At 41.2% G+C, this 246,213-nt stretch overlaps 6 protein-coding genes and 1 long non-coding RNA gene across 17 annotated transcripts; 4 read left to right on the plus strand and 3 right to left on the minus strand.

Moving 5' to 3' along the window:
• Window positions 1–12,377: 12,377 nt before the first annotated feature.
• On the plus strand, window positions 12,378–15,966 carry smim11a.L (small integral membrane protein 11A L homeolog). 3 transcript variants are annotated; one of them, XM_018245925.2, is made up of 3 exons: window positions 12,378–12,533; window positions 14,785–15,022; window positions 15,808–15,966. In XM_018245925.2, exons 1-2 carry the CDS (start codon window positions 12,513–12,515, stop codon window positions 15,019–15,021), a joined length of 258 nt encoding a protein of 85 aa, XP_018101414.1. In that variant the 5' UTR covers window positions 12,378–12,512; the 3' UTR covers window position 15,022; window positions 15,808–15,966. The 3 variants fall into 3 exon arrangements, with proteins under 3 accessions (XP_018101414.1, XP_041437494.1, XP_041437493.1); XM_041581560.1 differs by having other exon boundaries at window positions 12,433–12,551; window positions 14,785–15,024; window positions 15,811–15,966; XM_041581559.1 differs by having other exon boundaries at window positions 12,437–12,551.
• Window positions 15,967–18,687: 2,721 nt separating this feature from the next.
• LOC108707871 lies at window positions 18,688–22,795 on the minus strand. Its single transcript, XR_001934342.2, has 3 exons — window positions 22,559–22,795; window positions 21,719–21,784; window positions 18,688–19,423 (listed from the first exon to the last, which is right to left on the minus strand). It is a non-coding gene; the product is annotated as an uncharacterized LOC108707871 (long non-coding RNA).
• A 13,558-nt stretch (window positions 22,796–36,353) lies between these two features.
• On the plus strand, window positions 36,354–42,168 carry atp5po.L (ATP synthase peripheral stalk subunit OSCP L homeolog). The gene is made up of 7 exons (XM_018245926.2): window positions 36,354–36,505; window positions 38,035–38,085; window positions 38,523–38,633; window positions 39,242–39,371; window positions 40,920–41,032; window positions 41,128–41,214; window positions 41,996–42,168. The coding sequence occupies exons 1-7, from the start codon at window positions 36,476–36,478 to the stop codon at window positions 42,107–42,109; spliced, it is 636 nt and encodes a 211-aa protein (XP_018101415.1). The 5' UTR covers window positions 36,354–36,475; the 3' UTR covers window positions 42,110–42,168.
• Window positions 42,169–47,058: 4,890 nt separating this feature from the next.
• Window positions 47,059–147,836, minus strand: itsn1.L (intersectin 1 L homeolog). 7 transcript variants are annotated; one of them, XM_018244841.2, is made up of 39 exons: window positions 147,607–147,836; window positions 124,643–124,702; window positions 121,755–121,847; window positions 119,879–119,942; window positions 115,608–115,774; window positions 113,267–113,440; window positions 109,054–109,147; window positions 107,161–107,261; window positions 105,390–105,453; window positions 103,247–103,384; window positions 101,305–101,414; window positions 100,393–100,655; window positions 100,008–100,157; window positions 98,387–98,527; window positions 97,239–97,326; window positions 95,263–95,402; window positions 94,243–94,370; window positions 93,092–93,306; window positions 91,273–91,391; window positions 88,806–89,044; window positions 87,736–87,895; window positions 86,646–86,851; window positions 84,701–84,783; window positions 82,875–83,041; window positions 82,228–82,273; window positions 81,901–82,022; window positions 79,556–79,673; window positions 77,074–77,265; window positions 65,368–65,489; window positions 64,074–64,180; window positions 63,007–63,190; window positions 62,141–62,239; window positions 61,259–61,426; window positions 59,529–59,741; window positions 58,192–58,313; window positions 56,994–57,076; window positions 55,448–55,531; window positions 54,659–54,832; window positions 47,059–48,198 (listed from the first exon to the last, which is right to left on the minus strand). In XM_018244841.2, the coding sequence occupies exons 2-39, from the start codon at window positions 124,668–124,670 to the stop codon at window positions 48,050–48,052; spliced, it is 5,115 nt and encodes a 1,704-aa protein (XP_018100330.1). In that variant the 5' UTR covers window positions 124,671–124,702; window positions 147,607–147,836; the 3' UTR covers window positions 47,059–48,049.
• Window positions 147,837–147,937: 101 nt separating this feature from the next.
• On the plus strand, window positions 147,938–167,609 carry cryzl1.L (crystallin zeta like 1 L homeolog). Of its 2 annotated transcripts, none has more exons than XM_018245019.2 (14): window positions 147,938–148,099; window positions 151,210–151,299; window positions 153,058–153,129; window positions 154,162–154,239; window positions 155,220–155,292; window positions 157,883–157,927; window positions 158,844–158,912; window positions 159,658–159,791; window positions 160,219–160,330; window positions 160,970–161,068; window positions 162,600–162,718; window positions 163,617–163,722; window positions 166,434–166,479; window positions 167,185–167,609. In XM_018245019.2, the coding sequence occupies exons 3-14, from the start codon at window positions 153,064–153,066 to the stop codon at window positions 167,282–167,284; spliced, it is 1,047 nt and encodes a 348-aa protein (XP_018100508.1). In that variant the 5' UTR covers window positions 147,938–148,099; window positions 151,210–151,299; window positions 153,058–153,063; the 3' UTR covers window positions 167,285–167,609.
• A 5,948-nt stretch (window positions 167,610–173,557) lies between these two features.
• On the plus strand, window positions 173,558–186,435 carry donson.L (downstream neighbor of SON L homeolog). Of its 2 annotated transcripts, XM_041581070.1 has the most exons (11): window positions 173,558–174,025; window positions 175,978–176,049; window positions 176,960–177,160; window positions 177,247–177,425; window positions 177,808–177,986; window positions 178,446–178,566; window positions 180,174–180,272; window positions 181,328–181,526; window positions 182,410–182,616; window positions 185,404–185,519; window positions 185,626–186,435. In XM_041581070.1, the coding sequence occupies exons 1-11, from the start codon at window positions 173,675–173,677 to the stop codon at window positions 185,639–185,641; spliced, it is 1,740 nt and encodes a 579-aa protein (XP_041437004.1). In that variant the 5' UTR covers window positions 173,558–173,674; the 3' UTR covers window positions 185,642–186,435.
• Window positions 186,436–196,033: 9,598 nt separating this feature from the next.
• On the minus strand, window positions 196,034–243,545 carry LOC108707872. Its single transcript, XM_018245927.2, has 7 exons — window positions 243,342–243,545; window positions 226,481–226,620; window positions 207,824–221,836; window positions 205,443–205,609; window positions 203,169–203,312; window positions 200,651–200,830; window positions 196,034–199,549 (listed from the first exon to the last, which is right to left on the minus strand). The coding sequence occupies exons 1-7, from the start codon at window positions 243,419–243,421 to the stop codon at window positions 199,544–199,546; spliced, it is 14,730 nt and encodes a 4,909-aa protein (XP_018101416.2). The 5' UTR covers window positions 243,422–243,545; the 3' UTR covers window positions 196,034–199,543.
• Window positions 243,546–246,213: the final 2,668 nt, after the last annotated feature.

The raw sequence follows: 246,213 nt of genomic DNA on the forward strand, positions 1-246,213 counted from the left end.
TAATTTTTTTTTTACAGAAAAGGTGTCATCCATAAAGCTAGGTAAGCACCCATAGGACCCCATTGGCATGACTGGAACTAGAGGGAAGCAGAAGAGGCAGTTGCCTAGGGTGCATTTGTATGTGGGAACACATTTCCCTCCCCTACACTTCTTCCGCACTAGTTAAGTTCTTGAAAAGCCAAGCATGAGTTGCACATGGGTTGAGCGAGCAGAGGAACTAGGGTGGTGAGGGAGGGTCTTGGTGACCAGAAGTGTGGGCTGTTGTGGCTAGTGAGCAAGCAGCTGGTGGCAGGCAGATGAGTGACGTTAGTAGTGAGTGGGACAGGGGACACAAGTTCAACATTTCTACTCACAGAGGCTGTGGAGCCGCAAGTTCTAAATCTCTTCTCAGAGATGAAGGGGAGCCACAAGTTCTAAACCTCTTCTCACAGTTGCTGGGAACCCAAAGTTCTAAATCTCTTCTCAGAGTTGAAGGGGAGCCACAAGTTCTAAATCTCTTCTCAGAGTTGCTGGGGAACCCAAAGTTCTAAATCTCTTCTCAGAGTTGAAGTGGAGCCACAAGTTCTAAATCTCTTCTCAGAGTTGAAGGGGAACCCCAAGTTCTAAATCTCTTCTCAGAGTTGAAGGGGAGCCACAAGTTCTAAACCTCTTCTCACAGTTGCTGGGGAACCCAAAGTTCTAAATCTCTTCTCAGAGTTGCTGGGGAACCCAAAGTTCTAAATCTCTTCTCAGAGTTGAAGTGGAGCCACAAGTTCTAAATCTCTTCTCAGAGATGAAGGGGAACCCCAAGTTCTAAATCTCTTCTCAGAGTTGAAGGGGAGCCACAAGTTCTAAACCTCTTCTCACAGTTGCTGTGAAACCCTAAGTTCTAAATCTCTTCTCAGAGTTGAAGGGGAACCCCAAGTTCTAAACCTCTTCTCACAGTTGATGAGGAACCCTAAGTTCCAAATCTCTTCTCAGAGTTGAAGGGGAGCCACACGTTCAAAATCTCTTCTCAGAGTTGAAGGGGAGCCACAAGTTCTAAATATCTTTTCACAGTTGCTGTGGAGCCACAAGTTCTAAGTGCATCTCACAGTTGCTGGCGTGCCACAAGAACTGATTCTCTTCTTAGCACAAGGTCCACATCCTTTCTCCCAATAGCTGGGGAAACACAAATTCTATGTATCTCTGCAATAGCAATGGCTGCGAACATAAGTTATGCATCCCCATTTATTAACAGATGGATAGGCACAAGTTTAACGTATCTTCTCTCAATAGCTGTGGGACCACAAAGTATATGTCCCTACATACAATTGCTAGAAATCCAAATGTTTTTAATCCCTTCTCACAAAAGCCAAGGAAAGACTACGGGGACTGGGAAACCGCGAGGTCTACATCTTAACTCACAATAGCTGTCACAAGACCTATAAACATTTTCATTACTCATAGGGTGCTCCAGATTCTATGTCCCCTCTCTGCAACTGGAGGTGGCACTTCCAGATCCGTCCTCCTAATAGCCAGGAACCCAAAAGTTCCGTGATCCATTCTGTAACAGTTAGGGAGCTACCAAACTATTCACATACACTACAATACACTATAAATTTTCTTCATTTTTGTATATCTACATAGTTGATTCTTTCAGTCTGTGGAATGTTCTATAAAAATAAACTTGGGGATCTTTCTGAGACATATTTTTTTAACCACATTCATCTGAATGTTTTCTGTCGCCCATATCAGTGTTTTGCCATATGGTATAAATAAGTGCATCTTGTCTAGGTTTCTGTCTCTTGCTAATAAAAATATATCACTTGTAATGAAAATATCTAATATCTAGATCTCTGTCTCCTAAACCACAGTCTGTACAATTAATTGGCAAATGTTACTGCTGACTGCGTTTCAATAGGCCAATTATTGGTTAAATAATAATTCTAATTTTACAGGAAGAGATAGCTTGGGGTATAGCACTATAGAAGGCAGCTATGACCATATTTAAACGGTTTCCTATGTTATTTGAGTTGGTTTCAGTGTTCCTACGTGTTTTCTTACAAAAGCAATGCCTGGAGTTATCGAGATCACTATTTCTAGGTGTAAATGAGTTAAGTGGCTCAAGGTAACCTGGGTTTCTTCAGGGTATAAGCTCCATCTGCATTTTCCCTAGAACACAATGTTCTCTCTCCCTTGTAGTCCACTACATTGACGTGGAAAAGTTCAGAACTAGGATTCTCCCTCCATATATAGAAAACCTGGCCCCCACCAAGACAAAGATCCCCAACTCTTGACCCAAAGGCAGGCAGAATGTTCCCTCTGGTTTGAGGGTTCTAATAATTTGGTTACAAACGCATGTTCCCATTTGGGCACAAGTTTGGCACTGTTGCCTCTTAGTTTTTCTTAAACTTGTCTCCGTTTGTCCCTTTTCGATGGTGTTTAATCACTCCCTGCTGAATGTCTGTACAGAGAGCTGGAAAATTCCACTACTGCGTGGCTAATAAAAATCCCAAGAGAGAAGAGACTAAACAAAAGGTATTCTATGCGTTTGGCAGAGGGGGTGATTCATTGGTTAACTCATTACTCTCTTTTAACCGAAGTCATAAACGCACTGTTCCCTGGGCACCAAATTCTAGTTAAAAGAGCTGGAAACATGAATGTGCCTAAAAATATCCGTGAATTGATCACTAAAGATAAGATTATAATGATAATTACTGGGTGTGCTGTAGTAGTAAATAGCAATGTATTCCTGCCTGAAGAACTGCCGATTTATGGTTTCAGTTTAGATGGCTCTTGTAAATGCTACTGTTCCAGCCCAGAGACAATTTTCCCACTGTTACTATAGGCACCATCTCTCCCTACTATACCTGCTATCCCACAGTCACACTCCCTTCCCAGAGATTATTATCCCACTGTTACTATAGGCACCATCTCTCCCTACTATACCTGCTATCCCACAGTCACACTCCCTTTCCAGAGACTATTATCCCACTGTTACTATAGGCACCATCTCTCCCTACTATACCTGCTATCCCACAGTCTCACTCCCTTCCCAGAGACTATTATCCACTGTTACTATAGGCACCATCTCTCCCTACTATACCTGCTATCCCACAGTCACACTCCCTTCCCAGAGACTATTATCCCACTGTTACTATAGACACCATCTCTCCCTACTATACTTGCTATCCCACACTCACAATCCCTTCCCAGAGACTATTATCCACTGTTACTATAGGCACCATCTCTCCCTACTATACCTGCTATCCCACAGTCACACTCCCTTCCCAGAGACTATTATCCCACTGTTACTATAGGCACCATCTCTCCCTACTATACCTGCTATCCCACAGTCACACTCCTTTCCCAGAGACTATTATCCACTGTTACTATAGGCGCCATCTCTCCCTACTATACCTGCTATCCCACAGTCGCACTCCTTTCCCAGAGACTATTATCCCACTGTTACTATAGACACCATCTCTCCCTACTATACCTGCTATCCCACAGTCACACTCCCTTCCCAGAGACTATTATCCACTGTTAGTATAGGCACCATCTCTCCCTACTATACCTGCTATCCCACAGTCACATTCCCTTCCCAGAGACTATTATCCCACTGTTACTATAGGCATCTCTCCCTACTATACCTGCTATCTCACAGTCACACTCCCTTCCCAGAGACTATTATCCACTGTTACTATAGGCACCATCTCTCCCTACTATACCTGCTATCCCACAGTCACACTCCCTTCCCAGAGACTATTATCCCACTGTTACTATAGACACCATCTCTCCCTACTATACCTGCTATCCCACAGTCACACTCCCTTCCCAGAGACTATTATCCACTGTTACTATAGGCACCATCTCTCCCTACTATACCTGCTATCCCACAGTCACATTCCCTTCCCAGAGACTATTATCCCACTGTTACTATAGACACCATCTCTCCCTACTATACCTGCTATCCCACAGTCACACTCCCTTCCCAGAGACTATTATCCACTGTTACTATAGGCACCATCTCTCCCTACTATACCTGCTATCCCACAGTCACATTCCCTTCCCAGAGACTATTATCCCACTGTTACTATAGACACCATCTCTCCCTACTATACCTGCTATCCCACAGTCACATTCCCTTCCCAGAGACTATTATCCCACTGTTACTATAGGCATCTCTCCCTACTATACCTGCTATCTCACAGTCACACTCCCTTCCCAGAGACTATTATCCACTGTTACTATAGGCACCATCTCTCCCTACTATATCTGCTATCCCACAGTCACACACCCTTCCCAGAGACTATTATCCACTGTTACTATAGGCACCATCTCTCCCTACTATACCTGCTATCCCACAGTCACACTCCCTTCCCAGAGACTATTATCCACTGTTACTATAGACACCATCTCTCCCTACTATACCTGCTATCCCACAGTCACACTCCCTTCCCAGAGACTATTATCCCACTGTTACTATAGACACCATCTCTCCCTACTATACCTGATATCCCACAGTCACACTCCCTTCCCAGAGACTATTATCCACTGTTACTATAGGCACCATCTCTCCCTACTATACCTGCTATCCCACAATCACACTCCCTTCCCAGAGACTATTATCCCACTGTTACTATAGGCACCACCTCTCCCTACTATACCTGCTATCCCACAGCCACACTCCCTTCCCAGAGACTATTATCCCACTGTTACTATAGGCACCATCTCTCCCTACTATACCTGCTATCCCACAGTCACACTCCCTTCCCAGAGACTATTATCCACTGTTACTATAGGCACCATCTCTCCCTACAGTCTTTTTCTGTAAAATTGCTACATGATGGAAAGAACTATGCTTTTGAATAACTTTTGTATCCTAGTTTTAAAACAACACAGATCTAATTGTGACAGTACTTGTTATAAAAAAAATGATGGGTGTGCCTGTGTTCCTGGTATTTAAAATATGTTGAAGACACTACAAATTATTTCATTCTCCAGCATAACTGGGAAGGTTTTGTTTACAGAGAAAAAGCCAGAAGCCACTCATTTCCGTGTACACACCTACAGGATGAAATTATAGTAGGACAAATCACGTTACACAGCGAGAGGAAAAGGTGGAAGTACAAGTGAGTGTTTGGCAACATTCTGGAGAAAGGGATGTGTCAGAAGAACACAGGTGTAACACTAATTGCTTCCTACCACTTCCTTTGACTGACAGGGAGGTCAGAACTTGCAGTCGGCATTCAGCACAGGGAAGCAGTCATAAAGGAGTTAATGGGGGAAACGTTGGTCCCAACGTTAATATTAATTACTGTGTTAAAAGTTATGGGGACCCTCTAGGGCAGGGGTCCCCAACCTTTTTTACCCATGAGCAACATTCAATTGTAAAAAGCGTTGGGGAGCAACACAAGCATGAAAATAGTTCCTGGGGTGCCCAATAAGTGCTGTGATTGACTATTGGTAGCCTCTATGAGGACTGGCAGCCTACAGGAGACTCTGTTTGACAGTACACCTGGTTTTTATCCAAACAAAACTTGCCTCCAAGCCTGGAATTCTAAAATAATCACCTGCTTTGAGGCCACTAGGAATAACATCCAAGGGGTTGGTGAGCAACATTTTGCTCATGAGTTGGTGATCACTGATCTAAGGCCTTGATTCCTCACTAGCACAAGGCCTCAGAGTGTCAAAGTACTTCTCAAGGTGGCCAAGTGTGGCTGGACAGGAGGGGGTGTGAGATACTCTTGTGGTGACCTAGGGTTCAGCGTTGGATTGGAGGATCAGAGTCCCACCGGTGCTTCTGCCACAGCGCCCCCTCCAGGCCCCATACCCCAGCTGTAAACCCCCCTCTGTGCCCCCAAGCTGAAAACTCCTCCAGGCCCCTGCATGTACCTGGCCTCTAGTTGCAGCTGCGATGGGGGCCAGGGGGAGAGATCGGGGGCAGCGCAGGCCCATTCAGGCAGTAAATGGGTGCAGGTCTGGGTTAACCCCACAAGGGCCGGAGCCAGACGGTAATTAGAGTCAAGTGGCAGGGTACACAAAGAGATACTGACACCAGAAAATAACCTTTTTTCTATCTATCATAACATTGTCTTTGCATATTATTTATAATTTTGCCATAAAAGTATTTGCCAGACACTTTTACATTACCTTTCTTACCCCCATGTTCCTCTATGAGGGGGGCTGCCATATTTGTGCAGCAGGAGTCTGTTAGTATTAGAAACTCTGACAGGTTGAGAAGGGACAGTCACGTTGGAAAAACAATCAGGTTTAGGAACTTCAAGTAATAATTACTTACAAAAGCAGAACTATCAGTGAAAATGATCAACATGACTTATATGTAACTTTTAATGTAGATTAAAGGACAAGGAAAGGCAAAAAAATAAAATCCCATTTTTACTTTCTTTAATGAAAAAGAAACCTATCTCCAATATACTTTAATTAAAAAATTAAGAAACCTGACTGTATGCAGTGAAATTCTCCCTTCATTTACTGCTGTGGATAGGAATTGTCAGACGGTCCCTAACTGCTCTGCACGGAAACAATCATACTTATGAACAGCAGGGGGAGCCCCACCTTACTTACCAGCCATGCAGAATTCAAGCAGCTTTGTTTATGACGATCCCTAAGCAGCCCAGACCACACTGAGCATGTGCACAGTCTTAGTCTTGCAAAGATGTTTCACGTTTAACGTTACAAGATGACAGCCCCCTGTGGCCAACTTTGAAAGCATAAATTATTTGTTTGATTAGGCTTGTGGTGCAGTGAATTTATGCTTATGTTTAGTATACAAAATACAGCATTTCTAGCCTTATTCTATTTTAGACTTTCCTTGTCCTTTAATACTTTGAAAAGAAAAATGTTAGTGTCAGTATAGTTAGCAGCTTATTAAACAAAATAAATTATTGTTTCTAAAGAAAACATACCAGTTTTACCAGTGCAGGGCAATAGTACATTATATTTTCATCCATTTAAAACACTTTCATTTTTTCTTGTTACTGTTCCTTTAAGTACAGTGCACAGCCATTCAAATCATTGGGTCTCCTAATTTAAAGACAGAGCTGTTGAGGAGCTGGGAGTGTGACTGGGCTTGATCAGGGTGTAAAGGGTCCTGTGTCTCTGTCAAACCTCAGTCAATACAAACCTAAGGGAAGGCTTAGGTAAATATATTTTAATATAAGAGATAAACAAATACATCCCACTACATACAGAATGCATCATTTGTTTTATTCTGTTTCATTTCTTCTATATAGTTTACACAATTATCTTTCTCCAGATGCCGTGAAGCTGTGCTGTACATTCAGACACAATGACAGTCTTAAGATGATTCCTGAAATTAATTTCACACACAATCATTACATGTGAAAACACTATGAAATCTCAATCTCCCGCATTTCTCCTTGCGCCAGACTAAAAGGACAATCACATTAACAAAGAAATCAAAATGCCTCTTATCTTGAAAGAATTTCCATTTTTTATGATGGAGCGCCCTCTTCTGGTGGAAAGTCACTATGACACTGTCACTTCCCAAAAGGTTACTTTTTATTACACGTGTTGTCTTGCAAAGTCCTCTAGCTATAAATTAAAGGAGATAATCACTAAAGTAAGCTGGTCTTCTTATATTATTATCTTTCTTTATTGTCTTTTAGTAACATTAGCATCAAGCACCATTTTTAAAGGAGAACTAAACCCTAAAAATGAATGAGTGTATTGATGAATTGATAATAATGTCATATTTTACATACTGAACTTATTGCACGAGGCTAAAGTTTCAGCTTGTCAATAGCAGCAATGATCCAGGACTTCAAACTTGTCACAGGGGGTCACCATCTTGGAAAGTGTCTGTGACACTCACATGCTCAGTGGGCTCTGATTGGCTGTTGAGAAGCTAAGTTTAGGGCTCGTCACTAATTATCCAGCAGAAAATGAGCTTCCCCTGTAATATAAGCTGATGCTACAGGTTTGCTGATTATTAAATTCTGATGCTAATTGCACTGGTTTCTGTGCTGCCATGTAGTAATTATCTGTATTAATTACTAATCAGCCTTATATTGTGACATTTCTATTCTATGTGTACTGTATATTGTGAGTGGGTCCCTAAGCTCAGTAAGTGACAGCAGCACAGAGCATGTGCAGTGAAGAAAGAAGAAAAGAAGATGGGGAGCTACTGGGGCATCTTTGGAGACACAGATCTTTACTGCTAAAGGGCTGTGGTTGCCTTGGGCTGGTACAGAAGCACAAAACATCATGTACAAAATTTCTAACTACTTCTTTAGTTTAACTTTAGTTGTCGTTTAAAAGACAAGCTAGAACATACCAGCCAGGTGGCCACCCTAACCAGTGCCCCTGGAGCATTTGTAATGAGTGTTGTATTAGGCCTTGCAGCCCAGAGATGGGACTCCCTGCACCACAGATATGGGGGCTCCATGCAGCAAAGATAGGTGATCTCCCTGTAGCCCAGATGGGGGGTTCACTGCAGCCCAGACAGGGGAACTCACTACAGCACAGAGAGGAGCTCCCTGCAGCACAAAAAAGGGGCCTCCCTGCAGCACAGAGATGGGGACTCCATTCAACAAAGACAGGGGAACTCCCTGCAGCCCAGATGGGGTGATTCACTCCAGCACAGACTGGAGAAACCATTGTAGCACAGAGAGGGGGGGTTCCCTGCAGCACAGAGGGAATGCACAAGTGTCGCCTTTATCATGTTGCAAGCAGAAGGACTCATTGGACATTACCCCCCTGCAGGCTTGGGATGCCGGCACTCTATGGTGTGACACCTGTTTGGGGGTATTCCTGAACTGATTGTCAGACAGCTGTCTCATGAAAACTGATCTCAGACGTGTCACGGGGAGTGTCGGTGCCAACTGCTGTCACTAACTTGGTGAGGATCTCCCTATATATAAAGTGTAAAACACACAGGATGATTGACAGGTGTACTAACAGGTCTAAAAGGAAATCAGTACCAGATATCTATATCTATCTATCTATATCTATACACATATATATATATATATATATATATATATATATATATATATATATATATACAAAGTCACGTGGAGCCGGCACTCTCGATGAGATGCATTAAGTTGCCTGGGTGCACGATCACAAACATCTCCATACAAGAGGTCTCTGAGGAAGTGCGTAGCCACGAAACGCGTCAGACCTCAGACGCTAGATGTTTGATCAGATGAGAAAATAAAGTTATACCTTTTTAGCCATAACCTCGTGTGGGCGATTCCTTCGCGTGCCGGTGTGCGCTGCTACAAAACCTGTTGTGCTGTCAATACGTCTCCTCTGTGACGGACTCGGGGCGGCTGCACCCGGGTCACCACGTGGACAGAGTAAGACTCTGCAAATATTTATCTGCTAATAACTTGATGTTTTTGGATGGGGAGCCCGATGGGACGTACGTTTGTGTAGAACTTCAGTGCAGGGTCCGGGGCTATCAGCACCCGGGCCACTAGCCTTAAATGGTGAGCGACGCCAAGGGTGGTATAAGTTCCCCGAGAGTTAAAACCCCCGTGCCCTGTAATTGATTGACTAGACAAATCTTAATAGAAGCGCTGAATTGACGAATTGTTTGTCTCCCAGCAGAAAAGACTAAATTAAAAACAACACAATAATAGCAATATAACAAAATGTGTCCAAAATCTGGGACACAAATCAGGGAATGTTCCTATATGTTACTGCTTTTATCTGTTACATTTATACATTGTTTCATTACTAGATTACTCTCAAGGACACCATTTTCGTAAATGATATTGTTCATGTGAAAATCATTGAGTCTAACACAGCGATCTCTCGTTCCTTGTGGTGTACCAACATTTGGGGATACTAGTTGAAGACATATGATTACCCCGAGGTGGGTCGCTCCCTGTAGTGCTATAGAGTAAAAGGGTTAACAACAGAGAGCCAATATGTCAGTGCGACATTTCAAGTGAAAGTTTAACAGCCCAAAGGAAGGAGAGATTGTTGTGTTAGACTCAATGATTTTCACATGAACAATTTAATTTACGAAAATGGTGTCCTTGAGAGTAATCCAGTAATGAACCAATGTATAAATGTAACAGATAAAAGTAATAACCTATAGGAACATTCCCTGATTTGTGTGAAACATTTGGACACATTTTGTTATATTATTGTGTTTTTTATTTAGTCTTTTCTGCTAGGAGAGATGAATACAAACTGAAATATACCCAATCGATTTTTTAATTCGCTTTTAATCATGTGACTAAGCGGTAGCTGGTGGTTTCCCGCCAGTGTGTGGTTAAAAGACATGTTCAGTATTGACTTTGGCACTTTGAGAAAGGCTGAGGAGTCAGCTGAAACGTCAGTCGGCTGCTATTTTACTAAAAACATTCTGTTTCATTTTTAAGACCTGAGTAGTGCTGATCCCCTTTTTGCGATTATATATATATATATTTATATATATATATGTATATATTAGTGTAGGCTGTAGGAGGCTCAGTCCGATGGTGCTCATGGGCTGTTCTGTACTGCAAGATCAGAAACATACTCTGTGCTTGTGCATAAGCCCATTAGATTGCAAGCTCTACAGGACTAGGACTCGCTGGTGTTCATGTAAGAAAAAGTGAAATGTTTGCTCCAGGGCTAGCTTCTGATACCTGATGTTTCCTTTAATACAGGAAGTCTGTAAATGCTGCCTGGTGATTGGTTGCTATGGGTTACAAGAATTGGAGCTACTTATTTTACACTTTGTAGAAGCGGGACAAGTAGTGGCACCCAAGGCAATTCTAGCAGCGCCCACCCTGAAAACCCTGCTGCCACTCAGTGTGCACACGTCATGCTGCAGCCAAATAACCACAGCTCCACCCACACGGATTGCGCTCCACTTGTAACCGAGCCCCCAATAGCACCGGCGGCACGTGTCTCTTCTGCCAACACTAATTCCAGCCTGGTATAAATTAGGGATGCACCGAATGCACTATTTTGGATTCGGCCGAACCCCCGAATCCTTTGTGAAAGATTTGGCCGAATACCGAACTGAATCCAAACCCTAATTTGCATATGCAAATTAGGGGTGGGAAGGGGAAAACATTTTTACTTCCTTGTTTTGTAACACAAAGTCATGCGATTTCTCTCCCCACCCCATATGCAAATTAGGATTCAGTTCGCCGGGCAGAAGGATTTGGTTCGCCGGGCAGAAGGATTCGGCCGAATCCGAATCCTGCTGAAAAAGGCCGAATCCCGAACCGAATCCTGAATTCGGTGTATCCCTAATATAAACATAACCAAGTAACTAAGTGCAGAGTCACATATCTGCCTGGGACAGAACCAGACCCCACAACTGCTTAGTGGCCCCACAGCTATAGGAGCCCCAAAGGAACACTGACTGGTTAACTTACCCTTTAATACATGTTCCTGCTCAAAGTTGGGGGGGGGGGTGTGAGGCTAAAATGACTGTGCTGTGTGGGTCCTTTCTGCCACTGCCCTAAAGCCTTCCTACAATAGCAAATACTCTTTCCAGCTTTCAAATGGGGGTCACCGACCCCATCTAAAAACAAAAAGCTCTGTAAGGCTACACATTTATTGTTATTGCTACTTTTTATTACTCAGGCCTCTTCTATTCAAGTCAATGTATGGTTGCTAGGATGGGTGTCTGTAGAAGGGGGCAAGAGGCGGCAGTTGCCCCACCCTGATTTCCCCAGGTAGTTACAAGAATTTTTTTGTAAATTTAACTTCCAACACAAAGGGGCAGATTTATCAAGGGTCAAATTTGAAATAAAAAACCTTCGGAATAATAGGCCGTTTTTGGTTTAAAAAAAAAAAAAAACAACTTTGAAGTCCACCAATCTCCAAATAACTTATAGGAGGTCACCCATAGGCTAAAACAGCAATTCGGCAGGTTTTAGATGGAGAATGGTCAAAGTCGTATTTTTAAAGAGACAGTACATGATAAATTTCGATATTCTAATTTGTTTAATTCAAATTTTCACTTAGACCCTTGATAAATCTGCCCCATAATGTTTTTTTGAACTTCCCACCCAAATACAAGCCTAATTAATTAGGTTATATTCTACAGTGTCATGAATAGGTTCATATTGAGTGGGATGCTACCCTGATATAACCCCCCTCCCAGGACACCCATGGTTGCTAGGGTCATTTGGAGCCTAGCAACCAGTTAGCTAAAGTAGCAAACTTGAGCTGCTGAATAAAAACCACAAATAATAAAAAAATGAAAACCAATTGCAAATTGTCTCAGAATATCACTCTCTACATCGTATTAAAAGGTAATAACCCGTTTAATACACCGGCTCCTGGGTCCCCTCCTGTCTCCCATGGAGCCCGGGCAGCATCACCTGTTCCCTTCAGTCCCCTGGGCCTCGAAACTTCTGGAAAAATAATCCGCACTTCAAGACATATTTGTAAGCACCGCCCCGAAAGCCTGATTGGTTGATCAGAGGTCGAGTTCTTGCCCATTGGTAGAAATCTGTTCCGTCACCAAACTTTATCAGCGAAAGCCACGCCCCGCCTGTTTTACAGACCGACTCGGGGAGCTGCGGGGGAAGCGAGAGACGAGAATGCCGGAGATTAATTGGAAGGTGCGTAGGAAACGGGAAGTGAGTGTTGGTCACGTGGTGCCGCTGTATAATGTTCAGAGGGGCTTGGGGGAGCGATCCCAGTGCAACGCTCTGATAAAGAAGAGCTCGTCCCCAACATTGCTTATTACAGGGTACAACTCCCAGCTGCCCCCCGTATTGAGCAGAGAAGGAAAGGATTATGGGAGTTTGCAAAAGTAGCTCCATGTTCCTTATTGGCTGGTTTAGGGCGGGGCGGTAGGAGTATTTGCTATGGAACCCCCCCCCCAGCATCACACAGGGGGCCCTAAGCCTAAAATACAGATAAAATAGGAAGTGAAAATCAGACGGAAGAGTATTATATTGTTATGTAACCAACCTGCATAGCCAGGGCCCATCCTCTCTGACCCTGCTGGAAAGCACCAGTCAATGTATGAGTTAAATGGCAGCTTTTCTATCATTTCATTTAATCTGAGCATTGGGCAAAATCTGATTGATCCAATTGTTTAGGCCCTGGCCAGTAATTACTATTAGTCTAGAGCAGCATCAGTGACTTATAATGAGCCCAATGGCATTTATAAATACAGACTGATACGTCTGCCCCATATAAATACAGACCAGTGCGTCTGCCCCATATAAATACAGACCAGTGCGTCTGCCCCATATAAATACAGACGTGTGTGTGCCCCATATAAACACAGGCCAATGCGTCTGCCCCATATAAACACAGGCCAGTGTGTCTCCCCATATAAATACAGACCAATGCGTCTGCCCCATATAAACACAGGCCAATGCGTCTGCCCATATAAATACAGGCCAGTGTGTCTGCCCATATAAATACTAGTGAAACTAGTAAGTGAATTAGAGTCCTGCGATTGGGTCAGGTACCTGCAGAATTCCCTCAGAGTGGGGGGTTTCAGGTGGAAAGTTTGTATGGGTGGTCTGTGGGTACCATGTATATGTAGAGTACAGGCTTTATCCCCCACACCTTCCTTGGGACCCAGGGACTTTTAGGGGCAGGCAATTATGTGGTTGGAGGGGGCTGGCTTTGTTCTTTGAAGCAAGAGGAGGGGGTTACAGAGGAAGAGAATAGTATAGTGCCAGGAGGAAAAAGGGTAAGTAGCCACAGAATGGCAGAAATAAATGAGTGCAGGAAAGGCACTGGACTAGATGCACAAATGCAGAATATTACAATGAGAAACAATATGTATGTACAGGGGTAACTAAGAGTTTTACTGTTTATTTAGTATGAGGTGGAGCTTACAGTCTAAGGTCCCTAACACACACACACAGATGCATGTACACATTAGCCAGTAAATTCAATCACCAATGGGTCTATCTAGAAGCTGCATCCCCATCTTACCCTTTGTGTATAAAGACTCCTAGACTTGCACATGCAGAGTACAGTTATATACTGAGCATCCACAATTCTAACACAGGATCCCTGGAAAGGAAGGATGTTGCAATTGTTTCTGAAGAGGAGCACCTTTCTTATTTAATTCTTGGGAGAGTACTGAATAACTTGACACCCGGGGAAGGCCCATTTAGCCAAGGTTGAAACTTCTAATTCATGTGAATTTTGTTTTTACTCTAATAAATTCAAAAATGCTCACTATTCGACTGGGAGGTCATTTAAGAAAAAATTTGAATGTCTAATATTCGATCCAATAGTTCCGACCTGAAAATTCGAATCGTATTCAAATTGTATTTGAATCGTGTTTTCCCCAACGGAAAAAAAAAACTTGAATGTCAGGAAGGCTATTAACATCTCCAAATGGCTCAACAGAACTCGGCAGGTTTTAGGTGGTCAAGGGGTGATAAATCTCACATTTGAATTCACATTTGAATTGGGGGATTAAAATTCAAATGTGTGAATTGACACCAACCTTTTTTTTTTTAAAAAAAAAAAAAAATCGAATTCACTATTCGACCCTTAATAAATCTTCCCCGTAGTGTATTGGGTCCTATATGTTATTGGTTTGTGGGAAGAAAACCAACACAGAAATAGGGGGAACAGACAACTTCCAGTCCAGAATCAAACTCATGACCCCAGTAGTGCAAGACGGCATGGAGAGAATAGCTCAGCTGAGATAGGGAATGATATGAAGGAGAGAGCAGTGCACAGTAACACAATGTATAACCATTTCATTTTTTCCCTTTTGTGTTGCATTTTCATCCCCAACCCCATATGAGACCAGTGTGTAGGTTCCCCCATAAGGGAACAAGTCTCAGATTGGAGCGTAAGTAAATAATCATTTCATCTTTTTACTTGCAGGCTTTGGATAATTTTCCTCTGCTCTTATACATTCTAGCAGCAAAAACAATCCTGCTATGCCTGGCATTTGCTGGGGTTAAGATATACCAGAGTAAGAAGTTGGAAGCAACGTTAAAGCTGGAGCGAGAAGCCAGACTGAGAAGGGCAGCCGAGAAAGAGGAAATGACAGAGGAAGAGGAAATGAGAGAGGAAGAGGGAATGGCAGAAAAAGCGGAAATGGACAAGAAAGACGACTAAGGTATTGGCTACGGCTCTTATGTTTGGCCAATATCAGTACAGGTATGAGATCCCGTCTGGAAACCAGTTATCCAGAAAGCTCCGAATTACGGAAAGGTCATCTCCCATAGACTCCATTTTATCAAAATAATCAAATTTTTAAAAATGATTTCCTTTTTCTCTGTAATAATAAAACAGTAGCTTGTACTTGATCCCAACTAAGATAGAATGAATCCTTATTGGAGGCAAAGCCAGCCTATTGGGGTTATTTCATGTTTACATGATATTCTAGTAGACCTAAGGTATGGAGATCCAAATTACAGAAAGATCCGTTATCCGGAAAACCCCAGGTCCTGAGCATTCTGGATAAACGGTCCCCTACCTGTATCTGGCAGCCCAAGACATAACAGTCCCCACCAATGATCTCTCTTGGCTGTGTGCTTGTAAGACGGACTTTTTAAGGCCAGTGCATGTTCTGACAGAGGAGAACTGCTCAGTCAAAACTGAAATTAGAAGGAACATCTTCGGGGCCTACAAAGTGCAAACTGAATTCCAGTGCTCTGTAAGCATTGGGTTCTGTATTCTCAGAAATGCAGCGCTTTAGACAAAGTACACAGCTCAGGATATCTGGTCTAGGGAGTTGGCATTGCTGAATTATTTACAGATTTAATACCAAGATGTCTAGTACTTTAAGAAGTCTGATGCTCTAATTGGCTATGGATGCGTTCTAGTCCCGCCCACCTCAAAGTTTCTTACATACAGCAGAGCCAATAAAATGCGGTGCTCACAATCTCTCTTCCCTTCCAGGTTTTCCTCTACATACAAGGACGAGCCAAGTCGCTGGAAACGTGTTGCAACGGATCATGGATAAAAAGACAAGTTTTGATAGACTTTTAAATTATATGTTTATATCATTTTAATATTTTGTTTGCTTTGTACATAATAAACCTTGACGGCTTAAAGGTGCACTTCTCTGAATTTTGATCGTATCTCTGGTATTCACAGAAGGACACAGATGGAAGAAATCTGAAGAGTGCTGGAGGCTGTGATCATTTTCTATTTTATAGCAGCCAAAGGCTATAAGCTGAAGTCCAAGGTCTCTTTCATGTCTGCATTTCATTCATTGGATGCGAGGACTCACAGAAGTCCCATACACTGACTTGCATGGAAGTAAATGTGCTCAATGGATATCACTTGCCCTACAATTGGAGCAAACCACAGCTTTGGTGCAAGTACAAACTCACCCAATAACACTGCTATAATATGTGTGCATTCAGTGTATAGGAATTCTCTGTGCTCCTGCAAGACCTCACATATGGCTGAGCAGTCAGAACAAGTTTTATCAAGATCGACTTACACAGAGCAATGAAAGGTGGCCATACACGATAAGATCCCCTCGTTTGGCACGATCACAAAACGAGGAGATCTTCACCTGATATGCCCACCAAAGGCAGAGTGATATAGGGTTAATCCAATCGTTTGGCCCTAGGGCCAAACGATCGGATTAAATTAAGGAAATGGGCACCCACGGGACGAGGACCACTCTTTATAATGTCTGCACTATGTCAGTATAAATGTTTGATAAAGGGGGTCACCCCGAAACGTTGCACGTCTGCACAAGGAATAAAAAGCAAGGGGAAACCCTGCATTTCACTTGCCTCGAGTGCCAGAGTTTTTCTATTTCTACTATATATTGGGGGTTGCCGTACTCTCTACCCTGTGCACCAGGCGTTCTCTGTGAAGATAGCGTGTGCTCTGCTTCACCTTGTTCCTGCCACCCTTACACAGAGCAATAAAATACATTTGTTTAGAACTGGTCTCAGAATTTAAGACTCTTCCAACTGAATCTCCTTGATTGCTAAACACCACTAACTGTTTGGAGGAACTGAGGAAAACTTCAATGATAGAAATAGCAGGTAAATAAGACACATGTAATGTTTTTTTGCTTGAGAGTGCCATCTTGGCATTCACTGGGATGGTACAAAACAAATCTGTCCAAGTAAAACACTCTGTCCTCTCTAGCATCACCCACCAAACCTGCCTAATTGTTTCCCTCTGTAAATACATACACACTACACAGATACATACCAACATACATGCAGAATGAACTCTCAATGCTGGGAATCACAGAGTTCAGACGGGGGCTGAACATGCCCCTACACAGGCATTCGCCTCCTCTCGTGCCTGCACCTTGGCCGATTTTGGCAAAGAAGCAAAGTTTGCATTCTTGTATCAAAATCAGTTAAAGGGGTTGTTCACCTTTAAAAGAACTTTTAGTAGGATGTAGAGTGATATTGAGACCATTTGCAATTGTTTCCCATTTTCTATTATGTGTTTTTTGTAGGGATGCACCGAATCCACTATTTTGAATTCGGCCGAACCCCCGAATCCTTTGTGAAAAATCCGGCCAATTATCGAATTATGCAAATTCGGTTCGGCCAGGCAGAAGGATTCGGCTGAATCCTGCTGAAAAAGGCCGAATCCCGAACCGAATCCTGGATTCGGTGCATCCCTAGTTTTTTGAGTTATTTAGATTTTTATTCAGCAGCTCTCCAGTTTGCAATTTCCGCAGTCTGGTTGCTAGGTTCAAAATAATTCTAGCAACCATGCACTGATTTGAATAAGAGACTCGAATATGAATAGGAGAGGGGCTGAATAGAGAGATGAGTAATAAAAAGTAGCGATAACAAATGTGTAACCTTACAGAGCTTTTATTTTTAGATTGGGTCAGACCCCCCCCATTTGAAAGCTGGAAAGAGTCAGAAGCAGAAGGAAAATAATTCAAAAACTATAAAAAAAATAAAATAATGAAGACCAATTGAAAAGTTACTTAGAATTAGACATTCCATAACATACTAAAAGTTAACATAAAGGTGAACCCCCCCCCCCCCCCCCCCCTTTAAGTGTGCCTGCCCCAGAGCTGGCAGGAAGGTGAAGAGACCAATACCCCCTGTAGGGGATGATTTTCAGTGGCCCAATTTCAGCCCCTTGTCTATAATTAGCTTTAAAAGACAAGGAAAGTTAAACTAAAAAAAGTAAGATAGAAATGTTGCACATGATGTCTTGTGCTTCTGTACCAGCCCAAGGCAACCACAGCCCTTTAGCTGTAAAGATCTGTGTCTCCAAAGATGCCCCAGTAGCTCCCCATCTTCTTTTCTGCTGATTCACTGCACATGCTCTGTGCTGCTGTCACTTACTGAGCTTAGGGACCCACTCACAATGTACAGGACACATAGAATAGAAATGTCACAATATAAGGCTGATTAGTAATTAATACAGATAATTACTACATGGCAGCACAGAAACCAGTGCAATTAGCATCAGAATTTAATAATCAGCAAACCTGTAGCATCAGCTTATATTACAGGGGAAGCTCATTTTCTGCTGGATAATTAGTGACGACCCCTAAGCTTAGCTTCTCAACAGCTGCTCAGAGCCCACTGAGCATGTGAGTGTCACAGACACTTTCCAAGATGGTGACCCCCTGTGACAAGTTTGAAGTCCTGGATCATTGCTGCTATTGACAAGCTGAAAATGTAGGCTGGTGCAATAAGTTCACTATATAAAACATGATATTTTTAGCCATATTGATTTTTAGGGTTCAGTTCTCCTTTAACAAATTTGACTCAAGTCTCAAGAAAGAACCAATTCTCAATAACCAAGTGTCTATCAAATGAGTCCCACAAATCTCTTCTCATTGTTTATTTTAACAACTGATGTTAATTATTGTTACAGTGTGAATCTGTTTAGTGAGATGAACATACAGAACATAAAAGTGGTGATTCCTTAACAGTAACCAATATGTAGTGGTTCCAATAGAAAGAATACAGTGCGGCAACTCAAGTGTGACAACATCTCAATAACACAAATAAAATAACATTTTTAGTGGAAATCAGAGCGTTCTAGGCATGATCAAACCAGAGATTTAGTGCTGCCCTGGGGGCTAGAGAATGTACACCGGAATTCATTTTCCTGATCTCCTACAGCAAGATTAGAGGGAGGGAAGCATCTATTCCCACTAAAGAAAGTCAGCGAGGGTAAAAATGAGTTCCGTGCCTGAAACAAATGAGGTGAGTTGGGGGGTGTCATCAGAATACTCTCCTTCTGATCTAACACTGGATACTTGTTCTGATAATGAATCGTGGTGCTCGTGAATGTCTTGTGCTTTGGAAGGGTGTAGGAAACATCATTAGGCTTGTCTTCTACCATATTGATCATGGTCAGCAGTGACTTCAACAAAATTAGGATACCAATAAATCCAAAAACGTAGAGTCCATCTCCGATGGATATTTGCATCTCGTATGTCTCACTTGTCTCATTTTGGAAGCCGCTGGGGATTGGGGTTAAACAGTTCCTGGAAGCAGAATGTATTCTGGTTCTATTTAGCAAATCCAGTTTGTCGTATTCCATTTTTCAGGTGATCCTGTACATTGAAGAAATAATGTACAATAAGCTGTGCTAAAAATACACAAAGTATTCTCCAGGTGCAAAATACAGGAAGGAAAATGATCCCAAAGCAACAAATACAATGGGCCAGTTAAAGCCCTCAGTGGCTTAAAAGACATGTAAAGGCTAAAAAATAAAATCCCATTTTTACTTTCTTTAATGAAAAAGAAAGCCATCTCCAATATACTTTAATTTAAAAATGTGTACCGTTTTTATAAAAAACCTGACTGTATGCAGAGAAATTCTCCATTTACTGCTGTGGATAGGAATTGTCAGACAGTCCCCAACTGCTCTGCAGGGAAACAATCATACTTATGAACAGCAGGGGGAGCCCCCGTCTTACTTCCCAGCCATGCAGAACTCAAGCAGCTTTATTTGTTTCCCTGTAGAGCAGTTGGCGACTGTGTAGAGATTTGTTTTGGATTTTATTTTGCCTTTACATCCCCTTTACTGTTTCCAACTCCAGCTGCAGGGACAAAGATCATGGAGCCAGATTTAAACATATAAACTGGGATTCTATTTGGAAGATTATTTTGCTGCAGCCACTGGTTCTGCAGAGTTGAAGAAAGTTTGTATTAAACAATGCAAAAACTATAAAATCCACAATAGATTACATGACAACACAGGACCCAGTGCAGTCTGTATATTATGATTATTAATCAGTCTTGTTGTATTGGCTTCTGGCAGATATTATTTGACTTGTGCTGTTTTGATCATTTATGACAATCCCTAAGCAGCCCAGACCACACTGAGCATGTGCACAGTCTTGGTCTTGCAAAGATGTATAACAAAGTTACAAGATGGTGACCCCCTGTGGCCAACTTTGAAAGCATAAATCATTTGTTTTAGGCTTGTGGTGCAGTAAGTTTAGTATACAATATACAGCATTTCTACCCTTATTCTATTTTAGACTTCTCATTTAACTACCTACCAGCAGACCTTGCAACCATAGGTGGGCCCAGAAAGGACCCCCAGCACCCTTTCTCTTCTGCCTGGAACCATGCCATCAGATCCATTTGCTTGTGGGTGCAGGAGGGAGGGGGTCTCAGTAATGTGACATGAAGGGGGCACAGGAAAGGGAAGCTATGCCACTGAAAGCCCTAATACCATTTTAATTGAATAAGCTGTAGGATATGGGAAAATTAAGAATGGGCAAAAATAATTTCTGAACAGTTTGAAAAGCTGGCACATACACAAGACCACTTTGAGTAAACTTTGAGTACGATGTAGAGGGGGTGATATTCTGAGACAATTCTAAATTGGTTTTAATTTTTTATTATATGTGTTTTTTGAGTTATTTAGCTTTTTATTCAGCAGCTTTCTAGTTTACATTATAAACAATCTGGTTGCTAGGGTTCACATTAGCTTAGCAACCAGGCATATATTTGAAAAGAGACTAGAATATGAATAGGAGAGGTCTGAATAGAAAGATGAACAAAAAAAAGTAGCATTAACAATAAATCTGTAGCCTTACAAAGCCGTTTGTTTTTTTAAATGGGGTCAGTGACCCTGATTTCAAAGCTGGACAGAGTCAGAAAAAAGGCAAATAAATTATAAAATATAACAAAAAAAATAAGACAGACTAAAATGTTTCTTAGAATTTACCATTCTATAACCTTAACTTAAAGGTGAACCACCGTTTTGCCGCAAAGACATTAAAATATAGTAGTTGGCTGGGGGTCGGGTTATACATGCCAGTAAATCATATCCTTACTGAAATCCGGCAGTCCTGGCTTCCACATATGCAGCCATCGCACTAGGCAGGGAGGGGCAGTGCCATGCACAGACTAATGCTCCACAAATATGGCAGCCCCCTCATAGAGGAACATGGGAGATCATATAAGTAATGTAAAGCATCAGGCAAATATTTTTATGGCAAAATTATAAATAGCAATCAAAGACAATGTTATGATCATTGTAAAAAGGTTAATTCCTGGTGTCAGTATCTCTTTAATTAGGGCCTTACTTGGCCATCTACACTCCAAGCCCTCACCAGGTCCGGACTGGCAATCTGTGGGTTCTGGCACATGCCAGAGGGGCTGCTATAAGGTCCCATTGAAAGTCAGTATTTAGTGGGCTGATGGGGCTGTTTGGGCCTCTATGTGGGCTGAGTGGGCCTCTGTGTACCTGAAATGCCAGGGCCTAATTTAATTCTCAGTCCGGACCTGGCCCTCACCCCTGCAGAACTGCAGAGTCTATTTCTTCTGTAGTCAGGAATTAGTAGCCTAGGAAGCGACTGCCGTCATAGGAACTTGTCAGAAGTAACCATTACCTGGCTGGCACAGGAGTGCTGCCTACTGTCTCCAGAGCAACTTCTTGCTGGAAAACTGAACCAATTCTAGAAAAAAATGAAGTTTACATTTCAGTATCAAAAGGGTTTATGAACATCTACCTGCTAACGAGCTTCCAAATTCAGGCTAAATACAGGGCTTTTGAAGTAAACACAACACCCAGTTATTCCTTGCATCTGTCAGTTCCGGATGCCCTGATATGATTTCCAATTCCACATTGTTCTAAAGCCCTGTAATCAGTTGGGTCTCTATCACTCACCCAAGCCCACCAGCAATCTGCTCCATAAAAGGCTGAGGTCCGTATACAGCTAAAGCCAAATAATAAGAGACTGTCTGTATCGACTATTCACCCTTCATGCAATCTGCTTATGGGGACTGCGAAATCCACAGAAAACTGTCTTTATAAAGCCAATCTGTTTGGATGACGGGGGTTTACACAGTGAATAAAAGCATTTAGAGGCAGCTCCCAGCAATCTGCTCAAAGCATTTCTATCAGTACATTGGCCCTGGTGAAGAGATGGGAGTCTTTATCTGTACATTTGATAATGTACTTAAGTAGAAATGCAAATATTAGAGGAGATATCTGCAATTTTGTCTTTCCAAATAAATAAATGAAAACTATTTATGGAAAACTAAACAGCAGCAATGTGTAACTGAATCCTAGCCCCTAATGCTACACACCTGGGATACATAACTTGCACCAGCATATTCTCTTGCTAAAATCTGAGTGAGCAGGGCTGGCGTTAGGAAAATATTAGGCCCAGAAAGCAGAAAGTCTGTATCCCCAATGTTAGTGGGAAAGAAACAATATAAATCCATACCTGCAAACATCAAGCTCTTGTAAAACTACAACTCTCAAATTAAAACTGCTTCCCCCAGTCTCCTTTCAACTGTGGCTTCCAAACAAATATTTTCGTCGCTTTTGATCAGGAAGTATGGAGCGCAAACTAAAACTGTTCCCCAGGTCCAAGTACTTCCAAACAGATTACATTGGTTCCAAGAAAGCTTGGAGTGCAAATTGAAATTGCTCCTCCAGCCCATGGTTTCCCCAACCTCCTGACCAAGGTGTGCACATTTTAAATCAATTTTTTTTTCCACTTTAAAGTTTATTCATTTTGAACAATAATTCAACAGCTCTGCGTATGTAAAATAGAGACTAGAAAGCTGATAATCCATTGTAACTCAATGTTGATAAAGGGTGTATTTTTATTATTCGTATCTTTTTGTTTAAATAGCACGGGCATATTTCTGCACAGTTTAACTGAGTTTATTCATCACTCACGTCAGTTCCTGCACCAGAAGAGCTTACAATCTCAGACAATATTACATTTACACAAGCACTGTGGCCCCAGAATACTTTATTCATCACTCGCATCAATTCCTGTACCAGAAGAGTTTACAATCTCTATTACATTCACACCAGCACTGTGGGCCCAGAAGAGTTGAGAAACGGATGCAGATTCAGTGGATTACCCACTTTTAAACGTTGAAGAGACATCTGTTACTTTGGAGAGGGATTTCTACCACAGAAGGTAGTGGTCCTGGTCTTTCAATTTATATATTTAACAATGCTGAAAAGTAGTTAGGTGCCTCCCAAGTGGTCTCTCAATGGACCCCGGGTACGGCACCCTTAAACAGATGTGCCATTTGTTGTCCTTTCATCAAAGGCTCAATTAACTTTTCCCCTGAGAGGATCTCAAGGGAAAGAGCCGCAGGTTGGGAGTAGGAGTGGGTGGAGCTGTGGGAGTGGGTGGAGCTGTGGGAGTGGGTGGAGCCATGGGAGTGGGCTGGTGTTGGGGGAGGGGCAGAGTTATTCCATCAGGTCCAATTGCAGTGGGAAAAGAATAAAATAATTTATGTGACAGTTGCCTCCAGTGCTTTTTGACAATTTTCACCATTTTTTTATTTTTTTTCCTGGACTGATTCATCATCGCTAATCACTAACCATGAACCCTGGACTAGTGAGTCAGGTTTGTCCAATTCAGTCGCAGGAATTCCAGAAATAATCTCTGTATGTGTGTGCAGGGCCGCCATCAGGGAGGCACAGGGGGTACAAGTGAACCGGGCCTGGGCCTGAAGGGGGGCCCAGCAGTGCTGAAGAAGAGGCAGGACAGGTAGAGGCAGAAGTGGGAGCCGAGACCAGGGAACTTAGCTTGGGTTCTGGATATAGGGTGCCAAACATGACAAGAAGCAGGAAAGGGGTGATGATGAGGAGGAGGAGGAGGTTGATGAGAAAAATGATGATGATTAGTCACATGTTGCTGGACTGTGTATTTTTCTGTTCTGTAAAAAATTTTTGATAATTTTTGACTACAGTGTTATTTTTGTATTTTTATAGAGACAAGTTGCCCTTTGCTTCTCCCGGGGGAGAATAATCCATAATAAAACCAATTTCAGCAGAGAAACCCCATGTGATGTCTATGGAGCCCCCTCCCTGTATTGTGCTGCAAGTGGGGGTGCTGGGGGGCTGCAGTATTGCTGGGGACACTGGCACGACAGACAGACAACAGGGAGTAGTTACTGAAAGCCGTACAGGGTGCAAAGTGGAAAAACAAGACTGAAGCCATGTTGATTTGCACCCTTATGTGATGCCAGTGTTGATGGGAGGGGCCAGGGACTGGTGGGAGGGGCCAGTGGCTGATGGGAGTGACCAGGGACTGATGGGTGTTCAGGGGAACAGTATTTAGCCCAGTGATGCTGCTTGTGTTGCATCAGGGACCTGCACTGGATCCCACATTGTGACTATTGCTATTATACTGTGAGTGGTAGGACGCAGAGCTACAGGTGCCTGTAGGGGTTGCTGAAACTGCATTTGCTGGGGGTATAATATCTCTTTTCCTGTTCCTTTGCATGGCAGTGGTCACCAATGAGATTCATCCCCTGCCATGTGACCTAAATTAGCAACTGCCAGTGGGTTGGATTCACATTCCTCCAGAGAAAGTTGGTATCCTGCATGTGCTCAGTTCACAGCTTGATAGAGCATATCTGCTGTTTGTGCACTGTCCCTTTAAGGGAAGGGCTCCTAATGCAAAGAGAGGCTGGTGCTCACTAATTGCCTCCGGCATGCAAATGACTGTTGGATTATTCTGAACCTTTTGGAAGGTGCTGCAGGTGTATTTTGAAGTTGAAGTAGCAAATTTGCCAATGAAGGATCTTAAAGGGATACTGTCATGGGAAACAATTTTTTTTTCAAAATGAATCTGTTAATAGTGCTGCTCCAGCAGAATTGAGAAATGGATTTCAGTGCAGAAAAGAGCAAACAGATTTTTTTATATTCAATTTTGAAATCTGACATGGGGCTAGACATATTGTCAATTTCCCAGCTGCCCCAAGTCATGTGCTCTGATAAACCTCAATCACTCTTTACTGCTGTACTGCAAGTTAGAGTGATATCACCCCCTCCCTTTTTCCCCCCAGCAGCCAAACAAAAGAACAATGGGAAGGTAACCAGATAACAGCTCCCTAACACAAGATAACAGCTGCCTGGTAGATCTAAAGGGATACTGTCATGGGAAAAAACATTTTTTTCAAAATGAATCAGTTAATAGTGCTGCTCCAGCAGAATTCTGCACTGAAATCCATTTCTCAAAAGAGCAAACAGATTTTTTTATATTCAATTTTGAAATCTGACATGGGGCTAGACATATTGTCAATTTCCCAGCTGCCCCAAGTCATGTGACTTGTGCTCTGAGAAACTTCAATCACTCTTTACTGCTGTACTGCAATTTGGAGTGATATCACCCCCTCCCTCCCCCCCCCCAGCAGCCAAACAAAAGAACAATGGGAAGGTAACCAGATAACAGCTCCCTAACACAAGATAACAGCTGCCTGGTAGATCTAAGAACAACACTCAATAGTAAAAACCCATGTCTCACTGAGACACATTCAGTTACATTGAGAAGGAAAATCAGCAGCCTGCCAGAAAACATTTCTCTCCTAAAGTGCAGGGACAAGTCACATGACATGGGGCAGCTGGGAAATTGACAAAATGTCTAGCCCCATATCAGATTTCAAAATTGAATATAAAAAAAATCTGTTTGCTCTTTTGAGAAATGGATTTCAGGGCAGAATTCTGCTGGAGTATCACTATTAACTGATGCGTTTTGAAAAAAATGTTTTTTTTCCCTTTAATCTGCCCGATGTTACAATTCACTTAAACTGTAACAAACTGTGGCATTGACACGTGTCAAATAGCAGTTAATACGGGACTCTTATAAGGACTGAAACAATAACTGCTTTAATAAGCAATTCTGAACTAAAAACCAGAGCCCATATGCCTCCCTAAATCGCCAATTTTATTAAAAATATTTATGTATAGAAATACTGCTGCAAATAACCATAATGGATGAATTTAAATGAAATTGAAATAATGAATTAATGTTTGTTTATTAACTATATACATGAATTTTGATAAATTAATATTGCACATAAGTTTTTAATATCTCTGTATGATGATTAAAAAACCTCAATTCATTTACTCCAATAATTAATCATATAATAATATGAAGTAATTTACTGAGTGCGATAAAAGAGATTCCTAATTTATTGATTCTAGTAATTTAAAATAAGCTCACGCACTGCCTGAATAATAAGACTTGTTAAACTTTGATTTGCATTTAGTAGTGTGCGCTGCCACCTTGTCATGTATCAATTCTAGATGGGGCTGATCTCTCTAACAGCCGGGAGACCAGTTTCTCTGTTAGTGGTGGGGAGGAGAGCAGAGTCAGGCCTAAGCAGATTGTGGTTGTAGGGGATTCAATTATTAGGAAAGTGGATAGGGTAATCTGTCGTCCGGATCAATGTCACTTCCACATTGTCTTTCCCCACCCTCAGGGGCAGCCTCTCGCTGGGATTGGCCAGTTGGACAGGGATGACAGTTTTGACAGGCAATGACTAACATCACAGGGTGGCACTCTCATGTTCCATTGTTTGCCCAATGGTAAGAGAACCACCATAAAGTGTGAAGCACTGGGTTATGCTGTGTTCATCACGGGTGGCTGGTATGGAGTGGGGTTGTATGTAGATGAGGTTTTGTTATATCTCTTTTATAAGAAAACCACAGTGTTTTTTGGGCAGGAGAATATTGAGCATGGCGTCTTTCATCCACATTGTGTTTCATAGCAATCTGCATAACAGGTCCCACACCTGTACAAAGGTGGGATTCTTCCTTCTTCCATTTGAGGATGAACAGAATCCACTATTTGGGGATTTGTCCGAATCCTGAATCCTTCATGAAAGATTCACCCAAATCCTGAACTGAATCCAAACCCTAATTTGCATATGAATATTAGTGCCAGGAAAGGGGTAAAGAGAACGGCCCAAGCAGCATGCGGTTACAAATGTTTTCACTTCTTTGTTTATGTGATTAAATGTCACCAGTGTCGGACTGGGACACCAAGGGCCACCAAAAAACCTTATACCAGGGGCTACCAAAACATAACACCCACCAAAAAACTTTAGACTGAGGTCCCACCCTCAGTACTATTTTCTTCCTCTAGTCACTCAACCTATACTCTCCTAGTCTCTTTTCTTTACACACTATAACCTATTACTCCATCTATTTAGTCTCTTTGTTCTCATACAAATAAGGAATGGCCATGACATGGGCCAAATTAGCAGCATGAGGGCCCACCGGGAGATTTCCTGGTATCCTGGTGGGCCAGTCCAACACTGAATGTCACATGGTTTTAATGATTCAGTTCAGCCAGGAATTGGACTGGGCCAAATCCAAATCCTGCTAAAAATGACCAAATCCTGAAAGGAATCCTGATTTGGTGCATCCATACTTTATAGTAAAAGATTTGTAGGTTCAATAACTCCCAAGATTTCAAAACTGTATTTTTTACCATGACCATTTTGTGGCCACACCTCCTAAATACCATCTTAATTACAACATTTGACAGGTTATGATTTCTGGGTTTTAGGTGCATGTTTTATGTGTTATTGCAGTTCTGCTATTGAAGATGGAATTGCCCTGTGAGTCTCTCCCAAGAGACCTGCTTGATTTATTTGTTACAATTGTATCTCAGTGCAGCAACTAAGTATTCTGGGCTCCCCTGCGAAAAGCCTCTTATTTAATGACGTTTCAGAAACTCTTTTTAGTTGAAGTATGAACTGCGTCTGGGTGGGAACTTGCACACAGTCACACACAAACAGCTCTGATATGCCAAAATATAAAAGCTTCCAGTACCACATTTAAGTGATGCAAACATCCGACTCTTGATATCTGTTGAGGCTAACCCCACTCAAACTTGGGAAGGTTCCACATTTAACAGGACCCATGAAGCCCATTTTGTGGAAAAGTGCCAAGGGGTATAGCAGCTAAAGTATCAGGTTGTGGATAATGTACCCAGCATGCGACGTGGGGGTGACCAGACCAAAGGGCTTCTTAAGAAAGAGGCCATGTGGATTAGGAGATTAGAAACCCTCACTTCCCAGGGATTAAATAAGGAATACGATTTGCAAGCTATTTTACGGGTTTAACTATTTTTGTTTTTAAATCTTGTGTTTTGCAGATACCTTAGAGCTTTGGCTAGCTTTTAGTTATTCAGCCTTCTATGAGTTAATGGGATTTAAACGTGTGACATTATAACAAACCTGTTGAAGATTGTAACAAATGCGTAACAATTTTGGCAGTAGATGGCGCAATATGTTTCTCTATAAAAAGCTGTATTGTTTAGTGTCTGGTAAGCTTGAAATAAGTCTCTGTGTAGCCTGAAACTTCGCTTATCCAGGTCATGCCAGTGTTCCAAATAAAGGCATTTTTTATTCAAAGAAAAATTGTGGTGTTGGGACCCATAAGGTTAATATGCCTATATGGCTTTAAATCCCTACCCTTGCTCATTTCTCTAGTTTAACATTTACATATCCTAGCTATTGGCCAAGAGGTGTTATGACTACGGATGTAGCGAACGTCGGAAAAAAAGTTCGCGAACATATTCGCGAACTTGCGCAAAAATGCGAGCGGTTCGCGAACGGTTCGCGAACCCCATAGACTTCAATGGGAAGGCGAACTTTAACATCTAGAAAAGACATTTCTGGCCAGAAAAATGATTTTAAAGTTGTTTAAAGGGTGCAACGACCTGGACAGTGGCATGCCAGAGGGGGATCAAGGGCAAAAATGTATCTGAAAAATCTGCCTGTGTGTGCTTGGAAGAGATAGTGTAGGGGGAGAGCTGTTAGTGATTTCAGGGACAGATGATAGTAAGCTTGCTGGCTAGTAATCTGCTTGATACTGCTCTGTATTGGAGGGACAGAAGTCTGCAGGGATTTGAGGGACATTTTAGCTTAGGTAGCTTTGCTGGCTAGTAATCTACTGTTCTCTTTAAACAACTGCCATACGTTGACCTTGTAGGCATTGTTTGCCCAGTTTTTTTGGACGCAGCCACTGAAGCACAGTTGCCAGAAAAATTATGCCATATAAATGCTGAAAATATAAATTTTTTTGGTTGCAGCCACTGAAGCACAGAGGCCAGAAAAATTATGCCATATAAATGCAGAAAATATGCATTTTTTTGGTCGCAGCCACTGAAGCACAGTTGCCAGAAAAATTATGCCATATAAATGCTGAAAATATAAATTTTTTTGGTTGCAGCCACTGAAGCACAGAGGCCAGAAAAATTATGCCATATAAATGCAGAAAATATGCATTTTTTTGGTCGCAGCCACTGAAGCACAGTTGCCAGAAAAAATATGCCATATAAATGCTGAAAATAGTCATTTTTTGCCATATACATTGAGTCAACGTATGGCAAAAAATTACTATTTTCAGCATTTATATGGCATATTTTTTCTGGCCTCTGTGCTTCAGTGGCTGCGGCCAAAAAAACTGGGCAAACAATGCCTACAAGGTCAACGTCGTTGACCTTGTAGGCATTGTTTGCCCAGTTTTTTTGGCCGCAGCCACTGAAGCACAGAGGCCAGAAAAAATATGCCATATAAATGCTGAAAATAGTAATTTTTTTGGTCGCAGCCACTGAAGCACAGTTGCCAGAAAAATTATGCCATATAAATGCTGAAAATATAAATTTTTTTGGTTGCAGCCACTGAAGCACAGAGGCCAGAAAAATTATGCCATATAAATGCTGAAAATATAAATTTTTTTGGTTGCAGCCACTGAAGCACAGAGGCCAGAAAAATTATGCCATATAAATGCAGAAAATATGCATTTTTTTGGTCGCAGCCACTGAAGCACAGTTGCCAGAAAAATTATGCCATATAAATGCAGAAAATATGCATTTTTTTGGACGCAGCCACTGAAGCACAGTTGCCAGAAAAAATATGCCATATAAATGCTGAAAATAGTCATTTTTTTGCCATACGTTGACCTTGTAGACATTGTTTGCCCAGTTTTTTTGGTTGCAGCCACTGAAGCACAGAGGCCAGAAAAAATTAAACCAGTAGGGTTTGCACCCTAGTTTGTAACGGTGGCGGAGGGAGGAGGAGGACGCTAAAGGACAGCTGTGTGTGGAGTCATGAGGCTTGAAGAGAAGGACAGCTGCATAGAAGTCAGAACAAGTCTTCCGGCGTGCAGTAACCCTCCGAGATCCACCCCTCATTCATTTTAATAAAGGTCAGGTAATCGACACTTTTGTGACCTAGGCGAGTTCTCTTCTCAGTTACAATCCCTCCTGCTGCACTGAAGGTCCTTTCTGAGAGCACACTTGAGGCTGGGCAAGACAAGAGGTTCATGGCAAATTGTGACAGCTCTGGCCACAGATCAAGCCTGCGCACCCAGTAGTCCAGGGGTTCATCGCTCCTCAGAGTGTTGATATCTGCAGTTAATGCCAGGTAGTCCGCTACCTGCCGGTCGAGGCGTTCTTTGAGGGTGGATCCAGAAGGGTTGTGGCGCTGCCTTGGACAGAAAAACATTTGCATGTCTGACGTTACAGACTGGCCAAAGGGCTTTGTCCTTGCAGGTGTGCTCGTGGCAGGATTACTGGCACCTCTGCCCCTGGAATGTTGATGAGTTCCTGAAGTGACATCACCCTTAAAAGCATTGTACAACATGTTTTGCAGGCTGGTTTGTAAATGCCGCATCTTTTCGGACTTGTGGTATGTTGGTAACATTTCTGACACTTTATGCTTGTACCGAGGGTCTAGTAGCGTTGCGACCCAGTACAGGTCCTTCTCCTTAAGCCTCTTGATACGGGGGTCCTTCAACAGGCATGACAGCATGAAAGACCCCATTCTCACAAGGTTGGATGCAGAGCTATCCATCTCCGCTTCCTCATTATCAAGGACTGCATCATCCACGGTCTCCTCCCCCCAGCCACGTACAAGACCAGGGGTCCCCAAAAGGTCACCACTAGCCCCCTGGGAAGCCTGCTCCTGTTGGTCCTCCTCCTCCTCCTCCACAAAGCCACCTTCCTCCTCTGACTCCACTTCTGGCACCTCTCCCTGCGTTGCAGCAGGTGCCTGGGTTCGTTCTGGTGATTCCGACCAGAAATCGTGCGCTTCCAGCTCCTCGTCACGCTGGTCTACAGCCTCATCTGTCACTCGTCGCACGGCACGCTCCAGGAAGAAAGCGAAGGGTATTAGGTCGCTGATGGTGCCTTCGGTGCGACTGACCATATTTGTCACCTCTTCAAAAGGTCGCATGAGCCTGCAGGCATCGCGCATAAGCACCCAGTAACGGGGGAAAAAAATCCCCAGCTGTGCAGATCCAGTCCTACCACCCAGTTCAAAAAGGTACTCGTTGACGGCCCTTTGTTGTTGCAGCAGACGTTCCAACATAAGGAGCGTTGAATTCCAGCGAGTCTGGCTGTCAGAAATCAAACGCCTGACTGGCATGTTGTAGCGCTGCTGAATGTCAGCAAGGCGTGCCATGGCTGTGTAGGAACGTCTGAAATGGGCCGACACCTTTCTGGACTGGGTGAGAACGTCCTGGAATCCTGGGTACTTGGAGACAAAACGTTGGACTATTAAATTTAACACATGTGCCATGCAGGGCACATGTGTTAAATTGCCTAGTCTCAACGCTGCCAACAGATTGCTTCCATTGTCACACACCACTTTTCCGATCTGCAGTTGGTGTGGGGTCAGCCACCGATCGGCCTGTGACTGCAGAGATGACAGGAGTACAGATCCGGTATGGTTTTTGCTTTCCAGGCACGTCATCCCCAAGACAGCGTGACAACGGCGTACCTGGCACGTCGAATAGCCTAGGGGGAGCTGGGGGTGCACAGGTGTGGAGGAGGAGAAGGAGGACCCAGCAGCAGAGTAAGAAGAAGAAGAAGACGAGGTAGAGAGCGATGGAGGAGTAGAGGTGGTGGCAGAACCGCGTGCAATCCGTGGTGGTGACACCAACTCCACTGTTGTTGTTGAGCTACCCATTCCCTGCTTCCCAGCCATTACCAAGTTCACCCAGTGGGCAGCGTAGGTGACATACCTGCCCTGACCATGCTTGGAGGACCATGCGTCAGTAGTCATATGGACCTTTGGCCCAACACTAAGTGACAGAGATGCGGTAACTTGGCTCTGCACATGTTGGTACAGGTGTGGTATTCCCTTTTTAGAAAAAAAATTGCGGCTGGGTACCTTCCACTGCGGTGTCCCAATTGCTACAAATTTGCAGAAGGCCTCAGAGTCCACCAGCTGGTATGGTAAAAGCTGGCGGGCTAAGAGTGCAGACAAGCCAGCTGTCAGACGCCGGGCAAGGGGGTGACAGTCAGACATTGGCTTCTTACGCTCAAACATGGCCTTCACAGAAACTTGGCTGGTGGCAGATGACTGGGAATGGGAACAGGTGGTCAAGGTGGAAGGCGGAGTGGAGGGTGGTTCAGACGGGTCAAGGAGAGCAGAGGTAGAGCAGTAAGATGCTGGACCAGAAGGAGTGTGGCTTTTAGTTTGCCTGTTGCCTTTGAGGTGTTGCTCCCAAAGTGCTTTGTGCTTGCCGCTCATGTGCCTTCGCATAGAAGTTGTACCTATGTGGCTGTTGGGCTTACCAAGGCTCAGTTTCTGACTGCACTCATTGCAAATTACAATGCTTTTGTCAGAGGCACACACATTAAAAAAATCCCACACTGCTGACTTTTTGGAAGTGTGCGATCTGGCGGTAACAGTAGAAGTTGGCGGAGTTGGCGGTATTGGCGGCAATGGCGGGTGCGTTGGCCGGCTGAACACAGGTGCCGATACATGTTGTTGCCCTACTGATCCCTGCGGGCTGTCCTCCCTGCTTCTTCTAAGTCTTATTCTCCTACTGCCTCTCTGACTCTCCGTCTCTCCATCTGAACTACCCTCCTCTTGCTCTCTTCTACTAGGCACCCACAAAACATCAATCTCCTCATCATCATTCTCCTCAGATGCATCAATTTCTTCTGACACATCACAGAAGGAAGCAGCAGCAGGGACCTCCTCCTCATCACTCATTATGTCCATCTCTATCGTGTTCTCTGCCAGAATTAAATCTGGTGTAAGGTCCTCATCTCCTTCATCTTCTTCTGGCAATAATGGTTGCGCATTACTCAGTTCAAGAAACTCATGGGAAAATAACTCCTCTGACCCCAGTGAAGAAGGGGCACCGGTGGTGGAGGAAGTGTTACGTGGGGTGGCCATAGCAGTGGAGGATGAGGAGGATGTTGTGGTAAAGTTAGAAACGGTAGAGGATGGGGTGTGCTGTGTAAGCCAGTCAACTACCTCTTCAGCATTTTGGGAGTTCAGGGTCATTGGCTTTTTAAAACTGGGCAATTTGCTAGGGCCACAGGATTGCATAGCAGCACGGCCCCTAGCACGGCCTCTGCGTGGCGGCCTGCCTTTGCCTGGCATTATTTTTAAAACAACAACAAAAACTCAGTTGGTTTTTCTGGAAACGATAATACACACAGCTAGATGGCGGGTTGAAGAAAACAGTGTGCAAATAATGCCTACAAGGTCAACGTATACACTACTACAGCGGTGGATACGGATTACGTAAAATATATTATGGCTGCTTGAAAAAAGTCACTCCGGTGTTTTTTCTGGAGACGGTAATATTATGGATATTTAGACAGAATGTGAACAAGGTCACACAGCTAGATGGCGGGTTGAAGAAAACAGTGTGCAAATAATGCCTACAGGGCAAATAATGCCTAAAAGGTCAACTTATACACTACTACAGCGGTAGTAAAATAAAAAAAAGTAAAATAAAAAAAAATGAATATTAAAAAAAAAAAATTAAAGTTGGTGCTGCTGAACTACTAGGAGCAGCAGATTAGCACACCAGTCCCACTCCCCAACACTGCTAGACTAATAGCACTGGGCTCTTATAGTAGTAGTAGTAGTAGTAGTAAAACAACAAAAAAATAAATAAAAGCAGTCCTTACAAGGACTACTGTTATTGCAGCAGTCAGCAGATGAGATCAGAAGCAGGACAGCTGCCCACTGCAGCTACATACAGAGCACTGCAGTAGAAGGTAGATTACTAGCCAGCAAAGCTACCTAAGCTTAAATGTCCCTCAAACCCCTGCAGACTTCTGTCCCTCCAATAACAGAGCAGTATCAAAACGATTACTAGCCAGCAAACTTTCAACTGTCCCTGAAATCACTAACAGGCAGCAGCTCTCTCCCTACACTATCTCTTCAGCACACACAGGCAGAGTGAAAAAACGCTGCAGGGCTTCGGTTTTTATAGGGAAGGGGAGTGGTCCAGGGGAGAGCTTCCTGATTGGCTGCCATGTACCTGCTGGTCTGGGGTGAGAGGGCAAAAAAAAGCGCCAACAATGGCGAACCCAAAATGGCGAACGTCGCGCGACGTTCGCGAACTTCCGGCGAGCGCGAACACCCGATGTTCGCGCGAACAAGTTCGCCGGCGAACAGTTCGCGACATCTCTAGTTATGACCACTTCCTGACACACTTTAATATAGTGCTTGGAAAGGGGTGGGTCTTCCTCTTTGGCTCCTGGTGTCCTAACCATCTGGATGTTCCCACTGAGCCTGGGTACACCAAGGCCCAGTAAAGCCATTTTGCCCTTAAAGGGGTGGTTCACCTTTTAAAAATTAGTGGTGAGCACAACTTTCCCTTGTTTGTTATAGTTATACAGGAGCAGTGACCAGCTCCATGTTGTAGCTCCCACCCCCTCCCAGCTATAGTCAGGTGATCCCACTGGTGTCTAATAAAAGGGCAGCCAAGTTTGGGAGTTTTACTTTGAAAGCAGCAGGTAAGTTGCAGGTAAAACTTAGTCCCTTTGTAAAATGTATAATTTAGCAATAGAATTCTTAATGAATCAGATAAAATTGAGCATAGGACTAGGGTTGCCACCTTTTCTGGAAAAAAATACCGGCCTTCCTATATATTTATCATTTTTCCTATAAATAACATTGGGAACAGCCATCATTTTTACCAGCCAGGCCGGTAAAATACCGACAAGGTGGCAACCCTACATAGGACTGGCCAGATATGGGATGACTGTGACGTAGTTGTTCAGCTTAAATATATTGCAATATATGGACAAACAATCCCTGTTTTGTTTAAAGGGTAAGGCATTTATTAGTAGCAGTATGCACAAAATGTCTCTGTCTTAAATATATTGATAATGGGTTGAGTGCAGAGGACTCTTGTATTTGCCCATATTTTGTTAAGACAGTCCTGTTGTGTGTGTGCATGGGGGGGAGGGGTGGCAAAAAACTGCATTGAGAACTGCAGAGTAGCGCAGTAGCCAATCAGAGACTTGCGCAGTGCAAGCAAGAACCAGATGTGCTTAGGGTTGCCACCTTTTTAAAAAAAATTTACCGGCCAGTGATGGCGGGGCAGTAACGCCGTGATGTAAAAAGGGGAGGGCCACGGGTAAATGGGCGGGTTGTGTCGTAAAAAAGGGGGTAGCAGTGTGATGCAAAAGGGGGCGGGCCCCATCGCAAGAGGGGCAGAAGACGAAGGAGGGGTACGTTTCTTGCGGAGGGCCAAGGGATTTTGTTATAGGTATTACAAATTACCGGCAGCTACATTGCCGGTAAATTTGTAATACCGGCCCGGCAGGTATTTTACCGGTTAGTCCGGTAAAATACCAGCTGGGTGGCAACCCTAGATGTCATGTGCTACATATCGTTCCCACAGGGGGCACTATCATTCCTGATCCCAGTAGAGCTCACAGTAAAGGTGGGGAACCCACTCATATACAGCTACAGGGGAGGGGAGCATGATAAGAGGCAGAGCCTTGGATCATTATTAATAAATGATGTCCCAGTTACCCCACAAGGCACGAGATAGACACGGGGTGTTGCCTATAAAGCCATTATTCCTTTCACATGTCCCTGTTTAGCTATTTAATCCTCTCATTGGCTACAAAGTAACCAAATTCTCTTCACAAACAAACCATGTGTCTTGATGAATGGGAAGATTGTGTAATACTCAGTAGTCACACTGTATCTCAGCGCAGAAACAGAAACCAAAATTACCCAACATGCACTGGGAGACTTGGCCCATTAGGACAAGAAAAAACTTTGGTGGTTTCCAAAATACAAACCAGTCAAAGGGCCAAAAAGTAGCCAAATCCGTACCTTGACTTGTTTGTACTTTCAAAAACAGCCCGGGCTTTAAATAAGTAGCACAATTTGTCTGGAAAACCCGCCAACCTGGAGCGCATGCGCAATCAAACGCGCAGAGATCCTATTACCCAGAAGTCAGCGCGCGCGGTACAATTGGCGCATGCGTATTGAAAGCGGCTCTGGGTCATATCCACCAGCGCGCGGCGTAGCTGACGCAAAACGTGATCTGTAGAGTGGGAGGCGTTCGCTTTGACCTAGTGCAGCGGCCGGAGGAGAATATGGCAGCGGTAGGGAGCTTCTCAGTGAAGGTAAAAAGCTGTGCGGGGAATGAAAGTTGTGTCAGTGCATGTGAGCTTGTAAATATCCGGCACACTGGGGAGCAGCAGAGGGTGTTGGGTGTTTGTTCCGTATTAGGGGCTGGAGGTGCAGCCTGACAGAAACGTGGGTTACTGGGATATATCCGGGCCGGCTGTCACCCCTGACACTTACTGGTACCTTCCTATACACCGGCCGCCAGGGGGCACTGTGTTGAGAATGGGGACGCCGAGGGCAGTTTGACCGAGAGCCCTAAAAACGCTTATGCGATTATATGTCCGAATAGTGAGTTCTGTTCTTCCCATGAGCCTCCGGGGCAGTTCTGTTTTTCCCATGAGCCTCCGGGGCAGTTCTGTTTTTCCCATGAGCCTCCGGGGCAGTTCTGTTTTTCCCATGAGCCTCCGGGGCAGTTTGCCCTTACCGCACATGACTGTCATCTATTCCACCTGCCCTCAGAGTACAGAAAATCTCAGCCCATTGCTCCAACATAGCCATTTGTTTTCTCTTTTTAAAGTCCAGCCCTACAGGGTTTTGTGGACTGCTCCACCCCTGGAATTCTGGGAGTTGTAGTGTTGCTGCATAAAGTTGTCCCCTTATGTGCAGGTGTCTGTAAGTCTTGGTGGTATTCCTGTTTCATGAAGGGCATCTGCACAGTGACAGGGATGAAGGTCACATGCATTTGTCTGGGCCAACTACGTCAAAGTCATCCCATATCTGGCCAGTCCTACACTCAACTTTCATCTGATCCATTAAGAATTCAATTGCTTCATTATACATTTTACACAGGGGCTACTTTGTACCTGCAACTTACTGCTTTGAAGCTTAAAACTAACATGGTTGCCCTTTTATTGGCCACCACTACCTGGGAATGATGGGAGTTGCTGGCCTTTTCCTCCAGCAAAATTAACTTATCGAACTGAGCAAAGCCAGAAACTTCCATTATCGGCCCTCCACTATGTAGGCCGGAAAAAATTCGTCCCTCTGTATTACTGAAGTTGGACAGCACTGTTATATTATCAGACCAATCACATACATAGGATTAAATGTCTGGGTGAAGCTCTGTCTCTGGGTAACATGGAAGCGTGTACTTGCCTCTCTATCTTGTGTGTATGGAGGGGGTGGGAACTTTAGCCTGGACCCCAAACAGTAGCCAATGTGATATAAGCAGAGCAAGATCCAAAATAATACAGGAGACTGTGCTGCTGCCACTGCCTTTCATTCTCACTAGGAGAGAGAGAGAAGTATTAACGTCATATTCACCTTCACTATGTGCCTCTCCAGCTACTGCTGAACTACAAGTCCCAGCACCCCAGTAAAGTCCTCATTAAGGCTCAGCGTGTGGGAGATGACGGTGCAGTTCTTGATTATTCATAAACCTATAAATCTCCTAAAGCCAAGGGGCAATGACATATCTGTGCAGTTTGCTGTGTGAGACTCCTATTAGTGACTGGGCAGAAAAGTATTTTCATTCCTTTATACTTTGTCTCTTATTAACGATTTCCATTCTCTTCCTGGGTGTTAGGTACGTTCCTTCAGCACCAGTGCAGTCCGGCCAATTTCCAGGCTGGTCAAGGTTAGTCTTCTGGGGATGACGGGGGGGGGCTTTATATGAGCTGCAAATGCCTTGTATTACTGGTGTCTTGCATGGCATGTATAGAAACAATTGCAATTATCGGAGGGTACACTATAAGAACAACACATTCAGCATGAATTACATGGGGATTGGGGAAGTATAGATCTTATACACATGGCTCCTTTAATATAAATACAGCAAGTCTCCAGTTATTCGAGAAGGAAAGCTACAGAAGCAGTTTATTGCCAATAGATTAGCCACAATAGTGCAACACTATATCTATTCTGCAGAATGCTTTACCATACCTGAGTAACCCGCTCTAGAAGCTCTCTCTGTTTCTTAGATAGCAGCTGCCATATTAGCTTGGTGTGACATCACTTCCTGCCTGGAGCAATGCAGACAGATAATCACAGTGTTATTGTTGTGTCTCCCCTCAGCCTCCTATTCAGGTATATGGACTGGAAGGTCGTTATGCCACTGCACTTTATTCCGCTGCTTCAAAGGGGAAGAAGCTGGAGCAGGTGGAGAAGGAACTGAATAGAGTGTCGGTGAGTGAGACTGGGCTGGTCCCATGAGGCTTTCCACAAAAGGGGTTCAGTGTTACCTGTAATTAAAGGGGGTGTTCACCTTTCAATTAACTTTTAGTATAGTTGTTTAGCTTTTTATTCAGCTGCTCTTCAGTTTGCAGTTTCAGTAAGCTGATTGCTATGGTCCAAATTCCCCTACCAACCATACACTGATTTGAATAAGAGACTGGAATATGATTGGAGAGGCCTGAATAGAAAGATGAGTAATAAAAACAGTACATTAGTAGCTTACAGAGCATTTGCATTTTAGATGGGGTCAGTGACCCCCATCTTAAAGCTGAAAAGAGCCAGAACAAGAAGGCCAATAATTAAAAAACTAAATATTTAAGACCAATTGAAAAGTTGCTTAGAATTGGCCATTCTATAACATACTAAAAGTTAACTTAAAGGTGAACCCCTCCTTTAGAGTATACCCCACCCTGTGCAGTCTTTCCTCTGTCGTTCAGACAAATCCAGAGCATTAAACAAATCTGTTGCTTATGCTAAATAATAGGTTTTTTTTGTAATTGAGAAATGTTAAAAGCATAATTGTGATTGTAGAACCCATTTTATTTTGTTTAACATTTCAGACCCTTTTCAAGGATCCCAAATTGTCCGGCATCGTCACAAACCCACACATTAAACGCGCTCTCAAACAAAAGACTGTCGGTGATATCTTGGCAAAGGAGAAGTTCTCCCCTCTGACTGTCAACTTTGTCAGTGAGTATGGGGGCGGTCCCAGCAAGATTGGGGGCGGTCCCAGCAAGTATGAGGCAAGAAGTGCAAAGTGAACAGGGAGCGTCTGCTTTTCTGCTCTAATGTTGGTGGGCAGTTTTGTTGCATAAATAAATGCAAGGAAATAAAATAACGACTAGTATGCTAGGGAGTATGGCTCCTTTTACAGCGGGAGTCTAAAGGGATTGTTCACCTTTAAAGTCACTTATGTTATAGAATGACCAATTCTAAGCAACTTTTCAATTGTTTTTTTCATTATTTTTTAGTTTGTCTTTTTCTTCTGATTCTTTGCAGCTTTTAAATGGGGGTCACTGACCCCTTCTAAAAAAAACAAATGCTCTGTAAGGCTACAAATTTATTGTTATTGCTACTTTTTATTACTGTTCCTTCTATTCAGGCCTCTCCTATTCATATTCCAGTCTTTTATTCAAATCAGTGCATGGTTGCTAGGGGAATTTGGATCCTAGTTACCAGATTACTTAAAATGCAAATTGAAGAGCTGTTGAATAAAAAGCTAAATAACTCAAACCTTCAATAATAAAAAACAATTGCAAATTGTCTCAGAATATCATTCTCTACATCATACTAAAAGTTAACTCAAAGGTGAACAACTCCTTTAAATTAACTTTTAGTATGGTATAGAGTGAAATATTGAGACTATTTGCAATTGGTTTTCATTTTTAATTGTGTTTTTTGAGTTTAGCTTTTTATTCAGCAGCTCTCCAGTTTGCAATTTCAGCCATCTGGTTGCTAGGCTCCAAATTACCTTAGCAACCATGCATTGATTTGAATAAGAGACTGGAATGTAAATAGGAGAGGGCAGATGAGTTATACGCGTGTAGGTTACAGAACATTTGTTTGTTAGACCAGGTCAGTGACCCCCATTTGAAAGCTGGAAAAAGTCAGAAGAAAAATAATTGAACTATAAAAAATTAAATTAGGGATACACCAAATCCACTATTTTGGATTTGGCCGAACCTCCTAATCCTTCAAGAAGGATTCACCGAATACCGAACTGAATCCAAATCCTAATTTGTATATTCAAATTAGGGTTGGGAAGGGGGAAACATTTTTTACTTCCTTGTTTTGTGATTAAAAGTCACACTATTTCCCTCCCCACCCCTAATTTGCATATCAGTAGGCTGGGCAGAAGGATTCGGCCGAATCCTGCTGAAAAAGCCAAATCCCGAACCGAATCCTGGATTCGGTGCATCCCTAAAATAAATGAGGACCAGTTGAAAAAGTTACTACTTGGCCATTCTATAATATACTTAAAATTAACTGAAAAGTGAACCACTCCTTTAAGAGATTTTTAGGTTTCAGGTTTCCCCTCTGTGGCTCATGCTTTGGCGAGGGCCTGATCCCATTCTAGATATTCCGAGTCCTCAGTCACTAAGTCCAGGCATGTCCGTGCCTTATTTACCTTCATGGTGCCCTTTAATCCCTTGTATTGCAACTAGGGCTGGTAATTATACAAGGCTGAAAATCTCATGGATCCCAAAAACTGTACCTGACCGTATTTTTCCCCCATAGATTTGCTCGCTGAAAATGGCCGCCTGAGTCGGGCCTCTGATGTCATTTCTTCATTTGCGAAAATCATGAGCGCTCACCGGGGGGAAGTTCTGTGCTCCGTTACTACTGCCTCAGTAAGTGGGAGATACACTGATTACTTGCCCTTTATCACTTCCCTGCTGTTCAAATGAAACCCAGCGACGTATTTACATTCTGTTTCCTTTCCCAGCCCCTGGATGAAGCAAATCTGACAGAACTGAAATCTGCTCTCAATGGCTTCCTGGCAAAGGGGGAAACATTACAGCTGGAGACAAAGGTAGGAAAGGGTTTCAGGTTGCACATATTGGTTTTCTCTCTCTCTAAGTTCCCATTAAAGGGGGTGTTCCTTTAAATTAAATTAACTTTTAGTACGATGTAGAGAGTGAGACAATTTGCAGTTTGTTTTCATTTTTTATTATCTTTGGTTTTTGAGTTATTTAGCTTTTTATTCAGCAGCTCTCCAGTTTCAGTAATCTGGTTGCTAGGGTCCTAATTAACTTAGCTGCTACACATTGATTTGAATAATAGTCTGGAATATGAATAGGAGAGGCCTGAATAGAAAGACGAGTAATAAAAAGTAGCCTTACAGATGTTTGGTTTTTTTAGATGGGGTCAGTGACCCGCATTTGAAAGTAGGGATGCACCGAATTCAGGATTCGGCCTTTTTCAGCAGGATTTGGATTCGGCCGAATCCTTCTTCCCTGCTGAACCTAAACTTAATTTGCATATGCAAATTAGGACGGGGAGGGAAATCGCGTGACTTTTTGTCACAATACACGGAAATAAAATGTTTTCCCATTCCCGCCCATAATTATGTATATGCAAATTAGGATTCAGTGCGGTATTTTGCCAAATCTTTCGAGAACAATTCAGGGGTTTGGCTGAATCCAATAAAGTGGATTCGGTGCAGCCCTATTTGAAAGCTGGGAAGAGTCAGAAAAAGGTAAAAAATAAAAAAAAAAGACCAATTTAATAGTTTCTTAGAACCAGCCATACTATAACATACTAGAGGTTAATGTAAAGTTGATTCACCCCTTGTTTTTTTGTTTCATGTAAAGACTGATGTGAGTATCCTCGGAGGAATGATTGTCAGCGTGGGAGACAAATACATTGACATGTCCACAAAAGCCAAGATCCAGAAACTGACCAAGATTATGAAAGAGACTGTGTAACTGATCTGCTGAGACTGCTCTGTTATAAATAACTATAATAAATCATTGTCCTGAATCTATTTATGTCTCATTTAATTGGAGTTTTACTTCTCCAACAGTTCTGTCCCAATATGTCTGATTCTTGTTCTCTTTACAACTGAGCCTTCAGTGTTCTATCATATATAGTGATGGGTTATCTTACATACAAGATATTGTGTTGTATAATAATAGCGTTATATTATATACAAGATATTGTGTTGTATAATAATAGCGTTATATTATATACAAGAAATTGTGAAGGTCAGTGACTGGTTCATATTTGGGCTCAGCTGCCCCCAGTCATGTGACTTGTGCTCTGATAAACTTCAGTCACTCTTTACTGCAAGTTGGAGTGATATCATCCCCCCCCAGCAGCCTAACAACAGAACAATGGGAAGGTAACCAGATAACAGCTCCCTAACACAAGATAACAGCTGCCTGGTGGATCTAAGAACAGCACTCAATAGTAAAATCCAGGTCCCACTGAGACACATTCAGTTACATTGAGTAGGAGAAACAACAGCCTGCCAGAAAGCAGTTCCATCCTAAAGTGCTGGCTCTTTCTGAAAGCACATGATCAGGCAAAATGACCTGAGATCTACACACCAATATTACAACTAAAAAATACACTTGCTGGTTCAGGAATGAATTTTATCTTTGTAGAGTGAATTATTTTAGAAATAAAAATGACAGATCCCTTTAGGTCAGGCCCGGGTGCCAATTGTGGCCTGTTTACAAAATTTACACCGGCCCTCAGCCTCGATCATGAAATTAATAATAACGTGGCCCCCCCAGCACAGTGCAATCAGAAGGTTGTTCACCTTTCCTACACTTTTTCAGTTCAGTTGGTTTCACATTGTTCCCCAGAAATAAAGACTTTTTCCAATTTTCTGTGCGACTGTTTTTCTAGTATTGAAGTGTAAAGTGTCATTTTCACCTTCTAAGGCAGCTCTGGTAGGGGGGTCGCTGACCCTGTAAACTGTTCTAAATGGATACATTTAGCTGATACATTTCTTATCTTTGTCCCCCCCAGAGTAGAATCTCTGAGTTTCATTACAGGCAGCTGTTAGAATTGATACAATAGTTGCTAATACTCCAGAGATGCTGCTGAGAAAAGCAGGAAGTAGAGTTCTGGCTATTATGTTAGACATCCAGTCACTCCAGCTTTTATACATTACATTTTTGGCTAACTAACTATACTACATACATGTTTTATTTTGCACAGCCCATCTATTTACCCAGTTTTTATATTTACACTGAACAATTCGTTTGAGGCTCATACAGTGATGTGTGCAGTAAAAGTTCAATGAACTGGACTGACCTGAGAGGCTCCCCCGTGCTAGAGATGGTACAGACCAGAATATAAGAGACAGAGGAGACAATTGGAATGTCCCAACACTCAGCTTTTATTTACTGTAAGACACAGGAAGAAGTTCAGATTAGCGATATAAAACATGGCGACGTGAGGGTGGATAATTCACTGGAAATCAAGAAACAACCTAGCGGCCATATCATTATACACACGCCTAGTTATGTCTCAGTGTAGTAATAAAATACATTTCTTCTTCAATATTACATTTTCAGGAAAGAATAAAAACCAACAAGTGTAACAGTAGATAAACGTGTATCCCCCCCTCATCCCCAGCACAACATGAACCTCACACATCACTGGGGAGGGAATAACCTTGATATGTCGGGCGTTAGAGCCCCCGTACCGCATTACAGAGATACGTAACCTGCTGCTCTCCAGCTGTTACACAACTGCATATCCCAACATAGCTGAACATGGTAGTCCTCTAGCTGCTGGAGTACAGGACAGGAGGGAGTAACCTTGATATGTCGGTGTTAGAGCGCCAGTAACGCATTACAGAGATGCGCAACCTGCTGCTCTCCAGCCGTTACACAACTACATCTCCCAACATAGCTGAACATGGTAGTCCTCTAGCTGCTGGAGTGCAGAACAGGAGGGAATAACCTTGATATGTCGGGCGTTAGAGCCCCAGTATTGCATTACTGCTGCTCTCCAGCCGTTACAGAACTACATCTCCCAACATAGCTGACATGGTAGTCCTCTAGCTGCTGGAGTGCAGGACAGGAAGGAATAACCTTGATATGTTGGGCGTTAGAGTCCCAGTACCGCATTACAGAGACAGGCAACCTGCTGCTCTCCAGCTGTTACAGAACTACATCTCCCAACATAGCTGAACATGGTAGTCCTCTAGCTGCTAGAGTGCAGAACAGAAGGGAATAACCTTGATATGTCGGGCGTTAGAGCCCCAGTATTGTATTACTGCTGCTCTCCAGCCGTTACAGAACTACATCTCCCAACATAGCTGAACATGGTAGTCCTCTAGCTGCTGGAGTGCAGAACATGGTCTATGCCTCATCTCTTGCCGTATCTGTGGAGTCGGCACCACACGAACCCCCAGCATTGCCCCAAAGTGAGGCCATTAAAATAAAATCACATCTAGTGACCTTTATTGTCTCGTGTAAAAGAAAACAATCATAAAAATGCTCCAAAGTGCAACGGATCCGTCCTACGGCAACATGAGCGTTACTAGTAGGTGTAGGTCAGTAGTTCGGTGAAGAGAAGGGGCACATTTATTGGTTGTCTCCTGTTAGCAGAACGAGACCACCCTCCTGTCGTCTCCGATGGACGGCATTTTAGTGAAGGGTAATGGGCTGCTTTAAAATGTTGCTCGTTGGAGGTCAGATATAAAAAAAATACTCCTGCGTAGTACAATTATTTATTGATATATAGCCAGAGACGTTTCTCCATGCAGAATCTGCTTTCTGCTCTGTAGTGTATCAGAGGGGTGGGACTTCCTGCAGTACAAGCTCTGACTGGCAGCTGCCTTTTCCTATCAGTCAAAGGCTAGACACAATAAGCACAAGGCATGAGTGCGACCAATAAAATGACACCCTGGGGGGTTATTATTTACCCCAAGGATCCAATGCCGCCATTCGTTTAGAAATACTAGTATCCCTTTAAACCCCTGGGAAGTAATAGTAGCAGTAATAGTAGTAGTAGTAGTAGTAGTAGTAGTAGTAGTGGTAGTAGTAGTAGTGCAACCATATACACATTAGGGATGCACCGAATCCAGGATTTGGTTCGGGTTTTGGCCAGGATTTGGCCTTTTTCAGCAGGATTCAGATTCAGCTGAATCCTTGTGCCTGCCTGAATCTAATCCTAATTTGCATATGTAAATTAGGGGAGGTTGGGAAATCACGTGACTTTTCGTCACAAAAGAAGAGTTTTTTCCACTTTTTCCTTTCATTCCCCTAATTTGCATATGCTAATTAGGATTCGGTTCTGTATTCGGCCGATTCTTTCACCAAGGATTCGGCCGAATCCCAAATAGTGGATTCGGTGCATCTCTAATACACATACATACAAGTAACAAAAATACTTTCAAGGTTTTAGGCCTGTGAGTGGCAACAAAAAACACATGCTTTATACTGGAAACAATTCCCTTGAGCCAATCAGACACAGGATAAGAGGATCCCTCCCCCTAATGATTATTTCTGCTCCTAATAAATAAACATGAAGACCTTCTATATGAAATGTAAACTTTGTCGTATCTGAAAGGTACGAAATGCTGTTTTGTTATGTGGTTTTATACAGTGGTCTGTTGTAGTGTCCCCGCCCTTTCCTGCAACTGCTCCATGTGGGCGTGTCCTTCCTCAGAGCGGGACAGTTAGTGGTGACTGTCAGTTTTCTATGGTTGTCCGGAGAAACGTTGGCTCGGATTGCGAATGTACCCCCCCTCCTGATAATCCTTACACAGTGACTGGGGCAGAAGTTTGGCTGTCCAGCACTGGAATTATCACACTGAACATTTTGGCCACAGAAAACTGATGCCACTCGTTTAAAGGGCAAATATTAAAAAAACAATGTCCAGGAGTGAAAAAAGAGGTTTCAGACCTTCCCCCTGCCGACTAATTTTCCTCTTCTTCTGAAAATTTCCTCCTGATTGTGAGGCCAGTTGATAGACCTGGCCAGCAGGTGGCGCTAGTGTGTTAATCGCTATATATTAGTAGTGGAAAAAACTGCCGACATCTTGAAAACTAAAAATCAATGTAAACTGCAAAAGTTCTCAGATGAGTACTCTGTATCCAGGACAGTGGATATTAATTTGCCTCAACTGAGTCCCTTTCCGACTGCATTAAACCTGCCTATGGGGGCCAGCCCCACTGTTTAGAATCCATTGAATTCTTATGACTAACCAACCAATGCAGTTGCCAGTGAGACCCAAGTGCTGTCACTAAGAGACAGCCGCGAGTGCAGCAAATTACAGTCACGATTTCTCTGCAGCAACATTCTGAATTAACTGTATAAGGACCATCGGGTCACCAAAAACAAAATGAAAAACAGAATTGGTTAAAACGCTTAACTCATCTCGTTCATTGGACCGATCATGGGGAATGATCACGAAAATGAAAATTTAATATAAGCTTCACCATACTGAAATAAGAAACCTTCGAAAATCCAATCAATTAAAAATTCTGTACCATTTCTTCACTATTCCTCTCTCAGCATCTGTTTCTCTTCATTCTGTCTTCATGCAGCAGTTGGGTGTCAGATGAATGATCCAATATATCTTATAGGGGGGCTCCTTTTGCCTAGAAGATGTATCAGAGCTCACTCTATTAAAATCACCAGACATCATGTCTCTCTACATGCAGAATTTGTGCAAAAGGCAGTTATTTTGTTAGATTTTCTTTGTACTGGAATCAGTTATTTGAGTGAGCTCGAATTCATCTGCTAGGAAAGGAGCCCCCCTATAAGATATATTGGATCATTCATCTGACACCCAACTGCTGCATGAAGACAGAATGAAGAGAAACAGATGCTGAGAGAGGAATCGTTTTCAGAAACAATGCAGAATTTTTAAATTATTGTATTTAGAAAGTTTTTTATTTCGGTATGCTGAAGCTTATATTAAATTTTAATTTTTGCGATAGTTCCTCTTCAACAAAAAAAAAAAAGCAAGAGAGTAAAAACTTCCATGTAGATTTGATTCAGGTCAGAATTTGCTCTGTAAACTTATTTTTCAAAGCAAAATTGTATGATGTTATTCCAGGTTCTGTCACTAGGTGGCACTGTCCAGTTGCTGAGCACAGGTCTGCTACGGTGGCCCAAGAGTGCCATGTTCCTGCTGCTCCTGAAGCTCACATGTCAGCTTTCCACCAATAAACTTGCTAATAAAGTGCATTGTACAAGTAATTCTATAAGAACAGCGCCACCTAGTGACTGACGTGTGGAAAGTCATTTAGTACCATAATAATACCATAGTACCAATCAGTTCCTAAGTATGTTTTTCAGGAAACACTTCCAACACACAAAGGCATTTAATTGGCTAATAGTCGTACCTTTAGCGTATGAGACTTTGTTATTGCTAAAAATGATCAGTAATGGAAGTGAATAAAAAGCTTCAGCTGTTTGGTCAAATATCCCCAATATAAATGAAGCCATACACACACTTGGTGGGGATGAGCTGCAGTTGGTTGAACTACAACTCCCAGCTAGATGGCTGCAGATGGGATAGCCTCGCCCCGGCTAAGATCAGGCAGACAAGGAACACTAAGAAATGAATAGGAACCCATAATATTTGCTGTAGAACTACACACGAAGTTAGTCTCTAAATTTCGATATCACAGCAGTGGTCACAGTTATTTGTATTCAGAAAAAATACACACACCCTAAAATCTAAAACGAAGTCCCACATATAAAACACGTACGTACATTTTCTTAGAAAATGGTAATTCGAATTAAAAATTGATGATGGTGAAACAGAGAGATAGAGAGATTGGATTCCGGGCTGCCCTGTTCATAAAACAAAGTACCATTGGGAAAGGGCTCCGGAGCTGCTGCAGACTGCAACGGGAGGGGAGAAGTGGGGATCTACTGTGCAAAACCTCCTATGGCTCGTCAAACAGCTGCAGATCCAATCGGACGACTATTTCTCCGGTAGGAACTTCGTGCAGAAGCAGACACTTGGTCACCGGTCCCTTAGAACCTTGGTCTTTCTTTATGTCGGCAACTCGGATTTCTGTCCGGCCCAGAAAATCTGAAACAGGCAAAAAGCAGATTTTGTGTACTCACCGATAAATCTCTTTCTCTTTAGCCGCTTGGGGGACACAGGGACAGTGGGGTATAGCTGGAACCACTAGGAGGCAGGACACGATAAAAAAATAGAAACTTGATCCCTCCTCCTCCTGCTATACCCCTCCTCTGTAGGCAGAGACACTCAGTTTGTACCAAAACAGGAGGTTATTAATAATCAACAGAAAAATGGATAACTAAATACAAGAAGAACAGATGGTTGAGTCAACCAAGTCTGAAGCCAAGAGAAGACCTCTATCCAGGGAGGGAAGCCCTTTGCCCCCCAAGTGACCGAAGAGAAAGAGAATTAACGGTGAGTACACAAAATCTCCTTTTCTCTAGGTCAGCTTGGGGGACACAGGGACAGTGGGGACGTACCAAAGCTGTCCCCTGAATCAAGGGCCTACGTGGAGGCCTACATGGAACCAGCCTCTGCAGCCTGAAGTTGCTGGTTGAAGGTTCCTGCCATAGCGGGTGTCAGATGCCGCAAAGGTGCCAAACTGGTGAAATTTGGCAAAAGTATGGATTGAAGTCCACGTTGCAGCCTTGCACAACTGTTCCGCTGAGGCTTGGTTTCGAAAAGACCAGGACGCACTCATTCCTGCCCTGATTGAGTTTGGGAGAACCTCACCCTGTGATGAATAGGATCTCTGGATGGCCTGTTTTATCCAGCAGGATATGGTATTCTTAGTAGCTGGTGTGCCCCTGAGCGGGCCTGAGTGAAGGATGAACAAGGAGTCCGATTGACGGATGTCCTTGTCCCGGTGCAGGTAAAACTTGAGGGCCCTAACGGGGTCAAAGGTGTGCAGTGCCGCTTCCTTCGCACTGGAAAGGGATGAGCAGAAGGTAGGAATCGTAATTTCTTGGTTGAGGTGGAAAGTGGAAACCACTTTGGGAAGAAAAGAGGGAGAAGTATGAAGTACTACCCTGTCGTTGTGGAAGGTCAACAGAGGAGACCTACAGGAGAGGGCAGAGATCTGAGATACTCTCTGTGCTGAGGCAATAGCCAGCAGAAAAACGATTTTCCATGTGAGCCACTGAAGTGGAATAGAATCCATGGGCTCAAAGGGAGCGCACGTAGGACTAGGCTTAAGTCCCAATTGGGCACCGGTGAACGTACCGGAGTGCTTTATGGTGGCCACTCCCTGAAGAAAAATCTTAACATCGGGGAGCAAGGCGAGACTGGCGAAAACTGAGATTTCAGCGACCCGAGGGACATATCCAGGGACAGTCCCTCCTGTATAAAGGCCAGAAGGTGTGGAGTGGAAAACTTCAGTGGATTGAAGCCATTACGTTGGCACCACCGATGGTAAGTGGACCAGACCCAATGGTACGTCTTGGCGGAGACCGGTTTGCGGGCTGCACACATGGTAGAATGACAGCGTCAGAGAACCCCTTCCTTCCTCAGGATCGCGGTTTCAGTAGCCACGCCATCAAATTCAGGTTGGCAGGACAAGGGTGAAGGATTGGACCCTGAGAGAGAAGCTCCGGGATGAGAGGCAGAGTCCAAGGTTATTCTCCTGAGAGATGTACTAGATCTGAGACCCAGGATTAACTGGGTCATCTTGGAGCTATGAGGATGAGAGTAGTGTGTTCTCTTTAAAGATTCTTGATTGTTCTTGGAATGAACGCGAGATGGAAGTCCCAGGGAGAGGTGAGGGCGTCTGCCGCCAGCGGCAGAGGGTCCCTGGACCTTGCAAAGAAGAGAGGAACTTTTCGATTGTACCGTGATCAACATCTGGCGTCCCCCATCTTTAAGTGATCTTGTTGAAGATGTTGTCCTTTAGAGACCACTCGCCGGGATCTAGGGATTGTCTGCTGAGATAATCTGCTTCCCAGTTTAAGAGACCTGGAATGAAGATGGATGACAGGCAAGTCGGATTGCCCGTATCTCAAGAAGGTTGATGTGAAGACGTTGTTCCAATAGAGATCAGCGACCCTGCGCTGACCGACCCTCTAGCACTGCTCCCCAACCGGAGAGGCTTGCATCTGTGGTGAGCAGTCACCATTGTGGATCCCCTAGGGGTCTGCCCCTGGTCAGGTGACTGGTTTGCATCGACCAGAGAAGATGGACTCGAGTCCTGTGGGATAGACGAAATTCCAGGAGAAGGGATTTGTGCCTGCAGGCCACAAAAATATTCCACTGAAGCTCCCTGAGGTGATGCTGGGTGAAGGGAACTGCTTCTATCGTCGAAACAATCTCACGATGAGAGGAGAGACCGTACGAGGGTCCGTAGATGCTGGACCTTGTCGCTGGGACAGTTTGTGTCTGGGTGTTGAACTGCATCCCGAGGAAGACCATGGATTGGCTCGGGGTTAACGAGGACTTGTCCAGGTTGATGAACCAATCCAACTCCTGTAATCGAACAATGGTGAAGTGCAACGCCTTCTGGGCCTCTGCGAAGGAAGGTGCCTTGATCAGGAGATCGTCCAGATAAGGAGTTATGGAGATCCCCCTGGTGCGGATTGGAGCAGTGGCCACCGACATGATCTTGGTAGGGCCGAAGTAAGGCCAAAGGGAAGGGCCGTGAATTGGACGTGGCGATTTTAGAAGGCAAATCACAAGAATCTCTGATGGGGATGTAAAATTGGGACATGAAGGTAGGCATCCTTTATGTCCAGAGAAATCAGGAATTGGCCTGGGGACATGGCCGCAATGACAGACCTGAGGGATTCCATCTTGAACCTTCGCGGTCGAATGAATGTATTGAGTTCCTTGAGGTCCAGGATTGGCCGAACAGATCCATCCTTCTTGGGAACTACAAACAAGTTTGAGAGATAGCCTCGGAATCTCTCCTAGGTCGGAACAGGGTCGCTGGAGGGAAGAAGGGGCAAGTCATGGAGACGTGGGCTTGCTGGGCGGCTTGTGGGACTGCCAGGATGGCCTGGACTTTCCACTGAAGCATCCTCTGCCGGTGGTGGAGTGTCGGGGAGGAGACGATCTTGCGCCTTTGTGGTGGGAGACACAAAAAAATGGTTCAGACGAAAGGAGGGGCGAGATTTTGGTACTCTTACCCCCGGTGGCCTGGATCGAAGAGGAGTTTTCCCTTGAATGAAATTGAGGTGAGAGACTTTTTTGAAGACAAGTCCGCAGTCCACAGCTTCATCCAGAAAGATCTGCGAGCCGCTACCGACAAGTGAAGTTTGCTGTAGTTCTGCTAATCACCTGTAGCGCATCGAGGGAGGCTTCACTTATTACCCTCCTTGATTTGCGAGGCCAAACGAGCGAGTTCTTCGCGGGGGACCCCTATGGAAATCGCTCGGCATAAGGAGTCCGACCAAGTTTGGATGGCTCTACTTACCCAAGCTGAGTCTAGAAACGGCCGGAGGGAGGTACCTGAAGCAGAGAAGAGGGAACTTAGAATGCCCTCAAGCTTCTTGTCCATGGAGTCCTTGAAGGAGGCTGCATCAGGAACTGGCAGTGTCCTTGGATAGTCGAGAGACAGGCACGTCCACTGAAGGTGGGGAGGTCCACTTTTCTGTTAGATCCTGTGAAAAAGGATATATTTTGAGAAAACAGAAACGTCTCTCTGGCTTGTCCCATTCCTGTTGGATAATTTGTTCGAGTGGAGCATGAGAGGGAAAGGAAGGTGAGGACCTGCTGCGGAGCTTAAACAAGGAGGTGGAAGTACTGGAACTAGGTTCAGGCTCCTGTAAGTGAAGGGTCTCTAATACTGAGGAGATGAGGGGATCAATGGCCTCAGAGGAGAGTTTGGGGGAGTCCTCTTCTCATGGTCGGAACTGTGAGATAGTTCACAATCAGACAGGGCCGGATCCTCCTCGGAATCAGGCGGCAGGGGAGAAGTAGTGATGGACTCCGCCTCACACTCATCCTTGGAAGGAGAGGGGGCTCTACGTTTTTGAGGCTTAGGCCAAGGATTATCTAGCCGCGCTAGCAGTTTATCAAGGGAGAGAGACAAATTAGGAATACCGGCGGCAAGCTGAGATGCCCATTCTGGGGGAGGCTGGGGGTCCAGGGGGGTGGAGGTCCGGGGGCTGGCCTGTTGGGTCCCCATGAGAGGCTTGGCTTCCCTGAGGACAGAGTTCTGAAGTTTCCGAAACGGCTCAGGTGGCTTGCACGTGGAACACAGAGGGTCCTTGTGACCAGATGGCAGGCATTTGCGGCATTTGGCACAAGCTAAATACTTAACCGATGAAGTAGTTGCTGGCCTGGAAAAAAGGTTATCACCTGTACATATATATACATATATATATATATATATATATATATATATATATATATATATATACATATACATATACATATACATATATATATATACATATACATATACATATATATATATATACATATACATATATATATATATACATATACATATATATATATATACATATACATATATATATATATACATATACATATACATATATATATACATATACATATACATATATATATATATATATATATATATATATATATATATATATATATATAATGTAGGTTATATATATATAAATAAACTGAAAATGCCTCCCCAGGGTACTGCTGAGTGCAAAGCCCTGGAGGAGAGTAAAGCCTGATAAGGCAGTAATTACAAAGCCTGCTGCCCTGTGGCAATAGCTAAAAACCCCACTGAAGTACTGCCCTGTTGTGTTCTAAGAAAAAACAGGGCGGGGGCTGAAGCTGGGGAAGAGCCCAGCGTGGTGAGTCTGCTAGTAATGGAGACTGGAGCGTCGCCGGAAGAGGAACCTCCTCCAGAATCAATGGGAAGTAGCTGCCTGGGCGCGCAATGGAGAGCGCGAAGAATGGCCCCTCCCCTAGCAGTGGCGTATGGTGCCGAAGCGTGCCTTAGAAAATGGCGCCTAAGGCATCGGCGCGCCCTTCCGGGTTGTGCACTGGGTGCGCGTACAGTAAGCGCAAAATCTGCCCCAGCCGTTGCCTCCCCAGGTACAGTGAAAGACAGCCCCGGTGAAATCGCTCGTAAAATAGAGGTGCGCAACCGGTGCTAAGCCCACAATAACTCTCTTGCGCTGCTGACAGTGAGGACAGTAGGAAACATAAGTGCCATTCCCATTGCCTGTGTATGTAACTATGTAACTATATAAGGAGGAATGAGCCACAGGATGAACCTGGCTATACCTCAGCCCTGTGTCCCGGCCAGCGCATCCTCTCTCTGTACGTCAGAGGGAGGGAATCAATGCTGGATGGTCAGTGCAGAGCACAAGAGACCCCGGTGACATCCTCAAGTAATGGATCAGACTACTCAGTGTAGCTGTCCAGCTCCATATCATGTGAAGGAATTGTAATGAAATAAAAAAAAAGAGCCAAATAAATAGTAAAATACTCCTGAATGCGGGAGACGGTCCTAACCTCCTGAGGACACAACGAAACTGGGTGTCTCTACCTACAGAGGAGGGGTATAGCAGGAGGAGGAGGGATCAACAGACCTAGAGAAAGAAAACACAAGATCTGTTTAATCTAAGGCCCGTTTGTTGTGTACAATGAGACCAAATGGATCGGCCGTACTGATGCTCCTCCCTGCTCATTGAACAGGCAGAATTTGCATGCAGATATTATATGTTGGGTTTACTCAGGAACTCCATGTGATATGGCTGTAAGCAGAATAGGGGACTGCAGAGAAGACCTGCCAATCGAGAATCACTGCTGAGGTCCAGGAAGGTTCCATCTGCTCTACATTGGGTCGTGGCCACTATGCTTCTAATATTGGCCGTCTACAGAGAGATTAGCCTGATGTGGCTTATCATATTGGTGATATGGCTCATCGTGTCGGTGATAAGGCTCATCGTGTCGGTGATAAGGCTCATCATGCCGGAGATAAGGGTCATCATGTCGGTGATATGACTCATTATGTAGGTGATATGACTCATCATGAATGTGATATGGCTCATTATGTTGGACCTGGCCAATTGAGTGGGTCTTTCTGTGTATGGGCAGCTAAGGGTCTCTATAGCCTCACATGTGCCAGTAATATCTACATACAGGCAGGGTTGGACTGGACCAGAAGGACAAAAACCTGGTGGGCCCAAGCCCAGACCCACTCCCTGCCTGAAACCATTGCTGCTGCTGCTGCCCCAGATCTCCATCCCTGGCCCCGGTTCAGTGAATAAAAAGGTACAGGCGGGGGGCAGAGGGGGCTTTGCAGTCCAGTCCAACACTGTGTACAGTCTATGAGAAACTTAGTGGGTTTGCCATTTTCTTCACTACTGGCCCTGCCTATATACTGTATGTCACTGTAACAAGTTAGCAGTAGTCAGCTCTCTTCCAATTCCCAAAAATGCTTTAACACCTCTGTGGTTCTCCTTTACATGTCTGTTAGTGACAATACATGCAAGGCATTGTGGGAACTGGATTTGTGGCTGGAGGGGACTACGTATACATTGTATCACTGGTGAAGTAGACAGGACCAGTAGGGAAGAGTAGCCCTCCCATTACTTACCATCAGGGGAAAACTGGTCCCTCTCAAACACAGTGATGCACAGAACATCCTGCTCCAGGTCCTTAATAAAGAATTGGCAGTTGGAGTTCCACTTGGGGTTCAGGGTGTCCTGTATGGTCTTGGTAATGTGGCACTGAGAGCCCATGGTGATCTCACAATATGGATTACTCTTCCCTGCAGGTGAGAACGAACCAAAGTTACATAAAGAGGAACCAAGGAACAGAAACTGGAAGGTTCTCTATCTCAAACAATGGGCAAACATTTGCTGTTTGACCCTGGGCATGATGGGCTGGTAACTGTTTAGTTTAATTAATGTACCAAACACTTCTGGCAGTTGTGAGAATAAAAACAGGCATTTGATTGGCTACTACATGTCCCCGTCACAGCAAACTCTTACCCTTATTATTGTATATAAATACTAAAGCATTTACGTTAAAGAGAGCCCCTATTCTAGGCCCAATAGATTTCCAAGTACAGGTATGGGATTTGTTATACAGAATGCTCAGAATTACGGAAAGGCCGTCTGCCATAGACTCCATTTTATCCAAATAATCCAAATTCTTAGAAATGGTTTCCTTTTTCTCTGTAATAATAAAACAGTACCTTGTACTTAATCCTTATTGGAAGCAAAACCAGCCTATTGGGTTTATTTAATGTTTATATGATTTTCTAGAAGACTTACGGTATGAAGATCCAAATTACGGAAAGATCCATTATCGGGAAGACCCATACCTATCCAACTGACAGCAGCAAGAATACATAATGTCTGTTCTTTATTAAGTCACTCACCATGAGTCCTGCAGGGCTTCAGCTCAATGCCCTCTACAATATTTACCATCAGCCTTCCGATACCCGTTGCTCGTTGAGAGCGAACTGTCATGTTAAAGGAAAGACAATAGCGTAAGCCTTAATACAGGGAAAATACACCCCCTTCCATTTCACATGAGCTCATTTAGTTGTGGTTATGTAAAAATGGTGCATAAACACTCTCTGAACTTCCAAAAATAAATACATATGAAGCTATCATCGTCTGACAGAATCATTTAACCCTTCCCTTACCATGCAAAAGTTATGGATTCTAGGACTTGAAGTCCCTTTATCTGCCAAGGTGGCTGGTTAAAGGAATAGTTCAGCGTCAAAATAAAAACTGTGTAAATAGATAGGCTGTGTAAAATAAAAAAATGTTTCTAATATAGTTAGTTAGGCAAAAATGTAATGTATAAAGGCTGGAGTGACTGGATGTGTAACATAATAGCCAGAACACTACTTCCTGCTTTTCAGCTCTCTTGGTTTCCTCTGATTGGTTACCAGGCAGCAACCAATCAGTCACAATTAAGCAATTCAGGTGGCATAAATATGAGGAGGTTTATTGCAACATATAGGGTAACAACATCGCCTTATGCGTTTCGGGAAAACATTTCCTTATCATAGAAATATAGAGAAACATTCATCACTTCCTTAAATAGTCCATCTTATAGTGACCTCTAGTGGGCTAAGTGTTAGTGATGTGCGGGTCAGGGTTTCCCTGACCAGCACCCGACCCTAACCCGCCCTGCTAATACCTGCGCCCGCACCCGCTTCCGGGGGTCCTTCTTTGGACCCGCCCCACCGATGACGTCACAAAAGGAGCGGGGCAAGCAGACGCGACACTATAAAACCAGAACCCGTAAGTCGGATGCCGGCATTTGAAGGTGGCAGTGGGTCGGGCAGGTTCGGGTCGACCTCGCAGTGCTCCTCGCGGGTGGCGGGTCGGCCTGCACATCACTACTAAGCGTAGAACAATTGCACAAAATTATACAATTCTAAGACATTAATTATATCCAAATTTTAAAATGATGTATTGCAAACTCACTGAACAGTTATGTCACATGTGGCCCCCCTTGAGGTCACTGACTAACTCAGAGTTAGAGAGCTGAAAAGCAGGAAGTAGTGTTCTGGCTATTATGTTACACATCCAGTCACTCCAGCCTTTATACATTACATTTTTGGCTAACTAACTATATTAGATACATTTTTTATTTTGCACAGCCTATCTATTTACCCAGTTTTTATTTTTACACTTAACAATTCCTTTAAGAGATTCCCTGGAAAGAGAATTTTTATGAAGTGGAAGTTGGGTGCACCTGTAGGAAATCATGAGCTGCAACTGAACTTTTAAAGTCTTATAAAGAGTTGATGGTGTCGTACAATCCCTAGGATAGCAAATCCTCGGCACAACACTTTAGCTCTCATCAGAAAGGGGTCAGTATCACTTTAAATATCAGTGCCAGGCCATGGATAATACCCCAGTTTCTATATTTCCAACACCCCAAGTAATCTCCCCGAAGATCCATACCCAGATAGGCCTTCTCTCTCTTCTTCTTCTCCGTCTCTATGTACAGCTCTGACGCAGCTTTGATTTTCTGCACCCAGGCAGTCCTATAGGATACAGAGTGGCTAGAATGATTTCTTGGACAGACATAGGGGCAAATTTACTAAAGGGCAAAGTGACTAACACTGGCGATTCGCCAGCATGACGTCATTTTGGCACTTCGTCGATTTACTAACGGGCGCTGGCGTAAATTCGCTAGCAAAGGCAAATTTTTGCTCTGGCGAATGGACGTAACTACGCAAATTCACTAAAATGCCGATTTTATTGAACGTTACCTCTTGCGCCAGACTTGCCTTCACCACCTCAGACCAGGCGAAGTGCAATAGAGTAGATAGGAGTTCCTCAAAAAATAGTTGAACATTCTTCTAAGTCCCAAAAACGCTGGTGTCTTTTACTTTTTAGAGGGTGAAAAAGATTTTTTTTTGGTTCCCTCCTTCCCCCCTACATTTCCTAACATATGGCACCTAATCTATACACTGGGCTCATGTGTAGGGCAAAATAACATCTCTATTTTATTTTATTAAGGTTTCCCAGGCTTGTGTAATGTAATGTATTTGCTGCAACATATACGTCCATTGTACTTTAACTTCACGTCGTATGCTAATTAGGCATCGCTAGCGCAACTTCGAACTGCTTATCGTATTATCGCTAACGCAACTTCGCAAGCTTTCGGACCCTGGACGCAAATTTGAATTTTCGTGAATTAGCGTTGTCCTGGCGAATGTACGCCTGGTGAAGTGTTGCGATGTCAGCGAAGCCATCCCTAACACAATTTCGGAGGTAAGTAAATTTGCACCATAATATCAAAGGCTATTGTGATACTAAACTCTGTAGTTAGTATAGGTATATAAATACATGTTAATAATAATAATATGGGTATATATAATTTATGTGAGAGTAGGGAGAGGTTTGTGTATGGATGCTGGGTTTTCATTTGGAGGGGTTGAACTTGATGGACTTTGTCTTTCTTCAACCCAATTTAACTATGTAACTATGTAATGTAATGTTCAAACATTTATCCTGCATTTATATTGCAGTCGTCTATTAATTACAACAATAAAAAAGTTAAAGCAAGAATTGTTACAGTCACAGAGTGGTTACACTGTATATACCAAGCATTATATAGAAGGTGTAGCCCCCTAGGTAAGGGGAGGAGTCTCACCTCTCGTTAATGCTCTCCGCACGTAACGTGTAAACCCTGTCAATGTGAGAAATATGAAAGATTGGCTCGTCCCCGGATGGGTCGGTGGGAAGTTTCACCAGCACTTCGTTGAGGAATATGGGCTGAAATAAAGGAATTACTGTATAAACATCAACGCACATAAACACAAACATGCTTGCCTTCTGATTACATTAATAATATGAAATAATATAAAAACTTGTGCTAACTGTACAGCTGATTGACTTCTACTAGCTGCCTATACATGATAAGGTCAACACAGATTGTATCTTCACATGACCAGTTGCTAGTAGGGATGCGCCAAATCCAGGATTCAGATTTTTGTCACAATACAAGGAAGTAGAAAAATGTTTTCCTTTCCTGCCCCCTAATAATTAGGATTCAGTTCAGTATTCGGCTGAATCTTTCACGAAGGATTAGGGCAAATCCCATATAGATGATTTGGTGCATCCCTAGTGTGTATATATATATATATATATATATATATATATATATATATACTGTATATAAACAGGGCCACCATTAGCAATCATGGGGCCCCATACAACACCCACCCCAGATCCCCGCCCACCCCACACACAAGTTATAAAAAGCCATTGATATTGAGGGCCCCCTTATGAGTTAAAAAAACTGTGGTACCAGGGCCACCCATAAGAGTTAAAAAAAAACAAACATACAAGTTAAAAAGAAACATTGGGGCACCAGAGAATATTTTTAAAAAAAAAAAAAAAAAAATTGGTGGCAGGGGCCCATAGAGTATCAAAAAAATTAGGGATCCAGGATTTGATTCGGACAAGATTCAGCCGTTTTCAGTAGGATTTGGATTCGGCCGAATCCTTCTGCCCGGTCGCATCCTTCAGCCCGGCCGAACCGAATCCGGATCCTAATTTGCATATGGAAATTAGGGGCGGGGAGGGAAATTGCGAGACTTTTTGTCACAAAACAAATTAAAAAATGCTTTCCCCTTCCCACCCCTAATTTGCATATGCTTCGGAGGTATGGCCGAATCCAAAAAAGTGGATTCGGTGCATCCCTAAAAATAATACATTGGTGGCCAGGGGTTTAATAAAATGTAAAACAAAAAACAAAAAAAAAACACATTGGTATTCAGTTGAACTGAACTCGTGGCTTCGGGTCTTTTTGCGGCTTCGGGACTTCGGCAGGTGCGGCATGGCTTTGGCACTATCAAGGGGGCCCCCCTTTAGGCGCGGTACAAGAGTACCCCCTGTGCCCCCCTGATGGCGGGGCCCTGTATATAAATGATTTTTCCACACACACCATACCAGCATGAGCAGAGCGTCAGACTCAAGGCTACTCACAGTTTTGTACATCTTATACTGGAGGTTGGATTTGGGGCTGAACACCTTATCATTGCCAGAGGAGCCCAGGGGCTTAATGATCTGGGTGAGCAGCAGGAAGTCGTTAAACAGGAAGCCGTATAATTCCTTGTTGCTCTTGGCTTTGTACAGTTTCCCACTGTGCAGGAACTTGCGTGGGCCCAGGCAGTTGGTAACAGAGTTAAATACTAATTGCTGGAGAAAAATGGGAAAAAAAATAATTAGATGCTAAATCTTTACTATGTTGGTTTTATAGAGTGTAACGTAATGACCTCTCATTGGTAATATGAAACTGCTCTTTACAACTACTCATCCCCAATGTAAAAAAACACTGGCTGGATAAGTTGATGCCACTTCCAGTATTCCCTGCTGCCTTTGTACATCATAGATTTCAAATTCCCAGCACTCAAACCACAAAACAGTGATCAAAATGATATCAAACCTCTAGTTTAATACGTGGGAAATAACTCCCTTCTGTGGCCTAACTACCTAGATACAGAGCCCTTTCCAAAGTGCTGCCTTCCTACACTGATATGGGCCATTATCTGAGTATTGTATAAAGTGCTGCCTTCCTACACTGATATGGGCCATTATCTGAGTACTGTATAAAGTGCTGCCTTCCTACACTGATATGGGCCATTATCTGAGAATTGTATAAAGTGCTGCTTCCCTAAACTCATATGGGCCCCTTTAGTGTGGCCTCCCTACCCAGATGCACTACTGGACGTACCTGATAAATCCTCAAAGTGAATGTGTACCTGAATCTATTCCATTACAGTGAATCTAAATCTGGCCATAGATCCAAAGAACCAATCGTACGAATTAAGGATTCGTACGATTTTCGGACCGTGTGCGGAGAGTCCTGACATTTTGGTCCCGCGGAGATCCGTTGTTTGGTCGATCGGACAGGTTAAAAGATTTCTGTCGGCTGCTGATAACATCGCTGCATGTATTGCCGATCGTACGATTTTCATTGGGAGACTGTCACCAGCTTTTGTCGGACATAACTTTCGTACGATTGCTGTCAGGGGCAGAACATCGACTGATCTGTTCTTTTCTATTTATTTGATCTGAATGGTTAGTGGTCGGGAGATGGGGAAGTCCGATCACTGGAGGATGCGAACAATCAGATCTTTGCATCTATGGCCAGCGTTAGTCAGTGATCCCCAACCAGTGACTCAGGAGCAACATGTTACTCACCAACCCCTTGGATGTTGCTCCCAGTGGCCTCAAAGCAGGTGCTTATTTATGAATATCTGGCTTGGAGGCAAGTTTTTGTTGTATAAAAACCATGGTGTCCTTTAGCTGAGTACTGAACATAGTGATGCCTCCTTACACTGCTACAGAGCACTGTATACTGTCCCCAACCTTTTTTACTCCTGAGCCACATTCAAATGTAAAAAGAGTCGGGAGCAACACAAGCATGAAAATAATTCCAGGGGTGCCAAATAAGTGCTGTCATTGGTTATTGGTAGCCTCTATATGGACTGGCAGCCTACAGGAGACTCTGTTTGGCAGTACCTCTTGTTTTTATACAACCAAAACTTGCCTCAAAGTCAGGAATTTAAAAATATGAACCTGCTTTGAGGCCACTGGGAGCAACATCCAAGGGGTTGGTGAGTAACACGTTGCTAACAAGCCACGGGCCTTGTGACAGAAATCCCTTTAGTAGAGTACTGTACAAAGTGTTGCCTCCTTACTCATGGACTCACCTCAGACAAACCCTCACACTGAACGTGCCCTTGAATCCACTCCAGACGGTCAGAGTTTTCCTTCTCCCGAACCCCTTCATTCACTTGGGAACATAATTCTTCAGCTTTCTCTAGGGCTTGTTTCAGGTGGCTGTGGTCAGGGTGATTTTCAGGGGTATTTTCAATAATCTGCAAAACAGAAAATAAAAACAATTTCATAAGTACTGATAATTTATTAAGGGTTTTTCTCAATATTTTGCGGATACTTTTTAACTCAGCTCAGCAAGAGGCCTACCAGGTTTGAGAACTGGAGAGGTCGGTAAGTTTTCTGATGAAATATCATTACCTTTGCACTTGAGAGAGTCTAGGTCTTTAAAAGTGTAACATGGCATTCTTCTACATCATGCTAAGTTCCAGTTAGAAATATAAGTCTTTGCCCTAGCATTTAGGAGCAGCTAGTATTAGAAGTATGATACACATATTTATATTTTCTATTTTTTCCCTAATGATTGGTCAGCACTATCTTATGGTAAAAAGGGTTCATGCATGAATTTCTAAGAGTTCAATCCACTTATCAGTAACAACTTAGACTCAGTGCTTGGCCACTTCTAATACAAATGTTACAGAAGTTACTGTTCTTACTGGGAGGGGCTGGAGGGTACAATGGGTGGCACTTGCATATAGACATTTAATGGTATCTATCTATCTATCTATCTATCTATCTATCTATCTATCTATCTATCTATCTATCTATCTATCTATCTATCTATCTATCTATCTATCTGGAGGGGTTGAACTTGATGGACTTTGTCTTTTTTCAACCCAATTTAACTATGTAACTATGTAACTATCAAAGATAGAAGCTGAATTATGGCCATTTTAGAAGAATAGAACCATACATACATTTTTAATGATGAGCGGGTATCTGGTTACTCGTTGCATAGGTTTGAGAAGAAAGCTGGACAGAGGCATTCCTTTACACCGGGGATCCATCGCGAGCCTCTGAAAAACATTTAGAATGCATTTACATTTAATAGTCAAACACATTTGTATAAAACAGCGATATCCCTGCAAGAACCTCTATAGAACATTGTTTTTTTGGAAATCTTTAGTTGAATCCCGGTTTTAAGGTCCAACGTTTGGGTCTGGGGCTTCCTTATCTCCCTAACGAGGCCTCAGATACGAAAACATTGAAGTATTTTGGACGTAGCTTCAAGTAAACATGGCAAACAATGGAGCACTCATAGGACTTCATTATCAACGTTTCAGTCCAACCAGGAGGACCTTTCTCAAGACATCACATTTTCTTTGGATGCACCCGACCTACAGATGTTTCACAATCATTTGGGAGAGAGTTACTATGACACAGTTCCCAGTATTGAAAATAGGTGCTCAAATCTCACCATAGCGGAATTACCGTTTCTAAGAAAGACATTCACCCCAAATATCACTCTACTTGCCTTCAAGCAGGACCCACCTAAGCACAACTAGGGGAAGGGGTCAGTGATCTAGAACAGAGTTGACAACACAACTGCAGAAGACAAGCAGTTAATGCTCCCTATGCAGTAAAGCAACTACAAAAATAAAGGTTCATATAACTAAACATGTAATTCAGGATCTCTGCTATCCCAGAAGAGAACCAAGTGCAGAAGGTACTGAAGATCATCCCAGGCTCCCCATGGAGAGTAGCAATGCACATAAGATATTTAGTGAAGAAAATGGAATTCCTGCATGTACCAATGATGGGTTTCAGATACAAAATTACTTACTTTAACAAACTCCTTGAACTCGGGCACCTCGTCTGTTTTCTGTTGAATGAGAGCGGCTCCATTGAGCTGACAGCTGCAGAATCGGATATATGGCTGCATGTGTGGCAATTGGGCCGTCAGGATGTCCCCGATCATCTTTACCGGCATCTTTTCCCCAGACATTTTCTTGCGGACTCTCAAGGCCCTGGGAGTAACAGACAGAAAATTTAGAATGTAATTACAGTCCTGTAAAAGGGAATTTCAGCTGAAGAGAGGCTGCTATTGGTAAGAGTTGACTCATACTGTCTAACTTTCTGTTAAGGTGCCTCCAGGTGTTATGGAAGCTCCCATTAACATAAGCAAATAAAGTGAGTGAGCAGAGAAGAGTTTCTCTGGTTGGTTCTAAGCAGAGCAACATCACAAGAGGGCACGCAGCACTGTTGTTTCACATTCATTTTATCAGCAGTTTAAAAACTGCCAATATCTTGAGAACTAGAAAACAACATAATGAATGTAAATGATAAACACGCTAAGAAGATCCCTCTGATCAGTTTTACGCTGTGCTGAGGGTTTACATTTCCTTTAAAGGAAATTGTTCAGTGTAAAAATAAAAACTGGGTAAATAGATAGGCTGTGCAAAATAAACAATGTTTTCGATATATTTCATTAGCCAAAAATGTAATGTATAAAGGCTGGAGTGATTTGATGTCTAACATAATAGCCAGAACACTACTTTGCAGTTCTCTTGCATTCCACTGATCAGTGACATGAAGGATGAATTGCAAACTCACTGAACAGTTATGTCCCATGTGGCCCCCCCTTAAAGTTGCTGACTAACTCGGAGTTCGAGAGCTGAAAAGCAGGAAGTAGTGTTCTGTTATGTTATGTAGCGTTTATACATTACATTTTTGGCTAAATAACTATATTAGAAACATTATTTATTTTGCACAGCCTGTCTATTTACCCAGTTTTTATTTTTACACTGAACTGTTCCTTTAAAAGCCAAGTAAAGCGAAGCATCACTGCAATACAGTCGCTCTTGAAAAGCACAAAAGAATATTCGGTGTACAGTGCACAGAGGATCTCACTTGAGGAGTTTGATGTTGCACATGATCAGCTCCTTCCAGTTGACGAAAATCATGGCGACTTCTTTCTCAGTCAGTAAGTCAGACTCCAGTAGAGGCTTTTGGAATGTCTGTGTTGTACAGGAGGAAACAGGGTGCCCGGTTAATTGCTGAACATAAATAGCAGATAACTGGTACAGGTATGGGATCTGTTATATGGAAACCTGTTATCCAGACAGCTCCAAGTTACAGAAAGGCCGTCTCCCAAAGACTCCATTTACCCAAATAAAAGTTTTTCAAAATGTAGTTCCTTTTTCTCTGTAATAATAAAACAGTAGCTTGTACTTGATCCCAACTAAGATATAATTAATCCTTATTGGAAGCAATACCAGCCTATTGGGTTTATGACAATCCAAATTACAGAAAGATCTGTAGGCAATAAGCAGAGCAACAAGAACGAGATTCAGTCGATCACAGGAAAAATAGGAGCCTAATCCATTCGCCCTCCCCTCCGGCCGCAGAATCAAACACTTCAACATGAAAACTTAGTAGTAAGGATCACTTTACTGGGTCAGCAATTCACAAGGAAACCAAACTTGAATAAAATAATGAAATCTTTATTAATGTAAAATTACAACAATGGAAGCGAGCAGGGGAACTAGCTTAAAGGACCAGTAACATCAAAAAAATGGTTTTAAAAATTCGTTAGTATACATAGAAAAAAAACCACCAAGACAAATAAAACTTTAAACTCGCAAAGCCTTTATTAAGAAATAACCGCTTTGCTCCTCTTCAGAAATGGCGACAGGGCAACGATCTATCGTGCGGTGCTCGATTTCTCCTCCCTGGCTATCTCCTATAAGGAAGGCAGGGAGGAGAAATCGAGCGCCGCACTATGGATCGCCCGATTGCTTTCTGAAGAGGAGCGCAAGCAGTTTCGGTTAGTTATTTCTTAATAAAGAATTTGCGATTTTAAAGTTTCATTTGTCTTGGTATTTTTTTTCCCCGATGTATTCTAACGAATTTTTGTATAAAATATTTTGATTTTACTGGTCCTTTAACGCGTTTTGTGACCGACTGTCCGAGGCGCCCCCTGCAGGTGAGACGCTTATATAACCGCAGCAATAAAATATTCATGGTTCGCCTGATAAAAATGTCACAGTACATTTTGGTTTCAATTGACAATAGTGTAATCTATATAATTAGCAGCACACTCAATCAATTATTAGTATTATTAGTGACCGATAATCATAGCAATGGGAATAATTGAATAATATTCCAATAAATACACGAGAAGCAGAGCAACAAGTAATATTACCTCTGTGACTAACTGCAAGTCACTGACATAGTTCTCCTCCGTAACAATGAGTTCATGAATGTACCCCTGTCTCTTCCTCTCGGTGGGACTCAGCATGTCCAGGAGATGAAGATCCGCACACCCTGGAAATAAAAAGGGCATTGCAGAAGATTCAGACAAGAACACTGAATAGATACACTGAACCAGCAGTAGAGAACCTCCATTTTGGATATATATATATATATATATATATATATATATATATATATATATATATATATATATATATATATATATATATATATACACGGTTAAAAGCTTTCATATATTCTCCAAAAAAGAACCAGCAACACCGTGATATTTTTCAAAATCAAGAAATCGTGAATAAACGTTTTCTTGATTTTGAAAAATATCCCGGTGTTGGTATCCGGCTGAAAAACAGTCAAATTCCGTTAGGGCAGGTTCAAAAATCCAATCAGAATGTCTAATCTGACCAAGCACTCAAATCCAAATCAGGCAAAGGTTTGCTACGTTTGTCGACCTTGAAAAAACAAGAGTGGATCTTTCCCTTATTACAAGGCTCTCTGTGATTTACCAGTTGTGTAGTTAAAGGGATACTGTCATGGGAAAACGTGTTTTTTTTTTCCCTTCAAAACACATCAGTTAATAGTGCTGATCCAGCAGAATTCTGCACTGAAATCCGTTTTTCAAAAGAGCAAACAGATTTTTTTTAAATTAAATTTTGAAATCGGACATGGGGCTAGAAATATAGGGGTATATTTATCAAAGAGTGAAGTTAATAGTGAAGTTCCGCCACTAGAGTGAAATTCCGCCACTTCCCATTCATTTCTATGGGATTTTTATAGGCATATTTATCAAAGGGTGAACTTTCACCCATTGATAAATACGCCTTTCAAAATCCCATAGAAATGAATTGAGAGCTGCGGAATTTCACTCTAGTGGCGGAACTTCATTCCTTGATAAATTTACCCCATTGTCTGTTTCCCAGGTGCCCCCAGTCATGTGACTTGTGCTCTGTTAAACGTCAGTCACTCTTTACTGCAAGTTGGAGTGATATCACCCCCTCCCTCCCCCCCCCCAGAAGCCTAACAACAGAACAATGGTAGGTAACCAGATAGCAGCTCCCTAACATAAGATAACAGCTGCCTGGTATATCTAAGAAGAGCACTCAATAGTAAAATCCAGGTCCCACTGAGACACATTCAGTTACATTGAGTAGAAGAAACAACAGCCTGCCAGAAAGCAGTTCCATCCTAAAGTGCTGGCTCTTTCTGAAATCACATGACCAGCCAAAATGACCTGTGATGCACCTGCACACCAATATTATAACTAAATAAATACACTTGCTGGTTCAGGAATGAAATTTTATATTGTAGAGTGAACTATTTGCTGTGTTAACAGTGTAATTTAGAAATAAAACTACATCATAAAAATCATTACAGAATCTCTAAAAAAAAAAAAAAAAAAAAAAGACATTCATTCAAGTCTTAGAGGCCGTTACCACCAATTGGCATCTCTGCTCGTCGATCCTACTGGCATAAAGGAAAATTGTTGATACTTACTGTCATTTTTTTAACTGTTCCACTTCACATGAAGAACATTTGTAAGAAGTTGTTCCTCCCCATTAAACGGAGGTCTTTTCCCCCCCGATTCCAGTTTAGGTTTGGAACAGTACAGCTATGGTACATGAGGGGTATTAACGGACACATCACTTCCATTTATTTGGGACCTGTAGCAGCCCCTGCATGTGAGCCCTAGGTTTTATTCTTATTAAAGGGTATATATACTTTTAGTATGTTGTAGAACAGCCAAGTCTACCCAACTTTACAATTGGTCTTCATTGTTTATTTTTATAGTTTGAATGGTTTGCCTTTTCTTTCGACTCTTTCCAGCTTTCAAATGGGGGTCACTGACCCCATCTAAAAAAAACCCAAAGCTCTGTAAGGCTACAAATGTATTGTAATCGTTACTTTTTATTACTCATCTTTCTATCCGGGCCTCTCCTATTTAGAATCCAGTCTCTTATTCAAATCAATGCATGGTTGTTTAAATTAACTTTTAGTATGATGTAGAGAGGGATATTCTGAGACAATTTGAAATTGGTTTTCATTTATTATTATGTGTGGTTTTTGAGTTATTTAGCTTTTTATTCAGCAGCTCTCCAGTTTCAGCAATCTGGTGGCTAGGGTCCAAATTACCCTAGCAACCGTGCATTGATTTGAATAAAAGACTGGAATAGGAATAGGAGAGGCCTGAATAGAAAGAGGAGTAATAAAAAGTAACAATAACAATAAGTGTGTAGCCTTACAGAGCTTTTGTTTTTTCCATGGAACCCAAATTTGAAAGCTGGAAATAGTGAGGCAAAAACTATACAAAAGAAAAAACGAAGTTCAGTTGAAAAGTTGCTTAGAATTAGCCCTTCTATCTGATCTTAAAGGTGAACCACCCCTTTAAATATAGTTCCATAGAATTCTTCGGGCAGGATTAAGACCAAGTTAAACTGAACGTATAATAATTTTATTTTGCTTTAAATTTTTTACATTTCAACCCAACATATAACAATATAAATACATAAAAAAAAATTCAAAATGATTCAGGTAGGTGGTCACTTAAAATCAGTGATAGGAATTTTCCAAATCTCCTAGGTTGTATCCCCCAGTCTTGCAACAACAATTATATAGAGCAAAATTGCATAACTCCCAACTGTCCCGTTTTAAGAGGGACAGTCCCTCTTGACAGCTCAACCCGAAGTCCCTCGTTAGTACTGGAAAGTCCTGTTTTTCTCTGCACTGAACAGCCAGAAAAAGAAACAAAGTTTCTAACTTAATTGGCTTTTGGCAGAGAGCCCAGAACAGCCACAGCAGCAGATAAGATACTTTTGTAACAATTCTCAGATAAGTAATTGTAACAATATAAGATAACAGGTCTCTTAGGAGGTTAGACTCAGCTTAAAGGGCAATTCACCTTCATTAGCAAAACTGAAAAAAAACACAGAAATATGTTCAAACTTTCATAACCTGACAAATTTTGTAAAATGAACAAGTTAATTAGGAGGTGTGGCCACAAAAATGGGTGTGGTCAAAAAAGTACCCGCTAAACGCACGCCAACTTATTTGTCCCTCTTTTTATTTCCAAAATGTTGGGAGGTATGAAATTGGTGTGAGTTACAGTTCTCCAACTTGGGAGTATTATGGTTTATTGTTCTTATGTTGATTCTTTTTTGCATGAAATTGCATAGACATGTGTATGTGGTTGTCAAATAGTCATGTCAATTTTATTTATTTATTGTATTGCAAACTCAATAAAAAGAGATACACAGGCACCATCTTGGATTTTCGGTAAAGTGGAGACATAGCGAAAAGGCTGTTGGATTCAGCTCAGAGCTTTCCTCAACTTTTGAGGAAAGACTGGAACACAGAATCTGGCGAGATCAGCCCGTGATTGGGGGGCACGTGTACTATAACTCACACCGGAACACTGGAGAACGATAACTCACACCGGAACACTGTAGAACTATAACTCACACTGGAACACTGGAGAACGATAACTCACACCGGAACACTGGAGAACGATAACTCACACCGGAACACTGGAGAACGATAACTCACACCGGAACACTGGAGAACGATAACTCACACCGGAACACTGGAGAACTATAACTCACACCGGAACACTGGAGAACGATAACTCACACCAGAACACTGGAGAACTATAACTCACACCAGAACACTGGAGAACTATAATTTACACCAGAACACTGGAGAACTATAACTCGCACCGGAACACTGGAGAACTATAACTCACACCGAAACACTGGAGAACTATAAATCACACCGGAAACACTGGAGAACTGTAACTCACACCATAATACTAGAGAACTGTAACTCACACCGTAATACTAGAGAACTGTAACTCACACCGGAAAACTATAACTCAAACCAATTTTGCTCTAAACAATTGTTGTTGCAAGACTGGGGGAATCATTCAGTGCAGCCTAGGAGATTTGGAAAATTCCTATTACTGTGATTTTAAGTGACCACCTACCTGAATGATTTTGAAAAATATTTTTATACATGTATATTGTTATATGTTGGATTTCTGGCCAGCCAGGTTTTAAGAAAAATTTTTGTAAAGCAAAATGAAATTCTTATACATTAGGATTAATTTGGTCTCCAAATACACCTTTAATCAATTTGTTACTGTTTTGTTATCCTTAAAAGGACCTTGGGGATTTAAGGTGTGTTCCAGACCAACTAAAGAGATTTCTCTGTAATGCCACATTACCTCAATTAATTAATCTATGGGAGAAGACCTTTTCATAATTCGGAGCTTTCTGGATAAAGGGTGCCATACCTGTGATTATCTTTCTATTCACTCCATCTACTATGCATATTCTAGTTTCTCAGTCAAACCACTGCCTGGTTGCTAGGGTAATTTAGACACTAGCAACCAGATAGCTGCTGACATCTCAAATTGAAGAACTGTTTAACAAAAAGCTAAATGATTAAAAAACACACACACAAAGAATATGAAGACCAATAGCAAGCAGTCACAGGCTACTGCTCTGTATGTCATACAATAAATTAATTTAAAAGTGCAACAACTCCTTTAAAGGAGAACTAAAACCTAAAAATTAATATGGCTAAAAATGCCATATTTTATATAATGAACTTATTGCACCAGCCTAAAGTTTCAGCTTGTCAATAGCAGCAATGATCCAGGACTTCAAAGTTGTCACAGGGGGTCACCATCTTGGAAAGTGTCTGTGACACTCACATGCTCAGTGGGCTCTGATTGGCTGTTGAGAAGCTAAGCTTAGGGCTCGTCACTAATTATCCAGCAGAAAATGAGCTTCCCCTGTAATATAAGCTGATGCTACAGGTTTGCTGATTATTAAATTCTGATGCTAATTGCACTGGTTTCTGTGCTGCCATGTAGTAATTAACTGTATTAATTACTAATCAGCCTTATATTGTGACATTTCTATTCTATGTGTACTGTATATTGTGAGTGGGTCCCTAAGATCAGTAAGTGACAGCAGCACAGAGCATGTGCAGTGAATCAGCAGAAAAGATGGGGAGCTACTGGGGCATCTTTGGAGCCACAGATCTTTACTGCTAAAGGGCTGTGGTTGCCTTTGGGCTGGTACAGAAGCCCAAAATATAATGTACATTTCTAGCTACTTCTTTAGTTAAGCTTTAAGGTGGCCATACACAGGCCAATAAAAGCTGCCGACAGACCGAGTTGGCAGCTTATTGGCCCGTGTATGGGGCCCCCCCAACAGGCTTCCCCGATCGAGATCTGGCTGAAAGTTGGCCAGATCTCGATCGGATGGGACTAAAAATCCTGTCTGTTCGTTGATGCGGTCCCGACATCGCTCCGTGTATGGCCACCTTTAGTTCTCCTTTAAATAAGGTAAAATAATTGGTGCTTATAAAGAGCATATATATCAGAAACACACACATTCAGATGTTGGTTTTATAAGAAGAATTTAATTATCTATACATGTTACTGATTGTAAAGGCTGTTTTACAGTTGTTAAAGCTGTAGGGTTTATATATTTATATATTTTACATTCATATCAGGACAAAATCGAGGTGCAGTGAAACAACGGAATTTAATCATCACAACTGAGAGAGGGGGAGCCTGGAACGCATTCGGCAACAAGGAGGGGCCGTCACGGAACGGAAATAAAATAAACGGGCGGTCTCCTGTTGCCGGTATTCCACCTGCTGGTTTAACTCCTAAACGGACTGCTTTAATTGAAAACAAATTCTAGTGTTGAGTGAAACAGTTAATGGACAGAACAGAACAAGACGTAACACTGTAAGCTGCGTATGGGGAAAAGGATATCAAAATTCCACAGTTCTACTTATTGATAAAATAATAATAATAAAAAATGATGTAAACATTGCAATTACTTCCAGGTTAAAAATAGTGTATACATTCTTTGTCATGAGTTACGTTAAAAATATTTAAAAAAAAAAAACAAACAAAAAATGACCCTCTGAGCGGGACACATACCCCTCAGACACAATACTTTCTTAGAATGAATGGATTAAAAAATAAAGAGGGGGGGGGAGAAAGTCTGTATAAATGAACATTAGTGAAAGTATCCCCAATAAGAGTAAAAAATTATAATATATAATATATATATTTATATAATGACAGTTAAAAACAGGGATGCATGTACTCAACTATATGTGCAAAATATAACAGTATAATACACTCCTCCTATGCCATAAATACTGGAAGCAGTGAGCGTGTGAACGAGCAGGGACCATTGCACGGGAAGGAGCCGGTTCTTCTGCATTTAAAAAGAGTCACTACTGACGCCTTCAGTGACAAGACTGGGCAACCTCCAGAACTGTAGCACTTGTGGAAATCATTGCACCCACCCCCTGGAACAATGTAGGGCCACTCGAATGGCTCGTGTGTTCAGCCTCATTCAGTTGGATACCACAGAGTATCAGCCCACAGCATAACGGAGACCCAGGGCCGGAACTAGGGGTGATCAGAAGAGGCACCTGCCTAGAGCACAACAATGGGTGGTTGCTTTGCAGTTACCTCTTCTGCCCACCTCCAGTTTGTAGTTGCTTCCTTGTGCTGGTCTACCCTCCCCACTCGGGCCCTCCGCTCTGCCGCGCCCACTCCAGCCCTCCCCTCTGTCGCTTCCCCTCCCCACTCTGGCCATCCCCTCTTTCCCTTCTCTTCTCACTCCGTCCCTCCACTCTGCTGCTTCCTCTTCCCACTGTGACCCTCCTCTTTGCCGCTTCCCCTCCCCACTGCGGCCCTCCCCTCTGCCGCTTCCCGTCTCCGGCCCTCCCCTCTGCAGCTGCCTCACCTCCTCCACATCAAGGTGCTCATGCTCACGTTCACACATGTATGGGGGAGGGATTGCTGGCCAGGTTGTCTAGGGCGCCTGATCAGCTTGGCCCAGCCCTGCAGAGCCCCAAAAAGTCTGTTTTCCTCAAAAACAAGTGACCCTCACCCTCCCCAACAGCTGAACTGGAAAGAGGTTGCGGGGAATCTCCGTTCCACACCTGCTACAGGACGGGAGGTTACCCAGCCACGGGACACTGGAATCTACCTGGAATATTCCTATTATTACTGTATTGTATAGGAACATACTTCGGGTATAATAAGAACTAACACTGGACACATAAAGACTAATAATGGAAATAAAATAAAACATTTCGGACATATGACACATTATTAATAGCACATGCAGCATTCCTTGATAGTGGGTCTTTTTGCACAAAAACAGGTTGCAATAAAACCTTTTCACCATTTTGTATCCCTCCCCCTTCCCTTCTTTTACTTGGCGTGCAGGGATAAAAACATCCTAAAAATGAACTAAAAATCAATGGCAAAGCACCAGTTAAATGAAATACTATTTGGAGAATGGAGAAAGCCACAAAAGGACCCACTATCCTCTAAACTGTGTGACATTTTGCTTGTGGGTGTGCAGATACAACATTGTGGTGCCATGCATTGAATAGGAGGTACAACTGCTGTGCAGCTTTCTTCTAGTCACAAGGCAGTAGGGGGATCATGCTGGAAGTCACATGATCAAGGCTGCATCTCCCATCATCCCTCGGGGCAGTGAATTGGGGATAGTGGGTCTCTTTGAGGACTTTCAAGCCTGAGTAGGGGGATGGACAACATATGATTCCTGAAAAAAGGAGGAAAACAACACATAAGCAAAACCAAAAAAAAAAAAGGGAAAAAAACTAAATGATTTAAAAAATAAATTAGGAGCAATTGTTTCTGCTACAATAATGAATTGGGAACGGTGAAAATAAAATTGGAAAAGGGGGAAAAAAATGTTGCATGCAACACACAGGGAGTGAAGGAATGCTGGGAGTTCTGACTACAGACTACTACTAATCCGGCAAAACAATAAGCCTTACTGGTTTTGAGTCAGAGCTGAATATCATTAGTCAATCAGATTGTATGAATTGCAGGTTTGTGTATAGAACTGTAACAAATGAATTGCTTTAAATTTGCAATTAGTTAAAATGTCAGTCCTTTAAGTTATTCCTTGCCGATCACCTTACAGTCTCTCAGCTGTAGAAAAAAATCCAAACGAATATATATATAATACACAAAAGCCGTGAATATCTTGTAAATTATATCCTTATAAACGGTGAGTAGTGATGTCATCAGTTATAAACGGTGAGTAGTGATGTAATTTCTGTCACGACTCACTAAAATTTGTGTATTATAATTAATAAAGTAGCCCCAGTTGTAAAATATGAGGATATTATAAGTTACCTCGGAGTTCCATGACCTGTATAAAAACACTTAGCCTTCGGCCTCGTGCTTTTATATGGTCATGAAATTCCTCGGTAACTTATAATATCCTTATATTTTACAAGAGGGGGTACTTTATTCACTATATTTCCAAGAAAATATATAAAAGGGGATCAGCGCCTGTGACACCAGAAATTAGGAACCAACAGCGTAATACGTTCAATCAAAAAAGGGGTATCACCAGGTGTTTTAACTGGCTTATTTCAGAAGTGCTCCTCTTTCTCTATTGGACACCTAGTTAGAGAAGAAAAAACATTCTAGGGGTACAGGTAAAGCGTAGGGTTTGTTCTCCAGTGCAGCAATTGATTGCGTGTTTCAAATCTGGAACACCTCCACCATTTAGGTAAATTGCCTACTTACAAACCACTCTTGTGGTGTAGCGTGTCTATTAAATCCTCTTATGCGATCCTTGTCAGACCTCGCACTCTCTGCAAACTCCAGAGTGGGGATAGAAACCGGAGATAGTATAATACCGTTTTATTTAAACTTCTTAAAAACAACAATAAATGCACTCACATTTCTTTCACTTAATGTAATCGCATCCAGTCCAATTGTTGTAGCTACAAAGTCCCAGAGGGTGGTCTTGCCGGACGGATTCAGACCTCCTCGTGGTGCTTGTAATGGACCGATGTGCATTCACCTAACGCGTTTTGCAGTTTCTCACAGCTTCATCAGAGGCATATTTTCTAAAATCCCTATGTTTCCCTTTTTAAAATCCTATTCCGGCCAGATTTGAAACACACAATCAATTGCTGCACTGGAGAACAAACCCTACTCTTTACCTGTACCCCTAGAGTGTTTTTCCTTCTCTAACTAGGTGTCCAATAGAGAAAGGGGAGCACTTCGGAAATAAGCCAGTTAAAACAACTGGTGATACCCCTTTTTTGATTGAACGTATTACGCTAGGTTGGTTCTTCATTTCTGTTGCCACAGGCGCTGATCCCCTTTGATATATTTTCTTGGAAATACTGTATATATATTCGTTTGTGTATAGAACTATACAGAGATTTATCATTTAAAGAGCCCCTGCCTATTTACATGCTGAACCTGGGGCAGGTATCTAAACACTCTTCCTTCCTGGTGCACTTAAAAGGGGAGGATCACCTTAAACGGGTGGTTCACCTTCAAACAACTAGTTGTTTTCAGATAGAACACCAGAAATAACAACTTTTTCCAATGACTTTCTATTTTCTATGTGTGACTGTTTTTCTAATATTGAAGTGTAAAGTGTCATTTTTCACCTTCTGAAGCAGCCATGGGAGGGGGGGTCGCCGACCCTGTAAACTGTTCTAAATGGATACATTTAGTTGATACATTTCTTATGTTTGTCCCTGCTGAGCAGAATCTCGGAGTGTCATTACAGGCAGCTGATAGAATTGATACATTAGTTGCTAATACTCCAGAGATGCTGCTGAGAAATGGATCAACTCAATGTTGTAAAATTGTAACAGTTCAGAATCTGCCCCTGAATTACTGAGCTGCCAGACTCAAACACCAGAGACACGAACATTCAACTTAGATTTTGGAAAAACAGTAAAAAAATAAATAATGGAAAGTAATGGAAAAAAGTCTTTATTTCTGGGGAGCAATCTAAAAACAACTGGATTGAAAAAAGTGTTTGGCAGGCGACCATCTAAAGTTAACTTTTAGTATTTTATAGAATGGCCAATTCTAAGCAACTTTTCAGTTGGTCTTCATGATTTATTTTTTATAGTTTTTGAATTATTTGCCTTCTTCTTCTGACTCTTTCCAGCTTTCAAATGGGGGTCACTGAGACCATCTAAAACAAAAGCTCTGCAAGGCTACACATTTCTTGTTATTGCTTCTTTTTATTACTCATCTTTCTATTTAGGTCTCTCCTATTCATATTCCAGTCTCTTACTCAAATCAATGCATGGTTGCTAGGGTAATCTGGACACTAGCAACCACACTGCTAAAATAGCAAACTGGAGAGTTGTAGAATAAAAAGCTCAAAAACCACAAATAATAAAAAATTAAAACCAATTGCAAATTGTCTCAGAATAGCGGTCACATCTGCAGCTGCTTATAATGTAGTAAAAGCAGAGCAGACACCCCAAAGGAGTCAGTTGCCAATCTATTTGGAAGGTTTGAAATCCCACCAGGAGACGGCCACCTAGTGCTTTTAATTGCAGTCCTCTCCCATTGGGTTTTTAAAGGGCCCCTGCAGAAAGTGGATCATTGATTGGGACGGCTAAAGATTGGATAAGCCCAGTTTGATCCACCACCTTTGTTACCAAAGCACCCAAACACCCACTTTTTGATAAAGTCAACAAAAGTCCACAGATTTGTCTACCTACCCCTATAAACCTTGCACCCTCCCCCCTACTGTAAAGCAAGTTTGGCCCAAGGGGTCCCTGCACAATAGAGACTCAATAAATATATTCATATATTTCTGTGGAGTGATGCAGAGTGATATGCGGAGACAATTTGCAATTGTTTTTAATTTTTTATTATATGTGGTTTTTGAGCTTTTTATTGAGCAGCTCCCCAGTTTCTAATATCAGCCATCTGGTTGCTAGGGTCCAAATTACCCTTAGCAACCAGGCAGTGGTGTGGATGATAGACTGGAATATGAATAGGAGAGGGTCTGAATAGAAAGAGGAGTAATAACAAGTAGCAATTACAATTAAGGATGCACCAAATTCACTATTTGGGATTCGGCTGAATCCTTGGTGAAAGATTCGGCCGAATACAGAACCAAACCCAAATTTGCATATGTATATTAGGGACAGGAAAAACTGGAAAAAAATCTTTTTTGACGAAAAGTCAAGTGATTTCCCTACCAGCTCCTAATTTACATTTACAAATTAGGATTCAGATTCAGTTTGGCCAGGCACAAGGATTCGCCCAAATTCGAATCCTGCTGAAAAAGGCTGAATCCCGAAGCGAATCCTGGATTGGGTGCATCCCTAATTACAATAAATGTGTAGCCTTACAGAGCATCTGTTTTTAGGTGGGGTCAGTCACCCTCATTTGAAAGCTGGAAAGAGTCAGATGAGAAGGCAAAAAATTCAGAAACAATAGAAAATAAATAATGAGGAGCAATTGAAAAGTTACTTATAGCCATTCTATAATATACTAAACGTTAACTTAAAACAACCCTTTTAAAAGGAGGCGGTAATATAGCACCTACAGCTCTGTTCAAACTCAGCTGGGTTTTGCAGAATTAATTCTCATCAAGGCTCAGCCTGTTATCCCGGGACAGTCCCACTATTGGACATGTAGAAGGTCTTCAAAGAGACTTGCGCAAAAACAAAAGCAGCAGCGGTCAGAGCTTTCATTTGGGCAAAGAGCCGCAGAATCACAGCAATGCTGCATGTGATTATTAACAAGGCAAGTGTTCATGAAATAGGCCCTCTCGTTACTTACATTGCTGACTAGGATCCATGTCTGTGGTCAGTTTCACGTAGTTGGAGGGAAACAGACCAACATGGCCATTCAGTTCTCCTTTCCACCAGTCGGGATCCTCTTTGTTCAGCACGTTAATCACCTGCCCTTTACTGAAGGCCAACTCGTCGTCATTCTGCGCGATATAATCGTACATCCCGATAACTTGGCATGCTGAAACGCAAGAGAAATTGTACAGTCAGGCTAAGTCATGCATTCAACTCCCTGAACATATAAACACACGGTTGTCGATTCACCTTTACATTAACATTTAATACAATGTAGAGAGTGATATTCTGAGACAATTTGCAATAGGTTTTCATTATTTATTGTTTTTGAGTTATTTAGCTTTTTATTCAGCAGCTCTCCAGTCTGCAGTTTTAGCAATCTAGGTTGCTAGGCTCCCAAGTACCTTAGCAACCATGCATTGATTTGAATAAGAGACTGGAATGTGAATAGTAGAGGCCTTATTAGAAAGATGAGTAATAAAAAGCAGCAATAACAATAAGTGGCAGATTTATTAAAGGGGTGGTTCGTCTTCAAACAACTAGATCACCAGAAATAACGACTTGATGACTTTCTATTTTCTATGTGTCACCGTTTTTCTAATATTGAAGTGTAAAGTGTCATTTTTCACCTTTTAAAGCAGCTCTGAGGAGGAGGGGGTCGGCGACCCTGTAAACTGTTCTACATTGATACATTTAGTTGATACATTTCTTATCTTTGTCCCTGCTGAGCAGAATCTCTGAGTTTCATTAAAGGCAGCTGTTAGAATTGATACAATAGTTACTAATACTCCAGAGATGCTGCTGAGAAATGGAGTCTGCACCTGAATTACTGAGCTGTCAGACTCAAACACCAGAGACACGAATATTCAACTTAGATTTTGGAAAAACAGTAAAAAATAAATAATGGAAAGTAATTGAAAAAAAGTCTTTATTTCTAAAGAACAAAATAAAAACAACCGAATTTAAAAAAGTGTTTGGAAGTGTTTTAAGGATTCAAATTCGACTATTCGCCACCTAAAACCTGTCGAACTACTGTTTAAGTCAATGGGAGAGGTCCAGGTATCAACTTGGAGATGTTTGCAGCCTTCCCTACATTTAAGTTTTTTTTGGAGAAAAACCTTGAATCAAATTTGATCGAATTTGATTCAAGTTTTCTGTTCGTTTAAATTTGTCCCAGTTTTAAGAATTCGATTTTATTAATACATTTTGGCAGGTGGAATTCCAAATACATTCGAATTTAAGGGAGTTAAAAAAAACTCACATGAATTCGAAAGTCGACCCTTGATAAATGTGCCTCCCCATGAGTAGCCTTTAACAGCATTTTTTTAGATGGGGTCGGTGACCTTTATTTGAAAGATGTATAAAAAAAAAAAAAGGCTGTATATAATTCAAAAATTATAAAAATGTAAAAAAAAATGAAGGCCAATGGAAACATGCTTAGAATTAGCCATTCTATAACATACTAAAAATTAACTTTAAGTATTTGTGACCAGATAAAGCAGATGAAATTTGATTTTATACAAGCAACAATACAGGAATGGGACCTCTGGGGTTTCCATGAGTTCTCAGTATCACGTTAGTTTTAAACTATATAAAAATTGTCTGACATATGCTTAATACGTTAAACAGGTATGGGACCTGTCATCCAGACTGCACGGGACCTGGGGTTTTCCGGATAATGGATCTTTCCGTAATATGTCATATCTTCATACCTTAAGTCTACTAGAAAATCATGTAAACATTAAATAAACCCCATAGGATAGTTTTGCCCCCAATAAAGATTAATTATATCTTAGTTGGGATCAAGTACAAGCTACTGTTTTATTATTACAGAGAAAAGGGAAATATTTTTAAAAAATTTGAATTATTTGACTATAATGGAGTCTATGGGAAACAGCCTTTCCATAATTTAGAGCTTTGTGGATAAGGGGTTTCCGGATATCGTATCCCATACCTGTACATCTTTACTGCCTACTTTAAGTTAAAATACAGAGAATATGAATACACGTATAGTCATCAACTGAACTGCACACTCTGTTACAACTAAGTTTCCTATGATTTCTGAAAGATTTAATGTAAGGCCAGAAATTAAATATAAACAATTTACTGCATGTGAGGTCTTTATCAAAGTAATCATTCCGTTGCATGAGAATAAGACCAAAATCACACACAGCGAATAAAAAAATCTGCATAAAATGACACATGGTTATATGCAATCATGCAACCAACATAGGGTTGCCACCTCACCCCTTTAAAACCGAACACATATGGAATACACAGCCTGCATGGCTCATTAGCGATTCATTTAGATCCATGATGCATGGCTGCACATAAATCAGTTCAATCTGAAGCATAAATCTAAAATAATTGCTAATTAGCCATGCAGGATGTGTATTCCATATGTGTTCAGTTTTATAGGGGTGAGGTGGCAACCCTAAACCAACTGCTGAACTTACTAGGAGGCAATGACGTTGGTTTGGGTGGTTCCGTTGGCGTGCTTTTATTTGTGCCAGGGCTCAAAAGCTTAACATAATTTGCTGGAAACCATCCAATCTGCCGCTTCTTCCCACGTGCCTGCACACACAATGGTGTTGGTTAGTTTTACAAACAGTCATGGACAACAAAACAAAAGCAATACATTAAAAAAAAGGCTTCCCTTTAATAAAAAGCTGATGGAGAGGACATCTCTCTAAAGGTGGCCATAGACCGAGAGATCTGCTCGTTTGGTGATGTCGCCAAACGAGCGGATATCTCTCTGATATGCCTATATTGAAGTGGGCGATATCGAGCTGATCTGATCGTGGGCCCTAGGTCCCAACGATCGGATCATAATGGATCCAATACGGGCGGTCGGATCACGGGACCGCATACACGCATAGATGCGGCTGCGATGCAACGGGATTTTTTAACCTGCCCTATCGAGATCTGGCAGACTTTTGGCTAGATAGCGATCAGGGAAGTCCATCGGACGGCCCCACACACGGGCCAATAAACTGCCGACTCAGTCTGTCTGCAGCTTTTATCGGCCTGTGTATGGGGGCTTTAACAGAAAATCAGATTTCTCTAGTGAAATTGCATTTCTGCTCATTTAATATATTCTTTTTTATTTGTTCATTTTAAGGTTAAGCTTTGTCTCAGGACATACACTATATATTAATGTCCTCAGTTGGAACACTACAGTTGGTCCTTGGATGCAACATGAGCCCAAAACCATCAGTCAGGAGCATGAGATTTTAACTAGTGAGCAGCCACACACAAGCTTGACATCACCATGTCGACTGTTGGCTGAAGTCGTAGACTTGTCACGGCCATTGGATAATGCAGTCTCTGGAATGATGAATCTGACGTTACAATCTGGCATTCTGACTGGTGGGTCTGGCTTTGACGGACGCCAGGACAATGCTGCATGTCTGAATGAACAGCGCTGCCTATAAAAATTGATGAAGGAGGAATAATGATCTGGGGCTGTTGTTCATGGGTTGGGCTCAGGCCCCTGGTGTCTCATTTAAACAGGAACATCTCCTTTTCTATCAGGCTGGCGTTGCTGCTGCACAGGGCTCATACTTCCCCCTTTCTGTCTCATGTTTTTTTTTTTTCAGTCATCACTCGTGTAAATTCAGACTTCTTATGCACCTTTAAAATTCTCCAATTCTTTCTTATTTGCGAAGATTCAGTGATCTTCATATAGATTTGTTTCCTTCATTCTTATCCAGTTGTCTTGCACACTCCCACCCTTCCGTTTGTCATTCATTTCATCCCATTCCCTTATTCATCTTATGAAAAATAAAGGTGAAGCGGTTTTATGCTACATAACTTTTATATATATATATATATATATATATATATATATATATATATATATATATATATATATATATATATATATATATATATATATATATATATATATATATATATATATATATACATACATATATACATATATACATACATATATATACACACACACATACATATATATATACACACACATCCACAAGTAGGCGAGCACACACAGGTCTTGTGAAAAATAAAGGTGATATATGCACAAGTTTGAGGAATAAACACCGATATTTCACTAATTTTGGAGTGCGGGTCCTTTTGAACTATACATAATGCGTTGACCCTGCACCCACAATAATAAGCGACTGGTTCATACGTTGGGCTATAAATGTATATAATACACAAAAGCCATGAATAAACAGTGACTAGTGATGTCACCAATTATAAACGGTGAGTAGTGATGTAATTTTAGTCACATGACTCACTAAAACTTGTGTATTATAATAAATAAAGTAACACTTGTTGGAAAATATCAGGATATTAGAAGTAATTTAGTTCCATGACATGTATGTTTATATATTTCTGATGCTGTCCCTTTACATATGCCCTTTACTGTAAAATATGACCAAGTGGAAACTCTAAGGGCCAATATAATATTACTTGTGACTTTCAAAGTTTGGCTTTGTTTTAAAAGCCCGTTCAGGTAAAATGCAGAAGATTGCAGAGGTTTTTTTTTCGACACAAAACCCCATGTGATTAGTAAACTGTTTAAGATTGCTCATGTTGAAAAGCACAAGCAATCGGATATTGGCCCTAAGGCTCAGTGGCGTTTTTCTGCAGTAGCAGAAAAACACCACTGCTGCTACTTGAGTGTAGAAACTGATAGTAATGCCATGTGTCCCGTGTGTGCAGTGACAGGGTTCCCTGGGAATTCCTTTAAGATGGTAGCGTGGCTTTAAGGAATGATCCAAGATGAAATGTAATATACAAGCGAACATTGAGGCTTTTTTACACTAACCTGCAGCTCTCCTTCCCACCATCCTCCTGGATTCTTTTTTCGGATGAGGATAAGTTGGCCAGGAGCCAGTGTTAGCTGTTCAGGACCAGTTGCTGCATAAGATGCAATAACCTGGGCAATTTCTAGGGGAAAGGACATATAAGTAACAGTATGGTAATGACACAATAAAAATGAAATAGAAAAAAAAGGTTGATTTTTATATGATACAATATATTTATGTTTCATTACTGGAAAAAATAAGTGTGATAAGACTATTATGGGTAACTTCCACAAACAGTTTCATTAGAAGAAACATTTACATTTTAAATGTAAAACAATGTAACACACCTGGTTTCTTCCCAAGACTTCCTGTCTTTCCTCCGCTTCCAGCCGCCTTGGGAAAAATACAATGCTACATTTTAATCAAAGCTAAAATGAAGCAAAATGGCACTAAAAGACAGAAACATTTTTTTTTTTCAGTAAATACAAAAGGGGTGCAATTGGTTGGCTTGAAACCGAGCTAATCGGCACACACTCAGGGGGGTTATTTACTAAAATCCGCATTTATTTATAATCACTTCAATAAAAAATACCACAACCAAACTCCCATACCCCATTTTACCTTATTTATTATAAAAACTCAACAAAATCGAGCAAAAACCCGAATCCGTACAATTTTTCTGTGTTTTTCTTCCCCCAAATCGCTGGTTTTTTAGGGCTTCTTCCCGAAAAGCCAGTATTTTTTGGATTTTTTGCCTGAAAAGCCCCAAATGGTTTTGGGCTAATTCCAGTTCAGGTCACAGTAACTTCCAAATAGGACAGGAAACTCTGCCAATTACTTATACACAACCTCGGCAGGTCCGAGATGGCAGATTTTCAGATTCAAGTTTTTTAAATTTCAGTTTTACCCCAAAAAGCCAGACCAGATAATTTCGGAATTTAGTAAAGATCCCCCTAATTACTGTAACCAGTTTTTCGTTTATTGGTTCCTTTACCTCCGAGTCTTTGGGCCTCACGTAGTTGGAAGGGAAAACCCCAGTCTTCTCTCCCACCGTGCCAGTCCACCAGTCGCCATCTTTTTTAATCACCACAATCAGATCTCCTTGCTGAAAGGTCAAGTCTCCTTGCTCGTTGCTCTCATATGTGTACATGGATATGTATTCTGTAATGATCAAATGTCACTTTTAGGGCTTAAGAGAACAAAAAATGAATAAACACTCCATTTACACATTCCATAAAACCACTGACAAGATGTAATGAATGTATATTTGCTTACGACGCTTAGAATTACATTTTATTTCACAATGCTTTTAAGTTTTTTAATAAACAAGTCCCATCATAAAAAAGGGGATGGAGCAATATACCCACTTGTTAAATTTAATGAATTGCGGAAATTTTAAGCTACTTGATGTTTGGTCTTTGCAAGGTAGATAGATTACTGTATACATCCCACTCTCTTTGTTGTGACTGTATTGTAAGCTGGAGTCCATTATGCATATGGTTTACCCGTGAACTGCTAACTGAACTACCTCACAAGGAGCAAACAGGGAGTAGCTTTAAACATTCAGTTTTCCCGGTTTAGCTAAAAATAATAACCCAAAACATATGTCCTATTCCCTGCACACACGTTGAACAGTGGGGTGTACGGTCGTTTTAAGGCTTGTATATTTAATTTTCCATTTGCTTTATTTCCACAAACTACTGTGACGTTACTGCTGGCTTCAGGCCCGGATTTGTGGGAAGGCCACCTAGGCCCGGGCCTAGGGCGGCAGGATTTTAGGGGGGCGGCATGCTGCCCAACCACACCCACATTGGTTCAAAAACACTGGGGATGCACAGGAGATACAATCTCCATGAAAATTTGCACGAATAAAGGGGAGGAGACAGGGGCGACAAATGGCAGTGGGCCTAGGGGCGTCCGCTATGTAAATCCGGCCCTGGCTGGCTGAGCATGAGCCTTACCTAAAGCTACTACACAGTAGCATAATAAGACAATTTGCAATAAATCCACTTCTATTTTTTCTTCAGTCAAGAAAAAAAGGTACATGAATGATCATAAACAATTGAAACATACGGTGAAATGTGAAATAAAAAATGTATAGGAAAGTGAAAGTATAAACAAGATAAAACTTGTGGGTTCGGTTGCGTTATTCCAGTACAAAAATACTGTATGGACTGGCAAGATTTCAAGGGCAAGCAAGCATGGGTGACGGAGGGGAGAGGAAGGAGGAGAACACGGCGGAGGGGAGGTAAACAGGAGGGATGGGAGAGTGACAGAGGGAAGGAGGGGAGTAAGGGGTGCTAACCCAGCTAGGGGTAGGCAGAAGACACATTTAGAGTTACCTGCTAAGCCCCCCCCCTATCATTGTGCCCTAGGCAGCTGCCTCTTCTGCCTACCCCTAGTTCCGGCCCTGCACATAGAAGCGAGTTTGCTCACAGCCTGCACTGGGACATACCACAGGTCTATACCAGCATAATTACTCCACTGTACAAAGAACAAGTCTGCTGCAAAATTGAGGGTGTGCTTTCCCTTTAAATATAATGTTTTATAACTGATGCTGGTACCCTAAGTGGCTAAGCAGATGATACAGGAACACCCATCAAAACTCTCTCTCGCTCTCACTATCTACTCGCCCTCAATCTTTCACCTTTCTTCCCTTTCCTTTAACGTTCAAAGATTCAATAAAACAAATTTTAAAAAAAATAATAATAATAATAATGTATTTTTATTGTTGTGTGTTTACTTCTACAAAGTTTGCCAGAAAATATATACTTGTGAACATTCTATTGCTCTAACTGACCACAGAATGCACGTTCTTACCTTCTCCTTGGATGGCAGGTTTAAATGCTGGTGAAGAGACTCTCTTTAAACTCGCTGGGCTTTCTGAAGACGTGGAATCGATGCTGCAGCAAAAGAAAAACCAGGATCACAAACAAGTATAGCAAGGTAATAAGAGTAACACTTATATTGCACAACGAGGAGCCTTACAGCAATGTATATAAAGCATGGCATAAAATTTCAGGCCAATTTAGCCATACGGCAATCATTATTTGCTACAGAGTTATTAAATTCAGCTGTAGAATAGTAGACTGTGCTTTGGTAGGGACTGCATAAAGCAGCCACATTTTTATAGCTGCTATGGGGTCACAGTCTGATTTCTACTACAGGGATATTGCCAAATTCTTTGTTTGTGTGAAAAAAAGTCATTTTAAAGGACATGTAAACCCCTCACACAAAAATTTCATCAGTGAACAGACACTTTGAAATCTTTATATAACTGACACTCTGGTTGTTCAAGGGTTAATAGTAAGGCTGCAGCAACCCCTTAATCACTTAGGATTCCTTCTGCTTCTCTAACCCACTCTGCTCCCTCCCTCAGGAATTTTCTTTGGCTGTTGGCTCATGAGCATGCTCAATTCTTCTCAAATCAGATTAATAAACACACCAATGCCAATGAAGAGCTGGCATTGCTGGTTCCCATATAAACTCTGCTCTAGTTGTCTGCTCCTATTATTTAATTCCTAACCCCCTCTCCTGAGCTCAGAGTAACCATTACAGTGCTCAATCCAAGCAGGACTTGTCATCATAGTAAACTGTCTGTGTAAGCCTAAATTATTCAATTGTGTGAACTTTACATCTCATATGTGATGTTTGCAGATATAAATGCACGGATTATGTGTCAGAGGGAAATTGGCCCCCCGGGGAAAGCTGCTATTTGTTTTAGCGAAATGTAATGATGCTGGCAAAAGGAGGGGATATATGCAGGACAAATAATGCCATTTGGGTGAGGGAGATGTGCCCAACATATATACATGGTAGGAAAATGTAGGCTTTATATGTCCTTTAAGGATTTGGTTCAGTATGGAACTTTGACTCGGGTAAATTTGAATTCTGCTGAAAAGCCGAATCCTGAATCCGGTGCATCCCTAATTTCCATATAGTGGGCCAGCAATTCATTAAATTACATGTTTACTTAAGAGAAAATGAGGATGAAATGGCATAGATATCCCTGCGCTAGATGAGGAGATGAGGAAGGAGCTCTCAAGTTGGTCCCAGAGCTATCCATCTCTATGAGGGATAAATATATAATAAAGTTCTTTAACAGGGTGTATTTCACCCTTATCATTTAGCAAACATTTATAACAATTTGTCTGATCAATGTCCTAAATGCAGAGATGATGCAGGTTGTCGGTTTCATGTGTTTTGGATGTGCCCGGTAATACAGATATGTTGGAGCAATGCCCTCTGGTAAATGAACGAGAAGCTTGCCCTCCCAAATATCCACTCCCCAGATCACGGTTTGTTGGGTTTAACAGGGGACTTACAACTCCGATCCTATTCCAGAATGTGATATTTGCAGTTGTTATACTATGCTAAAAAGGCAATTCTAATGTGTTGGAAATCCATTGCCCCCCCCCCCCATCTACAATTTTGGCAAAATTTGGTGAATTTTTCCCTACCGCTTCAGAAACTCACTTTATCTAGAAAGGCCATATGGGGGACCTAGCTGGATCTGCAAAATATGTGACTGTACTTGAATTCTACTTTGACATGATATAATTGGTACCCTTGTCTCATCACTCTCTCTTTTTTTTTTTTTACCTTTCTTACCTTTTTCCTTGTTATTGTAAATTCTTCTGTTTTGAAAAATAAAATCTTATTTTGTGGACCTACAGTGAGACAGCTCTGCTCTAGACCATTAAATGCTCCTAAAAAAAGCCTCTGCCCATAGTTGTATGCAGGATTGTAGGTAGGGTAAGCTTACCTTGTAGATTTCCTTAGTGGACCGGATATAAGCTTTACATAGGATTTGGGAAACCAGCCCTTTTGACCTTGAACTTCCCCAAACCACCACATATCCTGCTGTTCAAGAACCGTGATAACATCATTTTTGTTAAAATTAAGATGGTTGTCCTTCTTTGCTCTCCAAGGATACAAGGCTTGTGCCTGAAGGCCTTCTACTTTTTCACCCTTTAAAAAAAAAAAAAGAGGACTCTCTACAACAGCACTTTATAGACTTATCTAAGCTGTGTACCAGCTGTAAACCTGACTCAAAAGCAAAATAAAATCATAATGAGAAATTGACATCACTATTTGAGTCTGAATTTACAGACCACATGCCTTGTAGCAGCAAGGGTGGGCAGCCAGGAAAAGTACATTTTTGAGCACCACCTCCAGCTGTCTATCACCTGATATTCCAGCCAATGAAAATCCATAGAGAACATGGCCAAGAAATAAAGCATGGAATGAAAAACATGGAATAATATAGATTGGGAGATTGTGTTTACAGCAACGAAAGACTTGATTAAGTTACCCGATGTAGGACAGGTCAATATATAAAAGAGACAGTCAGAAGAAAAGTCAAAGTGCAGGACAAATCCACAGAAGTAGTCTTATTTATTTGGGAACGTGAAGAACACTACATGCTTCAGGTTAGGCCCTTTATCAAGTGTATCACACTTGATAAAGGGCCTAGCCCGAAACATGTAGTGTTCTTTACGTTCCCAAATAAATTATTTGCAGTCTAAGACTACTTCTGTGGATTTGTTCTGCACTTCGACTTTTATTCTGATTGACTATTGGGAGATTAACACAGGATACCCCGCAGGACAAGCAGCATACAAACACTTCAAACGGTGAGCTGCAGTCTATCTATATATATTGGAACTGTCCAAATATATGAAAGAGATACTACAGTTACTGAAAGATCTTATGATTTTTTTACTTTCCTCGTCCACTTACAAAAGGGGGAAAAAACTTGGATGTATAAATGCGGGTACATTAGAAGGGCCACATCTGCATTTTCTGTATTTGGGATGGAAAAGAAGACTAACAAAACCACTTAATACTCATACCTGACCAAGTACAGGAGATGGCGATGATCCAGTTACAGTTGCTGGGGTAAAAGCAGAGCGCTGTCTGTGCTGACCAGCACTGGGAACAGTTAGAGATGGTTGAGCTGCCCATGTATCCCAGTTATCACTCTCTACTTTATCAGTGTTATTGGTTGGCCACCTAATAAACAGAAGGAAGAATGAAAACAAGAACATTACCAACAATCCTTTTGAAGAAAATTCTGCTTCCCTTTAAAGGTTATGTGAAAGGCTCCTCTATGTGGCCACAACCTTCCTTATGCCCATGGAAGAGTTGCCTAACGTGAGTCCGGGTACAGCCTGCTGAAAAAGGATTTAACACAAAGCAAACCCCCTAATTCTGTTCAAAGCCTGAAAAAGGTGATAACATAAAACTGTGTAGCATAGTTGTTCAGCTGTAATAAAATACAATTCTGCAGAAGTGAGGGGGAGGGTTTAATTTAGAAGTTATAATAAAATAACATCAGGAACAGCCTCAACCCTACCGCCCCATTTTTTTTTGTTTTTTTCTGCAAGTATTGGTTACATCATCCCATTCTCCAACTTCTGACCAAGAAACCCCCTTAACCCCCTTAACAGCAGACAACTAAACCCTAAAAATTATTATGGCTAAAAAAATTTAATCCAGGATTCGGTTTGGGATTTGGCCAGGAATCCTTCTACCCGGCCTGAACGGAATCCTAATTTGCATATGCAAATTAGGGGCGACTTTGTTGTCAGAAAACAAGGAAGTAAAAAAAAATTTGCATATAATTATCATATAATTATCTGTATTAATGACTAATCAGCCTTATATTGTGACATTTCTATTCTATGTGTACTGTATATTGTGAGTGGGTCCCTAAGCTCAGTAAGTGACAGGAGCACAGAGCATGTGCAGTGAATCAGCAGAAAAGAAGATGGGGAGGCATCTTTGGAGACAGATCTTTACTGCTAAAGGGCTGTGGTTGCCTTGGGCTGGTACAGAAGCACAAAACAATGTACAACATTTCTAGCTACTTCTTTAGTTAAGCTTTAGTTCCCCTTTAAGGAATCAGAATACAGATACTCACGTTGAGCTGAAGTCTGCCCAGTTGTTGGAATTTGTAGATGTATTTGTAAAAGCTGCAGGTGCAACAGGGGAAGGTGCCACATGGACAGTGGGTTTGGCTGTAGTTTCTGCTGCTGGTTTAGTTGTGCTTGGAAATTCACTCTCGGGCATTCGCTCTGCATAGTTGGCAGGAAACCAGCCCGTTTTTCCTTTCAGTTCACCTCCCAGCCACCCAGGCTCTCCGGTTTGGCTTTCATCCACCTGTAAATGTCCATTAAAAAGCAAGTGAAGCACAAAACACTTAGAAGAAGCAAACGGTTCTAGGTGGCAACAATAAAAGAAAAAGGTAACTGTATGACATACAAGACATCTGCGTGTGCTTTCTCATAACCAACAGAGGAAAGTGGTTCTACTGACTACTCAAATATCCTTCCTTTTATTCCTTTCTAGCAACCGCAAAGAAAATGAAGCTGCTGATGACTTTTAGGCACCTAAACACACACACAGCTATTCCTATTACCATCAATGACCTAAACAATTAATCTTACCTTACAGAATAGAGTCTGAATGAAAAGCAATAACTTCTTTTTATGTGCCATTACTACACAATCGTGGAAACAGTGTACATGCATGGGATCAGTTATCCAGAAACCCATTATATGGAAAGTTTTGAATTACGGAAAGGCCATCTCACATAGTCTTAATTTTTTTTTAAATAATCCAAATTTTTAATAAAATAGTAGCTTGTACTTTATCCCCACTAAGATATAATTAATCCTTATTGGAAAGAAAACCTGCCTATTGTGTTTATTTCATGTTTACATGATTTTCTAGTAGATCTAAGGTGTGGTGATCCAAATTATGGAAAGATCCGTTATCCGGAAAACCCCAGGTCCCGTGCATTCTGGATAGCAGGTGGCATACTTGCATTTGCACTCTGATGCAAAGATGTATTTCACTTAGGGATGCACCGAATCCATGATTTGGTAAGGGATTCGGCCTTTTCAGCAGGATTCGGATTCAGCCGAATTCTTCTGCCTGGCCGAACCAAATCCAAATCCTAATTTGCATATGCAAATTCGGATTCAGTTCGGGATTTGGCTGAATCTTTCATGAAGGGTTCGTCCGAATCCAAAATAGTGAATTCAGTGCATCCCTAATTTCACCAGCTGGGGGTTTCCGAAGGGGTGGTTCACCTTTAACGAGATACTGACACCAGAAATTATGCTTTTTTGACATGTTTCATAATATTGGTTTTGCATGCTACTTATAATTTTAGCTTCTTATAAAGTATTTGGCCAATGCTTTTACATTACCTATCTGTTCCTGTATGAGGGGGCTGCCATATCTGTGCAGCAGGAGTCCGTTCGCATTAGAAAGTTTAACAGACATTGAGAAGGGACAGTCAGGTTGGCAAAACAGTCAGGTTTAGGAACTTCAACTAACAATTACTTACAAAAACAAACCTCTCAGCAAAAAATAAAAAAACAATCCGCATGACCTATAGCTAACTTTTAATGTACATTCATATTTTTAAAAATATTTTTTAGTGTCAGTATCACTTTACTTTAAGATAACTTTTACTATGTTATAGGATGACCAATTCTTAACACATTTTCAGTGGGTCTTTGTTATTATTTTTTTTTTTAATTATTTGCCTTCTTCTTCTGACTCTTTCCAACTCTCAAATAGGGGTCACTGACCCCATCCAAAAAAACAACAAATGCTCTGTAAAACCACACATTTATTATGACTGCTACAAGCAATTGCTCATCTTTCTATTCAGGCCTCTCTTATTCATACTGCAGTCTCTTTTTTTAAAATCAGTGCATGGTTGCTAGGGTAATTTGCACCCTACCAACCAGGTTGCTAATCTGTAATGAGAAGTGGCGCACTCCTGGGCCTTTTCCATAGATCGCTCGACTCCAGACTAAGTAAAATCAATGCACTTGCGATCTGTGGAAAAGGCCCAGGAGTGCGCAGCTTCTTATTACAGATTGGCTGGCAACATTCCCCCTAGTGACGGACTCGGGGCGGCGGCACCCAGGTCACGACGGGTACGGGGTAAGACTTAGTGTTCCTGATATTTTGGAAACGTGATTGATGTTCTGTGCGGGGAGTTAGGGGTGATATTACCAACTCTCTTCTTTAAGCGTGTGGTTCGGGGCGTCTGCACCTGGACCATTAGATTTTAATGGTGAGCAGTGCACAGACTGTAATCAGAACTAAATGTTAATTAAATTCAAAGAAAACCCACTACCTAAAAAATTGATTTACTAAACTAAATTCTGGGAATAGTGCTGGATATTTTGTCTCTGTAATTTCCGATATATATATTTATATATATATGGATAACAACCAGGTTGCTAAAGCTGCAAACTGGAGAGCTGCTGAATAAAAAGCAGAAAAACAAATAATAAAAAAATGAAAACCAATTGCAAATTGTCTCAGAATATCACTCTCTTAATTATACTAAAAGTATAACTTACCATGATAATGTCTCCAGGCTCAATAGTGATTTCATCATGACTTCGGGCATCAAAAGGGTAGAGTGCTCGGTAATACACAACCTTCACATCGCCCTGGTTGATCGTTAGAGGGGCTTTCTCTGAAAAATAATCACAAGAGCTTTCTCATTAAGCTTTCAAGAAAGTGTTCTTACGCTCTGCCTCTATCAAATCAACACAAGAGGGCCTCAATCCTTTTTCAGGGAACCGCCACCCCATAGGTAGTTTCTTCAATTCAATCTTAAGGAGAGCACTTCAAAGCAAATATGCTGTGAAACGATTTTTTTTTTATTGTGGACTACAATTTACATGACATGTTTTGGGCCTTACATGCCCTTTCTCAAGTGTCTTGAGACTTGAGAAAGGGCATGTAAGGCTGAACATGTCGTGTGAATTGTAGTCCACAATATAAAAAAAAAGTATCACAGCATATTTGCTTGGAAGTGCTCTCCTTAAGATTGAATTGAAGATTTCTCATTTACACACACATGTATATATTTATTTCCGAAGGTCACCAAAGCAGTGTTTTTAACATAAAATCATATTAGTGCATATAGTGGGTGCAAGCAGCGACATCTCCCATGAACCATGTACAGCTATAGGTAGAAACAATGTGGGGGAAAAAAAAATGTATATATATATATATATATATATTTGCAGAAGAAAGCGACACTCACAGGAAGTTTTTGATGCAAAATATTCGTGTATTTATTCCACTCTATATATATATATATATATATATATATATATATATATATATAGACAAATACAATAAAAAAATAAAAAAGCAAAGAGCTTGTAAAAAAACGGGAAAACAAGGCTAAAACATTGACTCATTGCTCAAATTTGTTTTTAATGGATGTTTTTTTATTTCATTGTTTCTTTTTTTAACACTAAAAGATAACACTGTCATTTCTGTAACTAAATAGACACTTTGTATAAACTTCACAGATTTCACGACAGAAAAGTTACTATGTGGGCTCTCCATGTCTGCAGCACAACGGTGACACAACGGTGACACCCACTGGTGAGATTAGAGATCTTGTTTCTTTTGACTGTATTTGTTTCAATGGCTTATTAGTGACGTGAAGTTCAAACCTTTGATGACATCATACTTGGCGCCAAAATTTCAAACACAGGTGGGGGTATAAATACACTGTCACCATTGCATGTATGTATCCTTGATAAAGGCCCTAAGAGGGCCGAAACGTTGGAACACAAATCTATGCAAATAAATATTATTTGATTCACAAAGAAGAAAATGGTGTGCGGCTCTATGTGAAAATTATACATAAAATTTGAACCAGCACCCACATTCACGAAATCCGGATCCGAGTGCGGCTGCCTGCAGGAAACTATATATATATATATATATATATATATATATATATATATATATATATATATATATATATATATATATATATATATATATATATATATATATATATATATATATATATATATATATCCGTCATCTATTTACACTCTAGCCAGCGGGAAGGCATTTCGGGGAGATTAGTCACCCAAAGAAGAGGAGATTTGTTGCTAAACTCCCCAGAATCTTAGCATGTCACCACCCTTAAGGTCAATTCTCATTTGGGTTTGAATGCATACTTGCTGCCAGAAGTATTGTTGGAAACGTGGTTCAGTGGCTGATACAGCAATATTTTTATTTATGTAGCCTTATTATGGGGATTTGGTTAAATGTTGGACCTCAAATGTAGAAAACAAAACAAAAAAAAACACACTGTTGTAAAGGCATCATCTTTCATCTCTACCACAGCGAGCAGCAACACACCCGTATTCATCCAGGGAATCTGCCCTCCTAGTTTTCCAGGCTCTGGAGGTTGGTGGAACGGTTTGTTGGGTTTCTCCTGGATCTCTGGTTTCTTTTCCACCTCGCACTTCTGAATGGATTCTTCCCTTTTTTCTTTCTCCTCATCTTGGAATTTGTAACGTTCCTCTTCCTGCTTCACGCGATCCTGCCAAAGCTTGTCGTGCTCTAGCATCCGCCTACAAACAGGAAAATTGTATTCTATACTTGCTTTTACTAGACTTGCAGAGAAGAGTTTGCTCATGCGATTATGATCACAACTGTTGCTCTTCAGTCTCGGACAGTGCATCAAAAGTGGAGACAAACAATATCACCACTCCCCTTCTATGTAAATCAATTGCTATAAATGTTATGCTATAAATTTTGCCTTAATACAAAATAAAGAGAAAAGACATAGATCATGGGGATATGTACGGTACTATCTGAACATTGAGTAAATGTACCCCCCCTACTTTAGGTGACTTAATTTCATAAGCTGCTAGAGAAAAGCCATTAAAGGAGAACTAAACCCTAACAATGAATATGGCTAAAAATGCCATATTTTATATACTGAACTTATAGCACCAGCCTAAAGTTTCTGCTTCTCAACAGCAGCAATGATCCAGGACTTCAAAGTTGTCACAGGGAAGTCGCCATCTTGGAAAGTGTCTGTGACACTCAAATGCTCAGTGGGCTCTGATTGGCTGTTGAGAAGCTAAGCTTAGGGCTCGTCACTAATTATTCAGCAGAAAATGAGGTTGGTGTGTAATATAAGATGATGCTACAGGTTTGCTGATTATTAAATTCTGATGCTAATTGCACTGGTTTCTGTGCTGCCATGTAGTAATTATCTGTATTAATTACTAATCAGCCTTATATTGTGACATTTCTATTCTATGTGTACTGTATATTGTGAGTGGGTCCCTAAACTCAGTAAGTGACAGCAGCACAGAGCATGTGCAGTGAATCAGCAGAAAAGAAGATGGGGAGCTACTGGGGCATCTTTAGAGACACAGATCTTTACTGCTAAAGGGCTGTGGTTGCCTTGGGCTGGTACAGAAACCCAAAAGATAATGTAAAACATTTCTAGCTACTTCTTTAGCTAAGCTTTATTTCTCCTTTTTAATGGCAAGCACCTTTTGTCCTCCTCCTTCAGCTTATCCAGCTCGCTGGTTTTCCGTTCCAGCTCTTTCTGCTTGATCTTCTCAGTTTCAAAGTCCTGCTGTTTCTGGAACTGCTGCTTGTTGTACAATTCTCTCAGTTCCTAAATTGAGAGAGAACAACCAGCTTTAGAAGATAAAACCAGACAAATAAATCTCTGTTACAAGACCCCATACATATGTAACTTCCTGAATCAAACCACTCACCTGGGCCCAAATGAACTGAAAAAGCATAACCAATAGAAAGCAGCTTAAGAACATAAATTCACTATATAAATGTCGATAAGGAAAGTGAATGTAGGGGGCAGAGCTGAGCTTGCTGTGTGCGAGCCAATCACATGGCCATGCCTGAGAATACAATCTGAACATTACTGAATTTGTATTGTTTTACTTGGGTTGTAAAGTGTGTTCTTTTCCTTTTCATGTTAAGCCAAGTCTTGCACTATGTAATGAGTCAGGTCAGCACAACAATACTGTGAGTGAACAAACAGAACATAGAGTGCTTTGTAAGTTACTAAATAGGTCCTTTATATGGGGCCAGAGTGAATGAGACAATAACAAGACAACAATTAAAGGAGTTGTTCACTTTTGAGTTACTGAGTGATACTCAGACAATTTAAAACGGATTTTCAGTTTTTTTTTTATTATTTGCGGTTTTTGAGTTATTTAGCTTTTTATTCAGCAGCTCTCCAGTTTGCAATTTAAACAGTTTGGTTGCTAGGGTCCAAATTACCCTAGCAACCATGCATAAGAGAGGACCAAATAGAAAAATGAGTAAAAAGTAGCAATAACAATAAACGTGTAGCCTTACAGAGCGTCTGTTTTATTAGAAATGGTTTAAATTATTTTATTACAGTTATATCCTGCCCTAAAACACTGCACCTGTAGGGGGACATTAACAAGAATATATTTGTACTCCGAGCACTGCTGCTTTTTTTTTTTTTTTTTTTTTTTTTTTTTTGAGATGTCAAGGCACTTGATGAAAGATGCAAATACCTTTAATTGGTTATTAAATACGTCGATTTCCTGAAGCTTAGCTCGCGTTTCTTTTTCTACTTCATCTAACTGATCTCGGAGCTGCTGGCGTCCAATCTCCTTGGTTTCCAATGCCCTTTTTAGTGTAAGCAAGGAATCTCCTGTTATGGAAAATGGAAAGGACGGCTAAGAAATCAAAAGAACAACACGGCGTGATGACAGATCCTACAAGAGTTTAATAAGTGTACAATGAAGCCAATGCTATAAGAGGTGGTTTGTTCCAAGGAACATCAGAGCAGGATCAATTTAGTTAATTGATCAAGAATAGTTAATTGCATGGCACGTGCTATTCATCTTGAACGAAAGCCTACAAATTAATCTGGCTCCAAATGCTGTATTTTATATAGAGGTATAGGATCCCTTATCCGGAAACCCGGTATCCAGAAAGCTCCAAATTACGGAATGACGAATTACGGTCTCCCATAGGCTCCATTTTATCCAAATAATCCAAATTTTTTTAATGGATTTCCTTTTTCTCTATAGTGATAAAACAGTAGCTTGTACTTGATCCCAACTAAGATATAATTAATCCTTATTGGAAACAAAACCAGCCTGTTAGGTTTATTTAATGTTTAAATGAATTTCTAGTAGACTTAAGGCATGAAGACCCAAATTACGGAAACATCCATTATTTGGAAAACCCCAGGTCCTAAGCATTCTGGATAACAGGTCCCATACCTGTATTGAACTTACTTTCCAGAGGTTTGGCAGCCCTATAACAGTAATGATCTGGGCCCACAAAGTTGTCCACAGGAGCTCCCCATCTTGGAATATTGTTAAAGGAATATTGTCATAGGAAAACATGTTTTTTTCAAAACAAATCGGTTAATAGTGCTGCTACAGCAGAATTCTGCACTGAAATCCATTTCTCAAAAGAGCAAACAGATGTTTTTATACTTAATTTTGAAATCGGACATGGGGCTAGACATATTGGCAGTTTCCCAGCTGCCTCCAGTCATGTGACTTCAACTCTGATAATCTACAGTCACTCTTTACTGCAAGTTGGAGTGATATCACCCCCTCCCTTTCCCTCCCAGCAGCCTAACAACAGAACAATGGGAAGGTAACCAGATAACAGCTCCCTAACACAAGATAACAGCTCCCTGGTAGATATAAGAACAGCACTCAATAGTAAAATCCAGGTCCCACTGCGACACATTCAGTAACATTGAGTAGGAGAAACAACAGCCTGCCAGAAAGCAATTCCATCCTGAAAACACATGACCAGGCAAAATGACCTGAGATGCACCTACACACCAATTTAACAACTAAAGAAATACACTTGCTGGTTCAGGAATGAAATTTTATATTGCAGAGTGAATTATTTGCAGTGTAATTTAGAATTAAAACGACATCATAAAATCATAAACTGAGATGCACCTACACACCAATATTACAACTAAAGAAAATACACTTGCTGGTTCAGGAATGAAATTGTATATTTTAATAATTTTAATAATTTAATAATTTTTAATATTTATATGGTAGAGTGAATTATTTCAGTGTAAACAGTATAATTTAGAAATAAAAACTACACCATAAAAATCGTCACAGAATCTCTTTAAACAATCTTTTCTGTGTAAGTGACACTGCACATGCTCAGTGAGCTCTGGGCTACTATTGAGAAGTTTATCTTAGGGGTTGTTCATCATGAACCAGATAATTAGATACACCTGTCATAGAAGCTGATGCTACAGGGCTGAATATTAATTTCTGATACAGAATGCACTGAGCTGTCCTGTGATTATTTCATGACAGTATCCCTTTAAAAGTGTTTGTATGCCTTTAGATGCAGATTTTAAAACAAATCCGAGGTCTAGAGGTCCCACAAATGTAAAACAACTGTTTGAGACAAAGACACTGATGTCTATTGCTGCTCTGTAAGCAAAAGCATCTTCCATTACATTGAAAAGCCCAGCACATATGGATCGACTTACTGTGCAAACTGTTTTGTTGAACCTGCTTTAATTGATCGTTAAGGGACTGTTTCTCAGGAATCATTTTTCCAAGCAGCTGCTGAGATTCCTAAAGGACAGAAAGACAGCTATTATATCTGAGATTCAGATCGGACACCAGAAATTCTGTAACAATTATATGATCGTGGCACATTTAGCAGATTGCTTTTCTGTACAGCGACTTTCAACTTTTGGCCTAAATGTTGATACAGGTATAGGATCAGTTATCCAGAAACTAAATATCCAGAAAGCTCCAAATTACGGAAAGGTTGTCTCCCATAGACTACATTATAATCAAATTATTACATTTTTTTTTTTTTTTAAAGGATTTCCTTTTTCTTTGCAGTAATGAAACAGTGCCTTGTACTAGATCCAAACTACAATATAATTAATCCTTATTGGGAGCAAAACCAGCCAGTAGGGTTTAATAAAAGTTTAAATGATTTTCTAGTAGAATTAAGGTACGAAGAACCAAATTACGGAAAGATCAGTTATTTGGAAAATCCCAGGTCCTGAGCATTCTGGATAACAGGTTTCATAACTGAATATCATTCAGGAGTATTAAGCCTACAGGTATCCCAGAGAATACATCACCGTACAAATAAACATTTTGGTGGTAGCCTTGTGCTAATTAAGAAAAGCCACATCCAGATTCGGCTCAAACAAAGTACTTTTTGAAGGATTCGGATTTGTTTGTTCCAACAGAATCCAAACCCTCTTTAAAGTTCTAGACCACACAATGTTTTTGTTCACAAATTCTTTCCAACCTAGGGGGTATATTTATCAAAGTGTGAAGTTAATAGTGAAGTTCCGCCACTAGAGTGAAATTGCGCCACTCCCCATTCATTTCTATGGGATTTTGAAAGGCGTATTTATCAAAAGGTGAACTTTCACCCATTGATAAATACGCCTTTCAAAATCCCATAGAAATGAATTGAGAGCTGCGGAATTTCACTCTAGTGGCGGAACTTGACTCTTTGATAAATTTACCCCTAAATGTTTATATTCAAAGTAGGGTTCCGATTCACCCAAATCTTTTGTTAAGAATTCTGTACTTGACTAAATCCAAAAATTATGAATTCCCAAACACAATCCTGCACTCCTGTGAGGTTAAGTTAGGAGGCGCTTACCTGAAGCTGCTGCTGCAAGTGTGTGATCTCTGCGATCCTCAGTTCCCTGGATTTGTTAGTGCTTTCTATTTCGTGCCGTTGAGTAGTGAGGCGACACCGGATATCCTGGAGTTTTCCTTCCAACTGGTGCTTTTTATCATTCTTTAAAATCAAATAAAAATGTGATAGTTCATCAATTTACTTAATTTATTAAAAAGAGAACTTTTTCAGTAAATTATATGTGCAAGGATTGTATGCACCTTTCAGAATTGGCAAATCCCCTCATTTTAAAGTGGACCTGTCACCTACACATTAAAATTTGTATTATGAACGTCTTGTGCTAATTAAACATGGAACACACTTTTTTTTTTCATTAAAGGAGAAGGAAAGGTCATTTTTATTACCTATCTTTAACTGTTGCCTGATCGCACCCCTCCTGAACCGCTATATAGTGTCACCAGCCAATTAGTTTTCCTGCACTTACACTGTGCCAGCGAAGTTTTTCCCCGTAACCGAGTTTGCGGCCACCGTGTTGGCCATGTACGCGTCACATCCTTCGCCTCCTCGTTAAAAGTGTGCATGCACGAAATTGATTCCTCCCCCATGACCTCTCGCGTCATGCGGGCAACGTCACCCACACACCACCTGACCTGCTTAGCATTGATCGCATGGGGGAAGTAAGGCAATAATGTGCGCATGCGCAGGGCTTGCAGAATTTCTTCTGCGCATGTGTGAGCCCTGATAGTGCTGGTTTTGTTAGCGGGAGGGATGTCTTCTGTATTCCATGCACCTAGCAAAATGTTTTACATCGACCTCTGAATGCAGCTAATGGTGAAGACATACAGAGCCACGATTATTGTAAGTAGTTCTTTTTGTGGCCAATATATAGAAATGTATTTGTTTTTTACCTTTCCTTCTCCTTTAAAACATCCATACCGGTTATAAAAGTATTTAAATATAGGAACAGTCAATCAATTATGTTCCCCGCCTCTAGAGGTGGGTCAGTCAATAACTTTCACTTAACCCCTTCCCTCCTTACTCTATAATTGTGTAGGGCACTGAGCATCGTCATTAGGTCCCCCATTCTGGTGCATACACAAGATTTTGAGGTGATACACAATTTGTCTTAATAACAGTGTCCATAAAATGGCTCCTGCCTGTTTGTTGCAATTGTGTAATTCCAAGACTGAAGGAAACAAAGTGTAAATAATAAATACAGTGTAAGTTTATGTTGCTCAACCAACATGATAGAAAATAATTTGGAATTATTTCTTAGGGTGACAGGTCCCCTTTAATTGAAAGACCTTTGCATATACATATATATTTAGATAAAGACCAATAAATCTCCTTAAAAGACAGCAAAGGAGCAGGAGACGGTATATTATAGATCATTCCTTTACTGCTACTTTTCACATCTATAAATAGATAAAGGAAAATATGCAGCAACAAAATGATAAATGTTTTGCTGCATCCTATTAAATGTACTGGAAAACAATAATCTATACTCTCAAAATTGAGGAAATTGGGAAAAATCAGGCAGTATGAGAAAACACATGCAAAGCTTTACAAAGCAACATGTTATTCTTGTTCAGCAGGTACAAATGGGATGGGAGCCACCTCTCTTAGCAGGAGAGCTACTTACTAGAGCTTCCAGCTCAAACTCTAGAGTCTTCTTCTTTGCTTTTAAGACAACAATGTCCTCTTGCTCTCTATTCCTTTGATTAAGGAGTTCTTGCCTTCTGTTTCGTTCCCACTCCAACTGCCGTTGCCTTTCTAGTTCTCTTTTTGCCGCCTGTTAATGATCACGATATGAAGTCAATTTAATGAAATTCATTATGTGCATACCTAAGGTGGAAAGGGGCCCTGACAAGCTCTTTAGAGACTTAGAGACTTTATTTAGAGATGTTTAAAAAAAAATAATTTCACCAGTTGACCCCAACCCACAAACTAGCAAGCCAAAATCAGGCAATTCATACTTGATAAGTAAACCCACACATCAGAATGCTTTAATCTTCAGAAACCGTTACCTCTCTCCTTTCGATTTCTTTTCTGCGCTCCTCTTCCCGTTGCCGCTCCAGTTCTCGTTGTTTCTCCAGCTGTTTTTCCAGGTCTTGCTGCCGCTTCCGCTCTTGATCTTGCCGCTCTCGTTCTTTTCTCTCCTGCTCTGCCCTTTCCAGCTGAGCCAACCTCTCCTGCTCTTTGCGCTGCTGCTCTAAAAGTGCCTGTCTCCTCTTTTCTAATTCTAGGTTTCCTCGCTCAAAGTTCTCCCTTTTCTTGTCTTCAAATGTCACTGTTAAGTAGAAATGTTATACATTTTAAAGGGGTGGTTCGCCTTTAAGTTAACTTTTAGTATGTTATAGAATGACTAATTCTAAGCAACTTTTCATTTTTTCTTCATTAGTTAAGGCTACAGATCTATAGTTATTTTTTATTTGCCATCTTTCTTTTCAAGCCCTCTCCTATTCAATTTCCAGTCTCTAATTTAAATCAGTGCATGATTGCTAGGGTAATTTGGACCTGGGCAACTAGCTGTCTGACATTTTAATCTGGAAAGCTGCTGAATAAAAAGCTAAATAACTCAAAAACCTCAAATAATAAAAAATGTAAACCAATTGCAAATGGTCTCAGAATCTCACTCTCTACATCATACTAAAAGTTATTTTAAAGGTGAACAACCCCTTTAATGCTTTTGCAACTCCATATGATATTTATTAAGAAAAAGACTAAGCTTATTCATGAAAAGACAAATGAGCTTAGAACTGCAACAGGCTTTAAAAGTAATGCAATCACTGGCCCTTGAGACTGCAATTAAAGGTGCCAGTGACCAAAATCACCCAATTTTTCCCACCACCAGATCTGGTTATCTGGCCAAAGAATTAGCCGCTAGTCTGACCTTGAAGTTAAATTTCAGCAAACAACGCACAAGAGGTAAGAACTACCTGGGAGCTTTTTGTCCGCGTTTTGTGGCTCCTCTTCTTCTGGTTCCTCCGGCAAGCGCTGATCAACAGACACAGAGCTCATAATGGATAACCCACTCCCTGATCGAACTCTTCTGAAATAAAGCAAAATGTTCCCATTATATTGAGATCTACAAAAACCACCTCAATGATTCCTTTGCAATTAAGTAGCCAGTACTGATTAGAGAATATTTAAAATCTGGCAGAACACAATATCAGGTTCCCTGCAACATTTGTAAACAAATTAATGAGTATCACCATCCAAAAAGGTAAGGATGCCTTAACCAATAATAAATCCTGCCTGGTGGGTATTATTCAGAAAGGATCACTTCCACTTGCTCATGTCTGTCACAGACAAATTCATGGGACATGGAAGCCAGCAGGCAAGGTGAAGTATGATCACCATAATTCTCGTTTAAATTGAGATTTAGATTTTAAGAGTTAAACCAGTTAACTTTGGAGTAGTAAGGGTAATGTAAACATGCTTTACCACTATACTATTATATTCCTCAAGCCCCTGCTGATAATAAACTCTCACTAAGCATTTGAGTATCCGGCTCACAAAATGCACAGGAAGGAAATACTGCTTCTAATACATCCTAATATGAAGTCATTACTCAAAATGTTCTCATCTTATAAACATCAATTCATTCCCCAGATCTGCTTATATTGTTAACAAACCGTATTCCATGCAACATCTAATATACCCATAACCTTACATTTCTAACAAAGCTGCAAGTTGTAAAGTTTGGCAAATACATTTTCTAAATATAATCAATAAAATAATTCTAGATTTCTAAAATATTCAAGTCACTCTCAGCCAGTATTGGACTGGCCCTACGGGATACCAGGAAAACTCATGCTGCTAAACATTTAGCCTATTTCATAGCCATTTCCAATTTCTATGAGAACAAAGAGGCAAAATAGATAGAATAATAGATTATAGTATTATAGTATGTAAAGAAAAGAGACTAGGAGAATAGAGGTTGAGTGAGGAGAGGAAGAATAATAATTCTGAGAGTCGGTCCCAGGTTTTAGTTTTTTGGGTGGGCCTCTGATCTAAGGTTTTTTGGTGGGCCCCTGGTGACCCAGGCCAACACTGCTCTCAGCTACCCCTAGGGTTGCCACCCGGCCGGTAAAACACCTGACAAGGTCGAGGCCGGTATTACAAATTTACCGGAAATGCAGTTGCCGGTAATTTGTAATGCACTTAAAAAAAGCCCTTGTCCCGTCCCCAATTCACTCAGAACCTACCCTTTTTTCTCAGGCTTCAGGCTATTTTGCATGTTGCTCCGCCCATTTACATCACTGTATGTGGTCACACCCCTTTTGCATCCTGGTCCGCCCCCCTTTTGTTCTGCCCCCACTGGCTGGTAAAATTTTTTAGAAAAGGTGGCAACCCTAGCTACCTCCCACTAAGCATTTTGGAGTTAGGAGTCTGATTTGATTGACGGGTAGGTCTGATATAGCCTTTGGGAGTCGGATAGACTCCTTTTGTTCCTAGAAGATGTATCACCTGAGTTCACCTTTAAAAATCACCAGAAATCCTGTCTCTCTACATGCAATATTTGTGCCAGTCAGTTTTCTTAGATTTTTTTTTTGTCCTGGAATTAGTTATTTCAGTGAGATCTAATACATCTGCTAGGAAAGAACCCCCCCCCCCCCCCGCAAAAAATGATATTAGATATGTCTATGATCTGACCCCCCAAAACCTGCAAAAGGTGAGATTGCAAAGAGACAGATCATGAGAGGGGGATAGTGAAGAGCTGATAATTTCAGAAAGGGTACAGAATACTTAATGGATTGAAATGTTTCCTATTCCAGTATGATGAAGCTTATTTCAAGTTTTGATTTTGTGGGATAGCTCCCCTTTAAATAACCCTCTATTAAAAACATTTAGCAAACTCACATAAACGTTTCTTACCTAAAAGATGGGGGAATATACTCTGGAGGCAGGATTGGAGGAAGTGGCTGGCCAGACATGGCCACATCTATTAAGTGCATAGCTAATATAAATTCTTCGGCTGTTAGTTTTCCATCTTGGTCAATGTCTGAAAGATTCCTGAAATAATACAGTTACATGAGTGAGACTCACTACAGACAAGAGCTTCTGGGACCTGGATCACATGTTCTTAAAGGGGTCGTTCACCTTTAAGTTAACTTTTAGTATGTTATAGTATGGCTAATTCTAAGCAACTGACCCCATGTAAAAAAACAAATGTTCTGTAAGTCTACAAATTTATAGCGATTGCTACTTTTTTATTACTCATCTTTCTATTTAGGCCTCTCCTATTCATATTCCAGTCTGTAATTCAAATCAATACATGGTTGCTAGGGTAATTTAGACCCTAGCAACTGAATTGGTGAAATTGCGAACTGGAGAACTGCTAAATAACTCAAAAAACACAAATAAAAAATGAAAACCAATTGCAAATTGTCTCAGAATATCACTCTCTACATCTGTAGAAAGAAATAGGTAGATAGATCTTGCATGAAACAACATCTCTATTCTGATTGTGTTCTCACTAAAGGTGGGAATACATGTAGAGATTAGGTTTTTTTGGCAAGCAGATCTCTCCCCGATATGCCCACCTTAATGTGGGCGATATGAAACTGATCCAATTGTGGGCCCTAAGGCTCAACAATACGGGAGGTTGGATCGAGGACCGTGTGAACAAACAAATTTAGTCCTCGTTACGACAGGATTTTTAAGATTTTTAACCCTGCCTGATCAACATCTGGCCGACTTTTGACCAGATATCGATCAGGAAAGCCTGTTGGAGGGCCCCATACACTGGGCAATAAGCTGCTGACTTAAAGGACCAGTAACAGCAAAAAAAAAATTTTTTAAAAAAAAATTGTTAGTATGCTATGAAAAAAAGACCAACACATGTTAAACTTTAAGGACGCTAAGCCTTTATTAAGAAATAACTTACCGAAACTCTGCCTGCGTTCCTCTTAAGAAAAAGCTGATCGGCTCTCCATCGTGCGGCGCGCATTTTCTCCTCCCTGCCTTCTATAGGAGAAGCCGCACAATGGATCGTCGCACTGTCACTGAGTTTCGTTAAGTTATTTCTTAATAAAGACTTAGCGATTTTAAAGTTTAATATGTGTTGGCGTCTTTTATTCGTAGCATACTAACAAATTCCGGCCCTTTAATTTGTTGGCAGCTTATATCTGCCTGTGTATGGGGACCTTAAAGGGGTTGTTCACCTTTGCGTTAACTTTTAGTATGATGTGGAGAGGGGTATTCTGAGACAATTTGCAATTGGTTTTCATTTTTTTGTATTTGTTGTTTTTGAGTAATTTAGCTTTTTATTCAGCAGCTCTCCAGTTTGCCATTTCAGCAATCTGGTTGCTAGGGTCCAAATTACCCTTACAACCATGCGTTGATTTATGTAAGACACAAATATGAATAGGAAATAACAAATAGAAAGGCAAGTTATGAAAATTAGCAATAAAAATACATGTGTAGCCGTACAGAGCATTTGTTTTTTTTAGAGGTCAGTGACCCCCATTTGAAAACTGTAAAGAGTCAGAATAAAAGGGCTAATAATTAAAAAAAACTATAAAAAAACAGAAATAATGAAGATAAATTGAAAAAGTGCTTAGAATTGGCCATTCTATAACATACTAAAAGTTAGGTGAACAACCCCTTTTAGGCTAAGGCTACAGGAGTTGTCATATAATAATTTGGTAATAATGGTCTGATTACCTGTGAATGGGTGGTCCCTCAAAACAACCAGCAGACAAAACAAAAAATGTTTGTGTTGCGTACCGTAATTATCTGAAACAGCTCATGGTTTGGGGAGATCAATCAGTCTGGAACTGCACAATCCCATACTTTTATCGACTGGGCTGATTTGCCTATTTAGAGATGTGTCTGAGAATGAGCGAATAGCTGGATAATGGTTCTGAATATCCTAAGTCGACCCATGTGTGGCAAGCGTAAGCATGTGTCTTCCATAAAGTGCAAAGGGAGAAACATGGAAAATGGCATAACAATATATTACACCAGGGAAGGGGGAAAGCCCCTAGACATCCACATCTGTTGCTCATCTACTCACCATATTGTAGCTAGCTGGCTTTGCGGTAAACTTGACTGCATAAGAATAGTTCTTGCCTGAGGACCTGAAATAAAGGGTTGGTTTCAGCACAATAAGAGGACGGATTTATACCTAAGCAAGTAGAAAACTAAGAAACAGATTTTCAACAGTGTATACGGCAAGCTGCATTCTGGAACACAGATTCAAAGAATGCAGATTTAAAAATACAGAGTACTAAATACAAAGAATTAATGGGAAGTCACAGACTGGAGTGAGACTGAAGGAAAATGAAAACTATACAGAAGAATAGGAGGATATAACGGTTTAAAGGGATTCTGTCATGATTTTTATGTAGGGATGCACCGAATCCACTATTTTGGATTCGGTCGAACCCACAAATCCTTTGCGAAAGATTCGGCCGAATACTGAACCAAACCTGAATCCTAATTTCCTTGTTTTGTGACAAAAAATCACGAGTTGTCCCTCCCAGCCCCTAATTTGCATATGCAAATTAGGATTCAGTTTGGCCTGGTAGAAGGATTCAGCCGAATCCGAATCCTGACCAAATCCTGGATTCGGTGCATCCCTATTATTATGATGTAGTTTTTATTTCTAAGTTACACTGTAAATAATTCACTCTGCAATTTAAAATTTCATTCCTGAACCCACAAGTGTATTTTTTAGTTGTAATATTGGTGTGTAGGTGCATCTCAGGTCATTTTGCCTGGTCATGTGCTTTCAGAAAGAGCCAGCACTTTAGGTTGGAACTGCTTTCTGGCAGGCTGTTGTTTCTCCTACTCAATGTAACTGAATGTGTCGCAGTGGGACATGGATTTTATTGAGTGTGGTTCTTAGATCTACCAGGCAGTTGTTATCTTGTGTTAGGCATCTGCTATCTGGTTACCTTCCCATTGTTCTGTTGTTAGGCTGCTGGGGGGGGGAAGGGGGGGGTGTGATATCATTCCAACTTGCAGTACAGCAGTAAAGAGTGACTTAAGTTTATCAGGGCACAAGTCACATGACTGGGGGCAGCTGGGAAACAGACAAAATGCCTAGCTCAATGTCAGACTTCAAAATTAAATATAAAAAAAATCTGTTTGCTCTTTTGAGAAACGGATTTCAGTGTAGAATTCTGCTGGAGCAGCACTATTCATTGATGCATTTTGATTTTTTTTTTTCCCATGACAGTATCCCTTTAACACCTGTAAGGAACACAATACAGCTTATTCCACTCTAAGGGCATTAGTACATGGTGCAGTTACTAGGGTTTCAGATGTCCGTTAATCTGAAAATCATGCAGGAGGAAAAACACTGGCAATCTATGCATTTGTGCTTAGCACCTTCCATTCCCCTATGTCACACAACAGCACACTCTTGTATTAAAATGTGCTTCCCTTGATGCTTTCCTTGTGACAGGATTACCACTTTCTCTGAAATCCTACAGCAGTGATCCCCAACCAGTGGCTCATGAGCAACATGTTCCTCTTCAACCCCTTGGATGTGGCTCCCAGTGGCCTCAAAGCAGTTGCTTATTTTTGAATTCCAGGCTTGGAGGCAAGTTTTGGTTGCATAAAAACCAGTTGTACTGCCAAACAGAGTCTCCTGTAGGCTGCCAGTCCACATAGGGCTCTTATTTGGCAGCTAGGAATTTATCTTGTGCTTGTGTTGCTCCCTAACTCTGGTTACATCTGAATGTGGCTCACGAGTTTATTTTTGAATGCTACTTTGTGTACCAGACTCCACTTACTTTGAAAAGCAAACTGTTCTCCTGTGGAAGAGTTTACAGACTTACCTGTTAAATTCCCACTCATGGTTTTGTCCTGGCTGTTGAACAATTGTCTGTACTTCAATCTTGAAGACGATGGCACAGCCCATTCAACGACAAGTGGTGGGCTGCAGGATGAAAAATAAAAAGGGTCATACACAAAACTATTCCTATCTCTTGAAATCACTCATTGGAGTAAAAATATTATTTATTTTACTTTTTGGGCAGGTTAAGTTGCGGCAGCATTTCATATGCTTGCAGGCTGTGCTTAGACAATCATTGTAAGGCCTATGGCACAGCTGGTGTTTGCTCTGTTGATGCAGAACTGTCACTGTGTAGGTTGACTGCCAAATTAAAGTAAAATATTTCTTTAACAGATCACTTTAGTAAACATGGGACATGCATTCAAATTCAATATTACATTTACAACATTCTTTCTTAACTTATTGAAAGGCTAGAACACCGTAAATTTAACTTAAAGGGATACTGTCATGGGCAAACTTTTGCACTCCTGCACTGAAATCCGTTTCTTAAAAGAGCAAACTGATTTTTTTATATTTAATTTTGAAATTAGGCATGGGGCTAGACCAGTGATCCCCAACCAGTAGCTCGTGAGCAACATGTTGCTCCCCAAACCCTTGGGTGTTGCTCTCAGTGGCCTCAAAGCAGGTGCTTATTTTTCAATTCCAGGCTTGGAGGCAAGATTTGGTTGTATAAAAACCAGGTGCAATGGTAAACAGAGTCTCCTGTAGGCTGCTAGTCCACATATGGGCTACCAATAGCCAATCACAGTGCTTATTTGGCTCCATCCAGGAACATTTTTTATGCTTGTGTTGCTCCCCAACTCTTTTTACATCAGAATGTTGCTCACTGGTGAAAAAGGTTGGGGATCCCTGGGCTAGACATATTGTCAGTTTGCCAGCTGCCCCCAGTCATGTGACTTGTAAACTTCACTCACTCTTTACTGCAAGTTGGAGTGATATCATCCCCCTCCCTTCCCTCCCCAGCAGCCTATCAACAGAACAATGGGCAGCTAACAAGATAGTAGCTACCTGACACCTCTACTTTAGGATTTGTTTGCATTGCTAAAAATACTCCCTAGCCCTAGTGGTAGACATAAGAATAGCACCAAAGCAACCAATTCCCTGCTTTTTTCCTGCTTGGGTGCCGGGTTGTACTCGCCGGTCCCAGAAAAAATCAGTCTAGGTTGGCCCCGGGCCCCCCTCTGCAACCCTAATTTAGCCCAATCTCACCCACCCATGCGTGTGTACATATTGTGTTTTTGACACGACCAAAGGCAGGAAGATTGTTTGCTGTGCAGGGAGAAGGTCTGGTTTTTTTCCTGCTTGGGTGCTCGGTTGTACTGGGGGTCCCGGGGCCCATGGTTTAGGGACCTCCTCTGGCCCCTGCCGCAACCCCAATTTAACCCAATCTTGTCGGCAAACGTGTGTGCGCATATTGTGTTTTTGACGTGACCAGCGGCAGGAAGATGGTTTGCTGCGCAGGGAGAGAGTCTCTCCGACCATGCTTGAGTGCTATTCTCATGTCTACAACTAGGTGGGGCTAGGGTGCACTGCAGACCCAACCCATTCTGTGGTATAATGGAAGGGGAGAAGCAATATCTGTTCCATCCTCAAGTGCTGGTCCCTTCTCAAAGCTCAGAATCAGGCACAATGCAACAAAATGGTGCCTACACATTAATATTACAGCTCAAAAAACATATGTTGGTTCAAGAATAACATTTTAAATAGCAGTGTGAATAATTGGCAATGTAAACAGTGTAATTTAGAAATAAAAAGTAAACCATAAGAATCATGACTGAATCCCTTTAAGAGAATAAAGAGCACAATTTCAAACATAATTCACTGGCCAATCTGTAGCCCCAGTACAGTCTAAAATATGGAGCAATATATTACTTACGCTGGAACATCGAAGGACTGAGCTTTCTGAAGTTTAGTGTTTATCTGGGACCCGGCAACTGAGCGGCCGAATGAAGAACTCTTTGGCAATGTGGCTGCAAAGACAAACATTATTTATACAAAACGCTCCACAGAGTTAGGAAATATTGTTGTTTGCTCACATCATCTAACTTGCTAACATCAGCACAATGAAAACATCCCAGGCGTGGTATTCATCATTAATACAGAACTGCCTTCCAAGAACTTACTAATTGCAGGAGCAGAGTAGCAGGCTTTCAATAAATCTCATTTTCTGTTATTGCACAGATGACATTTATTACGGAAATGGAACTGGATCTCCGTCGTTGTTTTCTACATGGGAAGGAGCTTATATTGCATTCTCTGGCAAATGTCTATAAAATGTCACGTATGAATTACACAGCAGCTTAATTACATAAACTATAGTAGTACTAATCCTGTGCTTGAATGGCTGCCCCCATGGATACACAGCAGCTTGTTTATATAAACTATAGTAGTACTTATCTGTTATCTACTGTGTACCCTGTGCTTGAATGGCTGCCCCCATGGCTATACAGCATCTTGTTTATATAAACTATAGTACTTATCCGTTATCTACTGTGTACCCTGTGCTTGAATGGCTGCCCCCATGGCTACACAGCAGCTTGTTTATATAAACTATAGTAGTACTTATCTGTTATCTACTGTGTACCCTGTGCTTGAATGGCTGCCCCCATGGCTACACAGCAGCTTGTTTATATAAACTATAGTAGTACTTATCTGTTATCTACTGTGTATCCTGTGCTTGAATGGCTGCCCCCATGGCTACACAGCAGCTTGTTTATATAAATTATAGTAGTACTTATGTTATCTACTGTGTTTTCTGTGCTTGAATGGCTGCCCCCATGGCTACACAGCAGCTTGTTTATATAAACTGTAGTAGTACTTATCTGTTATCTACTGTGTATCCTGTGCTTGAATGGCTTCCCCCACAGCTTGTTTATATAAATTATAGTAGAGTTTCTGAAGCAAACGCGCAAGTTTTACAGCGCCGCAATTTATTACTTTAAAAGACTTTCATTTTTTGGTGTTACTGTTCCTTTAACTTAAAAGGTGAACCACCCCTTTCACAATAACAATACAGTCTCACAATCAATCTGCTATTTGGTTTCTGTGGTCACTGACCCTAGCAACAAGGGAAGCTGTTCTTCAAAAACAGGAAAACAAAAAGGAAAATAATTCAAAAGCCACAGAAAATGTAAAAATTAAGATGTGTCGAGTACACACAGCTTTCTCAATTTATTTAGGTCGCTGTTCAGCTTTCCCATGACCCCGTGATCCTGGGGTGAGGAAAACTACCATGTCAATAAAATCTCCAGTCAAAACATTCCTCTAGGAGTGACGCTAATCCAAGAGCTCGGATGCATCAGTATAGTAATATATATGGTTTTACAATACCACATGTGCAACCACTTTTTTTTTATTATACTATACTAAGCAAGTGAATGCTCCTGAAAAAAGCAGTGAAGATGGTATTGCAGTACTTAAAAGGGAAAGTATCTCAGTCTGAGTGCCAATTTCCATGGCTATAAAACCTGCAGCGGTAACCATATGGCATCTTATAAGTAATTAAAGGGGTTTTTCACCTTTGAGCCAACTCTAAAGGTGGCCATACGTGGGCAGATTAAAGCTGCCGATATCGGGTCCTCCCGATCGATATCAGGCCAAAAATCGGCCAGATATCGATTGGTCAAGTTTGATTTTTTTTTTTTTTTTTTAACCATCCAGGACCGCATCGTCTAGTTGATGCAGTCCTGCGACCTGTCTGCGCCCATTCATAGCATTGTAATATGATTGTTCGGCCCCAGGGCTGAACGTTCGGATTCACCCGATATCGCCCAGCGGTTAGTGGGCATATCGGCTCAAGATACGCTCGTTTGGCGACCTTGCCAAACCAGCGGATCTTATAGTGTATGGCCACCTTGTGAGAGTGATATTCTGAGACAATTTGCAATTGGTTTTAATTTTTCATTATTTGTGTTTTTTTTTTTATTATTTAGCTTTTTATTCAGCAGCTCTCCAGTTTGCAGTTTCAGCCATCTGGTTGCTAGGGTCCAAATTACCCTAGCAACCACACATTGAATTGAATAAGAGACTGGAATATGAATAGAAAGATGAGTAATAAAAAGTAGCAATAACAATACATTTGTAGCCTTAGAGGCAAACATTTTAAAAAAACTACAAAAAATAAATAATGAAGACCAATGAAAAGATGCTTAAAATTGGCAATTCCATAACATACTAAAAGCTAACAAAGATGAACCACCCCTTTCGTTTAAAGCAACTCTTCAAACAAGAGTATTTTACACATTTACACTTAAAAAAAAAAAGGAATGGAATGCGCTTAGAAGTCAGCCATGCCTGCTCATTATTATTTCATGTTACTGGCACAACACCAAGTGTTATCACTGCGCATCTGAAGGGCACAATAAACAAACTGGCAGATGCCAAGCATGTAATTAGTACAACATTCTTGTGTAACGTTAAATGATCTCTGGATATTGCTTACAAGCAGTAAATACTTCTCACGCTGTTGAGTGGATTTACTCGCACACAACCAACTGACAACCCGAGACTGTAGAAACTACATGTGAATACGAATTATACAGTACTGTAGTGTTGCAATGTCAAACGAAAAACGGTGTCCGGGGTACAGTAAGAGTCCAAATTAAAATTTGAATTTTCAATTTTTTTTTAAGGTCAAAACTGTCAAATTCGAATAGGGAATTATCCAAACTCCGAGTTTTTTTTTTTAAATTTAATTCAATTCCACTGGGAGGGGGGTTGGAGACACTTGCCACTGGGAGGGGGTTTGGAGGCACTAGCCACTGGGAGGGGGTTTGGAGGCACTAGCCACTGGGAGGGGGGGTTGGAGGCACTTGCCACTGGGAGGGGGGGTTGGAGGCACTAGCCAATGGGAGGGGGGGTTGGAGGCACTAGCCACTGGGAGGGGGGTTGGAGACACTTGCCACTGGGAGGGGGGTTGGAGACACTTGCCACTGGGAGGGGGGTTGGAGACACTTGCCACTGGGAGGGGAGTTGGAGACACTTGCCACTGGGAGGGGAGTTGGAGACACTTGCCACTGGGAGGGGAGTTGGAGACACTTGCCACTGGGAGGGGAGTTGGAGACACTTGCCACTGGGAGGGGGGGGGTTGGAAGTACTAGCCACAGGGAGGGGGTTTGGAGGCACTAGCCACTGGAGGGGGGGTTGGAGGCACTAGCCACTGGAGGGGGGGTTGGAGGCACTAGCCACTGGGAGGGGGGTTGGAGGTACTAGCCACAGGGAGGGGGGGTTGGAGGCACTAGCCACAGGGAGGGGGGTTTGGAGGCACTAGCCACTGGAGGGGGGGTTGGAGGCACTAGCCACTGGAGGGGGGGTTGGAGGCACTAGCCACTGGAGGGGGGGTTGGAGGCACTTGCCACTGGGAGGGGGGGTTGGAGGCACTTGCCACTGGGAGGGGGGGTTGGAGGCACTTGCCACTGCATTTGGCCCAGCGGCATATAGTGCCTTGAGCACGGATTCATACCCCTGGCTTAGATCACTTCTCATTGACAAAGATGTTGGCAGTAATTTGAGATTACCTGCCCAAAAAAAAATACAGCGGGACACAAATAGCCCCAAATTCTACAGTCATAGTAGGATTATGTTTGTGAAGATTCTCATTCATCCAGGTCATGGTATATCTGTAGAAATAAGTCAAATCAACTGGACTTGCTGTGTTTTTCTTGAAGACATTTCTTCAGTCATCCAACTGGCTTTCTCAATCAGAGAAAATCATGACTAGTGAAACGTCTTAAAAAAAACAAAAAAAAAACACAAGTCCAGTTGGTTTGACTTATTTCTGCAGACATAGTAGGATTAATTAACAGAGTGATTGCAGGACCACTCCAGTGTCAAGTAGTGACAAATGCGTAGAATAAATTTTAGAATAAATGGATATATGAGATGCAAATAAACAAATAAAATGGAGATGACTATTCAGATTGTTTTCCTTTTCGAACCTTGTCCTTCTCCAAAAAAAAAAAAAAAACTGTTACATATTTAATTGCCATCAGAGTTTTTTGGGGAGCTCAGCTATTTGTGAGACATAAGGGATTGATATGATACCTCCAAGGAAGAAAAGAAGCAGTCAGTTTGAGAGCTAAGCAGCGTACCAGAGTGAGCGAAAGCAGGATGAGACTGTATTACTGCAGGAGCCCCATTAGACAAGGGTGGAACTGTGGGGACAGAGGACACAAGAGGAGGAGACATTCCTACTACTGGGATGGATGGCATTGGCACAGGGGCTACAGCTGCTAGGGGAGGAATGCCCACGATTCCACTCATCCCTGAAAATACAAAAAGAGAAAAGCGGGTGCAGACATAAGAAGAAAAGAAACACAGTTGGGTTAATCAGCTACTCAGAGATTCCCACTCGGATGTTGTTTTTACTATATGAATTTTAAAGGAGACATAGAATAAATAAAACCCTAATTTTGTAGGCAATTATGAGTAATATATGGTGTTGCTTTTACATATTGCTAAAAATTAATATCTTTAAAAATAGCCTTTTTATTAAAGCTCCCTATAAATTTTCACTGGTTCCTGTCCCTGTTTCAAATGAGGGGTGGGTGTGTCCTAACGGGCCCTGTCATAAGCACAGTAGGAGAGGGACAACCAATAACAGCCCTGCAGTCACACAAGCATAGAGAGCCTTCAGTTCCCTATCAGGTCCTGCTCGCTGCCGATTGGCTCCTGTCCTACAGTGCAGTGAGCCGAGTGCCGCCAGCTCCCCTGCACAGCCTGGGAATTCAGGGAGCAGGAAGTGGAAGAGAAGGGAGGGATTATTATGGTTGTTGCAGAAATATTCAATAAATCAGCCTGAAACACTACTTTTTAAGCACAATTCTTCTATATCTTAACGAGTATAACGCACTGGTACGTTATTATTTTTTTACACAAAATGTCTCCTTTAATGGTTTAGGAAAAAGCACACAGGTCCGTTTGCTGGTGCTCAAAACCAATCCCCATTGCCTCAATGCCTTTATAGATGCGTTTGTAAGGCGGTTGTGCCTCGGAAACGTCCCAGTTTGCTTTCCAAGTGCAAATTGCAGTACAAGCGCTTCCCATTACCACTAATCTTTTTTCACCTTACAAATAACATAATCACTTACTGTATGTACAAAACAACCACTGATTTATGCAATCTTCGTGCCCCCACAAATGGATATCGAGTCTTCTAGCATTATCAGGATGCCCATTAGAGGGAACTTTGCACACAATATCACTTGGGTGATACAGAGGAGTCTATGTGTGAAGTGATGCATTCTGGGACTTGTAAACCCTCTATATCAGTGATCCCCAACCAGTGGCTCATGAGCAACATGTTGCTCACCAACCCCTTGGATGTTGCTCTCAGTGGCATCAAAGCAGGTGCTTATTATTGGATTTCAGGCTTGGGGGCAAGTTTTTGGTTGCATAAAATCCAAACAGAGCCTCCTGTAGACTGACAGTCCATATAGGGGCTATCAATTATCCAATCACAGCCAATGGTTGGCACACTGCCCTCAGCAGTTTTTTCATGTTTGTGTTGCTCACAAACACTTTGTTTACAATTGAATGTGGTTCATGGGTATGAAAAGGTTTGGGAGCTCCGGTATAAATGTTGAATAAATAAATAGTGCTGGGCTTTCTCGGGATTCAGCCCACCTCATTTGGTTTGCTAATATGTGTGCTGACAGAGAACAAGTCATTTACAGCGTTTCCGACACCCCTTCTACTCTTGTAGAATCTTGGCTGCTTTTTCCTCTTTTGATGTTCTCCCTTCCAAGACACACTGCATTTCTGCCTCCTCTTCTGCCAATCCCTCTACCTGCAGCTAGCATTAAAGCTAGGGCCTCACGACATGGATTCTTCGCTGCCCCACTGCTCCCCTTCTATTCTGCAGACACACGGGATTTTGATGAGAAATGCAAAGTCTTGTGTTTTCGGCACCAAAATCAGCCACATGTGTCTGCACCCGAGCACAGGTAATGATTCCGGGACCAGGCAGCGCAGCAGAAGAGGACCAGTGGGTTTTCGCCCTGATCTATGTTGTATGGCCCTAGTCCTAGGGGGGTCCCCCATTGTTGGCAGAAGATAAGCCATAAGGGCAGCTTCCCCCCAACCATCAGAGCAACCAAAGGACTTTAAATCAATGTTAAACGCTGGTCATTAGGCCCCTTTAAGAAACCCTATAATGTAAACTATACGGAAACAAGTAACATCAAGGTTATGCTTTTCTGCTCTTTGTAAACATCAAATAAAACTATTCCTATGCTCTATTGTCAGTTCTATATGGTATGAGCCGGTAACACAGAACCAATTGTTGTTCTCAAATCAATCACAATGCCTAGGATTTAAAGCTTAGCTGCTAACAAAAATGTGTGAAATAACTCTCAAATTGGGAACCATTTTCTTTAATACTAAAAACTGTTCAAGAACTCCCCAGACAGAAACACGTGAATCCATACTAACCGAACCCCGCAACAGCAGCAGCAGGCATGGCAACCGGTTGCTTCAACATATTGGAAGGGAGAATAGAGGGCAACGGGTAACCTTGTAGTTTTAGCTTGATTAATTTCATAGCTATGGAGAACTCCAGTTGGTCCATCCTCCCATCATTGTTCATGTCAGCCAGGGCCCTGAAAGAAGATTTAGCACAATAAATAGAGACATCGGGGGGCTTTCACTTGTCAACAATGCAAGACGATTCTTGGCTTTCATAGTAAGGACTTTGAGATTAGCAAAACACACAGCAAGATAGAGAACAAGGACATCTTAAACTTGATAAAAGGCTGACTTAATAACATTATTGTTTATTAGTAAAACAAATTCTGTAGAGCAGTGGAAAGACTGAGAGGGCATGTTCACCATGATTTTAACTTCTACTACAAGAGTGACATTGGTATCCTAATAGAATCTGCAAATTAGGTTTTATGTTTTTTTTGTAATTTGGATATTCCATTGGTTGCCATGGTTCCACTAAAGCGGACCATACATGCATACATAGATTTGTTTCAGACAGTTTGGCTTATTTCAAACATGTTGCCTCAGAACCTGGGCATGTATATACCAGCTCAGCTGATGCACCATGTTGGTGGATGCAGATGAAGAATTAAAGAGGAGCTTGCAGTTTATTAGGGCTGTCAGCCCAACAAATATATCCATAAAATGCGGCCACTTGTATGGAATCAGTCCATTCTGAACGACAGACGAAGATGAAGGCCATATACATAATGATTCGCCCATTTGGCAAAGTTGCCAATGCCAAACAAGTGGGTCTATGCCAGATTTGTTCACCCGTGCTGCGGGTCAAATTGGGCCAATTTGATCACTTGGTTCCTGGGTCAAAGATAAGATCATACTGTGGGTCTGTAGAGAACAGTCAGGAGAAGACTGCATCAACATGTCAGTCTAGTCCTTGCCCAACAGGTTTTTACAATATAGATAGCGGACAGATTTTCCCCCATATTGAGCAGGCTGCCCTTTAATTGACCAGTCCTTAGCACCTGACAGCATATTAGTGTCTGTTGCAGACTGTGAATTTCACATTCAAGTGAATGATGGAATAAAATAAAACAGCAACAATTCTGTTTAAAGGGCATATAAAGGCAAAAAATAAAAACCCATTTTTACTTTTAATGAAAAAGAAACCTATCTCCAATATACTTTAATTAAAAAACGTGGACCGTTTTTATAAGAAACCTGATTGTATGCAGTGAAATTCTCCCTTCATTTACTGCTGTGGATAGGAATTGTCAGACAGTCCCTAACTGCTCTGCAGGGAAACAATCATACTTATGAACAGCAGGGGGAGCCCCGCCTTACTTCCCAGCCATGCAGCTTTGTTTGTAGAGCAGTTGGCGACTGTGTAGAGATTTGTATTGGATTTTATTTTGCCTTTACATCCCCTTTACTGGGATTCTATTTGGAGGATTATTTTGCTGCAGCCACTGGTTCTGCAGAGTTGGAGAAAGTTTGTATTAAACAATACAAAAATTATAAAATTCCCATTAGATTAGATGACAACACAGGACCCAGTGCAGTCTGTATATTCTGATTATTAATCAGTCTTGCTGTATCAGCTTCTGTCAGATATTATTTGACTTGTGCTATTTTGATAATTTATGACAATCCCTAAGCAGCCCAGACCACACAGAGCATGTGCACAGTCTTGGTCTTGCAAAGATGTTTAACAAAGTTACAAGATGGTGACCCCCTGTGGATGACTTTGAAAGCATAAATCATTTGTTTGATTAGGCTTGTGGTGCAATAAGTTCATGTTTAGTATAAAAAATACAGGATTTCTATCCTTATTCTATTTTAGACTTTACTTCCCCTTTAAGGGTACAGATGTTATCCTACATTGACATTTCTGCTACAACCTATTATAATACAATATGAATTGTCAATGTTGGCATAAAGTCTGTCAAATGCCATCTATCATAAGGGTCTAAAGAAGTTGTGAGGGGTATGTTAAGAGGCCTAGCTCATGCACTTCCACACCACACCTATCATAAAAGCAGAGTAGGGACCCCAGACTAGTAAGTTACTACCTACACCCCGGGGCTAACAGCAGAATCTGCACAATTTTATTACACTACCAATGATTCCAAAGGCAGATAAGCACAGAAGAGAAAAGATTTTATCTCATTATCATAACTGCATTCCATCTCATAATCAACTATATTATCCCAGCACTAGCACAGAGAGGGAACTTTCCCATATAACACACACTACTGACAAAGCAGAAAACCATAATAATAATGGTTTAATGCTCCAGATGTACCCCATGGCCTCTAGAATAGCGCTGCCCTAAAATGGGTAAGGTCTGGGGGTCTCCTTGATTGCAAGGCAATTACTTCCAGATGGAAGCCCCAGGAACCAGCCACTACTAAAGAAAAAATGCTGACAAACAGGCAACTTAAAACTAAAATATCAGTACCAGTAATGAAAGGGCTAGATAAAATTAACAATCCCATGCCCAAAATGAAAAGCACATGGGACAAATATTAAAATTTAATATTTTTTTAATATTTATATATTTAATATTAAAATCCTTCCTGGCTGCTTCCCATGAACTTAAAATCATGAAGAGTGTATAATAGCTACATTATTTTGATATATTTGTTGGTGTAATTTTATGTGTATGCATTGTGCCACCAATATGAATTTTCTTGTGACAAAGCAGTTTATTTTCACCTTGTGTATCTATACAAAGAAACACCCAAAGCTGCCCATGCAATGGTCTAATGCAGGAGTGCCCAAAACGTAGCTCGGGATCTACCAGTAGACCTTTAGCTGTTGATCAGTAGATCTCAAGACACTGTCAACAAACAGCTTGCCTAAATCATCCTCCTGTTTCATTCAGATATTTATTATGTTATGGCTACATATGAAATAGTTGTTTGTTAAATATAGCAATATACAATTTCTCATTAATCAATATTTAAGTGATAGTTTCCATGGAACAGAATGCTAACAATGCTTTTATGGATGTAGATCATAATGGGAAGACATCACGAAAAATAGACCTCACATTAGTAAAGCATGGGCATTCCTGGTCTAATCACTTTAATATAAATGGCCTGACACTGCTAGTACAGGCGGTTATCCACCGAAAAATACTTTCATGTGTGTTTTCAAACGGAGAACCATTTGTACCAGGTGTGCCAAGCAGCTTTCATGCAAGTCAATGGGAGCTGGCGGAGAGAAGACCGAATCCAACCCCACACTCATTCATTTGGATTGGAAACGCTTGGCAGCTCTGGTTCTGCAGCTTTTCAGACTATTTTATCTAGTGAAACTGCTAGTACCAGCGCAGTCATACACTTTTAAAGGAGAAAAACCCTTAACAAAAAAAAAACCCCTACCCCCCCAGCCTAGCTTTCCCGCCAGGCAAATGCCCCTAACACTTTACTTACCCATCCGTTCATATTCTGCCCAGCAGAGCTCACGGTGGCCATCTTCAGCTGCTTCGGTAATCTTCTGAATGAGACTGGCGTTTCGGCAATTCTTGTGAGTTTCAGCGCATGCGCAGTAGTCGCTGGAAAGAAAATTGCTCCAACTGAGCATGCGCAGCTTCGCCGGTCTCATTCAGAAGATTACCGAAGCAGCTGAAGTTGGCTGCCGTGAACTCCGCTGGACAGAATCTGCACGGATGGGTTAGTAAAGAGTTAGGGGCATTAGCCCCAGGATGGGCAGCTAGGTTGGAGGGTGAGGAGGAAGGGTCTATGTAGGGTAGGGTTTTTTTTTATTAAGGGTTTGTTTCTCCTTTAAGTAATGTTTTCCCAGATTTTACAGCAAAAATTTGTTCTGATGTTCCCAAAAAAAATTTCCTCTATGAATGTTGATTTGTGAAAGAGGTTTAAAATAGTAACAGATGTATATTTTGCCATGGTTCTGCCTGTAACGTAAATGGTCAGTTGCAATTAGTCTGCCCCTAATACAGTCCTGCACTAGTCACTTATTGCTTTAGGTTGTGTATGTGATTGACAGAGAGTCTTGCACATGCCCCCCATAGTGTAACATTAACGCTGCAATGTTTAACCCTTGTTATTAACACACTAAATATTGTATCTCAAAGTAAAACAGACTCCTGTGCTTATATCTTTTCATTACTTGAAGAAAAAGTAACTTAACATATTTCGCTGATTTTACATTTTCCCAGATTTTACATAAATTTTTCCTGGTCCCCTGAAAAATGTAAAATGGGTGTTCTACTGTATGTGCTTTCCTACACTTACCATATCTGTGCCAGCACAGGCTGGGGGAGGCCGGACTGAAGGAAAAAATTCCTAGCTTGGTCACCTGCAAATATAAAAGAAAATGAGAAATAAAAATAATACAGCGCTATAACATGACATAACGTGGCAAATGTTAATTTATTTGAGAGATATGCACACAAGCACCTGTTTTATGCCCACATGAAAAACTCATTTCCAGTAAATATTTTGCTGTACAGAGATGTAAAAGCAGACATGCAATTATCACAGATGTATGGAATGGAATTACAGTCATCATCACCATCGTCATCAATTTGCCAAAATGAATTTAAGGAGCAGGAACCATACGGAAGCCGTGCTTCCATTTCCTTTATTAATCTCGTCCTGAGTATAATTAGCAGGAGCAAATCCCATTAACATAAGAATGGATTGGACGGGCAGACGGGTCACAAATGTTGGCTGTTACTTGGCTTAAGCACTCATTTGTATGTGCGCACTTTATAAACTGCCTACTTCATGCTGACAGTTAAGAGGTATTAAAAAAAAAAAATGAAAAAAAAAATGAACTATTTGGCAATAAAAAGTCGGATGACATCAGTCCTGACTTTGTTACGGACAGGATTTCGATTTGGAAACATTTCCATTTATTTCAGTGATCACTACACCATAAAATTCTCCTGTGGGATTGTACTCAATACAAAGCGATGGTTTACAATGGCAACTATTTATCTCTTTGTACAGGTGAGAACAAAAAAACAAAACTAGCCAGTCACCCCTTCTATGCAGAGTGACATTTACATCTGAAAATGGCTTCCATGACTCCATGCCACTCCCCTATTGTTTCACACGATGGATAAAATGGGATTAGAAAACAGATGGAGGTGATAAGGGGCCATAAAGCCAATAGCTGTTTAGGCCTTATATAAAGCAAAAAGGAATATAAATACATTTCTTAAAGAGGTAAATTCACTTAAGGGCAGAGACACATGTCGAGATTTGGGGAGATTCAGCCGGCCGGCGACAAATCACCTTTTCTTCGGGCAACTAATCTCCCCGAACTGTCTTCCCATTGACTAGAATCTAAATCGCTGGCGGGATGGTACTCGGAGTGCTTCGTTTTCCGAAGTTGCCTCACAAGGAAACTTCGGGTGACTTCGGAAAACAAATCACTCTGAGTGCCATCCAGTCGGCGATTTAGATTAGTCGCCCCGAAGAGTCGATTTGCCACTGGGCGACTAATCTCCCCGAATCTCCGCGTGTGTCTCTGACCCTTAGTGTGTTATAGAAAGTAATTCTAAGCAACTTTTCAATTGGCTTTCATTTATTTTACAGTTTTTGTATTATTTGCCTTTTTCTACTGACTCTTTCTTAGCTTAGCTTACAAATGTGGGTCACTGACCCCATAAAAAAATGCTTGTTATTGATACTTTTTATTACTCATCTTTCTATTATTCAGGCCCTCTCCTATTCATATTTCAGTCTCTTGGTCAAATCAATCCATGGTTGCTAGGGTAATTTGGACCCAAACATCCAGATTGCCGAAATTGCAAACTGGAGAGCTGCTGAATAAAAAGCTAAATATCTCAAAAACCACAAATAATAAAAAATGAAAACCCAATGCAAATTGTCTCAGAATATCACTTGCTACATCATACTTACAGTTAATTTAGAGGGGAATAACCCCTTTAATATTTCTATTAGACAAATCCAGGGCCCCATTATTTAAAAAATGTTGGGCAGTACAGCTAACGGCCCTTTATAAAAGATGCAATGTTTGCAGTAGGTCTACCAACACAGTGGAAGCAGATGTTTGCTTTTACACAGGGAATTAGTAAATGCTACAGGATTACCGGTTGCTTTGGGTTACTAGATGACCCCACAACTGAGGGTTGCTTACCTGTGATATATCCAGCTGTTGGCTTGAGCCCATGGAACTGCTGGTCATGTTTAGCTCGTTCCTCCACCGTTATGGCCCAGATGTCCAAATTACCTGTTGCGGGGAAAATATCCAAGTAAATTCCAAGTAGGTTACTGTAAGTGCAACATTAATGATGTATATCACCCACATGCACAATACTTTTGAAGTTAAAGGAGAAGACAAAGTTAAAACTAAGTAAGCTTGATCAGAAAGGTCTATATAAATACATCAGTAAACCCTTAAAGTAATGTTACTCTGAGTCCTCTGTCAAAAGAAACACAGCATTTCTTTCCTTCTATTGTGTATACATGGGCTTCTGTATTAAACGTCCTGTTAAAACATCCAGGGCTAGGGCTTTAGCATGCTCAGTTTGCGCCTCTCTCCACCTCCCTGCTGTAATCTGAGCCCAAAACTATGAGTGAGCAGGGTGAGACTCAGGCAGGAAGTGATGTCACAACAAGCTAATATTGCAGCTGCTATCCAAAACAAACAGAGACAGTGTCTAGAGCTGACCACTCAGGTATGGTAAAGCATTCTGCAGAATAAATATAGTGTTATAGCTTGCACTTTTGTGGCTAATCTATTGGCAATAAACGGCCTCTGTAGCTTTCTTTCTTCTTTAAAATGGCCATATCTGGGTAGGTTAGAAAAAATGTATCAGGAGAGGAAAGACTCGGCACGTTATTGCAGTCCCCATAACAACCAAAAAGAGTTGCCACTAGGACCAAAACTTTGGATCATTCCAATATGGCTCAGTGTGTTGGTGGCCAAGTTGGGAAGAAATCGGATTCTAATCTTTCCCTTTTAAGGACACGGCTGTAGACCTGCAATTTGCTTGCACACTGAAAGTCTGTGGGAGAGGATTCCGCCACATGGGCACACACTGGCACACTGCCATATTTCTATATTTCTCCCCGGCTGCCAATTCACGAAGCTCTCCCCCACAGATGAGACATACAAATGCACCTGTTAACAAAGCTTACACAGTAACACATTCCAACTTCTTCTGCCAAATTCTTTTTGTGTTTAGGCTACATGGGGGTTTAATAAATTGTTACTGGCAAAGATTTCATGTGACAGGGAATAAAATTCCAGATTCTGTATGGGGGAACATTCCCAAGACAGAAATAAAACATTGTGCAGTGCCATGCTGTGCTGACACTTTCATAACAGACTTTGTTTTTGGCATGTGCAGTTACTGAATGAACTTCTCTGTCTTCTTTCTGCGCCCAAGAGACACAGCATTAAGCACACGGCAACAAGTCGTTTTGTCCACATCACTTTTATTTTTCGGTTCGCTTGTTGCAGCTACTCACTGCCATAAATAAGTGTATTTGTAGTTTTTGCCAGTTGGACATGGCAGCAGGCAGAATGGCATCTCTCCAAAAGACACAAATGCTAATTATTTCAATTTGTCATCCCAGTTGAAGGTTTATAAACAATTGATAAAATGTAATAACCTGCCATGAGTGTGTGAAAGTGAAGCCTGCCTGGTCAGAGTGAAAAAGGTCTGGGACCACCTGCTGGAGACAAGGATCTTGGCCAAAACGTTGGTGTCAATGTTCAGGAGGGAGATAGGGCGAGTAGGAGGCACACAAGGAAGGGAGTGGTCAGAAAGCTCCTGGGGCAAATATTGAACATGGTGAATTAATGTCAAGAGTCCTGGGGTGACCAAGTTGAAGCCAGTTTTGTGTGGCAGAGAGTGGCAGGAGAAGGCCTTTTAGTGTGGGGGTTTTTCTACCTTCAGACATTAAAGCTTCAAACCATTTTTTGAAATAAGTGGAGGTGTGTGGGTCAGGCTCGTGTTTGTCTAGGGTCTGGTTTATGTAACAAATGGCGGTTGACTTACTAATGTCCATATTTTTTTCGTTTTAACCAATTGTACTATTTTAGCGCTTAAAATCATGGATTATACTAACTAATAATTAGTTACTTAATTACACACAAAGCTAAAAAAAATGTTTTGACTTTCTTATTTTGTGTGAAGAAAAGTCATGCGAATTTCTGGATTCGAATCCTGCTGAAAAAGGCCAAACCCCAAACCCTGGATTCGAAACAACAAAACAACCCATGAAAAACACTAATACAAACCTTTTCTGTCTAAAAGCTGTCGAGATCACATAGAAGTCAATGGGGATTTGTCCTTTTCCAATATTGTAAAATCTTTCTTTAATTCAAGCTTTGAGGTTTTTAGGGTTTTTTTGGTTTGAATTTACAAAAACAATTTGATGGTTTCAAGTCTTTCATTAGTGGTAAGCTCTCCATACACACACCGATATAAGATGCCGACAGATTAAGTCGGCAGTTTATTGAGCAGTGTATGGGGCCCTCTGAAAGTCGGCCAGATGTCGACCAGGTGGGGAGGGTTTAAAATCCCATTGGATTGAGGACTGCATCAGTTAGTTCTGTGACCCAACAGTCGGTATTCTTCTACCAATCATTCTTCTTCCAAACCCTAGGGCCCATGATCGGATCAGCCCAATAACACCTACCTCAAGGTGGGCATATCATCCATCGGTTATCCCCATGTATGGCCAGTTTTAGGTCTGTATTTTTATTTGTTTGTGTGTTTTAATAAAATACTTGGTTTTAGAGAAAAGAAGTTTGAGTGGTTTCTAAAACCATTAAAAAAAGGCCTCCAGAAGAAACATGTAATGTAACAGGGACTTATTGCTGATTAAGATATATTATTTTTTTATGGCCTATTTCCCCTCCACTAATAAATAACTTACAACAGATCTGAGCCCTGAGTACACTTGATTTATATATTTTTTTTAACAAGAAAATTAAATGATGCTTTCCAAGGAAGTTTTTTTTCCTATGTGGAAATTATGGATTTCAGTTATCCTGAAGATGAAAATACTTACCCCCAAACGGAGTTCCAAACTGAGCCATGGTTGTATCACTATTAGCTTGCTAGTAGGTGCCTAGGATTAGAGAATAGAATTTCATGAAAGTGCTCTCAGTTTATGGACACAGTGGAAGTATTTATAAAGCAGTAAGAAAGAAGATACCAAAACAAGAAATATAACAGAAGATCCACTCAACATACAAGTAGATCTTTGCAAGAAACGGCCACCGCACCATTGAGCCAAATTCTCAACATGTATTATTAATGCCTGACATGTACACAGAACTTTACATTCATTTATAACCCAATTAGGCTGGTTTGATGGTTCTGCAATCTGGCCAGGGAGCACATGGAGCCAAGCAGACTAGTCAGCTGAGGAATTGCCTGCCAGATAGTTTGGCAAGCCATTGGTGTGCCCCATATACAAGCGAAGTCTGTAGACTTGGTTTGGAGGGAATCAAGTCTGCAGCTTAAATTGGCCCATTTAGGGTAAGGCCAGGTGAGGAGATTCGGGGAGGTTTTGTCTCACTGAGGCAACTTTGGGCTACTATTGAAAACGCTGTAGGCTCTGTAGCCTATGGGGAAAAAATGCTGAGGCAGTTCGGGGAGATAGTCGCGCAAAAGACGTGGCGATTAGTCGCCAGGCAACAAAACCTCCCCGAATCTCCTCGTCTGGCCTTACCCTTATGGTTATCTTACAGGAGAACTAAACACCCCATGGTGATAAGTCCCCACTGCTCCCCTGCCTCTTACCCCTGAATTCTGCCCCCTCTAGAAATAGCGACCGCACATGGAGAGTGAGCGCAGTGGAACTCACGGGCGCCATTTTATTCTCTTCGGTAATCTTCGTGTCTTCTTCCTCCCCTCCGGGAATTTCAGTCTCTTTCAGTTGTCGCGAACCGGAAGATTTCTCAAACTGCGCATGCACCAATACGCCGCTCACTTCATGAAGATTACCGAAGAGAAGAAGATGGTGCCCGTGAGCTCCGCTGCCCTCACTCTGCACGTGCAGTCACTATTTCTAGAGGGGCAGAATTCAGGGGTAAGACTGTGCAGGGGGAAGGTTTTATAGAAAAAAAAAAAAAAAACAAAACCTTTCAAACCCCCTAAATGTGTAGCTTTAGATTTTTAGCATTTTTTTTAGATGGGGTCAGTGACCCCCATTCCAAAGCTGGAAAGAGTCAGAAGAAGGGGGCAAATAATTCAAAAACTATAAATAAAAGAAAGAATGAAGTAAAATTGAAAAGTCGCTTAGAATTGGCCATTCCATAACATACTAAAAGTTAACCTAAAGGGGAACCACCCTTTTAAGTTTAGCACCAATTACATTTTCTCCAATTATATACACACAGATAAGGACATTGGTTTTAGGCTTCCAAAAAAATTGTCATCATGGCTAAAAGCAACCAAATTAGCCCAAAATCCGCTAGAATATCTAGGTTAATACAACAGTACAGACCAAAACAATTGATATAAAAGGTATGGGATGGTTTTCCCAGAAACCTGTTATTCAGAATGCTCCGAATTAAGGAATGGCCGTCTCCCGTAGACTCCATTTTATCCAAATAATCCAAATTTTTTAAAAATGATTTCCTTTGTTTCTGTAATAATAAAACAGTACCCTGTACTTGATCCCAATCAAGATATAATTAATCCTTATTGGAAGCAAAACCAACCTATTGGGTTTATTTAATGTTTACACGATTTTCTAGTAGACTTAAGGTATGAAGATCCAAATTATGGAAAGATCCGTTATCCAGAAATCCCATGATGTCAAGCATTTTGGATAGCAGGTCCCATACGTGTATATGTTTTCATGGACAACACCTTTCCAATCTTTTTTTTTTCCTGTGTTAGTACACACAACCTGCCCCTCATGCTATTCCTCAGAATTCTATTGATTGCTAGTCACTGATGGGAGTTGTAGCTGAAAAGATGTTGTAGTGTATTAAGTGGAACACTGATCATTATGAACGTTGGTACCGGCTCCCTAGTGAATCACTAGAAGGCATTTAAATCAAGTCTGTGGAGTCAGAATACAGAAGCAAGCAGCGCTTCAGTCCTTCACTGGGGGGAGGGAAGGGAAATTTAGTGTAATGCATTTCTAATCTGCACAAAAACAAGTTGGCTCTTTATAAATAACCTAATTAAAAAGCCACTTTTTTTCCATGAAAATAGCAGCCCCGTCTCTTCTCTGGTGGTCCTGTGGAGAGTAAAAGCGGTAACGAGACAGCACCGATACTCTTCTGAAAAGCTTCTATTCAGCATCTTTTATTATTCATAAAAATGGGGAGATGGGAAGGGCACAAAATGGGCAACAAATAGCAAATGGATTATGTTTGTCCCTAAAGGGCGGAATTAAAAGGCCTTTATTTATTCACTGGGAAAATATACAATTTCTAGCTTTTTAGAAACAAGGTGTCCCAGTGTTTCCCTATAGCTGGTCTGAACGTAAAAAGGCCACGGGCTGGTTTCTTCGGAAATAAAAATCTATGGAAGTCACAAGCAGAAAACCTATGAAGTGACCCCAGTCAGAGAGAATCCTGTTCTAAGGAAGCAAATAACTTTTCCATAGCTACTGGGACATACATGGATTTAGCAATTGATTGCAAAAGGTCTTCATGGGAGGATATTATAAAATAGGGAAATATTTAAAGACAAGTTTGTTTAAAGGGGGACTATCCTGAACATGAAAATTTAATACAAGCTACATCATACTGAAATAAGAAACTTTCTAAATACAATTAATTGATTTTTTCTGAAATAATCAAGTTTATGTTCACTATTCCTCTTTCAGCATCTGTTTCTCTTCATTCTGTCTTCATACAGCAGTTGGGTGTCAGATGAATGATCCAATATATCTTATAAGGGGGCTCCTTTCCTAGCAGATGTATTAGAGCTCATTCAAATAACAGCTTCCAGTACAAACAAAATGTAACAAACTGCCTCTTGCACAAATTCTGAATATAGAGAGACATGATATCTGGTGATTTTAATATAGTGAGCTCTTCTAGGCAAAAGGAGCCCCCCCTAGAAGATATATTGGCCAAACGAGCGGATCTTTCCCCGATATGCCACTAAACTGCATGGCTATATTGGGGGTAATTCAAACGTTCGGACGTATGGCCGAACGATCGAATTACGATGCGCTAAGCGGCTCCGACGGGTCGGTCGGGTAAAAATCCAACCTTCCCAATCGATATCGTGGCCAGATATCGATCGGGAAGACCCGTCGGAAGCCCCCATACATGGGCAGATAAGCTGTCAAATCGGTCCAAACGACCGATATCGGCAGCTTTATCTGCCCGTGTATGGCCACCTAAACTGTCACTGAATATCTGACACCCAACTGCTGCATGAAGACAGAATGAAGAGAAACAGATGCTGAGAGAGGAATAGTGAAGATGAACTTGATTATTTCAGAAACAGTACATAAATGTTCATTGCTTATATTTAGAAAGTTTTTTTTATTTCAGTATGCCAAAGCTTACAGTATATTAAATTTAAATTTTTGCGATAGTTTCCCTTTAAGAAAAAGTTTAAGAGGAAAGTAGATGTGGAGACAATCTTCTTTTGCGCCCTGGGTCAATAGTTAGGATTTCTTCATTTAGTTTTGGTTCAGCAGATGATGACACTTGCTTGAAGAACCATAAGTCAGTCTAGAGAGGATCTACCAACGCCATGGGCCAAATCTGGATGATCCATCCAAGCCAATGATCTGATCCTAATGGGGGCCTAGGTGAACCCATCAGGATGGTAGTGATGGGTAATAGATAGTGGCCCGATTTTCACCCAGATATTGGCAGACAGGCGGTCAGCCACGAGGGCCCCATATATGGGTCAATAAGCTGCCGAATTTGTCTGGAGGGGTTGACAACGCAGCGTTTATCAATCAAAGTACAATCACCTGTCTGACTACAGATATCCATGAAGACTCATTAAAACTGGCATCTCTCAAAGGGAATGTTATTCCCCTTTATTGATTACACTATCAGACTCTTGGTTTGGAAGGTTGGTTTCAGTTGTGCTTTCCGTTTATTATTTTTTTACCATTTTTCCAAAATCTAAATTTAAAGTTGAATGTCCCTGTCTGGTGTTTGAGTCTGGCAGCTCAGTAATTCAGGTGCAGACTCCAAGCTGTTACAACATTAGTTGATACATTTCTCAGCAGCATTTGTAGACTATTATCAACTATTGTATCAATTCTAACAGCTGCCTTTAATGAAACTCAGTGATTCTGCTCAGCAGGGACAAAGATAAGAAATGTATCAATTTAGATCCGTTGACAGTCAGTGCCCATCCTCACACAGTAGTGATTACTTATGAGTGGGTCGGTATTTCCCCGACCATAACCCGCCCTTAGCCCGCATCCGCACTTCCAGATTGCTTTTATAGACCCCCGCCGATGACCTCACAAAAGACGAACACGGAAGTCGTAAGCCAGCATTTGACGGTTGCGGGAGGGAAGAGCAAGAGAAGAGCTCAACCCGCCACCCACGAAGAAGCGTAGGAGGTCGGCCCAAACCCCCCCCCCCCCCCGACTCACAGGTAAACCTGTGGGTCCTGCCAGTATTGGCCCAGCCTGCACATCACTAGTAGTGTTTTGTGTCCCTCGACCTGCACCCGACCCTAACCTGCCCCCTTCCCAAACCGAATCCTATATTTATAGACCCGCACCTGACCCACCCCGCAGTGATGTCACAGAAGGGGCAGGTGAGGGTTAATAAATCCAGGGAACGGAAGCCGGAAGTGGAAGGGAGCACTCAACCCAAAGGTTTTTTGCCGTAATCTGCCCGAACCCGCAGGTCCCATGGGTTTCGTGCCGGTACGCACATAACTATCACACAGGGCTTCAGAATGAAATAATGAAACTTTAAACTTGAATAGTAGAAAAAATGGTCACAAATAGGCTAGCAAATAGAGGGGAACTGAAGTGTCTTTATTGCTGGTGAACCATCTGAAAACAACTGAAAAAAGTGTTGGAAGTTGAACGACCCTTTTAAAATATCGCGAACATGAAAACAGAAAGGTTTAGTATGCATTAGAATATTTTATGCTGCATTGGTAATAATGGTCCATTCTCTTCAGCCACTCTAATATAGTATAAATGTAATTTTAAGCAACTAGTTTCAATGCTCATGAGCACGAGAATACGGCGCTACGCTGCATCTGTGCCATTAAAGATGCTACTATAATAATACATTTCTGTTTTACTAAGGATTATACTGGAATACAAAGCGCACATGGGCAAATAGCTGCTAGTTATAAAAACTTTGGCTGCGTGTGTATATCTGGCGGCCCATATAAATTCTAGTGCAAGGTTTACGCACTTCCCCAAGTCACAGTTGTGAAAGAATGGGCTGAAGGAACATATTGGGAGTTAGAATATAACATTTATAAGTCATTCGTAGGGCCCCTTTACAGCAATGTTTAATCCACTTGCTCTGCTGCGAGGATTCCAGATTGTCTGTCTGTTCCCAGGAGAGAAAGAAAGGGCAGTCTGAATAAACACAGCTGGTGCTGCTGGGTTCCCGTGTCGGAATGCAAACATTTTGCATGTGGGTGTCAGTATGGGCTCCAAGGGGGCAGCCAATAAGAGGCCACAAATCCTCAGACACCGTTATTACAGTGATAATAAGTTGCACAGCACTGAGCTCATATATAGTGGTTACTTTGTACCATTGTTAATAGGAAGCTCTCAAATGACCATCCAGAATTTCCTTAAAAGGGATGTTCACTTGACAAACACTTTTTTTTCAGTTCAATTGCTTTCCGATTGTTCTCCAGAAATAAAAAAGAAAAACTTTTTTTTTTTTACCATTTTTTCAAAATCTAAGTTAAAAATGTCATGTTCGTGTCTGTCTGGCAGCTCAGTAATTCAGGTGCAGACTCTGAACTGTTACAATTTTACAACATTGAGTTGATCCATTTCTCAGCAGCCTCTCTAGAGTATTAGTAACTATTGTATCAATTCTAACAGCTGCCTTTACTAAAACTCAGGGATTCTGCTCAGCAGCGACAAAGATAAGAAATGTTTCAACTAAATTATCAATTTAGAACAGTTTACAGGGTCGGCGACCCCCCCCCATGTTCCAGAGCTACTTTAGAAGGTGAAAAATTACACTTTACACTTCAATATTAGAAAAACTGTCACACATAGAAAATACAAAGTAATTGGAAAAAGTCTTTATTTCTGGTGAAAAACCCCTTTAAAGGGAATCATTGAGAACCTTTAGTACGACGTAAAGAGATATTTTGAGACAATTTACAATTGGTTTTCATTTTTTATTATTTGTGGTTTTGGAGTTCTTTAGCTTTTTAGTCAGTAGCTCTCCTGTTTGCAGTTTCAGCAATTTGGTTGGTAGGGTGCAAATTACCCCAACAACCATGTATTGATTGGAATATGAATAGGAGAGGCCTGAACAGAAAGAGGAGTAATAAATAGTAGCAATAATAATACATTTGTAGCCTTATAGAGCATTTGTATTTAGACAACCCCCATTTGAAAGCTGGAAACAGTCAGAAGAAAAAAGGCAAATAATTTAAAAACAATACAAAATAAATAATGACGACCAGTTACTTAGAAGTGGCCATTCAATAACATACTAATGGTTAATATAGTAAGCCTAATTAATATATATATATATATATATATATATATATATATATATATATATATATATATATATATAGATATATATATATATATATATATAAAAATATAATGTTTTTTGTTTTTTTTAACACACATAGCCAATTTCAAAACCATGACTTGCAGGGGACATTTACCAACCTCCTTAGGCTGACAGTCATACCGCCTGTCCGACACCTTGTTCCATGCAGGGGAGGGGGAAGCAATTTTGGGATCTGCTTTCCAGAGAATCTGTGCTCCATCCAACATGTCAAAAAAGGGTGTATTTTTTCCACTGTATGGTTAATAGCAGACTGGGCAATAGGTAGCATTTTGCACCTGAACGTTTTCAAAGGAGCGTTGGGTTTATTTCCTCCATTTTCCTCAAAACACTTAAAAAATCATTAGACTCAGGTTCATTGGCTCCTAACAAAACTGGCCAGTGTGTATGATTTAGGGATGCACTGAATCCAGGATTTGGTTTGGTATTTGGCCTTTTACAGCAGGATTCGAATTGGGACAAATCATTCTGCCAAGCCAAACCGAATCCTAATTTGCATATGCAAATTAGGGTGGGAGGGAAATCAAGTGACTTTTTGTCACAAAACAAGGAATTAAATATTTTCCCCTTCCAATTAGGATTCGGTTCGGTATTCGGCCAAATCTTTTGCGAAGGATTCGGGGTTCGGCCGAATCCAAAATAGTGGATTCAGTGCATCCCTAGTGTGATTGTAAACGCCACTGGGACAGAGTCTGATGTGAAAGATTTATAATCTCTGTGTTGTGGAATATGATGAATAATAAGGATGATCATTCTAACAGCTGTTCAAAGGTAAACTACCCCTTTCAGGGTGGTGACAGAGACTAAGATTCCAGGGAGATTAATCTCCCCAAAAAGCCTTCCCGCTGACTAGAATGTAAATCGATGGCGGGATGGCACTCTGAGCGATTCGTTTTCCGAAGTCTCCCGAAGCTGCCTCAAGAGGAAACTTCGAGGGACTTCGGAAAACAAAGCGCTCCGAGTGCCATCTCGCTATCGATTTACATTCTATCTGGCGGGAAGGCTTTTCGGGGGGGGGGGGGGGGATTAGTCGCCCCAATAAAGAGATTTGTCGCCAAATAAAACCTACCTATTTAATGTACAATTGAATGGCAGAGGTCCGTTGAATTTTCAGGTCGGAACCATTTGATCGAATATTGGACATTCAAATTTTTTCATAATTAACCTTCCAGCCGAACTATGAGTATATTCGAGTTAAAAAAAATAAAATAAAAACATTCACATGAATTTGAAATTCGGCCTTTGATAAATGGGCCTCTTAATATTACTAGACATAGGCCTGAAGATAGATGAAGTGCCAAAGCGTTTCCGAATTCTCACAGTCATAAAATTCAGTAAAACTGGGCGTAAAGCAGCAACTCTTTTATTAGTCAGTGTTTTCTGTAGTAAAAGCCATTCACCAGAAGGGAGTCAGTAGTTCAGCAACAGGAAAGGGAAGGACGAGTGAAGACGAGCACATTCAGCAAAACTCCCACTGTCTTACACGGCAGAACATTTGGTCACGGCTAAAAATACGGATTTGTCAGAATCAGAGAACTGCGTTTCTCTTAACAAAATGTGTTCGTTGCTTTTAAATAATTGTATGAAGTCCAGAGCCAATGAATTGCTGCAAACACTGAGCTACAGCTCCTATAATTTGGGAAACAAAGCAAACCAGCTGTTAATATCCCATTAGAGTTTCCCTGATTACTTTCTCTTTAATCCACACCTCAGTGAGTGCTCGGAATTAGAACGATTTTCTTGACTATTTGCACATTCTCTGCCTTCAAAGCTTTCTTGCTAGAAATGGCTTTAAAATACTTTACTAAGGAACCCAGGTTACTCTAGCTGGAAAGTATATAAAGTAACTGTATAATGAACAGTTGGGAAACGTTAAAGCAAATATTGCAGCTTTATCAGGTTGATCAGAATAATGAGAAAAAATGCTTTGCTTTAGGGCTAGGCCACACGGGAAGATTTCAGGGAGATTAGTTACCTGGCAACTAATCGCCGCGTCTAATCTCCCTAAAGGGCTCTCTGGTATCTCGCACCCGCTAGCGCTAAAGTCGCCTGCGCCTATTCACACGCGGCAACGCGTTTTTCAAAGTAGCTGAAATTGCCTCGCGAGGCAATTTAGAGCGGCTTTGAAAAACATATCGCCGCGTGTGAACAGGCGCAGGCGACTTTAGCGCTAGCGGGTGCGAGATACCAGCCAGCCATACATTTTAAATAGCAACTATGCATTGATTTGAATAAGAGACTGGAATAAAGCTGGCCAAAGACGCAAAGATCCGATCGTACGAATCATCTTACGATCGGACTTCCCCATCTCCCGACCCGCCACTTACCATTCCGATCAAATAAATCTGAAAAGTCTATGGCCAGCTTAAGAATAGGAGAGGCCTGAATAGAAAAGATGAGTAATAGTACAAATAACAATAAATTTGGAGCCTTACAGAGCATTTGTTTTTAAGAAAGGGTCAGTGACCCCTATTTGAAAGCTGGAAAGAGTCAGGATAAGATGGCAAATAATTAAAACACTAACAAACCATGCAATATTCCCAAACACGTCAGACAGATGTTGGAGAAGATGTAAGCAGCGAGGCACACTGGCACGTGTGATGTGGTACTGCCCAAAAATCACTCCATATTGGGAGAACATATCAGCACTTCTACGTAAAGTACTCTTTTGCGACATAACATTAGACCCCTGGATATTCGTTTTGGGCAAACCCCACACTAACAACACCAAAGCAGAGCAAAAATGAATGAACCATATACTCACAGCAACAAGGAGACTCGTATGCTCAAAATGGAAACAGAGAGGGGTCTATACGATGAACGAAGTCCAAGATAAAGTAGAAGAGGTGCGGAGAATGGAATATATGTCAGCAGTACATCTGCCCACATATGACAAAATATTGGCGAATTGGGTATACCATTTCCCCAACATCAGTTGATTGATATAAAGACCCAATGAGTGGAACTTTATTCTCAATATGCAGCTCGAAAGAGAATGGAAGACTGGGTGCTAGATTACCTGATTAAGACCCCAACCTTTACAGACTCCATTAAAGTTAAACTGATAAAGTCCATTTGGTAATGACGCCTTGTACCCCCATTCCACGAGGCAATGTTTTGTACTACTGCACCTTGTGTAATTCTGCGATATTCCATAGCACCCGAATAACCCCTTCCACATTTTTTTTCTTTGTATTTTTTACCTTTTATTGCTCTTTGCTTTCTCTTAAAAAAACAATAAAAACACTAACAAAAAAAAATAAAGAAAACCAATTGAAAAGTTGCTTTGAGTCAGCCATTCTCTAATGTACTAAAAGTAAGCTTAAAGGTGAACCACTGCTTTAAGGGGGATACAAGAACTATGTAAAATTATGTATATATGTATGTACGTACTTTATTTACAGGCAGGTTTTATATAGACCTAAAAGGTTGACAAGGGCCATTCCAGCTAGGGATGCACCGAATCCAGCCTTTTTCAGCAGGATTCGGATTTGGTTGAATCCTTCCGCCAGGCCAATCTGAATCCCGGGTGGGAAATCGCGGGACTTTTTGTCACAAAACAAGGAAGTTAAAAATTATTTCACCTTCCCACCCCTAATTTACATATGCAAATTTGAATTCGGTACGGTATTCGGCCGAATCTTTTGCAAAGGATTCAGGGGTTCGGCCGTATCCAAAATAGTGGATTCGGTGCATCCCTAATTTCAACCTAACTTACTGTTCATTATAGCTCCTAAAATCTACCTCCAGGAGCCGTTTTCCTAAACTGTACACACTGTGAAATAACTAATTAAAGCTTCATAATATCAACGTATTCAGATTACAGATACACAAAGGATGTACAATTATTTTACAAAGGTACTATAATCAGAAATAAAAAATTACAACTGAAATAGCTTTGGAGAAATGTATTTAGAAGTATCCTTTATGTCAGCAATGTTATGTAGTCATCTACGGAGATCGTTCATTTCCATGAGGGTCTGTCTCGGTGGAGCTTGCAATTAGAGGCCCCCTTCACATTCACACTAGGGTCGGTTTCATCTGGAGTCAATTAAATGCCTGGTTTTGGAGTGCAGGAGGAAACTGTAAGAGGAACCCACACAGACACATGGAGAACATAAAACTGTTTGCAAAATCCTACTCAAGATCCCTGTTCTGAAAGGCAGCAGTTCTACCCACTGAGCCAATGGGCCTCAATTAATTAAAGCAGCAGATCACCGTTAAATTTAATTGTATCATGTTCTAGACGATGATATTCTGCGACAATTTGCAATTGGTCTTCATTTTTTGATGGTTTTTATTATTTAGATTTTTGCTGGTTGCCAGGGTCCAATTTACCCCAGCAACCAGGAAGTGTTTTTAATGAGAGACCATGATGTGACTCGGCAAATGCATCCGAATAAGAAAAACTCTGGGGGGAATAAAACTGCGTTTGCGTGTAGCCTATACAACTCATATAACTTGTGTGTCATGATAGCAACGGTCAGTTTTTATATTCATTTAATTTAGGCAAGCTAAAGGTTGGTTGTCAGATTATCAAGCAGGTATGAAAGTTATAGAAGGATTAAGAATAAGAGAGACAATGGCAAAAATCGGCAAATAACTTGCACTCTTAAGCATCACCTACACTTTCCTTTTCTTCGGGACAGTCTTTCTGCCTCATTAACCTCCGATTTCCATGAGAATCCCCCCCCCCCCCGGGTGCCTGTGATGTGGCCTTCCTTTCATTCAGTGCTTGCCAAGATAGCCCTGCACTTTAGGGAGACATCAATAGAAAATGCATTTATTCCAGGCAGAATTAAGTAATGACTAGAGCATTAACAATGTTTTTGTCTTTGCGGTTACATTTCAAACACTGCTAATCCCTCTTAACATCCTCCATCGCACCACTAACTGTGCCAGTAACTGTGCCAGTAATGTAGGGCAGGAGTTCACGCTGGTGAATACAGTGGGTCTGTGCAGCTAAAGAGAGAATTATACTGAACTGCTTAACTACCGACGGCTACATCTGCCCACTGCTTGTATCAGACATGCACTGGGCTATACACACTATTGATGTGCGGGCCAGGGATACCTGGGGGATCCGCGGGTCCAGGCTGACCTTGCACCCCCCTTTTCGGGTCGCGGGTTGAGCTAGAGTCCTGCTCGGAACCAATTTCTAAGACGCGGACGCGACCCTGCAGCCCGCAAACCCGAATCGCAACCCTCATATTTACCCACTTTGCTACCCGCAACTGCCTTATCCGCAACCCGACCCGCAACCTTCTGACCACCATAAAACAGGAAGTGATGGTGCTGCAAACCAGAAGTGACGTCATGAAAAGTGGGCAGGGACAGAAAAGATTTGTAAAAAAAACGTTAAAAGGTGTAAAATAGACAATATTACATAAGATAAGAAATTTAGATGAGACCCGCAACCCGACCCGCAGGTACACCCACACCTGAAAATCCTCCCCTCCGTAGTGTGCCCGCTTTTTTTGCGGGTAACCCCCGGTTACCCGACCCACTGCAGGACTCTGGGTTGAGCTCCTTAAAAATGCCGGCTTCAGACTTCCGGGTTGAACTTTTATAGACGCGAGCCCCGCCCCTTTTGTGACATCATTGGCGGGGTGGGTTGGCATTGGTCTATAAAAGGAGCCCAGAAGTCAGGCTCAGGCGGTTGCGGGTCAGGAAAATCCCGACCCGCACATCACTAATACACACACAATAACCACTGCCGATGGTTAGGCACCAGATAGACCCCCTACATGTACTTCTTACAGCCATTTACATGGCACATGAAATCCGATTCAATAAACGTATGGGATCTGTTATCCAGAATGCTCAAGACTGAGGGCTTTCCGAATAACGATATCTCTGCAACTTGGATCTTCATACTTTACGGGGCAGATTTATCAAAATGTGAGAATAGAAAGAACTCACCCAGAAAAACCTCACTCACTTTTAATTCATTCCTATGGGATTTTTAAAATCGTTTTTAATCGAAGGAGTTTATCACTTGATAAATATGCTTTAAAAAAATCCCATAGGAATGAAAAGAAAGCCGTTGAGTTTTTCTGTGCTGACTCTAATCTTACACTTTGATAAATCTGCACCTTAAAGAGGTGGTTCACCTTTAAAGTAACTTTTGTGTTATAGAAAGGCCAATTCTAAGCAACTTTTCAAATGGTTTTCATTATTTATTTTTTATAGTTATTTACCTTTTTCTTGTCACGGACTCCCTTCTAAAAAACAAATGCTCTGTAAGGTTACAAATGTATTGTATACTTTTTATTACTGATCCTTATATTCATCCCCTCTCCTATTCGTATTTCAGTCTCTTATTCAAATAAATGTATGGTTGCTAGGGTCATTTGGACATTAGTTACCAGATTGCTTAAGATGCAAATTGAAGAGCTGCTGAATAAAAAGCTAAATAACTCAAAAACCTTCAATAATAAAAAATGACAACCAATTGCAAATTAGCTCAGAATATCCCTCTCTACATCATACTAAAAGTTATCTCGCAGGTGAACAACCCCTTTAAACAAAATATATGGAACTGACCCCAACTGGAGATAGCCAAAACCATGGCCAACGATCAACTAAAAATGCCACGGTCAGACAGCAGAGGGAGGAAACCAATGAGTCCGGTTATACGAGGTAGAAGAGAAGATTACAATTATTGCTCAAAACATACATTAAACACAGCATCATGTTATTCTTATTAGTCAGTGGAGAATGCAATATTCTTAGCTTAGCGTGACCTTGAGAGATTCTGCAGTTGGTTCTCTTTGCTTTATCCAGCTGCTTCCCATACAGAGAAATTAATCATTTTCTCAGGCTAATCCATTCACATCTTGTAAGCAATCTCCCTTGGATCCCACCATACTGGAATTACGGTACAAGGCCAGCTTGGCTTTACACTAGTCTCTCAATAGAGAACAGTTTCCACACATCCTGGACGATGATCAGCGAGACTGTGAGCCAACCTACCCAGAGACTGTGAGCCAAGCTACCATGCAATCACTAAATGTATGGAATCAGTGGCCAGACCAGAAAGGTGCAAGCAATTGACCAGCAGAATTTTGCACTGAAATCTGATTCTCTAAAGAGCAAACAGATTTTTTTACATTTAATTTTGAAATCCGACATGGGGCTAGACATATTTTAAGTTTCCCAGTTGCCTCCAGTCTTGTGACTTGTGCTCTGAAACTTCAGTCACTTTACTGCTGTACTGCAAGTTGGAGTGATATCACCCTCCTCCTCCCGCCTCCCCCCCCAACCCAGCAGCAGAACAATCGGAAGGTAACCAGTTAGCAGATCTGAGAACAGCACGCAATAGTAAAATCCAAGTCCCACTTGGACACAGTTACATTGAGTAGGAGAAACAACAGCCTGCCAGAAAGCAGTTCCATCCTTAAGTGCTGGCTCTTTCTGAAAGCACATGACCAGGCAAAATGACCTGAGATGGCATCTACACACCAATATTACAACTAAAAAAAAAAAAAAAAATACACTTGCTGGTTCGGGAATGTAATATTATATTGTAGAGTGAATTATTTGAAGTGTAATTTAGAAATAAAAACGACATCATACAAATCATGACAGAATCCCTTTAAGTCAACATAGTCATGGGTCAGATACATCTCTCCATCTCCAATGACAATGATAAAAATATTAAACTGTATTTCAGAAGTTGGATGGGAAATTGTACAATTGTTGCTCTAGCCTCTCCAACAAAAATGGCAGGAACTGCAAGGGGAGGGTGCAAGTAGTAGCAGACAGGTGGAGCATGGAGAATTTTGTCCACTGATTATCTTCTTCCAACTGCAATTACATTATTATTACAGGTACGGCAAATATTATCCAGAATGCTCGGGACCCATTATCCAGAATGCCCAGGACCCATTATCCAGAAAACTCGGGGACCTGGGGGTTTTCGATTAACAGACCTTTCCATAATTTGGATCTCTATACCTTAAAGGGATACTGTCATGGGAAAAAAAAAATTTCAAAATGAATCAGTTAATAGTGCTGCTCCAGCAGAATTCTAAGGGCTAGTCCACACGGGGAGATAGCGACGCGTTTGCGGTCGCGGCAACAAAGCGCCGCGACAGTCGCCGCGACCGGCGCAGGCGACAGTTTTGTATGGGCGCCTATGTAAAAACGCCTGTGCTAACCACACGAGGCGATGCGCTTTTCAACAGTCGCCTGAAAATGCCTCGCCAGGCTTTTTCAGGCGACTGTTGAAAAGCGCATCGCCTCGTGTGGTTAGCACAGGCGTTTTACATAGGCGCCCATACAAAACTGTCGCCTGCGCCGGTCGCGGCGACTGTCGCGGCGCTTTGCCGCCGCGACCGCAAACGCGTCGCTATCTCCCCGTGTGGACTAGCCCTTAACTGAAATCCATTTCTCAAAAGAGCAAACAGATTTTTTTATATTCAGTTTTGAAATCTGACATGGGGCTAGACATTTTTTAAATTTCCCAGCTGCCCCTGGTCATGTGACTTGTGCCTGCACTTTAGGAGAGAAATGCTTTTTGGCAGGCTGCTGTTTTTCCTTCTCAATGTAACTGAATGTGTCTCAGTGAGACATGGGTTTTTACTATTGAGTGCTGTTCTTAGATCTACCAGGCAGCTGTTATCTTGTGTTAGGGAGCTGTTATCTGGTTACCTTCCTATTGTTCTTTTGTTTGGCTGCTGGGGGGAAAAAGGGAGGGGTGATATCACTTCAACTTGCAGTACAGCAGTAAAGAATGATTGAAGTTTATCAGAGCACAAGTCACATGACTTGGGGCAGCTGGGAAATTGACAATATGTCTAGCCCCATGTCAGATTTATGATTGAATATAAAAAAATCTATTTGCCCTTTTGAGAAATGGATGTCAGTGCAGAATTCTGCTGTAGCAGCACTATTCAATATACTAATTCATTTTGGAAATTTTTTTTTCCCATGACAGTATCCCTTTAAATATAACCATGAAAACATTGAATAAACCCAACAGGCTGGTTTTATTTTATCTTAGTTGGGATCAAGTACAAGGTACCATTTTATTATTACAGAGAAAAAGGAAATAATTTTTAAAAATGTGGGTTATTTAGATAAAATGGAGTCTATGGGAGACAGCTATTCTGTAATTCGGGGGTTTCTGGATAATGGATCACATACCTGTAATGATTTTCACCAATTATCACTTAAGGTGGATATTAAGTCTTGAGTCTATGGGAGACAGACTTTCTGTAATTTAGATCATTCTGTATAATTGATAATGGATCCCATACCTGTACAATCATTTAAAGAGCACCAACATATTCTGCAGCTCTGCACACAAGGGTACATGGCATAATGAGCACAAGGGCTTACTATCTAAAGAGTGCACCTGTGGTTCATGGTGATTTTCATTGCGCAATTTCGTCTGCAGTTCCAGCTGAATAATCACAATAGTAACCACAGCTATCACTGCGAGTATGAGCCATTAGACCTGAATCTTAAAACCTCTCAGCTGTTAAGAGCCAGAATCCACACAAATCTGTTTAATCAAGAACATTCTTTTCTGTTTAGACACAAAGCTTTTGTGCACTGTCTACACTAGGCTTGGGAATGGACAAAATTAATGTTTGGCCAAACCAACCTGTTTGAGGGGACGGAATACATTTCGAGGTTTAAAAAAAAAAAAGTATATAATATCTTTAGAATATAATCTCTATAATAACTTTAGCAGCCACCACACACTGGTTTAAGAATTACAATATAAATAAAGAATTAGGAGCAATGTGTAATATATAACACGCGTCCGTCGAAGAAAGGAAGAAACAGATCAGCCAGTGGATAAATAACCAGTGCCCATCCCCTTAGCAACAGTAAGATTTTCAAGGATCAGCACAAACTCAATTTTCTGCCGTTGGAGGGCTCGTCCCTTTTATTAGATCACTAATAGTATCAACGTATATATATCCTTCATCAGGATACAGAATCAAGTGCACCATCCCAAAAAATTGAGTGTGTGTAGATCCATGGAAATCTTACGGTTGCTAAGGGACCTAGTCAGGCCATCAGAGGGCTAGCAACATCAGTGCAGTCAGTGCAGTAAGTATTGCAGGAGTGCGGTGGATTCATCACAGTGCCCATCCCCTGGCATTCTAACCAACAGTACCCTGGTTGGGTCCATAGGACAAAGTTTAAATTAGGGATGCACCGAATCCAGGATTCGGTTCGGGATTCAGCCAGGATTCTGCCTTTTTCAGCAAGATTCGTATTTAGCTGAATCCTTCTGCCCAGCCGAACCAAATCCAAATTTGCATATGCAAATTAGGGTCAGGTAGGGAAATTGCGTGACTTTTTGTCACAAAACAAGGAAGTAAAAAATGTTTTCCCCTTCCCACCACTAATTTGCATATGCAAATTAGGATTCAGAATGCGGCCGAATCTTTTGCGAAGGATTCGGGGGTTTGGCCGAATACAAAATAGTGGATTTGGTGCATCCCTAGTTTAAACATTTCTTAACCTGCATTGGTAAGTTTAATTAGAAGGAGTTCAGACTTCATACTGTTTTTAGCCAATATGTTGCAAGGCTGCTGTAATAAAAATAATAAAATACTCTGAAGAATGAGTCTGCAATGGTTACACATACAGCCTCTAGAAATAGAGCCAGAATTTCCCCACACATGGAATGCTGCTCTGCAACTACAGGTGATACATTGCTGACCCCGCTATAGATATTTGTGCCTCCTAAGAACAGTAAAAGGGAAGCCTCTTCCCCAAGGCTTATAAAAATCTTAACATTTCTGTGGGTGTTAAAACATGCTATTTCATAGGAAAGCAGCCTCTTCCTTGTGCTTCTCAGACAGGCCAAGAAATATGTCTGACCCATAACTCATGTACAGCTACAGATGTTTCCTTCTTAAACACACAGCACCTAAACTATGATGTGCTTTTGTCCTCTATAAAACAGCAGGAGTTGCCATAGTTTACATATCTAGGGTCCAGTACCCCGAAAACAAACACTCTGCACGTTGGACTCACAGATAAAATGGAGAAATTATGCCGTTTAGATGGTAATCCCAGCTATGGACAGCACTTTTACAGCTACACTACCAGCCTCAAAGATTCCTTGGTTATGGACAACAAAGCAGCAGTCCTGCCTTGTTTTGTGGCAGATATTGGAGTCCTGCAGCAGGTCAGGTACCGTACCATGCGGGTTATAGACACGGTTCTGCGGGTCTTCTCAATAGAGATTTTTTACTTCTCTTCTCTGATCCCGCCTACTTCCGATGATGTCACTTCCGGTTTACAACAGCACTTCCTGATTCTTGATGGTCAGCGGGTAAGAATGCAGGTTGCGGGTACAGGTTCCAAAAAATGGACCCACGCAGGACTCTAGCAGATACTACAAATCAAAAGGAAACTTTGGGCGACTTCGGAAAACTAACCGCTCAAAGATCTGCAGCGGGTTGGGTACTCGTGGGTTACCCGCAAAAACCTGCTGTACCATTCGGGGTTGGGATAGAAGTTCTGGGTGCGGGTATAGACGCGGGTCGGGCCGCGGGTCTTCTCAATAGTGATATTAACTCCTTTTTTTTCTGGCCATGTCTACTTCCGATGATGTCACTTCCGGTTTACAATGACAGCACTTCCTGATTCTTGATGGTCAGTGGGTTGCGGGTCCGGTTTGCGGATAAGGTACTTGCGGGTTGTGTATCGGGTCCAAGCGGGTAAGAATGTGGGTTGCAGATTGCAGGTATGGGTCCCAAAAAATGGACCAGCGCAGGACTCTATTCCAAGTGCCATCCCGCCGGTAATTTACATTCTAGCCGGCTGGGAAGGCAGTTCGGGGAGATTAATTGACCAAAAGAAGAGGAGATTTCGGGGTGACTAATCTCCATGAATCGGAGCGTGTGTCCCTGCCCTTAAAATAAAGATATTTTATGGCGACAGAGTAATAAGTAATAACTCACTAAAGGAAAAAAAAACTATTACATTCTAACAACAGGATGGAGCAACCTACTTTTTTTTTTTTGTATTTCTTCGTCTGTCCCTGCCGATTGCCAAAACGTTGGAACGTGAACGGATAGCAGCGGGATTCATTTCGAAATATGACCGTACAATCATCTCTAATGTTGGTAGTACACCAAATTACTCAGCAGAGCCAACAGCAATGAAAGGACAAGCGATGAATGAATAGGAGAACAAGCACAAGAACAGGGTGGGTCGTTCACTCACAGAGGATCCCTTCATAGTGAGAATAAGAAAGTGTACGGAGCACAGATACCCCGAATGCTCTGAAACATTAGCTGCTTGCATCACAGCTCCTAATCCAACGTTACACATTATCCGTAGGAAAGCCCCCCGACTGCACATCAATAAATATGGACGGAAGCAAGTGGTGACCCACAAATGTGTCCAATCATTTGCATCAAGGATTAACAAAATAAGAATGAAAGAAGGGGCAATGTCCAGTGATGCAAAACTATATTGTGCTGAAATCATAATTTATAAACCATCAGAAGCTTTTATAGCAGTGGGGAAACACCAGTAAAACGGAACCTGGTCACAAGAGCTTACAGTTTACAGTTGAAGAATTCCTAAGCGCAAGCCTTCCAGCTGCAGTATCCTACAATGACTTAAAGGGGTAGTTCACCTTTAAAGGGATACTGCCATTGGAAAACATGTTTTCTCCCCCAAAACGCATCAGTTAATAGTGCTGCTCCAGCAGACTTCTGTACTGAAATCCATTTCTCAAAAGAGCAAACGGATTTTTTTATATTAAAAAATTATATTGAAATCTGACATGGGGCTAGAAATATTGTCAGTTTCCCAGCTGCCCTCAGTCATGTGACTTATGCCTGCACTTTAGGATGGAACTACTTTCTTCTACTTAAAGAAATTGAATCAGTCTCAGTGGGACTTGGCTTTTACTATGGAGTGTTGTTCTTAGATCTACCAGGGAGCTGTTATCTTGTGTTAGGGAGCTGCTATCTGTTTACCTTCCCATTGTTCTTTTGTTTGGCTGCTGGGGAGGGGGGTGATATCACTCCAACTTACATTACAGTCGTAAAGAATGACTGAAGTTTATCAGAGCACAAGTCACATGACTGGGGGCAGCTGGGAAACTGACAATGTTTTCCCATGACAGTATCTTTTAGCATGTTATAGAATGGTCAGTTCCAAGAAACTTTTCAACCGATCTTCATTATTTATTTTTTATAGTTTTTCAAGTATTTGCCATCTTCTTCTGACTCTTTCCAGCTTTCAAATGGGGGTCACTGACCCCATCTCAAAACAAATGGTCTGTAAGGCTATAAATGTATTGTTATTCCTACTTTCTATTCAATCAATCAATCAATCAATGCATGGTTGCTAGGGTAATTTGGACCATAGCAACTAGACTGCTGAAACTGCAGAGCTGCTGATTAAAAAACGAAATAACTCAAAAACCACAAATAATGGGAAAAAAAATGAAAACCAATTGCAAATTGTCTCAGAATATCACTCTCTACATTATACTAAAGTTAATTTAAAGGTGCACCACCCCTTTCAAATCATTAAAAGTGCTGGGATTCAACAACAGCAGGGAAGCTACAGAGCACCATACACATTGATCCACTGGAGCACCACTGCTTTAGCTGTTGGATGGATGGATGGATATATAAACAGACAGACAGACACATGAAAAATAGGTCACTGCTTCCAAATTTAATCTGGAGAAGGAAAATGTAAAATGAAGTTACTAAAATACAAGTCCAAGTAAAATACATTTTATAATTCCAAGTCAATGTCTCAATATTGGAGGTTTTTTTTAAAGACCCAGATAAAGGTCCTTTAGGTGCCTCGGGTCAATAAAAACTTATTTTGTTATTTGCAGTTATTAAAGACTATCTCTGCCCAAAAAATGATTATCGTTTAAGTCAACCGTTCCCAATACAGGTATGGCATCTGTTATCTGGAAACCCTTTATCCACAAAGCTTTGAACCATAGAAAGGCCATCTCCCCAAGACTCCATTATTAATGGTTTTCTAGTAGAATTAAGGTATCAAGATCAAAGTTACGGAAAGATCCATTATCCGGAAAACCCCAGGTCCTGAACTTTCTAGATTTTAATACCTTAAATGTTACAAAGTTCAATGGTTGTAAAGTTATGAGTAAATGTAATTGCTGCTGAAAGCAAACATTTCTTTTCCCTTTCCTGCTGTCTGGTTCCAACTCATGAAACAATGTAGCAGAGATCAGTTCTCTACTACATTAATTTGGGAGTCAGAAAAGAAGAGCAAGACATATAAACAGGTTTTTATAGTGGTTCCATTTACAGGGAACTTTACAAAAAACTTTAAAAAAAATGTATATTGCTTAGAATGACATTGTATTTTGGGTGGAGACCCTTGTAAGACCACAGACTTCTCTCATTTTCTCCAGTGTATACAGGGACAATGTGCTGTATTCAGGGAGAATGCTCCCTTTGCCTTTCCTCCCCTCTCTCTGCTTCTCTTCTGCTCCCCTCTCTCTGCTTCTCTTCTGCTCCCTTCTCTCTGCTTCTCTTCTGCTCCCTTCTCTCTGCTTCTCTTCTGCTCCCCTCTCTCTGCTTCACTTCTGCTCCCCTCTCTCTGCTTCACTTCTGCTCCCCTCTCTCTGCTTCTCTTCTGCTCCCCTCCTGCTCCCCTCTGTCTCTGCTCCTCTTCTGCTCCCCTCTCTCTCTGCTTCTCTTCTGCTCCCCTCTCTCTCTGCTTCTCTTCTGCTCCCCTCTCTCTCTGCTTCTCTTCTGCTCCCCTCTCGCTCTGCTTCTCTTCTGCTCCCCTCTCGCTCTGCTTCTCTTCTGCTCCCCTCTCGCTCTGCTTCTCTTCTGCTCCCCTCTCGCTCTGCTTCTCTTCTGCTCCCCTCTCGCTCTGCTTCTCTTCTGCTCCCCTCTCTCTCTGCTTCTCTTCTGCTCCCCTCTCTCTCTGCTTCTCTTCTGCTCCCCTCTTCTGCTCCACTCGCTCTGCTTCTCTTCTGCTCCCCTCTCGCTCTGCTTCTCTTCTGCTCCCCTCTCTCTCTGCTTCTCTTCTGCTCCCCTCTCTCTCTGCTTCTCTTCTGCTCCCCTCTCTCTCTGCTTCTCTTCTGCTCCCCTCTCTCTCTGCTTCTCTTCTGCTCCCCTCTCTCTCTGCTTCTCTTCTGCTCCCCTCTCTCTCTGCTTCTCTTCTGCTCCCCTCTCTCTCTGCTTCTCTTCTGCTCCCCTCTTCTGCTCCACTCGCTCTGCTTCTCTTGCTCTGCTTCTCTTCTGCTCCCCTCGCTCTGCTTCTCTTCTGCTCCCCTCGCTCTGCTTCTCTTCTGCTCCCCTCGCTCTGCTTCTCTTCTGCTCCCCTCGCTCTGCTTCTCTTCTGCTCCCCTCGCTCTGCTTCTCTCCTGCTCCCCTCGCTCTGCTTCTCTCCTGCTCCCCTCGCTCTGCTTCTCTCCTGCTCCCCTCGCTCTGCTTCTCTCCTGCTCCCCGCTCTCTGCTTCTATTCTGCTCCCCTCTCTCTGCTTCACTCTCTCTGCTTCTCTTCTGCTCCCCTCTCTCTCTGCTTCTCTTCTGCTCCCCTCTCTCTCTGCTTCTCTTCTGCTCCCCTCTCTCTCTGCTTCTCTTCTGCTCCCCTCTCTCTCTGCTTCTCTTCTGCTCCCCTCTCTCTCTGCTTCTCTTCTGCTCCCCTCTCTCTCTGCTTCTCTTCTGCTCCCCTCTCTCTCTGCTTCTCTTCTGCTCCCCTCTCTCTCTGCTTCTCTTCTGCTCCCCTCTCTCTCTGCTTCTCTTCTGCTCCCCTCTCTCTCTGCTTCTCTTCTGCTCCCCTCTCTCTCTGCTTCTCTTCTGCTCCTCTCGCTCTGCTTCTCTTCTGCTCCCCTCGCTCTGCTTCTCTCCTGCTCCCCTCACTCTGCTCCCCTCTCTCTGCTTCTCTTCTGCTCCTCTCACTCTGCTTCTCTTCTGCTCCTCTCACTCTGCTTCTCTTCTGCTCCCCTCTCTCTCTGCTTCTCTTCTGCTCCCCTCTCTCTCTGCTTCTCTTCTGCTCCTCTCGCTCTGCTTCTCTTCTGCTCCCCTCTCTCTGCTTCTCTTCTGCTCCCCTCGTCTGTGTTTGTATGTTAGTAAATGTGGGCTCCACTGCAGCCAGGAAATCACAGACTATATCACAGATTTCTGAGCCATTTAATAGAAAGAACAAACTGAATGGGCAAATCCCATGTTGTCCTTCCCACTGAATCTCCCTCAGCCATTTGCCAAGCCATTGGAGGCTACATCTGTCCCACCCCATATATAATCCAGGCGAAACATTAATCATATTTGATAATAATATTAATAATGTGCCTCACCTCATAGCGGTCCTCCACCCTCGCCTTTGCCACAGGGATTAGCACCGGTAAGGTCCAACTGGACTACCTCTCAGACAGCTCGGCTATACGACAACATGCCCTCTGCTTCAGCGCCCCTCCTCCCTTTACTACTCTCCCTGAGCCGGTGTCCGTACGACTCTCCTCTTGTGCCTGTAGCACAGTGCGGATCCCCTCACCCCGCACCACCGTCCCCTCCCACCAATACTACGCACCCACACCACCGACGTCACGCGGCACTCGCCCAATGAAAAACAAGGAAAGACACGCCCATTCTGTAGCTTCAACCAACTGCACGACGCGTTCTTTTTCTCCCTGTCGTTCAATGGCAGTGGTGTCGTCATCACGCGAGCGAGCTCTGCACGTGACGAAAAGTGCTGGCGTCTATGGTGGCCATGAGCTTTGAGGGCGCTGACATTCCAACCTTTTATGTAAGGGGAATATACACTAAACAAAAGCATTAGCATGTGGAAAGGTAAACTGGAAACATTTGCACCGGTCCAGTGTTAGTGGTGGGCAGAGAGGGCGATGTAAGGAACCTACAGAAGCTTGGGGGTTAGGTTACATGTATGATGTAGTAGAGTACCAAGGATGTTCTTATGTTATTGTGTTTGGTAAATATACCTGTTCTTTCTCTCTAGTTCAACTAATGTAGGTTATACAGAGTGAACCTGACTTATTTATAGAAAAACCTCCAGTCAAACACAGAGGAAGGGCTCCAGCATTTCTGCATTGACAAATTTTCCAGCCAGGGTCGCTATCCCTTATAATTTATATTGCACACCATATAAAGGCAAAGCTATAGCAGTATGGGTTTCAGAAGGAATGCACGAGGTCCCTAATTTACTTAGAAGGCAGCAGTGTATCCCTTTATATACTTTGCAATGGTTTAGCTTAACATGCCAGGCCTAAAGATGGCTGTCATAGATATGTCACATGACCATGATGCAGGGTGGGCTCTGCAGAAGGGGTACTGCTGAGCAGGGTCAGGGAGTAATGTGATATATAGCGCTTTGCTTTCTACTACATGGATAGAACTGCATCTCCACTGATCTGTTTGTTTCATAGATCCTGGCCGCTGAGACATTTGGGGGAATCTAATAGCTTGAAAGCTGTCAAGAAAAAAAAAAATCCTATATTTTTATCTTTCTTGCTCATTAATAACATTGGCATTAGCATGATTGTTGCATCCCTAAAGAAAGGGTTACAGTGGTGTGAAGCAAGGGGTGGAAAAAAACCCAAACTGCCTTAAAGGTTGATTGTGACCTGGTGATCAGCCCAGTATTGCGCACTGGTTGGAGACTTCCATGATCCAATATGATGTTTCATGTGGCAGCAGCTACTGTCATTCTTTTGCTCACAGTTTCAACATTGGTCTTCGCTGCAAACTGGACCTTGAGAGAGTTTTCAACCGCAATTTGAATTCCGAAATCCTTGTGCAGCTCACTTTGCTAGTTCTTCATAGCAATAAAGAGCTAGTAGGCAGGCTGGAAATCTGTGGATTCTGAAGGGCTGCTGTAAGGGTGGTGGCACACAGGGAGATATAGTCGCCTACGTTAAATCTTCGCTACTGTGTGCGACTAATCCCCCCCAAAATGCCTTCCCGCCAGCAAGAATGAGAATCACCGTTGAGATGGCATAATGCTTCCCTTCGGTTTTCCAAAGTCATCCGAAGTTTCTTGGTTAGGAAAGGAAGATTTAACACAGGTGCCTTCATCTCCCCGTGTCCCACCACCATAAATTGCCATAGACAGACTATTTATTGGACCTGTCTTCTTGAAATGCTTGTTTTTAATCCCCGTCCAGACCTGAAAGCGAGGCACGTGGAATAGAGGCTCTGGTGAAAGAGGCTGGCTGCAGGTAGGGTTGCCACCTGGCCGGTATTTTACCTGCCTGGCCGGTAAAAATGTTGCTTGATGCCAATGTTATTTATAGGGAAAAACCATAAAAATATAGGAAGGCCGGTATTTTTTTCCAGAAAAGGTGGCAACCCTAGCTGCAGTGGCAAAGTAGGGGGAAGGTGACGGTGTTCTGTGAGTAACAGGTCTGCTATGAATGGGAATCACAGAAGCATGATGAAAATTGGACTCTTGACTGGAAAAGACCTGGCTATGTCTACACTGTTTAAATCTTACATTTAAGCAAGAACGAGCAGTGGGGGAATAGCAAGGGACAGAAGCACCACTTTCAGTGGCAAATACATTTTGCAAACACCTGCATCATTGAAAAGTTGCTCTGAATTCCATTTTCTTACTATTTGGGTGATTTTCAGCACTTACCTGCTGTAGATCATACACACGGCAAAGTCTGACCTCCGGTACCTCAACGCCAGCACCCTAAATTTTGTAGAGGTTCCATTCTGCTTTTAGTATTCTAGGCAATTTTGTCTTATGGTTCCTGAGTGTTCCTATCTCCTACGCTGAGGACTTGCTCTGGACATTCATAGGCTGATAAAAGCTGCCAACTCAGCCCCTCCCGAGTCGACAGTTTATTGCCCTGTTTAGGGGACCCTTCCAAAAGCCTGCCTGACATATCTAAAAGGTTTATAAACCTTGTCCGATAAGGACTGCATTGGCACATTATATGGTTCTCTCCCTACAGGTCTGCAGATGGGTGACAAAATTGGCCAACATACACTTGTTTATCGACATTGTTAGGCAAGCAAATCAGTTCACTTATGGCCAGCACTAGAGTCTAAATCTGATATGTAATATAAAGAAAGATTACAAGTTTTGACAGTAATTTTGAATTTTGATTCAATGACTCAAGTACTGAGCCTTTCCCCTACAGTATAGTACAGTAATATAAAATAAACATACAGTGAAACCTTGATTTTAAGTACCCTGATGTTAACTTTTCCTGCATTTTACATTTTTTATTTGTGGTCCCACCAATTTATAATGCATTTCAATGGGTGCATTTTCCTGACTTTAAGTAATGTTTTTCCGGATTTTGCATCAAAATTTTGTCCTGATGATCACAAAAACTGCTTTTTTTCCCTATAAATGTGTTTATTTGTGAAATAAAGAGGTTTAACATACTAACCAAATGTATATTTTGCCATGGTTCTGCCTGTAAATGGTCAATTGCAGTTAGTCTGCCCCCAATACAGTCCTGCACCAATCACTTATTGCTTTAGATATGTGTATGTGACTGACAGAGTCTTGCACATGCCCCCCATAGTGTAACATTATCCCTGCAATGCTTAACCCTTGTTATTAACACACTAAATATTGTATAAATGGACTCCTGTGCTTATATCCTTTCAGTACTTGTAGAAAAATTTACTTTAACACATTTCCCTGATTTTACATTTTCCTGGATTTAACATAATTTTTTCCTGGTCCCCTGAAAAACATAAAATAGGGGTTCTACTTTAATAAATTAGGGATCAAAACTTGGGTCTCTCAAGTGCTGCAAAACTACAATTCCCCGTCATTGCTTAATAAGGATGCTGGGAGTTGTAGTACTGAAGCAGCTGAGCTGTCAAAGGATTGATACTATGCATGTTACAGATTTCTCAGGCAGCAAATAGTTAATAATTACACCCCGCCTCCTTTGTTCCGCCTCCTTTTCCTCCTCCAGGTTTCCCTTTCAGGCATCCGAACAAGGAAGTGACTCTCATTCATTCTGCTGGGCAAGCTCTGGGCGAGAGTGAGGGGTTGGATCAGCGAGGTAGGGGCCAAAAACTGAATTCTCCTTTCTGCTGAAACAGCAATTCCATGTTTGTCTGTTCTTCTTAGATTCTTCCTGTTGTGCAAACTGCAAACGATAAAGGTCACGTGAAACATAATATCACGTTTATCTAATAGCCGAGGACTAAGGGCATAACTACATTGCAGGGCTTGTCAAGATGCTTTAAAAGGCTTTTGTGGCCTGTTTTTTGCATAATGAAACAAAATAAAACCAAAGTAGCTTTCTATATACATTAATCACAGTCATTCAACAATTTGCAGTCAAAAGTAAAACCTCAGACGTGACTGCTATCAATTGGCAAATGAGCACCCTTCATATCGCAACTATTTCTTGGAAACAAATGTCTAATTTAATGAGAGAGATTTTCAGTCTTTAGTTATTTAAACATGTTTGCCATATAGCCCTATTTCAACTTCAATGGCCACCCCCATGCCTACACAGAAGCTTATTTATATATACAGTGGCTTTTTATTTTTGTGTAAATTTCTGGAATCCATATTTAATTGCAGCGTTTTTTTGATGTTGGCCAGTGCTGAAAAGAAACGTCCTGTTATCCTATAGAATTGTTGTTGATCTGTTCAAACTAAGGGGGTTTAAACATGGGGCCAAAATCAGCAGGCTGATTTCAGCCCCTACCGCGGACAGTAGCCTCCCTCTTCTGTTTGCACCTGCAATCATTCTGTCGGCTCCGGTGCTAAGTGTAGAACTGCATGGGCGATTTTCGGTCTGATTGCATACGACTCGACTGTCGGATGAAGACACAACATGCAGCGTTCGCATCCAACAGTCGTGTCGGATGCAATCAGCTTTTACGTGTGAGATTTGTATTTCATGTTAATTTCAAAGAGAAAAGCACCCCACTATTATGATGTAGATGAACCTAAGGTTACTGCATTGTCAATTCCAAGACCAAACAAATTAAGGGAATCATAGACTTGTAGTTGTGCAACAACACCACCCTACCAACCTTTAAGGAATGGCCAATCAAATTATAAATTGTCCCTTAATGATAGGTTAAAGTGCTTAGTGCGATGAAATAAATATGTAAATATGAATCAATTATATACCTTAAATTAATTATAAATAAATTACTAAAAATTAATAAAGTGCTCAGTGATAATTAATCGGCAAGTTAATTCCATTCATTAAAGTGCAGTGCCAATACATGATTAGTTTAAAAATAGATAGAGATCCCCAATTAATGAATGACTTGATCAGTAACCTTAAAAAAATTAGATAACGGGTAAATGATTTCCCAATCCACTCAGTTCATGAAATTAGTAGGAAGAATGAAAAACAAGACGGTGGAGATGTCCCAAAAACTGCTGCCTGATTTCTTCTATCCCTAGGACACCACAAAGCTGAAGGAGACCGAGAAACAGGGACTGTGGCCTTGTATTTTAAACTTTGCCCTATGCAGTTGAAGAGCTAAACTAAGCCTCAAAAAGCCACAAATGGTCGGTCCCCTTAGAATTCCAGTGCAGGATTGCAATACAGAGAAGGAGTAGTTGAAGTGAGGGATGGATTTAAAATGCACGCCACCCACCCCATTTGACCAATTCCCCAATAAATATTTAACAAGCCTCTTTTAATCTAGAGCTAAAATCAAACAATTGTGCAGAGTTTCGCCAACGTTTTCGCTAGTTTAACTTAATCAAGACTCGCCTTAGGAGACATTACACAAACCCAGTAAGTAATAAGTAAATACCATTTCCCGTATTGTACTTTTTCTTTTAGGTCAAAATGAAGGGCTTGTTCTATCAAGTAAAAGCATCAGAGGAAGAAGGAGTATTTGTGTATCAAGACAGGGTGAGTTTGTTTTACTCAGTACTACAGGATATCTATATTTCTTATGTCTACTACAGCCATGCCATTCTCAGTGCCACTGTATTGTGTTAAAAGAATTGTTCAGTATGAAAATAAAAACCGGGTAAATAAATAGGCTGTGCAAAAAAAAAAAAAAAGTCTAATATAGTTAGTTAGCCAAAAATGTAATGTATAAAGGCTGGAGTGACTGGATGTCTAAAGGTGGCCATACACGGGCCGATAAAAGCTGCCGACAGACCGTGTCGGCAGCTTATTGGCCCGTGTATGGGGGCCCCCGACGGGCTTCCCCGATCGAGATCTGGCCGAAAGTCGGCCAGATCTCGATCGGATGGGATTAAAAATCCCGTCGGATCGCGGCCGCATCTGTTCGTTGATGTGGTCCCGCAATCCGACCGCCCGTTTGGTGAACGCTAGGATCCGATCGTTGGGCCCTAGGGCCCACGATCGGATCAGCCCGATATTGCCCACCTCAAGGTGGGCATATCGGAGGGAGATCCGCTCGTTTGGCGACATCGCCAAACGAGCGGATCTATCCGTGTATGGCCACCTTTACACTACTTCCTGCTTTTCAGCACTTATTGGTTACCAGGCAGTAACCAATTAGTGACTTGAGGGGGAACCACATGGGTCCTAACTGTTTCTTTTGAATCTGAGCTGAATGCTGAGGATCAATTGCAAACTCACTGAACAGTTATGTCCCATGTGGCCCCCCTTAAAGTCGCTGACTAATTCAGAGTTAGAGAGCTGCAAAGCAGGAAGTAGTGTTCTGGTTATTATGTCATCCAGTCACTCCAGCCTTTATACGTTACATTTTTGGCTAACTAACTATATTAGAAACATTTTTTATTTTGCATAGCCTATATATTTGCCCAGTTTTTGTTTTTCCGATGATCTGTTCCTTTAAAACAGATACAGCTAGCACATAATAAACCAATGTCATTTTCCTTTACACATGGTTTGATGATGCTGTATTTATTTCTGTCACACAGCATTTGCATTTTTTCCTCTCACCAGGAACTTGCTCCACCTCCAAGTGAATATCACGTGAAACTCCAAGTGAAAGCTTGTGCCCTGAGCCATATTAACACAAAGGTACCTTACCCACCAATTGGAATCTTTAGTTTAATATAGACCTTGGCACTATCTGGAAGGAATTTGTCTCTTTTTATCATATTTCCTTGAGTTCCCCTCACATTCTAAATATATACCGGCAGGTTAATTGGTTCCTGATGAAACTGACACTAGTTTTGTGACTCTGATAGTTACCTTAGCTTTAACAATGCACTGGGGCAGAGATTGATGAGAATGATGTATAATCTTTTTAAAGTGCTATGTAAAATGCCAGCACTATATAAAAAAAGTAGGGATGCACCGAATCCATGATTCGGTTCGGACTTCGGCCAGGATTTGGCCTTTTTCAGCAGGATTCGTATTTGGGCGAATCCTTCTGCCCAGCCGAACCAAACCCTAATTTGCATATGCAAATTAGGGGCAGGGAGGGAAATCGCTTGACCAAAGAAGTAAAAATGTTTTCCCCCCTTCCCACCCGTAATTTACATATACAAATTAGGATTCGGTTCGGTATTAGGCCGAATCTTTTGCGAAGGATTCAGGGGTTTGGTTGAATCCAAAATAGTGGATTCGGTGCATCCCTTAAAAAAAGGCAAATAATGTTAGTGAGACAGAAAAAACAAAATGGTTTTACCTTTTGCATGTCACCCTTGTTTAATTAAGCCGCACCAGATTCATCAAATTCAGGGTTCAGTATTTGGTCAAATCTTAGCGTTAACGGACTACAGATTCGTTGCCAACAAAATGTAAATGCAAAGATTTAACCAAATACTGAACCCTGAATTCGAATTGGGTGAGTTTAGGCGATGGTGAAAGTAGAAATATTTTCATTGGCATTCGATGGCTGCCTTAAGCCTTGGGACAATCCAAACCGCAGGAAAAACCATAGCAATGCCCCAGAGGGAGGAAAAAATAATAAAAACAAAACAAATATCTATACCATTGTTATTGAATATTCTTGTTTGTTGATTTCTTTCTTTATTGCCTATGTGTGGTTTCAGCTCATGTCTGAACTAAATATTGGAAAAGAATTTGTCCCTGTGGGAAGAGAAGTGGCAGGAGTGATACTGGAAAGTAAGTTACATTATGGTAAATAACTTTTACAGTGTCCTTAAGGGCAAGTCAACCCCAAAATATACATTTATTACAAATTTTCTCTATTCTCTGCCCTGATGTCTAAGACAATGTAAGACAAGGCAGATGATTAACAGACCTGTCTTTGATGGGGAACCAAGACTGTTGCATTATTGTTTAAAAAGTAACAACTGGGAGTTAAGCAAATGCTGCTTTTAATATCAATTGTTTTTACAAACAACGTTAAATGCACTGATAATTTGTAGCGAATGTATATTGGAAGTTGCTTAGAATTATGTTTTCTTTATTTGTCAAATTTTTTTTGGGGGTTGATTTGCCCTTTAAGCTTGCCAGAGATTTGGGGGGGCCTTCCAGACAACAACTGCAGGCTGGGCTTCACGGTCAAATTTTAATAGTCACACCTCCAATTACATCGTACCATGCCTCTCGGATGAAATCGAACTGGTGGAGTCGTTTACCTACTTCGGAAGTGTTGTTACCAGAGACGGTGGTGCAGAAGATAGTGTAAAGAATTTAATTAAGAAAGCAAATGGAGCATTTATCCAGTTGTACCCTATATAGAGAAATAAAAATGTCTCAAAAAGAACCATTTTTAATACTAATGTGAAAGCAGTCCTTTTATACACAAGTGAAACTTGGAAGGTCACACAAACTATTACCACAAAAATCCAGATCTTTGTAAACAGGTGCCTACGGAGACTTATGAATATAAAATGGCCAGAGAAAGTGACAAATGAAGAACTGTGGAAAAACACTAACCAGTTACCAATAGAAATTCAGTTAAGGAAAAGGAAGTGGGGTTGGATAGGCCAAACACTCAGGAAGGGTGAGGAACCTATAGAAGAAGAGCCCTAGAATGGAATCCACAAGGATCAAGAAGAAGGGGACAGCCTCGAAAAACACGGAGAAGATCAGTGGAAAAAGAAATTATAAAGATGGGAAAAAACATGGAATGAGATCAAGAGAATTGCAACAAACAGATCTGAATGGAGAGTCTTCACAGATGCCCTAAACTCCACTGGGAGTCGAAGGAACAGATGATGCCTCTCGGATTGCTAAACCACGCCCCGTAATGATTTATTGTTAGAGGAGTTTAGTGCAATAAGAAGCTGTGGGAGTTGATAGACCTTTAGTTCGACTTTCATAACTGAAAGGTGAGTCAGTAACAGCTTCATAGAAACTAGGGGAAAATGGTAAATGTATATTCAGCTCTTAATTGAATGTATAGTGGGCATATAAGTATCTTGCTGAAATTGGTAATTTTCAGCTATGGTCAGAGTTTCTATACTTTAAAGGAATGACAATACAATGTATTGTTGCCTTTCGCTGGTAAAACTGGTGTGTTTGCTTCAGAAACTCTACTATAGTTTATATAAACAAGCTGCTGTGTAGCCATGGGGCAGCCATTCAAGCACAGGATACACAGTAGATAACAGATAAGTACTACTATAGTTTATATAAACAAGCTGCTGTGTAGCCATGGGGCAGCCATTCAAGCACAGGATACACAGTAGATAACAGATAAGTACTACTATAGTTTATATAAACAAGCTGCTGTGTAGCCATGGGGCAGCCATTCAAGCACAGGATACACAGTAGATAACAGATAAGTACTACTATAGTTTATATAAACAAGCTGCTGTGTAGCCATGGGGGCAGCCATTCAAGCACAGGATACACAGTAGATAACAGATAAGTACTACTATAGTTTATATAAACAAGCTGCTGTGTAGCCATGGGGGCAGCCATTCAAGCACAGGATACACAGTAGATAACAGATAAGTACTACTATAGTTTATATAAACAAGCTGTTGTGTAGCCATGGGGGCAGCCATTCAAGCACAGGATACACAGTAGATAACAGATAAGTACTACTATAGTTTATATAAACAAGCTGCTGTGTAGCCATGGGGGCAGCCATTCAAGCACAGGATACACAGTAGATAACAGATAAGTACTACTATAGTTTATATAAACAAGCTGTTGTGTAGCCATGGGGGCAGCCATTCAAGCACAGGATACACAGTAGATAACAGATAAGTACTACTATAGTTTATATAAACAAGCTGTTGTGTAGCCATGGGGGCAGCCATTCAAGCACAGGATACACAGTAGATAACAGATAAGTACTACTATAGTTTATATAAACAAGCTGCTGTGTAGCCATGGGGGCAGCCATTCAAGCACAGGATAATCAGTAGTATACAACAGATTCTTCATTCTAGAGAATCCCATTGTATACTACAGAGCTTTTCTGTTATCTGCTATGTAACCTGAACCTTTTCTCCTTTTTCAGCTTTGAATGGCTGCCCCCGTGTCTACACAGCAGCTTGTTCATATAAACGTTAGTAGAGTTTCTGAAGCAAACACACCAGTTTTACCAGTGCAGGGCAACAGTACATTATATTTTCATTATTAAATACACTATAATTGTGTGGTGTTACTGTTCCTTTAATAAACATATAGAGGGATAGTGCAAACACAAGGGGGTCCTGTCTATGGAATGTTAAACCTTTTCTCTGGGGGCAAAAGAGGTGCTAATTAACTTGTCTTCTGGTTACTGTTCTAGTTGGACCAAAAGTTTCCTTCTTTCGGCCTGACGATGAAGCAGTGGGTAAGTCCAAAGTTAGGATTTCTTATATGAAGATTGTTGCTTTTGTGGGTTTGCTCCGACACTCCAAAAACATACAAGCAGGTTAGTTGAGCCTAGTATGTGAATGTGATAGGAACCTTAGCTTGTAAGCTTCACTGGGGCAGGGACAGATATATATGTATATTACATATATATATATATGTAATGATAAATAATGTATAATCTCTGTAAAACTCTATGTAATTGTGTAGCGTATTATATAAATAACAGATAATAAATATCAAGGAAACCAAGAATGTGAGTAACACTGCAGCGACTCTCAAGTGGGAATTGAAGACACGGAGAACTAATAATAAAGCATAGCCATCAATGAACAGTAGAATCAAGTGGCCTGGGAACAATATGGATCCTAAAGCATATGTGATGCATATCATTATAGCCAAAGGGAAGCAACAGAAAGAAATGTAGTTTTCCAGAAATGGTGTTGAGGCTTGGGTGGATCAAGGGTGTAACTAAGATTACTGATTTTGCAATGATTTGTAGGAGGTTGAATGCAGTGTGCATGCTCTTTTGCAATAAAGAGGTTTTGAAGTATCTGGGGTTGTCAGGAAAAACAAGTTATATTTTAAGTTTTTGTGGCAGAAGAAAAAAGCAAACTGATACTGCCATAGCCAATTTAAGATCCCCAAATTATTCACTTGATATGTAATGAGCATTTTGTCCTACCATACTGTATGTAAGAATGCAACAATAACCAACTTTTATATACAGAGTGCCACAATCGTGAATTCCTATAGGTTCTGTTAGCTGGCCAGCCTGTTGCCGGGTATTATCATTTCTGCAAGTCACTGTTCCGTGACTTTTAATAGCAGAGATTATTAACTGGAAAACTGGATAAAAAGTATTGAATACATTTAATTTGTTTTTTTCCCCCCAGGAATATTGCCACTTAACTACCAAGAGTCTGGGCTCTCTGAAGTACTTTGGGTTCATGAGAACCATTTAGGTAGGCTTGACTATTTACTATTTTAAAATATTGTGGTCATATTAGTGCCCATTTGGTTTGCTGAAAGCTCAGTAATAAACCCTGTTTGAAATAATAAGGAGCTGTTCACGCCCAGGCTTCACTGGTGCATATAGCTATACTGGCAAAATAAATATGTCACAGAGTGAGTGAGTTTAGGATTACCTATACGTTATTGGGTCCAACAGTCAAATCTTTTCAGCCACCCCCCTCAAGCAAAACATTGTGGAAGAAGATCTGTTTCACACACTATCCGTCACAAATCCTCCAGGACCTTTATATTGACAGATCCCTAGCAGGCAATACCTCTGTACATGTATATAGCAGCTGTATATAGCAGCGGGCTAGTGCAAGAATGCCGGCAACCACTGCTTGTTCTGTTTTTCACTATAGGGGGACTGGACTGCAGTTTGTATATGTGATTCTTAGGGTATAAATGGGTGAAAGTTCTGCAAATTTCACCCATTGCATTAGGCAACATCTGCTAATCAGAATTCCGACTACACCAAACCCATCAAAGCGAATTCCTAATTCAAGGTTTTTTTTTCGTCAAAAACTCGATCAGTTCGAGTTTTCGGGTTTTTATCCCCAAAAGTGCTGAACTGGGTTTTTTCTTAAATAAGAAACCATTTCATGAGTTCATTCGAGGTTTTAAAAAGCTCACATAACTCTAAAATTTGACCTTTGATAAATAACCCCCATAACGGCGGTGTATTCACCTTAACAGTTCCCAAACCAGAGAAGGTCAGTTGGGTGGAGGCAGCCGGCACAATTCGTGATGGGTTACGTGCCTATACGGCCCTGCATTCACTTGCGAGCCTGGGTCCAGGGAAATCTGTACTGGTGATGGATGGAGCAAGTGTATGTACAATTTATTTGCTATATTACTATACTCTAAAGCTACTTTATTAGGGCAGAATGCATGTAAACTGCTCATTTGGAAGAGTTTTGGATGACTAGATAACTTGTATTCTCTCTTTAATTCAACAACTATTGTTCTGACCCCTATATGATAACCCTTAAAAGTACACTAACTGCCTTTTTTTAATATTGTGTAATACAGTAGAACCTCAATTTAACAAACTCTAATTTTAAGTTTCCCCTCACTTTACATTTTTTAGGGTAGCCATGACTACCAAGATTTGTTTGTGCATTTAAGAATATTAGCAATTTGTCTTTTACTTTAATATTTTGAAAAAGTGTTTTTTTACTTCTTTTTGTGGACCCGGGGACAAGAGTTTAAGTTCTCCTCCCCCATTTTTACAACCGTACCTATTGCCCCACACAGCCCCTTGGAGCCCTTGCTATTCAGTTGTCGCTCCACAGAGGAGCCACGGTGATAACGACAGCAGACAGTGAAGAGAGTAAACTCTACTTAGAAAAATTGCGTCCGGCTGTAGGTGAGTGTGGTTATTGTGGATTAAATGACCGTGATGCTTGCGAGTGATGATTGGCAGATCTTTCCCCAGAAAAGTCGGCTTCATATAGATCCTCATATAAATAATAAAGATAGATGACCCCTGCAGACATTACCCTTAAAGGAGAAGGAAAGGTTAAAATTAAGTAAGCTTTATCAGAAAGGTCAATATAACTATACCAGTAAACCCTCAAAGTAATACTGCTCTGAGTCCTCTGTCAAATGAAACACTGCATTTCTTTCCTTCTATTGTGTACTCATGGGCTTCTGTATCAGACTTCCTGTTTTCAGATTAAAACTCCAGGGCTAGGGCTTGAGCATGCTCAGTTTGCTTCTCTCTCTCTTCCTTCCCCCACCCCTCTTCCTGCTGTAATCTGAGCCCAGAGCTATGAGTGAGCAGGGAGAGACTCAGGCAGGAAGTGATGTCACACCAAGCTAATATGGCAGCTGCTATCCTAAATATAGTGTTATAGCTTGCACTATTGTGACTAATCTATTGGCAATAAACTGCTTCAGTAGCTTTCCTTCTCCTTTAAGTACAGTGTTATTGTCATATACATGTTATATGTGTATTTAAATACAAGCCCATCCTACAAAAAACTATCACTGTCTTCTTTCCCAGCCCGTGTTATAGATATGACTAAAGGGAAAGTAGACCTGGCCGAGAGCTGTTTGGAGGAAACAGGTGGCCTTGGAGTTGACATTGTTCTCGATGCTGGAGGTATGTCTTATGGCATATGAATGCTTTTCCTGACTGGAGGAGCGGGGGGTATTGATGATCACTCCGGTGAATAATATTTAGGGATGCATCGAATCCAGGATTCGGTTCGGGATTCGGCCTTTTTCAGCAGGATTCGGATTTGGTTGAATCCTTCTGCCCTTCGAACTGAATCCTAATTTGGAAATGCAAATTAGGGACGTGGATGGAAATTGCGAGGCTTTTTGTCATAAAACAAGGAAGTAAAAAATGTTTTCCCTTTCCCTCGCCTAATTTGCATATGCAAATTAGGATTCGGTTCGGTATTCGGCTGAATCTTTCGCGAAGGATTCAGGGGTTCTGGCGAATCCGAAATAGTGGATTTGGTGCATCCCTAATAATATTTACTTACTATTTGCTCTTAAAGAACTAAACCCTACAAAGAAATATTGCTAGAAATTCCTTATTTTATAGTGAATCAGCCTAGAGATTCAGCAGCCCTATAAGGATCCATGGCTTCCAAGTTGTGCAAAGGAGCTCCCCATCTAGGGGAGTGTCTGTGGCACGCACATGCTCAGCGTGCTCTGGGCTGCTGTTAAGTTAAATTTAAGGATTGTAAATCACGATACAGTAGTGAGTGGGTCAAGTAACAACAGCCCAAAGCATGTGCAGTGACTCAGCAGAAAAAATGGAAATGGGGAGCTACTGGGGCATCTTCTGAGGCACAGATCTTCCCCGCTAAAGGGCTGTGGAGGGCTGAACCCCAGCACATAATGTACAGCATTGCTACCCTACTTCTTTGTTAAAGGGGTTGTTCATCTTTGAGATAACTTTTAGTATGATGTAGAGAGTGATATTCTGAGACAATTTGCAATTTGTTTTCATTTTTTATTATTGAAGGTTTTTAGCTTTTTATTCAGCAGCTCTTCAATTTGCATCTTAAGCAATGTGAAAACTAGGGTCCAAATTACCCTAGCAACCATGCATTGATTTGATATAATAATAACAGACTGGAATATGAATAGACGAGGCCTGAAGGATCAGTAATAAAAGGTAACAATAGGGATGCACCGAATCCAGGATTTGGTTTGGGATTCGGCTTTTTTCAGCAGGATTCAGCCGAATCCTTCTGCCCGGCCGAACCAAATCCGAATCTTAATTTGCATATTGCATGACTTGTCACAAAACAAGGTAGTAAAAAATGTTTCCCCCTTCCCACCTCTAATTTGCATATGCAAATTTGGTTCGGTATTCGGCCTAATTTTTCGAGAAGGGTTCGGCCGAATCCAAAATAGTGGATTCGGTGCATCCCTAAATAACAATACATAAGTAGCTTACAAAGCATTTGCTTTTTAGATGGGCCAGTGACCACCTTCTGAAAAGAGTCAGAAGAAGGCAAATAATTAAAAAAAAAACTTTAAAAAATAAATAATGAAACCCAATTGAAAAGTTGCATAGAATTTGCCATTCTATACCATACTAAAAGTTAACTTAAAGGTGAACCACCCCTTTAAGCCTTAGTCTCATTTCAGAGAGGATAAATTTAATTTTGCAGTGAGATTGTATAATGAAGAAAATGTGAACGCTAAACCGAAACAGCTTCCTCACAAACATGACATCATAACTCTTCTCTCTGTTGGAAGCCACTGGGTCACTAGTGAACAGAATCTCCAGGTAACTAAAATACTCTTTTAAATCAAATGTATTGCCCAGTAATTGTGCATAATTTTATTCTGGTTTATGGTATCTTGTACTCTTAAGTGGTCTTCTTGAGCAGTCCCGATACAATCTTTGTTAATTTCATGTGGGTTTATAACTCAGAAATTGTAAATTTTTTAATCTGTTCTGCCATGTAGACTGAAATCTTATTTTGGAAGCAGCCTCGTGTTGCATTTTAGTAGTAGAATTTTAAGGAATACTGTCATGGGAAATATATATATTTTTTTTTTTAAAAAAAAAAAAACACATCAGTTAATAGTGCTGCTCCAACAGAATTCTGCACTGAAATCCATTTCTCAAAAGAGCAAACAGATTTTTTATATTTCATTTTGAAATCTGACATGGGGCTAGACGTATTGTCAGTTTCCCAGCTGCCCCCAGTCATGTGACTTGAGCTCTGATAAACTTCAGTCACTCTGTACTGCAAGTTAAAGTGATATCATCAACCCCCTCTCCCCCCCCGCCAGCAGCCTAACAACAGAACACTGAAAGCACGTGACCAGGCAAAATAACCTTAGATGCACCTACACACCAATATTACAACTAAATAAATACACTTGTTGGTTCAGGAATTACATTTTATATTGCAGTGTAATTTAGAAATGAAAACTACATCATAAAAATCATGACAGAATTCCTTTAAGGGACCAATGCATCAATTAAATAAACTTTTCTGATTTTTTTTTCACCATTTACAAAATCCCAAGGGTGTTCCATTAATTTTTCAGAAATATATATATATATATATATATATATATATATATATATATATATATATATATATATATATATATATATATATATATATATATATTGTGTGTTGTTTACAATTCTATAAATGTTTTGTTCACAGTTGGACCCCCCCGACAGTCACCTACTCTTCTTTAAGGGAACCTCTCTTTCTTTTCTAAATGATGAAGTCTGGAATCTCTCCAATGCACATCAAGGGAGGTATCTTCATATCCTTTTTGTGAAATTGAACGCAGGCCGGTTCACCCACTTGTTTATTTCATAAATTCTCAATAACCTGATAATGTCGTGGCCTTACAAACTTCAAAAGTTCTAATTACATTTTGTGTTCTGCGAATAACGTGTTTAATTGAGGAGGTAAGTGAAGGATTCTCAGTTTCAATGTGCAGCAAGATGGAGCTGTATTTTGGCCCTGCCCTACTCACCGGAGCTCTTTGGGTCAATAACGTTGGTGGAAGTGACATCATGACATACCACACCCATGTATGGGCGTCATTTCCTCCTGTGACCTTCACTAGATACCCCCTACCCGCCACCCAGGGAAGAGTTTATTTTCCTTGCACAAAAGTTTTATTTACCATATTGGCATCCGAGGGCCACCCCCCCTAAAGCTACCACTTTAGGCATAGGCTCTCAAGTGCCTCATGTGGTAAATACAGCCCCTATCTTAACCACTGATCTCTCTTTGTGTTAATTTTGGACTATTGGATTTTAAACAGGGTTTTCACCTTTGAGTTAACTTTTAGTATGACGTAGAGAGGGATAATCCGAGACAATTTGCAATTGGTTTTTATTTTTTATAACTTAAGGTTTTTGGGTTATTTAGCTTTTTATTCAGCAGCTGTTCAATTTTCATTATAAACATTGTGGTAGCTAGGGTCCTAATTACCCTAGCAACCATGCATTGATTTGAATAAGAGACTGGAATATAAATAGGACCTTACTAGAAAGAAGAGAAATAAAAAGTAGCAATAACAATACAGTTGTAGCCTTAAAGAGCATTTGCTTTTTAGATGGGATCAACTACACTCATTTGAAAGTGGAAAGTGTCAGAAGTAGAAGGCAAATAATTATAAAACTAAAAAATGAAGACCAATGGAAAACTTGCTTAGGATTGGCCATTCTATAACATACTAAAAGTTTACTTAAAGGTGAACCATCTCTTTAAGTGATCGTATTGCATTGTTCTGGATTATTCCTTTTAGCCTTGAAAATTTTGTGTGCTCTTTTTATTTTCGGGTTTCTAGATGCCACACCGTTTTTTTTTTTTTTGCACATTGGGTATCAAACAGTTTAAAAGACCACTGCCATTAATTTGTATGATGTCAATCGTTTTCAGATCGTTCCCCAGAAATAAAGCCTTTTTTCAATTACATTTACAGTTTTTCCAAAATCTAAGTGAAAAGTTGAATGTTCGTGTCTCTGGTGTTTGAGTCTGGCAGCTCAGTAATTCAGGTGCAGGCTCTAAACCGTTACAATTTTGCAACTTTTAGTTAATACATTTCTCTGGAGTATTAGCAACTATTGTATCAATTCTAACAGCTGCCTGTAATGAAAAGATAAGAAATGTATCAATTAAATGTGTCAATTTAGAACAGTTTACAGGGCCAGCGACCCCCCCCCTCCCAGAGCCCTTTAGAAGGTGAAACATTACACTTTACACTTCAATATTAGAAAAACAGTCATACATAGAAAATAGAAAGTAATTGGAAAAAGTCGTTATTTGTGGTGATTTATCTGAAACCAACTAGGTGTTGAAGGTGAACAACCCCTTTAATCTAGTGCCATATAACACCTGGCTAATATAATGCAGTAAAGTGCAAGCTTTGATGTAATTGTTATAAAACTGCTAAATTTAGCAGTGATTTGTAGTTTAATAGCTTATAGCACTTCACAACTCTGCTCCACCCTACATCTCTGAACTCATCTCTATATACTCACCCACTCGCTTACTACGCTCCTCTACTGACCTGCTACTCAACTCTTCTCTCATTACCTCCTCACATGCTCGCATTCAAGACTTTGCAAGGGCTGCACCCCTCCTCTGGAACACTCTCCCACGATCTGTCCGACTTTCTCCCAACCTTTCTGCTTTCAAAAAATCTCTGAAAACGCACTTCTTTCGAGAAGCCTACCCTCACTCTGCTTAACTACCAAACGCAACACCACATACAACACCACATTTCTCACCCACTTACTTCGATCTTGCCCACTCCCACACCTTGTGTATTACTCCCTTCCCTTTAGACTGTATGCCTATGCATAGGGACTTCCTCACCTCTTTGTACCTGTATTGGTTGTGATGTTTGTTACTCCATATATTCTATGTATGTAATTCATGTGATGTAGTTGTATAATCACAGTTACTTTACAGTGCTACGCAATATGTTGGCGTTATATAAATACATGTTAATAATAATAAATAATAAATAGTAGAATTGCAGAACGTTCAATGATTTAAGGTTTTCTGGGGTCAACTTACTGTTGGGGGTTTTTCCAAACATATAAATGCAGCAGCCATAAAAATATGTATGCCTTGTGTTTTTGTGTTTGACTTGTCAGAACGAGAACCTTCCAAAAGTTTATATTTTACGGGGTCAACTTGTTGTTACAGGCACTTTTGGCCCTGCAATCTAAAGTTTGTGGTTTTTTGATCTATACAAGTCAGAAATATCAATAAAACTAGACATATGTGGTATCAGAATGCTCAGGAGACGTTTTGCTTTCCATATCGGCTGAATATTCTCACATAGAAAATATTTCTAGTATGTTTAGTACAGTTTATATGCATTATTTCGAGTTACACCGCATGGGTTGATGTGAAAAAAAGTGCACTGTATGTTGATACATTACAGACACTGCTATTAACAAGCAATCTACCAACTGGCAAATGTTGGCACAACCTTAACAGATGCATCACATATCTTGAAAGATGTCATGGAGAAACTGTCCATTGGAATATTCAGGTACTGAAATTGTTCATTTGAATTAATGATTAATTTCGCTTGCAATATAAAAAAACATATTATATTGTGGCAGAAGAAACAACAGATTTGCTTATTTGTACCTGAAATTCAAATGAGTACTTGGTATCAAGAAAGCAGATGTTAAACTGGTGCATAGGGATCATAGAAACTCTTTACGTTTGAGTGGGAGTTGCCATAGAATGTCTAAAGCTTAGGCAAATTAGCTGGCCAATATATGGAACACCAGTTTTTGATGTATTCTGTCTATACTACCCTATAGCAGTCCTAAATATTTTAGCTGTTTTTATGTTTAACCTACTGTGTAATACAGGGGTCCCCAACCTTTTTTTACTCGTGAGCCACATTTAAATGTAAAAAAAAGAGTTGGAGACCAACACAAGCATGGAAAAATCCATGGCGATGTCAAATAAGGGCTGTTTGGTAGCCCCTATGTGGACTGGTAGCCTACAGGAGGCTTTCCTTGGCAATACAACTGGTTTTTATACAACCAAAACTTGCCTCCAAGCCTGGAATTCAAAATTAAGCACCTGCTTTGCTGCCACTGGGAGCAACATCCAAGGGGTTGGTGAGTAACATGTTGCTCACGAGCTACTGGTTGGGGACCACTGGTGTAATATAATAATACTTGTCTTAGAGCATTATCTACTGATACAGTGAAATTCTTTGTGAAACTTTTCTCTTCAGGCCTCAGTTGGATGACCCTGTGCCGTTGTATGAAGCTAAAGTTGTCATGGAAATGGTTCAGAAGAATGAAGTGAGGAAGAGGCAGATTGTTCAGTTCTGAGAGTTGGCAAGGACAATTATGGGGTTTCTTATAAAAGGTCGAGTTGTGTTTTCCCGAAAAATTTTTGTTTTTTGAGGGTAGTTTCCCCAAAAAAAATTGAATTTTTGGGGATAAAAAACAACTTATCTCAAATATATTATGCCCCTAAGCTGCTAAAAGCCCAAATCAGAGATCAAGGTCATGTAGAAGTCAGTAGCAGAGGTCTCTTACTATTTGAAGATGTTTTTTGCCTTCATGATTTTCAGTTTTTTTTATGGTGGTTTGCACTCAAAAACTCAATAAATTCTAGTTTTTTTTTTATAGCTTATAAACTCGTTAAATTCAAGGTATTGGATTTTTTTTTCCCGATTGCATTCAATCAAGTTTTTTACATTTGGGTTTTTTCATAAATAAGCAAATATTTGAGGTTGTGAGTTTATTCGAGGTAGAACAAAACTCTCAATAGGATATGCCCTGCCTCTAGAGAGGTCTCATTTGGTTATATCCTCCCCTGTCTCAGATACAAGGGGTGAAGCTGAAAACAGACCAGGGTGGGTGCTGGAGGATTGATAACATGTGCTGTATGTAGCGATGGTAAGATGAAACAATAGTTTCCATGACCATATAAAAACTCAAGGTTGAGTGTTTTTATACAGGTCATAGAACTCCGATGTGACTTCTAATATCCTCATATTTTGCAACAGGGGGTTCTTTATTTATTATAATACACAAGTTTCACCGAGTCATGTGACAGAAATGACATCACTGAGCTCCGATTATAAATGTTGACATCACTAAGCATAGTTTATTAGGGATGCACCCAATCCAGGATTCGATTCGGGATTCAGCCTTTTTCAGCAGGATTCAGAATTTGCCGAATCCTTCTGCCTGGCCGAACTCGAAGGAAAAACAAGGAAGTAAAAAATGTTTCCCCTTCCCACCCCTAATTTGCATATGCAAATTAGGATTTGGTTCAGTATTCGTCAAATCTTTCGCAAAGGATTCGGGGGTTAGGCAGAATCCAAAATAGTGGATTTGGTGCATCCCTACCGTTCATAATTATAAAATTTACAGGATATTCATGGCTCTTGTGTATTATATTAATATTATCACATAGTTTATTCTGAACAAGGTATTTTTTTTTTTTTGTCTGCGTTTTTATATGGGTAGGAGCTTCCATTGTGCATCAGTTAGCTTAATAGTCATTATCTCTGATCACAGAAGAGCATCAATGTTTTACGTAGAAACACCATATAAACCATAGAATCAGTAGAACGTTCCTTTAAAATGCCGGGTGGCCACTTAGAAGATCGAAGAGCACAGTGTTGTTTTCTACTCTTATCCATAGAGCTGTGCTAAACAGGGTAAGAATAACATAATAATAACAGACTACAAACTTGTTTCTATATGAACATGCCGGGCTCCAGTTCCCCATTGTCAATGAATGTACATAAAGCAAATGTGTGTGTGGATAAATCTATATACGTATCATTTTCACTGATGTGCTGTAAGCATCTGACTTCTACATGTCTGTAACATGTACAGTAGAATTACATTAAATTAAATGTCATATTAAGTGCAGTATGTTAAATGGCAATTTAATTACAGTGTATGAAATAAAAAATTTAATTTAATTATCCTATATACAAAAGAGGACTTATCCCCCTATCCCGTTGCACTGTGGAAAATTAGACACAATGTATTACAGTAAAAAGCAGTAAAAAGCAAAAAAAAATATGTTTTAATTTGTTTCACTAGCATGGTTATTAATAAATATTGCTTTTTACTGTAATACATTGTGTCTAATTTTCCACAGTGCAACGGGATAGGGGGATAAGTCCTCTTTTGTATATAGGATAATTGCTTTAAATGTGGCGGACACCCCTCCCCCCTTGCACTGATATATAATTGAAGGCTGGCGCAACTGTGGATGTCTGCTTCTTTTTAACCCGGCGTTCTAAAAAATTTAATTTGTTACTTAGGATATTTCTGTGGATATTTGGGTTCAGGGCTTTGTTTGAGACACTCGCTTATGACGGGTAAGTTCTGTATAAAGGGAAATGTTAAAGGGATACTGTCATGGGAAAAACATTTTTTTTTCAAAATGAATCCGTTAATAGTGCTGCTCCAGCAGAATTCTGTGCTGAAATCCATTTCTCAAAAGAACAAACAGATTTTTTTTATATTCAATTTTGAAATCTGACATGGGGCTAGACATATTGTCAATTTCCCAGCTGGATTTACATAGTGGGCGCCCCTAGGCCCACTGCCGTTCGTCGCCCCTGTCCCCTCCAGGGGGAGAGGAGCAATGGGGATTGGTGCATGGGAAATTTTAAAAAAGGATTGTATCTCCAGCGCATCCCCAGTGTTTTTGAACTGATGTGGGTGTGGTTGGGCAGCATGCCGCCCTAGGCCGGGGCCTAGGTGGCCTTTCCACAAATCCGGGCCTGAATACGAGAGGCCTGAATAGACAGATGAATAATAAAAAGTAGCAATAACAAAAAATGTGTAGCCTTACAGAGCATTCTTATTTAGATGGGGTCAGCGATCACAACACCAACCTCAGTACTTGGCACACAATCAGGGCATTAACAAGGCTCACCTGCAATCAATCAGCACTGGGCTGGTGTGTCTGTAACTTACATATCAGTAGGATGTAAACAATTACCTATACATTCCATAAGGGACCAACTATCCCTCATTAAGATGTAAAAGTACATCATACATCTGAAAGAAGAGTATGGGGCAAATTTACTTACCCCCGAAATTGTGCCAGCGGCGGCTTTGCTGACATCGCAACATTTCACCAGGCGTACATTCACCAGAATTCACAAAAAATCCGAAGTTGTGTCCAAAGCGCCGAACGCTTGCAAAGTTGCGCTAGCGTTACTCCGGCAAGCAAAGCAAAATTGCGCTAGCGTTGGCTAATTTGCATACAGCGGGAAGTTAAAGTTGCATGGACGTATATGTAGCAAATCGTTCGACTATTCGACCATTCGATAGACAAAATACTGTCCTCTTTAGGTGGCTAAGTAGGTGGTCGAAGTTTTTTTTTAAAGAGACAGTACTTCGACTATCGAATAGTCGAACGATTTTTACTTCGAAATGTTCGATTCAAAGTCTTAGTTGAAGGTCGAAGTAGCCAAAAAAATTCGAAATTCAAAGTATTTTTTATTCTATTCCTTCACTTGAGCTAAGTAAATGTGCCCCATATACTTCTTAGGATTGCCAGGTCTAATTTTCAAAAACAGCCAAACTCAACCTCAAAACCAGCCCAAAACTAGCCACGAGGAACTTCAACAGTATAGCACAATATATGCAGTGAAAAAAAGTCTGAAAAATAAATGAATATATGTGAAAATACACCTTTTTCAAATGTTCACTGTTTCGCAAATTTTTACATGAAGTAAAATGGAACAGATTTGCCCGTCACCAGGGGCTTAACTACAGAGGGAGCCCATAAGGCCTTAATACATATACAATTTCAATAAATATTGGTAAAGCAGATCAACCTCTAGACATGTTGGTGACTAGTAGAATTTTGTAAATAGACTTTTTTGGATGTGCTCTAACACCTCGGCCAATAATTTTAATACAATGAGGTAACACGCAAAAAATCCTTCTTATGATCGCTCACCCTATAACTGGGTGGGTCCAGGTGCAGATGCCCCGGACCAGTCGCTTAAATTGTTACTCTCATAGGCATTCACATCGGGTTACTCACCGCTCCACGACTCTGGCTCGGGTGCGACGCCCCGAACCCGTAGCTTAGGGAGGCCTGGCCGACAATCACTTTGCGTGCACTTTCACAAACCAGAGACCAGCGGTGAATTAAAAAGCGACTTTATTTCCCCAACTTTTTTCCTCCTAACGCGTTTTGTGTGTTAACACACGTAGTCATAGGCATTAGTGAAAAATACAAACAAGTCCATTAAAAAGTATCAGGAGTTAGCGTCACATCCGGCGCAGTATCTCCTATAATTAACCCTGTCAGGGAAAATAAAGATCGAAGTTTGTTTGTATATACAGAATGTGCAAAGATCGTTTTACATACATAATTCAAGAAAAGTTGAAACGATTCCGTTAAACTAATCGTTAACGTACAAGTTCATTAAAATTCTCAGAGGATTTAGTTTCTTATTTCGTTCCTTCTTTCACATTTGAAAGGCAGTTAAGATCCTTAGTATCCACTCGTTACAATGTTTTGTGTCTCATTAAAACTTAATATCAGTTTATTTAATTTTCGTTATTTTACAAAAGAAGATTCTATTCTTTATTTTAAAGTATACAGCTCTATTAATTAATTAATTGATTGATTAATTAATTAATTAAATTAATTAATTAATTGATATACTTTAGTTCCTTTTCTTCTCCATTACCACTCTTTATACTTTTTGTGAAATATTTGAAATCGAATTGGCTACTTCGACCTTCGACTACGGCTTTGAATCGAACGATACGAACTAAAAATTGTTCGACTATTCGACCATTCGATAGTCAAAGTACTGTCTCTTTAAAAAAAAACTTTGACTACTTACTTTGCCACCTAAAACCTACCGAGCATCAATGTTACCCTATGGGGAAGGTCCCCATAGGCTTTCCTAGCTTTTTTTGATCGATGGAAATTGTTCGATCAATGGATTAAAATCCTTCGAATCGTTCGATTTGAAGGATTTAATCGTTCGATCGAACGATTTTTCCTTCGATCGTACTAAATGCGGTAAATCCTTTGATATTCGAAGTTGAAGGATTTTACTTCGGTCGAATATCGAGGGTTAATTAACCCTCGATATTTGACCCTTAGTAAATGTGCCCCCATGGGTACAGAGCCCAAAATCTGGTATTGCGGCGAAATTCCAAATTTTCAGCATGTGCGAATTTTTTTTGCGAAACTGCGGCAAAAAGTCACCATGAAAAATGCCCATCAACTTTTATGCATTTGCAGCGAGAAGAATTGTTGCGTGTGTAAAAATTAGTTGTGTGTAAAAACGCCCATTGACTACAATGGGTTTCATAAAATTTTGGGACAGATTTGCTCATCGCTAGGGTTGCCACCTGGCCGGTGAAAATGATGGTTGATCCCAATGTTATTAATAGGGAAAAGTGAGAAATATATAGGAAGGCCGGTATTTTTTTCTGGAAAAGGTGGCAACCCTACTCATCACTACTCCCAACTCCTAAACAAGTCAGCCCCATTGCATGCTGGGTGTTGTAGTCTTACATTAAAGGGATACTGTCATGGGAAAACATGTTTTTTTCAAAACGCATCAGATAATAGTGCTGCTCCAGCAAAATTCTGCATTGAAATACATTTTTCAAAAGAGCAAACAGATTTTGTTATATTCAATTTTGAAATCTGACATGGGGCTAGACATATTGTCAATTTCCCAGCTGCCTGCAGTCATGTGACTTGTGCTCTGATAAACTTCAATCACTCTTTACTGCTGTACTGCAAGTTGGAGTGATATCACCCCCTCCCTTTCCCCCCCAGCAGCCTAACAACAGAACAATGGGAAGGTAACCAGATAACAGCTCCCTAGCACAAGATAACAGCTGCCTGGTAGATCTAAGAACAGCACTCAATAGTAAAAGCCAAGTCCCACTGAGACACATTCAGTTACATTGAGTAGGAGAAATAACAGCCTGCCAGAAAGTAGTTCCATCCTAAAGTGCAGGCACAAGTCACATGACTTGGGGCAGCTGGGAAACTGACAATATGTCTAGCCCCATGTCAGATTTCAAAACTGAATATAAAAACATCTGTTTGCTCTTTTGAGAAATGGATTTCAGTGCAGAATTCTGCTGGAGTAGCAATATTAACTGATGTCTTTTGGAAAAAAACATGTTTTCCCATGACAGTATCCCTTTAAACTAGGCATTTGGCAAATTGTTAAACAAAAAAACGATATTACCCAACATGCCTTGGGAGACACAGACTGGGCACATTAGGGAAAGAAAATACTTTAGCTGGTTTCCAAAGTAAACCCGTGACTAGTTTGTACTTTCAAAACGCGCCCGGACTTTAAATTAGTAGCCCAATTTGGCTGGAAACCCGCCAACCAGACACTGCTCATTGTTTTGTTTTCTTTTGCCCGCTTATTTCTTCAACCAATCCCAAATCCCGCCCCTGTCATCCACCAATCCACAACAACGCGCTGCCACTCCAAAGACCCAGTCTGACCGCCTTCATTTCTCAGACTTAAAAGTTTGCGCCTCCCATTTCTTTGTCATTCGCTGACACTGAGTTCATAACTCCGCCCTATATTCTTCCAGCCAATCAGCAGTCCTCCCTCCGCGGTAATGAGGTGATGTCACGATGGAAAGAGCGCGCCAGATTCATAATGTGCCAGTGAGAAGTGGTTCCGGCAGTGGAGCTCATATTTACCTCACAGTACAGCTCCTAATCCCATCATGGCCGAGCTACTGCCCGGATATTCCCCGAGCTTCAAGAAACCCTCGGAGATTCTCCGATTAAGTAGACGGAGGAGCAGGAGCGAGGCTTCCAAGACCGGCCTTTCTCCGTTTTCCCCGGGGGATGTGATTAAGAGAGTCCCCGGGCTGCGGCCTTTCTCCCCTGGGCCGAACAAGGGAGCCGGTGTAAAGCGGCGGAACCCATTTGCCAGCCTAGAGAATACGGTGTGTAGTCCTGTCAAGCGCCGAGCGGAGACTGTAGCGGAATATGGAGCCTCTTCCCTCGAGCCCCGGGCACTTTCAGCTGTGCGGCCCTCCTGCTTGGGACAGGACAGCCCGGAGCCCCCGCAGGTACGAGAGGCTTTGACCTTATTCTGGAAACACGAGCGCTGGTTGCTATGGGTTACTGCCCTTGTTAATAAATAGGAGTTCACTTTGCCAGAGATGTTGTACTTGTTACCCCCGACTCCCCTCAGTGTAATGTCCCCACACCTGCTGATACAATGCTGAGCAATTCAATGTGATCCCCTCCTATACGGAGTCCTTGTGTTCCTGCTGGGGGCGATTCCCTGGCCGGTGTTACTGTTGCACATTGAACTCTTTATTTATGGGACTGACATTCAGAGTAGACCTGACATCTCATATACTCTCGAGGCTACTCAACCCCTATATAATAATGTACTGCAGCCTCTCCACAATTTGCCACATTATAAGGATTTCTGGTCACTTCAGTGTGTATCACTCACAGCCCTTAGTCTCCCCATGATCCCCATCATTTGTTCTTCTGCTGCCAACAGTCTTATCTCACATCCCTTCTCTGCTTATAAGCAGTTGCCTGCTGGTGCCTTAGTCCCACATATTTATATACCCGGCCTTTTGCTGGTACCTTATATACCCAGCCATCTACTGGTACCTTATATACCAGCCTTTTACTGGTACCTTTATATACCCGGCCTTTTACTGGTACCTTTATATACCCAGCCTTTTACTGGTACCTTATATACCCGGCCTTTTGCTGGTACCTTTATATACCCAGCCTTTTACTGGTACCTTTATATACCCGGCCTTCTACTGCTACCTTTATATACCCGGCCTTTTACTGGTACCTTATATACCCGGCCTTTTACTGGTACCTTTATATACCCAGCCTTTTACTGGGACCTTTATATACCCGGCCTTCTACTGCTACCTTTATATACCCGGCCTTTTACTGGTACCTTATATACCCGGCCTTTTACTGGTACCTTTATATACCCAGCCTTTTACTGGTACCTTTATATACCCGGCCTTCTACTGGTACCTTATATACCCGGCCTTTTACTGGTACCTTTATATACCCGGCCTTTTACTGGTAACTTTATATACCCGGCCTTTTACTGGTAACTTTATATACCCGGCCTTTTACTGGTACCTTTATATACCCGGCCTTTTACTGGTACCTTTATATACCCGGCCTTTTACTGGTACCTTTATATACCCGCCCTTTTACTGGTACCTTATATACCCGGCCTTTTACTGGTACCTTTATATACCCGGCCTTTTACTGGTACCTTTATATACCCGGCCTTTTACTGGTACCTTTATATACCCGGTCTTTTACTGGTACCTTTATATACCCGGCCTTTTACTGGTACCTTATATACCAGCCTTTTACTGGTACCTTACCCAGCACTGCCCACACTTACTGCTTTTCCCAGTGTGCAGCCGCCCCACTGCATGTGTTCTGGTGCTTCCTCTCCTATTTCTATAGTGGGTATTGGTAGGGTAACGCCTCTCCCTGGCATTCATTTATTGGATGCCCTGTTCTTTCTGGTTAGTACAGGTATGGGATCTGGAAACCTGTTATCCAGAAAGTATCGATTAACGGAAAGGCTGTCACCCATAGACTCCATTTTATACAAAGAATCCACATTTTTAAAAATGATTTCCTTTTTCTCTGTAATAATACAACAGTACCTTGTAGTTGATCCAAACTAAGATATAATCAGTATTTGAAGCAAAATCAGTGTATTGCATTTATTTAATGTTTACATGATTTTCTAGTAGACTCGTATGGTATGAAGATCCAAATTACAGAAAGATCCGGAAAACCCCAGGTTCCACACATTTTGTATAATTGGTCCCATATCTGTATTTTGTTCTATAAATAAAGCCATAGATTATACTACAATATGTTTTATTCCAAAAAGGACCTTTATTTACTAATGTTAACACTGATCCTTCCCATAATTTATATTACCATGCACAACCTATGTCTGGATTATATTTCTATGTTTAACACTTTTTTTTTCTTTTATTAACAGTTTAATTCAGTTGAAGATGTGATTTGGGGAGATCCTCTTGCCGCTGATGCCGATCCACTTGTAAAGACCGAAGTAATTGTCTTTTAATATTTATTAATGCTTGTTTACATGGAAACGTAACATGTGCATAAGTCACTGTGTATATGTTGTGGCTGATGTTCAGCGTGGTTGCTCCTTCTCTACACACTGCCTGAGTTGCTGTGTACATATACTTCTCTCTGGCACGTGCCTTCAGGTTTAAAATACATTGTTCACGTTGTTTTATATCATGCCTTGATTTATAGGTTGTACTGACTTGTTCCAAGCAAAAATAACTAAAAGGGGTTGTTCACCTTCGAGTTAACTTTTAGTATGATATAGAGAGTGATCTTCTAAGACAATTTGCAATTGGTTTTCATGTTTTATTATTTGAGGTTTTTGAGTTATTTAGCTTTTTATTCAGCAGCTCTCCAGTTTGCAATTTCAGCCATCTGGTTGCTAGAGTGCAAATTACCCTTATTGATTTGAATAAAGTCTGGAGTATAAATAGGAGAGGACCTCAGTATAAAGATGTGTAATAAAATGTAGCAATAACACAACCAGATAACGGCTCCCTAAAACAAGATAACAGCTGCCTGGTAGATCTAAGAACAGCACTCAATAATAAAATCCAGGTCCCACTGCAACACACTCGGTTACATCGTGTAGGAGAAACGACAGCCTTCCAGAAATCGGTTTCATCCTAAAGTGCTGGCTCTTTTTGAAAGCACATGACCAGGCAAAATGACCTGAGATGCACCTACACACCAATATTACAACTAAAAAAAATACACTTGCTGGTTCAGGAATGAAATTTTATATTGTAGAGTGAATTATTTGCAGTGTGAACAGAGTAATTAAGAAATAAAAAAAAAAAAAAACATCATAAAAATCATGACAGAATCCCTTTAAAGTCAGTCATATTAGAGTAAGTTTGTGTTAATGTATTGCTATGTTTCCCCAGTCCCCCGAGAAGCCAGCTCCAGCCTGTGAGATACCTAAGGGATCCGTGACTTTTCCTGCTGACTGGAGTTTAAAGACCCGCTTGCTGTTCACATCGTCTCATTCATTTAGTTGGGCCGATCACCTAAAAGCCCAAGAAGAAGCACAAGGCCTAGTAATGCAGTGCCGTGCCACCGCAGTCAATCTGCCGCATAGTATTCAGGTAGCTACTTGTGTGTGAAAATGGCAACTTGATGTGCTGAACACACACAAAGGAAAGACCTTGATATTTCAGCGTTTATTTTGCAGGAGCCAAAGTTATCCACAGACCTACGATGTGCCTTTCAGCAAAGTCTTGTGCACTGGATTCATCCGTCGCTTCCTTGGGTACAGCTTTTTCCAAGGATTGGGGTAGATCGCAAGATGGCCGGCAAAAACACTCCTTGGTCTCAGGATGAATCATTGCAGCAAGTCCTAATGAGTGAATGGTATGTGGCATCAGCAACATGAGAGAGTGTGCAGCTAAACTCAAATTTTAATCAAAATAATGATAATTTTATCATACTTAAGTATCTTTTCACAGCAGAACCCCCATTTTACGTTTTTTCAGGGAATCAAAAAAAATGGTTTCAAATCTGGGAAAATGTAAAATCGGGGTTATGCGTTATATATTGATGGAACCATAATAATAATAGGAATGTTGAAAAAAGACTGGAAACATCAGTGGATGTAAAACTGAGGTTTCATTGTATTTTTTCCATGAATGACTAATTAGTCTATAGGGTGTGTGCATTTTTTTTATTTATGGGTACTTGTGGCTTTTTTTTGTGGCTACATTTGTAACTTTTGTTTTATTTTTTTTCTCCGCAGGGCTCTGAGTTTTACGTCCTTGTATAATTTACTGAAAGCCAAACTGTGTCCATATTTCTATGTGTGTACGTATCAGTTCACCGTGTTGTTCCGTGCGGCCGGGCTTGCAGGAAGTGATGTCATTACTGCGGTCATGTCGCCCACAACTAGAGGTTTAAGGGAAGCCATGAAAAATGAAGGTAAATATATACACTTGCAGTAACCTAGTTTATAAGCCTTTAATACGCAAGCGCCATGAATATACTCTAAATTATACGGAGCTTAGTGATGTCATTTCTGTCACATGACTCACTGAATCTTCTGTAATATAATAAATACTCCCTGTTGCAAAATATGAGGATATTTAAAGACACCTCAGAGTTCCATGACCTGTATAAAAATACTTGGCCTTCTGCTTCGTGCTTTTATACGGTCATGGAACTTCTTCGTAACTTATAATATCCTTGTATTTTAAGAGGGCGTTCTTTATTCACTATATAATAACATGTATATCAAATGAATCTGTAAATATGTAGTTGCTGTCCATTTGCCATATTACAGTTTCGCCCTTGTAGACTGCTATATGTACTACATTTTATTTTTGTTAATTCTGTATGTATGTAAGTAACATTCTATTTATGTGATTCCTCCACTTCCAGGAATCACTTTCTCCCAGCCACTAGTAGAAGATGATACTGGCAAAAAGCAAAAGAAACCGGAAGCAGCTTCACAAGGAGACCTAAATCCTGAGAAAGAAAATGGCACAGCAGAAACAGATGAGTATGTAGAATCTTCTTCAATCTGTGATTCATTAACAAGGATTTAAAGGGCAGAGATGCTACTATTGCTGTTGTATCTTAAAGAGTTTGTTCACCTTTGAGTTAACTTTTAGTATGATGTAGAGTGATATTCTGAGAAAATTTGCAATTTGTTTTAATTTTTTACTATTTATGGTTTTTGAGTTATATAGCTTTTTATTCAGTAGGTCTCCAGTTTGCAATTTCAGCAATCTGGTTGCTAGGCTCCAAATTACCCTAGCAACAATGCATTGATTTGAATGAGGGACTGAATAGAAAGATGAGTAATAAAAAGTAACAATAATACATTGGTGTCTTTACAGAGCATTTGTTTTTAGGTAGGGTCAGTGACCCTCACTTGAAGAGTGTCAGAAGCAGATAGCAAATACTTAAAACTATACAAAATAAATAACGCAGACCAATTGAAAAGCTGCTTCGAAATTGCCGTTCTATAACATACTAAAAGTTAACTTAAAGTAGAAAAAAACCATAAAATGAATGTGGCTAAAAATGCCATATTTTATAAACTGAACTTATTGCACCAGGCTAAAGTTTCAGCTTGTCAATAGCAGCAATGATCCAGGACTTCAAACTTGTCACAGGGGGTCACCATCTTGGAAAGTGTCTGCGACACTCACATGCTCAGTGGGCTCTGAGCAGCTATTGAGAAGCTAAGCTTAGGGCTCGTCACTAATTATCCAGCAGAAAAGGAGGTTGGTCTGTAATTATTACATTCTGATACTAATTGCACTGGTTTCTGTGCTGCCATGTAGTAATTATCTGTATTAATTACTAATCAGCCTTATATTGTGACATTTCTATTTTATATGTACTGTATATTGTGAGTGGGTCCCTAAGCTCAGTAAGTGACAGCAGCACAGAGCATGTGCAGTGAATCAGCAGAAAAGATGGGGAGCTACTGGGGCATCTTTGGAGACACAGATCTTTGGTTGCCTTGGGCTGGTACAGAAGCAGAAAACACAATGTACAACATTACTACCTACTTCTTTAGTTAGGCGTCAGTTCTCGTTTAAAGGCAAACCACCCCTTTAATCTCTTGAATACTGCACAGCTTTTCCCAAGTACTGGTTTCAATGTGAAGAAGCTATTCAGTCATATGCTCTTTACTGGACATTTTAGTCTGAGAATTTTTTTTTTTTTTTTTTTTTTAAACCTCATGTTGAACTGAAGCTGGACAACCTATGTTTTAGCACGATTCAGCTCAATGATGTAAAGAGTTTACCCCTCCTGGGTCTGGTCTGACCAATTTAGTGGCTGTGCCACCATAGAAATGCTGTTTATGAGAACAATTGGGGATCACCATAGATCTATTGGCACTGCCTGACACTGGTGTTTGGGCAACATTTGCATAAATTAAAGTAGCAGTAGCAGAAGTCTATCTTATCGGGCCATAGTTGCCATAAACTCACTAATTCCGATATATACAATATAATGAAATGTATTTTACAGAATTCAAACCATATGTTCTATAAAAGAAAAGCCTTTCTACACCTGTACCTAAGTTTATGTTCCAAATAAAGAGATTGATGCTGGAAAGTCCAGTAAATATCTTTGAATTTCTTTTCTAAGGGCATCGGATGAAAGCGATGAAGATGAAAGCTTCTCTTGGCTAGAAGAGATGGGAGTTGAAGATAAAATTAAAAAGCCAGATTCAATATCTATTAAACTGTATCCTTTCTGGAAGGTCAATGTATTATTTAAAGCTCACTTAACTCCTCACCAAGCACTTTAATATGCATTAATACAGTTTATGGGGGGGAGGCCTGTGCTAGAGTCCTGCAGTGGGTCGGTTACCCGCAAAAAAGTGGGCACCCTGTGGAATGAGGAGGATTTTTAAGTGCGGGTGTAGCTGCGGGTCAGGTTTCGGATCTCAACTAAATTTCTTATCTTATGTAATTTTGTCTATATTCTACTCTTGAAGTTTTTACAAAACTTGTTTCAGTCCCTGTCCACTCGTGATGATGTCACTTCCGGTTTGCAGCACCATCACTTCCTGTTTGATGGTGGACGGGGGGTTGCGGATAAGGCAGGTGCGGGTCTGGGTCGGGTAGTGGATCAAAGTGGGTGAATATGCAGGTCGCGGGTCTGGGTCTTAGAAATTGGTTCCGCCTGTGCTCATGTAGGCTTTTTATATCAACCCTAAAAAGCTCACAGCATTACACCTAGACTGTAACCTTCACCTTTTCCCAGGACTCTAAAATATGTCTAGTTATTTGTCTTCTTTAAGGAACAGTAACACCAAAAATGAGTGTTTTCAAGTAAAACATATTGGAGTGTTGCTCTGCACTGGTAAAACTGATCTTTTTGTAAACAGGCTGCTGTGTAGCAATGGCAGAAAATTAAAAAAGTCTATATGGCACAGGTTAAATAGTGCATAACGGATAACACCATTATGTTCTACAGAGCTTATCTGTTATCTGCTGTGTAACCTGAGCCTTTTCTCCTTTGAATGGCTGCCCCCATTGCTACACAGCAGATTATTTATATAAACAATAGTAGCGTTTCTGAAGCACACATCAGTTTTACCAATGCAGGGCAACACTGCATTATATTTGTTTTACTGTAAAACACTTTTTCATTTTTTGATGTTACTGTTCCTTTAAACAGTACTTGCAGTAATCTCATCTTTCGTAAAAGCCAAATATGCTGCAGGATGTCAGCTGAAATAATTTGTATCTGTATCGCTGCTTTTGTTTATTATTCTTGACTTGAATTAACCCAAGCCGTAAAGAGAAGAATGAAGTGAAACTAGACCATAAGCCTGAATCCGTTGTATTGGTGAAAGGTACAAACACGTTCACTTTACTGAACTTCCTCATAAACTGTAAGAGTATTGTCGCTGCTGCTGGTCTCCAAGCCGGGCTTCCTCCCACTCTGCTGTCTCCAGTCGCATTCCGAGGAGCAACAATGCACGCGCTTAAGGTAAAGTGAACACAAAGCTGTACTGGTGTAACGTTTTGCAACAAAGTGGAAATACAGACATGTGCCCATCCCTGCTCTAAGCTAACTGTCATGACCGGCTCCCTAAATCCACAAACGGTGCTAGGCTCCCTGTCTCGGCTCTGCTTCCGCCTGTAGCAGTTGCCTTTCACTTTGGGAGGAGCCCTCTGATAATCTGATGCCGCCAGGTCTTAATAAGAGAGGAGCCAAACAAGCGTTCTGGACTGGCAAAGGGGCACGGTCATTATCAAGGTTTTGGAAGGAAGGCACAGTTCTAGGAATAGACAAAGCATAGTCAGACAGGCAGGGTCGGTGCGGGCAGAGTTCAAGCAAGGTCACACAGGCACGGGTCAATACCGGTAGAATCGGCAGGCAGGAGTCATGATAGTCAGTCAGAGGGATTAGCAGAGTTCATGATAGGCAGGCAAGGGTCAATATTGGCAGAGTTCAGAATAATCATACAGGCAGGGATCAAAACCAGGAATCAAACACGAGAAAATCACACCCAGTATACTAGCAAGTAGAACCTACAACGGGCAATGAGTTTGAGCTAGAAGCCCATTTAAATATTTGAATTTCTCGCCACTCTGCATGATGACATCACGCGGCCGGCATGTAAACACCAAAGTGAGCGGCCGTGTGCAACATAGAGAACTTAAGGCGAGAGGCCTAGGGCTGCGGTTGTCCCTGCTGGGCCCTAGTTCCCCACTAGCCCACCAGGGTAAGCCCTTAAACAAACTTAATGATGGTATGAAATAGAACTTCTATTTGTGTGTTCCCTATAACCTGTACACATGATGTAGTGAGTATTTCACTGTGAGTATATACATGTCTGGTCATTCATATCTGTTGTCTTCCTGTGTAGGCAAGGAGTGTGAATGTGAAGACTCGGGTGAACTCTGGTTATAAGGATCAGTTTAGTCTGGAGATAACTGGCCCTATTATGCCCCATTCACTGCACTCTCTGACGATGTTACTTCAGTCTGCACAAAGAGGGAGCTTTTCTGCAGGACTCTATACTCATGAGCCAACTGCAGTTTTTAATACTCCCATCCACTCTCAAGCTGTGACGGTGAGTCTACAAAAGCTATTCAGCATCTACACTCAGTTTGTGTTTCAGCTGTTCTGCAATTCACATCATTGTAATCCATTTCTGTTTCTAAACTGCCACCTGACGAGAAGAAGACCCTGCGCGAAACGGGGGGGGGGGCAGAGGCTGTGGGTTTGGTTTTCATTATATCAGTGCTGTCCAACTTCTGTAGTACTGAGGGCTGGAATTTTACTGACCTACATGGTGGAGGGCCGATAATGGAAGCCTGTGTTGACCACTCCCCTTTTACACCACACCTGTGTTATTACAAGAAATGTTAAAATGATACCCACATGGTGGTTGCACGCCAAAAAAAACCCAAAAACAAATGTTTGGTGCTCACTGCAGGGGTATCACTTGTGAAAATGTCATTTTCAGCTCTCTTGGTTTCCACTGATTGGTTACCAGGCAGTAACCAATCATGACCCATGTGGCTCCCCTCAAGTCTAACTGTTCAGTGAGTTTGCAATTGATCCTCCGCATTCAGCTCAGATTCAAAAGCAACAGATATGACCCAGGGAGTGTCCTGACTGTGCATGAAGTAGGACGCACATCGAGTGAGCTCTGTATATCCAAGGCATATCCTGTGATACCTTTGCTAATTGTGTGACAAAGAACTGATCAGAAAGGGCACAATACCTCTTGTCCAACATGGCAGGTAGGAATCGACAAAATAAGAAGAAAACGGAGATCCCCACATGCCTGGAACCTGGCCTCGCAATCACAGCCCACGCTGCAAGATCTGCTGACGGCGGTACAGAACTGCCAACAATCCTGCCAAGCGACCATCATGTCCACGGCGGACGAACTCAAGGCAGAACTATCGCTGATCAAACACGACATGCACCGGAGGCCTGGATTTCGGCACTAGAAGACTCCTGTCCATCCACTGCAGCAAACTACTCTGGATTTACAAATGCAAGTGGAACAGTGGCACCAAAAAGTCGATGACCTGGAAAACCTGGTGAGACGCAGCAATGTCCGCTTGGTTGGGTTGCCAGAGAGGGAGGAAGGGGACTGCCCGGAGGCCTTTGTGGAAAGAATCCGTAAAGAATGGGCGGGTGAGGAGTTCCTGACCCCTGCATTCTCGGTGAAGCGGGCGCACAGAATACCATCTAGGCCCCCCGATACCCAGCGCCCCACATAGCATGTATACATAACTGCAAAGATCGGGACATGCTTCTGGAGGTGGCACACACTAAAGATCAAATCCAGCTGAATAACTCTAAAGTTTCCATATATCCGGACTTCTACGCTGAACTCCAAAAGATGAGGGCACGATTCTTTAACGTAAAGAAAAGGCTGCGACAGAGAGAAATCCCGTATTCCATGATGTACCCTTCCCGCTTGCAGATACAGACGACCTCGGGCGTTACATTTTTCAACAACCCGGCAGAGGCCTGCTTCTGGTTGGATACATTGGATTCGTCCAAAACAAAAGAAATTAGTAGCTCTTTGCAGGAATATTTCATGCTTTAATGCTTCCCTCTGAAACAGACCTGATAAATTGGGATGCTTTTAAGGCCCATCTGAGAGGAACATACACAATGGAGATCAACGCGATCAAAAAAAAAAACTAAAATCAAAGAGGCCCAGTTACTAGAGTTGGTGACTTGTGCTGAGCAAGAGGTGATCGAAATACACGCCTAATGCACATCAAAAACTGCAACATAGAAATACCCTGCCCCTGAACTGGCTATATTAAACGTAGGTGAGAGCTCCCAATATAACAAATATCAACTGATTACAATTAGGCAAAGTTTGTTTCAGGCTCGTAGACATATAACTATGGGATGGAAAAGCTCAGAGGCCCCAACCCACAAAGGCTGGTTGATAGGATGCAATATCTGTTTACTAAGAGCCTCCTCTGAAAAATCTGATGCAATATGGGGCAACTGGCCCTCGCCCTAGTAGATTGGGGAACATTGGACGTATACTGACAACTACCTTTAGAATTGCCACTGTGAGATGTTAAGAACCACTGACTCCCATTTTAGTTGGTTGATGTTTTGTTTTTACCTGCTGTATAAGCAATCTAAACATGACATGCGTATGATATCTGGCTGAATTTGTCTCACAAACTGAATGTACACTGCTAAAGTAACCAGTACTATAAATACAATATTGGTGTATACAACTGTATGTCATGTTCAACTATACAATAAATGTTATGATCAAAAAAAGAACCGTTATGTCCGATGTGGCCCCCTTATAGTCACTGACTAACTCAGAGTTAGAGAGCTGAAAAGCAGGAAGTAGTGTTCTGGCTATTATGTTACACATCCAGTCACTCCAGCCTTTATATATTACATTTTTGGCTAACTAACTATATTAGAAACATTTATTTTGCACAGCCTATTTACCCAGTTTTTATTTTTACACTGAACAAATCCTTTAATGCTCTGTCCTAACCCCCATCTGCACTGAGATCTAGAGAAATTCAGTGTGTAAAGCTCTAAAAATTAGTCTCTGTCCAACATGGATGAGCCCCGGCAACCTCTGCTCTTATGAGATTCTAAAATGTCCAACTACTTCATAGTGTAACTGGTCCCATAGAAAACTGTTCTTTAGGGCCCTGAACCTTGTAAAACAAACTTTTCTATACCAACACATGACTCTATATATTAATCCCCCTTGCTCACTATTTGGCTAATCATGGGCCTGACACAGAAGGCAGTAGCCTGGGAGAATGAGGGACCCATTTCATTCTTTTCATCTTGTGTATGTTAATACCATATTCCTCTTTTTCTTCAACTTTTTCCTTGGCAGGAGATTTCTGCAGATCTGCAAAACTGTGGCCTTCACCCATGTACAGTAGAACAGCTCACCCAAGTGAATGAACTGGGAAAGCTCTCTCTGCGCCACCTTGAAATGACAGACTACAGGTACACCTGGAAATGACAGATTACAGGTACACCCGGAAATGACCAGGTACACCCGGAAATGACCAGGTACACCCGGAAATGACCAGGTACACCCGGAAATGACCAGGTACACCCGGAAATGACCACATACATCCAGAAATCTTAAGACAATTTGGCTTCAGTCACAGAGAAGCACTGCCAGTCTCTATATTCTCCTATGAGGAATTATTTTATATTTATCCAGTTGTGGGTTTCCCACTGACCCTGCACTGTGTAAGATCTGTTCATTGCCAGAATCAACTAGCGATGTGAATGTGTTTAGCAGAATGCTGTGTATCACTAATTACACTTAACTGCTCTTCATTCTCATTAGTGTTTTTCTAATTAAATTACATTTCCTTATTTAATCACTGATAAAAATTGCAATGTGTGATTAGATAAACAATGCTTTATTACCTGAACTCATTTACATAGGTGCAAATCACTTGTCTGTGAATGTTTATTCCCCATGAATTGGATTATTAGAACTATGTATATAAAAATCTAGACAAGGGTTTTATTTTATTTTAATCACCAGCCCCCTCAGAGCAAAAATAATGGCAAAAGTAGAAATCTTTTCATGGCCACTAGACAACTCCTTCAGTTATGATATAAAGTATTAGTCCCCATTAGGCTCAACGCTGCCCTTGTATCTGCTTTAGGGAAACCCTGAATAAACATGGAAATAAAACTAGTGGAAATAACAAACATTGCCCTTTAGATATGATTGTGTGTCTTGTGTAAGGAAAAAATGATAATATTATTCATCCTCATCAAATGTCTAATTTAGACTCTATCTACACTGCCATGTGTCTTTACACAGTCACTTTGGGAGGAGCTTTTTATAAATGTTGTAATGAAACCGGTGCAAATAAACGTGAATGATCTTTTTATGTCACTGAAGTCTTTTCTTTCTGGTCACTATTGGAATATGTTTAAAGGCTTGAGATCTGCATGAAAGTGTCAGTAGCAGACTGGAATATAGATTCTTTTCGACACTTTAAAAGGAGATTCTTGCGTATGTTCAGGATGGGTCATGTAATGGGAGGTAAAGGGGGATTCATTTTCCCCTGGGGCTGTATGGGAGGGTTGCTGGCAGTGCAATGGTTATTGTTGTAAGTTAAGAGTCCTGAGCGGAACCAATTTCTAAGATCTGAAACCACAGTCCACATATTTAGCCACTTTGATCCGCTACCCGTCCCAGACCTGCAACTGCCTTATCCGCAACCCACCGATCACCAGCAATCGGGAAGTGACGTCTTCCAAAGGGGGACTGGACACAAACAAGTTTTGTAAAACATTAAAAGGAGCAAAATATAGATAATATTACATAAGATAAGAAATTTAGATGAGCACCGCAATTCGACCCGCAACTAAAACCCCCCTCATTCTGCAGGGTGCCTGCTTTTTTTGTGGGTAACACGTGGGTACCCCACCCGCTGCAGGGCTCTATGGTCAGCAGCAGAGAGGTCACTTGTTTGTTGCCACAGAAAACTACTGGTGTGATGGTTATGATGTCAAAGGGCACAGTTATCTCACGGTGTGATTGGACTCTGAAACCATGTGTTCTTAAAGGGCACCAATCATAACTAAAATCATTTACTAAGTAAATACACTATGTGAAAGTTCAAGAAATCCGATTTTTAAAACAGAATTGTTTGTATAATGTAAATGATCAGCTCACTATTCCTTCTGCAAGATCTCCCCTATCTCCCCTGCAGTTCTAGCTGAGGCAGCCATCTTGGATTTCACTAGCTCCTCCTACCTATATCTTCCCAGCCAACTGTAGCTCTGAAATTTCGCACATGCTCAGTTGAAATTCCTTGTTGCTTATCAACCCTTCTAAGCTATTTTCAAATCAGCCAAACCTGTGTGTTAGCTGCTGTTCAGTAGTGCTGCCACCTGCTGGAAGTTACTGTGTGCCCTTCATTTGCATAATGACATCACCAGCAGGGGACAAGATAGGGAAATATCCTGATACTTCTAGTGGAGGAGTTTACTAAAACAAGGCATTCTGGGTAGAATTCTCAAAGCAGTGCTACAATCTGAGCATGCTCCTGACATTTGCATATTATAGTCTCAGTATGGCCTCCCTCTGAAAGGACCCATTTGACAAAGTAAGGGTTTTTTTAATAAAAAAACTATACATGTAGTTTGATTGAACGTGTTTATGTTGTACTGGTCAGATTGTTAATATGTGTTTGATTTCGGCTGTGATAGGTGCCCTTTAAGACCAGGAATTACGGGAATTACTGGCAGCTGGATTCCTTGCTCACCTGAATCACTCTCCCTCCCACCCAAAATATGTTAAATCCTTTCATTATTTAGGAATAAAATTGGTGCAGCATGGAGGAAAATTTGAGGTTTACCCTTAGGGCTCACGGATAAGCCTGAGCCTATTCACAAAAGGTCAATCAATAGGCGGCCTGTTAAATGGCCTGAGACTGACTAGGTGTCATTGCCATAAATACAAATTCTGTTCTGTGCTCCTTTATTTGCCATTATGGGGTTGTTCACCTTAGAGTTACCTTTTAGTATGATGTAGAGCAGTGATCCCCAACCAGTAGCTCATGAGCAACATGTTACTCTCCAACCCCTTGGATGTTGCTCCCAGTGGCCTCAAAGCAGTTGCTTATTTTTGAATTCCAGGCTTGGAGGCAAGTTTTAGTTGTATAAAAACCAGGTAGTACTGTGACAAAGAGCCTCCTGTAGTCTTCCAGTACACATAGGGGTCACCAAATAGCAGCTCTTAGTTTGTACCCCAGAAAGTTTTTGCATGCCTGTGTTGCTCCCCAACTTTTTTTATTTTTGAATGTGGCTCACGAGTACAAAAGGTTGGGGACCCCTGATGTAGAGAGGGATATTCTGAAACAATTTGCAATTGGTTTTCATTTTTTATTATTTCAGGTTTGAGTTATTTAGCTTTTTCACAAACAAATTACAAGCTTTGGACTACACCTTCTTAGATTCTAGGGTGCAGGCCTGGACTACAAAGCAAACCAGTTCAGGTGTCCACATAAAGAGCTAAAACTTAGCCTTTAATAAATATTAAAAATTATTAGCAAGGGCCAAGGCTATATACAATGCCACACACCACACCAATCTCACTGCAAATCCTCAATTCTGCAGTGCAGAATAGTTGCCTTAAAAAACACATAATTAAAAGCCACAGTAAGTGGAGGCTTCGGGTATTTCGTGCCCTTTAGTGCGAGTCCCTGCTTAGTATGAAGAGTATTAACCGCTATTCTGCGTGCGTTTCAATACCCCCACTCTTCTCAAGTCCAGTTTCCCAAATTAAATTCTACCTAGCTACGTTGGGACCGGATGGGAGCTGTCCACCTATGCCCCTAACGAAGCCGTTTGAGCAAATCACATCACCCGGCAGTGCATTCCACAACCTCACTGTCCTGACTGTGAAGAACCCCCTACGTTGCTTCAAATGAAAGTTCTTTTCTTCTAGTCTGAAGGGGAGGCCTCTGGTACGGTGATCCACTTTATAGGTAAAAAGGTCCCCTGCTTTTTGTCTATACCAGTGATCCCCGACCAATAGCTCGTGAGCAACATGTTGCTCTCCAAACCCTTGGATGTTGTTCTTGGTGTCCTCAAATCAAGTTTTAATTGCATAAAAACGAAGTACCAAGCAGAGTGTCCTATAGGCTGCTATTCCACATAGGGACTACCAAATATCCAATCACAGCCCTTATTTGGCACCCCAAGGGACTTTTCATGCTTGTGTTGCTCCCCAATTCTTTTTACATTTCAACATGGCTCATGGGTAAAAACGGTTGGGGACCTCTGGTCTATAATGTCCTCTAATGTACTTGTAAAGTGTAACCATGTCCCCTCGCAAGCGCCTTTTTTCCCAGAGAAAACAACCCCAACCTTAAGTCTACCCTCATAATTGAAGTCTTCCCTCCCTCTAACCAGTTTAGTTGCACTTAGTCTCTGCACTCTCTCCAGCTCATTTATATCCCTCTTAAAGGGCATGTAAAGGCAAAAAAATGAAATCCTTTTACTTTCTTTAATAAAAACAAAACCTATCTCCAATATACCTTAATTAAAAAAATGCGTACTGTTTTTATAAGAAACCTGACTATGTAGTGAAATTCTCCCTTCATTTACTGCTGTGGATAGGAATTGTCAGACGGTCCCTAACTGCTCTGCAGGGAAACAATCATACTTATGAACAGCAGGGGGAGCCCCCGCCTTACTTCCCAGCCATGCAGAACTCAAGCAGCTTTGTTTGTTTCCCTGTTTTGATCATTTATAACGATCCCTAAGCAGCCCAGACCACATTGAGCATGTGCACAGTCTAGTTTTATTCAATTAATACAAGCCCAACACGTTTCATATCTCATGATCCTTCCTCAGGGGCATCACCCCTGAGGAAGGATCATGAGATATGAAATGCGTTGGGCTTGTATTAATTGAATTAATTAAATAAAACTAGTTAGTGGTGCTTGCGAAGCAAAGCATCACTACTGTTATCTTGCAAACTTATTTTTATTCTTCTTCCGTATGAAAGTTTGGCGCGTAACTAGTCCCGCACCGTTTGTCCTAGACCCATGAATGAGGTGTCAAATCGTGCGGCTTAATCGGGAATGGGGTGGTATGACTTTTCTAAGGGGTGGGTGGTTAATTGCCCCTTGCGGGGGCAATTAACCACCCCGAAAAGTCCCATAGATTAACATTGAGGCCAACTTTTGACGGATTCTAGCGCAGAGAGGGAATCTTGTAGAAACGTTAAATTTACCACATTTGAAGAGGTTTGCGACCTGTGTCAGATGATACCCCACACGAGGGTATAAGTTTTACCCCCGGGGCAGGAGAGGTCCCCAAATTTGCCCCATTGACTTATAATGGGGAATTTATCGAATAATTAGTTTGTCGCAGACCCATGAATGAGGTGTCAAACCGTTCAGCTTATTCGGGAATGGGGTGTTGTGACTTTTCTGTCCTATTTTGGGGACCCAAAAAAGTGAGCGGAGCCGCAAACAACCAATCAGATTTTCCCTATTGACTTCAATGAGAAAATGTAAACAGCTGTAATTCTCACAGTAATAAAGCCAGAGCTCCCAAACTTGGCACCGTGGGTCACTGGGTGACTGCGGCCAAAATTTACAAAAAGTGGGCGGAGTCTACAACAGCCAATCAAATTTCAGCCATTCAATTAAATAGGAAAATTTTAAACTGCTGCCGCTCTTAGACGGTTAATGGCAGCCTCCTCAAACTTGGCACAGTTGGTCACTGGGGGACTGGGATTAAAATTAAGAAAAGTGGGTGGAGCCAAAACCAACCAATCAGATTTCTTTGATTGGTTTTAATGGGAAAAATTAAGAAGGCTGCCATTCTCTCAGTATTGATGTCAGGGACCTTGAATATCACAAATGTGGTCGCTGGGGGTTTCCACTTCAAGTTTAGAAAAAGTGGGCGGAGCCACCAACAACCAATCAAATTTCATTCATTGATTTTCAATAGAAAAAAATAGAAATGCTGCCATTTTTACACATTAAATCACAGCATTCCCAAACTTTGGTATGTTAGTCACTGAGTGACTGTGGTTCACAATTAGGAAAAAAGGGGCGGGGCAACAACAGCCAATCAGATTTCAGCCTTTGACCTTAATGAAAAATGATAAACTGCTGCTATTATCACGGTTTAAATGCTAGGTGTACCAAACTTGGCTCAATTACTCACTGGGTGACTGCGGTCAAAATTTAGGAAAAGTGGGTGGAGCCATAAACAGCCAATCCGTTTTCACCTATTGACTTCAATGTAAAATTTTTGATTACCGCCGTTCTCACAGTTTTAAAACCGGAGGCCCCAAACTTGGCACTGACCATGACTAGGTAACTGGGGTTAAAATTCAGAAAAATGGGCGGAGCTTAAGACAGCCAATCAAATTTTACCTAACGCTATTCAATGGGAATATTTAAATTCCTGTCATTCTTACACTGTTAATGTAAGAGTGCTCAAACTTGGTCCATTTGGTGACTGGGTTGCAAATTTTTAAAAGTGGGCGGAGCCAAAAATAGCCAGTTTGTTTGGATTGATTTCAATGGTAAAATTTGGTTGGCTTTAAATTTCACCGGTTTAATCCGGATTCTACCGACTTTGTGTACTCTCTAGGCACCAGGGGCGACTGGGCAAGACACCCAACATATATGGGGGGCCTGAGTTTTGCCACGGCAAGCACCACTCACATTTTCTTCAGGAAATGTACCTCTCTAGTTTTACAATTGCTCTTTAATTTCTGCCTGAATAAGTTATTTTCCAAAAAAATCCAGACCGCCGAGCTGACAAGGCTGGGAGACACCTGATCGCTGGACGAGCACAAGCGCTAACCACTGTGCAGACGCCGCCATCATCTGATCCAGTAGCCGGTTTCAATAGAAGACAGAACAGCTTTTTTGGGAACTACCTTTTGTAGCAGATATCAGTGCACTGAATCCCAGGTATTGCATAATGTCCACTGGTCTCTATACTTGAAGCCTCGGTCATCCAGTCTGTAGGAACAACGAGGTCAAGTTGGAGTCTTCTTGGTCGTGACATGAGCGATTACTCACCAATCATCTTCAACTTGTCCAGAGGACATCTAAAGGCCTTTCTCAGTGCTTTGTATATTCAATAGGTTATTGATTTTGTGCCGGTTACTTGTTCACTTTACTTTTTTACATACAGCCTCCTTAAGCTGCAGGTTCAGGATTCCAGCAAATTGATCTCCCTTACTCATAGTGGTTTGGGCTGAAAGCTGATGTAGACAGTGGAGATTACAAGTTCCTAACTTTGTCCTGGTCGAAGACTTGAAAGGAACTGCAATAGCTCAATGTTCTTTTTACATAAGCAGCCTTGACATCACCAGCCTCATAATCCAATTCTTTAGGCAAGAACTTATGAAAAGAGAACTATGGTACCATAGTCCTGATACTCACGGAGGTCTTGGGTAATATGAATGAACATTGGGATTTAGCCTCTAAGTAGAATATCCTACTTGGAACTTACTGCTAGAAATGATTTTTTTATGAACAAGCTGACGAGGGAAGCAGAATGAAAAGGAGACTATGGAGCAAATACGGTATCACTACAAACACATGGCATGAGTAGTGCAAATATTGTGTCCTAAGCCGATGAAATGGAAATTTAAACTTCGAAGTTCGCTCTTAATTTCACCACATGGTCTTGGTTATTCATTATTCCATTACTGTTTATAAAAGGATCTTTTCACTTCACTTGACTGTGCTTTCTTTCGGCCAAATGAATTAACCTGGTTATATCTGAATTTTTATTTTTGCACCAACTAACACCACCCCTTTTCTTTCTTAAAGGGGAAGTAAAGTCTAAAAGAGAATAAGGCTAGAAATGCTGTATTTTGTATACTAAATATAAACATGAACTTACTGCACCACAAGCCTAATCAAACAAATGATTTATGCTTTCAAAGTTGGCCACAGGGGGTCACCATCTTGTAACTGTTAAACATCTTTGCAAGACCAAGACTGTGCACATGCTCAGTGTGGTCTGGGCTGCTTAGGGATCGTCATAAATGATCAAAACAGCACAAGTCAAATAATATCTGCCAGAAGCCGATACAGCAAGACTGATTAATAATCAGAATATACAGACTGCACTGGGTCCTGTGTTGTCATGTAATCTAATGTGGATTTTATAGTTTTTGTATTGTTTAATACAAACTTTCTCCAACTCTGCAGAACCAGTGGCTGCAGCAAAATAATCCTCCAAATAGAATCCCAGTTTATCTGTTTAAATCTGGCTCCATGGTTTTTGTCCCTGCAGCTGGAGTTGGAAACAGTAAAGGGGATGTAAAGGCAAAAATAAAATCCAATACAAATCTCTACACAGTCACCCACTGCTCTACAGGGAAACAAACAAAGCTGCTTGAGTTCTGCATGGCTGGGAAGTAAGGCGGGGGCTCCCCCTGCTGTACATAAGTATGATTGTTTCCCTGCTCAGCAGTTAGGGTCCGTCTGACAATTCCTATCCACAGCAGTAAATGAAGGGAGAATTTCACTGCATACAGTCAGGTTTCCTATAAAAACAGTACATATTTTTTAATTAAAGTATATTGGAAACAGTTTTCTTTTTCATTAAAGAAAGTAAAAATGGGATTTTATTTTTTGCCTTTACCTGCCCTTTAAGTAATGCTATCTAGACAGATCAAAATCGGGCCATGTGCCAGTCCCACAAGCTTGTATCACTTTCCTTTGTCTGGCAAAGGACCCACTGATGGCCGGTGACAGTGTTTTGCTGCAAAGCCAACACTGCTAATCTAAAGTATATCCACCACAACCCCTGGTAATAATTAGTAAATAATTGATGCTTTATAATTAGGGTTCTAGACAGAATAAGTGTCTCACAAGTCATATGGAACCTTCAGTAATTCCCGGTGTCAGATCTTCTTAACATCAGTCGCCACTCGGTTTTCGCAAAGTCTCCCTGATCTGCTTAAAACACAGAAATCTCTTTGGAGAACAAAAATAATTTTAAAAAAACAAGATGCATTACTGGTCTCAATCAATTAATGGGTCACAAAGATTTTAAAACACATTCAGATTCCCAGAGAAAAAGGTTAAACAATGGCCTAAATACAAAATGCTGATTGCTTCTGTTACAGTTTGCACCACTAACCACCTTACAGTCTATTTTTAACAAGGTGATATTGGAAGCTTTAGCGCAGGAAACTTTTCATTATAGCGAATGGGAAGACACGCAGAGGCAATTCGGGGAGATTATCGCCCAGAAGAGGTGAACTAACCCTTACTGTTGGGTTAAAACTGATGAGTGAATTTGCGGTCATTAATGGATGCTTCTTTCTGGAACTGGAAGTGACCAGGACAGCTTAAAGGGATACTGTCATGGGAAAAAAAACATTTTTCAAAATGAATCAGTTAATAGTGCTGCTCCAGCAGAATTCTGCACTGAAATCCATTTTTCAAAATTGCAAAGATTTTTTTTAATTTAATTTTGAAATCTGACATGGGGCTAGACATATTGTCAATTTCCCAGCTGCCCCAAGTCATGTGACTTGTGCTCTGATAAACTTCACTCTTTACTGCTGTACTGCAAGTTGGAGTGATATCACCCTCCTCCCTTTTCCCCGCCAGCAGCCAAACAAAAGAACAATGGGAAGGTAACCAGATAGCAGCTCCCTAACACAAGATAACAGCTGCCTGGTAGATCTAAGAACAACACTCAATAGTAAAAACCCATGTCCCACTGAGACACATTCAGTTACATTGAGAAGGAAAAACAGCAGCCTGCCAGAAAGCATTTCTCTCCTAAAAAGAAAGGCACAAGTCACACGACTGGGGGCAGCTGGGAAATTTACAAAATGTCTAGCCCCATGTCAGATTTCAAAATTGAATATAAAAAAATCTGATTACTCTTTTGAGAAATGGATTTCAGTGCTGAATTCTGCTGGAGCAGCACTATTAATTGATGTGTTTTGAAAAAAAAAATTTTTCCACATGACAGTATCCCTTTAAACTTTTAAGAGCTGTGCAGTAAGAGTAGGATTGGAGAGTAGAGTAGGTGTTGGATTAGCCTGACACTAACCAAAGGTTCTCCTGATTGACCTTAGTCACGGACAATTTCCATCAGCCCTTTATTATTTCCACCATAAGTCTATACGACAGCTATTAAAATGGAGCCTTTTCTAAGTCTTAATGTTGAGAGTAAGCGTTCCATTTCAGGTTCTCTGGGGGGTCCTAGCTGGCCAAGTCTTGACACTGTTCCTTCCCAAAGTGAGTTTCACCACATTTCTACGTATACTTAATATTTGTGATGTCTGATAGATGGCCTACTGGCTTAGATTGAACACTGGTGTTGCACAAGTCAGAACAAGATGCGACTTGCAGCAATTTGCCTGCTACAGCTTTCTGTTGAGTAAATATCTTTTATTTTAAGTAAAGTTAGAAGCAGAGCCCTTTTATGGAGCATTCAGCATCGTCTTTGAGGAAAAAAAAAAAAAAAGTGCTGATTGAACAAGGCACATTCAGGCTATGCACATAGACAGCAACGGACGATGATTTTGGGAGTTTCAGCAATGCACTCCTTTGTGCGTTACACGTTACTGGTGAAGATTGAAGCAACACATGGATTTTACCACCAGCTATTCACTTTATCGCCGGCGGGGAAAGTATTTGGAGGAGATTTGTTACGACGGCTGATGGTAGACGAGGCGATTAGTCGCCTGAAATAAATCTCCAATGCAGGAGACTCATCTCCTCCAAATGATTCCCCACCAGCAATAACGTAAACCGTCAGTGGGAAAAAATGCTTTGTTTTTCCGAAGTTGTCTTTCCAGGAAAATCTGGAAAAAAGAAGAGCCACATACTATCCCACAGGCAATTTACATTGTTGCCGTTGGAGACGTATTTAGAGGAGATCCGTCGCTCGCAGAAGAAGAGATTTAATCTCCTTGTCCACCAAGTCCTACAAACTCCACAACTTCAACAATAAGGCAAATTAGACATTGATCAAGTGTGATTGGACTCTCTCTTTATTCATATTCAAAAAAAGACATTCAGGAAAAAAAAAAAAATCAACAAACATTTACAAGAGCAAGTTATTTGGTATCTGACATGAATGTTGTTCGTCGGAAACAGTTCTCATGAGAAGATAACATGGGTATTTTCCGTTTATGTTGACTCTTTCAGGAAGGTAAAATCTGGAAACAATCTGCAGACTGCTCAAGTACAGCCGCAGGAATTAGAATAAAAAATAAACGAAATCACAGCAGATTATGGTATTTATGAAAACGATATAAAAGGCAATTTGCCGAATTTGAACAAAGTTCTCTACTTTCAGCTGATGGGGGGGAGGTTATTATATCCTGTTAAATGAAGCGTTGACTTATTATTTACATACGTTTTTCTTTTTGCGCCAATGAGGAATCGCTTGGATGGATTACGAACACAATGTCAACATAAACAGCAAGAGGGACTTGTGTATCAGTTTCATGAGCAACTTTTTTTTTTTTTTTTTTCTAACATGACAGACAAAATGGATGGACAGAAGGATTCACCGCACAAAGGAGGTTTTATTTTCTGGATGTACAGAAACTGGATGTAAGCAGACAAAAACAAATGAAAGGTTACTCACATGGGGTTTTTTTTTGTTTTTTCACAAACAAATCATATCCCAATAAAAATGGGATTTTTTTTTTAACTTCAAATAAAAGCGCACAAATAATCAGCCCATTATGCAACTATTTTCACACATTTTTAACATCATCTGTATGTACAGCTGTATCTGAATTTATATTGAGCCAATTTACAATAGAAACATATGTACAAGCAGTTTTAGCTGCTACGCTGCCGGAGTGCACCGGTAGTGGAGGGATTACACAAATTCCGTTGCCTACGAATGAGAATTTTTTTTTTTTTCTTGTTGCATCAAACCTGCAGATTGTACAGACGTTCTTCGATGACATTTTCTATGAGTGACCCCTTAGCGGAGAGAAAGAAATTCAAGCAATCACGCTTACACAGCAGGAGAGAGCTCTGACGGATGAAGTCTCCCGGTGGTGCTGAAGCAACGCACTACTAAGCCCCTTCCAAAACAAACAGGGTTATCACAATTCTAAATTACCTTTGTACCAAGACTCCAAGCATGGTTGTATGGATTTGTGTCTATAGATATTTATTTAAAAAAATCAAAAACAACCACCGACCTTACAAAATGTCAAACTCTTTCACCTTCTTACACTGCTGAACCTTTAAATCGGGACCAACATAAAAGTCCACGTTGAAACCGATTCGATTACAATTACACAAAGCCAAACCCGTGGAAACGGTAGATTATAGTTTTGTACCTTCGGCTGAAAAGGCAAACGGCTATTTCATGTATTTACAAATGCCTTCTTTACTCACGAGCAAACATTTCGCTTTAGTTGGTTGTGGTTAATGCCCACTACTGTAAAATGAACGATACAGTGACAACATTTTGCAAATTTAGGGATATATTGATGACGGCAGAAAATTGGTGCCTGCAGATTAAGTCTGGACCACGCATTGTATCCTCAACACAACATTGGTCTGAACTGAACTGAACTTTGTAACCCTTTGTGTTTTCTAAGCCTCCAGAACGTTGGACAAATACGATTTATTGAAGAAAAACAAAGTTAAACTGGAAGAGTATTGAATAAAAAAAAAAAAAAAAACACTTTATACAGAGCCAGGCTGGTCTTTACCATGTCACTACGGAAGTCGAGTACCAAAATGAGCTTTTCACTCAAAGCTAAATCATGGAGGATACAACTATTATTTTCTCACATTTGTTATAACGCTGCGTAAGCTCCGGACATAGGCAAAGCTGAAAGAAAACACACTTGGGATTGCAATAAACAGAAATACAATTTGAAGAAAGTGACGTTTTTTCTCACTGCCGTCGTCACATCCCAGGCGGTTTTAATTTCTCCGAAATTTTTATCTGGTTGCTTAAGTCGTCTGAGAGTAAGGGTTGCCCTTCTCCAGCTTCTTTGTGATTAAAAAGTGTTCCTCCTTATTGTAAGGGTTCCAGAAGTTATTGCAATTCCTCAGAAATGGATCCACTAGATATTCAGGTTGAAAAGTAGATTCAGATGGTGCTTAAGCATATCCCCAGCCAAGGAGCTGAAAATGTTTTTATCATTGAACTCCACGTAGGAGATTACATTCTTCACTGGTTGGGACCAACTGGTTACAATCCTTTTTGCGGGTTTATTTTCAGAGACATCGGTGCCGAGCTCCAAAGGTTGTTGCTATTGAACCCCCAGATAACGTGAGGAAATTGGAAAATATATGGTGTAACGGTCACGAGTGTCGACAAAAACCAGCCCATTTGATGCATTTATTTCAGAAAAGATGTGCATTAACCATAAATTCAGCATTTACTGTCATCTGATAAGAAGCACAAAAGGTAAAACACCCACTTGAAAAATGGATTTTTAAATCACACTGTTCCATTATGGCAGCCAGACCATGAAAAGTTAAATATCATAGGGCATTATAGTGGTTCTAAATAATGGATAATCATTTATCATCCAATATGGAATCTGCTCTTAGTATTGAGGCTCCTCCTTAAAAATGTCCTCTAAATATGGTGAGGCTCCTCCTTAAAAATGTCCTTTATATATATGGTAAGTTGTGAGTGAACAGCACTTTCTATATACGCCTTAATATATTTTTATAGAAACAAAAAACACAGCAAGTATTATTACCTACTATACAAATAGATTTCAGAGTAATTATGCTACTGGTGTTTAACAGGTCTGGGTGAAGTTCTAGGGAGATGTTCCTCAAAGAAAACTCATTTCAAGAGTATTAGGAAATCCCAGAGCCTTAGTGCTGAGCTACAAGTAAAAATAACAGGGACTAGTTTAGTGCAAGTTGTAAGAAGCATGGGTAGAAAAAAAAACACATTTTGTTATTGCAGAGGTTCATGCACGGAGGGACGTGAAATACGCACTGCGGCACCCACTTTAACCAAATAAGAGAGGTGGGTGTATACAAACGTGAGGTGCCGGCATTCACCAAAAACAGATAAGCTCAAAGTCCGTTCATTAAAGGTTGATAATCTAAAAAGATAGAAAAGTTTCGCGTGAAATATCACGCTGAAAAGTCTGTTATGGCCTTTTTTTTTCTTTTTAAATCATTTTCGATATTGGGCACCTTTAACGAGTTAATGAACAGAGCTCGTGTTCATGCTGGGCAGGTTCACAACTTTGCACACGAAAAAGGAAAAATAAATGTTTCTGTCCGTTGTTATGTTGAACTGCACGTGGTTTCTGCATGTCTGGCGGGGCTGGTTTTCTTTGCTTTGTCCTGTAGTTGTAAGGAATCAGTCCTTAGCGTTCTTTAATGACCGCTTTGCAACCAATCAGAACTCAGGAACTGGAAGCATTAGGTCCATGCGAGGCCATTAAAAGAAGGAGGGTCTCAGCCCATCAGAACGTTGGTTTGGCAACAGGTATCCAACGGTGGATAATCCACCTTCCTCAAACAATTCTAGAACTGGAAAACAAAACAAAAAACGCCATATTGCAAGATGTATTTATAAATGAAGGAATCACAAAGCATTTCATCTATTAACACACAATTCCCGGGAAGCAGGATCTTTGGATGAAATGGCTTCTAAAATGCATTAAGACTAAACAGTTGTATTTTAAGAGGCAAGGTAAATGGTCAGTCTAGAAATAAAGGCTCCTTCATTTCCACTGGAAACCAGAGCACTTCACACTTCTTTATTTGATTTCTTTGCTTGACCACATAACACTGAAGAGCCATTTTGTAAACCAAATGTATTAATGTAGATTAGGGATGGGCGAATTTGAAAGGAGAATTCAACCGTAATAGGGTAGACCCCCTCCCTCCTCCCCCCAGCCTACCCGCCCCCCGGGCAAATGCCCCTAATTTTTTACTCACCCCTCCATGCAGATTCTGGCCTTGGAGTTCACAGCAGCCGTCTCCTTTCTTCGGTCTTTTTTGGAAGTTTTAGCGCATACGCAGTTGGAGTAAATTCACGGAAATTTACTCCAGCTGTGCATGCGCCGAAAATGCTGTGAAGACACGAAGATTACCGGAGAAGAAAAAAAAGATGGCTGCCGTGAACTCAGAGGCCAGAATCTGCACGGAGGGGTGAGTAAAAAATTAGGGGCATTTGCGCAGGGGGCAGGTAGGCTGGGGGGAGGAGGGAGTCTACCCAGGGTAGGGGGGAGGGTTTTTTTTTTGTTTTACGGGTTGAATTCTCCTTTAAAGTGATAAGGATATATAAAAATGTCTATGGCGGACTTAGGAAGTCTTAGGGACCCTAAAAATTCTTTAGAACTCCGGCAGTGCTGATTCAGAATTAAATAATGACAAGATCTCCTTATTGATCAAATTCAACCTGTTTGTTGCTTTTGTTGTACAGTCAGACACGGAGAAGCACGACAGATACGCTTCCCACAGTAGCAAGTGTGGCACACAACTGTATTTATAAGAGGTGACTATGTAGTGGCTTTAACTGTGTTACAACTTCATTCTATCAGTTGTATTTACAAAGCATGAGTAAAACATACATCACAATGTGTGTCTCATTTACAGTGTTCTACAATGTATGCCCTGAAGTCTTACCTGTGAAGGAGCGGTGTTAGTGAACACGTCGTCTTTGCTTTCCTCGCTCTTTTTATCCACAGGGACCCATTCGCCGTATACTTTCTCTGATTCTTTTTTTGTGTTCTGAGACCCCGATGAGACTGGGAACTCTTTAGTCAAAGTTACCTGATTTTTTGGGGTTGGCTTTACAGATGGATTCTTGAAAAATGAGGGGAAAAAAACAACAAATAATTGATATAGAACAATCCAAAAAACACAAGTTTGCATTGTATTAAAATAAAACCTTAAAAAGATTATATATATATATATATATATATATATATATATATATATATATATATATATATATATATATATATATATATATATATATATATAAATAAAATGCAGGGATTGACAGCACTCCAAGAAAATACATCAAGTCAATAATTCAAATGAAAGTGACGAAGGCTTCTGTGCGGAGCCGAAACGTTGGATCACCGATAAATCTCCACTTTCATTTGAATTATTGACTTGATGTATTTCCTTGGAGTGCTGTCAATCCCTGCATTTTGTCTACATACTTCTCAGACTAGCACCCAGGTTTCTGCATACTAATGGTTGTGCATTCCATTCTGTTTGATTATATATATATATATATATATATATATATATATATATATATATATATATATATATATATATATATATATATATATATATAAATAAATATAATAATTTTTTGGTGTTACTGTTCCTTTAATGTTATTAAACTATTTCAGCATAAACCTCAGGTAAACCTCTGAACAGGTTATAAACAAGCTTTAGGGATTTACTCAAATCTCCTCTCTGTTGGTCTCTCTGTTTTGGACAATTTGTAAGTAAGTTGTAGTCCAAATTTTTTTAAAAAAGTGATAAGCGGGGGGTGGGGTGTTTAAATGGCCCTTTGTACCAATCAAAGTGCCCCATATGCCATTAGACAAACTAGGGGTGCCCTGAATCCATTATTTTAGGATTCGACCAAAATCCCGAATCCTTTGTGAAAGATTCAGCTAAATACAGAACCAAATCTGAACCCTAATTTGCATATGTAAAATGTTTGTTTGCCAGTAACTATAAAGAGGTAACGTAACCTAAGGCTGTACATTGAATAAAGTAAATGGCTTTGGTTAAAGGGGACCTGTCACTCTAAGAAATAAAAAAAAAACACCAAGACTAATTAAACTTTAAAATCGCACAGCCTTTATCAAGAAATTACTTATCACAACTCCGCTTCCCCTCCTCTTCAGAAAAGGCGACACATCGATGATCCATCGTGCGGCGCTCTATTTCTCCTCCCTAGCTATCTCCTATAAGGAAGGCAGGGAGGAGAAATCGACCCCCGCACGATGGATCGCCTTTTCTGAAGAGGCACGCAAGCGGAGTTTCGGTAAGTTATTTCTTAATAAAGGCTGTGCAATTTTAAAGTTTAATACGTCTTTGTGGGTTTTTTTCATAGGATACTAACAAGTTTTTTTAATGTTACTGGTCCTTTAAGACAAGTTATGCATCACCCCAAAGTCTTGTGTATGTAACCAAATGTGGGACCTAATGCCCATACACATTGCCCTAACCAATTATAGAGTGTGAGGAGGGAGGGGGAATGTGGGAAGACATCTAGGAAATGCTGAATGGAAAGTGAAATTAACTGACTGCCCCACCTCAATGCTGTTTAATTTGCAAATGACTTTTGTTATACAGATTTTTATGTGTAGGTGACCGGTCCACTTTAAAGGAGAAGGAAACCGTGTAGAAAAAACCCTGTACCCCACGTAGACCCCCTTCCTCCTCCCCCCCAGGCTAACTGCCCCCCTGGGGAAATGCCCCATACTCTATACTTACCCCTCGTCACAGATTGTGGCAGCGAACTTCACGTTATGCATCTTCCAGGTCCTCGGTAAGCTGACTGGAAAATCGGTGTGCCGGCGAATGCGCAGTTGGAGCAATTTGCCGGTTTTCGACAACTGCGCATGCGCCGAAAATGATGGAGATTGCCGATCTCCCAGTCAGCTTACTGAGGACCAGGAAGATGGATGCCATGAAGTCCGCTGCCAGAATCTGCAACGAGGGGTAAGTATAAAGTGTGGGGGGCAGTTAGCCTGGGGCAGTAAGTTGGGGGTCTACGTGGGGTGGGGGGTACGGGTTTTTTTCTCCTTTAAACGAGTTCCGAATGCTAAGCAATGTTTATACGATATGATGGGGCAAATATTCAGCTTGTAGAAAGCAGCGGTTAAGCTTCTTAGTGCTATTATTTGGGATCAGGGAAGCGCTACAAATCAGTTTTTCTCCCTTTCCACAGCCTGTTCTGAGGATTGTGTAATATTAGGTGCAACGATCAATGCCAAGTAAATGTTCCTGTTAGGAAGGATGGAGTGGATCATAAATAGACTGGGGATCCACAATTTTGAACATTCCCGCTCATACCACTAGCAGGATTAATGGTGCATAATGGACATAAGAAATACACAGTATTAGGTACACAATAGACATTACTGAACAATAAACAGAAAATACTCACCAATAAGCTAAATGAAATAGGTTTATGGTCACTGACTTTAAAGGGGTGATTATAAAAAGGCCTTTCTTCCTCCTCTTCATCAGAATCGTGAGGCTTATTTACAATCACATCATCTTCTTTGCTCTGGGCAATTTGCTTACATTTCTTTAATGGGGAGAAAAAAATTAAGTTGTTACTAGAAAAAGACACAAGTATCCACCTAAAATCCTTGAAAAACGGAACTGCTGTAAAATCTGACTACCTGCTCAATAAATCAGAGCAGACTGCATCAATAGATACAGCAAGGGCAGAATCAGGCCTGAAGGAGTCTTTGGAAGGTGACGGTATATAGTCATCTAGGATACTTCATAGTCAAGTCTATTCTCCACAAGGAAATTATTACAGCTTGCTACTCAGAAACAGAACTTTTTTATTTAAGTAAGTTATGGGAGCCATTCTCTACAAACTGTTTTTATCTGGAATGCTATACAATAAAGCAGCGTCACTTCCCAAAAATTCTTCATCTACACAGAACTGCCTTTGCTCTGTAACAAAAGTAGCCAGATAGCGATACATGTATATACTTAGATTAATGTCACAAAGGTTGCACAAATTGTTTTCAAACCCCTTATTATAGGCGGCTTTGCATTCAATACATGGTTAGAAAGCACAACGTCCAATAGCAGGAATTAAAGGTCTGATCTCAGCATCTGCTTCTTTTCATTCTCTCTTCATGCAGCAGTTGGGTGTCAGATATTCATTGACAATTAGATCCAATATATCTTATAGGGGGGCTCCTTTAGCCTAGAAGATGTATTAGAGTTCAAACTATTAAACTCACCAGACATCATGTCTCTCTATATGCAGAATTTGTGCAAAAGGCAGTTGCTAGATTTTGTTTGTACTGAAATCAGTTATTTGAGTGAGCTCTAATACATCTGCTAGGAAAGGAAGCCCAACCTATAAGATATTTTGGATCATTCATCTGACACCCAACTGCTGCATGAAGACAGAATGAAGAGAAACAGATGCAAGTAGTGATGTGCGGGTTGGGTTTTTCCCGACCCGCACCTGACCCTAACCTGCCCACATCTGACTTCCGGGTTCCATTTATAAACCCACCGGTGACGTCACAAAAGGGGCAGGGCAAGCAGGAGCATGGCTATAAAGCCAGAAGCCGGCATTTGAAGGTGCCACACGCGAAGAGGAGTGCGCGGTCGGCCTGAACCCGCAAGTATCGGCCTGGCCTGAACTTCACTACTATCAAGAACTCTTTGCACAATAAGCATTAATACAACACATGTTTTGTTTTGGCAGCCTTTTCCAACAATTAGTTGCCAGGAAAACATTCAGTCTCTAAGAGAAGAAATGAGAATTTCCATAGTTATGGCACATTCAGGCACTTTTTTTTTCCCCAGAAAATCGGTGCCAAATTTGGATGCAACGGTCACTGGTGTTCATGCCACGGCCAATAGACTAACATTTGTAAGACGCCATTGCCAAAAAAGGCAGTGAAATTCTTGTGTGCTAAAAGCATCATGATAACTTACCCTATTCTTAAAATACACTGGAAGCCTATTGACTAGAACACTAAACATGGAAATTCTCATAACATTGTCAAAGGGAGGCTTTCAATGTAAGCCCTATGACTGAAATCATGAGCAAGTATACTACAATATACTATGCATTAAAGGGGTAGCTCAACTTTAATTTAACTTTTAGTATGTTATAGAAAGGCTAATTCTAAGCAACTTTTCAATAGGTCTTCGTTGTTTGTTTTTTTTTATATAGTTTTTACATTATTTTAAGCTTTCAAGTGGGGGTCACTGACACCCATCTAAAAACCATATGCTCTGTAAGGCTACACATTTATTGTTATTGCTTTTTATTGCTCATTTTTCTATACAGCCCCTCTCCTATTCACATTCCAGTCTCTTATTTAAATTCATGTCTGCTCATATTTGAGCCAATAAAGTACACTTTTGAATTTTATACAAATTGCAGTGTGCTGCAGTATATTGGATTTCTTATTTAAATCAATGTATGGTTACTAGGGTAATTTGGACCCTAGCAACCAGATTGAAACTGCAAACTGGAGAGCTGCTGAATAAAAAGCTAAATAGCTCAAAAACCACAAATGAAAAATGAAAACCAGTCTCAGAATATCACTCCTTACATCATACTAAAGTTTATTTAAAGGCAAAATATGGTCATACACAGCCTGTAAATAGTCGAATCTAGCACAGATTCATATTACCTCATAAATACAAGTTTACGCCTTTTACAGCAACTCACCTCAGTAAGTTCTTGAATGGTATTGCCGTAAGCGCGAACGGTATTTTTATCTTCCGAAGGAGTGGCAGGTGTGATTACAGGCTTTAAGCTTGATGGTAGTGGCATACCTGCCTTAGCGCACATAGCGGCAGCATTCGCTTTAGCGATTTCAAGAAGCTGAGCTTTATCTGAAAGAGAAGGGATTGTTACAAAAAAAAAATTGCATTCAGTTTTTATCCATCCATTATCTGGAGACCAGTTATCCAGAAAGCTCTGAATCACGGAAAGGCAGTCTCCCATAGACTCCGTTTTATCCAAATAATCCATATTTTTTAAATTATTTCCTTTTTCCCTGTAATAATAAAACAGTAGCTTGTACTTGATCCCAACTAAGATATAATTAATCCTTATTGGAAGCAAAACCAGCCTATTGGGTTTTCATGTTTTATTTTTTAGTAGACATAAGGTATGAAGATCCAAATTCCGTTACCCGGAAACCCCCAGGTCTCAAGCATTTTGGATAATAATAAAATAAAAACAGTACCTTGCATCTGATCCAAACTAAGATATAATTAATCCTTATTGGAAGCAAAACCATCCCTTTGATGACAGGAGGCAGCTGGGAAAATGACAATATGTCAAACCCCATGTCAGATTTCAAAATGTAATAAAATCTGTTTGCTCTTTTGAAAAATGGATTTCAGTGCAGAATTCTGCTGAGCAGCACTATTAACTGATGCGTTTTGATAAAACATATTTTCCCGTGTCAGCATCCCTTTAATAATAATTTCAATTTTAAATAAACCCAATAGGCCGGTTTTGCTTCCGATAAGGATTAATTATATCTTAGTTGGGATCCAGTACAAGCTACTGTTTTATTATTACAGAGAAGAGGGAAATCATTTTTAAAAATTTGAGTTATTTGATTATAATGGAGTCTATGGGAGATGGTCATCCCGTAATTAGGAGCTTACTGGATAACGGAGTTGGGGGTCCGTGCAAAGGAACTACTGAATATATATTTAAAAAAAAAAAAAAGGCGCCAATCTTCTTAAAATATACAGGTTGGAAGAGAAAGACATCACAGTAGATGAATACAATAATAAGAAGAGAATTAAGATTTAAAGAGGGAAGCATTTTCTGGCAGCGGAACAAAAGCTAAAACTACAGAGTGCAGCATGAAGTCAGAGGGTGAAAAATCGAAAGGCAACATAAAGAAATGCTTGTTGAAAGAGTAATGAATATATGGAACCGACCTACTGCAGATGCCATGGGACCCAACAAAATGAAGAAAATCAAATCAATACAAAACAAATGAAAATGTACAAAAAAAATAGAATTTTAAAGGGCAAACAAGACAAGTTCTTACAAGCATGTTTTAGCATATCTGCTTAACAAATCATGAGCAACAAAAGGAGCCTAAACCCAAAAAGTCTGAATTCTAGTCTAAAGGTGGCCAAACACATATAGAGATACCGTATATACTCGAGTATAAGCCGTCCCGAGTATAAGCCGAAGTACCTAATTTTACCTCCAAAAACTGGGAAAGCTTATTCACTCGAGTATAAGCCTAGGGTGAGAAATGCAGCAGCTTCTGGTAAGTTTCAATCAAAAAATTGAGGGTTTCTGCTCCCATTGGAGGTGCCGGCGTCTCGTTTGTGGATGCCGGCGACCATTCCTGGACGCCGGCGAATATTCTTGGAGACTATTCTTGGACGCAGCGACTATTCTTAGACGCCGGCGACTGTTTATGCGCTTGCCCCGAGTATAAGCCGAGGTAGAGTTTTTCAGCATATATTGGGGGCTGAGAAACTCGGCTTATACTCGGGTATATACGGTATCCGGTGTGTATGGCAGGAAACAAGGCGACCAATATCGGCAAGAGCCTTGGATATCGGTCATCTCTTTAAAGATTGAAAAATGTTATTGGGCGTCTTTGAAGGTGCGCGAACATCGGCAGGATATACCGCTGAATCGTCAGATAGTGGTAGAATTCTATTGTTTCTACCTGTATATACAATGATTCAGCTCTTAACATTAGTAATGAAAACCAACAATCCTTAGGAATTAATTGTAAAGTGTATGGCCACCTTTAGTAATTATCCAGCCTTAAGATGGTCATAAACAAAGATTTGGTCATTAACAGAATTTGCTATACAAGCGAGTATCTGCTACATATGTGCTAGGCCAAACTGGCTGACACGATCATGCGGTACCCTAGCCAGCTATTACATAATAATGGGGGTATGAGCAGTGAGAACTTTACTGTCAAACCTGTCCAATAGATAATTGGTAAATATAGGATCATTCACTAGTGAATCCATAGCTTATCTTCTTTCAAAAGGCTAGTCTCAAAATAACAAACAAGTTTATGAGAAAAAAAAAAAAAAGAGTAAACTCACCAAGGTCAGTGAGGCGTTTAGGTGACCTGCTGGAGTCCAGAGATTTGTCCCGAGATCTTGATCGTTTCCGGCGAACAGGAGACCTGCTGAAGCTTTTTCTCCTTATGGTGGACCTTGATCGCCTTCTCCTAACAGGTGACATTCTTTTTATAGGAGATCTTGATTTTTTCCGCCTTGGAGGTGTTCGACTTCTGCGCCTAGATTTGATATTATAGTGGTCTTTAGAGTTTGATCTTCTTCGTCTTTTTTCACTCAGTTTATTTTTGTCTCTTGAAGAAGATCTTGACCGTGTTTTCCGTTTACGAAGAATATTACTCTGTGAATGACTTCGAGATCGATCTGATCTTGACACGGCAGATGACTTGTAAGTTGGCGATTTTGGAGTCAATGATATAGAAGCAGAACGCCTCTTTCTTGTTGCAGACACAGAACGTGAACGCTTTTTGCAGGCTTCAGATGTTGAGCGTGAGCGCCTTCTGTGGGCAACAGATACTGAGCGTGAGCGACCTTTGCGAGTTACAGATGTTGAGCGAGACCTCCTTCTTCTTCCCACAGATGCTGAGCGGGACCGCCTTCTTCTAGACCCAGATGGTGAGCGGGAGCGTCTCCTTCTCAACACAGATTTGGACCAGGATCGTCTTCTCTTAGAAACAGACAAGGAGCGGGAAGTCCTTTTGGGACCAGCTGACACTGAGCGGGAGCGCCTCCTCCTGGCAACTGAAGATGAGCGAGATCGCCTCCTTCGAACTACAGATGTTGAGCGGGACCTTCGCCTATGGGCTGCAGATGCTGAGCTGGAACGCCTGCGGTGAGCCATTGTTACAGATCGTGAGCGCCTTCTCCGAGCTGCAGAAGTGGAGCGTGAACGTCTCTTCCGGCCATTAGACTTGGAGCGTGAACGTTTTTTGCGCCCAGCTGACTTTGACCTTGATCGCCTTTTGCGTGCAGTAGATTGAGACCGAGAACGCCTTTTGCGTACTGGAGACTTTGAGCGAGAACGTCTTTTACGACCAACAGACCTTGAACGGGAGCGCCTTTTGCGTCCAGCAGATCTCGAGAGAGAGCGTCTTTTGCCGGTATTGGATTTAGATCGTGACCGCTTCTTGCGTGTAGTAGATTTTGACCGTGAATGCCTCCTCTGCATATATGACTTTGAACGTGATCTTCTTGTTGCAGACTTTGAGCGTGACCTTTTGCTTTGTAAGGCTGACTTTGAGTGTGACCTTTGCCTTTTTGCAACTGACTTAGAACGAGACCTTTTCCCTGATGTGGCTGATTTGGATCTCGATCTTTTTCTGGTTCTGGACTTTGACCGTGAATGCTTCATCCTTGTGACAGATTTAGATCGTGAATCCCTCAACCTAGATATAGATTGAGACCGTGAATTTGTCCTGTTTATAGACTTAGAACGTGGCCGTTTGCAAGTTGCATCTGGCAGAAGAACTGAAGACTCTTTTAAGGCAGGAATGTTACTTTGTTCAAAAGTTGTGACTGATTCACCAGCCATGGAAATTTCACTTACTTGACTCTCTGTAGATAATGATAGCTCAGTTAATAAAGGTTGCTGGCCTGTTAAAGAGGCAGATAGTTCAGCATTTGTAGCAAATTCTGATAAGGAAAGACGATGCTCAAGAGCTTTAGAAGCTGCAGATAGTTTAGAAGCTAATTCTGTCACATGTGGCTTCCCAGCTATAGGAAGCTCAGTGGGTAATTCAGTTATACAAGCATCCTCTCCAACAGATTCTGATGTTTCAACTGGCTTCACATAATTAGACTGCATCTGATTAAAATCAATATGTTCTTCATTGGTGAACTCTGGTGAAACAATGGGTAACTCTGAAGAAAAATGCTTTTCAGAAGATTCATTTATGGATTTTATGTTCTCAGAGGATATTTGAGTGGTTAAATTACATTCTTTAGAGTGTAATGTCATATAGATGGGAGTATATGAAACATCAGACTGATAGCTGGCAGCATTTACACATTCCAACTGCTCATGAGCGATGTCCATAGGAGATTCAGACAAATTAGCAATGCTTCCAGATTCAAGTAAAACTTGGGTTGTTTGTAGTTCTTGAGTACTTTGCTGTTCCTCCTCTGACTGAAAATTCACAGGAACGGATTCATGTAAATGAAGAGAATCAGGAACAGAACTTTTTTGGGAAGTGAGCTCAGCCTGAGAAAGGCTTGCAGGTAGATTAATGGAAGGTATTTCATTGCTGTTTGTATGCAGTACAGTAGGCTGGTCAGAATCATAAGGCAGCAGCTCAGGTGGTGCGTGAAAGACGAGAGAAGCCTGTTCAGACTGAGTCTCAGATGAACCCAGGTAGGAGTTTGCAGGTTGCTCAGAATCATATGGCAGCAGTTCCGGTGGTGGCTGACAATTGCAAGCAGTCTGCTCTAATGCAGAGGGGTCATGTGGAACAGCTGGCTGCTCAGAGTCATAAGGAAACAAATCTGGTGGAGTAATTCTGAAACAATTCTCAACATGAAAACTTTCCTCAGACTTGCCTAGCGTCGTTACGGGCTCTCCTCTATCTGTATACTGTTCTACAGAGGGCATGGCCTTTGAATGCAATATTAACTCCTCCGTTGCATGCTGTTTTGTATTGTCTTTTTTCTCAAAGGATTTAATATATTCCATTTTGTCCGTGACAGATTTTTCCACAAGAGGAAAGGTGGTATCAAAGGGCAAGCTCGATATTGGATCCACTGAAATTGTTTGGGGTTCCAAATGCATATTAGCATCAATGCACAAAACAGAATTTTTAGATACAGTTAGTATAGGGGTTGAAGCCTCTTGGCTTTCGGAGGCTTCAGGTTTCACGGACTGACACGGTTTAGGAATTATTTTAACCAGCAGAGGGGTCTCATTGGAATAATCAGTCAGATTGGGGTTCACAGACTGGTCAACCTGCTGAGGTTGGGAAGAACTCAAAGAAAGCTCATTCCCCATAAGAGGGGTTTCAGATATTTGAACAGACTCTGGGGTGAGAGGGCTTCCATAGTTTTTATCCACTAAGGTATACTGTGGGCTTGTATACTGCTCATTTTCAGTTAGGTGATCAGAACTCTCACTGTGCTCTTCCTGAAACATGCTGGGGGAACTGGCACAGGGTCTTCGCAACAGTGTTTCAGTTGCTGAAAGAGAGTACTCTGGAGTAATGTCAGGACTGGAGCATGGATCACTCTGAATAGGGCTAGCATCAGGCTTCAGATATTGAGACTGATCAGAGATAGGAATGGAAGGTAGGAGTTCAACAGAAGCCAGCTGAAGATGAGCTCCCTCTGACAAAATGTGTTCATGATTTATCAAAGGCTTCTGCACCCTGGGGATCACACCGGTAGAGGGTAAAATCACCTGATCAGACTTTCCATAGGGCTGTACAAGATCATGGGATGGTTCACTGTCGGACAGTTCTGCAGCTACAGACTGGTGTAAGTTTGTGCAACGATCATCAGAAACATTTTGGCATAGGCTGGAATTGGATTTCTCAGACAGTGGCTGCACAGTGGTGGCACTAGGTTTATCAGAAATGGGAGGTAAGGGACTGGCGCAGGCTTGGACAAGCATGGATTGGACTTGACTAGCTTGTGGTAGGGCCTGGCTAAAGCCATCTCCGGGCTCATCATGCACAGTGGGCTTACTAAGCTGGATATATTTAGCAGTTGGCCAGGTTTCAGAGCACAAGGCTGGGAGAGGTCTTTCCCAGTCTGCAGCTGGAAGGCAAGGTTCAATAGGTGGGCACTGTTCAGGATTTTTCCAGGCATCGTCAGAAAGCATAGGCTGTTCAGCTCTAACAAAGGAGTGATCAATAACTATACATGGCTCATGTGTCTGGAGTTGATTGGGACTCTTGCAAAGGTCAAAATGCTGTTTAGAGGTCATACAGGTCTCAGAAGGACCAAGATTTAGGTGCTGGTCAGATATTGCACTGAGCTTAGGTGACAGTGCATCTTTGAGGATCTCACAAGGTTGAGGAGGAACAGGTTCTTGTAGGCTCAAGATGGATTTATCTATCACAGGATCAGTGTTCACAATGTCTTCATTGGGCTGCCGCTTATCAGAAAACCCATACTGTTCAACTGTTGCAAATTGGTCAGTGTTTATGTATGATGTCTGAAGGGACGGGACACTGTTTGCAAGTTCAATCAGTTGCCTCTTGGAGCGATCACAATATTTGTTTTGCAGGGGCTGATCAGGATTCTCAGGTTTTATATCCAGATCAAAGTTCTCCATATTAATACTGCCATCACCTATTGAAGGAACACTGGGGCAAACATAGCATTTGTCTGAAAGAGGGTCATCATTCTTTATAAACAGTTCATCTGGCAGAGGCTGCGTAGTACTTTGTTCCTCAGATGTATGCCGGACATGTCTCCCTAGAGGGTCAGCAACCTTCAGCTCCTCATTTGCATTATCACTGTACAGGCTAGGGCTCGCAGAGGGTTTATCAGAACTTTCATAAAGTTTGGCATCTTCCAGCTGGTCAGAATTCTCAACTCTATGTAGTAAAGACTGTTCATGATATGTTGCTTGAATCATGGCCGTTGCAGGCAATTGAAGCCGATTAGGAGTTGTATTTGACTGCTGAAGAAAGTGGGGCCTTACACTGATCTCCAGGTGCTGGTCAGGACTCAAACATGGCTTGTCTTTCTCAGGAGGGAAAAGTGAGATACATGACTGATGCTGTAATGGTCGTTCACTGAAAACGATATTGCCATCCTGTAAGGGCTGGTTAGGGACAAAACAAGAATCTTCTGGAAGGGAGCTGGAATGACTTGCCCCTTCTGAGAGTATCGGACTAGAACTTTCACATGGCTCAATAATTTGGGAATGCTGAAGGCTCACACAAGGTTCATTTAAAGGGGTTAATCGACCATACTCATTTAACTGGATGTGACTGGAGTGTTCTTCATGTTTGCGTTGCAGAGAGTACTCCAAACTGCCACTTGAGCTTCCCCTTAGACAGTCTGCAATGGATGCAGGACACTCCTTCCTTTGTGGGTGGCAAGGTTCATCAAAGGATTTGTGAAGCAATAACAAACTGGGTTTGTCACTGAGCTGCACAAGAGGGTAGTCATTAGTGCTGGCCGACAATTCAGTTGACACAGGCTTGTAAGGACTAGTAGAAAGTACAGTTGGCTTGGTGTTATTAGGAAGAACTAGAGCTATGTCAGGCAGAGGATGAATGGATTTGTCATAGGATTCCTTAAGTAAGTCACAACCAGCACTAGTCTCTGCTGCAACAGGCACAGCTTCACAGTGTTCAGAAGGCTGATCCTGCAGCAATTTCTCATTTATTTCAGGATATTTAGCTGCAATGGAGAGGCCAGGTTTAACCAATTTATCAGAAAATACAAACTGATTACTGTCAACAGCTTTGTTAGCACATTTAGTAGTATCTTCACTCAAATAAGCATTTTGATTATCATCAACCGATTCATTCAGAGGCAGAAAAAATGGTTGAGCCAACAAATGTGAGGGGGCCAAGTCAGGTAATGGTGCTGGAGTCACTTCAGGAGCCAAGTCAGGCATCTGGCCTGAAGAAAGAGACAAGTCAGAGATCAGAGATGGAGTTGGTGCAGGAGCCAAGTCAGGCATCTGGGCTGCAGAAGCTAAGTGTGGTACTGGAGCTGGAGAAATGGGCAAACCAGGCATTTTGGCTAGTGAAGTCAAATGGTTAATCGGGACTGGTGGTGCTGGGGGAGGCGCTAAGTCGGGCATCAGAGGTGGAGGAGGGGCCAAGTCGGGCATCAGAGGTGGAGGAGGGGCCAAGTCAAGCATCAGAGGTGGAGGAGAGGCCAAGTCAGGCATCATAGGTGGAGGAGGGGCCAAGTCAGGCATCGGGGTTGGAGCAAAGTCAAGCAACGGAGCAGGAGGAGCGAAGTAAGGCAAAGGGACTGGAAGAGGAGCCACATCAGGTAAGGGGGATAAATGAGGGTTCATGTCAGGCAAGGGGGCTGAAGGAGCCAGATCTGGCAACAAGGCTGGAGGAGCCAAATCTGGTAAGGTAGCTGGAGCCAAATCCGGTAAGGGAGCTGGAGGAGGAGCCAAGTCTAGCAAAGGGGATAAAGATGGAGCCAAGTCTGGCAGTGGGGCTGGAGGTGGAGCCAGGTCTGGCAGTGAGGCTGGAGGTGGAGCCAGGTCTGGCAGTGGGGCTGGAGGTGGAGCCAAGCCTGGCAGTGGGGCTGGAGGTGGAGCCAGGTCTGGCAGTGGGGCTGGAGGTGGAGCCAGGTCTGGCAGTGGGGCTGGAGGAGGAGCCAGGTCTGGCAGTGGGGCTGGAGGAGGAGCCAGGTCTGGCAGTGGGGCTGGAGGAGGAGCCAGGTCTGGCAGTGTGGCTGGAAGAGGAGCCAGGTCTGGCAGTGGGGCTGGAGGAGGAGCCAAGTCTGGCAGTGGAGCTGGAGGAGGAGCCAAGTCTGGCAGTGGGGCTGGAGGAGGGGCCAAGTCTGGCAGTGGGGCTGGAGGAGGGGCCAAGTCTGGCAGTGGGGCTGGAGGAGGGGCCAAGTCTGGCAGTGGGGCTGGAGGAGGGGCCAAGTCTGGCAGTGGGGCTGGAGGAGGGGCCACGTCTGGCATGGGTGCTGGAGGAGGGGCCAAGTCTGGCATGGGTGCTGGAGGAGGGGCCACGTCTGGCATGGGTGCTGGAGGAGGGGCCACGTCTGGCATGGGTGCTGGAGGAGGGGCCAAGTCTGGCATGGGTGCTGGAGGAGGGGCCAAGTCAGTCACTGAGATACCTGGGGGCAAATCGGGCATCTGGATAGTTGGAGCCAAGTCAGGCATTGCAGTGCTTGCTGTCAATTCAGGCATTGACATCCCAGCAGTTAAGTCCGGCATATGCCACTGTGTTCCAACACCTAAGTCTGGCATGTGCCACTGAGCTCCTGTTGCCAAATCAGACACAGGCCAATGTGCGCCAGAAGAAAGGTTTGATGCAGGCCACTGTGTTCCAGAGGAAAGATCAGATACAGGCCACTGTGTTGCAGTGGACATGTCAGACAGAGGCCAATGTGGGCTAGAAGTCATATCGCTCAATGGCCACTGTGATCCTGATGACATATCAGGCATAGCCCATTGGCCTGCAGATGTCATGTCTGGCATGGTCCAGTGTCCTGCAGCTGTCATATCAGATAGGGCCCAATGCCCTCCTGTTGCCATATCAGGCATGGGCCACTGTGCTCCAGTGGTTAGATCTGCAACAGGCCACTGCGTTTCTGTAGCGAGGTCAGTTATGTGCTGCTGTGCTCTTGCATTTGTGTTCAGAACAGGCAGTAGTGTTCTTGTATCCTTGCTGGGCAGCGGCAACTGAGTTTTTTGTGGCTGGTTGGAAAGAGGTGGCCATACTTTAGCATTCATGTTTGTTTCAGGCAACCTTGTTTTAGATTGTATGTTAGGCACAAGTACCTGAGTTTTAGCAGGAAGACTAGATGCTGGCAACGGTGTTGTTGTAGCTAGACTTGCAGCTGGCAACTGCTCCTTAGAAGATAACTTACTGTTGGAGCTCTGTAATTTTGCTTGAGAAAGCTGTTTTTGAATAAGGGACTTTAAACCAATGCTATGCTTGAACGCTGTAGATTTTAACTGTGTAGTTTTTTTAGGTGGTGGTGGTGATGTAGATTTTGATGGTGGTTTCCTTAAAGGAGATTTATCCAGTTTGGTCTGTGAACGTGAATGTCTTTTATGTATTGGTGATCTGGACCCTCTGTGATTCTTGTCCGAAAGGGAGCGTGACCGCTGAGACCCTGAACGAGAGCGATTCCTTCTCGAGGCAGACCGAGAACTTCGACCTCTTCTGCTGGACCTGGAATTGCCCCAGCGTCCACGTGATCTTGAACGGCTGCTACGCCTTGTAGTTGGTGACTTTGATGAAGAATTTCTTCTTCTAGAATGTTTAACAGGAGATGCAGACCTAGAACTTGAATATGAATAGCTCTTTGGTAGTTTTGATTTTGAATGACGTCTCTGTGATGCAGATTTTGAGGGACTTTTTGACACAGATTTAGAATGGGAGCGATTTCTCCAAACTGGTGACTTAGAACGAGAGGTCTTTCTTGAACGCCTCCTTCTAGTATCTGATCTAGAATGAGAGCGTTTTTTCCTGGTCGGTGATTTGGAGCTCAATTGCTTTCGGCGACCTGTTGATTTTGACCGGGAACGCCTGCTCTTGTCACGTGATTGTGACCTAGACTGCTGTCTAACTGATTTGGAACGAGAGCGTCTCCTTTTGGAGGATGGCTTTGAAGGGGATTGCCTTTTTCTGGTTTTAGACCGAGATCGTCTTTTTCTGCCTTGACTGGAGCTGCTATGTTTACCCTTCAAAGATTTTGAACGAGAGCGTCTTTTTCGTGATTTGGAATGTGACCTCCTTTTCCTGGAACCAGATTTGGAAGGTGATTTGTTGTGATCCACAGATGGTGACCTGCTATCTTGGGCCATAGACCTTGAACGATACTGCCTTTGCTTGACACCCTTTGTTAAAGGATTTGAAAGATGTGGGAAAGCAGGCTTGACTGTTGAAAAGGAAGGGTCTGCTATGGCATCCATTTGACAAGGTTCTACCTCAGTACATGAAACAGAGACCGACTGTCCACTAGACTCAGGCTGATGATGCAGAGACAAGTCGCAAGACTCTGCTGGCTCTGGGACAGACAAGGCATTCGACTCTGGGGGAAGGATAATTGTCTTTGATGGCTCTAGAGTTGAAGATTTACTTGAAAGCAATGTTTCTGAGTCAGTTAAAAGATTTTGTTTAGAATTCTGACTTACAATAGAATTGCTTGTATGAGCATTATCATGAAGAGCAGATATGCTTAAAGGCTTAAAGGTCCTGCTAAATTTAAAGTTCAGTGGTACTGAGGATATATACCTTTGTGCAATAATTTCATCAGATTGAACTTGACCAGTAGGTGCTTGTGAGTTTGACTGTGAATGAGTGACTTCAGAATTTGAAGCAGGATCTTCATATTTATTGGACTGATTTGACTTTGAGCTGTTTATTTCCAGATGATTACTATTTGCACCCGAACGACTTACTCTTGTCAAATTTGATTCCAAGATCTTTTGATCATCACTGCACTTCTGTTTTGAATTACTTTGCCAAGAATAAGAACAAACATCAGGTAAACCAGTCTTTAACGTATTTTGACTACTCCCCCTGGTTATATCAGTGACTGCAGAGACAGAATTTTTAAAATCTGAGGTAGGAGTAGAACTATCCAGAGAGATTGTATTAGAGTAGCTTTCTTTAACATTATGTGTGCCAGTAGAACTTGATTTATCTGACAGATGTTCTTTTACTGACTCAACATTTGAGAAGTCTTGTTTGTCTATAGTAGCCGTTGTAGTTTGCTCATCTGTTGGCTCTATAAAGTTATCTACTCTACAAGGTTTTAGTTGACTGCACTCTGAAAATTTCTCAGGTGTAACGGTTGATATTTCTTTAGCAGACTCCGAAATAGGAAGCTCTTCTCCAGAGGCAATGTATGAATGTTTCTTTGTACCCTCTTGGACAAGTTTTTGTTTAACTGTGCGACTCTCAGCAGATGAATGTTCATAAATGATATTTTTAATAGAATTATGTTCCACTTTTGTTAAAAAACAGAAACCATCATCTTGATTCTGAGGAAACTGCTGAACAACGTCAGGAACAAGAGGATTAACCAGTATATCTGTTTCAGGTTTCCTTATTTCAGGGCAGACGTTTTTTTCTTTTGAACTTGCTAACTCAGTCTCCATAGATGGCAAGTATGAAGGCAGAGAATTTATGTTTGGATTAACTATATTAACTTGCCGAATGGGCGATTTCATTTCATTTTTGTATTCTCCAATATTTTGTACAGAATCTTCCTTTCCTTTAAGTTCGGAGTTTATCTGTAAAGGATGCCCTTTGGACACAGCAGATGGCAATTCAGATAACACAGTCAGTTCAAAATCAGTACGGCTGTCCTTAAATCTGCCACTTTGGGTAGTGTCCTGGAGATCAGTACAATCAGCAGCATTACTTTTAATGATTTCAAGATCATGAGTGTTTTTGGACTGTTCAAACATTTCAGGAAAGCCATGTGATAACGGTTTGGTTTGTGCTTTAGATCGATCAGGTTTTATGTGTATACTACCATGCAACTGAAATCCTCTCTGCGCAGTGTTGACTGTTGATAAGTTTTCAACAAGATGGTAAGAAGACAGAGAGCCTTTGCAAATTGGTTTCTCAACTGTAGGAAACTTGTCAATAGAATGAGTTATGTTTTTTGCGCTTTCTAAATTTGGTGTATGTTGCAAAATTAACTTTTTAACAGACTGTATATCCTCATTGTCAACTGTAAGCTTCTGGTCTTTTGAAAGCTTTGATGTTTTACTAGATTCCATCAGTTGTTTTTTAGATAACGTTTCAGTTTCAAAATTTTGATCCATGCCACTGGTGCAAACGTCAACAGCAGAACATAATGTCCCTTCCTGAAAGTGCTGCTCAGATGACACATCTGTCTGAAAGCTTTTAGGACTGTTTTGCATTACAGCTGCATTACGATTAGAAAATTCAAGGTCATAAAAAGAGTCCTCTTTCTGATCATATAGTTTTTCCTTCGACAAAGCATTAGCATTTAGTCTGGTTTGAGCTGAAATACCAGGGTGACTATGGTCTGTGAACAGTGTGTCACTGACAGACTGAATGGCAACAACTTCAGCAGAATTTTCTGGTGCAGGTATAACCACAGGACTTTTCTTATCACCAAGCAAACAAACATCTGTGCCCGACACTGTTTTAGATTGATTTATCTGTAAAGAGCCTACAGAAGTTTGGTCTTTGAACAAATGTAAATTCATATTTTCCGGTCTATCTGACACAGCGGAATCTGGCATATCTGTGGCTCTTGAATTATTGATTTTTGTCTCTGAACATGTTCGAGATTCGGGTGTCTGCAAAAACTCGGGTAAAGCATTTGGCATAGTATTGTACTGAGTCAGTTCTTCCACAGTAAAAGAAGTGGTAGTGCACTGCTGCTTGTTCGTCGTTTCTAAATCAAACGGTTTGTCTTCAGATTTTGGACACAAATTGACAGATTCATCAACACTTAAATACGAGTTGAACACTGTAACTTTGCTTTGAGAAGCATTAGGCTCTTGTTCAGAAAAACACTGTGTAACAATATCTGAAGTTGTATAAGGCTCAAAAGTTTTTAATGAACAAAAGTCATCGGGAACTTTGTTAAAAACATCTGATAAAACACATTCCTCCTCTGTTGTGCTAAATTTATCTGAATCGGAATGGCAGCTGTCCAGTTCCATAGCAACTTCCATCTGGTTTGATTCATCATTGGCATCACAGATACTTTCACTAGGAGGGTCTGGTCTTCTAGTGGCACTGCTGTCAAACAAATCAGAATTGATAATTTGATGATCTGAGTCTGTACTGTGTTTGAGAGGTTCTGTAGCTATTTCTGCCCAGGAGAGCGGATCCTTATCAGAACATTCAGTTAAAGAGGCAGACTTCCCTAGGACGGTTTGCTCATCTGTAATATTTTTGAGGCAAATTATTGAGTTTAAAGACTCTGTTTGTTCCTTACTGACTTTTGAGTTATCATCTGATCCTGAGGATTTCATTTTTAGTTCCAAATTATCTACTTTATGATCTGGTGAATGCTCATAGGATTTTTTAGATGATCTGGATCTTGACTTTCGTTTCCTCGCATCAGATGTGGATCTGGACCTTCTGCTTCCTGCTGCAGATTGTGATCTCCGTCTTTGAGAAGATGATCTAGACCGAGACATACTCCTCTCAGCAGCTGTACTAGATTCTATTTTTTTCTTCTCTGCAGCTGATGCATTTCTTGATTGTTGCCTCTTGGCAGCTGATCCTGACCTAGATCTTTCTCTCTTGGAATCTGACCTAGACGTTGACCTCTGCTTTTTAGTTATGGACTCAGACCTTGCTCTCCGTCTCCTGGAAAGTGACGCAGATCTTGATCGGTTTCTCTTAGCAACTGATCTAGATGTTGATCTTTTTTTCGACCCAGACCTAGACTTAGCTGAGCAAGATCTTGACTTTCTTCTTCTGGCAGTTGACCTAGATCCTGTCCTCTGCCTCCTGGCAGCAGAGCCAGACCTCGACCGGCGCCTCCTGGTGGCAGAGCCAGACCTTGACCGGCGCCTCCTGGCGGCAGAGCCAGACCTTGACCGGCGCCTCCTGGCGGCAGAGCCAGACCTCGACCGCCGCCTCCTACCGGCCGAGCCTGACCTCGACCGCCGCCTCCTTCTGGTCGAGCCAGACCTTGACCGCCGCCTTCTGCCAGCTGATTCAGACCTCGACCTCCTTCTCCTGACAGAGCCAGACCTTGCTCGGCGTCTCCTGCCAGCAGATCCAGACCTAGACCTCCTTCTCCTGACAGCAGAGTTAGACCTTGATCGCCGTCTCCTGCCAGCAGATCCAGACCTAGATCTCGGCCTTCTGGAAGTTGACCCAGACCTTGACCTCTGCCTCCTGGAATCTGATGCAGATCGTAACCTCCTCCTCCTTCTGGCTGCTGATCCAGACCTGGACCTCCTCCTTCTTGTAAGAGACCTTGACCGAGACTTCCCTCTTCTGGCAACTGACCTAGACTGTGATCTCTTTCTCCTGGAAACTGACAAAGACCTTGACTTCCGCCTCCTGCTACCTGATTGAGATCGTGGTCTTCTCCTGCTTGCTGATCTGGACCTAGACTTTCTTCTGCTGCTTGTAGATCTGGACCCAGAATTGTGTCTCCTTGCAACTGATCTTGTTTTTGATCTATGCCTCCTTGCTACTGATCTCGTTCTTGAACGATGTTTCCTTGCAGCTGATCTAGTTCTTGACCTATGTCTCCCGGCAACAGATCTAGTTCTTGACCTGCGACGTCTTACAGGTGAAATGGACACTGTCCTCTCTCTTTTGGTTATTGACTTTGACCACCATTTGCGTATTGGGGATTTAGACCGACAAGGAGTATTTGAGCGTGATTTTCTTCTCTGCACTGGAGAGTTGGAATGAGAGTATTTCCTTTTTCCTACAGAGCTTGAGCGAGACTTTTGCCTCCTGCCCAAAGAACTGGACCTTGACCGGCGTCCTATACCAGGAGAACTGGAGCCAATGTTATTTTTGGGAGGGGCTTTAACAATAGGCTTAGATCTAGACTTGTCCTTTTTTGTTACAGATTTAGAACTTGAACATGTTTCTTCTGATCTCAGTTTGCTTATGCTAGTTGATCTAGATCTTGACTGACATTTAAGTTTATTCTTCTCAGAACAGTGTAGAACAGTATTATTGGGGGGTAGGGAAGCTGTTGGAGCACTGTCTATACTGTCCAATTTTTTATTATTTAAATCAACACTTTTGGTTTGTGAAACAGCTATGTTTTCTTGTTCCAATTGCAATTCATTTCCAGAATTAGATGATGGTAAAATATGTTTTTCTTTTGAGTGTGCATTGACTGTGCTATCCATTGTATCAGTGACTTCATTCTGTTTGAGAGTTTTGCTATTTTCACTGGATTTATGCGTGGTTGATCCTTCAAAGAGTTCTTTACTCACCCCTTCCTTAAGGGGTGAGTCTTTTTTAGAAATAATTCCTTTAATTTCATTAGGGCATTTAGGACCAAAAAATTCTGAATCAATGTAAGTGTCCTTTTCAACAGTTTGAGTTATCTGGTCAGAAGCCAAATTTTCTTCTTGTACAAATCCACAAGAATTTACACCAATTTCAATATTTTCCTTAGCGGTATTTCCTGCTTTTGAATCATCTACTCTACTGTCTTCTTTTGGAGGTGTTCCAAATGCAGGTTTCCATACGGCTTTGTGTTCTGAAACACTCTCTTGGTCCTCAACACTTGAAACAGATTTTGACCGTTTCTCACTTTTCTCTTTTTTCTTTTTCTTCTTTTTCTTCTTGCTTTTGTGCTTTTTATGCTTTTTGGACTTTTTTCGTGATGCATCTTTCTTTACTTCATCAGAAGAACTAACTTCACCACTTTTTAACTCCTTTGCTGCAGATTCCTCTTCCAAGTCTATAAATAAAAAACAAAGCATCAATAAGTTTATAACTGTAAAGAAAAAAACACACTAGTTTCTTTTCTTGACACATGGCATTGGTGATTAATTTATAATTTTTTTGGACTACCCCAACACTTTGATAAGTTTATAATTTTCATGATGAGTTAAGCACGACAAATCTCTTGTACATGCAACTAATCTCCTCCAAATGCTCACTGGTGGTAAAACATAGCTGATAATGACTCAAAGTTGAGCATAGGAAGTCCCACTAGCTAGCCATTATTGTTGACAATAAATGGTCAATCCAACAAAAATGTACTTCTACAATATCTGCTTGAAGGTTGGATAACCATAGCAAATTTCCATATTGTTTTTTGGGTGAGACGGACTGAAAGGAGCGAAAGAACTACTCTCAAATGCAAGACATGTACCAAGAGTCTTCTTAAAACAGAAGGTATTCACATATATCAGTCTTAAAACAAAAAAGTGATAAGCTCTAATACTCACAAGGACCTCTTAACGTGATACTGACACTAAAAACTACTTTTTAAAATATGAATGAACATTAAAAGTTACCTATAGGTCATGTTGATCGTTTTTTGCTGTAATTGTTTGTTGAAGTTTCGAAACCTGACTGTTTTGCACACCTGACTGTCCCATCTCAGCCTAATGTGAACGGACTCCTGCTGCACAAATATGGTGCCCCCTCATACAGGAACATGGGGCATCAGACAGGTAATGTAAAAGCATTGTGCAAATACTTTATGGCAAAGTTATAAGTAGCTTTCAAAGGCAATATTATGATAGATGTAAAAAAGTGTTTAATTTCTGGTGTCATTATCTCTTTAATGTCACATGGCCAACTATACATTCAGAACTGCTGGTTTAATAGAACCAATGCAGTGAAACATAGCAACACACCACACTCTGTAGCATATGTATTATTCATATCTTTGATTTCAGATATATCATTGTAAGAAAATTTGAATCAGAGCTTAACCTTGATCCCATTTTGAAGTGTCCATTTACCCCCAACCCCCTGCCATTCCCCATTTAAATAAAAATCCATGATTGGGCTTTAGAAAAACATTACTTTTTTTTTCCATTATATCCAAATCCTTGGAATCTTGGATCTACTCCTCAAAGCCTTGGAATGACTTTCATGTTGCTCATGTGGATGAATTATCCAAAAACAAGCACACAACTGTACCCACAGATATTTATAATACATAACTGAGGTTATTACAACGTGAAATCTATTGAATATTAAGCCTGGATATTAAGCAAAAAAGGGTCTCAATGAAAAGGTTAATTTAATTTTTTTTTAAATATAATACTATAACAAACATGGGAACCCTTAATTCATAACCAGTTATCCATAAAGCTCTGAAATACAGGAAGGCCATCTCCCACCGTGCCCATTTTAAGTAAAAAGTAGAAAACTGCATGAATCCATATTGGAAGCAAAATAAACCTATTTAGTTTATTTAATGTTTAAAAGATTTTTAGCAGGTCTTTATGTATTGAGATCCAAATTACGGTAAGATCCCTTATCCACAAAATTGTTCCTATACCTGTATTTCACTAAAATAAATGAATGGATCAAGTTCGTAAGATAGTATCTAGTAGGTAATTTATCGAGCAAGAATTTATTCACTGTGAAGACAGGTAATATTACTTGTAATATTTCAGTGTTTTCCCCAAGGAAACATTATTCAGCAGGCTTTTAGTCATGAAAATACAACTTATGGAAAAATTAGTTAGCCACAAAGTTGTTCCTTTTCCAGTATCTTACCTAACAGATGGAGAGGATAAATGAATGAATCAAGCAAGATAGTATCTAGTAGCAAATCTATCTCGCAAGATAGTATTAATCCCCTTTCACATTATGGTCAGTATAACTTTACTTGGAATATATCCCTAGGAAAAAAGAATGTCTGGACAGGAAAAAATTGTGTGGTAGATAAAAATAAAAAACCCTATAAAAAATGGTTTTTAATGAAGCCAATAGTACTGCCTACAATAAGCACATTCCTAGTGGCCTATTAATTCTAATCAATGCATAAGATGGGGCCGTGGGGGAAAGCTGGCGGGCAATGTGTCCAGCAAAATGGGCCTAGGTAGATCACTGGATATACAGAGAATACAATATCCTTATGTTTTCCACTAGGGTTACATTAGTCAATGTATATATTACAGTAAGAACCACCATATTACGTTTTTCAGGGGACCAGAAATAAGAGGTGTAAAATCCAGGAAAATGTAAAATCAGGGAAACAAATAATATATAATGTAAAATGAGGGGAAACTTAAAATCAGAGGATGTAAAATGGAGGTTCCACTGTAAATCTATAAAAATGCCTTTACAATGTTTGATCAATAGGTGGTGGTAATATAGTCCTATAAATACATACTGGTAACTCACTACTACTTTAAAAAGGCGGGGGTAGAAAATATGCAAACTAATGCTGTATTGCTAAATTTGAAATGTTTTTATTTGAGAAATTGAAAATAGAGAAATAAAAAAATAAATAAAAAAAAGATGGGGTTTCTGACTCAATTAGCGCTTAGTCATAGGGTACCCCCACAGACATGTTGAGTGTTGTCCACAAATGACTCGATAAAGCTTTGGGGAATTCATGAGTATCAGCTACTTGGAAGTCATTTTTCATATTTTGCTATGCTTCATTACACATACATTACGACAAGTAGGGATGCACTGAATCCAGGATTTGGTTAAGGATTCGGCCTTTTTCAGCAGGATTCGGCTGAATCTTTCTGCCCAGCGAATCTAATCTGAATCCTAATTTGCATATGCAAATTAGGGGCGGTGGGAAATCGCGTGACTTTTTGCCACAAAAAAAAGGATGTAAAAAAAAGTTTTTCCCTTTCCACCCCTAATTTGCATATGCAATTTAGGATTCGGCTAAAACTTCGCAAAGGATATGGGGGTTCGGCAGAATCCAAAATAGTAGATTCAGTGCATCCCTAACGACAAGACATCACGCAGCAAAAAAATGGAGTGCCCTAACATTTTCCAGGCAGACACGTAATTCAGTTTGTAACCAGACCCACCAATTGTTCTGCCTAGAGCGTTTAAAAAGTGTGGAAAAAATAAACCAAAAGTGTACATTTGTTTACTTATTGCATACACCATTTGCAAGAATCTGTATTTTTCGAATAATTGTACAGGTATGGGACCGGTTATCCAGAATGCTTGGGACCTGGGGCTTTCCTGATAAAGGATCTTTCCATTATTTGGATCTTCATACTTTAAATCTACTAGAAAATGATGTAATCATTAAATAAACCCAATAGACTGGTTCTGCTTCCAATAAGGATTAATTAAATCTGGGATCAAGTACAAGGTACTGTTTTATTATTACAGAGAAAAAGGAAAGAACTTTTAAAAATTTGGGTTATTTGGATAAAATGGAGTCTATGGGAGACAGCTATTCTGTAATTTGGAGCTTTCTGGATAATGGGTTTCCAGATAATGGATCACATACCTGAATTATTTTCACCAATTATCACTTAAGGTGGATATTAAGTAAAATGAAAGTAAATATACTCCCATTGATTAATACCACATCTACTCTTTCCTGACTAATCATACCAATAAAATACTATAAAGGTAGGCTATTCATCTCTGGCTCATGCTGTGTGGCCTACAGAGAAATATTTCAATGTGCCTGACCAATATGTGACTAATTTTAATTGCAATTAGCAGTCAGAAGGGCCCCTTACACAGGCCAATCAGTTGCCATCTATAGGGACAGAGCCGCCCTTGTCCATGTCCATCCCAAACTATCAGTAATGTTAAAAAGTAAAAAATTGTATTTATGTTTAAAGTTTGCATCTAATCTGAAAAGAGGGCATGTGGGGAAGAATGCATCATGTCCAGTACACAGGATTCCCCTTAAAGGAGAAGGATGCTACAGAAGAAGTGTATTGCCAATAGATTAGCCACAAAAGTGCAAGCTATAAGACTAGATTTATTCTGCAGAATGCTTTACTAACAGCTCCAGAAGCTCTCTTTTTTTGTTTAGGACAGCAGTTACCATATTAGCTTGGTGTGACATCACTTCCTGCTTGAGTCTCTCCCTGCTCACTCATAGCTCTGGGCTCAGATTACAGAAGGGAGGGAGAGCGGAGCAAACTGAGCATGTGCAAGCCCTAGTCCTGGAGGTTTAAGCTGAAGACAGGAAGAATGATACGATGGATGCACCGAATCCACTATTTTGGATTCAACCAAACCCCCGAATCCTTTGCAAAAGATTCAGCCGAATACCGAACCAAATCCTAATTTGCATATGCAAATTAGGGGTGGGAAGGGGAAAACAGTTTGTGACAAAAGTCACAAGATTTCCCTCCCACCCCCTAATTTGCATATGCAAATTTCGATTCAGTTCGGCCAGGCAGATCCTGCTGGAAAAAGCCTGAATCCCAAACAGAATCCTGGATTTGGTGCATCCTTATCTGATACAGAAGCCCACGTGTACACAATAGAAGAAAAGAAAAGCCGTGTTTCTTTTGACTGGTCTTTATATAGACCTTTCTGATAAAGCTTACTTAATTCTACACTTTCCAATTAAGAAATACAGAGAGAGATAGAATAAAAATAAAAGAAGCTATAAATGAAAACAGTATAGTTTTACCTAAACTCTGTGTTTGCTCTAGTTGCGTAGACTCTGGCTGCATTTGCTCTTTGTCTTGGACATCTGCGATGGTCTCTTCAGAGGGGTTTCCGGACATCTGTGCTGTTAATTCACCGTTTTTGGAGGTTTCAGAAGTCTCACTGACAAAGTAAAAGTATGTTCAAGTAAGTAAAAAGAAAAGCAAGGTTATTTGCAGTTAATTCACACAATCTTTACACCAAGACATATCGCTATCAGAAAAGAGCTGTTGCCGGAAACCAAGGTGTAACATTTAAAATACTGTAGTCTAGGGGGGTATAAACATGTTTACCATTAAATGGATTCCATGCAAAGACATAATCAAGCGACCAGATTTTCTTACCTGAGCAGGTTTTAATTGTCATACATGAATCAATGTGATTCTGAATATCTGATAAGCATCACAACCTGCCCCCAAAATAACTACCCAAACTGCAATGAAAGTATCCCTTAAAAAAATATCTGCCATTTGGTCCAAATCTCAGAAATTCACAAATTACTTATTAAAAAAATTTAAATCAGAAGAGACGTAATTTTGCATATCATTTTACCATCCTCTTCTGTCTCTTTGGGAGGCTACAGTTTTGTTGTTCCATATTGTTGAAATTCCAGCCTCTCATTCAAGCAACTGCCTGATTGCTAAGGATAAATAAAACCCTAGCAACCCGATATCGGCAGTTGCTTGAATGAGAGGCTGGAATATGAACAATATGGAACAACAAAACTGTAGCCTCACAAAGAGGCAGAAGAGAAAGGCAAACAATTCAAATACTATTTGAAGACCAATTGCAACGTTGCCAGGAATAAGACGTTCTGTCATATACTAAAAGTTAACTTAGTAAAACTGTCCCTTAAATTGATGCACAGTTGTCCCCATAACATAACAGAGAGAGAGACACACACATCTCCCCCAGAAAATGGCTTGCCATGCGCTAACATTGTGATTGCCGCAAGTAAATTAAATTGCGGGGATTTGGCTTAAAGGGGACCTGTCATCCAACAAAAATTATTAAAAATCTTATTTTATTACGTTAGTCAAGCAAAATAAACTTTAATAACACTATATAAATTATTTGAATCTTGTTTCTTTCAGTCTGGAAATTCATAATTTATAGCAAGCAGGCAGGAGCCATTTTGTGGACACTGTTATTAAGACAAGCCTTGCATCATCGAGGAATCTTGTTTGTGCACCAGAATGGGGGACCTGATGTCCATCCCCATGCACTGGCTACACAATTAAACGGTAAAGAGAGCAGGGGAATGTGGGGAGATCAGTGACATCTAGTAAGCGCTGAATGGAAAGTGAAAGTAATTGCCTAAGGCATAGAGGAGGGGCAGACAACATTTGATTGACATCTGAGATTTTTAGATGAGTTTACAACAGCTATAAATTATTTAATTAAAAAAACTATTTGGATTACGTGTTTAATTTGAAAGGGACTTTTATTATACAGCTTTTAATGTCTGGGTAACAGGTCCACTTTAATCGGGGGGGGGGGGGGGGGGAACTGTGGATTACAATGTTAGTGAACCACAAGTCATAATCTGTAGCAAAATATACCCACTGTAGCAAAATTTTAAAACGGGCAGCAAATCTCACAGTGTTTTGTTGCCCTAAATCACCAACAAAAAATTATAATCGTTGGCAATGAGTTTCCAAACCCTAAAAATACATTTGCAGATTTTTGGGCAGATATATGAGTCTAACATAATGAAGACTGCATTAAAGTGGTTGTTCAGCTTTAACTTTACTTTTATTATGTAGAGAGTCATATTCTGAGACAATTTGCAATTTTTTATTTTGAGTTAGCTTTTTATTCAGCAGCTCTCCAGTTTGCAATCTCTGCAATCTGGTTGCTAGGGTCCAAATTACCCTAGCAACCATGCACTGATTTGAATAAGAGACTGGAATATGAATAAGCAAAAGAAAATGAAGTTACACCACCGCTACTGCCTATGTCTGCATTAGAGCACGAGGCAACAGCAAAGTAACAAGAGAAAGAGATAATCACACTGCATAAGGATCAGATAACCAGGTCTGCACAAACATGTCTCCCGCGTCTCAGAATATCAGAATAAGTAACAGCCCTTTTCTCGATACATGAAAAACAGATGTGAAGAGTTTGCTTCATCATACATATGAAATACTTCTGCATAGGCAAACAAACAGATGAAGTATAATGCCATGGAGTATTGTATGTACCACGTGTAACATATGGTTATGGTTACCTTAGCATTTGCACAGGGAAAAAAAAAAAAAAATGTATAAAAGCAAACATGCGCTTTGTATAAAGTAGAAGGACGAATGTGCTTCATCTAAGGACTACCAAATGCTCAGAAAAAAATAAATAAATGAATTGCCACACTTTGTTTGGTGCAAATTAGTGTGTGTACCGTTTCTGAAATTTTAATCAAGTTTATCTTCACTATTCCTCTCTCGGCATCTGTTTCTCTTCATTCTCTCTTCATGCAGCAGTTGGGTGTCAGATATTCATGGACAGTTAGATCCAATATATCTTATAGGGGGCTCATTTTGCCTAGAAGATGTATTAGAGCTCACTCTATTAATATCACCAGACATCATGTCTCTCTACATGCAGAATTTGTGTAAGACAGTTATTTTGTTACATTTTGTTTGTACTGGAATCAGTTATTTGTAAGAGTTCTAATTCATCTGACAGGAAAGGGAACCCCCCCCCCCGCCATAAGATAGATTGGATTTAAAGATCAATGAATATCTGACACCCAACTCCTGAATGAAGACAGAATGAAGAGAAACAGATGCTGAGAGAGGAACAGTGAACATAAACTTGATTATTTCATTAAGCAATGCAGAATATTTGATTGATTGTATTTATAAAGTTTGTTATTTTCAAGATAGTTTCCCTTTAATAAAGCATTTAGGTGCAAGCGAATATAGCTCACACTCTGGTAGGGGGAAACAAAAGTTAGTTTGTTTTTTTAAAGATTGACCTTCTCTTGAGAGCAAATGCACATGGAGGGAGCTTCCATTGCATGTGGCTTTGCCAATGGGTGTCCTTTAAAGGAGAACTAAAGCACCAAGGATCGGGTCTTCTTCTGGCGTTCTGGCAAATGCCGTTAGTTCCGGTGCATGCGCAGTTGTGATAAACCTTAAAACTGCTACAACTGCGCCCAACTAAGATATAATTAATCTTTATTGGAAGCATATTTACTATTATATTATTTAATGTTTACATGATTTTCCAGTTGACTTGAGGTATGAAGATCCAAATTACGGAAAGATCCGTTATCCAGAAACCCCCAGGTACCGAGCATTCTCGATAACAGGTCCCATACCTGTACTACCCTTCTTGGCAAATACCTCGGAGTTCTACACTTTTGGGTTTTTAAATTAAAGGGGTTAAAACTCCTTCCTTTTCGGACATTAGCTTATAAAAGTTGGGTTTCTATAAAAAGAGACAGAGCACTTCAGCCCCATCACTCACTGTGTTCCGTGGGAAGTGATGGATTTTTGTACTTTAAATGGCTTTGTTTTCTATGATGGCCAATACTCTGGAACGCAGATGGACATCAAGTCTCAGAACCCATCATTTTAAAGGGATAGTAACACATTCCAATTTTAACAGGAACATGCTTACATTAACCTAGCACTAATGCATGTGCCCGGTGCTTCCTCCCATACTTTTAAACTGGTCATAGATGTACAGATATAATCGTACAAATCCTCGATTCATACGGTTTTCAGGCCGTGTGTGGAGAGTCCTGTCATTTTTCGCGCCATGGCGATCGGTCGTTCAGACAGTTAAAAACAAATAGCGGAACTAGCAGCACAGGAACCAGTGCAGCTAGCTTCAGAATTTAATAATCAGCCCTGCAGCATCAGCTTATATTAGATGCCAACCTCATTTTCTGCTGGATAGTTTAGCTTCTCAACAGCTGCTCAGAGCCCACTGAGCATGTGAGTGTCACAGACACTTTCCAAGATGGTGACAACCTGTGACAAGTTTGAAGTCCTGGATCATTGCTGCTATTGACAAGCTGAACCTTTAGGCTGGTGCAATAAGTTCAGTATATAAAATGAGTTTTAACCATGTTTATTTTTAGGGTTTAGTTCTCCTTTAACATGGAACAAGGTGAGAGTGGGGTTGAATGACTGCCAGCATAAGAAGGAGGGGAAATGTTCCACAATCGGATCAGCCCAATATCGCCCACCTCAAGGCGCGCATATAAGGGAGAGATCGCCAAATGATCGGATCTCCATATGAATAGCCAGCTTTACCAGGTATGGGACCCAATATCCAGAATGCTCAGGACCTGGGATTTTCAGGATAACAGGTTTTTCTGTAATTTGAATCTTCATACATTGAGTCTACTAGAAAATCATGTAAAAATTAAATCAATCCAATAGGCTGGTTTTGCTTCCAATAAGGATTAATTATATCTTAATTGGATCATGTACAAGCTACTGTTTTATTATTACAGAGAAAAAGGAAATGATCTTTAAAAACTTTAATCATTTGGATAAAATGGAGTCTATGGGAGACAGGCTTTCCGTAATTCGGAGCTTTCTAGATAACTGGTTTTCCGGATAATGGAGCCCAGAACTTTACTTACCCTTTCCTGTGCCAGCAAATGACAGTGTACATTTAATACACAAGCGGCATGAATATCCTGTAATCGTATCACTGAAACTTAAGTATTATAATAAATAAAGTTGAAAAATATGAGGATACTTGTATTAAAGAACTTGGTGACTTATAATATCCTTCTATTTTTCAATGGTGGGGTACTTTATTCACTATATGTGCTGTACAGATTTTATTTCTTTTTTTAACTGCTGTACAGTGTTGGTGACCTTCAATGTGGAAGCCCTATCAACAGAGAAAGAATTCAGACATGAAAAACTCCCACCAGCATGCTCATCTAATCAAGTTTTATCAGGACCTCACGAATGATCATCAGACCGGTTGTGCTTTAAAGAAGCAGTCCCCAACCTGTTTTGGCCTGGGGACCAGTGTAGAGGCAATTTCTTTTTTTCAAGGACCGGGGGAGGGGTCGGGAGGTTCAGGAGGGGTCGGTCTCCAATTGTGGCCACGTTAATTGTCCCCTAGGCTCGGTGGCACAGTTCAAGACTGTCTGCGGACCAGTACTGGGCAGCGGCCTGGCAGTTGGGGACCTCTGCTTTAAAGGAAAACTATATCCCCCAAACAATGTAGGTCTCTATAAAAAGACATTGCATAAAACAGCTGATGTGTAAAACCCTGCTTCATGTAAATAAACCATTTTCATAATAATATGCTTTTCTATTAGTATGTGCCATTGGGTAATCATAAATAGAAAATTGCCATTTTAAAAAATAAGGGCCGCCCCCTGGGATTGTACGATTCCCTGTGCACACAAACTTTACTTGTTAGGTCACATGAGCCAATTAACAGAGTTGTGTCTTTTGCTTCAACACTTCTTCCTGTTACAGTTAGAGTTGCAGTATTTCTGGTCAGGTGATCTCTGAGGCAGCACACAGACCATCACGAAATGGTGGCTCAAGGCAAGAGATGTAAAAGGGCAAGATTTACTTAAATATATATTCCAGTTTAGCAAGATTCTTTAATATTCTTAATATGATGTAAACTGTTGCTTAAGTGTTCATTTTGGGGGGTATAGTTTTTCTTTAAACCATTACCCAAAGTCCTTGGATCTTCTTGTTCTTGAGCTAAAAAATCCACAATCAAAGCCATTTTCCTTGAGTTTGCAGGGCATTTTTGAGCAAACACAACAAAAGAAGATAAACATGGGGGTCTTTACCCCTGATAAAGACTTCAAGCCTGCCTATAGAAAAGCATTATCAAGCCCCATTCTTTTACACGGTTCCGTGTGGATATCTGCTGCCATGGAAACAGACCCACAGGACAGCACAGAATCTATTAACACTTGCACTGCTGTACAGTGAAAAATCCACGCCAGGTCAAAAGCAAGTTGAAAGACCCATGAATTTACACCCTTTTGGGTGAGGCACAAAACATAGCGCTCTCTCATACAGGTATGGAACCCATTATCCGGAAATCTGTTATCCAGAAAGCTCAGAATTACGGAAAGCCCGTCTCGCATAGACTCCATTTTATCCAAATAATCCAAATTTCTAAAAATGATTTCCTTTTTCTCCATAATAATAAAAGTCACTTGTACTTGATCCAAACCAAGATATAATTATACCTATTGTACGCAAAACCAGCCTATTGTGTTTTCATGATTTTCTAGTACACTTGAGATATGAAGATCCAAATTATGGAAATAACAAGTTAAATGGAAAACCCCAGGTCCCGAGCTCTGGTTAACAGGTCCCCTACCTGTATAGCAGTATGAGAGGCAACTGCTACTGAAAGCATTCTTGCCACTTGCATTACTTTGAAGACCACTTTCTATGGCCACACCAATCGAAAGATGGGGGTCAGCACGTTCATCCAATAGTGGTAGGTTTAAGACCACAGCTGCTCCTTAAAGGGGAACTATCGTGAAAATGAAAATGTAATTTTAGCTTCAGCACACTGAAATAAGAAGCTTTCTAAATATAATCAATTAAAAATTATGTACCGTTTCTGAAATAATCACATTTATCTTCACTATCCCAACATCTTTTTTCTCTCTTTATTCAGGAGTTGGCTGTCAGATAATCATTGACAGTTAGATCCAATATATCTTATAGGGGGCTCCTTTTACCAAGAAGATGTATTAGAGCTCACTATTAAAATCAGCAGACATCATGTGTCTCTCTACATGCAGAATTTGTGCAAAAGGCAGTTATTTTGTTACATTTTGTTTGTACTCGAATCAGTTATTTTTATGAGCCCTAATACATCTGCTAGGAAAGGGAGCCCCCTAAAAGATATATTGCATCTAACGGTTAATGAATATCTGACACCCAACTGCTGCATGAACATAAACTTGATTTCAGAAACGGTACAGACGTTTTATTTGATTATATTAAAAAAAAAAAAAAAAAAAAAAAAAAAAAACTTATTTCAGCATGCTGAAGCTTATATTAAATTTTCATTTTCACAATGGTTCCCCTTTAAGATGGCCATAGACGTGCAGATTATTAGGCTATATCTGTACCAATCTTCCGACCTGCAACTAACCATTCAGATTAATATAAACTAGTAAAGAGAACAAATAACACGATGCTCTGGCTATTTATTTGCAGGCAGCAATCGAACGACGGTTATGTCCGACAAACAGTAGTGACAGTCTCCAACTTGACAAAGGGCTGGAGATAAGCCTGAAACGTTGAAGCAGATCATGAAGCCATGTCTTCAATAAAGGCTTTTTAAACCTTTCAACCATTGCATAGTGCTTTGTCATATTGAATTTCTGGAAAGTCGGTTGCCGCTGGACACGTGCACCGTATTACATAAAAGGAAAAAAGTGGCGAGTGCTGACTAAATAACCATTACCTCCAACTGATATCGTCAAATAGGCAATACATGCAGAGATATCATTAGCAGACATAAATCTTTTAACCTGTCCAATCGACTCATCGCCATGGCACAAAAAAATGTTGGGACACTCCACACGATTTGAAAATCGTTGTTTTGTTAGAATCTTTGTTTTGTTAGTATCTTTGAGTCTATGGCCAGCTTTACTTCTTGCTGTTTCCACTGTTTGGGAGATCAGCCCAACAAACGAGTGGCATTACAGTTCTGCCAGTTTGGCTAAATGCCAGTTTGGCTCCATGCATGGGCAGTTATAGGGAGGAACTCCACGATGCATCTGGAGCCCACACGTCGCCATGTGATGAAACGCATGCGATGTGTCAGATGTAGGGATGCACCGAATCCACTATTTTGTATTCGGCCAAACCCCCGGATCCTACGCAAGAGATTCTGGCGAATACCGAACCGAATCGGGGTGGGAAGGGGAAAACATTTTTTACTTCCTTGTTTTGTGACAAAAGGTCACGCGATTTGCCTCCCCGTCCCTAATTTGCATATGCAAATTAGGATTTGGATTCAGTTAGGCCGGGAAGAAGGATTCGGCCGAATCCGAATCCTGCAGAAAAAGGCCGAATCCCGAACCAAATCCTGGATGCGGTGCAGCATCCCTATTCGGATGTTCTGAAGATAACAGGAAGTGAAGGAGAAATCGCAGGTATGAACTACATTTATCCGTCTGTCGGATGAAAACGCAGTGCGCGTTGTTGTCGGCTCGAGCCGCATCGTGGAGTTCCTCCCGAACACTGGTAATTTTTTTTTTTTTTGTTTGGATGTCAGTCTACTGTTCTGAATTGGCAATGGTTAAAGCTCAAAAAGATTATCATACATCTAAGATTACAAAGACTCAATAGGGCACCACAGGAGTCTATTAAAAGGCATCTATCATCCCATAATATCCTCTTAATTGACTTTTATTTTTATTATACTTAATGCAACACTTTAAAATTTTAATCCAAACACAAAGCGTTGCCTGATGACTGAACACATAATTGTTAGCAACATTCTATGTATTCATTAGTTTCAATTATTTTTAAATGATACTGCTTTCACCAGCAATAACATGTACAAATAAGTTTAAAACCATTTAAAACCATTAAAACTCATAATTACTGTACAATGGAAAGTTGCTCAGAATACTATTCTTTATTGTGTAAAATTGTATTTTTGGGGGACTTTTTGGTCTGGTTCACTTGAGTAACAAATATGCATTGAATCAGGTATCGGTTCGGGATTCAGCCAAGATTTGACATTTTTTCAGTAGGATTCGGCAAAAAAAGTGCCTCGCAGAACTAAATCCAAAAATTTTTTTGACTTTTCGTCACACAAACAAGGAATTTAAAAATGTCTTAACTGTGCTCTCATTCCCACCTAACTGACATATGCAAATTAGGGTTTGGATTCCGTTCGGTATTCACCCGAATCTTTCACAAGAGATTTGGCTGAATCCTATAATAGTGGATTCGTTGCATCCCTAGTAACAAATATAAAGGCCTGACAAGCAAGTAAGCAAGTCCCTGCAAAAGTGGCACGCAAACCATCTAAACTGTTAGTTGTTGCACATAGAATGCACATTTGTCCCAAATTCCTCCCTAAGCAAATGATATGCATTTTCACGCAAAACCATCATGGATTTTCCCGGTTTTTATGTGCATACATGTCTGAATCTTAACATGTCTGACTATCTCAGATATCAGTGGTTATCTTAAAGGATAAGTAAACCTTTATAATAATGTAAAATTGTGTTATTCTAAGCACGTTTTCCATTTGCATTCATTTTTTTTATTCCAAGATATTAAGGCAGGCATGTCCAAACTCAGGCCCGCGGGCAAATTCCGGCCTGTTTTCAAATTTACACTGGCCCTCAGCCTCAGTCATGAAATTAATAATAATGCGTCCCGCCAGCACAGTGCAATCAGGAATCGCCCGTAATATTTGGGCACATGATTAGTGAAATGATCGTCTATACTGCTGCCTGTGTGCTGAAGGAGGTGAAGTTTAATTTTTTTTTGAGGTTTTTTTAATCCCCTGGCCACAAAATATTTTAATATTCTATAGGCCTCTGCCACCAATGTTTTTTTTAAACAATATTTTTTGGGGGCCCAAATTTTTTTTTTTAACTTGTAAGGGGGGCCCTGGCACCAATTCTTTTTTTAAAAAAAATTTTGGGCCCATAATTTTTTTCAATTTGTAAGGGGGCCCTAGCACCAATGGTTTAAAAAAAAAAAAAAAAAAAAAAAAAAAAACTTATGGGGGGGCCCTGGCGCCAATTTTTTTTTTTTTAACTTATAAAGGTGGTCCTTATAGCTTTTTATAACTTGTGTGGAGGGGGAGTTTACTTTTTTAGTGCCGATGTCTGTGTGGTCTTTTAACGGTGATGTGGAGTGGGTGGGTTCTGGGGTGGGGCTTGGGCACAAGTTTTGGTGGGGCACAGTGGGCCCTGAAAATTTTTTTGTATAGGGCCCTGTGATTTCTAATGGCGGCCCTGAACACCTTCAGCACACAGGCAGCAGTATAGACCAAGTGGCAGATCATTTCACTAATGTGCCCAAATATTACTGCTATGGCTACGCGATTCCTGTTATTTGATGTTAATGGTTCAAAGAATGTCGGGCTGAATGGTTGGCACCCACACATTTTCACCTCACCAAATCTGGACCTCGTTGCAAAAAGTTTGGACACCCTTGTATTAAGGGATACATGTGCTGTTTATATGAATGAATTTTTATTCCAACAGTGCCACCTGCTGGTCAGTTTCCCACCAGTCTGACCACCAAATAGTCAAGGAATTCGTCAGGAGAAAGAAAGAGGCTGCTCTGATGTTCTTCTGCTTAGGAAAGATTTGAGAAAGGTTTCTAATCATTTTCCTAAGCAGAAGAACATCAGAGCAGACTCATTCTTTGTTCTGACAATTTATTTACAACTTGGTGGTCAGACTGGTGGGAAACTGACCCGCAGGTGGCGCTGTTGTAACAAAATTCATTCATATTAACAGTACATGTATCCCTTAATATCATGGAATAAAAAGAAAATAATTAATTTAAATGACAAAAGTGAGGGAATAGGAGGTGTGGCCACAAAATGGGAGAGGTTTATGTCCCTCTGATTTTCAAATGTTGGGAGAGAATTTATGGGGCAGTAGATGATCCCACTGCACGAGATGCTGAAATCTATACAAAGTGACAGCCAAAAGTAGTCCAGGTATGGGATCAGTTATCTGGAAACCGGTTATTCAGAAAGCTTCAAATTACAGAAAGGCCGTTTCCCATAGACTCCATTTTATCCAAGTAACCCAAATTTTTTAAAAAGATTTGCTTTTTCTCTGTAATAAGAAAACAGTAGCTTGTACTTGATCCCAACTAAGATATAATTAATCCTTATTTGAGGCAAAACCAGCCTAATGGGTTTATTTAATGTTTACATTTTCTAGTAGACTTAAAGAGCACCTGTTGGGTAAAAATGTTATTCCCAACCATAGGTACGGGTTATCAGAGCCTGCATTCCGGTTGGGGATAACAGTTTTTTGGGTTTTTTTTAAATGCCCTGGCCGGCGCTAGGCTACCCTGCCTAGATTATTATTATTTGATTATAATATATTCTATGGGAGACAGTCTTTCCGTAATTCAAGAGTTTTCTCGATAACTGTTTTCTGGGTATCGGATTCCATACCTGTAGTAGCTTTTACCTCGGTTTGCCCTGTTTAGCTCAAGAAATAATAATTTTTCATGATTACAATAGTTGGTTCAGCACAAGCCGTCTTTATTGAACTTATGTTTAAAGGAGTTAAAACGGACACTTTAAAGTTATAATTCATGGGTATTACACATGCATATACCACACATTCATACTTCATCCCACCCCATCTGGGCAACCAGTGAATAACTGTACCAGTACACTTACACACACCATTATGAGCAGCAATTTGCAAAAACTGTCACCAAAATGACACTTTAAGGCAGACAGACAGACACACAGGCTAATTTTCAGCAATTTTGTGGATGGACACAGTGCTCTTTGGCTGCACATGTGGGTGTCAAATAATTATTCAACCAACTGATCAATAAAGAAGTGCAGCCCCATACTTTTTGATTGTGGGTTGATTACCCCACAGAAGGTCCTAAGGAGATGCAGGTTTGCGTGCACTCGGACACATGTGCTAACATATCCCTATTTTCCTTCCTGGCTGTACACAAGCATTAAGACCCGCATTTAGCACTGTTGCATTTGAATGCAAACATTTTTTTGCATCTGATGCAGATTCAGAATATCTCAATTATACAAATGTGTTGAACTCCCATAAATCCATTTTATTTTCCTTAAAGGGGAAGTAAAGTCTAAAATAGAATAAGGCTAGAAATGCTGTATTTTGTATACTTAACATAAACTTACTGCACCACAAGCCTAATCAAACAAATGATTTATGTTTTCAAAGTTGGCCACATGGGGTCACCATCTTGTAACTTTGTTAAACATCTTAGCAAGACCAAGACTGTGCACATGCTCAGTGTGGTCTGGGCTGCTTAGGGATCGTCATAAATAATCAAAATAGCAAAAGTCAAATAATATCTGCCAGAAGCCGATACAGCAAGACTGATTAATAATCAGAATATACAGATTGCACTGGGTCCTGTGTTGTCATGTAATCTATTGTGGATTTTATAGTTTTTGTATTATTTAATACAAACTTTCTCCAACTCTGCAGAACCAGTGGCTGCAGCAAAATAATCTCCCAAATAGAATCCAGTTTATCGGTTTAAATCTGGCTCCATGATCTTTGTCCCTGCAGCTGGAGTTGGAAACAGTAAAGGGGATGTAAAGGCAAAAATAAAATCCAATACAAATCTCTACACAGTCGCTGACTGCTCTTCAGGGAAACAAACAAAGCTGCTTGAGTTCTGCATGGCTGGGAAGTAAGGCGGGGGCTCCCCCTGCTGTTCACAGGTATGATTGTTTCCCTGCCCAGCAGTTAGGGACCATCTGACAATTCCTATCCACACCAGTAAATGAAGGGAGAATATTACTGCAGAGTCAGGTTTCTTTTAAAAACCATATATATTATTTTAATTAAAGTATATTGTACAAGCTCAGTCTATGGGGTATATTTATATAAGAGTGAAGTTAGAGATCACCATAGTCCTCTAGAGTGAAATTCCACCACTCTCCATTAATTTCTATGGGATTTTTAAGAGTATTTATCAATGGGTGAAAGTAAAAATTCACTCTATATACCCCGATGAGTTATCTGGCCTGCAGCAAAGTCGCCCGAAGTTTCCTCGCGAGGCAATTACGGACGACTTTGGAAAACGAAACAATCCGAGTGCCTGCCCCCAGGCGATTTTTATTTTAGCCGGCGGAAGGCAGATCGGGAGATTAGTTGCTGCAAAGAAGAGGAGGTTTGCCAAATGGCGAGTAATCTCCGCGAATCTGCCTGTGTGGCCAGACGCTTAGAGTGAAATATGTAGCCAAAAGATTTGCAGTCGGTCAGCCTGGAGTAAGCAATAACACTGGAAGCAAGCACATGAACACTTGGCACCTGGCAGGGTAAACAGAACATGTACGTACACAAGTAATGATTTAGGGACAACATGTCACACAACTGCTGACCCAACACAGGATGTCAAGCTAGAACTAGCGTTACACAGTAATTACATTGCCAGACATATTACATGTAAATAAGAATTTATATCTGCCCACCACTTAGGAAGTCTGGAACATAGGCTCTAGAAAGTACACAATGACTTGAGCATCATTAATATTTATGGCAAAGAAATAATCATTTGTATACTCTGCAATTCATCTATGTTATGAAAAGGTAATACGGCAATTTAATGCAAGTTCTTATGTATTCCGCAGCATCTTACAGAGATTTATACATCATTCCCCTCGGTCCCTGCCCCAGTGGAGATGCTTACAATCTGGGGTCCCAATTGACCTCATACACACTCGTTGGTATATCCAGGGATACCTTTACCTCATTACAAGGATAACGATAAGTGAAAACAAAGCTGAATGTACCAGGCAGCCATATTTCCTCAAACATCTAGGACAAAACACAAATGTTCACCCAAAATGTTGCCATTATTTCCCTTTAACCTGGGTTTTTGGCATATTTAAAGGAAAACTATACCCCCCAAACAATGTAGGTCTCTATTAAAAGATACTGAGTAAAACAGCTCATGTGTAAAACCCTGCTTCATGTAAATGAACCATTATCATAATATACTTTTTTAGTAGTATGTGCCATTGGGTAATCATAAATAGAAAATTGCCATTTTAAAAAATAAGAGCCGCCCTATGAGATCGTAAGATTCACTGTGCACACATACAAACCACATGTAAGGTCACATGAGCCAATTAACAGACAGAGTTCTGCCTTTTGCTTCCTCACTTCTTCCTGTTACAGTTAGTGTTGTAGTATTTCTGGTCAGGTGATCTCTGAGACAGCACAGATAGAGTCACGAAATGGTGGTTCAAGGCAAGAGATGTAAAAGGGCAATATTTATGTAAATATATATTCCAGTTTGGTAAGATTCTTTAATATGTCATTCAATTTGATATAAACTGTTGCTTAAGTATTCATTTTGGGGGTATGGTTTTCCTTTAAGACAGTGGTCCCCAACCAGTAGCTCGCGAGTAACATGTTGCTCTCCAACCCCTTGGATTTTGCTCCCAGTGGCCTCAAAGCAGGAGCTTATTTTTGAATTCCAGGCTCGGAGACAAGTTTTAATTGTATAAAAACCAGGTGTACTGCCAAACAGAACCTCCTGTAGCTACGAGTTCACATAGGGGCTACCAAACAGCCAATCACAGCCCTTATTTGACATCACCATGGACTTTCTCATGCTTGTGTTGCTCCCCAGCTCTTTTTACAATTAAATGTGGCTCACGAGTAAAAAAGTTTGGGGAGCCCTGCTTTAAGAGATCAAATTGGGATTCTTCCCAGGTCTTATCCTTAACTGGCCTTCAGGCTAATCAGCCACTACTTCTGGCCCCATAACAGGGGGCTGCCCACACTCACTTAGAAACAAACATACATTACATCAGAACTTTATTGACCGCCCCAGCACAACTGCAAATTACATTGCTCAATGAAATCACCAATGATTCACAGCAAAGTGAGGGGCTATAAACTGGCAGCCTACAATATAGTTTTGTGCTAACACTATAGGTATGGGACTCATTATCGGAAAACCTGTTATCCAAAATCTACGAATTATGGAAAGGCCGTCTCCCATAGACGCCATTTTATCCAAATTTTTAAAAAGGATTTATTTTTTCTTTGTAATAATAAAACCGTACCTTGTACATGATCCAAACTAAGATATAATTGATTGGAAGCAGGGCCATTTTATCGGGTTTATTTAATGTGTACATAGTTTTCTAGTAGACTTATGGTATATCGATCCAAATTACAGAAAGATCAGTTAATTGGAAAACCCCAGGTTGCAAGCATTCTGGATCACAGGTCCCATACCTGTACCATAAATAAGCTGCTAAATGGGGTAGTAAAGTGAATAAAATGTATTTTCTAGCAATAGAACAGAAGCTCAAGAGTCATACCATTTTTTACATCAGAAAAGGTTAGCAATTCAAATCAGTGGGGGGTAGGCTAAAAAACTGTTACCCTTAGAGTGATTAAGCCTTTCCTTCCCATTTAATAAAATTATTAGTTAAGCACTGACAAAGTGTACCCTCAGAGTAAATCACCTCTATTTTTCTGATCTTTATCCAGTCTACATAGCAGACCTCCTAAACCCTATACCTTAGTTTCCATAGGATACACTCTTTAGCCCATGGGAGGCTAATCCTAGGGTCCAGAACGAGGAAGAAGTTAGAATACTACTGGCGATGGAAGTCATCAATCAACCTGATATTCTATTTTGACCAGTCAGCTAAAGTGCTTGGTCAGGAAACCCCAAGCAGACCTATTAACTCTAAATGATTGAAGGCTGCGCTTCTGATTTAGCAAATACATCTGAAAGCACCATGGGAGATCAAGGATTCCTATACACAAAGTTAAAGAAGTTCAGAAATGCATTTTTACTAAAGCAGGAATGTGCTGGAGCAGTTATATTTCAGAATAATTTTCTGGCACCTAAGCTCGGCTTTGTCATGTTGTTTGTGCTACTGCAGAGGGCTCCTGTATGCTTTACAATACACAGAAGGATGTAAACAAATATTCTGGCACCCAGTCGTCTTCTCAATTACTTGCAGCCGTCTCCCAGTAGCAGCAGCCTAGTATAGGTACAGGGCATGCAGGTTTCAGCACACACATATAAAATAAATAACGAGGTAGGAAAGGATATTTGGACAAACAGCAAAAGCGGGAGAGACTTACTGTTAGTTGAAAAAGGAGCCCAGATGATATATAAAAATAGAAAATATTTATTATGACATATTCAAGCCAGATGCGTTTCGTGCCAAGGATGGGCACTTACTAATAGGCTGGAAAGGTTATTTACCTGGGACATTGCAGAACTTATACTGCAAAGCTGTTGTACGTAAAGCTGCCCTATGCTCCCACTCACACTGTCAACATTTTTGGACAGAGCATAGTACATGTTTAACTGTCCAGCCTGCACTTGGCTATCTCCCTTAGTTTACTTACTGCACAGGGGCAAATGTAACAAACTTTTGACAATGGGCAATAGTGAAAGTGGAATCATTTGGCTCTTGGTAAGGTGTTAGGAGTTATAATATCTCGGGCCTCAGCTTTTGCTGGACTACAACTACCAGAATACAGATTGGAAAAGAGGAGTACAGGTTGGAAAAGAGGAGAAGTACAGGTTGGGAAAGAAGGGAGTACAGGTTGGGAGAGAAGGGAGTACAGGTTGGGAGAGAGGGGAGTACAGGTTGGGAGAGAGGGGAGTACAGGTTGGGAGAGAGGGGAGTACAGGTTGGGAGGGAGGGGAGTACAGGTCGGCGAAAGTTGGGAGTACAGGTTGGGAAAGTGGGGAGCACAGGTGGGGAAAGTGGGGAGCACAGGTGGGGAGAGAGGGGAAGTACAGGTTGGGAGAGAGGGGAAGTACAGGTTGGGAGAGAGGGGAAGTACAGGTTGGGAGAGAGGGGAAGTACAGGTTGGGAGAGAGGGGAAGTACAGGTTGGGAGAGAGGGGTTAAGGTTACTCCTGGATGTAACGTCGCATGGCAATGGCTCCCTGAAGGGGTGTCAGGCACCTAAGGCCCCGCCTCCCGCAGTTTCCGTTCCTTACACCGGGCATGATGCTTGGGCCTGCACATTTCCGCTCCAGCCGCCTCACAGCCCTCAGAGGAAACGAATGCAACTAGTAGGCCGAAGCCCGCGCGGCCCTTTAGTGTTATTCCCTCCCGGGCCATTACATTCTCTCCGTGTCTGGCTCTCGCACCCACGGCGCTTACCTGTTCAGCTTTTCCTCCTGGATCTCCTTGAATTTATTGACCACGAATGAACGGAAGATCTGTTCTATGTTGGTCGCCATGGCGCCCCAGACCTCCTGCTCCTCCTCCTTCTGGGTCTCTTTCTCGCCCTGGTTCTTTCCGACACACTAGCGTACGTGCGTGCGCGCCCCCGATGTGCCTTAATAGATCAACATGATGCGCGCACTGAATGGAGGGAACAGTCTCGCGGGTACGCCCCCTGGTGCTGAGATGGAGCGAAGCGCGCACACGCCTCTCACGTGCGCTGTCCCGCCGCTTTTCACGCTATTTCCGGTGTAGGCCTCAGGGAACTTTACTAAAAGTAAATTCTGTTTTGGTATAGAAAGGGCGCTCTCGCTGGTGACTGCGCTACATAGTTTTCCCAATAAATTCCTAGTATCTTGGGTACAGTAGTATTCCCCACAGTATAGGCAATGTATCCTGGTAAAGATTTACCAACTGCAAATATATCCTAATAAAGATTTTTGCATTCACCAACTGCATAAGTTACATATGTTGCCCAACTATTAGTAAACACTCCATTCATTAGATACAATACACTCCATTCAAGTCCTTTAAGGCCCAACCAGATCTGATACAAAGCACTGACGGTGCTGAACTTTGTATGATTAAAAGAATGTAAACATAATTTACTGTGGTAAATTTGCACCAGTGCAGCAATGAATGAGGGTTCCTACCTGGCTGATAGGGAAAAAAGATTAAAAAAAGATATAAAGACCAGTATATTTTTTCCAAAAAGATGGCAAACCTAAGAAAATAAGCCATAGCAACCAGTCAGACATCTTGTGTTTTTTTCCATTTACAGCGGAACCACAACATGCTGTTTTTGCCAGTTACTCGTGTCACTACATCTGCATGCTAATCATTTACACAGCTGCAAGTAGGGTTGCCACCTGGCTGGTATTTTACCGACCTGGCCGGGGTAAAAATGATGGCTGATCCCAATGTTATTAAAAGGAAAAAAGGTTAATATATATGAAGGCTGGTATTTTTTCCCAGAAAAAGTGGCAATCCTAGCTGCAGGGGATCATTGGGAGCTCAATGAAGGCACAGGTGCTTATTGGAGAATACTCTGTGCATTTTTCAGCAAGAGGAGTACCAACCAGGGCCCAAACAGTGTCGGACTGGCCCCACTGGGATACAAGGAAAATTCCCGGTGGGCCCAGGTGTCAGTGGGCCCTCTTGCTTCTAATCATTTGGCCTATTTCATGGCCATACCCTATTTCTATAAGAGGCTTAATAATGGAGGAATTAAGTAAAGTATGTAGAGCTAAAAGACTAGGAGAATAAAGAGGTTGAGTAAGGAGAGGAGGAATAATAGTTTGGAAAGTAGGCCCACGGTCTAAGGTTTTCTGGTGGGCCCCTGGCGTCCCAGTCCGACACTGGGCCCAAATGTCAATATTTGGGCTGCCACCTGCCTGTTTTTAGCTTGGACTGTTTAGTTCAAAACTGCCTGTCCAGGTTTCAGAACCTCAACAAAATTGTACGGCTTCACCCCTAGGGTCGCCACCTTTTCTGGAAAAAAATACCACCTTTCCTATATAGTTATCTTTTTTTCTCTAGTAATAACATTGGCAGCAACCATTATTTTTACAGTCCAGGCCAGTAAAAAAAACAGCCAGGTGGCAACCTTATTCACCACCTGTTTCTTGACAACATAACTCTGCCTCTTTACATCATCCACCCACCTCTTCACATCATCCATACCATGCCTGACACCATGATCCGCTTCTGCAAACAGAGAAAGGTGTCAATCCTAGAGATTATAATCTCTGGGGTGGGTGTCTAATAAACTGTCCCCTGGGTGATTTGCTTATTCAGTTTTCTTGAATTCTGTCTTTGCATACGAAAGAGCAGGTCAACATGTTGGACAGTGGGGATGCAGCATTTGAGTGTTATGCAAAATAGAGGGCTACATGCAGGTACAGGTGGGTTTCCTCCTGGTAATCAGTTTTTGTCCCACACTCCAGGTAACAGCAGTTTATTTTATAAATACCTATAAAATCCCAGTACTGCGCATTTGCTTACAAAATAGTTCAGAACAATAATCCGCACTACACTCACTATGCAGCATGCTTCTGGATTCATTACTAATCAATTGAACAGTATGTGGATGTTGATAGATTATTGGCTTTCAAAGAATGATATGGGTATCATATACACAAACATTCATGTCTGCCATCAGTTTTTGTCCCACACACACACACTCCAGGTAAAAGCAGGTTATTTGTCTCCTGATGAAAACTGAATACAGTGTGTGTCAGTGGTGTAACTACTGGTGTAACAGTGCTGGGTCCTCTGCTGACCTACTAGTGCTGTTCCAACTCACAACCCACTCATTATCTGTTTTTTTATGTATACCCATGGGTATTCAGGACCCATGGTAAAATAGGTGAGAAGAAAAGTTTTCAAGACTTATGCAAAGACCTGTCAAATGCACTGTATGGGAACTAGGGGAACCACTCTTTGCTTGTAGTCCCTGTGCCCTATAGAAAACAAAAGATAAACATTGTGTATTTTGTACAGTTAGCCATCACCAAGTCTCTTAAAGGATTGGTTCACCTTCAAGTTAACTTTTAGTATGTTATAGAATGGCCAATTCTAAGCAACTTCTAATTCTTTCCAGCTTTCAAATTGGGTCATTGACCCCATCTAAAAACAAATGCCCTGTAAGGCTACACATGTATTGTTATTGCTACTTTTTATTACTCATCTTTCAATTCAGGCCTCTCCTATTCACATTCCAGTCTCTTATTCAAATCAATACATGGTTGCTAGGGTAATTTGGACCCTAGCAACTGGATGTCTGAAATGGGAAACTGGAGAGCTGCTG

The sequence above is a fragment of the Xenopus laevis genome, chromosome 2L, assembly GCF_017654675.1.
Source record: "Xenopus laevis strain J_2021 chromosome 2L, Xenopus_laevis_v10.1, whole genome shotgun sequence".
Classification (NCBI taxonomy): domain Eukaryota; kingdom Metazoa; phylum Chordata; class Amphibia; order Anura; family Pipidae; genus Xenopus; species Xenopus laevis.

Bases quoted from the DNA above. Each gene is read 5' to 3' on its own strand.
- smim11a.L (XM_041581560.1), top strand. From the start codon at position 12,513: ATGCCGGAGATTAATTGGAAGGTGCGTAGGAAACGGGAA. The intron at 12,552-14,784 runs GTGAGTGTTGGT...TTTTACTTGCAG, and splicing joins AGGTGCGTAGGAAACGGGAA to GCTTTGGATAATTTTCCTCT.
- atp5po.L (XM_018245926.2), top strand. From the start codon at position 36,476: ATGGCAGCGGTAGGGAGCTTCTCAGTGAAG. The intron at 38,086-38,522 runs GTTAGTCTTCTG...GTCTCCCCTCAG, and splicing joins CAATTTCCAGGCTGGTCAAG to CCTCCTATTCAGGTATATGG. The intron at 39,372-40,919 runs GTGAGTATGGGG...TTTCCCCCATAG, and splicing joins TCTGACTGTCAACTTTGTCA to ATTTGCTCGCTGAAAATGGC.
- itsn1.L (XM_018244840.2), bottom strand. From the start codon at position 124,670: ATGGCTCAGTTTGGAACTCCGTTTGGGG. The intron at 115,775-119,878 runs GTAAGTGTAGGA...ATCTTCTTTCAG, and splicing joins CCTGTGCTGGCACAGATATG to GGCCCTGGCTGACATGAACA. The intron at 82,023-82,227 runs GTGTGTTACATT...CCTTTCCCCTAG, and splicing joins AAGTCTTGGGAAGAAACCAG to AAATTGCCCAGGTTATTGCA.
- cryzl1.L (XM_018245019.2), top strand. From the start codon at position 153,064: ATGAAGGGCTTGTTCTATCAAGTAAAAGCATCAGAGGAAGAAGGAGTA. The intron at 155,293-157,882 runs GTAAGTTACATT...TTACTGTTCTAG, and splicing joins GGCAGGAGTGATACTGGAAA to TTGGACCAAAAGTTTCCTTC. The intron at 160,331-160,969 runs GTGAGTGTGGTT...CTTCTTTCCCAG, and splicing joins AAAATTGCGTCCGGCTGTAG to CCCGTGTTATAGATATGACT.
- donson.L (XM_041581070.1), top strand. From the start codon at position 173,675: ATGGCCGAGCTACTGCCCGGATATTCCCCGAGCTTCAAGAAACCCTCG. The intron at 178,567-180,173 runs GTATGTAGAATC...TTCTTTTCTAAG, and splicing joins GGCACAGCAGAAACAGATGA to GGCATCGGATGAAAGCGATG. The intron at 182,617-185,403 runs GTGAGTCTACAA...TTTCCTTGGCAG, and splicing joins TCCACTCTCAAGCTGTGACG to GAGATTTCTGCAGATCTGCA.
- LOC108707872 (XM_018245927.2), bottom strand. From the start codon at position 243,421: ATGGCGACCAACATAGAACAGATCTTCCGTTCATTCGTGGTCAATAAA. The intron at 226,621-243,341 runs GTAAGCGCCGTG...TTACTTTGTCAG, and splicing joins CAGGAGGAAAAGCTGAACAG to TGAGACTTCTGAAACCTCCA. The intron at 205,610-207,823 runs GTGAGTTTACTC...CTTCTCTTTCAG, and splicing joins TAAACGCCTCACTGACCTTG to ATAAAGCTCAGCTTCTTGAA.